The 265,756-nt window shown below is 38.0% G+C and overlaps 2 protein-coding genes across 6 annotated transcripts; one reads left to right on the forward strand and one right to left on the reverse strand.

The window, feature by feature from the left end:
- Positions 1 to 5,266: 5,266 nt before the first annotated feature.
- LOC120537339 lies at positions 5,267 to 41,712 on the reverse strand. 4 transcript variants are annotated; one of them, XM_039766219.1, is made up of 3 exons: positions 41,602 to 41,712; positions 7,697 to 7,898; positions 5,267 to 7,532 (listed from the first exon to the last, which is right to left on the reverse strand). In XM_039766219.1, the coding sequence occupies exon 3, from the start codon at positions 6,285 to 6,287 to the stop codon at positions 5,367 to 5,369; it is 921 nt and encodes a 306-aa protein (XP_039622153.1). In that variant the 5' UTR covers positions 6,288 to 7,532; positions 7,697 to 7,898; positions 41,602 to 41,712; the 3' UTR covers positions 5,267 to 5,366. The 4 variants fall into 4 exon arrangements, with proteins under 4 accessions (XP_039622153.1, XP_039622156.1, XP_039622154.1 ...); XM_039766222.1 differs by lacking the exon at positions 41,602 to 41,712 and adding an exon at positions 12,136 to 12,863; XM_039766220.1 differs by lacking the exon at positions 41,602 to 41,712 and adding an exon at positions 11,039 to 11,117.
- Positions 41,713 to 58,295: 16,583 nt separating this feature from the next.
- mbnl3 (muscleblind-like splicing regulator 3) lies at positions 58,296 to 241,956 on the forward strand. 2 transcript variants are annotated; one of them, XM_039766224.1, is made up of 10 exons: positions 58,296 to 58,557; positions 123,341 to 124,371; positions 175,204 to 175,368; positions 186,130 to 186,327; positions 194,981 to 195,223; positions 206,861 to 207,011; positions 216,053 to 216,088; positions 227,474 to 227,568; positions 228,261 to 228,334; positions 240,196 to 241,956. In XM_039766224.1, the coding sequence occupies exons 2-9, from the start codon at positions 124,198 to 124,200 to the stop codon at positions 228,315 to 228,317; spliced, it is 1,119 nt and encodes a 372-aa protein (XP_039622158.1). In that variant the 5' UTR covers positions 58,296 to 58,557; positions 123,341 to 124,197; the 3' UTR covers positions 228,318 to 228,334; positions 240,196 to 241,956. The 2 variants fall into 2 exon arrangements, with proteins under 2 accessions (XP_039622158.1, XP_039622159.1); XM_039766225.1 differs by lacking the exon at positions 216,053 to 216,088.
- Positions 241,957 to 265,756: the final 23,800 nt, after the last annotated feature.

Genomic DNA, 265,756 nt, shown 5'->3' on the forward strand with positions numbered 1-265,756 from the left:
TTTTTGACATGTTGAATTCAAGGGTTGAGTACTGTGCAACTTACTCATTTTCAGTTTGTGCACCAGCCTGGCAGGAAGTGCTGGGAAAGGCCACATTTTCAGTTTTGTAGCGCATCATATCACTTTAAATGACGCTTTAAATGACTTCTAGGTGGATGAGATGTCAGACATGACTAATGCAATTGCTGACCTTTTCACCAAAGCATGTCAAATTATACAACTAGACTTTGTTGTTGTCCAAATATGTGATTGCATGAGAATTTTCCAGTGCAGTTTCACATTTGCAAAGTATTTTGAGCTTACACATTTTTCTGACAGCCAATAGTGTGCTTCCTGATGCATTTGTGAATAGTTTACAGGTATGGTGAGTTCAGACGCAGTCTATACTGTTTGAACATCCCCCCCAATCAGTCATTGCACTAAAAATACTACATATCAGATACATGAGCCTCTCTTCTGTTTGCAAGGTCCAAAACCCTCCATGTTCCGTATTCTTTGTAGATGTAGTCTATACTTTGTAATTCCGTTGTCAGCTGATACTTGCATACAAGCACACACACACACCCCCTTTGACTTACAGTATTCCACCAAAAAAAATCCTTTTTTTTTTTTAATGTTACTTGCCCCATGTAGTTCGTAGTGATGGCAGACAGAAAAGTAATGTTTGTTTTTGAAAGAAAAAAACAACTTTCTGACACATCAAAAGCCTATGGTGACCAATGTTGGATAACAGCAAACAACATCAAAATGTGTGTGAAAACATTCTCCTGTTGATAGTGTTATACTATATAATCCACAAGAGAAATCATCAAGCTGTATGCTCAGAAATCCCAAACACTTCTAATAAAATATTATTAAAATAGTCATTTTTTAAAAATGCTCCTGTGAACTAAAACTGAACATATCAAGCAATTTCTATTGTAGACATTTGCATTCATCTCCACAACTTGAATGCATGTAGATTATTTTAGCAGTTGTCTGTGAAATGGGTGAATTGCCTTTCGACTTGAAGCATCATGAATATGCACAAGTCTGAGGCATACTCTTCCTTATGTTTTCACTTGCTTTTCTTTAACTTTTAATCTAGCTGTAGACCTCTCTTAATGCACAGTTTTATTGATTGGGGGGCCTTCAGTTCAAACATTTGGGTGTATCTGAGCACGTTCTTTTTTTTTTTAGTTCACAAGAGGGTTTTCTGGAAGTGATTTATTTAATAATATTTTAGTAATGCTACATAGGTTTTGGAATTTTTGAGCATATGACTGATTTCACATGTGGATTATACAACATGAATAATGCAAGATTTTTCATAGAGGCTTTTGATACTGTTATTGTCCAATGTTGGTTACCATAGATGCCATGAAAACACAATTTAAAAAAAAAAATTCTTGTCCATCACTACAAACTACATGTGTTAAGTAATATTAAAAATCATTTTTGGTTGGAGTATTCCTTTAAGAAAAAGCAATGGTTTGATTTTCTCAAGACGAGCCATGGACTAGTTAGACTGAATAGTCATTGGGTCTGTTAAGAGTACATGACTGAGGGTCACAGGAGCTCGCCACAACTGCCCCTGACTCGCCTAGATGATGTGAAGTCTATGACTGTAAATTGCTAGAAAAGTTGTGTAATGTGACATGACATTTTATGTCTGTTTCTAGCTAGTATGTTTTGCAGAATTTGTGGCTCTGATTTTTAAAATAACCCCACCATCCTAGAATATCAGCAAGTGCAAACTGAGCTGAAGGTAGAGTACAGTTGTGTGAATTTCTTCATGTTCAGGTGAGGTTAAACTATATGGAAGTGCTGACATTGTCCACCTTGCCAGCAGTGCCCTTTTCAAAAGCAGCTAATTAGAAAGCAGTATCTTTAATAAAAAAAAAAAAAAAAAAGCTGGCATGGGGATGATGTTGGGAAAGAGTGAACACAATCCTGCACTAATCACAGTAGAAGTGCACCTCAGAAAGGAGGTTTAATTGGAACTGACTGAGTGTAGATCCTAATTAACCAAAGTTACTTACGTTTAACTCCAAAATTCTGAAAGACTTGCTTTAAGCTAATGTCGTGTTACATAAGTTACAGTTGAAGGAGATGTTGGACTTGACAACTGCAGTTGCTCATCTCATTCGGACCATGTCCAGTTATTCCACTAGAAATGGCTGTGCATGTGATGTTACGTGACTCCATGGTAGCTTTCTAGCACAGTTTCACATTTCTGAATTGTCTGCACTTGCTCCCTTTTCAATAATGTGCAGCCTGATGGTGCTGGTGCCTGTAGAATTGTGTTGCAGGTATGATGAGTTCGGCCACTATTTTTCTCCTTTTTCTCCAGAATGGCGGAATTGTCTTAAGCACGTTTGATGATATGCAGTTTTGGTCTTGTAATATTGGCAACCTGATAGAAATGCAGGGCACTAAATGATCACTAAGTTAAGTGTTGTATTGAGTTCTGATGAGATATTCACTTGCTGATGCCTGATGCCATCTACTTTTGCTATCATTTGCTCATCTTCTGGCGCTAGGGTCAGTCCTGCAATGCAAATGGCTTTTCTGATTCGGGTTTTCTTTTTCTTTTTTTTTTTTTTTGAGTTTCATATCCTGAACTGGTGTTGCTGTCCCAGAAGCAACTACTAACCAATTTAGACTGGTAGAGCAACCCTGGCAACTTCTCACATACATCCATTAAAGGATTACAAAGAAGAGACTACTCTGGTCTTTGTTGTACATAGACCTGTATCATGTATCCAGTCCTGCCTGCTGTTCATATGGGAAGACTGAAGTGTGTGGTGAGGAAAGAAGGACATCAGGTAACGTAATTTTCTCTCTCTATTAAAGTTCTATATTTAATACATTCTTGCTATCATGGTGCTGGAGAGTGAAACATGCTTTTTGTTGTTGGCCTGATATACAGTACAAGTAAGAATTCCATTGATCTTTGTACATGTGAAATATTGCTACAACAACAACAACATTTATTTATATAGCACATTTTCATACAAAAAGTAGCTCAAAGTGCTTTACATAATGAAGAATAGAAAAATAAAAGACACAGTAAGAAAATAAAATAAGTCAGCATTAATTAACATAGAATAAGAGTAAGGTCCAATGGCCAGGGTGGACAGAAAAAAAAAAAAAAACTACAGACGGCTGGAGAAAAATAAAAAAAAAAATAAAAAAGGCTAGTACTGTTCTATGGACCCCCTGTATCACCTCCATCTTCTCCCCATTATGGTTGCTGATCTCAAAGGCACCTCAGCACATACGGAGTAACTGTAATAAGGAAGACTGCTGGTCTCCAAGAAATGCTTCTTTGTACAGGTTAGATTTATTTTTATGATAGGTTGTTTTTTTTTCTTGCTAATTTAAAGTGGATCACGTAAAATTCAGCTATGGTCAAAATTAGAAAACAACTTACAACTGCCTACATTTCAATTGTTGTTATCCTAACTTGAATAGAAAGGCGTTTTTTTTTTTAAGCATATTTCATAATTTAAATATATTCTGAAGCACAATATAAAAAACATAAATGAGAACTTTGAAGAACTCTGATTAAAAATTAGAGAAGATGCTCAGATACTCCCCAGTTATCAATCTGCCACTTGGTGCTAATTTCCTTAATTATCTGAGAAGCCCTATTTATCTCCCAGCACTCCTACGTAATTACTTTGCAAGATGGTGAACCGCTTTAAGGTGACTGAAGCCCCGCGACAGCAGGTTGTGCAGAAGAAGGCCAAAGGGCTAACCCTTTCAGCCATTGCAAGATTTCTAGAATACTGCAGATTTACAATGACTAATTCATTTAAGTACTGCAAAAATTCTGGTAGTCCACCTAATATATACAGTATGCATGAGAGGACAGGATATTGTGGAGACTCCCTGTGGGAAATCTGTTCAACACTGTAGCTGGGATTGCTCACCAGTTCAGCGCTGAATGAGGTAAAGATCTGTCTCTGCATTCAGTGTCCTAATATTTAAGACTGTTCAGACTGAAAGCCCACTCTGCAGTGACCAAGCCTCTCATCAGCAGAAAGAATCAAAAGGCTAGACTAACCTTTGCTAAGGACCCTATTGTTTGGACAGAGTCAAACTGGTCCAGAGTTCCGTTTAGTGATGACAGCAAATTTGATTTATTTAGGTCCGATGGGACAGGGTGCCTCGAGAGGAGTTGTGGTATTGTATGAGGAAGTCTGAAGTGGCAGAGGAGTATGTAAGAGTTGACAGGATATGAACGAGGGAAGTGTGACCATGGTGAGGTCAGTGTTAAGAGTGATGGATGAATTCAAGGTGGAGGTTGGATTACATCAGGGATCGGCTCTGAGCCCTTTCTTATTTGCAGTGGTGATGGACAGGTTAACAGACGAGATGAGACAGGAGTCCCCGTGGACTATGGGGTTTGCTGATAACATTGTGATCTGTAGCGATAGTAGGGAGCAGGTTGAGGAGACCCTGGAGAGGTGGAGATATGCTCTGGAGAGGAGAGGCATGAAGGTCAGTAGGAACAAGAATACATGTGTGTGAATGAGGGGGAGGTCAGAGGAATGGTAAGGATATAGGGAGTGGAGTTGGCGAAGGTGGATGAGTTTATACACTTGGGGTCAACAATTCAGAGTAATGGGGATTGTGGAAGAGAGGTGAAAAAGAGAGTGCTGGCAGGGTGGAATGGGTGGAGAAGAGTGTCAGGAGTGATTTGTGACAGACGGGTATCAGCAAGAGTGAAAGGGAAGGTCTACAGGATGGTTGTGAGACCAGCTATGTTATATGGGTTGGAGACGGTGGCACTGACCAGAAAGTAGGAGACAGAGCTGGAGGTAGCAGAGTTAAAGATGTTAAGATTTGCACTGGGTGTGACGAGGATGGACAGGATTAGGAATGAGTACATTAGAGGGTCAGCTCAAGTTGGATGGTTGGGAGACAAAGTCAGAGAGGTGAGATTGCGTTGGTTTGGACATGTGCAGAGGAGAGATGCTGGGTATATTGGGAAAAGCAGTGGCGGTTCTACATTAAATTGCTCCCCAGGCGAGACTCCCTCCCGGCGCAAAAAAAATAACATGACAAAACTACACATTTTGTACACACCACACGTTTTATTGTAGTAATTCTGTCATTCCGTAACAGACCAATTTTGCAAAAAATAAATAAACTGCACATAACTTAATTATACTCTGTACAAACCAATATTATTTAAGAAAAAATATTTAAAATTATTAAGAATAATATACAAATAAAATATAGAATAAATCACACTAAAGAAAATTAAATTATTTCACTGCAGAACAGAAAACACAAACTGAAACTAAAATCTGGCCTTTCTAGATGCAAAGTCATCAATAATGGCATCATATGAGATATGCTCCCCTACTGAATGATTAATGCTTATGAAAAGTAAGGCCAATGAGCCATTCCTGAGACATGGTTGACCTCAGGTATGTCTTGATTAACTTCAGTTTGGAAAAGCTCCTCTCTGCTTGAGCCACAGTCACTGGCAGGGTAAGTGCAATCCTGAGAGCAGTCCAAAAGTTGGGGTAGATCTCAGATAGATCCTTATCATGCATGAAAGTGATAAGCTCAAGGAGGCTCATGGTTTTTGATGGCAGGTGAGGGAAGTTCTTGATTTCCTGCAAAAGCTCTCTACTGTCCAAATCAGAATGCACTTCGAAGTGCAGTGTGGTACCTAGTGCATTGCACTGCTCTGCCAGCTCCTCATCTGCAAGACTAAGGAAATTTGTCAAAACCCCAAATTTGTTTTCCACATTTTCCAATGTGGTAAATCTCTCCGTGATGGCTGACAGGGCTGCATCGAGAACAACATTGAAGAATCCAATCTCCAACTTCCTAAGGGCATCACTGAAAGGCTCATCATGTGATTCATATGAGAAGTGGCGCTTTGTGGACCTCGGCCTTTTTTGTTTCAAAACAGCTTCCACATTCATTTCTTCACAAATGTCTTTGGCCGCCATCTGTGCAGTCACAAAGCCACTTGTCCTGTAGCTCTGGAGACCTTGCTCAGTCTTCTTCAAAAGATTCACAGCTAGGTCGACATGCATATTTGGAGACTGCATGAGTTTGCTGACATGCTGTATTGCAGATAGCATGTCATACCAAACAACCGTGCAGATGCTGAAGTGGTACGACCCCACCTCCTCAGACAAAGACTGGGCCTCAGCCTTTATAGCAGGGTCTTTGGTGTTGTCTCTCACCTCAATTAAAGCCTCTCTCACGGCAGCTCCGTGGTACCTCGTGGGCTCAACGCTCTTGACCTTGCTCTCCCGCCTTGTTTCTGCCCACATCTTTAAGGTGATGCTCACATGGTTCTTCAGAATGGACCATCTTTGGGAGGAGGCTGAAAATTAATGTGTAAAGCTTTTGCAGTACACCAAAATAGCTCATAGCATCCACAGATCCCTTAGCAGCATCACACACAACTAAATTTAATGTATGCGCCCCACATGGCACAAACAGAGCTCTGGGATTCTTTCCTAAGAGCCTGGCTTGAACTCCCTTATTTTTGCCCTTTATGTTTGACCCATTGTCATATGATTGTCCTCTGCAGTCGTCAAAAGGAATTCCCAACTCCTCAAGTCTTGTCAGGATCATGGATGCCAAGTGCTGCCCTGTGGACTCCTCTGCCTTCAAAAATCCCATAAAATGTTCCCTGATATGGGGCTTCTCCATCAGTGACACCATTCTAATGACCACTGACAACTGTTCTATGTGGCTTATTTCTGGAGTGCAGTCCAGAATTATTGAAAAAAACTTTGCCTGCTTGATGTCATCCACTATATCAGATATGATTTTGCTGCTTAACAAATCAATCAGCTCATTCTACACATGATGCCCTAGGTAGCTGTTGTGACTTGCTGTTCCTCTTTCGACACGGTTAAGGTGATCTTTCATAATGGGATCAAACTTGGCCATAAGTTCGACCTCTTTGAGAAAATTCCCATTTCATGTTGTGAACAGTGTTTCTGTGTGTCCCCTTAGAGCCAAATTTCGAACCGCCAGTGACTGTACAATAGCAGTGAGACGTGTCAGCACTGCTCTCCATCTCACCCTCTCAGCCTCAAGTAGTGCCTCCTCCTGCTTATCAATAGTTTGTCCACTTCTTAACCTCACTGCCAGTTCCTTCCATGCTTTCATGCAATTGAGATGTTCTGGACTATTTTCATGTGATGTGAGGTGAGTGCTTGCATGTTTCCAATTTGCCATTCCTGTAATTGTTAAATGCATGTTCCTCTTGGAAAACAATTTGCAGCAGAAGCAAAAGAGGCTGTTGTTCTTCATGGAATATATCAGCCAACTTCTTGCCATCTTTGTACCACTAACTAATGTCTTTTTAAAATATTGGTGATGGCAACTTCGTCCATCACTCTCATTCCTCTGGAAAACAAAGTCAGTTGGCAACCTACTTGGTCCTCTGCGAACCAGCTCAGTCCGAATCCTGTCAGGCAGAGGTGAGGGCGAGTTAGCAGGGTCAGTTGACAGAGGCTCATCCTCCGCAGTGGGGCTGAGTGGGGGTTCAGCTCCAGGCATTTCTATCAGACAACATAGTGGCACATTACTCAAAAAACAGAGCAGTGGAACATAACACATTCAGAAATGATCAAAAATGTTAAAATTACATTAAAGTGTAGTTGTCTTGTAACCTAGGCATACCCCCTTCACACACACACACACAGAGAGAGATGCAAAAACCCACCTGCAGGCTTATGATGGGTAGAAGTAGAGGCAAAGATGTCTTCATCCTCAATATTAGATGTTTGTGGAGACATATGACTTGCTGAGGACACAGATGGTAGCTCATCCTGAAGAGCAGAGTCCTGTGTAGTGGGGGAGGTAGGTGGCTCATCCTGTCTCCTGACAAGTGGCTGAGGATGCTCCAAAATATTTTAGAAGTGCCCCTAAAACAGGACGGAGTTGAAATTGACATCAAAAGACTGTTGGCTACAATATTATTCTTAAAAATTGCAAATTTAAATAAACATGCCCTAACATGTATATAATATAATCTAATCTAAGGGAGGAACAATTAGCTCCTTGGTTAATTTACTGCCTCAAATTATATGCTTTGTCACGTAACAGAGTTATAGCAAATGGAAAATGTTTGTCTTTTACACTATCTACACATATGTAAATTACACTGGCTATTTACAGTAGCCAACACAAACAATGGAAATAAATAATAACTGTACTTGCAACAGTTTTGTTGCAAAGCATAATTTTGTGGTTAAATTTAATTAGATCTTGTGTTGTATACACTGCTGAAAAAACAATAGAACCCTGCCCAAAAATAACAGAAAGTGTAATGGATTTAATGGTTATAATGGGAATTGTATTGGTTTTAATGGTAAGTATAACAGTGTCTGCTGGTATATGATGGATTCTATTGGTGGGTGGGATGGTAAATCCTATTGGAAAAGTGCCCAAAACACACTACAATAAGGAATTTTGTAATAGTTTCACTGGAAAAAAGTTAATGGTTCACAATGGTATTTAATAGAAACCATTAGAATTTCTGTGATGGTTTGTATATTAGGCTTTTACTGTGTTTTTTTTTTTTTTTAGCAAGGTAAGCATAGCATGCATCATAAGCAAGAAGGCTAACAAAGTAAGAGTTAACGTTATACCACTAATTAACACAATGACATGAATACCTTAATCATACAGAGAGAATATTGTTGCATACCTTTATCTTTTGCCCGTTTCTCCTCATCATCTTTTCTTTTTTTCCTAAATTGGGCACCTGACAGCTTTGGCCTTTTTCTCTCCATCGCTGTGTTTACTAAGTAATCGGCAATCAACAGCTTTCCCATCATCCCCCAACGCTGTCACTCACGACCAGAAGTCAAGACTAAACCAATTCACCTCCACATCATAATCGTTTTTTATTACCTATTTTTATTAGCCATTTCACACAATTAAATAAATAAATAAAAATGTGCCAATTATTGGTCTGTGTTTAAAATATTTTGAATGAAATGTGCGTTATTTGTAAGAAAGTCAGGTGTCACTGACATAGTTTAGCCCCCCTCCTTGTCCGCTTCATTTGGGAGAGGTGAACTGTACTCTGCGCCTCCTCCCCCCCGACCCCCCACCGCCCCTCATCCCCTCTCCTCTCCGCTCGCTCAGCTTCTGTGCGGCTCCTTCAGCAGCAGGCGCGCAGGTATCATAGATAATAGAAAACCGCTTAGCGGCACAGATGATTTTTTTTTTCCTCCAAGTTCGTGTGCTGCCCCCCACGTGTCATGAAAAAATGCCGCCCCGGGCGGCTGCCCCGTTCACCCATGCCTAAAACCGCCACTGGGGAAAAGGATGTTAAGGATAGAGCTGCCAGGGAAGAGGAAAAGAGGAAGACCTAAGAGAAGGTTCATGGATGTGGTAAGAGGGGACATGCAAGTGCTGGGTGTAACAGAGCAAGTTGCAGAATACAGGAAGATATGGAAGAAGATGATCCGCTGTGGCAACCCCTAACAGAAGCAGCCAAAAGAAGAAGAAGAAGAAGAAGAAGGTCCGATGGGAAACTGGGGAAAGTGTATATAAAAGTTGGCTAAATTTGGAGGAGGAAGAGTCAGGGCAATGACTATTGCCCTATAACTCTCACCCCCATCAGAAATGTTTTGAAAGTCTGGTCAAGGGCCATATAACATCCAAACTCCCTCCAGCATTCAATCCACTTCACTTTATGTGCTGCCCTAATAGCTTTATTGATGAGGCTGTATCGGCAACACTCCATCTGACCATGGCCCTTCTGGGAAATAAGAATAGTTATGTGCTTCTGCTCTTTTTTGACTAGCTCCACTTTCAAAGAAAAAAGAAAATTTGATCCACTAGGCATCAACACCTTGTGATGCAACTGGATATTAGACTTTCTCACAGACTGACCCCAGACCGTCCATGTTGGAAAAAACATCTCGGACACCATCACCATGAACACTGGGCTCCCCCAGGGCCGTGTTCTGAGCCCTCTGTTGTTCACTTTGATGACTCACAACTGTTGAGCCAGGCATAACTCAAATTGTATCATCAAATTCTCCGATGACACAACAGTGGTGCGCCTCATCAGTAATGAAAATGACTCTGCTTACAGAGAGGAAGTGAGCCAACTTGTCTGATGTGACAACATCACTGAATGACAACAAGATGAAGGAGATCATTGTTGACTTGAGGAAGAAACACACAACACATACTCCACTTATAAACCATTGCATCCCTGATCACTGTAGAGTCAGAAGCACCATGTTCATGGGGGTGCACATCATGGATGGGCTGACTTGGAATACAAACACCACCTCCCTGGTCAAGAAAGCACAGCAGCTCCTTCACTTTTTGCAACTAATGAGGAGGGTAAACCTTGATACCCAAACAACCCCCCCCAAACACGCACTCTCACAACTTTGTAGGAGCTATAGAAAGCATCTTGACGAGCAGCCTTGCAGCCTGGTATGGCAGCTACACTGTTTCATCAGATCAGAAGTTTCTCCAGAGAGTGGTGAAGATGGCAGAAGAAATCATTGGAACCACCCTCCCATCTGTACGTAATCTGTACTTGTCAGACTGCCTTAGGAGAGCTACTAAGATAGTCAGACACAAAAAAATGTCTATGTTGTGCACCTCAGCAGCACCTGCATGGTCTGCACTATGCACAACACAATCTGTTGCCCAGAAATGGCCCTGGTCAACGCAACTTTTTTTTTTAAACAATACAGACCTACAAACATTGACTCAAAGTGAATGTCTGATTATATTGTTTTTATATTATTTTAATACACTAGTGATGTTCGGTCTTAACATCTGATGACCTACACAGTCCAACCATGATATGAACAACAATGATAATGCCAATAATAATCCTCAAACTGAAAAGAAGAAACGGGCATAAAAGAGACAGGCATGGTGAAATAAAATGAAACAATCAAAATGGCAACAGGACTGTAGCTCTTGAGTGAATTGCTAAAAGCTGATTTAACCCAAACTATGATCGTCTCCCAGATGGGCACACATTAAAACTTGTGTTATAACTTAGCCAATATCTGTTGCTCACCATAATTAGTGAGATTCTCTCTGGGCAGATCCAGATCATCTGGATGACTTTGATTTATACGGGGATGATTCTTCATGTCATCAGTTCGCACACTTCTCAATGGTCCCGGATTTTTCTGGTGATTTTCTATGTAATAAACTTAATAAGTTATAGCGTGATGAAAATTGCATAATTAGATCTAGAACACCCTATATATATTTGAGATGCTTCTAAAAGGAACCCTTTTAAAATCTCTCTTCAAGGTCAAATTCCGTACATGTACGTCTTTGAAAATATTCCATAGTCCACCTTCATCGCTCGAAAAAGGTTGCCAGTATAATCTCTTCCTAAAATGGGTACGGACCATTAGTCGCTGGGTTGGCTTCTCCTATACATAGAAAAAGACATTGCATTCAGATTAGACTATCAAGATGTCGTCAACAACTTTTCCAGTCGGAAGGCAACATAAGTGGATTTTCGTCTCTGAACCTGGAAACCAGTAAGAGATTTCATGATGATACCTCAATGGTAATTTCACACTTCCTGTCGAAACACTGAAACTCACATTTTATTTGTAGGCCGTAAACATGTCCTAATATTAATGCACAAAAATATCGCTAATTATAACCAGCTGACATGATATCAATGTGAGTTATGACTATGACATTGTGCATATCGAGACTCATATAGCATACAGTACCTGCAGTTTGGGTACTTTTCTTGAAGAGGCCCTGCTAATTTCCACGTTACACCAGCATCGCATTTCACACTGTTGTGGTATTGTCATGAATTATGAGTTGCACTTTTTTAATAGATTATATTGTTACATTTTAATAAAATCCCCATGTTATCTGCAAAAATGTAGCTGAATACTGTAAGGAGAAAATCCGGTGTATGTTAACATTATTTTTATTAAATTTGCTCACAAGTTTATACAGTCCACACATACCGGTAAAAGCGTTTGACGTAACCGGCCCCGTGTGGGATTTGTCTGCCCTAGGCCACGTATACCCCTAAGGCCGCCTCTGATCAAAAAGCACAAGTTTAGTTGGTGGTTTAAATAGATAAATTAATTAATAAATGTAATTAAATTAATAAAATAAATAAATTGAACTTACTTTCAAGAAACATTAAAAGCAATAAATAAAGTCTACTAATGCAGCCCGATTCCTGCTCTTTTTCTGAAATGGCACCCCTCAAGAGTGTTTTTTTTTTTTTTTTTGGAGACAGTCTTGTAAACAGATGTTGCTATAACTCGATATTTTCAAATTGTGATTTTGAGGGTATAAATGGTTCACTGTCCCCAGTCCTGTCTTGAGGTGTCAATGTACGGTCTGGCATTGATGATTCCCCTCAAAACAAACGGGGTGGCTGAGCGCCGTTTACAACTTCTCATAGGACAGCAGAAATCCTAGAACCGGCTCGGGTTGTAATCTTCCTTTCTGCTACAATGGTTACTGTTCTCTAATTTTAATCATTGTGTTTTCCATAAAATAAAGGTTTTTTTGAAGTGCCATGATTATTTTGTAAAACATACTAGTAGAACATTGATATACCCACAGCTAATATTCCTTCAAATTTTGAGCAATGAAGATTTACAATATTTCAGAAAAAACAAGTGTTCATAAATTGTTCCAACTTTGATCTCCACTGTATTTTCTTCAATTCTTAGTTTTCTCTGAAAGCTATTTTTTCATTATCAGTTCTGTTGGAAAAATTACATCCAGACTCAAGTTAATCCAAGTAATTGTTAGAGAACAAAATGGTTAAATATCATTTTGCTGATTTATTTTATCCTCATTTCATGTGCGGGCGTGTGAGCAATACAGTTTATTGGTGTTTCAGTGCAGTTCCGTCGCCCTCCAGCAGATGGTGCTGTGTCACAATGAGGTAAGCCCACATTCTGCGCACTTCATCTCTACTTTTTATAAATTGCATTTACAGTATGGAGGAAGAGTTGTTTTCATGAAGATAAAGAAAACAAAAGACTTTGCACTTTCAGCTGTTTTGATAGCACAAGAACATTGAACGTTTTTGGAAAAATACAAAGCTGTGAACAAATGGACTACTTGCGCTCATTAGTCCCAAACGCCGAATGGTGAGCTCCAACTCTTTATCTTCGTGCTGCTAAAGTTCAACACTTTTTAAAAACGAAACCGCTGCTCAGAAGTTTACAAATTGTGGAAAAAAATATTCGAAGTCGGAAATAAAAACTTGTGATTTTTAAGTTAAATCCAGAGTTCGGACTTAAAGCTTTTAAAGTTTAAAGCTTTCAAATTCACTAGTCACAGCAGCTTAACTCGAATTACAAATAAACATTGACTACATTGCATGCCTTTGTTAAATGGCAAGAATGTGTTTATTATTAATTAGTTTTCATAGTTTGAATTTGCACTTGATATGTTCTGTTACTGCTTAGCAGATGTTACTGAATTTGTGACTCCGGCTTTAAAATCTTGAACATGCTAAAGGTAGCACTTGTGTGAATTTCTTCGTATTCTGTATCCTAAAGTACTGACGTTTCAGAGAGGGAGAGGTTGAGAGCATGCGCTAATTGCGCGTTGCCGCACCCCGCCACACGACGAACTACCCGGATTGGGACACGAGTGCAGCGGGTGACACTTCTGCGCCACAATGGAATGAGACTTCTTTAGAAAGCTGTCAGGAATGTAGAGGGAGAAAGATGTAGGAAAGGAGTGAACGCGTTCTTACCGGAGACACGCTTCAGAGAGCAGGCACAGTTTGAACCCAATTTTCAAGCCAACACGACCCAATTAACCAAAGTTAACCTTAAAGATGTGCGTTAATGGGCCCTTGTCATTGTGGGTGTGAGTCTGACTGGGCCTCATGATGGATTGGTTCCTCGATGATTGGCAGCACGACGGCGAATTTCCTTGAGAATGTTAGGCAATGCAATTCCGCTCAAAGCGTTATACACTCTTTGGACAAATTATTAGGAACACTAAACCAGTGGTTCTCCAATTCAATCCAGAAGGGCCGGGCCCCCTGTGGCTGCAGGTTTTTGTTCTAATCAGTCTGTGATTGTTACCTTTTAATTGATCGCATTGTTTAATGTTTGTATTTTTTTTTCCTGTATCTTTAAATGCTTACTTTGTGGTGTTTTTTTTTTTTTTAATTCACTTTTTCTGAAACATTTCTTTACTGATTGTATCTGAATACTGACAATTAATGGTGAGCAGAGCACTCTGGGAGGAGCAACTACTTTAGAGTTACCTTGTGTGTATGAACCCACCTTAACAAAAGGATAAATGTCTGTATGTGCATCCAGCCAGTTGTTATGTCTCTGTCATTCCAACAAATGGCGCATCACAAATTTTTAGTAATAAAATGCATTGCATTTATCATTCTGACAGATGTTGCATTACTGCTGTTAACACTGCTTTTACAAATCCAATACTAAATGGCATATAACCAATGTATTGATTGCTTGGTGCACTGCAAACAGTATCACTGAGGTTTACATTGATTACTTAGATTTCAACCCACCTTAGATGGGTAGCTTAGCTAGTTAGTAAATAATTGTCTAAATTGCAGAACATTCAAAATTAAAAAACAAAAAGCAAAAACAGTGAATACATACCCATTTACACATATAAATTTCTGCTTCATTCAGTAAAATATAGCATAACCATTTTGTAATTTATGGATGGAGGCAAATAACATAGAAACTGTGAAATAATCTCTTATTTCATTAAAGTAGGAGTTCATTTAAGAGAAGAAATTGCTTGGGATAAACGCCTGCAGCCACTGTCCCCCCAGGACGGGACCTGAGAACCACTGCGCTATACTGATGCTGGGTAAGACCTCCTGTTGTGCTCAAATCAGCCTGAATTCTTTGTGGCATGGATTTCACAAGAAGCTGGAAACATTGTTTTGAGATTCTGGTCCATGTTGACTTGATTGCATCACACAATTTCTAAACTTGTCAGCTGCACATTGATACTGTAATTCTCCTGTTCTGCCACATCCCAAAGGTTTTCAACTGGATTCAGAGCTGATGAATCAGAAGGCCACTGAAGAACGCTGATCTCATTGTTATATTCATGAAACCATTTTAGATGAGTTTTGCTTTGTGACATGATGGTGCATTATTATGCTTGAAGTAGCCGTTAAAAGATGGGTAAATTGTAGCCATGAAGGGATGCTCGTGAATGTCACAGTATTGTAGCTGTCCAAGTGAGAATGCATTGGTCTTTGATATCAAGAACAGGTGAGTACAGGAAACTGTGACATGTATTACCACCATACCATCAGTATGAACATGGTAGCACCCTCTCGTCCATGTCCACATTTTTGAGTATCACAGACTCTTGTGTGGCAGGTAATTTTTTTTTTTTGAGGAGTCGAGACATTTCACTTGTTTATTTTCTTAAATTATATCTAGTCTATCTTGTATTTATCATTATACACTTAACCACTTTAAATGTTAAGATGTCCCTAAGTTACATGGTGCCACTGGAACAGACATTGGTGGGCAGAGGCCTCAGATCATTGACTGATGACTAGTAGTAATTACATCTCCTTTCATAGCACTCATTGAAATATCGTCCATTGACCACATGCCGATTTCAACTGCCTCTGGACTTGTGTTGAGCTTGAGTCCCTTGGGCACCCCTGTAGATCGATGTCAAGTCGTCTTTAGACCTGAGTCTCACTTCTCCCTTGAAATTAAAGACTAACACATTTGCAGTGGGGATGATCTGGGCAACTTTGGCGAATGGCACACCATCAGAACAGCGCATGTCAAGGTCTGGTGACAGCCCTTCACCTTTCCTGTCTGTTAGGAGCAGCTTGGCTGTGTGGTATTAATTCAAGCAGATCCTGGTACCCATCACACAACCTTTATAGGCAGGATTAGCTGCTGGCAGTTTGCATCTGCATGATGTCCAATAGCACACAACTGCCATATTTTCAAACTAAGCCTATCGTGATGTCAGCAGTCTTTAATGCAGGGGTCCCCAACTCCAGTCCTGGAGGGCCCCAGTGGCTGCAGGTTTTCATTCTGACCCTTTTCTTAATTAGTGCACTGCTTTTGCTGCTAATTAACTTCTTTTGAATCAGTTTCAATTGACACGTTTTTTTTAAGATTTTTTTCCCCTGAATTTCTTCATTGTTCCTCTGAATTGCTTCATTTCTTTCCTTAAACCGAAATGAAATATGAAGTGAGTGAGGCAACTAAGACCAACTAAGTCAGGGCCTCAGACACCAACCAATTTCACGCCAACCGGTTGCTTAATTAGGTGCGGATTCTTGTCGTTAATTAAACCCGTTCTTTAATTCCATGGCTTGTTGTTGCTCTCATTATGCAGTGGCTTACATTTCTGAAATTGTTGATTTTCTTTTTTCTAAGAGCATTGTTAAAATGTTTTGGGGACCTGAGCAGTTCAACACCCTTGAGACCTTCATCTTTCTTTATTTTCAGATATTGTATGATGGACACACTTTTTTGGTCATGTTTTGGCTCATTTTTTATCTTATTATTGTTTGGCAACTAATTAAGGAAAAAGAAACAATTAAGGGGTCTAATTCTTTGAGAGCAAGTTGATGAGAATGAATTCAAAAGAAGTTAATTAGGAGCAAAAACAGGTCACTAATTAAGAAAAAGGGTTAGAATGAAAACCTGCAGCCACTGGGGCCCTCCAGGACCAGAGTTGGGGACCCCTGCTTTAATGTCTGTGCTAGAGCCCATGAGGAACACTAACTGCAGCACCACATCCTTTATGATCATTGCCTTTCCAAAAAAAGTGTTTGTAGGATGCTAGGCTTTAAGTGGCATAGGACGTCAATCAACACCAGGATGACTCTATGGCTGTTGTACTTATTGATAATAATGTCCCGGGCATGCAGCCTGTACACATGTATGAGTGCATGAATATAGAATCCCAAGGCAGGTGACGCAGCAATTTCCCAGGTTGAGGCCTAGTACAGTTTCCTGGAATTCAGGACCAAATAATGCCATGGAAAACAGACAAAGCATCTTGGCATCCTCATTTATAACACTCTACTATTCATGTGAGTTAATCCATCATAAAATACTTGGACATTGATGAATTAAAGTCTCACCCAATCGTTTGTCCCTGAAGTTGTGATCCGCTTCACAGATGCTATTTTGTGTTAGTGAAAGGAGCAGCGCAGGTTGACAAGAGAGGGCTCAGTAGATGCAGTATCTTGTGGTAACTCAGCTTAGTGCAGAAATTTGGAACAGTAAAATGTAGCAACAAACGCCATCATATTCTTGTTGCTTTGTATCTGACAATGCTGTCTTTCAGTCTCCAACCGATAGTACATCTTTGTGATTCAATTACATTGTACAAATTAATAATTACATAAATGCAACAATCTTTCACTTAAAGTAGTACTCCACTCAAAAATGATTTTTTAGTATGTTAGTTGCCCCATATGGTTTGTATTGATAGCTGAGAAAAAACATAATCTCACAATTTTATGGAGAATGGAGATAGTGTTTCTGATAGAATGACAGACACTGGAAAACAGTAAACAATATTGAAAACCTCCATGGCTAAGTCTCACTTTACTCATGTTGCATAATCCCAAACGTCCTGTCATCCATTCAAAAGCACCTTCTCATGTAAATGCATTTGCTCTGCCTACACTATTCCTGATTATTCTGTAAGTATTTTAGCAAAAAATGCATGTGCATTGCATGTTGTGAGCATATGGCTACTTGACATGGCTGTAGATCATGAATATTTTTATATTTTTTGCTGTTGTCTCGCATTGGTCCGCCGTAGGCTCCCATTCTATTAGAAATATTGTCTTTGTTCTTCATGAGAACCTAAGAGTTTTGCACATCTTTTTGCGTACTTCTCCACTTATCTGAGTTGAGGTGTTCATGTGTTTGGTATGTGAATGAGTCTAAATGAAGTCCTGAGATGGTTAACATAGTTTCTTTTCAAGTTTAATTTATGCGAAAAATGCATAAATTCTAGCATATTATACCAGTGTTGGGGGTAATGCATTAAAAGTAACCTGCATTACTTAGATTACTTTTTAAGGTAACAAGTAACTTAGCACAGTAGTTTTTTATTACAGTAAAAATGTGTGTTATTTAAAAAAAAATTAAAACACAAGATATGTGTTACTGCTTTACTAGAGAAGCTTATTTCCAACACCCCACAACAAAAAATGACTGTTATTTTGCAGAAGTATGGCGCCTACTCTGTAACATCATACACACGGGTGCTTTAGCTGAAGGATCTGCATAGCATGCAATCGAGTCAAAATTGAACAATGGTCGTTTGGAATAGTTCTCGGTCAGAAGAGGCGCAAGATTCTTCTCAGTGTCTTGGTGTGGAATGAGGACAATTTGTCGACATACATTTCTGTCATTCTCCAGCATTCTGACCTGTACAAGAGCGTCAACAGGACACAGCTGTAGTTAAACTTCCAGATGTTATTGAGTGATCTAAAACTATTTCTTGCCTTGGTTAGGCTGTTTTGAATGTCCCATGTAGCTCCTCCATCTCTAACTATGATACCCCGAGAGGAGAAGCTGTCTGTCATAAGAAGGATCTGCCCACTTTGCATGATTAGTGCTGGGTTATCCACATTGAGAGTCATGACCTAAGGCTTGGATTGGCTGATTTTCAGTTCCACTTGTTATGCAGTTTTCCCCTGTTTATGCCAATAGAAATGTAATAATAATAATAATAATACATTTTATTTATATAGTGCCTTTCCTGTGCCCAAGGGGTGTGATGGTGAGGCCAGGTCAACAGCCTATACCTTATATTCAGTTTTAAAATGTAAGAGACAGAATGAAATAAAATTGCTACAATTTAATAAACCCAACAATTGAAATTAATCTAAGGAACTCTTGCATAGTGCAAAACCATGGCAACTCTAATGTGACAGTGAGTGAATGTGCCCTGTGATTGAGTGGTATCATATTGGGATTGCTTCCTCTCTAACGCCGGTCACCTTCTTTGTGATCTGATCCTAAAAAAAGGGAATAAGGAAGAAGCAAAGGCTGAAGTACTCTGTGGCAAGAACAATACAAAATAAGAATATGCACAAAATCTACTAGGGTATAAATTGTTTGATCCAAAAAATAAATAAAAACTACAGAAGTACTATTTTGGTTTACAGGTAGGCACATCAATGGAGTGAGAACAGTTCCATTGATATTTCCTAATCTATGAAAGTATCCCCGAATAAATGTGAGCTATTCACCCTACACTGACACCAGAATGTGATCAGGATTAAAGAACTGTTAAAACCGCAGCAGGTGTTATCTTTGACTGCCCTTCGTGTACCATAGAACGTGACATCACTTTGAAAAGAAATTTGGTTGGGTAGCAAGCACACCGCCCAATTGCTGCTGAAGGCGTCCTCTCCAAACTCCTAGAGCCATTGCTCCACATGCTGTGTTATCAGGTCACACAAAGGCCCATTTCTTTCAGAGCGACATTTGCATTTAGTCCGATAAAGTGTGTAAATAAAACACCTGCCGATACAGTGCGGCTCTTGTGGCCATGTATGCAAGGAACAGGTTGGGCAATCCATACGGTTCCCAAGTCGACAGCTCAGAACAAGAATGGGCTGTCAGCCAAATATGTCATTCACTCCAATCAAAGCAGGTGGTTACTCACAAGGTCGCTCTGTTTAGTCATGTAAACTGACTGTTTTGTCAGCCACCTGTCTCTTCTTTTTAGCAATGCAAAGCAGCTGAAGTGGTCCAAACCACCTGAACACATGTGCATGTCTTTGTGAATGATCGAACAAATGGAGCCATTGGCTGGGCCCATTGGTCTAAGCAACACTAACCAACATGTCAGCCAGGCTGATTGCTCTGGACAATTTAAATAAATGAGTTTTCTGTCAAATCTGCTATGAATTCACTGACTAACTCAAACCTCCCAAATTGAGTTAACCACTGTAACTAAGCTGGATGTTTGCCTGTATAGTTTAAAGCCTACATGTATGTAGAGATCTGTGTGTGCTTAAAATTTTTTTGTGTGCTGACATGTGTAGGTTTTTTTGTCTTTGTTGTCTATTCTGCATTAGCCTGCTTGTGCTTTTTGTTTAAGGGTTTCTTTTGAAAAGAAACTCACTGGAGTCATTCTCTGTCATGTGCAAACATGGTGTTGAGCAGTATGACAGCTGTGCTGGTAGTACAATGCTCTCTTTGCCAATTCATTATGATTGCATCCCCAGTGATATAAGAGGGGACCCAAAACCTCCTATATTTGTTGAAAAAAATTACATTATACAACTTAAAGTATTTCCATTTTAGTCAGCGTCAAAATACTCCTCTTGAGATGCAATACATTTGTTTCATCGCTTCTTCCATTCCTGGAAGCATTTCTTGTTCTCATCTTTTGTTGATTTTTTTCCTGGATTTCTTCCCTTCATTCTATCTACCTTAAGTGCACTTACTTCTTACTTACATTGTCCAAAGAGATGTAGCAGGTCGCATGAAAGACCTAGTTATTTATGAAGACCTTTTGGCCTCATTCCTGTAGATCTGATCAAGTGTCACCCATTTTGGCTGATCTAGATGGCATATGGCCTCTTCTCAGTGGGTGGTCTCTTCTGGATCCAATACACTTTAATACGTCGGATGGTATTGGACTTGAATAAAATGAGTTCTGCAAGCTTTAAGTGAGCCATGTAATGGCTGGCAGCTGCTCTGGGGTTGGCTCTCACTTTGCAGCTTGTTCTGGGATAACCTAACTGGATAACTGAAGCTGTGTTCTGCAACTGCCCATTATGGACTAAGTCATTGTAGGCAATAATTGGACTGTTATGGAATCTCAGAAAATAACTTTCTGCAATTTTGTTAAAGCTAAATGGCACATACCAGCGTATTGCTTCCAAATTCTGTTGCAGTATGTTTTTCTCCCATGTACGTGTCCAGGAATCACATTGTTTTACTGTCTTTTGATGTGTTTATTCATAACTTTACAGGTGTCTCCTCCCAGGAAAAGTTGTTGCTATGAGGGTGTAGCTCAACACACCCTTGTCACGGCAAAATATTTTTTAAAAAAAAGAGGCCTATCTAGGTTGATTGCCATTCGTACATGGGCCTGGTGTGAAAGTGACTGTGCCCTGTGATGCACTGGCACTGCAGGCAGGGTTGGTTTTTGCCTTGTGCCTCTTGTTGCTCTACAAAACTGAGACTCCCAGGGACCCCTATAAAATCCCAAATGGCTTGAATGAACAATGACAAGTTTATGGCCCATCCATTCATCCACTTTTCTTTTGACCATAATCTTGTGCTCTCTGTGAGGGTTTCTCTATAAAATACTGAATAATTTTTATTTCAACCTGTTTCACAATTAATCTGCTGGAAGTCTAGCAAAGTTTGACACAAAATTATCAAAGGATGTGTATGCACATGATTAAGTCTAAAATGTCAGTCTCTTATGGTGTGGTAGTGACATAGGTACTTTCCAAGATGTGTGTTTTCACATGTTTCAAACTAACATAGTGTAGTATAAAAAGACAGACCTGTGAATGTTGCACCACTCTTACTCTATAACCAGCACACATTTTCTACCCCACTTTTATTGCAGAGGCCAATGTCTATTTCTGAATTCCAACCTTGTACTGGACAGCACTCCATCGCAGGGCACAATGATGCAGACATACATGCTCGCTCCTACCAGGCAGACATTACCTTAGAGGCTTTTACGCTTGTCTGTTTCTCCTGGGTCCTTTCACAGCAGTAACTCTAGTTACACTTTTCATAAATTAACTGGTCTCTGTATTGGTTAGAGGTTTGTTCTGCACTGCTTTCCCCCTCTAAAGCTTGTGTTACATCACACATCTAGTTGGAGTGGATTTTAAACTTGACGACTGCAGTTGCTAATGTCTTTACACGAATATGTTACATAGTCCTTTGCAGGAAATTACACAGCCAGAAATCGCAGTGGATGATAACATGACTCTTTGACAACTTTCTGGCAGAGTGTTACAATTCTGAAGTATCTCCACCTCAACCTTTTTTTTAATAGCAAGTAGCATGCTGCCTGACAGAGCTGGTGCTATAGGGATGCTTCCCAGGTACTACCAGTTCAGCAGCATTCTTTGCCTGTTTTTTTTTTTTTCATTCTGTTGTGGTACGTAAAACATCACACAGACTCTCTCCTCTCTCCTGTTTGTGAGCTTCAAAAGAGCTGCGTTCCTTATCCCTCATGTCTGCATTTATAGGCATTGTACTTCAGTCTGAGAGCTCATTGGTTCTCACAAGATCTCACCTATCTAACCTGTTTGATTTTGTCAGGGCAGGCACAAACTGGTCAGACTGAGTCATTGGGGATGTCAGACTACACCAGAGTGGTCACAGGAACATGCTGTAACAGCCTCCAACTACCAGTAGCTAAGATAATGGAAAGAAGTCTGCGACTGAAAATCGCGGAGAAGCTTGTATAAGATTAACCTTAAGTTAGCTCAGCCCTGGGCATTTAATATACAGAGTTTAAATAGTCTTTCTGTCTCTCTTGGGTTTTTTGCCAGGTACTACTGGTATTTTCACCATAGCAGAGACACATGTGTTAGTTAATGGGCGATTCTATGACTGAGTAAACGTAGCACCCGTCTAGAGATTGTCCCCACCCTGAGTCCAGTGTTGCATGCTATATCATGTAGTAAGTCTAACAAAGCGCGCTTGTTTGGGGCGTTGGTGTGCGATAACCCGTCATCACTGGGCGGCAGCTGCTCGTGTATGTATGTGTGCGCACGCATTTGTGTGGGCTTTGTGTGGACGGGTGCGCGCTCGCGCTCGCTCTCGCTCATTCGCAGACAGACTGTGTTGTCACCGCCGTTACCACCCAGGTAAGCCCAGGCATCGCGGCTGATTATAGTGATTTGGGCGGAGGTGTGTAATCTTGCGGCTTCTCAGTCTGCTATTCCCACTTTCGCAGCCACTGAGGTCGAGCAGAGAGTGCTCATTACTTCAGACTGAAGAAATTACAGTCCTTGCCCACTAATGCATAGTGCTGGAATCCCGTTGCCTCCCGTTTGCCTGGATCAATGCCCACTTTTCTCAAAGACGCTGCTTCAACTCGCCCATCCTCTGAACGGCTTTTTGTATACAGTATTGTGTCACAAACGTCCTGGGTTCCAGTCTCAATCCGGTGACTGTCTGATTAGGATCTTCATGCCGCTGAGTTGCTTGCTGATTAGCGACTCTGAATTTGCTCAGCAGCCCGTCCAGGTCTGGTTCATGTCTTAACGCTAATGTTGAACCGGATAATGGGTGGCTTTGTGATCGGCTGATGACAGGGGTTTTTCATTTTTCTTTTCACTTCACAGTCTTTTATTATGACCCTTTACTCTGGTTTCGCTTCTCACACACGAGCACTGTTTTTAGTTCCTCAGTCTCCCACTCCCTCATCTTCAAACAAGGCACTTGTCTTGACAGGTCCTGTACGAAGTTCCGCATCTCAAGGTCACAGCCCGGCCAGGTGCGCCCGGCTGTTTGCCTTCTCAGCCCGGTGTGGTCGGCAGCTCAGGTGAGCGCCTGCTGAGCCTGGGATTTAGCCTCACAAGGAGGACGGGCGATGAGGCTTTTTAACCTAACATATCCTCCTCAATCCCGATTCATCCAGTTCATCACAAAGTCCCATATCTCACTTGAAGTGCTTTCTCTGCCTCTGACTGAGCAGCTGCCTGACACACCCAGGCCGCTCCCAAAATTCCACACATCCCACCTTGACCGTGACTGACCCTGTCGGGTCCCTTGTCATTTTTTGTTTGTATACCCCGCCCCTTTTTTTTATAGCGTCATCTCTTCATTTTCTTAAACCAGTTTGTGGCAGAGCCTGCAACAGTTACAAAATAATAGCCCACCTAGAAGGTGGACCCTTACATTCCCTGAGCAAGCAGCCTTTTGGCTTATCTTTGGAAAGTGGAGGGAAATGGTGGACACAAAGGACACACGTACGTGCTGTAGCCGGAGACCAGCCAGCAGTTCAAGTGCTGTGCAGCACCAATAATACCTGCTGCGCTTCATTCTGAACAAGTTTATTTGTATGAACTTTAGAAAGCCGAGTTGTTGTCAAAACACACTGGAACGTCATTATTTGCTTTAGTTTTTATCCTCATACCTTGAATTCCTTTTTATTTTACTTTATTTTTTTCTCTTTCATGCTGACCAGTAAGGAAGATCAGACAAATGTGTGAATGACAGAGTGAATCTAAGATGAGAAGTGGGTTCAGTTATGATCAAGCATTCACCCAACTACTTATACTAAAACTCTAAAACCTGGTGAGAGCCTATTTTGGCAGTATCAAGGTCAGAGCAGGAAGCACAATGGGGTGGGGCAGCAAACTATTACATGGCACACACCCACACCTGGTCAGTTTAGAGTACAAACAAGTGAATCTAACTGATATATCCTTAGGAGGGCAATAGGAGCTCCATTATGGAAAGGTGCTATGTCAAGTAATTATTGCTTGTTTAGTTGTCTCCTGCATAGAATACCCGCCAAAAAATGATCCAATTAGCATGCATAGCTGAATTTAGGAAAAACAATCAATTCCTATATCTGAAACATTCAAGTTTTTAGTTAAATTCGTAGAATTATAAAAGAAAAGTCACTGAATATTTGTGAGTAGGCACAATAAGACGCATGCAGCAACACTTTCAAGTCAAGTCGTTTATTGTCATTTGTAGTCAGTACAACAACATTCTCACTTACAAGTCTCCGCAGAAGAGTTTACAAAAATATAAATAAATCAATAAAAATCATAGTTTAAATGAAACCTATAGTGCCTTTAAAAAGTATTGACCCCTCTTAGAAGATTTCACATTTTTCTTTTATATAAGCCCTGCGGTGGGCTGGCACCCTGCCCGGGATTTGTTCCTGCCTTGCACCCTGTGCTGGTTGGGATTGGCTCCAGCAAACCCCCATGACCCTGTCTTAGGATATAATTAATGACTGACTGACTGTTATATAACATTGAATCACTCTGCATTAAATTTGGCTTTTTTGACACTGATCAAAAGAAAAAGAGTTTAATCTCTAAGTGAAAACAGATCTCTGCAAATATAAAACACAAAAATAGCTGAATACATTATACTTCACTCCCTTCAGGTTAGTATTTAGTAGATGAACCTTTGGCAGGCATGGCAGCCTTCAGTCAGGGTGCACAAGTCTCGATCAACTTTGAGCATCCGGACACTGCAGTTTTTTTCATTCTTCTCTGCAAAACCGCTCAAGCTGTGTCAGATTGCCTGGTGATCATGACTGAACAGCTTTTTTCAATTCCAGCCATATATTTTCATTTGGGTTGAAATCTGAATTTTGAGTGGGCCACTCCAGGACATTAGCACAGTTGTTTTTAAGCCGTTTTTTTGTGGCTTTGGGTTGTTGTCTTGCTGGAATCCTCTCCCAAATTGCAGGGGTCTGTTTCAGAATGCATGATTAGTGTGACATTATGTCAAAGAAAATTAGGATACACAGAAATCTAGCCAATTCCATTCCAATAAACATGAATTTAGCCAAACCTTTATTTCTAGAACAGATTAAGCTAGAATTACGTGATCTGTAAAGTAAGAACCAGATTGTGGATAACTCACTAATCACTTTTTTGTAGCAGGTTCAGGATTTGTCTGTTCCAGAAAGAAATATTTGATGAAATCCAGCACAGTTACTGGGGCAACCAATACTCTGAACCTAACCTGCAAAAGAGCAAGTTCAACAGAAAGGATTAATGCTTTGCAGCCTCAGAAATTAAGGATCAGAACATTCTATCATAATATCAAAGGCTGTAGATACTCTGTCAGAAATTCTGATCCCAGCTGCACTATAAACGGAAAAAGCTGACAAAATGTTGAAAATGACATGCACCTTCTTGAATAAACAATTGACACCAAAAAACAACTCCTTCACCAAATTCTGCTTAGATAAATGTAGTCACGTGTGCCATATTATTCATTTTTTGTTTTTAAATAATATGAGATGCCACACACATAAAGTAATGTACTGTTGTGCCCATATACTGTATCTGGGCTCTCAGGTTTAAATTGGGTAACTATTCAAAGAGCGGACACTGTGAGTCTTCTGTTACAGATTTGTACATGACAGTACATGTACAAAAACAGTACAAAAACCTTTTGTTTTTATTTTGTCATGTAATGATCAATACAGGGTTCAGTGCAGGCAGGATAACATACCATATCTCTCACAGTAACAACTGAAACAACTCTATGAATGCTGAGCACTTAATGTTATGGGTCTTTAAGTCTTTAAGATATTGCAAAAATTGAATAAAATACTTATTTGAGGGTATATAACATTCAAGTAAAGGGGGTTAAATTTTGCACAATGCAACAGTTTCCCACCCAAAGTTTACACATTTCATTCTGTCAGTAATATCTACTTCATGCCATCTTTGCTTTTTCCTTTGCAGCTGCTGCTGTGTTGTTCCTCTAATGGAGGAGATACTGATAATCTTCATAAATTGCCACAAGACCCTCTTGCTCTGCTATCATGAACATTTTTTCCCTCAAGGACTTACTTACATACTGTGGTTGATTGGCTGTTCAGCATTCAACTCAGAAGGGATTGTAAATTTTGCTGTGAACTTGCGTTGCTAGGAGTCAACCTATCCAGGATTGTGTGAGCCAGTGTTCTGGAACCAGCTAATATGCTGGTGCAAAATCACGCTATGGCAGGCTAGAATTCTCTCTGAAATCCAGAATGATCTAATCTCTCTTTCTAGAACAGACTCCTGGTTTTCTTGCAGACCATTTAGGTTTTTCCTCAAGGATCTCCCTTTATTTTTCTGCATTTATTTTACATTCTACCCTTACAAGCCTTTCAAAGCCGGCCAAAGAGAAGCATCCCCACAGCATGATGCGGCCACCATCAGTCTTCATGGTGGGGATGGTGTGTTTTTCAGAAGTGCAATGTACATCTGATGGATCTGATGATCAAAAAGCTCCATTTTGATCTCATTAGACCATAGAACCTTCTTCCAGCTGATATCCCAGTCTCCTTCAGGCAAACTGTAGCCAGGGTGTTTTTTAACTGCGGCTTTCTCTTTGCCACACCCCTTTAAAGCTGTGACAGGTAAACAACAAAATGGCACTGTACAAGTATGTGTGTGCAGACACATTATTTAAAGTGTTAAATATTTAAACACACTGTTATGTTGCAATTTCTCTCTCTCTCTCTCTCTCTCTCTCTCTCTCTATATATATATATATATATATATATATATATATATATATTGCAAGAAGTCCATAAACGGAGAAAATCGATCATGTATCAATCTGTCTTTTATTGCTGAGCTTGCAACACCTACCAGGTGTTATCATCAGAGGAAAAGGATTAGACATGCAGGAATCAAAGAATATCCAAATAATAAAAAAGACTTTAAGAACTACACCCTCTGAACCCCACCTTACTAATCCACCCCCTACTCCCACTTACTTCCCCTTCCTCATTTGCTATATATTGCCTATATTGCCTGGTAGGTGTTGAAAGCTAAAGAATAAAGGACTATTTTAAGATGCACAATCCATTTTCTCCCTTTGTGTTCTTCTTGCTATAAATATACAAATTGTATCATAGGCATCATTTCTTTCTTTCTCTCTCTCTCTCTCTAAATATATATATATATATATATATATATATATATATATATATATATATATATATATATATATATATAAATTATTTAAAGTGTTAAATATTTAAATACACTGTAATGTTGCAATATTTGTTCTTATGATTGACTTTTCCACAGCCTTACAACTTGTGGGTAGAAGCTGGTGCAAGTGCCAATGGTCCTCTACCCTTTGCCAGAAGAGAGGAGTAAGAAAAGTGGCTGTGCAGGACAGCTGAGCTCTATAATTATAATATTATAACTGCTTGCCTTTCTAAGGCAGAAAGTATTGTATATCATTTGAATGCAGAGTCTGGCCAATGGCAGGGGAATCAGCAGAAAATGACAGTTGGGCCACGGTGTGGTCATAAGCTTCCTTTCCTTCATTACAAAATGCGTGGTTTTTATGTTTGCCGTACTTAGTTGTCCAATTTTAAATTTAGTCCCAATTCAGATGTTAATGGTTATAGTTAGTCAGGTTTGTTCTGATAGGGGAACTATTCTGTGGCTCTGAAGCCATGAAGATGGATAAATCAGAGGAGGCAGTTTGAAGAACCAGGTCTGCTTCACCCAGATGGCCTGCCCACCATGGCTCCGGCTTTTTATTGTGAATGCCATGCTTCTGCAGTGCAGACCACTGAGGGTATTTCTAGACGGTGATGTATGCTGACTCTGCATTTTCCAGTGTTTATTTCCCAGGAGACTGAAGGAACAGGGCTGGCAGAGAGCAGCTGCCCCCTTTGTCCTTCGCCTTGCAGCATCTCCTCTGGTGTGAATTCCTCAGCGCATGTTATCATAGATGCATTAAGGGTCAGTTGTTGCATACAATGGGTGCATCATTTAGTTGTGTTCAAAGCAAGCAGGGAGCCAAGGGTGGGGGGTGATTTGTTATTCTTTTTACATGAGGGCATCATTGGGTGAAGCTGAAAAGAGTGGGCAAGGCTTCATCTCAGCCTCCTTATAAACAGTTGCAGATCTCCCCACGGGGGCGGCACAGTGCATTTGAAGAAATCCCAAAGGCTGAACAGCCAGGTTACACCCAATGATTTTATTTTTCATTGCTGTAAATTGCCTGCGGACTTAATAAAAGTTGTTTGCTAAACCTTATGCTGGTACTTCTCTCTGCTCGTATGGTTGATCTCTTCCAGATTTTACCCAGCTTCATGTGCTGCATCAGCCTTTAGTGTCCATCACTGGGGAAACTCATATTTGGGTGCTGATCCTGTCTTTTTTGACTTTGATATTGAATTTTAGTAGACGGGGATTCAAATCCTGTGCTCAGTCCCCCTATGTTTGGAGTCAGTATACATGCTGTGTCAGTGTGGGTTTTCTTGTTTTTCTCTCATTCATCCCATTAATGTGCCGAGTAGGTTGATTAATCTGGACTGCGTGAGTGTTCACTGCAATGGATTGACAAACAATCCAGAGTTGGTTCCTCTTTGTTGCTGGTGCTGTGTCCCAATAACTTAATTTTAGTGTGCTTCTAAAGTGATGAATGCACAGGCTGAATAATTTTGACAAGCAGGTGCCCTTTGCTGCCATTAAGCCATGAGCGCTTTTAGTGATCAGCAGGGTTTGACTGCAGTATCATATGATAAAGCTAACCATACAGAATGACTTGTCATATTTTATAGATTCTGCCTTCTGTTCAGTTAGCCACTCATTTCTGGTGCTGCATGGGAGAACTCAAATGCTAATGGGGATTTTATCTTTGTATAATTTCTGTGCTTATGAAAATAGGTGCTTAACATAAAAGGAGTAGTGTGTCATGGAGGCCCAGTAGTTAATGACTTGCAGATCCAGGGTCTGTGTCTTGAATCCTGGTTCAGCCACATTGAGTGTGCCTTGTGGTGGACTGTAATTCAGTCCACTCTTGGATACAGGAACTGACATAAAAGGTCCTAAATAAAACAAAAATTAATTTGATGTACTGTGACTGGTAATGCATAGCCTGTGGTGGACTGGATTTGTTTTTGTTTTACTCACATTCCATTTCTACTGACACTAATTACCTCTTAAACCTGACAAGGAAAGGTGGATCAATAGTGAAGGTGAGTGAGCACAGGTTCCATGTGAAATCCTAGATATAGTCCATGGGGCAAATCACCTTGTTATTGTGTCTTTAAGAGTCTGGAAGGTTGGTGATTGCCAGCTCAGTTAGTGATAGTAAGAAAACCTTCTTAGACTCGGGCAAGGTAATTTTTGTTTTCCTTATTTTAATTATTTTCTGAAATGTTTGATTAACATCAATGTTTGTGCTTTAAGCAAAACAGAATTCAAATTCTGTGGAAAATGAGAGAAAAAAGGCATAGGCCATGCTCTACTGAGGTAAATTAGGCATTGCTGTCATGCTGCAGGCTTCAGTAGGGCTCTTGATAAGCTGGAGCTCATCCCAGTGCACAGCTTCTCCCACTCCGGCCTGTTTGAACAGCGTACATTGCCTGTAGGTCTCAACTAAAATATGTGTGGCATTTCCGCTGCGTGGAGATCTATCTATCTATCTATCTATCTATGTATGTATGTATGTATGTATGTATGTATGTATGTATGTATGTATGTATGTATGTATGTATGTATGTATGTATGTATGTATGTATGTATGTATGGAGACTGGCCCGGACACAGACAGACAGACTTCGTTGTTACACCCAGCACACGTTTATTAACAGTCCTATTATTTACAAAGTGCCACACAATCCCAAAAGTCCTGGCCAACACACACTGCCTTCTCCAAGACCTTGCCCTTCTTCTCTCCCAACTCCAGCCATGGTATGAAGGGAGGCGGCCCCTTCATATTCCCCCGGATATGCTCTAGGTGTGTCCCGGCAATCTTCCACCAACACGCCCCAGTGTAGCGGATGTGCTGGCTGCATCCCCGGAAGCACTCCGGGTGTCCCTGCCCCTCTTCCCCCCAGCACTTCCAGGTGTGGCGGAAGAGCTGAGGTCCAGGGCTACAAAGGCATAGGAGCGCCCCCGGCAGTGACCATGGGCCCCTACAGGATTGAGCTTCAAAGCTCTGTACCCGTTGGCCCCAAAGGTACCAGGGCGGTGGCCCCCACGTGGTCTGGGGAAGGCGTGAGCCCTCCTCCGGTCCTCCATGGAGTCCCAGCCGGGTCGCCCCCCCAGCCATCTCCGACATCCATCTATCTAAGCAATGTAGTGCATTTCAGAATTGTCTATCTATACTAATAAAAGGCAAAGCCCTCACTGACTCACTCACTCACTTACTTACTCACTCACTCACTCACTCATCACTAATTCTCCAACTTCCCGTGTAGGTAGAAGGCTGAAATTTGGCAGGCTCATTCCTTACAGCTTACTTACAAAAGCTGGGCAGGTTTCATTTCGAAATTCTACGCGTAATGGTCATAACTGGAACCTATTTTTCCATCCATATACTATAATAGACTTCTGCTCCATGGCTCCGCCTCCCACGTAATTTAGTGCCTGCCCATATAAGGCCGTCCGTCAGCAGCAATCCAATAGAAACACTGTCGCTAAATATTCACGGGTGAAGGACTGTGCTTATGCAGACGAAGATGAGATGGTCAGGGTGGTGTTTGGCACAAACTCAGCGAAAATGTGAGAGAAACTTTTAAGTGCCGGGTCTTAGCTAACATTAAATACAGCCGTGGACATCACACGAAATGGCACCAGCACAGCTGGGCACTTTTGATGCATGTACATCGAGCAGATCACGTGAAGTGACGCAGTGTACAGACAAAAAGCAACAGTTCCAAAGAGTGCTGAACAAAAACCGAATTACACGATTGAGAAGGGAGCAAAAAAATATGAAGTGTGTGATACATACAAGCATATTCATAAGTGCAGCTACTGCGGGAACAAAGCACACAGTGGAAAAAGTCAATGTCCTGCTAAAGGAAGACAGTGTAAAAAAAAAAACCCGTGCAAGCAGTGTGTCACGTCTCAGATAAAGAGGAAGATGAGCTGTTTATTGATGCAGTAAGAAACGAATCGATGAATGAAACCTGTTATCTTTACAACGATTGACAAACATGGAATGTAACTTGAACACAACACATCCTACAAATACGAACCTGATTGAAAGAAATAATGATAATCAAATCCTTGATGACAGCAACACTCATAACACTCACAAAACAATTACTGTATATTGACAATCATGTTACGTTATTTTTAAAATGTTCCCTTTACTTTTTCATAACGTCTTTAACACACTAACACACTACTTCTCCTCTGGGAAGCACGGGTATATATATATATATCCCAATCTACATACTCTCAAATAGACAAACCACACGCCGTGCTGCAACTTCGCCTCTAGCGCCAATGTCTGAGGTTCGATTCCCGAGAGGGGGTGCACTGAGTATGTACGCCTGATGACCCCAAAATTATATAACATATATATCAGAGCTTCCCGATTCATTTTACCCTCGCACCCCTTTGGTTTGAGACGTATGAAAAAATATCCGGTTAACGCAGAAAGACAGATCACCAATTGAAGCTTTATGAATAATGGATACTTTATTCGCCATCAATGATTGTTTTGGTAAAGCCATACTCAGTGTATTCATTAGATGAACGGTAAAAAAGTAAGAGCGAGGGGAGGGTGAGTTATTGACGCACGCAGGCGAAACCACAATAGCACGCGGGCTCGATGTAGTGCGCATCAACTCAATCTGAATTGCGCGATCACATTCAAAAAATATCTTTTCAAGTTCTATTTAGTCGACACAAATATCTTTGGTTGGAATGTAAGGCGAATTTACTCTTTACATTTCTATGGTGAAGAAAAATTTATGCAATGATGCCTACATTTAACTTACATTCCTACCAAAGATATTTCTGTCGACTAAATAAAAATTTCTTCTATTTAAAATTTAAATAGAACTTGAACAGATACGATAGTTCATAATATCCACGCAGACTTGCACGTAAGAGCGGGAGTCATCCTTTTTAACAAACAGCGTATTGCACTGATACGAAATAGCCTGCCCATTTAATTTTTTAGGAATGGATAAATAAATTAAGATTTTGTACAAATAATGTTTTTCATTTTTCTTCCTTGATGGATTCTGGCACCCCCAGCAACAGTTGCTGGCACCCCAAACAGTGTATATATATATATATATATATATATATATATATATATATATATATATATATATATATATGTGTGTGTGTGTGTGTGTGTGTGTGTGTATATGTATGTGTGTATATGTAGATATGTACTGTATATATATGTATATATGTATATATATGTGGATGTATGTGTATATATGTATATATATATATATACGACAGCAACACTCATCACTCACAACAGTGACAAAACAATTATATTGACAATCATGTTACGTTATTTTCAAAATGTTTCCTTTTCTTTTTCATTACTTCTTTAACACACTACTTCTCTGCTGCGAAGCGCGGGCATTTTGCTAGTTATAAATATGTAATGCCTTTCAAATCAATTTGTCTGTTTGTCTGTTTTTTACAGTACTCATCTCTCCATCTATCTTGGTAGCCAACTAAACCTGTTACTCTCATCTCACTGTCTCTTTCACACATTATATATTCTATTTCTACTCTATATTTCTGTATTATTTACTTTATAGAATACAGTACATTTATTGATCAATGAGACATTACAAAATACAATATAGCCACTATGCAGGAGTAAACGTAAACCTTGGTTAAAAATAGATAATGTGAATTTCCACATCTTACTCACAAGGCAGTATTGTCTTTGCCCGGCCCAGCTACTGTGTTTATGGTTGTCTATATGCAAATATTTTCTCAGTAGACAATCTTATTTCAATATTAGTGAGTTTATTTAGGCTAGAGGCTGAGCCTTTTCTGAGCCTTAAGTGATGCTTGTTCTCCCTTTTGTCAAGAGTGCTGCTTTAAGTCTGTTTTTTAAATCATTGGTTTCCTTTTTTTCTTAGAACCCTTCTCTGACTATCAAGCACAGAGCTGCTTTCTGATGGCCATTAAGAACAAATAGATAGATAGATAGATAGATAGATACTTTATTAATCCCAAGGGGAAATTCACAAATAATAAGATATTTCCAACCAGTCATTCACCTATTGATTCTTTTAAACTCGTGTCCTCCTCCATGGAGTCACACTGAGCTCTGAGCTTTTGAAATAGTAATCGCACATATGTAATTCGAATGGGACATCAGCTGATTTACCATGGCATTAATATTGTTTCTCTAGTTTTGCAATGTCTACAGAGTACAGTAAAATTATTTCCTGTATCTATTACCAACATGCAACACATGATAAACAGAAGTGTATTTAAAACAAAATTTCAGTTTAATGGTGGTTGTAGTTATCATGGGGTTAGCAGGGGTTGATTCATTCCCTATATTTATTTTGTTTCTGTTTTAGTTTAATTGAGTGTTAATAATGTTAACTTATTAATTGTTTTCTTAATCAGTGGTCAGCTATCCTGGAGGTGTTTATAATATTTTAAGAGGCTAATGTCAGACTTTTATCAAAGAGTTCACATTGATGACAAAAACACTTGTTATTTACTGACTAGCCACAGTAACCAGTATTGCTCGTGTACAGCATATTTGTATCATGGGTTAAGGTAAGAAAGCAAATATAATGAGGAAAAACTTTTTTGCAAACTCAACATATCTAAACACAACCCATGATGCCACAAGACATACTTTTAGATGAGAGCTGCAGTCCAGCCATGCAAAGAAATTGGTATTCAGACTAGCTAAGCTGTGCATGTGGTGTTACTTGACATACCGCTCTGACCAATAAAAATGTTAGTGTGTTCCCCCATCAGCCCCAGTGCACTGCTGCTGTTACCTGATGGGAACTGTAATCCCTGCGTTGGCACTGACACCTCTCCCCAAAACACCTTTGTTTTAAGTTGGATCAATGGCAACACACTTACAAAATTTCTTGAAAATTGATAAAGCCATTTTTTGTGTGATTGGCAAACAAATAAGCAACAAAAATTAATCTTACCATTTTTATGTAGATTTCAAATACAGAGTCCCTACAAAACCTGAGCCTTGCAATAATCTCTATACTAAAGGACTCTTAACTCATGTTGTCAGTGACATTCTATTATTTTTTGTTAGAGAAAAAAGTCCTGATGTTGCTAACTTTAAGCCCAGTTTTTAATATTATTGCCCACACAACTGAGGATTGAAAATTGTGTTAGTTTTTTGTGATGAGTATAATCCATCCTTACATTCAGCAGGTATGGAGTCTCTCAGGGCTCAGTGCTGGGACCTTTACGGTTTTTGCTTCACATGCTGCCTGTAGTAAATAGTATTTGAAAGAATACTATTCAGTTGCATGCCTATATGGATGATGCTTTAGTGATTTGCAACACTGAATGAGTGATCATTTTATATACTGACCGACAAATGTAAATAAGATAATGTTGTGGAACACTACAGATACTAGCAAGGTACTTCCACTTTTAAGCTTTCAGTGTTATGTTTGACAAACACTTAATCTATTGGCTTCACCTTTTTGAAGATCAGGAACATAAAAAATAAGATTTTCCAATACTCTCTCTTTACTTGAACAATGCTGTAATGCTTCTGATGGTCAAATCAATTCATGTGCAGCCACCAGTGAATTCAAAATGCTACCACAAGGATTATTTCTAGGATTAAAAGTGTATAACTCTTGTTGTCAAGCCTCTGCATTGGCTTCAAATTACGCTTATGGCCGATTTGAAAATCTTCCAAGCACATAAAGCTTTCAATTGTTTTGCCTCCAATTTCTTCACAGAAGATGTTGCTGCGTAAATCACCAGATGCTGGTCTTCTAAAAATAAAGATAAATCAAGCTACTGTAGAGACCGAGCCCAAACTGTGAAATAATCTGCCGGCTTGTGTAAGGGATGACCCTTCTGTCTCACCCTTTAAATCTAGGCTGAAGACTCATCTTTTGAGTCTAGTGTATCTTGGTAAAGCTGTTGTTTTGCCTTTTTATATTGAAATAATTCATATTAGCTGTTTTTATGCAAGGATTATAGCATCATTGTCAAATGTATAGGTAACAATGAAGTTATTAGTTATATATGGTAGTCCATATGTAATATGTCACCACTGTCCTGCCCCATGATTAGTGAGTATTACTATCTTACCTCATATGGCATCAATGCCTCTTGCTACTAACTTTCCACCATTACTTTATTTTCTTGTTATTCTGTTATTGCAGTGGATGCCACTGCTGCTTTGACTAATCAGTGAGCTGTCTGAGTTATTTGGAGCAGCAGACCTCAACAAATTTGGTCACAGCGCCAAATTTACATATTTATCCATGTAACACACAAAAATTAAATGAAAAAAAATAAATAATAGAGTACATGTTAACGTGATACTTAATCACTTAATACTTATACTTAATACTTGATACTTGATCACGAGTGAGGGAAGAATGGATCGTGAGATTGACAGGCGGATCGGTGTGGCATCCGCAGTGATGCGGGCTCTGCATCGGTCTGTCGTGGTGAAAAAGGAGCTGAGCCGTAAGGCAAAGCTCTCAATTTACCAGTCGATCTACGTTCCTACCCTCACCTATGGTCATGAGCTATGGGTAGTGACCGAAAGAACGAGATCGCGAATACAAGCGGCTGAAATGAGTTTCCTCCGCTTGGTGTCTGGGGTTTCCCTTAAAGATAGGGTGAGGAGCTCAGTCATCCGGTAGGGGCTCAGAGTAGAGCTGCTGCTCCTCCGCATCGAGAGGAGTCAGATGAGGTGGCTCGGGCATCTGATCAGGATGCCTCCTGGACGCCTCCCTGGTGAGGTGTTCTGGGCATGTCCAACCGGGAGGAGGCCCCGGGGAAGACCCAGGACACGCTGGAGGGACTATGTCTCCCAGCTGGCCTGGGAACGCCTTGGGATTCTCCCGGAAGAGCTGGAAGAAATGGCCGGGGAGAGGGAAGTCTGGGCTTCTCTGCTTAAGATGCTACCCCCGCAACCCGACCTTGGATAAGTGGAAGAGGATGGATGGATGGATGTTGACGTGATCTTTGTGACACACTGATCAGTTTCAATAATTGATACATTGACTTATGAGAACTTCTTTCCATTTGACCCACAATGTCTCCAACAACCTCTAGAGAAGGGGTTCCCAAACTGGGGCTCAAGATGGCATTTCATGGGATGCAACAAAGGGGAAGTTGTGTTACAATTCTCCAAAACTGAGTGAGGCATTTTGTTTATCAAAATGCAATTGGTGACTTGTAGTGTGCTTTTATTTGTAGGTCATTTATTAGTGACTGCTCATCTTCATTGATATGAAAGGAATTGAGCATTGCGCCCACAGTTGTCACCTGTGAATGAGCCACAGAATGGCTCTTGCAAGTTCCTTGCTACAGATTGAGCGTTTGTAAAGGCGAGTAACTTTTTTAAGAGAATGGAATTTGAACCTTGCAATGATCCGTAGAGAAGGCCGAGGCCTAGTGTTGATTTCTGTGTAAGCCCCGGTTGTGAAATGTCACCGATTTCGAGGTTTGACATTTTCAGTAGTGCAGCAGTTTTTACTGGGTGGTCCCACTGCATTACAGGCGTTAGCAGCGGACAAAGCTTGTTAACTGTTTTTCATTGCTTTCTGGTGTATGATACCCATTGCTTCACAGGGATCTCTAAACCCCCAAACCCCTCGATTGTTGATTGTGTGTCATTTCCTCATGGCACTTGATGGTTTGCAAGATATCCCAACCCTTGGATCTAAGCTTCACATGTCTAAGCATCACATGGGACACAATTACAAGATTATCGAGATTTATAAATATAAATTGCTCAATTTGTATTGTAATGTTATGCGCTGGGTTAAAATCTTGCTGTATGTGGTTTAATTTGTGGTTTAAAAATTTGACTTCTTCATCTTCAAATGTGATATTACTTTTGTAGTAAACACTTTCTAGGGATGCAGGGCATAGAAGAGGCTGGGAACCACTGTTCTACAGTAAGGGTGGAAAAATTTCTTGGTTTCAGTGGATTCCTCACAGAACCAGGAGCACACCACTTTTTAACTAGTTGGTGAGTTAAGAGTATCACCAGAATCCTTGCAACAGGATATTGTTCCACAGATCCTTTATGTGCCAACATGAAGGAGTTTCTATGAATATGCAGCTTCATGATTGAAATATGATGTTCCGATTGAAATATGGTGTTCTTCTCTCCAGTAATTACTGCTGCCAGTACACAGATAGGAGAACTAACAAAAATAAACCAAACTTGCCCAGAGACATCCCGCTAGCTTCTCCAGACTACGTTGGTTGCATTGGACTAGATTTTTATGCGCCACACTGTACTGTAGTAATGCTACTACTAGTTAAAACCGTATCTCCCAGCAGCCCCTGCAGGGGCTGTTGGGGGTCAAAGGTGGTCAGAGGGGCCTAAAAGGAAGGCAGGTGTCCAAAAAAAAAAAGGTGTTTTTGTTGTTGTATTTTGTGTTCCGTTTACCTATTGGACTGCCTTCTGTTGATTAAGCCGTATTTAGACTTTGTGTCCTGGATTGTTGCGTTGGGTTCTGGATCGTCTTCTGTCTGCCTGTGTGCTGAGGAATGATATTGGATTCATTGGCTTCCCCACAAGAAAAGGAGCGCTCCTGAACCATCCATCCATCTTCACCCTTACAGTGTCTACCGGTAGGACTGTTTTTTCATTCACTTTCAGGATGCTGATCTCTGGACTTACTATTGTCATCTTTTATTGCATCCAGTGTTGTTTTCCATGGACTTTGCTGTATGGAGTTGTTTGTGTTTATATGTTTAATGTAATATCGCCATAGGGTTACAGGGGTGGTATTATTGTTTTCAATTATACTATTTAATTTCATTATATTCTTTAATTGTTGTTAGTTCCCAGTGTGCTTTATTTTGTCTCTGTTTGTGAGTGTGTGCTGGTTGGGCCAAGGCTGGGAGTGTCCCTGGGATCTCCTCTATAAAAATAAATAAATCGCTGTCATATTGACGGTATGAATCTTAGCGGCACTGGATCACTACAATACTAAAGTTGTAGACTTTAGCCTGTAGCATGTAAAGTTGTTGAATGGCTGTGTGGAGGAGAGTGGCCAGATGGCCCAGGTGGATCTCTGAGTTTGCTTGTTTCAAATGACCTTGGACCTCCCAGAGGTTTATGTACTCCAGGGATGCTGTTAAGTGGAGTTTCTGTTTTCCCCTCCTGCTCAGTCAATTGGCCATTTCTTTAAGTAGATGAATCTCCTGTTAACATTACTTTGATTACATTTTATGAACCTTTAGCTAGCTATGGGTGCTTATGTACGCAAATGTAATGTACTTTTCAATTGCTGAATGATAATTCTTAAATCTGTCTAATGACAATGAGCCTGCTTTCAGTAAAGGGTACTACAGTACATAAAATAAATTAAATTAAAATAACAGGACAACAGGTGACTGGCTACCTTGGTGCCATTTTTACCTGACTTTGTTCTTGATACATTAGCTACAGCATATTAAAACAGAAGCACATTATTCTGAGGAGCACTAATCCACTCTGGTCCACAAAACATTTGGTTAATTTTCTGAGTAAAGTAAAATATGTGGTGGTAGAACTTTCTGAAGTGTCTAAGTGAGAACAAATAAACTTTCTTTAAACAGCAGGAACTGACTTCAAATTTATCGCCAGAGTTTCCTAACTGTGCCTTATATGGTGATGGGCTAACGCATGTCCAATAAACACACGTTTCAGCTGATTAAAACAGGGGCAGTTTGAAGGGGAAGTTTTAAAAAGCTTTACAAAGGGCACATCCAGTTTGCTAAACATACATTCTTGCATTGCAACATTTTGAGGAAGTGTCAGATAGTTTAGAAACAACACAAGGTTTTTTTTTTGGGGTAGAAACAGCTGCAGCATAATTTTAAGCAGAACTATGAAATTATAACATTGTCAGATTTAATTTGAATTGGGTGTTGCATTGTATGTATTGTTGCACTTTGTGATGTTATTTATAAAAATAAAATTAAATATGATCAGTTTTCTGGCTGTTATTGATCAAAATAATTTAGCACAAATGTTAAACATGAATATGTGACAACTGAGTTTGGAGAGTAAATGAAAACTGAACTGTAAGGATGGACAGATTCCAGTCCCTTGTGATTAAAAACTAAATTAAGTGCATTTGAGAGTATTAAGTTAGTTGACTAAAACAATTCTGGTCAAGTCATTAGGTTGTGGTTTGGCATTGGCTCTCTGTGCAAGGCACAATTGAATGTAAACTACTGACTGAGTTCGGCCATGTCACATTATAGCAACTTCTTGCCATTTCCTCCAAGTGTTAGTCATCTTCTTACAGCATTTTAGAATACTGCACAGTATGTTCTGAACCTAATGGCTTTTCCTTCTGTCTACTTACATAAATTCAAATCATTATTATTTGTTTTTGTCATGATTAGGGCCAAAAACAGGAGGGCCAGTCAGTTATTTCATTAAACTTCAATCAATAATAATCAATCCAAATTCCTAACTCACATATCTAGGGTAGGATTGTATGGAAGCTGAAATCTCTCCCAGCAGTAATCAGGGAAAAGGCAGGAACAATTCCTGGAGAGGGCACCAGTCCATCACAGGGTGAACACCGACACATCAGAGGCCAATCTAGCAAACCAATCCACTTAACCGACACATCTCTAGGGCTGTGGGAGGAAAGCAGTGCACCTGGAAAACCCAAACGAACACAAGGAGAAAATGTATGCTCCGCACGGGAAGCACCTGGGACTTGAACCCTAGCCTCCTTGCTGCAGGGCAGCAATGTTAACATTGCGCTGTTGTACCACCCAATCAAAAATAGCAGGAATTAAATAAGAAGAAGAAGTAAAACAGATATTTAAAAAAATTCAGATAACCGTCTAAGTAAAAAAATACACAGAAACTTCATGAACATAAAAGCTTAGTAACTCAAAAATCCTAATACATTATCCAGACTTCAAAATCCTCCTAAACAAAGCAATTATTTCAAATAACCCCTGAGACTGCATTATGTTTCAACCAAGGTTACATTTTTGGATCAGGTATGTTTATTGTTTACTTTTTCTTTTTGTTGTTGTTCAAATATTATAAGATTCTGATTGATTTTGTGTTGATTATTTATTATTCTGTAGTTTTGTATTATCTTAACATTACATGGATTAGTTTTCTTTGTTACTGTTATGTGCCCTGTCTCTGTTATGTGGAGCCCAAGGAGGCAGGGCCACCTGATTATGCAACATCTTCAGTGTTTCTAGTTTTGGACTATTGTTTTAAAGAATGAATTTCTGGCTTCAACCCCTGCATTGTTTTAGGTTCTGTTTCTGGATTCTGATTTTGGCTGTGCTTTGCTTTTTAAGACAAACCTGTTTTGTTCCATTTTTATGCCTGCCTTATTTTTGCTCAATCCTTTTTGAATTTCTTAAAAATAAATCCATAAATATAATAGAACATTTTTATTTCATTGGGATCAGAGGTTTTATGATTTTCTTTCTCTTTACTTTGAGAAAATATGTAGATTTTGTGATATTTAAAATCCTTTGCTCCATTTTTAGACCTGTGCAGACATTCATCCTGCCTGTTGAGGTTTAAGGCCATGGTGACAGTGGTGATGAGTCCTACTGTCCAGGAGATGACCTATGAAGAGAGCGGGTCTGCCTTTTAATTGTTCTGGTTTTTATTGCTTCACTGTGGCAGCATTCACAACAGACTGTAAACCTTAAAAAGAGCCAATGAGCAAAGTTAGGTATAACTAATTACACAGTACTTTGGCTAAGGCAGCAGTAACTGCAACCCAAACTGCCCCAAAAGCTAATCAACAGACAAAATACTTAATTGAGGGCAAAAGAATTGAGCAAAATTACAGACACAGGAAAAATATGGAAACAGATTTTAAATGAGCAAGCATTAAGAAACAAAAAACAAAAAATGAAAAGAAGGGTGGGAACACTGTGGTATAAATCCTAACAGTCTGGGTTTTCATTTTATATTTGATGTGACCATACAGAAATAATGTACTTACTTCGAGTTGGAGTGGGAAGCAAAAAAGATGGTGCTTGTTCACCCCCTGAGCACAATCATTATCTTCTACCACATGTAGGCCCACTCCGACATGCAGCATGGCCTGGGTACTTTTCAGATCTTCTATCTACATTTTCAACAATGAGAAAAAATAAGAGACATTCAGTGATAAAGGCAAGTCCAATCATGAATATAGGAAAACAAATAAAGTTAATAAGAGAGCAGAATGTGCTTTAAGCCTTTGGCTCCCGTGCATGAGAACATTCCTGAATTAGGTTTTTTTATTGTAACTTTGGATTATACCATTTGCTCAGTAAAATGAAAATCATAAAAGTTTTCAAACAATGTACACTGTATCTCCTCTGTTGGCCCCAGATACTTTAATATCATTAATTCTCTGTAGACAACTATCTTAGCATGAGGACAGTAGAACTGAAATGGTTTTAACATTCCTTCTCTTGACCAGTAGCCAGACTCACAGATGGTGGAGAGATTATTCTGACCTTGCTCCATTTTTGTTATTTTTAATTATGCCATGTTTGCTTTTTTGGCAACATATTCTTGCATGCTAACTGGCTTACAAGTGTGGCAGATGGTTATTAGCTGTTATGTCATTATATATATATATATATATATATGTTATAATGACATAACAGCTAATAACCTAATAACCTAATATACTTATACTGTATGGAAGAGAAGGTCTGTGATACAGTTTGCATATATGTGTGCCACTACCACTTGATCAAGGTATTGTGTGGATACCCCAATGGTCCACGAGACCCACTGCATCAAATCCTCATTTCTGTTAGTTAAAATGTCTGTTGGGGGGGCCTTGGAACCCCTGCAGATTTTTTTTCTGTCATTGGATTCACCTTTAGACACTTAAACAATACTATGTAACAGAGCTCTGCTTTTCTGTGTAAGTGCATATTGATTTATTTTGTGTACAGTATGTTAGTTACTCATTATCATCTCTCTTATCTAGTTTTTATTTGTCTTTCTTTTCTTGTAACTATTTCTTTGACACCTTGTCGAGCACTTTGAGGCACATTATCTGTAAGAAAATGTGCTATAGAAATAATTGTTGCTGAGACTCAGTTTTCTGATTCTTTTATTATCAACGAGCTTTGCTGTACACCTTGTAGGATGTTCCCCACATTATATTAATTCTATTCATTTACCTAGTTTTTTCAGTGGTGTTTACAATTGGATTTTGCCTAAACAAATCAGCAAACATGTGTCTTATCCTTTCATCTTCCATTCCTCTCAGATATCAAAATCTGTAGCATACAGGACGACAACTCAGACCTGTTACGATTTCTCTGGAGCAGCTCATTGCAGGAGTCACTATGATAATGACAGCAGGCCAACCATCCAGATGTTCCCACATCAGGGAAAATGGCTCTCATGTAATTACAGACTAGAGATAAGAGTGTAACTGTATCTCTTTCAGTCTGGTGGCTAAGGCTGCTGCATCAAGTCAGGAAAAAAATAAGGTAGCTGCTTAGTTTGTAAGGTCTATAATGTCAAGTGGGACTGTGTTACTGATTTCACGCCCTACTTCCTTGTGTCTTGTCAAGGTAAAGTTACATTAGGTCTCTACACAGAAACATACCAGACAAAGTCATATGTGCCAGGCCACTGCATTCAGACTGGTCATGGATCTCGATGAAGCCAAGACTTAGTATATTAGAAGCCATATTTGTTAAACCTACAATAAAACATGTGTTTGTGAACATCTGTGTGCCATGTCCCATCTCTTAAACATACTAAGGAACATCTGGGTCTCATGCATCTAATCAAAAACATATTGAAGACCATCTGGCTGGTACGTTGATGCACAGAACCTACTGGTTAAGAGCGGCATGAAGCACCTTATCACATAAAATATATTGTTCTGAAGAACATCAGTTTGACAGGCCTGCACTTTAAAGCATAGCATTGAATATCTTATGGCCATAACTCCTAAAAAAACATGGAAAACAGATGCTTTTTTTTGCTTTTGCGTAGGAAAATTGAAAAGCATCCACTCTAAATCCTTAGCATGACTGTAAAACAGAAAACAATAATTTGTTTGGTCTTTCAAACTCTCTTTACCCAAAATTGAACTGTAGCATTTGCTTATCCCAGCAACGCTGAATGGAAAACAAGAAGAATGCCAGTCCAGTGCAGGACACACTCACTCACCCACACTGTGCCAATTAAATTGACTACTACAGCTTTGGTGTGGGGTTCAGAAGGAAACTAAAATATTTGGAGAAAGCTCACAAAGATGATAAAAGCACAAGCACACCCCACTTAGACAATTCTTGGCTTAAGAATCCAAGCCAGGCCATGAAGTATGATGCACTGCACCACTGCCTCTTCTAGCTTTCAGACTGCTTCCCTCATTAATTCCTCTGCAAATGACCACCCTATTGAGTTTATAAAGCCACACATGTCTCCGAAATGTGCCAGTTAGAGCATATGTTAGGCATCAGTAACTCCCTTATATGTGTGCACATTTGTGACATTTTGGGTAAAAAAAAACCAAATTCAGGGCCGTTGCTAAGAAACTGCTGCTTTATCGTAAATGCAACATTCAAAAGGAATCTTAGACAAAGCCTATATTTAATAAAAAGACCGTTCTGGAACTTGGAGGCTTTCCTCCTTGCATGTTGGCAGATGGGGTAAACATACAGGAGAAAGGAAGCAGTTACAGTGGTGAGGATGCAGGGGGTAGAGTTGGTGAAGGTGCATGAGTTTAAATACTTGGGATCAACAATTCAGAGTAACAGGGATTATGAAGAGAGGTGAAAAAAGAGTGCAGGCAGGGTGAAATGGGTGAAGAAGAGTGTCAGGAGTAATTTGTGACAGACGGGTATCAGCAAGAGTGAAAGGGAAGGTCTACAGGACAGTAGTGAGACCAGCTATGTTATATGGGTTGGAGACGGCACTGACCAGAAAGCAGGAGACAGAGGTGGAGGTTGCAGAGTTAAAGATGCTAAGATTTGCACTGGGTGTGACGAGGATGGACAGGATTAGAAATGAGTACATTAGAGGTTCAGCACAGGTTCGACGGTTGGGAGACAAAGGCAGAGAGGTGAGATTGCATTGGTTTGGACACGTGCAGAGGAGAGATGCTGAGTATATTGGGAGAAGGATGCTAAGGATAGAGCTGCCAGGGAAAAGGAAAAGAGGAAGGCCTAAGAAAAGGTTTATGGGTGAGGTGAGAAAGGACATGCAGGTGGTGGGTGTAACAGAACAAGATGCAGAAGACAGGACGTTATGGAAGAAGATCATCTGCTGTGGCAACCCCTAACAGGAGCAGCCGGATGAAGAAGAAGAAGAAGAATATACAGTAGCGAACAATAGACTGGCCAAATCCAAGAAGTGTCCTCCTCAAACCTTGCCCCATGTGTGTAGTGTATGAAGATGAACAAAATTTTGGTGAAATGTTTCATAAAACGTGCAGTTCACATTGATAGCTCTACTGTGAGATGTGCTGAAAGACCAGAAAAACTGCCTTCAGTGGCCTCGTGTCAGATTTCCATTACTATTAAAGTATAACGCAGGCTTTATTTTTCTGAATACTGTCCTGGCTTTGCACAGTTATCATTTATAATGTTACTTTCTGCATTCTAGGATGGTTGACACTTTACTTGTTGAAACCAGCTTAGTGTGTTCAAATAGAGATGGAAAAGTCTGAATATACTCCTTAGGAGTGAGTGTGCATGATATACTCTGGTGTGCCCTCTGACAGACTGACATTCGGTTCAAGGTTGGCTCCTGCATTGGTATTGCCAGAATAGGTGCCAACTCCCAATGACTATACAAATTTTGAAGTTTAAGAAAATGACCCATTGATCCAACAAACAAAAAAACTCTAATATCAAAGTGAAGACAGATTTCTCCAGAGCCTTCCAAATTATCCTTCAACAATAATAACTTTCATAAGCCCTCTAAGTGTTGAGTCAATATTTATTAGGAACACATTAGGCAGGAACTGACTCTTAAGTGTCTACCAGCTTCACAGAAAATGAAATGTTTATTCCTTATACGCCATAAAATTGCTTCAGCTTCTTTTGGTGAACCTCAATTTTCATTTCTCGCCCCACACTCATGATTGGACTGACGCCCCATTTTTGTAGGGCCACACCAGCACTTTGACATTTTCATTTGTAACTCACTCCAGCATGTCTTTACAGCACTGTCTGACTGAAAGATTGTTTTTCTGCCGTGTCTTAGGTGTCTTATAGACAGTTATTTGTTTTCTTTCAAGGTTTATTTATACATTGCTGCATCCATTTTCCTTCTGTCTCCACTAGTTTTTCAAGCCCTGATCCAAAAAATCATCTATCACAGCATTGTCACAGTAGGCATGGTATTCTTAGATGATGTACAGCTGTACATTTGTACACTTGAAAGCAGTCATTATGTGTTTTATTTTAATTTATTTACTGGAATGTATTGAATTGTATAGTGACACAGAAATTAACTCTTCTATCTCACAGATCTAGAGTTTTAAAACCTGGCCTACACACAGTTTGCATGATTGTGTCACGTTTACATGATTTTCCCCCCTGAAAGTACAAAATGTGCATGTTAGGTTAATTGGTAACTTTCTCATTGGCAACAAAGAATTATTGTCTGTGTGTGGAAAGTGTGCTCAAGGTCTCTGTCCAGTGCTGCTGGTATAGCCGTATGCTCCCAGTAATCCAGAATTGGGACACTGGGATAGAAAATGGACAGATGACTGCTATGGATTTGTTTTCACTTCATTACTGTATGGAGTTTATCCATCCATCCATCCATTATCCAACCTGCTATATCCTAACTACAAGGTCTCGGGGGGTCTGCTGGAGCCTATCCCAGCCAACACCGGGTGCAAGGCAGGAAACAAACCCTGGGCAGGGCACAAACCCACCGCAGGACACACACACACACACCAAGCACATACTAGGGACAATTTAGGATCGCCAATGCACCTAACCTGCATGTCTTTGGACTGTGGGAGGAAACGAGAGTACCCAGAGGAAACCCACGCAGACTTGGGAAGAACATGCAAACTCCACGCAGGGAGGACCCGGGAAGCGAACCTGTGTCTCCTAACTGCAAGGCAGCAGTGCTACCCACTGCACCACTGTGCCGACCTCTATGGAGTTTATCTTGCCAATCAATTATAAAAAAAAAATTAAATGCATTCCACCAGCAAAATGGGATAAGCTTAAAGATGGTTTTAGTAAATGCTTTTATAATTGTAATTCATTACAGGGCAGCACAGTTCTTCTTGGATCTAGCATCCAAGAATCTTGGGATTCTTGTCCCGTGTAGAGTTTATTTCCACTTCTCCAAAGCTGTGTGAGTGGGTCCTTAGATGGACCCCAGTCCAGGGCTGTTTCCTGCCTTGCACCCAGTGCTGCCATATCAGTCACCAGTCCTCTGCAACTCTGAATGTGGGCTTGGGAATGACTGACTGATTTTCATTGTAAGTAATGCCTCTTGGAGAGCAGTATTTTCCTTTTTTAGTGATCTTGTGTGCTTTGAAAGTTGATCTTCTTGGCCTGTGCTTGTTTAGCTATGTGCAGTATATCTGTGTATTGACACAGTACAAATGGAGAAGTGCTTATTTTATTTTTCTATCAACAAAGTTTTAATTTTTTTAGTAGTGGTGATAGATAAGAAAATTGTTTTTTGCATCTTGACAATTACTATATACAGTAGTAGAACACTAAAGAATAATTGTATGTATTTTTCAAACCTTCTTACAGTTTAAAGAGAAGAGATAGATATGAAAGGTACTATATGATAGATAGATACTTTATTTGTCCCCAAAGGGAAATTAAAAGGGACAAGTTTTAAACTCCTACATGCGAGCCTTCAGTTTCACACTGCTTCAACTCATAATATTGAAAGCCATCACAAATATTAGACTCTTAATGTTGGCTGAACAGCCAAGATACTAACAATAATGGGGAAAATGAAACTAGAACTCTGAAAATACTGATTTTTTCAGGCCCAGTAGGTATGGTGTGTTTGTTATACATATATTGAGTAAAATTCAGTATATTATAATAATTTATGAAAACACATGCCTTATTTCAGCAATGAGCTTGGCAGTATCATCTATTCGAAATAATAGGCTTTTTTGAGATTTTTGTTATTCATGTCCCTGTAAATAGAAGTGTATCACAATATGCCCAAACTGGAGCAGCCCAGTGACCTACAGCACTGTGGCAGAAGAGAAGATGGGGTATGAATTGTGGCCATTTTTTAAAGATTGAATAAGGATTGTGATGCAGTGGCCCCTTGTCCAAAGTTTATTCCTACCTCGTGCCTGATGTTGCAGATTATATGCTCCAGCTCCCTGTGAATCTAAAACTGTAATTTATTACATACTGTACAAAAAACTGTTGGAATTTGAAGACTGAAGGTCAAAACAATAGTAAAATATATTGGCGGTAGCAGCTGTAGCAGTTAAAGTTCTCCATTTTCAGAGTTTCACTTCTAATTCTGGGTTGATGGCCTCATTTTACAGTAAGCCTTGAACGATGACATAATTAGAAACACATAGTGTATCTCAGAAGAGATTTCAAGTTTAGAGACATTCAGACTGAAATATTAAGGGGAGGGTCTCTGAAATACCAGGCGGGGGTATAATGTGTTAAAGACTGAAAAATCCAGCAAGTAACATTATGCCTGATAGTGTGGGTGGGGGAACCTTAGCCTGGCTAAATGACCCCCTGGAGACATTGAAGGCTGTGCTGGGGAAGATAAAGTAAGAGACTTAATGTGACTGTGTGTAATGTGGAGACAGTATATTGCAGTTCTCTTGTAGATTGTACAAACCGGTGGTCAAACTAAAGGGACATCTGATCAAAGCATATCTTAATATTCTATACCACATTATTTATGTTTGTATATGTATCTATTATTTGCACATGTGGCTTTGCAAAACCAAGCCCCACCCTTCATATATTTTCACTGGCGGCTGTCTTACTATCTTGTCTGATTTGCATTGCCGCCTGTCTTTTGCACTTGTCTGACTGCTTTGTGCACCTTATGAATGCTGCACTGTGTTCTGAATTGGGTTTTGCACATGATGTGCGTCTGTTTATTGTACCAGTATAAGAGCAACCTGCAGGTAGGAGTTCTGTTCTGACAATACTAGTGCTGGCTGCATGTGGCAATAAACAACTTCATCTTTAAACATTTTAACAAAATTATAGCCTTCTTCTTGTTGTTTTTAAGTTTTGTAACAACATATAAGTATGCATAAGTCACAGTTGATTATTATCATCAGTAATTGTTGTATTTCCTTTTGGTTCTAAGCTAATTTAAATTTACTAGCTTTACACAGTTTAGACAATTGCACAGTTATTTTTAAGTAACCTACGCAACACACAGGCTGGGTGCTCTGGTGCTCAACAGAATGCATTGTCTTCCATCATTTATTATAATTCATTTCTTATTAATTCATTCTGGCATAATTAATTGCATTGAATGGCTGTTGACAGTCTTGCCTTAATCTTGGTTTGGTTAGCATTACCAATCATTCAACAACAGAAAAGATAATCAGACTGGCCTTTCTTGTACATTAAACTTCCTGCTAAGATCTTCAAGAAAGAAAAACCCCAAAGCACCCAGTTAGACAATAACATGTTTAAATGTGTATTTCTGTAACTGAAATGTCCTTTGGCATTTAGGCTAATGAATCGCTTCATTAATGTGCCAGTGAACAGTCACCTTCAGCGTTTCCTGTGATGCTGTGTGACTTTCTCACCAGGAAGCATTTCTGTGTTCCGTTGTGCTCATTCTGTTTATTAATTTCCAGCCTCCTGCGACTCAGATGGGGATACTGCCCTAAATTCCCAACCCTGGCTCTTCTTAGAGACAGAAAGGTAATTTTGTTTCAAAGTTCTAAATCCAAATTATTATGGACATCATGAGGAAGTGCTGAAGAATCTAGTTATTAGATCTTATAAATATTATAATGCTAATTAATTAAGAGCATTATTCAACCATAAGGCTCAAAATTGCAGCAAAACCAGACTGAGATCTAACATGATAATTTGGCCAGGGCAGGTTATAAAAGGTATAGCAAAGTATTTTGTAGTGGGGAACATTTGCAGCAGTTAATTTTATTACTTATATTTACCAACAAAATTAAACAGGGCAAATACTGGAGGCTGTGTTTCAATCCTGGCCAGGTAACTATCTGTGAGAAAAATACACTTTTTCAGCAGGTCCATGTGGGATTTGTCTGATTTTGCTCCCACATTCCAATCACTTTCCAGTTAATATGGTGACCCTAAAACCTCCCTGTGTGAGTGAGTGTGGGGTATAAGCAAATATGCCCTGTGGTGGACTGGCACTTGGTCTAGCACTGGTTTCTACCTTATACCCAATGTTAGGACAGGTGCCAGCAAACCCCTGCATCACTGACTTGGATTAAGCAAGATCAGTGAATGGAGGGTCTGTCTTTATCAAATTAATTGCTGCTCTCACAGTGAAGTGCTCACTTCTCTTAATGTCATGTCCTTCCCTAGGCTCGCCCGAGTATCCCTCATTAATGCATTAATTGTTAATTTACACATTATTTTTTTATTATATCCATTAATTATCTAATCTGGCACTCTTTTATAATCCTATTTGTTCTGTCAAATACTATGAGTGCATACTGTGCAAGGCACTATATTATACTAGTACTGATTGACTGAATATAGCATTTTAACAAGTCATTACCATCTTGCCACATAAAAAGAAATTAATTTGCCATGGTAAAGCATCCTGTATCACTCTTTAAACACACTTATTTTTATGCTTTCATAGTTCTATATTTTCTTTGAGATAGTATGTCTTTAGATTTGTGCATGTGGCAGATGAAATCATCACATTATTATGACTCATGTTTGTTTATTTCTAAGTGGGTTGGTGCAAGTGGACATGTCAGTAGTTGCATCACAATGTTAGGCCTCAGCTGCTTGCTCAATGTGCATGCAAAGGCTCAACCATGCATATTGTCCTTATGGCATCTGCATGTTTTCTGGGGAGGATATACTAATCCAGTTTTCAGTATACATTACATGTTGCATTATTTGGTGGATCTAATTTGTAAAGTTGTGCGTTTGACAGTATCCCACAATAGACTGACACTGTATTCAGCCTTTGTTCGTGCCTTGCTGCTGTTGCTGCTGAAGAAGACTCCCCCTAACCTGAAATAAAAAATAGATTATTTGTCAATACTTTTCATTTTAGTTAAGGCCACATATCTTTTTGGTTTTCCAAATTAAATAATTTGCACACCAAAAAAATGCAGCACCATCTGATTTAGTGACTTGCTCATGGTCACAAAGTTAGGCAGAAGCTGGTATTCAACTGGCAACCTTGTGGGTTAAAGTCCAGTATCAATACATCACACTGCTTACTTTACAGTATATCCTCACCATGGGCTTCCATTCACAGTCCAAAGGCACTATGTCAGTTATTGTAGATTAACAATAGTTTGTTTGTGTGAATTGTAGATGTTGATATTATGAATGTTTGTGCATCTGTGAACAAGAGCCAGCTATTGAGGGAAAGATTAAATATGTGCATAGCGTGCAATCAAGCGACAAGGACTGAAAAGACATTATAAGTATACATTTAATCCTCCATGTGTTAATGGGTAAATTTAATCTGGCCAGTTTAGGGTCACAGGGCCGTCCTTGAAGACAGAGTGCTGTACTTTTATCCACCAGCAACTTTATCTATGGGTCTCCATGCAACACACCCATAACCTTCACCTTCTGTGCCCTGATTGAGAAGCATTACTGACACATTTGTAGTATTTAGAGTTAAAACAGGTAATCAGTGATACCAATCATTCCATAAATGCATGGGTAGAACATGTAAATCCCATTCAACTCCTGGCACTATCAAGCAGGAATGTTAAAACATCTGTACTAAATATACAAAACTTTAACCTGATTAAAACTAAATGTATAAGTATAGCTTTTTTCATCTTTTGTTGACATTGGATTCCACACTACCTGTGTGCTTAATACCTTCATTAATAGCTGTCAGTAGATGACCACAAGCATGTGCACAATATTACTAGAAGCAGTAGGCAATATGTTTGTAAAATAAAGCAATACCTTTGCAAAAAAACAGTAATTGTGAAATAATGCACATTTTTTGAGTGATTTGATCTGACTTTTTCATTTAATATATTTTGTTAATCCCCCGAAGAGAAATTCTCTTTTTGCATGACCATTGGGGATTAGAGTGCAGGATCAGCCATGTGAATAAGCTTCCATAAATGTTCAACATACTATGCTTAAACATTTATGTCCAGTATACCTGTGATAATAATCTATAGATAGATAGATAAATACTTTATTAATCCCAAGGGGAAATTCACAAATTTATATATACAGCACTGTACCTTGACGTGTAAAGATATTTTTTTCTTCAATAAACTCATCCTGTGCATCTTTCTAGGAGTCATAGAGGACTCGGCACTCTCACCTGCCAGATCAGTGTTCAGAAGCCATTAAGAAGGTGGAGTACTAGTTAGAGGAGGTCATGCTCAAGCTTTATAATGCACTGGTGAGGCCTCATCTCGAGTACTATGTATAGTTTTTTTTTTCTCCAGGTTACAAAAGAGGACATAGCAGTGCTAGAAAAAGCCCAGAGAAGAGCGACTAAGCTGATTCCAGGGCTACTGGGGGTGAGTTATGAGGAAACCTTTCCAGTTTAAGCAAAAGAAGATTAAGAGGTGACATGACTAAAGCATTTAAAATTATGAAGGGAATTAGTACAGTGGATCGTGACTGTTATTTTAAAATGAGTTCATCAAGAACACGGGGACACAGTTGGAAACTTGTTATTCTTATTAAGGGTAAATTAGGAAGTTTTTCTTTACATAGAAAACCATAGACACATGAAATAAGCTACCAAGCAGTGTAGTAGACTCTAGAACTTTAGGGACTTGATGTTATTTTGGAAGAATTAACTGGTTTGACAGATAGGAGGCGCTATCGTCCTCTTGAACCCTCAGACGATACGCCAGACACCAGGTAAAATTCCAAAAATACGACTTTTTATTAATCAACAGCAGTGCACAAAACACCCTCCACTCCACAATACTCATTATATAACTATCTTCTAAATAACTAATCCACAATAATACACTCCTCCAACTCTCCCAGACGCGTTGCCACCCTTCCACCCAGCTCAGCTCTTTGTCTGAGGATTTCCCACAGTCCTTTATAGTCTAGTACTATAGACTAGTATCTCAGAATGGATGAATAGTAATTTTCTCAAGTTAAATAAAGAGAAAACTGAAATTTTAGTGATCAGCAATAATGGATACAATGAGGCTATTAGAAATAAACTGGATACATTAGGATTAAAAGTCAAGACGGAGGTAAAAAGCTTAGGGGTGATTGTTGACTGTAATCTGAATTTTAAATCACATATTAATCTGACCACGAGGACAGCATTTTTTCACTTAAGAAACATAAGTAAAGTTAGACCGCTTATATCACTGAAAGATGCTGAGAAATTAGTTCACGCGTTTGTTTTCAGTCGACTAGATTACTGTAATGCACTCCTCTCAGGACTACCCAAAAAAGATATAAATCGTTTGCAACGAGTGCAGAATGCAGCTGCTAGAATCCTAACTAGGAAAAGAAAATCCGAACACATTTCTCCAGTTTTAATGTCACTACACTGGTTACCTGTGTCATTCAGGATTGACTTTAAAATTCTGCTTATGGTTTATAAAGCCTTAAATAATCTCACCCCATCTTATATATCGGAATGTCTGACACCTTATATTCCAAATCGTAACCTCAGATCCTCAAATGAGTGTCTCCTTAGAATTCCAAGAACAAAACAAAAAAGAAGTGGTGAGGCGGCCTTCTGCTGCTATGCACCTAAAATCTGGAATAGCCTGCCAATAGGAATTCGCCAGGCTGATACAGTAGAGCACTTTAAAACACTGCTGAAAACACATTACTTTAACATGGCCTTTTTATAACTTAATTTTAATCGTAATTTAACTTAATCCTGATACTCTATATGTTCAGTCTCCTCAAAATAACTATTCATGGTGGCTCTAAAATCGGTACTGACCCCTACTCTCTTTTCTGTTTCTTTTTCCGGTTTCTTTGTGGTGGTGGCCTGCGCCACAAACCACCTACTCAAAGCTTCATGATGCTCAAACAATGATGGACGGATTAAAAGGCAGAAGTCTACGTGACCATCATCATCATCAAGCCCTTCCGTGAGAATCCTAAATCCAAAGAGGACTGTTTCATTTATATTAGGTAGAATGCCCAGAGGGGACTGGGCGGTCTCATGGTCTGGAATCCCTACAGATTTTATTTTTTCTCCAGCCGTCTGGAGTTTTTTGTTTTTTCTGTCCCCCCTGGCCATTGAACCTTACTCTTATTCGATGTTAATGTTGATTTATTTTGTTTTATAATTGTGTCTTTCATTTTTCTATTCTTTAATATGTAAAGCACTTTGAGCTACTGTTTGTATGAAAATGTGCTATATAAATAAATGTTGTTGTTGTTGTAGTCCTTGACCTGGAAGTGTTTCGCTCCCTCTGCCCATGTGACTAGAAACACTTCTGGGTCAGATAAAAAGTCCTTTTTCTTCACCCCGGAAGCACGTCATTCCTCTTGTCCATGTGACTCGGACGTACTTCCGAGGTGTCGGGTAAATATTCTTTGCTTCTCCCTGCAGCTCCATCTAGTGGCCCCTGTGGTATCCAGCAGGGCTGAGGATGAAAACTCCATTGTCCATAATTCCCTGCTGGTATTCGGGACACCTCCATGCTGCAGGAAGGGTTCCACCTGGCGGTCTGTGGGTATTGGCCAGGATGACTGGCTGGCCATAGATCACACTGGATAGTATTAACAAAATTTGTTGGGCTGAATAGCCTGTGTCAAACAAACTGTGAACCCAATGTATATTGATAAAAGTGCTACTGGAGGTATTTGACAGGAAGGTACAGATTTTTGTATAATGAAAGATGTGTGTAGACTCAGTGTAGCAGGTGTAAATGTGTGGTTGAACAAAGCTGAAAAAAGAATAGGTTTCTGTATATACAAAGGGATATTGTACAGATGTACAGCTTGTGAGTCAGCTGGAAAAACTGCCCTGGGATAATTTGCTCTGACAATTCACTATCGCCTTCTCACAACACATTAAATGTGCATGCTTTTCCCTTATGTTTTTTTTTTACTACATTATTTTTACTAGCCTTGCTGTTATCAGTTCCATTCAAGCCTGGATGGTCTTATCAGTCCCAAACAGGTCAAGACAGTCTGTCTAAAAGTAATGCAAACTGGTACTTTATCTCTATGCACATTTATAAAAAGTGGTTTACATTTGAAAGCAAAGTTACAAATATACACTCGTACACCACATACACGCTTGTCTGCCATGCTGAGGCCTACTACATTATATTGAAGCCTGTTATGTTAAGATTGCTAAAGTGTTTTACTGTTGTCTTTTAAACCATATTCAAAGGGCAATACCATGTGATCTAGCAGTACACACGCTACCCAGATAGAGGGTCTAGTTGAGCTCTACAAGGTCCTCACCAATGAGAGGACTATTGAAGGGTGACACTGATGGCCAGGTCACCCAAATAATGTGCTCATACTCAACATGAAAAAGAAGCTCTTACTTACAGTTTGGTCTCAACACCTTTATGACAAAGGGTGAGTTACGTGCATGATCTTAGTTCAATGACAGGCATCTTTGGGACAGATGGAGACAGCCTACACCTTCCAATAAAAATAAGTTGCTGATATGTGACTTCTCTGGTTGGAAAGGAGTCAAGGCTTTTAAAGGAGTTTGAAAAATTGCCAGGTGATATAGCCAGATGAAGATAAACCTCAACCCACAATATAAGTTCTTGAACAATAGATTAAAGATAGTCTCTCTTTTTGTGTCTGTCTCACTCTAAATGTGCCTTGCTGGGGAGGACGAGGCCTAATGTGAGTATACTGGGAAACTCTTGCCTGGTGAAAGCGCTATATAAATGTAATCAATAATAATAATTATTATTATTATTATTATTATTATCTTGCAATTGCCATTTGTCCTGGTAGACAAAAGTGTCTCCTTAAGGTGACTCTGAGTTACAGGGAGGGAAAAAAAATCACTGTAATTTCCATTTGATTTCCTAACAGAAATATATTTTTTATTTTATATACTGACTTTTCATAGTGAAAATAAAATGGTTGATTCTTAGTTTCATTACAAGTACAGAAATATTGTACATTTCTTACAATATTTTGTAATAGTTGAAAAACATGAAATATAGGCCTACAGTATTGCTTATAGTCAGACAGTAAGCCAAAATCAAGCCACCTAGGTTAGTGTAATTAATGAAAGTCTAAGTGGGTAATTTGTTATTTGATTTCTGAGTTAATCACTGCTCGTCTAAAACAAAAACCATAATAGAACACAAAGTTGTGCATAAGTAGCAATGGTTTCAAAGCCCCTTTATTGATTTTGTAATGTTATCATGTACTGTAAGTTTATATATTCTGGACACCTGCAAAGTGCTGACGTGTCAATGGATCACCCCTTTGCAATGAATTAACTGAGATGGCAGGGACTCATTTCAGGATTATCTCACTTCTTATTTTCAGAAAGATTCTCCATTATCTTGGTGGAGATTTACAGCTTGATGTTTGACTGGTACCTTTCTGTTACCCAAGATGTTGAGGACGTTTTAAGATACTTAGGCTAAAAAGACAATTGGCGCCTCTTACAACAACATCTCTGGAAAACACTGTTGGTTTCCGGTGGTTATAAACCCATCAAATTAAACAAAGTGTAGCAGGAATACAACAATCAGGAGCTGCTGTTTTAATGCCATTCAGTTCCTGCATTTGTGAAGTGATATGTGCTCGAGTTCGTTGCTTTAGCCACAGATAATTTTTAAAAAGGGTATAGAATTGGCAAAAATTGCACCGGTTCTTTCCTCATGTTTATCATTTCCATAGGCAGGATATTGATGTGCACATAAATCTCTGAGAGTGTCCAGTCTGGAGACCTAAGGGTTTTATCTGTGATATTTCATTTTTAGAGTCAAGATGAAGCAGAGCTTTATTATTCCTACATGAGAAATTCAGTTAGTCATTTACATCACAAATTAGTAACGAAACGTATCAGGCAAAAGAATTAGAATTTTACCGTAAGATAGATATGCTCATTATAAATATTCTTTACATTTCTTACTGAGCCCACCTATCCCCCACTGCTTCTATTTACATCTTCAGCATGCCTCATGTCCTTATCTTCAATGTCATCATTTTGCTTCATGTGTCCAAATCACCTCAGCACAACTTATCACGTTCCCTATCCTATACATTTTACTTCTGTCTTCTATATATCTGTAAGCTTCTGTACATCCACTTGGTAATTCTCAAACCACACCTTTCTAACATGACTTAATTTTCAGCATTTATCTAAACTCCTTACAAAATCTGTGTGGAAGGCAAAGGAACAGAATGGGTAGGTGGGATACACCTGCCATCTAAGTAAACCCTGATAATTGACACTAAATCCTTTGTTGTTCCATAGTTTTTGTATCTGATGGTTTGTTCAGACATCTGTCGTGTGCAAATTTTTTATCATACCAATATTTTTGAGACTGATATGTTTTCACTTTTTGTGTAGCAAAAAAATATTTGGTAACAGTCAATCCATGTCATAATGATAAGACAGCTACGTAAAAATGTTGATTCTTGGTTTCCTTATGCAAGTAATATGTCATAGAGAAACGTATGACAAATGCCTGTTTTTTGTGTAATCAAATCATGTAACGTTGTTCATAGAGTTGTCTTGAATTAAAACTTGCTTTCAGGGTTTATGCAAAAAGCAGATTCCTAAAAATGCAGTCCTGTAGCAGTGGAGAACTCCATATAAAATAAATCTATCTGTCTTCAGTAAGTACTGTAGGTTTTCAGCAATGGAGCTATGTAATAATTATAAAAAAAGTCCAATGCTGTGTGAAGGTTTTGTACAAAAAATCAAATTGTTATGCGAGTGCACTGTTGAACTGATTTCACTACAGATGAAGTCGGCCCTGTTACTTGGAGGATAGGCAGATTTTATTGTATTGATCCACATGAAGTGTTCTTTTCGAGTTCAGTCGCCTGTGCACGTCCTGTTCAAGACAGTCACAGAACACCTGAGATACAAAGAGAAGAATCATCAGTAGGCTACTACACGTTCAACGAACACCTAAAGGTTAGAAGGGTTGTCGTCCATAATGGGACTTCTAGCACTAAAAAAATAGCCTGTTCAAATACTATATCTACCTCATGGCAGCGATGTAACTTTTTTACCGTATCCCATTTTGAAGGTGTTTCTAGTACTGTATTAGATTTATCGCATGAAATGTATGCTCCTTGATTTGATTGCAGCGCTTCACTACTGCGTTTTTAGAGCCGTGTGTTAATGCAACGTCAGCAGAATCTCCGACCCAAATAATGCGGGCACAACAAATCAAGAGATCCGCGCGCCACCGGGGCCCAGGTACAGCTGCTTCACTGGTCGCTAGACTGCGCGCAGCCGGCCTTGTGGCACCCGCCTGGCTGGGCCCAGACGAGCTGGTGGTTGGGCGGCGCTCGCCTGGCAGCCCAACAGCAGCGGCCCCGCCCTCTTGACAGCGACAGACAGGGATTCCCCTAAAATGGTGGCGCGCTTCACAGCAGCGCTTATCACCGTTCTGTGAGGACTGCATATTTTTCGCTTTTCACATTTGTCCTTGCACCTTACTCGTGTCAGTTTGTCTGTCGTAGCGGCCGTTGCTTGCTTTCCATCCGCTTTCTGAATCTAATTGCTTTAAGTTGTCGGGGCTCAGCACACGAGGGCGACGACGCGACGAGCTGTGCTGTTTTTGCACTTCACGCGGGGGCTTTTAAAGTGAAAGTGTCGTTGAATTCGTCACTGCCAGGTAAGCGGTTCATTTTTTTGACATATTAACTGTATTGTTTTCAGGCTGTGTACCTTATGTGTGTTAATTATTCAGACAATGAAGAAAGCGGCAGATGAAAAACCGGAGACCCACCCACTCGCGCGGCCCGCTTTGCCTTCGCGAAAACAGGCAGCCAGCGACTCCATCAGTCTTCCCACATTCTCTTCTGGTGTCTTTTAGTCGAGTTATTTGTCAATCTCTTGTTTTTTTATCAAAAGAAAGTGCGCATAACTTTTTTTTCACGCTGTTGCCCGATTGTACCGAGAAAACGTGTTTGATCCTTTTGATTATTTCTGCTACTGTACAGTCCCGCCCTTACATTGGCAGACTGACAGTTTCCATCTTCTATAATTAAAAAAAAAAAAGGCTCAATTTCGTGAAAAGTGCTACCAGACACGTTTTTTGTATGTGTCAGTCTTCAGTTATTATATTACTGTATTATCCAAGGACGGGCTTGGTCGATAAAGAGTTGGATTTAAAATAACTGGCTGCAGGTTGGCATCCAGCTTCTGGGATATTATTATTGTTCAATGACGGTGAACAAAACATGGCATCTCCTGCACTCAAACAATATGTTTATACGTTTCTATAAATTCGCGTTTTGGCATGTTGATGACCATAAAAACTGCTTTATGAAAGTAAAGCTTTTGTTGTATGCTTCCTGTTAGTAATGTAAAGTGTATGCAGCCCTTCCAGTCATCTCACTATAGGGTACCTTGTGATGAATAGGCATTTACTTCATAGTGGACCAGGCCTTCCACAGACTACTTCTGTGACAGGGTGCAGGTTTACCGATATAATTCGTAAACAGATTGCCATGATAGCTGCTATCGTAACTGGTCATTAGTGCTTCATGTTAATTGTTGATTACATGTAAAATGTTCAAATGTGTAATAAAAGAAAAAAAATGTTACTTTGCAGACGTTTATTGAAAACTGGCTCCTGTCCAGTTAAATGTAGGATGGTTCATTAAAGAAAATGGCAAATGTATTTTTATTAGGACAAGTTATTGGCCATGTGTTTATCTGCATATTGTCAGGGGTGCATTTCGCTCGTAATCCTAGTAACCAGGTGGCTGACAGCCAGAAATGGTGGCTTCTTGTGAGACTTACACAGTTGCACTGAGAAAAAGAGAGCTTGGCCACTTAACCAATGAAGGTGCTGAGATGTCAGTGAAATCTGCTATGTTTAAGCGTTTCGGAAATTTGCTTTGGAATGGCTAGGCAGGTTTTTTTTTCATTATGAGTAACTACTGTATATTGCATTGGCAGAGGCAAGGTATTTAGGTTACTCATTTTGTTTTTCTCATCATATAACCCAGAAGGGAACATTGTTTACAGATTGTTACTGTATACATGCTATAACGCTGACATTTATTTAAAAAATTTTGCTTATAAAGATCATAGAATGTTCTCTAATGGAGAAATCAAAGAAATTGTATCAAAATACGTAGGTGGTTAGGTTGGTTCATTTAAATGGGACAGCTACACTAAGCCTGGGTTTACTTGAAATGTAGCTTTAGTCATTTTTAATACTTTACTAATGTGATGTTATCCTGCATCTGTGCTTTAGAAGTTCATTGGTTTTAGTCTTTGTAATATGATAAATGCTTTTCAGTGAAACTAAGTGTTTTTCAGGACTGGACTTCAGACCCTTCAGAAATGTAACAAATTGCATTACAAATGTTGGATAAAGCCATCAGCCAGTTAATTAAATGTAAATACAGAAACAATTTACTGTATACAGTATCTCACAAATTGTTGCCAATCCAAAATGGTGGTGTCTTGCTAGAACTTTTGTGTCACTGCTGCAGAGTACTGATTTCGATTACTGGCCCAAGTGCTGCCTGTTCAGAGCTTTCTGAATGTTAATCATAAGCACTAAACTGCCCTAAATGAAGACTAAGTAGTCTAAATGAGTGTGCCCTGCCAACAACTGGCAGTGGTTTCCACCTTGCACTTACTGCGGCCAGGATAGGTACCAACTCTCTGTGGCACTGAATTGCATAAGCAGGTTAGAACGCTGATAGATTTTAAATTCTTAAGACATTAAATTTATAAAACTACGAGAGTTTCAGTCCTGACTGTTTCATTAGTAATTGTTTTTCAATTATGTATATATGTTCATTTTTGTCACAAACTTTTTAATGCATCAAATACTATATATAGCATGTAAGCAAATCAAAAAATTAAACTACTTTAAATTTTGTGCAGTTTATTTTATAATGTTATGTTTAAGAGGGTAACAGTCAATGGTGGGGAAGGAAATCCAGTATATTCCATATGTTAGGAAGAAAGGCAGCACTGGATTAAACAAGAAATACATTAGTAAGGGATAGGGCTGCAACTAATAATTATTTTGGTAGTCGACTAATCGTGCAATTTATTTTTCGATTAGTCACGATTATTTCATGCCTGACTATTTTGATGCCTGTGACCTGTGGTTGCACATCCTTTTCTGGGCTCCAGTGCATGTCTTACCTCATCAGGTCCGTCAACCTGTGAATGTCATCCTGATGTCTCTGCATTAACACGATTAAAATTAATAATACTCAAATTTAAATAACCAGTGAAACATATGAATTTGAAAATAATCAGATGTTTTAATATTATTGTGACCATTGTATATTTACCGTTTTCAGTAGTTAGTTGCTCTCAATGTTAATGTTATACAATAAACACATACATTTGATTTGCGTCTGTAACAGCCACTGTATTAAATGTTTAGTACTTGTAAAAGTTACCGTTTTTTTTCCACTTTTATTCTCTCAGTCACGATCATGATACATACTGTTACTTGTTATCTGAAACTGGGAATAACTGTTGATGTGAGTGGTGTTTTGAGACAATAGAACTGGAAATTCTCTGATCTGGATGGATAAAAGCTGACACAGTAACGCTGGCGAATCTGACTTATTCGTATCTCATTGTCACTTGATTTTTTTTTTTATACAATTTTAGTGAGTGTTCCTGCTTACGCTGAGTTAGTATGGGCCTTAAGGCCTGTAATGTCAAAGCCGCACTGACAAAAAAACAGAGACATTTGTATATATGATATTTGGAATTATTCATTTTATGACCTTATAGTACATTTCGGAAAACATTGCGGCACAGATGCAACATTATTTATATTAATTTGTGTACCTTCTTGCGGTTGTAATCAATGACCGCGTTTTTTTTCCCCCGATCTTGCCCAGTCTGCACAGGACTTCAGGACATGCAGAGGAAAGAATGTTTGGGTGGGGGTTTGGGGGGAAGAAAGAGAAGAAAGAGTCAAATATATGTGACATTTTGAAAAAAGCATTGTATGACTTGAATAGTACCAATCAGAAAACATCATCGCACTAATGCAATATTATTTGAAAATGAACAGATCGGGTGTAAATTTGTTTTTTACTTTTATTTTCTCAGTCTCGTACACGCTCTCCCTCCTCTGCTGATCTGATGCTAACTAACTAACTAACAGCACCAGCTTAAATTCTCAAGAGACGGTGGCATCACATCTCCAGGATGCTTTCGTTTCAGATGCTCATGCATTGCGATGGTGCTGCCGTGAAAAGAAAGCTCTGCTTTACATAATCTGCATTCACCTTTTTTTTCTTTTTCTGTGAAGTGCTCCCTCACTTTAGAAAGTTTCTATCTCAATATTTTTTCATCTCCTTCCCCCAACTCTTATCTGACTCGCCATTGCAACCACGTTTATTTTTCTCTACATTCTTCTTCTCCTCAGATGTTCTTCTTCGTTGGTAGGACTATGTGCAGTCTTGGCAAACAATAACAAACGATACTGCCCCCCAGACGTTCGTGGAGCCTCTATTGAAGGTTCTGTTTATAATGCATTGACAATAAAAAATCTGTGTCGACGATTTTTTGTAGTCAACGTCGTTGATTAAGTCGACTAATTGTTGCAGCCCTAGTAAGGGACACAAGCAGATAAACAAAATATTTCTGCAGAAACTACAGTACTGTGTAAGAACCTTGGTAACTGGGATAAAGTCACATGTTAAGATTGATTTTAAATGTTAAGGCAATTGGAGATTCACAGAGGATGTAATATCTAATTACCATTTAATTTTGCTATATCTTTTCATTAATTCAAACCTAAAATTGAAAAAATAAGTACAACAGAGGGGGTAATCCTTAAAATCGCAATAATTAATTTGCTTTTTGTTTCTTTATAGAACAGCAAAAGACACAAACCTTACGTCATTTACCTGTTGAAGGTTATCTAAACAAAGAAAGAGACTGGCACATGTTGAATGATAGGCTATTTCAATAGCTTTCTTGTAATAATTTAGTAAAATAATTCAGTTTTATGGCATTTAATTATGATGTATGGTAATTTACTAAACATGCAATTTCTAATATATTCAAGTAGGTATCTGCATGAAATGTAATTTTTCTGAAAAAAACTAATATTGCATATTTGTTAAATATAAAGTATGAGGAAAGCTGCTAAACTAGAAATTTTAAAAAAGCACAGAAAAGTTTTTTTTTTTAATATTTTGTTTTCATTACCATAATATGTGTGGTCTTCTTCCTTATTCTGACATCTTCTAAAAACAGGAGGGGTGTGTGTGTATGCCCTGTGGTGGGCTGGCTTCCTGCCTTGCGCCCTGTGTTGGCTGGGATTGGCTCCAGCAGACCCCTGTGACCCAGTACTTAGGATATAGCAGGTTGGATGATGGATGGATGTTGTATACATTATATATATGTGAAGTTAGGCTTTAAGTGTGTTTTAGCAGCACTGTACTTATATTTTATATTCAGCCTAGTTAGTGTTCTACATACCACACATCCTAATGTGTATTTCTTTCTCTGGCTGAAAAAGGAGATACTTCTGAATTAACATTTTATTTGGGTATAAATTCATACTGTATATTATATTCTAGTCACAAGTTAATGGTACAGGGGGGACTTGGACAGTATGTAATTGTTAATACCTCAGAGAGACACTATAGAGACCAGAAAGACTTTATTTACTTTAGTGTTGGTTACTGTTCTGTTCATTTTTTTACATTTTACTTTTAAATATCTATGAATATTATCAAAAGGATTGTTCTTAATTAGGAAGGATGTATTAGGTTTAAATGAGGAAAAAGTCTCTTTAAAATTGGCATGCAGATATGCTATTGTATTGTTTCAGTTTGCATCTCTGGTGAAAGAATCAAAACAGGCCTAGTAATCATCGGAGAATTAAAGTCTTTATGCCATTGCAAATTATAGGGTGATATTGTAAGTGAGAAAATTAAAGAATCTAGCTTTTATATTTTTATTTTTTTTGACTATGTTTAAGGAAGATACTCATATAAAAGAATGTTGTGACTGGTATCTTGGTCTTTGTTAAGGAGAAATGCATGCTGTTATTATTTTTCTTTGTTGTGATTCCGACAGTTTATTAACTATGGGCAGTTTTAAGTTTTAGTCATAAAACATCAAATAAAAATTATGATTTATTGTGTGTAGTAAGTAAAAAAAATATTTTAGAAAGTACATTGCATACCTCTATTCCATTGCAGTGTAGGGAATACATGATTTAATGTTCCTCAGAAATGTTGTACAGAATGATCTTGGTGTTTATAAAAGAATGAAGCAAGAGTTACGTCTCTTTGAGTGGGAGGGATGGAATTCTTATGAGCTTTGGAACTCTGTTTGTGTGCACTAGCCTGATAAAAGGAGTCAGGAGGAGATAGGAAAGAGGTTTGTACATATGTGAGACAGGAGAGGCGTCTGTAGTCGTGTTAGTGTGGGTGATTGCAGCAGTATTTAATTTTGCCTGTGTGAGGATATATTCTTTTGACCTTGTGGTGGACCAGGTCTCTGAACTAGTCTTAATTGGTACTATCCTTGAGGATGGGCCTTTTTGGCAGACTAAACTGAGTATTTTGTTGCTTTACCTGACTGGCTGACATGCCTATGCAGAAATATTTACTCTTGAGCTCTTTGTGCATATGCTTGGTTTTTCTGCTGTATTTTTCTTTTAATATCTGCAGTGGATATGAAAATTGTAGCTTTGTGAACTTGAACAGTTTTATATGCAATATATTTAGAAATTAGCAGAGGAGGAAGATATCTGTAGGAATAGATAATACAGAGAAGTTAACCCTAGTTCTGCTTCTGCAGGCTTTATGGTGCTGTGCCAGATTGACATATGCAGATTCTTTTTGAATGAAACATGTATAAGAACAGTTGAATAAGGTAAAAGGATTATGGCTGATTATATATTACATTTGGTTTACTTTCACATTTACAAGACATTGTCATTCATTTGGTTTGTTTTCATCTTTTTATGCTAGTACGTTTTTAAACTACTAGCATCTGTGTTAATTTCAAATGCTGACAGTTAATAGTTGAAAATGACAGTGGATAGTACAGGGTGAGCCAAAAAGAAGTACCACATTTCAAACGTTTATTCTGCAAAAATGCTACAAGATAAAATAAATTTTAGAAAGGGAATACAAAATAGATTTTTTTCACTGTGTTTTAAAAATGATTTCTGAATGCTCGCATGACTCGTTCTGCCATTTTAAGGGGAATAGTGGCGATTTTGTGGCGATTAGCATCCTTGAGGGCTTTAAGGTTTTTAGGTTGGTGTGTGTATACCTTCGACTTGAGATAGCCTCACACGAAGAAATAACAAAGAGCGAGATCAGTAAATGTGAATGGTTTGCAGAATGTTCGCACACCGCTCTCTGCATCTCTCCCAGTCTCTCTCAGTGAGTTCCTGCACTGCCATCATTTTGTTTGGATGGAAATTAAGGTCCTCATACAAAATCATCCTCAAAGTTGTGCTGTAAATGGCTAAGGCAGAAGCATGTTTGCGTGTTGAACGTCCAGGAGACTGCAAAATTGATACCCTTACAGCTTGGATGTTTTCATACAGTACAAGGAAGGAATGCTGAAGTGCATTCGGAAGGCACGTTGTGTAGTGATGATGGATTCTTGTTTTTGAAGAATGCTTTGACAGTGAAAGCACGGTGTGCAATGGACCAAGGCATGTTGCCAACTGAAAACTACACCTCTCAAAGGATCCCCACCCCAACCCACTTGGTGGTGCTTCATTTTGGCTCACCCTATACAATTCAGTAAATATTTCTGAAAGGAACATTTTTTTCAGAATCGTGATAGGTCTTTTGTAAATAAAAAAAAAAAATCAGAATATTAATAGTGTTTTTAATGAAATGATTTGAGTTCATAATTGCTTTATATGACTGTAAATCTTCTTAAATATCCAAAAAACTGTAACTTTAAAGTAGAACGTAAATTTATTTCTCATAAAGTAAATGCAGCAAAGTCTTAATTTAAACAAGTAATTTACAGAAAAACAACTCATACAGACTTTCAGGCTTATTTTCTGTTTGCATTAGGCTGCAAAACATTTGATTTGGACCCTGTCCATTTTGGTCTTCGGCTGTATTTGGAACCTGCAAATTACTAGTATACATTTAAAAAGAGTAATGGAATAATGAGACTTTCATTTTTTAAATTAAAAAAATTGCTATTTTAACTTTGTTTTATTTAGGTTATAAAGAAAATATTACCTTATCAAAAAATAAGAACTAACGTGTTTTTCTAGAATCATTATTATTTTATTTCATATGAAGTTTATATGTCAGGAATTTACATTTAAGTAACTGGTCCATTCTTCTCTACTCATTCCACATACTCAAATATTTCACATTATATTAAAATATATAAAAGATTTTTTGGTGGTGTAGCTATTAAAGAAAATATGGCTTGGCTTAAAACCACAGAATTACTTTTTAAAGCTGTGGTCTAATTTGTCTGAAGTTAAACTTTTCTTCATGAAAAGACTCCATTTATTCTGTTCTGTGCGCTGTATATATTCATTATTTCATATGAAACCCACGTGTTTATTCTTTTCCTGACACTTTCTGGTAAATGCTGCTTTGATCAGCAAGTCAATATCAAATTATTTTCAGGAGATCTTATGTTCTGAGTTCCCAATGTGAATGATTATGACTCCATGATGTAACTGTCCTGTAACTGTACAAGTATTAGTTTAATTCTGTTGTATAGATTTAGCAGCACAATTTATTATTTTGTTATAATTATTTCACTTATATAATATTCCCCATTTTTTATTTTACATTTCCAGTAAAATTGGCAGAATGGTAAATAGGAGAGATATTTTGTTTGTGCGAATTGAGGCTTAGGGACTTAATGAAATATGCCTTACTGAGGGTGTGGCTCTGTCAAAACCAAATCTGCATACTGTGCCAAATGTGAAGCACCGTTCAATTCTTGCCAAAAAAAAAAAACAATAATTCTGCTTACTGAGGATGATCAGAAGCTTCATTTATGGAACCGAGTCTTTAAAATTTTTTTTCTTTTTCATTTATTTTCCTAAGTGATTTTTTTTTTTTTTTGCATAAGCATTGTTGATTGTATTAAAGGAATATTAAAGACTAGACATTAAGCCCGTTACAATAATGGGCATTAGAACAGTAGTGCATAAACGTTAGTAGGAACAGTCTATATTAAATGGCAAGGGACCTTGTATGTGGCTATAATATGCGTCACTGTATTGTGTGCCTTTAATTTTCTCTCTCAGTAATACTGGTTTGTATTTCCGTAAAATGCCTGTAATTTTGTCGGACAGTAATACAGTGGAACCTCGGTGGAACCGAAGTAATTTCCCCCATAGGATTTTATGTAAATACAATTAATCCGTTCCAGACCGTATGAACTGTATGTAAATATATATTTTTTTAAAGATTTTAAGCACAAATATAGTTAATTACACCATTGAATGCACAGCGTAATAGTAAACTAAATGTAAAAACATTGAATAACACTAAGAAAACCTTTAACAACAGAGAAAACTAAAATTGCAAGAGTTCGCGCTATAGCCGTACGACCCGCTCGCTAAAAACACCTTTTTTCATGAGTTTTAAGCACAGGGAAAAAAATTAACATTTGAAAAATCCGTAATATAATAAACAACCAAGAAAAGTAAAATTGCAACAATGCACGCGTACGTCTGTGTGCGTGTGTGCGTGCGGGCGTGCGTGTGTGCTTGGCTGTCTCTGTCGCGGGCCTGTGTGCGTGCGTGTGTGTGCGTGCGTGTCTGTCCCCCATGCGGGCCTGCCTGTGTGTGTGTGTGTGTGTGTGTGTGTGTGTGTGAGAGTGTGTCTCTTGCGCGGGCCTACCTATGTGTGTGTGTGTGTGTTTATTTGCGTGCGTGCGTGTGTGTCTGTCTCTCGTGCGGGCCTGCCTGCCTGTGTGCGTGCATGTCTGTCTCTCGGGCGGACCTGCGTGTCTGTCTGTCTGTCTCTCGCCCGCACGCACCTGTGTGTGTCTGTGTGTCTCTTTCTCTCTCTCTGCACACACAAAGAACGCACAGGAAGAGACTGAACACGTGCCGTGTGGCCCCGCGCATGCGCACTTCACCAGAAGACACACACACATGGACACCTGGATGCACACAGGGGTTTTATTAAAGAGGATGTGGAATGGTTTACATTGATTTCAGCTAAAAAAATTTAATCAGTATTTGTAGCTATCAAATGTTTAGTGTATATCACATTGAACAGATTTTGAACGCCCCTGATAAACCCAGTCTGTTATTATTGTTATAATCATATATGGGAAAATATATTTCTTGATGGCTAAGAATTTTTATTCAGGTATGTTTGTATTCATTTGTTTCTTATTTTTATCCATCCATCCATCCATCCATTATCCAACCTGCTATATCCTAACTACAGGGTCACGGGGTCTGCTGGAGCCGATCCCAGCCAACACATGACGCAAGGCAGGAAACAAACCCCAGGCAGGGTGCCAGTCCACCGTAGGGCACACAAACACACCCACACACCAAGCACACACTAGGGACAAATTAGGATCACCAATGCATCTATCCTGCATGTCTTTGGACAGTGGGAGGAAACTGGAGCATCCGGAGGAAACTCTTTGTTTATATGTATATTTTATATAAAACTCTATGTATATAAAATCCTATGCAACGATTTTATGTGATTTTTTTTATGTGACGTTTTCTGCTTTAAATTGGCTTATTTTAAAGCCTACATATATATGTTTAGTATCATTCTTTTCAGAATTTATCAAACTTTAATGTGATGTTGTTAGATTTTCAGATTCTTATTTCATTTTTAAATTATAAACCAAAATATCAAGAAAGTCGTGGTTTTTAATATCATGAAAGTCATGGTTTTTATTTTTGAGTAAACTTTCTTTCACAGAAACAAACTATTAAAAAAATATTTATTCATAACGCCAATGTTTGCATTTAGGTGATTTAGTTAGCAGAAGGTCGAGTTATAATGAACCATTGCATACCACTTTAGTTTTCACGTGATTTTTCCTGTTATTTTAATGAGTAATTTTTAAAAAAAAGTTTTTGTTATCTATAAGAATGTCAGTTAAAATGAATGGATCATTTATTTAATCTTTTGTAAATACTCATTGAGCATAGTGGACCAAAGTTTAATGGGAATACCCCAGTCGGTAAGAGAGTAAATATTTTTTTCTCATTTCATGATTTTTACTTCGTTAAATAATAATTAATTTTTCTTTTACATATTTATAGAATTTCGTGATTTTACTAATATTCTGGTGGCTGCTGGGGATTGTGTGCCGAAGGCGCCAGGGGGCTTGTGTGTGTATATATATATATATATATATATATATATATATATATATATATATATATATATATATATATAGTACAAAATATTAACAGCAGGGGTGCCAATAATTATGGTACACATGATTTCATGTAAAAAATGTATTTCTTAATGTGGGATTTTTTTTCCCAATGAATAAATGTACTTCAATTAAAGGATGGATTTTTTTCTTTTTTGTGTTGTCAGCCTTTATTTTTTGGGGAAAAAAAAAGAATTTATTAGCCTAAGAACATATCTTAACCAGGGATGCCAATAATTGTGGAGGGCACTGTGTGTGTGTGTGTGTCTGTGTGTGTGTATGTATATATATATATATATATATATATATATATATATATATATATATATATGAAGTGTCATAACAGCTATACAGTATGTCTGGTGCAGTGTTTCTGGTATTGTTTAGCTCCTGAAAGCTTCTTTGGAACATCAGTAGCAGTATTAGTGGTAATTCAGAAACATTTTCTTAATTCAATGTAATATTGAGCTGCACCTAAAAGTTATTGACATGTGTCTTCCTAGGATAAAATTCTGGCCTAGGCAATGTGATCTGAGACAAAGATAAGACTCATTAAGTACTGTCTCTTCAGAGAATCCTTGGTTACCACTAATTTGACTTTGTGTTGAATGAGCGGTTGCTCATGGAGTCCTGAATGCAGCACATTACCTGCGTTGTAAGGGAGTGTCATTTATGGCAATATGGACATGTGGAGCGATTCCCTGAGGATGTCACAGCTCACAAGATCCTCATTTTTGATGACCCAAGATACTACACCAGGCCAAGGGAATGCCCACGTAACACCTGGCTGCAGTAGTAAGATGGCCAATTCCGGGGAGGGGGTACTACACCACGTATCTGCCTGGGGGATTGTCAACTAGGATCCCAAGTTGTTTTGTCATGTGGTGGATGCGGCAATGCATCATACCACTACATGCTCAGCAACCTGACCTAATCTGAATGGTTGGCCTACTGTGGATGAAAATTGATCTGATAGTGTTGGGTTTTATGGTCTATTAAGAAGGTTGTTTATCACATAAAACAGTTTGTCTTGCTAAGCAGTCATTCTAAGAACCAGTTCTGTTAACTGTGTTAAACAGTTGAAATGATTATATTTACTTAATTATTCATCATTTTCTAGAGGTGGTTTAGTAGAAGACAACTTTATATGAATTACAACTTTTAATTTATATCTGAAAATCTTATTTTGAATTGTATTTTCAGATAACAGATGACTGATTAGCTTCATATGCCACCCATTCCTTTTTTTACTCTGTTGGGACAGCTGTACTGGTTTATATTGACAAAGTAGTCATTCCATTACAGTTTCGTACCCTGGTATACTCCTGAGGCTGAATCATTACATTCTTTGTTGGTTGTCTTACATGTTACTGTTAAGAGATTGGGATACTCCATACTTGTTACATAGCACTTCAGACAATAAAAAACAAGTGTAACTGTGAAAAAAAATCAGTAGACCTAATTGTAACAGTAAACAGTGCAACATCAGATTAGTTCAGATATGCAATTTTTGTCTTGTGCCCAGGAACCTGGTAAGTCCAGTCAGGGAATCAGATTTATAAAACTTGCGTGCATACACACAAAGAGGCTCAAAATGAGTATACACACCTTTCCAAGCAGAATTCAGAATTTATGAAAGAAAACCTGACGAAAAAACTTGCGTCTGGAACATTTTGGATAAAGTAGGGAACAACAAAACCCTTGATCCATTAGGGAAGGGCAGCAAAACGAGCTAAGTGACATGTAATTCATATCTCCAAGACATTATTATAATATGCATTGATATGACAAACATATTTAATCTATAAGGTAAGGAATTTGATGTAGACTCTGTTTTAGTTCCCTTTTAAAAGGGCAAATGCTATATATCTGCACTGAAGAACATTTTATTTCTTTCATCAATTAACTGTATGTAGCCTACCTGTTGTCACTTCTCACGGTTAGAAACTAAAGTGCAGCAAAAACCAAGATTTTATTCACTCCCTCTGTGCAGAAGGCCATAAATATCAAGCCCTACTGCCTATTTATAGCCTCATGGTCAGCTACAACATGGCTTGTTTGGCACTGCCTGAAGACTGTGCAAATGTTCATATTTAGAAGGAAGCAAGTCTTTAGGGACTGGCTGGATTTTTTTGCCCATAGTGATTACTAGCTTATGAGTAGACTTTCAAAAGCCATATTCTCTTGGTATGGAACTATGTGGTGAGTAGGCCCAGGTATTAGAAAGACAGACTGCACAAAATCAGACTGTAGCAGTTGATATCCATGTTTTAACAAAGGTTAGGTTCTGGAAACAGGCATCTGCCAGAGGGAACTGGCTGTCAGATCAGGAATGTGCAAGCTGTGCTGGAAACCATAAAACAATTGATGATGTGCTACAATTTAGTTTCCTTATGGTTTGGTTGTACATACCAACATATAAAGGAAATTTCCAGCAGTGTCTGGTTTTCGCAATGTAGTCCTGGCAAGTCATTTGTGATGCCAAGATTAGACTAACGGACACTGTGGCTTGTTTACCTTGATCACACCATGTTTCATTTAGTTTGTGGCAAAGTTGCATTGGAATACGACTTGCTGAAGGTGCTGTACGTGATCGTTGGCTTTTTGGTAAGGTAACTGGCATAACCTTCAGTGCTTCATAATACCTATAGTATTCCTTATAACAGCAATCATGTCATGTGCTAGGTGATAGAGGCTACCCGCTCAGATACTGGCGTATTATGCTTTTTCTTGACCCAAGAGCACAGAGGAGAGGCGATTCAGTGCTATGTGGAGTGCACCATAGGACTCCTCAAATACAGGTGGTGATGCCTGGATACATCAGGTGGGAGGCTTCTCTACCAACCAATGAAGGTCTGTTTGAGATGTGTTCACGTACATACATTTACAAGATGGTTTTGATTAATAAAGGTAAATTGTGTAGATATGTGCATACACCAAGTTTATAAGTTAGATTTTATTTGGCATACATATTTTCCTTTTTAATTTATGTACACATGATTTCATGCTTGAATCCATGTAAAGTTTTATAAATGAGACTTCAGAAATGGCATGACCCATTTATCTGTCCACTTAAATAAATTGAAAAAATACTGTGCGATCATAGTCCCATGGGAATCTTTGCTTATTTTGACTAACTAATGTTTCTGTAGACATTATTGATAAATTGTCACCCATGGCTACTCAACTGCAACTTGTAAAATAAATGTAAGTTGTATTTTGTCCTCAATGTCTTTTTCAAATTTGAACTTTTCAGCTAAATATATCAATAATTACAGTTTAAAAAATTTAAAACAGAAACAAAGGTGTTGGTGGTGACATCAATTAGGTGAGGGTGCTCAGAATATTGAAGGTGATAGGACCTGAGTTTTCTGTTTTCATGTTTTAACATCACAGCTGACCATAGTTAATGACATTTATTGATGTTGTATTTAATGATGAATTCTGTTGGCCCCCATGTGTATATAATACTAGAAATGCTTTCTTTCTAGTGTATTTTTGTGCCTCGATTACATTCATATTTTATCTTAAATTCACAACAAATGAACAATAAATAACTGATGATCAAATTTTCTAACATTCCTTTAAAAATACTTCAGTTTATTACATTTAGTATCGTAATTGCTGCCCACAGTGCTAGTTTTAAAAATAACCAAGTTTTTGTTCAGAAACTTAATTTTATCAATTTTGTTGCATATTAGGGAATCCAACATGTTTTGAAAGGAATATTTCTACAGGTTTAAATTAACATTAATGATCCAGTTCAAAATAATCTTACAATTTGAGAACAAATCAAAAGCTTTGAGATTTATTACTTCCCTAGGTGGTTGTTGTATTTAAAATATAAGCAAGAGATAAAATGAGAATTACTTTCTAATTGTAAAATACTGAAAAGTTAAGATCAACAAACAATAAATTGTCAAAATAGCTAATAATGGTTATTCATTCCTTTTCAACATATCAGCATTCTTGAACCAGCATAATCCATTTCAGAGCTGTAATGGGCTGGAGCATATCTCAGTATGCTTAACCTGCTTAACACGTTTACAAGTGAAATAGATGGATTATGCAGTGAGCTAACAAGCCTTCTTTATCTTTTTTTTCTAATTGAAAATCTGATCTGCTGTACTTAACACAAGCTCGCTCAAAATTCACATGCAGACAAGCAGTGTTTGCTTTAATCAAAGGACAAAATTAAAATGTCTGGATTAATTGAATTAGCTTTTCTTGCTATTTGTCTAATTTTACATTTACAAGGAGGAACAGGATTAGCGCTGCCAGAGCCCAACAAAATGACTTCCAGCAAGCCACTGGTGTGAATGTCTCTGACCAAACAATCAGAAATAGACTTCATGAGGGTGGCCTGAGGGCCCAACATCCTCTAGTGGACCATGTGCTCACTGCCCAGAACCGTGGAGATCGATTGACATTTTCCACAGAATGCCAGAATTGGCAAGTCCACCACTGGCGCCCTGTGCTTTTCACAGATGAGAGCAGGTTCACCATGAGCACATGTGACAGACGTGAAATGATCTGGAGAAGCCGTGGAGAAAGTTATGCTGTCTGTAACATTGTTCCACATGACCGGTTTGGTGGTGGGTCAGTGATAGTCTGGGGAGACATATCCATGGAGGGACGCACAGACCTCTACAAGCCAGACAACGGCACCTTTACTGCCATTAGATATCGGGATGAAATCCTTGGACCCATTGTCAGAACCTTTGCTGGTGCAGTGGGTCTTGGGTTCCTCCTGGTGCACGGCAATGCCCTGCCTCATGTAGCGAGAGTATGAAGGCAGTTCCTGGAGAATGAAGAAATTGATACCATTGACTGGCCCCCATGCCAGACCTAAATCCAATAGAACACCTCTGGGACATTATGTTTCGGTCCATCCGATGCTGCCAGGTTGCACCTCAGACTGTCAAGGAGCTCAGTGATGCCCTGGTCCAGATGTGGGAGGAGATCCCCCAAGACAATATCCAGTGATTCATTTTGGAGCTTGCCCCGACATTGTCAGGCATGCATACAAGCACATGGGGGCCATACAAACTACTGAGTACGGTTTTGAGCTGCTGCAATTTCTGCAAAATGGACTAGCCTGATGCATCATTTTTTCATTGTGATTTTCGGGGTGTCTTTGAATTCAGCCCTCTGTAGGTTGGTAATTTTCATTTCCATCAAATGATATGGCATCCTTTCATTCCCAGCACATTACCCAGTCCATATCAGTATAGATATTCAACATGATTTTTTCCCCATTGAGATCTGATGTGTTTTCAAAGTGTTCCTTTAATTTTTTTGAGCAGTTTAGAAAGCAGTGATTAGTAAATGGTCTTTGACCTAAAAACAATATAACAGCCCATTATTTGATGTTTTTTTTAAATAAACACTTATTTTCATTTTGATGCTTTCACCTTAAAAGTTTGGACAGTAAAGAAAGAATTCACCACTAGTTAGCGTTGCTTTTCCTTTTCACAACACTTTAGAAACGTTTACATACTGAAGCCGTCTGTACTGGACTAGAGGGACACATGGCAAAAATAATATTAGATTTGGTGACATGACTTTGCACACTGTGTACAGAACTTTTTCTAACAATGCAGAGCGGCAGACGTAGTGGGTGTATAATCAAAATGGTGAGTTTCAAGGAGAAACTAGTAACGTGCATACCAGAGTGATGAACAAAGGGCTGAATAGAATACAACAGGTCATCAAAATGCATGGAAGACATTGAAAACATTTCAAAAACTTAGGTTCCTCACTCACAAGAATATTACACTCACCCTTTCTTCAGCGCTTTTAGTCAATAGATCTGACACTCCACCTTTTCATTTTCTTCCTCAGTAATAGTAGGCAAAACTCTTCTTCCTTCAACCGAGTCTCACATCCTCTGCTGTGCTATTAGTAGCTGTGCAACACTGACCAAACACTGTCTTGTTGACTAGGACAATATCAATGGGCTGATTGAATGCCATAAATGTGTTTTGGTCGTGCTCGTTTCATGTAGGCATAAACCAGACTTCAAGATGTGCAGCAATATGGGGTCTTTCTTGTCACATTTTGCTTTTTAAATTATGCTACATATTTTCAGTTAGGGACAGATCTGGACTGCAAACAGGCCAGTTGAGCACCTGCAACATCTTCCTCTGCAGCCATACTTTTGTAATGCACATAGAATGTAGTTTTGCATTGTCTTGCTGAAATGTACATGGGTGTCCATGGAAGAGATGTCATCTTAAAGGCAGCATATGTTGCTTCAAAATCTATATTGACTTTTTGGTATTAATGGTGTCTTTACAGAAGTGCAGATTACCCATGCCAAGGGCACTGGCTTCTGGACTTGCAGTTTAGAATAAACAAGTGGGTAAAACACTAAATTAGCTGCCTTTTATTAGTCAGTGCTGTTTGCCATGGTGTCTTTTACGCTTGTTGTTGTCATTATTCAAATTCGATTAAGAGGGCAAACTCCACTGAAAAAGTGAATTATTAAAAAAATGGCACTGTTAAGCACTGTTAAATTATAGAAAAATACAAATGCTTCATAATTTCTTATAAATGTAAATCTAACACTGATGTGCTTTTCTGAATTCAAAACAAGTGAAGAAATGAAAAATAACAGGTAATCAAACAGTGAGGTCAATTATAGGTAAGTATGATTCACTGTTTGTTACATTGGTTGGAATAAAAACCTGCATCCACTGAAAATCACTTTAGTAGGACAATGCACAAAATACAATACCGTATATACAATGATGTGAAAAACTATTTGCCCCCTTCCTGATTTCTTATTCTTTTGCATGTTTGTCACACAAAATGTTTCTGATCATCAAACACATTTAACCATTAGTCAAATATAACACAAGTAAACACAAAATGCAGTTTTTAAATGATGGTTTTTATTATTTAGGGAGAAAAAAAAAATCCAAACCTACTGCAGTATGCTGGCTAAAAATAACCTATTCCACTGTCATGATAATTGTACATTGTACAAAAAAACATTTTAATGTGCACACAAGTATTAATACAGGTTTGCATGTCCCCATAAAGTGATAGTTTTCAAGGGGTTGGCACTAATGAAGAGAAGAAATAATATTTCACGACAGTTGCAGTCAAAATAGAACCTTTTTATTGAACAAATTTTGCAAACAACTTAAGATACAATTTTGACAACATATTTTCAACCATCCAAAGAGGCATTTAGAGTTAGTAAAATATTTAGAGGTGCTTGTCAAAAGTCAAGAAAAGGACTAAATAATGAATATTTTTTGTAAACCAACTACACTTTCTGTTAATAACAATCTATGTCCACTAACACGTTAAAGTGACTTTTTAAACTACTTTACCATCATTAAACTGTATAATATTTAAACTAATAAATAATAAATTAAATAAATAATAGTGCAACTTCCAGTAATAATACTATTATTTCAAGATTTCAAGCCCAGGTGCATTACACAGTATTCACCAAATAAAAATAAAATAAAACAAGTGCAACTTGGTGAGACATCTTTACCAACTGAACCATTCTTAAGGCAAATTGCATTAATATGGACCTTGCTTACATAAATAATAAAACTGCAACTTGTATTTATAATGCTGTTTGTGGTATAGCCCTACGAAAGCATATTGGGGCTACAGTGAAGAAAAAAAACCATACACTGTATGTCGAGAATAAAGTCGACATGTTGATTTTATTCCCGACATTTCCACTTTAATCATAACTCTTAAGTCAAGATTAAAGTTGACATTTCCACTTTATTCTCGCCATTTATGTCAAAATTAAAGTCGACATTTCCACTTTATTCTCATAGTTTATTTTCTCATTAAAGTAGAATGTCATAAACTAAACTTCACCCTAAAATCAATGTTCAATTTACTAGATTTTCTCAAATCCCGTCATAAGTTAATGTAGCACATTAAATTTTTTGTATTAAGTGTTCCCCTACCCAGTTGTTAATCGCTAAGTGCTTCTTAAACTGACTTCCTCCGCACTAAAAAAAGGCCGTAGGTAGTGATCGCCTAATGGAATACATTCACTTCATGATATTCCTTCTCCCTGAAAATGTAGAATGCTAAGATAAATACTTGATATAATTTTCAGGATGAAATGCATTAAAGCAGGTATTAAACATGTATGGTAGTGAGGCGGTAGTGCTGCTCCCTCGCAGTAAGGGGTCCCCCAGGTGTACATTCAGTGTAAACTTTATGGCAGGTGTGGTTGAGGCTTCAAAAAACTGGATATATGAATGGGTATCGCACAGGTTTAACTTAAATATTGTGTAAATGTTGGGTTCATGATCTGGTGGTCGGAGACACGAACACGGAATTAATGGATGTTCTTCTGAGTGGGCTTTCTTTATTGCATGCATGCTGTCCCTATCTGACGTACCAAACCCACAGTTCCTATCCTTTTTCTTTCTCCACATAACCAATCACCACAAAATGAATTTCTTTGTAAAACAAAAACTATTTATAAACTTAGACCACGGAGTGTTCAGAACTTTAAAAAAAATCTTCGTTATACATGTTTAAATATGCCATTCATTCAGGATTGCGGCCATCCCAGCAAGCATTGTGTGCGAGGCAGGAGCAAAATCTGAACGGAGCGCCAGCACATCGCAGGGTGAATACGAGCAATACATACACTAGCAGGGTTAATATAGTATAACAAAACCCCACATCCTACATGACTTTGAAAGAAAACTAAAGCACGCAGAGTAAACCCACCAGAAAAACATGCAAATTCACAGCAGGGAACACCTGGGATCCCTTTGCTGCGAGGCAGCAGAGGAGTCTCCATGCCACTTTGCCCCTACATGATTAATACTTGCTTTAATGTATTTCATCATGAAAATTATATCAAATACTTATCTTAGCATTCTAAATGTTCAGGGAGCAGGAATATCATGAAATTAATGTATTCTGTGTGCTGCCTGCGCCTCCTCTTAGTGCAAGAGGGTCAGTTTAACATGGCTCGGGGAACACTTAACACAAAGCATTTAATGTGCTACATAACTTACGATGGGGTTTGAGAAAATCTAGTGAATTAAATGTTCATTTTAAGATGAAGTTTAGTTTACGATGTTCTACTTTAATGACAAATTACGAGAATAAAGTCAACATGTCGACTTAAATCTCTACATAAACGGCGAGAATAAAGTAGAAATGTCGAGAATAAAGTCAACATGTCGTCACACTATTACACAGTACCCAGGTACATTACACAGTATTGAAAAAAATAAAACAAGTACACAAGTGCAGTATTATTTAGTAGTATAGAAACAGTATTCACACATTTGAACATAATGGTCCACATCCGACCTTTTAAATCCAAAGTATCTCCAGACAACAGACGTGACTACTTTTTCCAGCAAAAGCTCTTTTATTTCATCATGTTCAACTTTATCGTCTGCTACAGCTTCAGTTTCGGAATGTTCTCTGTCCATTTTCACTGAGCAATACCTACACTACCGCATGTACTCCGTTGTATGCATGTTTAGCGGTGTAGCAATGTTCAAGAGCCCCTGTGAAACACCTCCACTAACCCATGTGCTCCATTATATGTGTTTAGCGGTGTAGAAGTGAAAAAGGTCCCCCTTAAACAGTTTCCCGCTGCGCCACATTCCGAACGCTGTTTTGGCAATTTAAACCAGTGTTGCGGTATAAGAAAAATCCATATCATAACAAAAATAAAAAATGGTTTTCGGTTTTAACCGGTCTACCGCCCAGCACTACATCAAGGTTTGTCCCAATTTCCTGCATTCCCAACTGCTTCAGAGAAACCCAAAGAAGAAACTATGGAGAAATAAAAAACAAAGCACTCCCTAAAAAATGTTACTATGTCACCTAAGTTTTATTCTTCAGAAAGAAAGCAAGTGAGGTTTCTAAAGTGTGATTCAACATCTAGACAAAAGATTCTTGAGAACAGTTAGAACATTAGAACAATCTTGATTCAACATCTAGACAAAAGATTCTTGAGAACAGTTAGAACATTAGAACAATCTAGATGAGGACAGGCCATTCAGCCCAACAACGTTTGCCAGTCCTGTCCACTTAATTCTTCTAAAAAACTATCAAGTCTTGTTCTGCACTTGTTTTTACTAACTTGACTTCTTTTCACTATACACCCTGTGCAAGGGAGATACTGGCACACAACACAATCTTAATGGAGAAAAAATGCTTTAAGACTGTATTTATCTTCTCGACTTTCTTTTCACTTTATTTATTTTAACTTTTTTTTAATTTACATTTTACTAGTAATTAATTTAAACTTGTTAAAGGGTAAAAGTGTCTTTTAAGATTGTGAATTAGCTAAATACCTGTTTGTCCACTTTGCAAAACCAAATTATAATGGCTACACTGGGCACAAAACAGGAATAAGCACTAGATGAGACACCAAGACATACATATTCATGCTCATTTTGGGCCAGTTTAGAGTTGTATATTAATGTGACATGCAATATATATATTTCACATAGACAATGGCCAGGCACACAATGCCTATATAGTTGTAAATGGTTACAACCTTCATGCATTGTATTCCACTTATTGCATTGTCTGTTGCGTCATTCACTGTAGAAATCCTTGGGTATTTTTATTTTCTTTTTCATGTACACTTTATGGACAAAAGTATTGGGATGCTGACCATTACACCAACAGGGATTTTAATGACATTGCATTCAAATACATAAACTTTAATATGGAGTTGGTCCCCCGTTGCATTCAAACACATAGACTTTAATATGGAGTTGTTCTTCTCTTTGCAGCTATAAAAGCTTCCACTCTTCTTGGAAGGCTTTCCACAAGATTTTGGAGTGTTTCTGTGGGAATTTGTGCCCATGCATTCTGTAGAACATATATGAAGTCAGGCACTGATGTTGGATGAGAAGGCCTGGTTCACAATCTCAGATCCAGTTCAACCCAAAGGTGTTCAAATGGGTTGAGGTTAGAGCTCTGTGCGGCCAGTCAAATTCTTCCACAGCAAACTCATCCAACCTCGTCTTTATGGACCTTGCTTTGTGCACTGGGGCATAGTCATGCTGAAATAGAAAGGGACCTTCCCCAAACTTTTATCACAAAGTTGGAAGCATAGCGTTGTCCAAAATGTCTTGGTATGCTGAAGCATTAAGATTACCCTGCACTGGACATAAAGGGCCTAGCCCAAACCCTGAAAAACAGCCTAACACCATTATCCCTCCTCTACCAGACTTCACAGTTGGCACAGTGCAATCAGGCAGGTAATGTTCTACCAGCATCTGCCAAATCCAGACTCGTCCATCTGACTGCCAAACAGAGAAGCATGATTCGTCATTCCATAGAACACGTTTTCACTGCTTCACAGTCCAGTGGCAGTTGGCATTTGACTTGGTGATGTGAGCCATGTATTTAGCTGCTCAGCCATGGAAACCCATTCCATGAAGCTCCCATCATACATTTTTTGTGCTTACATTAAGGCTATAAAGGTTTGGAACTCTTCAGCTATGGAATCACCTTAGCAGTCATTGACCCCGCTCTGTGACTTTATGTTGTCTTCCATTTCATGGCTGAGTTGCTGTTGTGCCTAAACACTTCCAATTTTCCAATAATACCACTTACAGTTGACCGTGGAATATCCAGCAGGGATGAAATTTCACAAACCATCTTATTGCAAAGGTGGCACCCTATCATAGCACCATGTTTGAAGTCACTGAGATCTTCAGAATGACCCATTTTGTTTTACAAATTTTTTGTTAATGGAAACTTTATGGCTAGGTGCTTGATCTCATACACCTGTGGCAATGTGTTTGATTGAAACACCTGAATTCAGTAATTAAGCGGTGTGTCCCAATACTTTTATCCATATGGTGAATGTCTCATTTACCATAGAAGGACAACACTTTATAAACCTTATTTCTAACACTGTAATTTATTTGAACAGTTTCAATTTATATTTTTAGCATTTTGCTAGCAAATGAAGATTTTTCTGTTTTAGTAATTTCATCTGTTGACATTAGGCAGTGCTCTCCTGATTTGTTATTTCCCCTTTTATGTAAATTTTGCTATAGAACCAAATAGCTATAAAATGTTTTGTCATTTTGAAAAGCAAACATAATTACTGACTTCAGTTTATTCACATATATAAATTAGATATTAGAACATTGTCTTTTTGGTTTTAAACAGTTTCTTTGAGTAATGGATTTATTAAGAGTCTTTGGCATACTGTTTTTTCTCTATTATAAAAAAAGAAATCTTGGAAGGAGACGAGATGTGATTGTCTCAGAGACACTTTAACGTTCTGTGAGACGAGTCTTCATGCCAAGCGATGTAACCACGCTCAGGGCTTCAAGACAAGAGCTTATGCAAAGAGATTGGGAAAAGTCCTGCATGGTTATGTCAAGACACATTTCTTGTAGAGAGAATGAAATGATACTCACTCACAGGCAGTTATACGTTGCGTTGTCATGATGTAATTACAAACACGGAATCAAAATTCAGTGTGATTTTGATGAAAATGTAAAAGCGAAAAAGAGATTGAATATATGGACATAGGTAATATGACAGAAGTGCGCCGCGTGAAATGCAGATCATGTGGCATTGCAGCAGCAGCAAGACAGCAGCTGATTGAGCAAAGAGGAGGTAAAAAAAAAAACTGTATATTTCCCATTGTATCACCGTTCAGCCCCCCCTTCATAACACGAGTGACAGAGATGCGAAGTAGCTGCCGCGTACCACAGGTGGGTAAGGGGTTTCTGCCAAGCAAAGCGAGCAAAGGATAAAGCCCCCTAGTCTATTACAGAATACACAATAAGCTTCCTAGTAGGCAACATACACAAATGTAAGATTATCATAAATTTTGAATTCACCTATTACTGTGTTTAATTTTAGTTTGCTATTTAAAGAAAACATTTGAATATTTTGCCGTATGGAAATATGGCCTATAAATAATTTTGCAATATTTTAGGCTGTTTTACGAAACACGATATATCCCAATATTTTGAAATCTCTCCTAAAGCTCTTCATAAATTATTGATTTAACCCTTTGATTCATACAGTCACACCAATATGATAATTCTAGTAGTTCCTGCAGGCTGCATTAATCATTTTTCTGTATATCCATAAGTGGTTTCTATTAGAACATTTTAAACTTGTATGCAAAATTGGGAAATCACAGCCAAGTTAAATTTAACAAAACAGTGTTTATTCAAACCAGATAATTGCACACAACAATAACGTCAATTAAAGTTCAATTTTTGTACAAAACATTTGTGAAAACAGGTAATTTCACTGTGACAAACCAATCTGCAGAACAATAACAGTCACATCACATTACATTAATGTAACATGATGATAAGCCACAACGTTATAACAACAGACTGATGCTTTAAAACAAGCTGTATTACTTTCGGTCTCACGGTTTTCATCATTTTCTACTGTACATTATAAGGACTTAATGCCAAAACTAAACTTTTGTGTGACATGCTTCAAAACAGTTTTTAGTTCCAGAAGCAATGCACAAAAACACTTCACATGATTTTTTTTACCAGATATCGTTCCATTTCCCTGCCAATCTCTCGCTTCTGGCATCAAGCACCTAAACTGCCTTGGGCGCAATGCAACTTGCACTGGGGACTCTGACAAGTGGGGAGTTTGACTGGGGCGGTACACCTGTCACACTGTTACACATATGTTGCAAGGATAGCTCAGGGAGGAAAGAAACCTTCTCAGGAGCAGAAAGACAAAAGCTCTTTTTGACTCCTTGTACTTCTCTGCGCACACTAAGTTGATCCCAGGGTAAAGTACATCTGAAATTCTTTCCGTTTTCTTCTTGAAACCTACAAGAAAAACACAAAGCTGACCTGCATCAAAAAAAATTCAAAATTAGTGTAACTTGAATAATTACTGTAACAGCATGACTAGACAGTAGTATATTATGTGAGTAGTCTTAATATAGTGAAGGCCGGTATTGACAGTAGAGGGGTTTCAAGACTATGCCTCTATGGCAGCAGGACTGCAAAATTTTGAGAGTACAGTAGCATAACAATAGCGTAGCATAACAGATATGTGCAGGCTGTTATTTAGGCCAACAGGGTATAGATAGGCGGACCGCCATACCAGCCCTTAGGATATATACTGCTATGTGGCTGGCCCAAAAACCGTTCTGTTCAAATGATCAAGAAGAAAATTATACGTCAATTTATACTCAATATGTGCAATATAGTCATTACCTACATTTCTTAACTGCCATTTTAGCCCACTTTTCTTGAGCAAAGTGCAGTTGTTTTTTTAGGTCTGATGTGTTTGTTTTCCCTGCTATGTGTTTCAACTCTTTCCATAGATGTTCAGTTGGATTAAAATCAGCACACATATCAGGCCACTTCAGAGCGTTCCAATATTTCCTTTTCAGCCATTTTTGTTGCCTTTAGAAGTTTAATATGTTTTGTGTCATTATCCTGCTAGAAGACCCCATGACCTGCAACTGAGACAGAACGTTTTGACACTGAGCAGTATGTTTCACTTCAGATTGCCTTAAGAATCTTATTATTTCATTGTGCCCTACCTAGGGCATCTGATGATCAAGGCAGCATAGCAACCCCATAACATAAATAATTCTCTTCCATGCATTACATTAGGTATGGTATTTTATTTAAAGCATTGTACTGTTTTCTATGAACACAGAGCTGCCATGACCTACTCAAAAGCTGTAATTCAATTTCATCTGTTCAGTTTCCATATTTCCCATGCTCAAGGCACTTCACAGAGTTTAAGGAAGAACGGTAGGTTATACAGTATATAGCATTGTACTAAACCAAATAAATACATAAAGAAGAGTGAGATAGTAAATTCAGGGAAAAGCCTAACAGACAGTATTATTGATGGTCTAGCACACACACAGGTTACATGACCGTCTTGACAGAGAGGTAAACTGTGAGGAGGGTAATAAAGTTAGGTAGAACTAAAAGCCTTCCTGAACAGATGAGTTTTGAATTGTTTTTTTTTTAAAGAATTCAGGGAGTCAGCTGACCTGATTAATTTTGGTAGGTCATTCCAGAGTCTGGGTGCTATACAGCTGAAGGCCCTGTCACCCATGGAGTGTAGATTAGTGTGGGGCACAACAAGATTGGCAGAATCAGAGGACCTTAGTGGGCGGACAGGCACATAGTGATGGAGAAGGTCACTGATGTAGTTTGGCGCACTGTAGTTTAAGGCTTTGTAGGTTATTAGTAGAATTTTATATTCAATTCTGTAAGACACAGGGAGCCAGTGAAGACGGAGCAGGATGGGTGTTATGTGCTCACTGCTGCTGGTCCGTGTAAGGACTCTTGCAGCCGAGTTTTGAATAAGCTGGAGCTGTGATATAAGATTAGAAGGGCACCTGCCAATAGGGAATTACAATAATCATGCGGATGTGATAAAAGCTTGGACAAGTTTCTCAGAGTTAGAAAACAAGAGGAAGGAGCGAACACTTGATATGTTACGGAGGTGAAAGTAACAATGTTTCTTAATGTGATTTATGTGGGCGGAATAAGAAAGGGAGGAATCAAAAATGACACCAAGATTCTTTGCAACAGAGGCAGGTCTGATGAGATCACCACCAAGATTGACTGGGAAGGAGCTCATTTTATTAAGTTGCACTTTAGTCCCAATTTGCAGGAGTTCAGTTTTGTTGCAATTTAATTTTAAAGAGTTCTGCTCCATCCAGGTTTTAATTTCACTGAGGCAAGTTGTGAGCTGAGAAAGCTCTGATGAAGTTCCACTTTTAACATTGAAATAGAGTTGAGTATCATCTGCATAAAAATGATAACCCAGTCCAAAGCTACGAATAATATGGCCAAGGGGAAGCATATAAATACAGAAAAAAGAGGACCGAGGACAGAGCCCTGAGGAACTCCTTGTGTGACTGGCACTGTGCTGGATCTGCTGTTGCCAAGACTAACAAACTCTTGCCTATCAGTCAGATAGGACTTGAACCACTGGAGGGCAGTGCCAGAGATACCCAGCATGTTCTCCATTCTGGACAGTAGAATGTCATGTCTGACAGTGTCAAATGCTGCACTGAGGTCTAAAAGAATTAATATGCTGGTTTGTCCAGAGTCTGCTGCCATAAGCAAATCATTGGTTACCCGTAGCAGAGCAGTTTCACAGCTGTGCTGTGCTCTGAAACCAGACTGAAAGGTTCCATCAAATTATTAGAAGTTAAGTAGTTGGTGAGTTGGGAAGCTACAACACACTCAGGAACTTTTGACAGAAAAAGATCGGACGAAAATTCTTAAGATTGTATGCATCAAGACCAGACTTTTTTAACATTGGGGTTACAGAAGAAATTTTAAAAGTGAGCAGCACAAAGTCAGTGTCAAGGGATGAGTTTATTATTGTTGTAATAGTTGGGATTATGGCATGAAGGCAGGATTTAAGTAGTGTGGTGGGGATGGTGTCCAGTACACAAGTACTCGGCCTTTCATCTTACAAAGCAGGTCATTAACAAAAGCAGATGTGACTGGTGAGAACTTAGAGAAGGAGCTGGATGGAGTGGGAAAACAGGGAGAGATATAAACAGATGATGTATTTATGTTAGTTGAATTATTTAGATCTTTAATTTTGTTACAGAAAAAGTGGAGGAATTTCTCACAGACTTCAGTAGAAGAGGTAGTTGGGCCAGATGTGGGTTGGAGTAGTTTATTAACTACAGAGAACAAAACCCTTGGGATATCATGGCCACTTTCTATTATTCTGCCATAATGGGTGTTTTTGGCAGCAGTTAGTGCTTCTCTGTAAGCTCTTTGGTGTTCAGAGAAAGCCTGGATGTGCACGGTGAGGCCAGACTTACGTGACATTCTCTCAAGGCATCAGCCAGCTGCTTTCATAGATCGCAATTCTGAATTATACCAAGGAGCTGAACGCTTAAAGGAAACCTCCTTATGTTTTAAAGGAGCTGTTTTATCTAATGCTGAATGAAGGGCTGAGTTATAGTGGTCAACAAGACTATCTAGTGTTGATGGAATAGGTGAAGACAGTAAAAGATCAGAAATGGATCCAGAAAGGATAGAGGGACAGATATTTTTAAGGTTTCTGTAAGAAATTTGTCGTTTACAGGTAAGAGGAGGGAAAGGCAGTGAGATGGTGAAAAGTACTGCTTTATGGTCAGAGAGTCCCAAATCAGTGCTTAAGTGTTGGCAACAGATAGTCCAGATGTACAGATCAGATCCAATATATGACCACCAGAGTGGGTGGGAAAATCAACATGCTGTGTCATGTCAAAACAGTCCAGTAAGGATAGGAATTCATTTCTTAGTTTAGATGTGAGGATGTCAATATGGATGTTGAAATCACTAAGAAGAATGACTCTCTGGGAAAGGAACTTAAGTGGGTTAATAGTTCAGTAAGATCAGATAAGAAGGATGCATTGTATTTTTATTCATAAAGAACAATGAGTAAGACAGGACCTGATTACATTATTAGTTTAAGAGTCAGACACTTGAAAGACAATGGACAGTTAATTGGGATTCTTTTGATGCTTAACTCCACTCTGACAATTACTGCAAGTCCTCCGCTGTGTCTTGAGCTATGAGGATCTGTGAGGAAAGTGTAACCAGGTGGTGTCGCCTCTGTGAGAGACGTAAATTCATTTGGTTTTTGCCAAGTCTCTGTTAAGCACAGCATATCAAGTTTGGTGTCAATGATAAATTCTGACATCACCAATGCTTTGCCATTAAGAGATCTCAAATTAAACAATGCAATATTAGTTGATGAGACTTCTTTTTGCACAGAGCCGTGATCAGAGTTTATTTTCACATACTGTAAATTTGGCCCACTGACACTTATATTTCCAGGGCCATGAGTAGGACGGCGTATTCCTGAGCAAATGCTGCCGGTGATCTTTTCATTCGCAGCCCAGCGTTGGCGGTGACCTGACCCGCGATGTACATATTTTGGGTATCGCAAAATAATGGTGTCTTTTAGGATATTCCAGTCAGACCATTTGATCTGGACAAACTGTTTAATATGAAGGAGTTTGTCACAAGAGTATTTTAGCATGATACTGAGCAATACTTATCTGATAGCAGTGGAGAAGCATCACAGCACAGCGGAGCTGGTGAGACGGGCGGGTGCGGTGGCGCGGATGAGCGGCAATAGCAAAGCAGCAGAAAGCATAGCAGGAGGAGGTAGCAGGATTTGGAGGTTCCAACATACAGCCACAAACAAGTAACGCTGGGTATTACAGGCGTGATCACCCCAGAGCCATAAGCCAGGTAGGTATGAACATCAGATCAGTTCTTAGTCATAAAGCACAGTCAAGTGAATCAAGAGCAGACCAGCATAGGAACTATATTCAAGGAGACAGATCATCCCAGGCTCCTAGATCGGCAAGGTACAAAGAAATGTTCAGAGGTCTCGTCCCGTGATCCATAGATTCAGTTGTTCCCAGTCAAGGTAAAGTCCAAAAAATCCGTAAAAATTAATCCAAATCCATGCAATTCGAGTCAGCTGCATCCACAAACTATACATACAATAAAGAAAATAAAACAAGTGTAAAATAGTGCAAGATTAAAGCAAATTTTACGAAAAGTGTTAACAGGGAGGACTGGCAGCAGCATGTGTGCGCCAGTGTTCCCTCGTCTGTAGATGAGTGGCTGCAGTCCCAAACTTCGTGATATCATTAGCTAGCATGGTCACAAGAATGTGAATCTTTTGGAAATGGTCTTACAGTCTTTACCTTGGCCATGCTTGCCAGTTACCTTCTTCCTTTTCTCCTCAAACAATCCTCTGCCTTTTGTTCTCTTGTCCAGTTTGCTAAACACAATGAAACAACACAGCTGAGTAAGTAGTGTGCCTCATTCAAATAGGCTGAGTAACTGATGATGGTATAAGATTGCAGACACCTATGATACTAATGACACTATAGACCAGTTATGTCTTTTAACTTCAAAGGGGTCCCAATCATTTTGTCTATGCCATTTTCATTTCTTTTATTTAAAAATATGTGAAGTCATAAATCAAAAGAAAAGTGTCTACTTTGTGGAATATGGAATAAAGAGTGGCGGTGAATGTCAATTACTTGTGTTAGCTTCAGCTTATTTTATGGAAAGGGTGATTCTTTCCATAATTGTGAAAAGGTACCTATATATTTGACCGCTTCTGGGTTAGCTATAACATGACTGGGAAATAATTCTCAGGTTTTCATAACACACAGTCTTGAATGCACTTTCCCTTAATTTAACAGAAAGGGGTTTGCAACTTTCTTGATACCATAGAGATTGGTATGACCTAGATTAGGTCCTCATATGATTGTCCTCAAGTATGTAATTAGCTATTTAATTGAACAAACTCAGCTTATTGAACTTAATGGATGCCCTGAAGAAAAATTGGACCTAGATTTGTCCCCCAGATAGTCAGCTAAGTTTCCACATTGATTAATTCTCTTTGCTTACCAAAATAGTATAGACACTTTATCTTAGCATTACATTTGGTTAGTGTTCTTAGTGCAGTTGTAGCTGTTGCTGTGTCCTTTTTGCAGTGTGGTGATCACAACTGTACATAATACACCAGATACAGTTACAGTGGCACATTGTACAGCCTTAAGTAAAGTGATTTTTGATATATAGTTAACAGTTTTGAGAATATTACTTGACATTTAACTTGCCTTTTTAATTGCTTCTGTGTTTTGCTTGGAAATGATAAATCCTAACTTCTTTTAAGAATTAGATTTATGTAGCATAGCCTAACTGACACTGAATTAATAATTATATAATAATTATCATAATTAATAGTCTGTTCACTGTAATGCTGAATTTTTCACTGTCTATGCTAAACTACATTTTAAAGGTGTTCGCCAGGTTTGAAAGTTTCTCTGCTTCTTTTTGAATTGATTCAGTTACCTACTTTTATAGTTTCTTCACCAAATTTTCCAAATTTTTTCACAGTATCAGAATGTGTAACATTTCGTAAACTAGAAATAGTAAAAATCCAAAAACGTGTTAGAGGGACTCCTTTGAAAACCTTGTTCTGTTAGGAACGTTCTTGTTTATTCTGTTTATATTCTGTTTGTATCCTGTTTAACCAGGAACACATGTAATTGCATTAATTACCTGTGATGGGAAAGACTCCTACTTCAAAATGTATTTTTGGTGTTTTTTGAAAGTCTAATTAAATGTCAAATACTTTGCTTTTGTCTGTGAGAAGGAAATAATTTTTATGTATTTCTCTCTCTCTATTCAAATATAGGTGCTAATGTGAGCAAGATATTTTTTACAATTTATAGAAAGCACTGGACTTTTGAACACTATTTTGTGTGGCAAATGGTTATATTTGTGAATAAATAACTTTGACTTGAAAAATACAAATCCTATAGTTAACTTTCTTTATTATTGGATTTAGTTACATTTTTAGAGTTTTGACAAAGCTGCTGTTGACAGTAAAACAATTGCTTTCTAATATGTTTCCTTGCAATTTTACTTCTTTTGATCAAGTTGATTATTTATCATAAATGCATAGACCTATACTGCAGCATCCCGCTAATAAATGGTTTGGCAGTTATTGTGTTAGTAGATGTAATGAATTAAAGTAAATGTATATACATACAGAAATTTTTGCAGATTAAGTTTTCAAAAGAAGTTTACCACAGTCTGCAACAAGTATTTCTCAGCATAAAGGCCATGTCCCAAAGTTCTTTTCGATTTTCTCTTCCATGGACTAGAAGTCTTTCCACACTGAATACGTCCTATCTGCCCCCTCTGTTTGACACTGTACCATAAAAACCAAATAAGTGGACACATATTTTATTTTTATCAGTTAAATCATTTCCTAGTTAATCTGGCTCAGCATGTGAGATGGTTTTACATACAGTGGTGGGCAAAAGCACTCAATCCCCTTGAAAGTCATCATAATTTTCTATTTGACAAAAGATTTGTATACATATTTATCCATTCATTTTTTTATTATGAACTTTTATGCTGTAACAGTACATTTTCAAAGTCAGAATAAACCATTTTCTGTAGATATTTAACTGAAGAAGAAAAACTCAAAAGTGTTCAAGCCTTAGACATTAATACTTTGGCAATAATCCTTTTGTTGCATTAATAGCCTTAATTCTTTTGTACCAATTTTGCACATTGTTCAGAAGTGATTATTTTCCATTCTTCTTGGCAAAATGTATATAGATCCTCTAGGTGAGATGGCGCCTCTGGACAGCAGTTTTCAAACAGTGCCACAGATTCTCAGTAGAGTTAAGATCTAGGCTTTGACATTCCAAAACATTAACCTTTCTGTTTGTCATGTTGAAAAATGAATCTTCTCCTGAGCCATATGTTTATAGCAGACTGAAACAAGTTCTTGTGCAGTATTTGTGTCCATTCATTGCCACTTCAACTCTGACAAGATTCCCAGTCCCACCAAATGAAAAGCATCCCTATGGCATGATACTGCTACCACTATATTTCTCCATAGGTATGAAATTTCTTGAGGCATGAGCAGTGTTAGTTTTATGTCACACATACCACTTTAAAGTCTGGCCAAAAAGTTCTGTTTTGGTCTCGTCTGACCATAAAACCTTCTCTGCCATCTTAACTTGGTCTTCCTCGTGCTTTGTAGCAAATGCCATGCATGCCTTTATATTGCCCTTCTTAAGAAATGGCTTCTTTCTTGCTACTCTGCCATAAAGGTCTGTTTTATGGAGAGCTCTTGAAATTGTGGACCCCATGCATCTTCACTCCAGTTTCAGCCAAACAGCATTGCAGACTTACAAGAGTGACAGATTTTCATTAGCCTCTCTCACCAGTCAATATCTTGCTCTGATGTTTAGTTTTGAGGGATGGCCTGTTCTAGCAAGAGTCACGATGCTGTGATGAACCTTATACTTTTTGATGATGAACCCAAAAGTGCTTAATGGGACATTCAGACTCTTTTTTAAATTTTTTGTAGCCATTTCCTGCCTTGTGCATTTCAATGACTTTGTTTCATACAATAGCAGAATGCTCATTTCTCTTCATTTTTGGAGTGATTGTTCAATAAAGACTATAACCCTTACAAAGGGTGCTTTTTATATCCACAGTTATGAGGGACTCACAAGTAGTACCTAATTATGCTTAATTATAGTCAAATGACTTTTACCTTTGTGTTGTTTGTGATTAATTAGTAATATGTATAAACCTGAAGTTTCCAAAGCATAGAGGTTTCAATTCTTAGGTAAATGCTAAAATTTGAGTTTTTCTTCTCAAGTATCTTCGGAAAATGGTTCATTGTGACTTTGGAAATGTATTGTTACAACATAAGAGTTTACATTAAAGCTAATAAATAGATAAATATGTGTACACATCTGTTGTTACACAAACAATTATGGTGAATTTCAAGGGAATTGAATACTTTGGCTGTATGTTACTGTATATTTAATAGGAGCAGGTCTCCTTAAACCACAATACACTAATTTTACCAATTATATTCAAAAGTATTCACCAGATTTAAGATATTAAGATATTTGTAATACAGCAAATGAATCATATTGTCATTTTCAACTATCTAGTAATTGTTATAATATTACCAATGGCTAATTAGAAATAATGTATCGTCAGCAAACAGAAATATGGAAAGATCAGAATTGTAGTTGTCAAATGAAAGTATGCAGAGATCAAAATCTTAGCCTTATAATGGCTGGGGACTTTAATTGTGTTTTAAATCCACTTTTAGATAGATCTTCCTCCACAGGGGGAACAGCAACTAACACCGCAAAGATAATTGGAAAGTTTATAACTGATCACAACTTATCAGATCCCTGGAGGGTTTTTAAACCCAAATTCAAGAACATATTCTTTCTACTCACCAGTACATCATTGCTACTCAAGGATTGATTACTTCTTTATAGACAATAACTTCTTGCCTAAGATTAAATCTTGTAAATACGATGCTATTGTTATTTCGGACCATGCACCTATGATCTTGGAGCTGAAATTACTAAGCCCCATACACTCACCCCGCAGATGGCCCTCAACCCGCTTCTATTAGCTGACAAGAATTGTACTGAATTTATATCCAAACAAATCAAATTCTTTCTAGAGACAAATACATCCCCCGAGATCTCTGCAGGAATACTCTGGGAAACTCTTAAGGCCTTCTTAAGAGGACAGATTATCTCATATCTTTCCCACAGAAATAAATCCGAAGCGAAGAAAGTAACAGAGATAAAAAGCGAAATTACTAAAATAGATGAAGAGCACGCCAGACTACCAAGCGAGACTCTACATACAAGGAGGCATGCTCTACATTCAGAATTAAACCTTTTGACAACTGAAGAAACTGAACAACTAATTTACAAATCCAGACATCATTACTATGAACATGGAGAGAAAGCTAATAAGCTTTTAGCTCAAGAAATTCACAAGCAAGAAGTGCACAACGCAATCTCGGTAATCACTAACACGAACGGAGATAAAATCATCGAACACAAAAATATAATGCACACTTTCAGAGACTACTATAAATCTATACTAATAAAAGGCAAAGCCCTCACTCACTCACTCACTCACTCACTCACTCACTCACTCACTCACTGACTCATCACTAATTCTCCAACTTCCCGTGTGGGTGGAAGGCTGAAATTTGGCAGGTTCATTCCTTACAGCTTCCTTACAAAAGTTGGGCAGGTTTCATTTCGAAATTCTACGCGTAATGGTCATAACTGGAAGCTGTTTTCTCCATTTACTGTAATGGAGATGAGCTTGAACGCCGGGGGAGTTTCGTGTGACATCATCACGCCTCCACGTAATCACGCAGTACATAGAAAATCAGGAAGACCTCCAAAAAGCGCTGAAGAAAACATGCATTATATAATTGAGAAGGCAGCGAAACAATAAGAAGCGAGCGAGTGACATATACAACCATATTGATGAGTTCTGCTACTTCGGAAACAAAGCACGATGTAAACCTACACTTTAAATTAAGTTCATAGACAGGCTGGCGTTTGTAATTTAGTGCCTGCCCATATAAGGCCGTCCGTCAGCGGCAATCCAATAGCAAACTCCCACTAAATATTCACGGGTTAAGGACTGTGCTTATGCAGAGGAAGATGAGATGGTCAGGTGGTGTTTGACACAAACTCAGCGAAACTGCGAGAGAAAGTTTTAAGTGCCAGGACTAAGGTAACATTAAATACAGCCATGGACATAGCACGAGATGGCACCAGCACAACTGGGGAACTTCGATGCATGTACACCGAGCGCTCACGTGAACTGGCGCAGTGCACAGATAAAAGCAACAGTTCCAAAGAGCTGAACAAAACCGAATTACACAATTGAAAAGGCAGCAAAAAATATGAAGCGTCTGATACATACAAGCATATTCATAAATGCAGCTACTGTGGAAACAAAGCACACGGTGGAAAAAGTCAATGTCCCGCTAAAGGAAGACAGTGTAAAAAACCCGTGCATGCAGTGTGTCAGGTCTCGGATAAAGAAGAAGACGAGCTGTTTATTGATGCAGTAAGAAACGAATCGATGAATGAAACCTGTCATCTTTACAGCGATTGACAAACACGGAATGTAACTTGAACACAACACATCCTACAAATACGAACCTGATTGAAAGAAATAATGATAATCAAATCATTGATGACAGCAACACTCAGTAACACTCACAAAACAAATACTGTATATTGACAGTCATGTTACGTTATTTTAAAATGTTCCCTTTTCTTTTCTAGCTTTTTAACACACTACTTCTCCGCTGCGATACGCGGGTATATATATATGTATATATATATCCCGATCTACATACTCGAATAATGGATACTTTATTCGCCATCAATGATTGTTTTGGTAAAGCCATACTCAGTGTATTCATTAGATGAGCGGTAAAAAGTAAGAGCGAGGGGAGGATGACTTATTGAGGCATGCAGGCTGTAGTGCGCGTCAACTCTATCTGAATTGCGATCACATTTGAAAAATATATCTTTTCAAGTTCTATTTAGTCCATATGTGTCAAACTCAAGGGCCGCGGGCCACATCCGGCCCGGCGTGTAATTATATCCAGCCCGCGAGATCATTTTATATACTGTATTATTGTTATTAATGGCCCGGGTATATGAAGCGCTGGTAACACAATAAACTACAGATCCCATAATGCAGCGCTTCAGCTGCCTTGCGAACACTTACGCGTTAATCAAGTCTAGCTTATGATGCTGCAAGTTATTGCGAAGCTAGCTCACACGATGCTGAAGAGAAAAGTTGATTCTGAAAATAGAGCCTTTAAAACCGATGGGAGGCTGAGTATATGTTTACTGAACCCGTGTGTCTCATTTGTGGAGCTAATGTGGCTGTAATTACAGAATTTAATCTAAGACGGCACTATGAGACAAAACATCAGGGAGTTCTGTGTTGTGGAGATTCTCAGGATGGATTGCAGGTGCTCATCAGTGAGGCTGAAAGACCTGAATGCAATGCAGAAGATACAGAAAGCAGAAGAATTAAATAAGAATCTGACACTTCAGCGGACGTTTTACCCGTGCACAATCACAAAGTGATTTCAAGTGAAGTTGCTTTTATGGGAGACACAAATGCACCAGTGCAACTTTCCCTGTTGCCAAGTAATGTTAAACCAAGTCGTCACTACGGTGTTCCCAAATCGCACTTTGTGATAAACCGGCGCACTGAGTTTGCACGGCGCTTTGGTGACTTTGAAGAACAAAAAAAGTCCGTCTACATGCGGCTCGAACCTTGTGCATGTTTGGTAGCACATATCTGTGTGAGAAGCTCTTCTCAGTGATAAAGACTAACAAAACAGCACACAGGAGTCGCCTCACTGATGAGCACCTGCAATCCATCCTGAGAATCTCCACAACACAGAACCTCACACCAAACATAAACGAACCTGTTGCCAAAAAAAGATGCCAGGCGTCCAGCTCTAAAATGACATATGAGCAAAGACAACTTAATGATTTGATTTGTTATTGCTGAAAGGAACACATTTTATTTATATTTCCAGGTTTTGTTATGCAGCATGTTCATATTTGAATTTGTATAATTTTGAAAGGATATATTTTTATGGAGAGCAAAATCTTTTGGGATATTTAAAATCTAAGTTTATTTTTATATAAATTTACATAAGAGTAAAGAAATTTGAATGTTTGTTCTTTTAAGTTATTTAAGGTTTGAGTTGATTTATTCACGAATAATATTCCTGTCTGTTTTTACCATTCCTACCAAAGATATTTCTGTCGACTAAATAAAAATTCCTTCTATTTAAAATTTAAATAGAACTTGAACAAATACGATAGTTCATAATATCCATGCAGACTTGCACGTAAGAGCGGGAGTTATCCGTTTTAACAAGCAGCGTATTGCACTGATACGAAATAGCTGTGTGTGTATATATGTAGATATGTATGTATATGTATACAGTATATATGTTTATATATGTGTGTGTATGTACTGTATATATATATGTATATGTGTGTATATATGTGTGTGTGTGTATGTATGTGTGTATGTGTATGTGTGTGTATATGTATGTGTATATATGTAGATATATATATGTATGTATATATGTGTATATGTATAGATATGTATATATATATATATATATGTTTATGTGTGTGTGTGTAAATATATATATATATATATATATATATATATATATGACAACAACACTCATCACTCACAACAGTGACAAAACAATTACATTGACAATCATGTTACGTTATTTTCAAAATGTTTCCTTTTCTTTTCATTGCTTCTTTAACACACTACTTCTCAGCTGCGAAGCGCGGGTATTTTGCTAGTATATATATATATATATATACTTTATATATATGTATATGTAGACTCCAACCGATTATGGCAGCGGCAATCCAAGCTGTGAGAAAACAGTAAAAAGGAGTCGTGTCAGACGTCGTGGTACATTTTCTGATGCAGCTAGACGAAAACAACTTCGTGGACGCTGCGCCAAATACACAAAACAATTACTTTAACAATCATGTTATGTTATTTTCAAAATGTTTCCTTTTCTTTTCTTTACTTCATTACCACAGTACTTCTCCGCTGCGAAGCGCAGGTATTTTGCTAGTATGTTTATATATGTGTGTGTGTATGTATATATATATATGTGTGTGTATATATGTGTGTGTATGTATGTATGTATGTGTATATATGTAGATATATATGTATGTATATATGTGTATGTGTATATATGTGTATATGTATAGATATGTATATATATATGTTTATGTGTGTGTGTAAATATATATATATATATATATATATATATATATGACAGCAACACTCATCACTCACAACAGTGACAAAACAATTACATTGACAATCATGTTACGTTATTTTCAAAATGTTTCCTTTTCTTTTTCATTGCTTCTTCAACACACTACTTCGCCTGGCCGGTATTTTGCTAGTCCCTATATACTACTGAGTTTAAAGAAGACAATATACAATCTAATGCATTTCTGGATACATTACAGATACCACAAATAGACGCTTTTAGTGTGGAGGAACTTGATAAACCTCTGGCATTATCAGAGTTACTAGATGCTATAAAGTCACTCCAAAGTGGAAAAACAGCAGGCCCTGATGGCTACCCTGCAGAGTTTTACAAGAAATTCTCCACTCAGCTAGCTCCACTCCTATTAGCAACATTTACAGAAGCCAGAGATAACCAATCTCTTCCTCAGACCTTTCACCAAGCACTAATCACTGTCTTTCCAAAACAAAATAAGGACTTATTACAATGTGCATCATACAGACCAATTTCACTTCTGAATAACGACGTTAAAATACTATCTAAAATCATAGCCAGAAGGATGGAGAAAGTGCTCCCCTCGGTAATATCACAAGACCAAACTGGATTTATTAGGGGCCGACACTTATCTTCAAATCTTCGACGCTTGTTTAATGTAATATACTCACCAACTAAATCAAACACCCCAGAAATATTATTATCATTGGATGCAGAAAAAGCATTCGACATGATTGAATGGAAATACCTTTTTACTATATTGGAGAATTTTGGGTTTGGCCCGAACATTTGTGCATGGATTAAATTACTGTATACAGACCCAGAAGCTTCAGTTTGCATCAATAACATTTGCTCAGACTACTTTAAACTAGAATGTGGCACTAGACAAGGATGCCCCTTGTCACCGCTGCTGTTTGCGATTGCCATTGAACCACTGGCAATACATTGTCGAAATACTGATCAGATAAAGGAGATTAGCAATCAATCAATCATTGATTGATTGATTGATTGATTGATTAAAGGAGATTAGCAGAGAAGGACTGGAAGAGAAAATCTCATTATATGCAGATGATATGGTACTGTATATTTCGGACCCAGAAAATTCTGTGCCTGCTGTCTTAGCAGCACTCACAGAATTTCAAAAGATCTCTGGTCTCAGAATTAATCTGAATAAAAGTGTACTCTTTCCAGTGAATTGTCAAGCATATAATATTAGATTAGACACCCTACCTTTTATCATTGCAGAACAGTTTAAATACCTAGGGGTAAACATCATAAGTAAACATAATGCTCTTTATCAACAAAATTTCGCCGTCTGCATGGAAAAAATAAACAAGACTTGCATAGATGGTCAACTCTTCATCTCACTCTAGCTGGAAGAATTAACACTGTTAAGATTATTATTTTTCCTGAGCTCCTTTTTTATTTCAAAACATCCCAATATACATTAATAAATCATTCTTTAAGCAATTAGATTCAACAATAACCTCATTTATTTGGAATTCAAAACATCCGAGCATCAAAAGAGCAACCCTACAAAGACAAAAGGCAGAAGGCGGCATGGCTCTACCTAACTTCCAGTTTTATTACTGGGCAAATATACAGGCGATAAGAACCTGGACACAAATAGAAGAACATACACAGGCTTGGACCGCAATAGAAGTAAAATCCTGCAGTACTTCTTTGTATTCCTTGCTCTGCTCCAATAAACACACGTTATCGGCAATACACTAATAACCCAATTGTGCTCCACTCACTTAAAATCTGGAACCAATGTAGAAAGCATTTTAAGACAGAGAAGCTTCTATCTGTGGCACCCCTGCAAGAGAAACACCTCTTTCAACCTTCACAAACATATGCAGTTTTAATATCTGGAAAAAATTTGGAATTAACTTGCTTAGAGATCTTTATATAGACAACATCTTTGCATCCTATGAACAATTACATTCCAAATTTAACATTCCAGCTACACATTTCTTTCACTATCTTCAAATCAGGAACTTTGTTAAACAGAACCTTCCAGATTTTCCTCATCTTGCACCCTCATCAATGCTGGAAAAAATATTGCTCAATCTCAAGGAATTAGACTCCATCTCTACAATATATAAAATCATTTTACAATCCCTTCCTTTCAAAGATCCAAGAGGACACTGGGAAAAAGATCTCTCAATTAATATATCAGAAAAGGAGTGGAAAGTAGCAATGCAGAGAATTCACTCGAGCTCCATATGCGCAAAGCATACAATTATACAACTCAAAATTATATATCGAGCACATCTGTCTCGACTAAAACTCTCAAAATGTTTCCAGGGCATGATCCAACCTGCGAACGTTGCAGCCAAGTCCCAGCCTCACTGGGTCACATGTTCTGGGCCTGCACCAAATTAACATTATTCTGGACAAAAATTTTTAATTACCTTTCAGACAGCCTTGGACTCACAATCCCTCCTAACCCATTAACAGCTGTGTTTGGGGTTCTTCCAGAGGGGCTTAAAGTGGAGAAGGACAAACAAATTGTGGTTGCATTCACTACACCAGAGGTCACTAACAGGCGGACCTCGGTCCGCATCCGGACCGCAAAGTTGTCTCATACGGACCTTGACTTACAGCCAAAACAAAAGGTTATCATTTAAACATGATGGGGCGCTTCTATTTTTACCCGGCGCAGCTTTTGTAATCTTTACGGTAATGGTGAAGAAATACGCAGTATACGCGCTAAGCCATTTCACGTGATACCTCCCATCCAATCAAGTCTGCGGATTCTAGTCGGTGAACGTTGTTTTACGAATCCATGTACGCAAACAGAGGAGGGATTTTTCAGAGATACGGTCGAAAAGAAGAAAGATAGTGAAACGTGTGTTAGAGGCAAGGTCAGGAACCGAAACGTTCGAAAGAAATGTAGCGATAAAAATAAAGACTACTGAGAGATACTGTGAGACTGTGCTGGATAAAGAAGAGACGAGTGACACGGCGAAAGGGACAGAAATATACGGAGCAAATGGCTCTCTAAAAGAAGGAAAGTGGACAGCGAAAATAGGGTATTTAATCCAGAATGGACAAACTCATTTCTGTTCATACTTCCCACTGGAAACACTAAACCTGTGTGTCTCATATGTTCAGAAACCGTGGCACTTGTAAAAAAATGTGAAACGACATTATGAGACTCCATTCAAGCCCAGGTTTAAAACCCTGGCAGGACAAGCTAGAGCTCAATTCTCTCACTGAGCAAAAAAGTGTGGCAATGAATATAAGAGGGGAAGAAAATGGGCATTTAAACCTGTTACATTGTTAAGATGTGTTGAGATTTGTTATCTGTGAAATTGGTTGAGACTTGAGTCAAAATGTGAAACAGAAAAGGGGAAATGTTAAGCTTTTTCTCCATTCCTTTTGTATTCTTCTGAAGTTTAGCACTTTATTTAAGCATGCACAGTTTTCATAATTTATTTTTGTCTTATTTTGAAGTGCAGCCCTACTTTTGTTTATTAAATTAAAGAAGAAATTATACACTGACAGAACAAAAAAGTACATATTTGCAGTCATACATAAATGTTCAGTTCTGTGTTTGAAAATAAATATTGTCAAAAGGATTATGAATTGTACTAAACTAATTTGATTTGAAAGTCTAGTATTAATTACATGCAGATGTTGATACAACTACTAGGCTACTTAAATAGACATGATACTAAATAGTTAGACAACATGATCTTCAGACGGACCGGACCTTTGCTTCAAGAAATTTTCTCTGACTGGACCTCGATAGATTTTAGTTGAAGACCCCTGCACTACACTGTTGGCACGCAGACTTATTCTGATAAACTGGAAGAACCCAAACTCTCCTCTTTTAAGTCAGTGGGAAACCGATGTGTTATATTATTTGAAATTGGAAAAATCAAATACTCAGTTAGAGGATCCGTACAGACTTTTTTCAAAATATGGCAGGATCTAATCAGTAATATTTTAAAATAAGTTTATAAAGCACAGAGAATTTATTAATTTAGGTATGTTTATAAGCCTTAAATTTTATGCCGTTTGGCTTGCTCTCTCTCTCAGGGGAAGGGAATTGATCTGTTCTTAACTCAATTCTTCTTTTTGTAAAAACTTGATTGTTTTGTATGGATTGTAATAAAATTAATAAAAAAAAAAAAAATCTTAGCCTGTACTCTTGGAACTTGGTCGCTTGCTGTCAGAAAGAAAAGTATTTACTTGAACTCTAGAGTTAGTGGTGGAAAACTGACAAAGATACCTCAACCAAATCAACTTGAGTGAAAGTGAAAAATTACAGTATATGTGTACAGACAACTGTTCTGCTGTGAACCGGTGGTTTATTCTTTTTACCTTGGACTTCTGTATAGACAAATAAATGTTGCTCTTGGAGATACTGAAAGTTATACAATGTTGAAACCTTTTGACAACCACTTATTTTCAGGCACATTTTGCAAATTGTTTATCCTTTGTCTGCTGCTCCCAGTGATATTTTAGATATTTAAAGTGCTCTAACACTGCTTGTTTAGGGTACTGTGCTGGTGGATATAAAGCTAAGATATTGTATTCCTCTGCAATTTTTACAGCTAGTCTGCTCATTGTTTTTGAATTAATGTGCTATTGACCTAGCCACCTGAACCGAGCTTGATTCACAGGGATGAATTACTTTTGTGAGGGGAAATTTTTCACAGCAACACAGAACGTGGGGCATCTCAAAGAGAGTTTTACTGTAACTTCTAGAATTCTAAAGGTTTGGAAACTGTGATGTTTTTAATAGTCATGAATAATCCATCCATCCATTCATTATCCAACCCGCTATATCCCAACTACAGGGTCATGGGGGTCTGCTGCAGCCAATCCCAGCCAACACAGGGCGCAAGGCAGAAAACAAACCCTAGGTAGGACACCAGCCCACCGCAGGGCACACACACACACTAGGGACAATTTAGAATCGCCAATGCACTTGGACTGTGGGAAGAAACCAGAGTGCCCGGAGGAAACCCATGCAGACACGTGGAAAACATGCAAACTCCATGCAGGGAGGACCCGGGAAGCGAACCCGGATCTCCAAACTGCGAGGCAGCAGCGATACCCACTGCGCCACTGTGCCACCCTGTCATTAATAATGAAACAGGTTAAACTGAACATCACTACTTTGTTAATGCCTTATTGGTTTAAATGGATCCTGTCCAAACTGTACATGCCACACTTGCTTCAATAGACTCCCCAGCCTTCTGTTAAGCTGTGTTCTTGTGTTCTGCATGAAAATTTGAATCAACGCTAAATGTACTGATCTTCTCATTATAGCGTTGACTTGTTTACTACATAAACAGAACCTTAAGTTATATGCATAGGCATGTGTAATCTGCCAAGTTTGCTACAGAAAGACAACAAACTCTAAATTTCCATATGTCTCTGGTTCTCATTTTAATTTTATCAGTCTAATATGTTTGACCCATATATTAGAAAGACCACTTTGGTGTTGGTTGGAAGTGGTCCAGTGTGTTCTTCTTGATACTGCCTAGCTCTCTAAAAGGGAAAAGGGACCAAAATGTGGCCATAAGTGTAGTGTATGGCTGGGGATTGTCACTAAATTGCATGGAAGCCAACCTTTGTATGCTGTGATGTTGGGTTATGAATTAACACTCCACTTTACAGTCTTCATGAACCACACAGATGAGGGAGTATTATTGTGGAAAGGGAAATGTAGCACTGTGGCATTACTCCTTATGCCTATATCACCTGTCAATTTTGGTTAAGATAATTTCCGTGATGATAAAAGTAATTAAATAGACAAATATAGTGCCTTATTGTTAATTGTTAGAGAAAGACCTTCACTCAGTTCTCTTGTTTAATTTAAAAAGAAACAGTCTGAGAAATGATTGTGTGACTCATGAATAATGTACATATAACGTCTCTCAAAATGTCAAAAACAATATCTGTTACCAAACAGTATTTTTTAAAATACAGTGCAGTGCAGTATGCACTTATATAGTGAGCTGGCATTTTGGCTGATTTTGATGCCAAGCAGCATGTTCACTTGAACATGAGACGAACGTATGTCTATAAGCTGTTTGGTCTGTACCAACTCTCTATATATTTTTTAACATCAGCCAGTCCTTCAATGACTTCTTGATTCACAGTTGCCTGTACTGTAGGTTTTATTATGGATCCTTCCAGTCCTGTGAAATGCAGATTAATGGTGTAATGTAGTAGTTGTATTGTTCTCATCATGTTTCCACCAGTCAATTTTTAGGTTTATGATAGTAATATATGTCTGGAATTCATTTGTATTATTTATTTTATGCACACCCCTTCCCTTGTCATGCTGTATATTTAGGAGAGTGTTTTTTACTATGAGATCTTCAAGGTTGATGAATAGTTGATGTCTGTTTTGATTGATTGTTCTAGAGCAGTGTTTCTCAAGTTATGGTCACAGATTTGTGTGGGATAGGGTGCCACATACTTTTGTGGTAAAATTAACCAAGTTTGCTCAAGCGTGAATTCCGCATTCATAAACCATCCACTATTTAGTTTAATATTTGCTGCAGTACAGCATGTGAAACAATGCCGTTGACGCATCACGGAGAGCTTTAATTTCTGTGACACTAAAATGTAAAAAGTATTGCCATCTCACAATCAGTGAAACAGTTAAACTGAAAAGACTGACAGCAAAAACATATAAGAAAGGGAGAGAGGAGGAAATAAAATTAGTTTTTGAGGTCAAAGGACAGCACTGCTAATTGGAAATGTCAGAATGAAAAAAACAGGTGCAGCTGAAGGATGTGACAACTTTCAAGGTTTTTTGAGGGGACATCAGAAAATATCAAAAGGGTTAGATAAGAAGTAGGCATTCAGCATGACTAGCAGTCAGTAAGGCTAAACATTTCAAACTGGATTGTTCACTGAAATATTCAGCAAGAGTTATCCTGTTACCTATATACCCATAGTATATATATATTTTAAGAATACTTTAGCTTTTTTTATGGTTAATTGAACTGTTAAATACAATCCAGAGTATGTTAAATTTTGAACTCATTAAAATGTATTGTTAATAGTGGAACTCTTTTGAAAAAATGTAATTTTTTTTAATGTTGTTGTAAACTTGGTAAATAAGCTGCATTGATTAATTATTCTTTCAAGTACTTCATTCCTTAATTGGTGCCATGAGTCATATGAAAAAGTTAAGTGATCATTCATATTATGCTTTTAAAAAATCAACATATTCTCATGCCACACCCAAGTCAACTATAGTTATTTTACTTTTTTTTTCATTTTGCCATTGAAATCAAAAAAAAATTGCAAATTTTTAAGTCATTGACATAATATGTAAAAAGAAATCATGCCACCATTTCTGCTTTATAAGAACTTTGGCAACCTGAGGTAGGTGCATTGTATATTTGTAAGGCATGCATGATGAGCTTTCGCATTTAATCAGAAGTTTTGAAGTTGTTGCAGGTTTTTAAAGTATGTCATTTTGTACAGATTTGTAGGGGTTCATGACAGAATAGTGGTTAGCACATGAATCCAGCATTCTGGTTCCATATCACATGCCTGCAGTGCTGGATTAACCATATAAGCAAAGTAAGCACATGCTTAGGGCATCAAGGGTAAAGGGGCACCACAAACATTTTTCATGGCCGAATTTATCACATAAATTATTAAATTAATTAAATTTATAGCCATTTTCAAAATGTAATGAAAAATGAGTAATGCCTCCCTGTACCTCCCTATGCCGTCACTGTTCGTAGATGGCGCCTTTCACAGTGCGTTGTGCATACTGGTGCCATCTATGACGGGGAATTCCCGTTTCATGGTGATTCCCTTAAACACCATGTTATGTCAAAATATTGTGAAAATAATGCGAATCAAAACAATATGTTAAATAATAGTTAATAGTTGATTAAAAATTATTATCATGTAATATTTGTGCTTCGTGAATTATCTGTTATTTAACTTAAAATAAATTTCTAGTGCGTAGAAAGCGTTATTTTCTGTTTTAAGCAAAAACAAAAAATCGTCCCAGTTTGAGGAAAAAATATTCTGGTAAGTCTATTTAATTCTATTCTTTTATATTTATTTTTAAATTCATTTACATTATGTAAAAGTGAAAATCGTACAGCTGATTACTATTGGATAAAATTGTTTATAACTTTTTTTACTAATAAAGATTTATTAACAGGATTTTCACAAAATATTCTTCAAATCTTGTACTAAGAATATGTGTAAATAGATTTGCTAAATTGACACAAAAGCCATAAATAAATTAAATAGTCAAAATGGTAAATCTACGGTTTTCATGTCAAAATGAAAACCGTACATTTCAAAAAAAAAAATTTTAAATCGACCCCAAACGTTAAAATTTGTAAAATTTCAGATGCCATTTTCTCTTCAAGTAATGATAAAAACGCGATCAGATCTTTATCGAAAAGCAGTGCTGCAAGAAATACATTTTTAAATCAATTGGAGATAAGAGAGATTGGATAATTTGTAGCCCTTAGAATAATGGCAGATAAAATTAATATTTGTAGCCATTTAAACCACTTTGTAGTCACTTTGAGACCTAAAACTTCCTTAAATATGAGATGTAAAAAATTTCAAAAATGCTGAAACAAAATCTGCGCTAATTGATATTTTGGAATTTGGTTTGCTTCATCAAAAACTAGAGATTTTCACAAAAATTTTGGTCCTAGTCTCATTTTGATACGACAAATTTCATGACCCCTAGGTACTATAAAAATTAAAGTTGTTTGGTTTACGACATGGATAGATAGATACTTTATTAATTCCAAGGTGTCAGTTTTGCAGTTTTTAATGCATATAACCCAGGGTTGGGCAAACCTTTTGGCTTAGGGGCCACATCTGTGCATCCCTCAATGGATATGCCTCCCCAGACTATCACTGACCCACCACCAAACCGGTCATGTGGAACGATGTTACAGACCGCATGACGTTCTCCACGGCTTCTCCAGACCCTTTCATGTTTGTCACATGTGCTCCGAGTGAACCTGCTCTCATCTGTGAAAAACACAGGGCACCAGTGATGGACCTGCCAATTCTGGTATTCTATGGCAAATGTCAATAGAGATCCACGGTGCTGGGCAGTGAGCACAGAGCCACTAGAAGATGTTGGACCCTCAGGCCACCCTCATGAAGTCTGTTTCTGATTGTTTGGTCAGAGACATTCACACCAGTGGCCTGCTGGAGGTCATTTTGTTGGGCTCTGGCAGCACTTATCCTGTTCATCCTTGTCCAAAGGAGCAGATACTGGTCCTGCTGATGCTTAAGGACCTTCTACGGCCCTGTCCAGCTCTCCTAGAGTAACTGCCTGTCTCCTGGAATGTCATCGCCTCATGCTACCAGTAGTGACACTGACCATAGCCAAATGCAAAACTAGTGAAAAAACAGATGAGGAGGGAAAAATGTCAGTGGGCTTCACCTGTTAAACCGTTCCTGTTTTGGGAGTCGTCTCATTGTTGCCCCTCTAGTGCACCTGTTTTTAATTTTATTAACACCAAAGCCACTCAAACTGATTAACAACCCCCTCTGCTATTTATCTGATCAGATCAATATCCCAGAAGTCTCATTGACTTAATGCTATATTTTGATTAAAAAGTGTTCCCTTACCTTTTTTGAGCTGTATATATACTGTATATATTTATATATACTAGTGGTGTAAGCCTGTGCTGTAAAAAGCCCAGGGTTCTAGAAACTATTGAAATCGTCAGAAAAAAAAATGAAATGTAATTGAAAGGAATTACTCTGGGTGTCTCTCTCCTAGTTTTCGTTTCGCTGACGTGCTCGCCTCGCTTGTGAATTAGTGGCGAGAGGAAAAGTAAAAGGGATACTGTTTTACCGATGTGCTCATCTTACTTGTGTAAGAGTTTCTGTCTTTCTCTCTCTCTGTAGTTTTACTTTGACAACAGAGTCTCTTTCTTGTTCCAACTCGTTAACTTGAGTTTCATGCTGTTGTAGCCTCGCACTTCTGGGCCGGACAAATAGACACACACTTCCATGCGTAGACATTTATACATATATACTGTATAGTAAATACATACACCAGAAATACATACTCACATACAAGTTCAAAAAGCTAAGGAGCTATTTAAAAATGACCAGACATGGTGCTGACTTTGTTGTTTACTACCTTTGCCAAATATTGTACTGTATATAGTAAGTTCTGAACTACTGGATTTTTGATTTATTTTCAAAGCCTGAATTTATTGATAGGGCAACCTTAATACTAGGGACACTGGCTCCCTTCACTTTTAATTTGGGTATTTGAAATAGAAGATGAATAGATGTATGGACAGCCTCATTTATCACATTCAGAGGAGGAACGCAAATCACCATTCCTTTATCGGGACTATGCACATTGTTTATTTTAGGCAGCAATCAGTTGTAATTCTCTTATTCAATTGTGAGGCACTACAAGTTGAAATAATTGCAACTCACAGCAGATTGGTCACTCCTTTATGCTGTCAAAGCTTAAATCATTCATTCTGTGTTCACACTACTATGGGATGAAATTGGTAACATGGAAAGTCTTTTATTTTTCTTTTTTGTCTTGAAAGATTAATGGCATTTTTCATATTATTAAATTACATGTGAATTTCAAATTACATCATCATTCACAATTGGGCTGTGATAATTAGGTCTTGATATTTTTGACAATTTTTTTTTTTATATGGGTGCATTAGTAAAAGCATTTAAAGTGAAAGGAATGCAACATTTTCTTTCCATATCTAGACATGTCAACACACTGTGGGCTCAGAGATAAACAGTGTATTCCAAAGTCTTTGCTTTTGGGTGAGAGATGTATATATAAATGTATAGAATCCATCAAGGAAGAAAAATGAAAAACATCATTTGTACAAAATCTTAATTTATTTTTCCATTCCTAAATAATTAAATGGGCAGGCTATTTCGTATCAGTGCAATACGCTGTTTGTTAAAACGGATGACTCCCGCTCTTACGTGCAAGTCTGCGTGGATATTATGAACTATCGTATCTGTTCAAGTTTTATTTAAATTTTAAATAGAAGGAATTTTTATTTAGTCGACAGAAATATCTTTGGTAGGAATGTAAGTTAAATGTAGGCATCATTGCATAAATTTTTCTTCACCATACAAATGTAAAGAGTAAATCCGCCTTACATTCCAACCAAAGAGATTTGTGTCGACTAAATCAGGGGTGTCAAACTCAATTGCACAGGGGGCCAAAATCCAAAACACACTTTAGGTCGCGGGCTGAACAGGATAAACATTTATTGAACACACTAAAACTAAACTTTTAAAACTGTAAAACTTTTAAAACTTAACTTTTTTGAACATAAATATGAATAAAAACAGACAGGAATATTATTCCGGAATAAATCAACTCAAACCTTAAATAACTTATAATATTTTGTTCTCCATAAAAATATATCCTGTCTAAGTTATACAAGTTAGAAATAAAGTAAATGTTAAAAGAACAAACATTCAAATTTCTTTACTCTTATGTAATTTTATATAAAAAATAAACTTAAATTTTAAATATCCCAAAAGATTTTGCTCTCCATAAAAATATATCCTGTCAAAATTATACAAATTCAAATATGAACATGCTGCATAACAAAACCTGGAAATATAAATAAAATTTGTTATTTTCAGCAATAACAAATTAAATCATTCAGTTGTGTTTGCTCATATTTAATTTTATCAGAGCTGGGCGCCTGGCATCTTTTTTGGCAACAAGTTCGTTTATGTTTGGTGTGAGGTTCTGTGTTGTGGAGATTCTCAGGATGAACTGCAGGTGCTCATCAGTGAGGCGACTCCTGTGTGCTGTTTTGTTAGTCTTCATGACTGAGAAGAGCTTCTCACACAGATATGTGCTACCAAACATGCACAAGGTTCGAGCCGCATGTAGACGGAGCTGGAGCATTTCTGTGGGAATGGAGTGAATAAACTGTGCGGGCCCTGCAGTATTGTACTTTGCCTTCAGTGTGCCATTACACTGCAGCTCAATCACCTCCATCTGAATCTGCACAGGTGCAGTTTCCACATCAACAGCAAATGGGTTGCGAAACAACTCAAAATTCTTTTTTTGTTCTTCAAAGTCACCAAAGCGCCGTGCGAACTCAGTGCGCAGTGCGCTCAGTTTATCAGCAAAGTGCGTATTTGGGAACACCGTTTTTCCGACTTGGTTCAACATTTCTTGGCAACAGGGAAAGTGGGGCAAGTTGCACTGGTGCATTTGTGTCTCCTATAAAAGTAGCTTCACTTGAAATCATTTTGTGATTTTGCACGGGTAAAAATGTCTGCTGAAGTGTCAGATTCTTCTTTAACTCTTCTGCTTTCTGTATCTTGTGCGTTGCATTCAGGTCTTTCAGGTTATCCTGATGTTTTGTCTCATAGTGCCATCTTAGATTAAATTCTGTAATTACAGCCACATTAGCTCCACAAATGAGACACACGGGTTTACCGGCAATGTCAGTAAACATATACTCAGCCTCCCATCGGTTTTTAAAGGCTCTATGTTGAGAATCACCTTTTCTCTTTGGCATACTTTTTTACCGTTCATCTAATGAATACACTGAGTATGGCTTTACCAAAACAATCATTGATGGCGAATAAAGTATCCATTATTCATAAAGCTTCAATTGATGATCTGTCTTTCTGCGTTAACCGCATATTCTTTCATACATCTCAAACCAAGGGCATGCGAAGGTAAAATGAATAAAAATGCGCGCGTACATACTCCGTGCACCCCCTCTCGGGAATCGAACCTCGGTCGTCGACGCTAGAGGCGAAGGCTCTACCATTGCGCCACGGCGTGTGGTTTATCTATTTGAGTGTATGTTGATCGGGGTATATATATACCCGCGCTTCGCAGTGGAGAAGTAGTGTGTTAAAGAAGTTAGGAAAAAGAAAAGGGAACATTTTAAAAATAACGTAACATGATTGTCAATATACAGTGAGTGTTATTGAGTGTTGCTGTCATCAAGGATTTGATTATCATTATTTCTTTCAATCAAGTTCGTATTTGTAGGATGTGTTGTGTTCAAGTTACATTGAAGTTACATTCCGTGTTTGTCAATCGTTGTAAAGATAAAAGGTTTCATTCATCGATTCGTTTCTTACTGCATCAATAAACAGCTCATCTTCCTCTTTATCTGAGACGTGACACACTGCATGCACGGGTTTTTTTTTTAACACTGTCTTCCTTTAGCGGGACATTGACCTTTTCCACCGTGTGCTTTGTTTCCGCAGTAGCTGCACTTATGAATATGCTTGTATGTATCAGATGCTTCATATTTTTTTTGCTGTCTTCTCAATTGTGTAATTCGGTTTTTGTTCAGCACTCTTTGGAACTGTTGCTTTTTGTCTGTGCAATGCGTCATTTCACGTGAGCAACTCGGTGTACATGCATCGAAGGTTCCCAGCTGTGCTGGTGCCATCTCATGCGATGTCCACAGCTGTATTTAATGTTAGCTAAGACCGGGCACTTAAAAGTTTCTCTCGCAGTTTCACCGAGTGTGTGCCAAACACCACCCTGACCATCTCATCTTCCTCTGCATAAGCACAGTCCTTCACCCATGAATATTTAGCGGCAGTGTTTCTATTGGATTGCCGCTGACGGACGGCATTATATGGGCAGGCACTAAATTACGGAGTTACGCCTCCCATGGGCATCGAGCAGAAGTCTATTATAGTATATGGATGAAAAAATAGGTTCCAGTTATGACCATTATGCATAGAATTTCGAAATGAAACCTGCCCAACTTTTGTAAGTAAGCTGTAAGGAATGAGCCTGCCAAATTTCAGCCTTCTTCCTACACGGGAAGTTGGAGAATTAGTGATAAATCAGTGGGGGCTTTGCCTTTTATTAGTATAGATACATATATACATATACATACATATATATATACATACACATATATATATATATATATATATATATATATATATATATATATATATATACTAGCAGAATACCCGCACTTCGCAGAGAAGTACTGTGTTAAAGAAGTTATGAAAAAGAAAAGGAAAATTTTTAAAAATAATGTAACATGATTGTTAATGTAATTGTTTTGTCATTGATATGAGTGTTGTTGTCATATCTATATATATATATATATATATATATATACAGTATATACACTCACCTAAAGGATTATTAGGAACACCATACTAATACAGTGTTTGACCCCCTTTTGCCTTCAGAATTGACTTAATTCTACGTGGCATTGATTCAACAAGGTGCTGAAAGCATTCTTTAGAAATGTTGGCCCATATTAATAGGATAGTATCTTGTAGTTGATGGAGATTTGTGGGATGCACATCCAGGGCATGTAGCTCCCGTTCCACCACATCCCAAAGATGCTCTATTGGGTTGAGATCTGGTGACTGTGGGTGCCATTTTAGTACAGTGAACTCATTGTCATGTTCAAGAAACCAATTTGAAATGATTCGAGCTTTGTGACACGGTACATTATCCTGCTGGAAGTAGCCGTCAGAGGATGGGTACATGGTGGTCATGAAGGGATGGACATGGTCAAAAACAATGCTCAGGTAGCCCGTGGCATTTAAACGATGCCCAATTGGCACTAAGGGGCCTAAAATGTGCCAAGAAAACATCCCCCACACCATTACACCACCACCACCAGCCTGCACAGTGGTAACAAGGCATGATGGATCCATGTTCTCATTCTGTTTATGCCAAATTCTGACTCTACCATTTGAATGTCTCAACAGAAATCAAGACTCATCAGACCAGGCAACATTTTTCCAGTCTTCAACTGTCCAATTTTGGTGAGCTCGTGCAAATTGTAGCCTCTTTTTCCTATTTGTAGTGGAGATGAGTGGTACTGGTCGGGTCTTCTGCTGTTGTAGCCCATCCGCCTCAAGGTTGTGCGTGTTGTGGCTTCACAAATGCTTTGCTGCATACCTCGGTTGTAACGAGTGGTTATTTCAGTCAAAGTTGCTCTTCTATCAGCTTGAATCAGTCGGCCCATTCTCCTCTGACCTCTAGCATCAACAAGGCATTTTCGCCCACAGGACTGCCGCATATTGGATGTTTTTCCCTTTTCACACCATTCTTTGTAAACCCTAGAAATGGTTGTGCGTGAAAATCCCAGTAACTGAGCAGATTTTGAAATACTCAGACCGGCCCGTCTGGCACCAACAACCATGCCACGCTCAAAATTGCTTAAATCACCTTTCTTTCCCATTCTGACATTCAGTTTGTAGTTCAGGAGATTGTCTTGACCAGGACCACACCCCTAAATGCATTGAAGCAACTGCCATGTGATTGGTTAATTAGATAATTGCATTAATGAGAAATTGAACAGGTGTTCCTAATAATCCTTTAGGTGAGTGTAAAGTGGCAAGCAGCTGGGGGTGGCACCCAGCCGGGATGCCCAGAAGGACTGGAGGAGGGTTTACGCCTCCTCCAGTCCAAGAGGGGGTGACTGCCCTGGTGGCTTTGGGGACCATGGGAACAGAGCTTAGAAGCTTAACCCTATAGCCACCAGGGGGCGCCCAGATACCTGAGGAGCCCCGGCCCTCAGCACTTCCGCCACACCCGGAAGTGCTGGGGGGAAGTAGGCCACATATATATTTGGGATCACATGATGATCGAGCTTTCAGCACTGCTTCCTCACAGCTCAAGGGGACTGCACATTGAAGGCTTACAAACTTTGTGGGCAATTGGTATTATTTTGCTAGCTCTGGAAGAAATTAACCAGGAGGTTATTTTTAAATTTTCACATAATATATTGCGGGAATCACTTGGGAGAAGTATCTATTTCCTGGAAGTTTTCCAGTATAAATCCTGTCTATGAGAAGTATTATAATTAAAGTTGCAACTTCACTGGTCAACGGTCTGGAATTTACTGGCTCTTCATAAATTTACTGGCCCTTAAGCGTTTTAAAAAATATTTTCTGTTAATGTTTAAATTTACTGAAAAAAGCAATTATAAAACAGAACTGTGTTTTACATTTGTATTATTTAATGATCATAATGAAATCACACAATTGTTGTTTTTATATATATATGTATTGTATGTGTACTGTATTCAGAGACAGTAGCAGTGGCCCAAGTTTGCAAATAAACAAGCATGCATTTCAAAACAAGCAAATCATAGCCATTTCAATATTAGTGTTTAAATTTAAATATTGTCACTAGCCTTCTGAGCAAATATAATTTCTGGTGATATGATACTTCCTTTTGATAACTGCCCACCTCTGGTCTTTGTGGCCAAACAGTGTCCTCATACCACAGATTAACTGACCTGCTGAAGTCAAATGTATTGACTGTTTCATTATACCGATTAATATGCATTAAGTCACTGAGAGTTGCACTTGGTAAGGTTTCTCTCCAGTCATTTTTGACTAGCTGCGTAATAGGGAAGCCTCTTTCATGTACTACTGAGCTGCCAGGCATGGTTGAAATTAGGAAAATTAATGCCATAATATTTCTGTGATGATTGTGTGTCATCTGATTAATTTGTTGCCCAGAAATTCACTTACGTGTTTTAAGGAACTTATACACACTTTTCTTCACACTAATCCATTAAGCAGCCAGTAAATCCAACTCTTTACCTGCCTTCAACAATACATATTCATAATGATGTTTTAAGGTGGAAACATGATAATTTCCAGACGGTAAACCGCTAGCCTTTGTGGGCCATGGGTCCAAGTACGCAATTTATGTTGTTTCCAAGATGCCATAATTCATTTTGTTCTACTACTGATGAATTCCACAAGTAAAACACTCTTTCTGGGTTACACTGATGTAAAGCTAAGATCACCACTGTGATGAGTTTTCATCAGTATTTGGCCTCCAAATGTGCTTCCCACAGTAAGATACAGGTGTTCCCTGGGATGTTTCTGAAATGTCGTAGTTCAGACGTGCAAATAACCAGTTTGGTTGATGATATGCATGCCCAATACTTGCAGTAGATTCTTGCAGTTGCAAAGAAAAGTAGCACTAACAGAATATCCAGTAAAAAGTACAGACATTTTATAAGACCCATTCTTGTTGGAAACAACCTTGCTTGGGCCTTCACATTACACACGGTAGTACTTCACAATAATATTAATTGCCAGATATGTATGAAAAACCCACCTCTCTGATCCCTACTTGCTGGAACATATGGGCTTTCATGGCATTCGATGTGAAACAACTCTTGAGTCTATCTTGCAATTTTGGTTAGTTATGATAAAATAAAAGTATTCCTGTCAGAAGTATGTCAACTTTATCTACCAATGTAAGTTTTTTGATGCTACCCTTATATACGAGTTGTAAACAATGTGCTGTGAAGCATATTAATTGCACAGCTAGTTGCTGAGATTTCATTCTGCTAGCAACCCTAAACATTTTGCCCATCATGATTGCAGCCCTATGTGAGTCAAGTGCAGTACATTTACTATAGAAATCCTCAATGTTGAGTTGTAATACTTTAGGTACAGTGGATTCACTGGCATGAGTTATACTTTCAAGTGTTCAATGTTGCATTTTTCACATGAAGAAAATAAACAACAGTGCTACTATCTTTGCAATTGTGTAGGTGCAATGTCTATACTTCACTAACTGAAGTAGACAGTGGTTTCTGTCTTGTACTGATTGCTGCCAGGTTGATTTTAGATTTCCAATTCCATATAGGAATAGGCAGGTTCATAAAATGGGGAATAGAATTTGAGGTAATTTGAGATATTAGATCAACTGAAAAATAAAGTCACATCCTCTTTAATATAAGCATTTTTGACTAAATTTAGTCATAGTTTGAAACTAATAATCTCTGTAATCATTCTTTATGTTTTATAGAATACTGTACTGTATATTTAGTTGTGTGATTTTTTTTTCTCAAGTAACAAAGCTTCTTCTACCATATTTCACATTGCTTCTGCCTACCTTTAATATTTTCCATGTGTGAACTTGAACCCGGACACAGGCAGGCAGACATTGTTGGTTCCACCACACACTCGTTTATTTACAATATTTACAAAAACTGTGCTCAAACCCCAGTGCCTCTTGCACCGATTTCCCCAACTGTCCAGGCCTCACAAGTTCAATGCCTTCCTGGCCGCCTCCCGTCCTCTCTCTTTCTTTCTCAGCTCCGTCCTCTTCCACCCGACTCTCGCCGCTGACTGGAGGGAGGCGGCCCCTTTTATGGGAACCCGGATGGGCTCCAGCTGCTCCCCGGCACTCCTCCGCAGACACGCCCTTGTTTGGCGGAAGTGCCGGCTGTGCACCCGGAAGCCGTCCGGGTGTCCCTGTCGTCTCCCCCCGGCACTTCCTGGTGTGGCGGAAGTGCGGGCTCCCGGGATAATCAGGCACTGCACTGGGGCGCCGCCTGGCGGTGGCCATGGGTCCCTACAGGGCTGGGCTTCCAAGCCCTCTACCCGAGGCCTCCAGCATAACCAGGACGGACGCCCCTCTCGGTCTGGAGGAGGCACAAGCCCTCCTCTGGTCCTCCTGGGCGACCACACGGGATATACCGGCATCGGGGCGCCGCCTGGCAGTGGCCACGGGTCCCTACAGGGCTGGGCTTCCAAGCCCTTTACCTGAGTCCCCCAACATAACCAGGACAGACGCCCCCTCGCGGTCTGGAGGAGGCACAAGCCCTCCTCTTGTCCTCCTGGGCGTCCCGGCCAGGTTCCAGCCCCAGCCGGGGACCACACATGAAACATTATCACTTATCTTTTCTTGTACTCTATTTTATTTTAAGAATATCATTACAAAGAATAAATTACAAACCAGTAAGATCTACAGTACTACATCTTTTTCAAAGTAGATCACATACTCCTTTCCTACCCATCTAGAGAACAGAGCAGGAAATAAATTTAATAATGTACAACAACAACAACATTTATTTATATAGCACATTTTCATACAACAAAAATGTAGCTCAAAGTGCTTTACAAAATGGAGAATAAAAAAATAGAAGACACAGTAAAAAATAAAAATAAGTCAACATTAATTAACATAGAATAAGTAAGGTCCGATGGCCAGGGTGGACAGAAAAAACAAAAAAAAACTCCAGACAGCTGGAGAAAAAAAATAAAATCTGTAGGGATTCCAGACCATGAGACCGTCCAGTCCTCTCTGTAGTCACTCAAAAATACAGAAATATCCGAAAAAGGTATCATAGCAATGTTGTAGGATGCCTGGTTAATTAAGGACAGTAATTAAACTCTGACAGATTTTAAAGAACTTTGAAACTTTTTTTTTCATAAAATGAATTAACTTCTTTTCTGTTTTTATGGAGAAGAATATTTCCTTTTTGATTATTTGGTAGGTGAAATATGATTCTTCTAGTTTAGCAAGATATGGTTTTATGCCAGTGGTGTGTTATCACAATTCTTCACTAAGCAATAATGTCTTGTTGGATATTACTCCACCTGAAATGTTACACGATTAAAGACTATTGTAAATTTAAGAATAATAAATAAGCAAAGATTGTTTTTCCAGTATGGTGTGATTAGGGAAATTTCCCAAAATGTGTCACCTGGAGAAGTAGCTGATTGATGACATCACTCACAATTAGGAGCAAGACCTGGATATATTTTTTATAGCCTGAGTCAATAAAGATGTCTGAAATGCACTATTTTTAGTTGAATTGGATAATGTTTAGGCACTGGCTTCTTTTCATGACAACCCAAACTGAATTGTGCTTTCCCAAACACTGCTTCAGTTTACTTAGAGATTCGCTCTTTTAGATAGATAGATAGATAGATAGATAGATAATTTATTAATCCCAAGGGGAAATTCACATACTCCAGCAGCAGCATACTGATAAAAACCAATATTAAATTAGAGAGTGATAAAAATGTAGGTATAACAGACAATAACTTTGTATGATGTTAACGTTTACCCCCTCCGGGTGGAACTGAAGAATCGCATAGTGTTGGGGAGGAACGATCTCCTCAGTCTGTCAGTGGAGCAGGACAGTGACAGCAGTCTGTCGCTGAAGCTGCTCCTCTATTTGGAGATGATCCTGTTCCATGGATGCAGTGGATTATCCATGATTGACAGGAGCCTGCTCAGCGGCTGTTGCTCTGCCACAGATGTCAAACTGTCCAGCTCCATGCCTACAATAGAGCCTGCCTTCCTCACCAGTTTGTCCAGGTGTGAGGCATCTGTCTTCTTTATGCTGCCTCCCCAGCACACACCCGCGTAGAAGAGGGTGCTTGCCACAACCGTCTGATAGAACATCTGCTGCATTTAATTGCAGATGTTGAAAGACGCCAGCCTTCTGAGGAAGTATAGTCGGCTCTGTCCTCTCTTGCACAGAGCATCGGTATTGGCAGTCCAGTCCAATTTATCATCCAGCTGCACTCCCAGATATTTATAGATCTGCACCCCCTGCACACACAGTCACCTCTGATGATCACGGGGTCCATGAGGGGTCTGGTCCTCCTAAAATCCACCACCAGCTCCTTGGTTTTGCTGGTGTTTAGTTGTAGGTGGTTTGAGTCACACCATTTAACAAATTTCTTGATTAGGTTCCTATACTCCTCCTCCTGCCAACTTCTGATGCAGCCCATGATAACAGTGTCTTCAGCGAACTTTTGCCCATGGCAGGACTCCGAGTTGTGTTGGAAGTCCGATGTATATAGGCTGAACAGGACCGGAGAAAGTACAGTCCCCTGCGGTGCTCCTGTGTTGCTGACCACAATGTCAGACCTGCAGTTTCCGAGACGCACATACTGTGATCTGTCTGTAAGATAGTCCACGATCCATGCCACCAGGTATGAATCTACTCCCATCTCTGTCAGCATATCCCTAAGGAGCAGAGGTTGGATGGTGTTGAAGGTGCTAGAGAAGTCCAGAAACATAATTCTTACAGCACCACTGCTTCTGTCCAAGTCGGAGAGGGATCGGTGTAACATATAGATGATGGCATCCTCCGCTCCCACCTTCTCCTGGTATGGGAACTGCAGAGGGTTGAGGGCGTGGCGGACCTGTGGCCTCAGGTGATGAAGCAGCAGCCACTGCTTTTGAAAGCACTCATATTATTTGTGGACTCTGCAATATATTTATTACAACTAAAAGAATAGTTTCTATAACAGATAGTTAGGAAACATTAGGAAGGTTGGCTAGTTTAAGGAGACGTTATATTTGAGGTGCAGTTGTTATAATATACTGTAAAAATATAGATTTCTAATTATTCCAGTTACGAGTATACTCTGTAATAAGTACTTTAGAAATTGTGGAAATATATTATTGTCTAAAGGTTGGTCTCTGTAACAATATCCATGAATTGTTTCTGACATGGTACCATATTATAAGTGAGTGTTGAACTATAAGATTTTTATACAGATTTAATTAATTAATGGCAGCTTGTAAACAGGGCAAGGAATACAAGGAGGAAATTCTGTATTCAATGCTACTTTCCATTTCAGCTATAGGTGATGTTGTATATGCAAGTTTGGAGAAGTGATCAATTAATTTTGCTGCCCTTCTGGTTTGCATTTTATTAATGTCCATTTGTAAGAAATTATTTACCCCCTCTAACTTGCAATACATTTTTCTGAGAATGTTTTTGTGGGTATCTCCAAAGGTGTACTGTACTGTATTTTTGACAGCGGTATTAACTTATCTGGAGAAAATTTTATTAGTTTTCATATGCTTGCAATAATCAATTAAATCACCAGTTACAAGATGAAAAAGTAGGGCTTGATATTCAAAGTTGCAGGATAAGTAAAGGAGAGCATGGTCAGAAATAACTGGCATCTTCTTAGCAAGATTTGACAGAAAGTACAATAATGTTATTGATAAAGTTATATTCAGTTCGTGAGTATCTTTTGAGAACTATGACTTCCTTTCTCCAACTTTTTCCAGTTTTGGAATTTTAATATGTTTATTTCAGTTGGTTTGTATATTTTATTATTCATCCAGCAACACCATTTTGTATTCTGTTTATTGCTGCAGGAATTTAATTTAGAGAAGCTATAACAGTCATGTGACATGATTACTTCTTTGCCATCATTCTCAATCTATTTAAGATGGCAATTTGCAGTATGTTGTTATCCAAACATTGGATAAATTCAAGTTATAGTTAAGGACAAAGAAATCAAGTTAGTGTGAAGTCCTTTTGTTTTATTTGTTTTGTCTTTCATTCTTTTATTTTTTCTGATCCAAACCACTACATATCTTGCAGCTCCTTTTAAATAGAAAAAAGAATATTATCTTGTATAAGAGTGGAAAGACCTCCATAAGTCTGAGAATTTGTGATTTTTTTAATGTAAAATTATTCAGACCGTTTTAAACATGGTTGTGGTTTAATACATGGGTAAATCATCTTCTGTTATACTGTACAATAGTGGGTGATTGCACATTGTGAGGGCTGAAGGCATAAAATTAGTTATATATTCTTTGTATGTCTTTGTTGTGGTGGGTGGTATACTGGTAGAAATGAGACACCAGTAGAAATTGGTCAACAGGTAGAAATTTTCATATGTCATTTTTATCACAGTTTAAGAAATCAGGAAGCCACCTTTACTTGTTGCAAAAGAGATGTTGGGCAGGGGGCGTTCAGTTACTTTCTGACACACCTGGCTCTTCTCACAATGCACAACCACAACCCTTTCCTTCTCCCTCCGACTTTTGAAACTGTTTACAATCACGTCATTAGACTTTGAAGACGTTCTGACCATTCTTTCAGTATACCTATCTGTTCAGGTTTTTAGGATGATTTGCATTTGTGTCTCAAATTATGTTATTTGTTCAGTGTTTTCTTGTAGTATTTGTATTTTATTCTGATTTATTGTCTATTATTATAAATTCAAAGCTTTGTGTTTCTTGGATTTATCTTTATTCAGTGTTTTATCCCAATATTGTTTATGCAGTGCCTTGTATTTGATCTTTTCTTGCTTTTTTCACTGTTTTCCAAACAGGGAAACCATAATTATGTATCAATTATCATAGTTATCCTGACTTTGTTTTATTTTTTTTAACACATTTTCTATTTCTTAGAACTTTATTTGTCCCCAGGGGGAAATTTGTATTTTTATAGAAACTTACACGCACACTATGGTCCGAACACATACCAAATGACTAAAAGAAGAAGAAAATTAAAAAAGAAAATAAATAAAAACATCTAACTTGGCAGTTGCAGTGTGGCATTTTGCAGGCTTATTGCTCTTGGTAATATGGAGCCCCAGTAGCATATCCTGACACACGTTTGCTGAATAATGCATTGGTTGAAAGTATTCAGTGCTAGTGTGTCAGAGAGAGGACGTGCAGCATTTTTCATAATGGCACTTAGTTTTGTATTAATTCTTTAGTTTGCTACTATCTCCAGGGGGTCCCGAGAGCTTTCCATAACTGAGTCTGCCCTTTTAATTAGTTTGTTGATTTGCTGGGCCTCTGTTGAATTGATGTTCTTGGTCTACCGCGCCACAACATAGAAAATCATACTGGCCATCACAGAATTGTAAAATATGTGAAGAATGTCATTATCCACATTAAAGGAACGCAGTCTTCTAAATAAAAGACAGCCTGCTCTGCCCTTTTTTATATAGTTACTCTGTGCTATAAGACCAGTCTAACCTGTCATTCATGTGGACCCCTAGGTATTTGTAGGATTGCACCACCTGTATGTTCACACCCTGATTAGTTAATGGACCTATAGGCAGTTTAGTACTGCAAAAGTCAATAACCAGTACCTTGATTTTGCTGATGCTAAATTGCAGACAATTCTTTCTGCACCCGGAAACAAAATTTTCCTTCTGATTCCTATACTCTATACCGTCTCCCTTATCAACACACCTTATAAGTGACATGCCCTGGTGTTATATTTGTAGTCTGATTTGCATAGAATAAAGAGAAAAGGAGATACAACTGTTTCTTGTGGTGCTCCAATGTTGACCACATGCAAATAAGAGACACAGTCCTTGAGCCTCACAAACTGCAGTCTACAGAAGAAATGGTCCATTATCCAGGGCACAGCAGTCTCATCCAATTGCTTATCTCTGAGTTTACCCCTTTACAGGAGTGGCTGGATGGTATTGAAAGCACTGGAGAAACTAAAACAATATAATCCTCACTGTGCTGCCAGCTTTATTCAGGTAAGGATAAACCCTCTGAAGCAGTTAGAAAATAGTATCCTCCACTCCAATCTTTGTTTGATAGGCAAACTGCAGTGGGTCCAGGAGGTCACCCTCAAGAGGACTCATATAGTCCACAACCAACCTCCCAAAAGATTTTCATAATGTGGGACATAATTGTCACTTGTCTGTAGTCATTAGGTAAAGACGCACCTGTCTTCTTTGGAGCAAAAACAATGTAGTTTGATTTTCCACAGCAAATAACAGAGGATTATATAAAATTGGTCTACAGAGGCCTTAAAAACTTGAGCACTGACTACATCTGGTCCTGTGTCTGTTCCTGAGTGTAACTTCCCCAGTTGTCTGCTCAATTGGTCTTCAGTTATGGACAGCCCCATACTGATGGTCAGACGTGGCCTGTTGCCACCATCAGAGGTGGCCATTCCAGATGAAGTGAGAGGATTTGTTGATGCAGTAACGATTTTGATGGGGGAGTGGTCTTTGGAAGAATGTGGATTTTTGTTATCCTGTTTGTAGTTTTTTAGTTTGTAGATTTTAAGTTTGCCTCAAAAAGAGAATCAGAAAAAAAGAAGTAGACAACAGCTCTTCCACCCCTCTCCTACTCCACCCTATCTCTTACCTTTCCAGTTAGGCCACTATCCAAAACATAAAGTTACCATCTTTTGATATGATACCCAGCAGGGCATGCCAGAAACAAACAAGCCTCCCCTGACGATGTAACAATGAATACGTAGCACAAGTCTGTTTCATAATGATTCTTTCATTGCCATGAGTAAGACACCACTCTGTAAATCACAACAGCATATCTTACTGCATTATCAGATAAAACGGCTTTCAAAAATAACATAAAATTACATACTTTGTATATTGTGGTATTCACTTTCAAATTAAAAAATAAATAGTTAATGTTTTGGCTAAATTGAATTATAAATTTACATTTCTAGTTTCATTATAAGGTCTAACTTGGCACAAAAGCTATAAAATGTGTTACACCCGTGCATTTTGGTTAGCATACTTTGTAATATATGTTCTGTGCTGTATAACTGTTGTAGAGAGATAAAATTAAAAACAATTTGCTTTATATATGTCACATAGGCTTCTATTCCTAAATTTCAGTGTTGGTGGTGCACACTACTAACTTTCCCCTTAGGACAAATAAAGTGCTGTCTGTATTAAATAGTATAATGACTGGTTTTTTAAAAGGGTCACATTTTTAAACTTGCATTTTTTCGAGCTATCTGAGCTGGAGTGATGAATAAGCTAAGGAAAATACAAGAGATACAAACATTACTGGATTCATATAATATACCTCAAACCATTGCAGATGCATCATGTATATGTTAAACACATGCATTTGTATCTTGAATTTTAGCTATTGATTTTGTATAATAACTACATGTATTCATATGAATTTGTAAAGTATGCATTTTGTTTAACAAATTATAAAAAATACTGAATTAACTTGGCTGTTGACAGCTACAGTCAATTAAATAAACTTCAAATATATTAATCCCATCAATGGCAATTTTTGAGAATTCTCAATGTGACATTATTTATATTTGTAGCTGATTTTGTGATTTGTTTTTTCTTTTCACAACTAGACATCAGCATTAAAATTAGAAAAGCAAACCATATATTGAGAATGTGTGTGTGTTTTTTTTTAAAGCCTTTGTTCTTGTGTGCTCTGCTAGGCAGGGCTAGAATAGGGCAAACCCCCCCTTTACCCACCACCACCACCAGCCAGCCAGCCTATTCCCCCATATCTCCGCACCACCTCCATCGTATACGCACTGCAGCGTTACCTTGGGGCTTGTCTCCTGCACCTTCAGTTATTGGCACTGGGCCATGGACTTTGAATATCACATTGTTAACTACGACTTACCAAATCGCTGCACCTTTCTTTGATTATCTTCACTCTTTTCACACTCCATTCTATTTCTTCAGCCATGTGATAATTTTTGTTAATCCTTCTTTTTTTTCCTTTGCTTACTTGTTTCTTCCACCTTAAGCTTTCCTTCATATATGTTTTATCCTTTTTAAATAACTGTTGCTTATTCAAAAATATGTTGCCATTTTAATTAGATATATTACAGTAGTCTTTCACAGTTTTTAGAATTATAATCCAAAATCTAGTACTGCCTCCTCCCCTTTCTCAATGACACTGTGTCTGCAGTAAACCCCCATTACAATTTGAGTTGCATAGATAATATCGGTAATGTATCAGGGAAGACAGAGAGAGAGAAAGAAAGAGAAGGGGGGTTGACGCGTCAGGCTTTTTTCCCCTGTGCGGTGGGCATAGCAATGAGAGTGTCTGCCAGAAAAAAAAATCAATATGAGACAATCTTTTTTATTGGGCAACTGCCCAGTAGCTTTTTCTAATGGTGTTCCTAATTGGCTACTACCTTGTACCATGCGCAGCTGCTGCATGTGGAGAAATGCCCTTTCTCTCTCTCTCTCTCTCTCTCTTTCTCTGACTCCCTCACTTTCTCTTTTTTCAAATATCTACAATGGCTGCTGACTCCTCTTTGCAACAACCTCAACATTATTGTCATTGTTGGAAATTTTCCTGTTTTTGTTTCAGATAACAAGGCGGTGCAACAAGCAACAGAGTCTACAGATCATACAACATATTAGAGCTGCTCCTGGGAGTTACTATTACAGAAACGAGAAGCTTGCCTGCCTGCCTGTTTTTCTTTGCTTTTCTGTCAGCCACCTGCTTTATTTTTATTCCTTTAAACCTGGACCAATTGTTCATTGACTTGTAATAAATATTACTTTTTTCATTTGGTTTAAATATGTCTGTTTTATGTTTTTATGTTTTTCAATATTAGATTGCTGGTAAAGAAAAATAAGGAAGAAGTGGTGCCTTCTTTGAAACAGCAGCTTTTGCAGCCTGTCGCCAACAACAGTAGTGCTGGGAACCCTGAACTGGTTTTTCTTTTAAGTTCTTCTTTTCTGGAAAGTATTTTGAAATTTGCCATTGTGTGCAGTAATCCTTTCTCCAAGTAGACCATCATTTGTATTATTTTGCCTTTGTTCACTGAGGATATAATTTTTAATTTTTTTCCTTTGTTTTATTTTTTCTATTTTCAGTTGGTTTTCAAATTGCTGTTGTTCTACCTTACTTGGAGAGCAGTTACACTACATTGGATTTGATTTTACCCTTTTTTAATAGGATTTTTTTCATTATGCTTAAAGAGTTTGTATATTTGGAATCTTGGTTAAAAATATAAAAATAAATAACTGATATATGTACACTTTATAAAAGAATTGAATGAAAATGGAGCATTAAGTACTTATATTGTGGAATAAAGTCAGAATTATTTATTATTTTTTTACTAGTAAAAGGATCAATGTTTCCTACTCCAAAAGGCAGTATGCAAAGTTAACTCCTTTGAAATCTTCACCAAATGCATTTTCTGAAGAGCTGGACTCTATGTTTTATTTTTTCCAAAGTTATTTTTTCTGCTGATACTCATTACGCAGCTAGTACTAGTGGGAATTTTATTTTGCCCTTTGAAGAAAAAAAGGAAGTGTAATTCATCGTTATATTTTGTTCAACCAAAGGAACATTTACTTCCTACTTTTTACCACCTGCAAGCATTTTGAGGAAGTTAATCTTTTTTCATTTAGAGGGGGCCCTAGTTTTATTCCCCCCTCCAGTGTGAGTTAACTTAAGTTCCAGACTATGGCTGTTAATGTTTCTATGAGTCGTGACACAAAATGGCTGACGCTGGAAGTTTGCCGGGAGTTCCAGAGGGGCACCTGTTCTCGTTCTGATTCTGAGTGTAAATTTGCCCACCCATCACGGAGTTGTCATGTAGAAAATGGGCGAGTCATTGCCTGCTTTGATTCTCTTAAGGTAAGGAAAGCACCTTTATCTCTTGGATGCAACAAACTCGGTCTTTTACTTTACTGTGCATTTACATTTCTTAATCAATTACAAGTATACCATTACTGGTTATTTGTTGAAATGTTTCAACTTTAAAAATGTACTTGTAGGTAATTTTATCTTTAGGGTAAATACTAATAAGTTTAGGAAATACCTGCAAAGAAATTTGTCAGGATAATTTAGTAGTTACTGATCTAAGTTAAACTAATTTTCATATAATCTTTATATAACAAACCACTGCACCGTTTTTATAAGTAGTAATTTATTTGTGTTGTTATTTCTTAAAAGGAAAACCTTCTTTAAATTAAATTAATATAAACAGTTAATAAAAATGTGTAAAATATAATTTTTTATTGTTTAGTCAGTATTTCCAGGTTTTTCATTTTTTATAATTAATATCACGGTATAAATTAATGTTTCAAATGGCAAATGGTCAATGCAACATATTCACATGTTCTCCTTATATTAATGCCAACTTATAATAGGTATTCACAAACTTTCAAACTAACATCTCCCAGCAGTGTTTTATTAGAGGCAATTGTGTAACCAATTTTTCACATTTTTAAAGAGTTAAAAATCAGTTTGCTTGAACAAAATGCATTTTGAATAATATTTTATATATTAAAACATTTGTGGTCCAGGAATATGTGTCATAGATTCTACATCATAGTATTCTAATTACTGTATAATTTTAATGTTTTTTAAGTTTGTGTGAGCTTGATGGAAAATAAATTTTGTTGTATGATTATCTTTTTCTGAATTGCTGACCATATGAAATGTACTGGTATTATTTAGTCTTAAAGGAACTTCACCAAAAATGTGAATGTTAGTGCCTGATTTTTGTATTGGTAATTTGCATGCTGAACTTTTAGTTACTGTACATTTTTCATAATGAAACTAGAATGCTTGTTGTTGGTTGCCTTTTATGTATATATGTATTTATTTTTTGAAACCTCAGTTGTGAGAGGTATTTCTGTGTAATAAATTTAAATTATATTGAGAATAGATTTATAGACTTACTGTAAACTCTGGATAGAATACTAAAATATTCTACATTTTAAACACTCTATATGAAGTGTTAAGGACTTTGTAAATTTATACAAAATGTCAATCAATTTAGCATTAGTCTTAAGTAAAAAGTTTGCTTTTTAGAGTGAGTAATACATCCATCATTTAATGCCATGTATTGTTTAAGGGTATGTTTTTCAGTTTAGTTAATAACAGCTAAATGTATTGTATATTTTGTCAAATGAGTCATCTATAAGCTTTGTGTGGCTTTATGTCTCAACGTGTTTATTAGTTAGAATTTCTGTTTGAAATAGTTAACCTTTCCAGCAGAATAGTATTTATTTGAATTATGCTGCCTCTACTTGGTGCAGACATGACAGGGAATTGATTTTAATGAAACTTAGTAGAGAAAGGCTTTCAGGCAGCATCTACAGAGAACCTAGTTTTGACAGGCCAGAATCCATTATTCCTGTTGGGCTTAATTATTTATAGCTCAGTGCTGATGAGGCACTGTGGAAATATGTAGCTTAACTACATATACTAACTTTTTATTATTTATATGAGAGATATTATTATTGTTAGTGGATGATTTAAACTTCATTAAGTTTGGACTGTTGTTTACTGATTAATGACAGGAGTTTGTTTACATATGAGATGGAACGTGTACTTATTGAGACACAGTATTTTGAATTTTGTACCTAAAATCAAGACTATACCGAACCTATATTTGATATTACTTGTTTAACTCATTTTTTCATTTATATTAATTGTAATTATTTTCTAGCTTTTAAATTTGGCTCCTGATTTATTTAATTAATTCCATGATGTAAAATAAAAAAGCTATTTTTAAAAGTGTAATAACTACAATTTTAACAGGTTTTATTGTGCTTTGGTAGTATATAGTTCCTAAACAATGTTAGGTTTTGGTTATCTATATGCTTTATATTATAGCAGATGGTTGATTAATTTCATTTATTCCGTCTTATTAATGTGCTTGTATTTTTCTTTAATTAAACTCATACATTTCAACTGTTTCAACTATGTATTTGTCTTAACATATTCTTTGTGATGAGTACAGTTACTGTGAAGGAGTATTAATGGTACTGAGCTGAATATAGAATCTAGTTTTTGATAAATATTCCTTGATAATTAGAAAGTGTATTTTGTATACCTTGGATGGTTAGTTACATCTTTTAGCTGTTTAATAGGATGATACAGCTTCTGCACATTTGTATGCCTTTTATTGACTTACTATGTAAATGTCCTGTTGCTTTCCTTGAACTTGTTTAATTTTGTGGTACTGGTATGAAATTAAATGTGTTAATGTTCTGTGTATGGAATAGATTAAGGTGAATTTTGCATATAGTGTAAATGCAGCTCCTGAGAGCTTTGATTTGTTGTTGTTCCCTTGGGTTTGCAGGTAGATGATGCAATTTTTCACCTAGTCTTATTTACTTTGCGATTATTCCTTTATGAATTTCAAAACTGTCTGCAATAATGTTTTAATAATTTTACAGTGGACAATTCTAGATATTTTAGTTAGTAGTGGAAAGTTGCATGAAGTGTTTATTACATTTTATTAAGAATATATAATACTTTTTTACTTGAGATCTTGTGTAAATCATTTAATGGACATCTTTTTTTTGTATTTTAGTTAGAGAATAGTAATAAAGCTATTTGGTGGTTGTTATGTCACTATACATTTGGATCTTATTAAAGAGTTTTATGTTTCTTTCTTAAAGATTATCTTGTTTTGTAACTCGTTCTTCTGTGAATAATACAAAATAAGTGTCAGTAAGACCCACATATTTATTCAGTCTTCTGTCCAAAATACTGACATGATTACTTATTGTATGAAAGTTTAGTACATCTTCATTTTCATTTCAAATGAAAATGTGCCGCAGTAGTTAGATCTATTGCTAAGCTTCACAGTCGTGAGTTAGCATGTGAGTTCAAGCACTGTATTTGCAGATTGTACTTATTATACGTGTTAAATTAATTGTTGTAATCCAATTTGACTGAGTGTGGGTATCTGTTTCAGTCTGCCCAGTGATTGACTGACACCATCCACATTTGGCTCCACCTTGTACTAGGGATGGGCGATATGGTGAAAATATAAAACCTCAATCTTATTAAAATGTATTGTCAGTTTATGGTTTATCCAAAAATTTCAACATAGAAATCACTTTTAACTACACTGGAGGAAAAACAATCAAAATGAGAAGGTTGTCCACATTTTACAAACTGAAAACACAATTATATACTTCATAGAAATTGTGAAATTAACAGCCTTGTCACCCACAAAAAGGTTTTGGGCAGCCACCCATATATTGTCCCAGGCTGCAAAAGGGTTTTGAAGTAGTACTCGTGCCTATTTTGAGTCCTAAACTGAACTGAATAGTTGAGAAAAATTGCGGCTTTATAAGCCGAAAAACGGAAGTGTTGTCATCTGTCTGGAACTGGATGTGATGTCATTCTGGGTGCTGGAGCCGGAAGTGACGACACTCTGGCTGCCAGAAGTAATGTTAAATCAGGCAGGTTCTCCCGTATTTGGCGTGCAGAGATAACAGAGGTAGGTTTAGTGCACCCCACCACCCCCTGGCCTGGCTTGGTAATTACCTCCACCTGGTCCAATCAGCTCAATCCTAGTTGCATGTGTGTGACAAAATATAAAACACACACACACACACATATATATATATATACTAGTAAAATACCCACGCTTCGCAGCGGCGAAGTACTGCCTTAAAATTTTTACTAAGAAGAAAATTAAACCTTTTTAAACTGAGGGAAAATATACCAATAATTATTTTTTAAGGATCTCTTTGTATACCACATTGTGAGTTCGGCCCTCTGGTTCTAATATGATCAAGCTGTGCGCTGAGCTTACTCTTGAGCATGCAACGTACAGTTGACCATGTGAACAGTAATCTTGTTTCAAATCTCACAGCTTGGATTGCTGCTGTCATAATCGGTTTGAGTTTCATGGTTTGTTTCAATTACGACAGTATTTGTAGGACATGTGTTGAAGAGACATACGGTAAGTATACAACCGGTTTCATCGATAACTTCACATCCAGCTTTTGAGAGTTTAAACATTCATAAACATCAAAGTGTCCACTACTGAAATCGTCACCTGTGAATCTAAGATGTTTAAGAGGCATTGGCGGTTGTCGAAAGGTGTAAAATATTTGGCCATTTCGGTTCACTTGAAAGCAACAACCGAACAATTCAGCGGCAGCCATCAACTCGCATGCAGATGCATAGATGAAGAGCTTAAGCATTTCACTCTTATAGTGCTCCTGTGTAGAATAATTATCTCCTGTACCGTCATCAGTCCACACCTTGAACCTGTCCCAGTCATTCAATACATAAGACACAATGTTCCTCCGGATATCAAGAGTGAGCCTGATATGGCCGTGCAATATGTAACAAAGAGAATGGAAAAGGTAGGTGCCATCTCTGGGCATGGAAACCACTAGGTAAGTGACAGCGATGGTGATCACCTTGATAGACATGTTAATGGGGGTACGGTTGGAATGATAAAGGAAATGGGTACCTGAACAATGTAAAGTAAGTCTAAAATACCTACACAATAACTATAATCGTAATAAATGAACAATAAAACAGCGGAGAAGCCGTGGATTAAATAAAAAGGCTGTAGTTATCAACAGGGAGACGTGAATCCCGTGGCGAAGCAAGAAAGGAAATGTAGAGACTGGAGCGACGGACGGCCTTATATAGGCAGGCAGCCAACAACGTTGGAGGCGTTGGGATGGGGGACCCAACGCTGCATCACACGGTGACTGAGCTGCAGGCTATGGACGTATATATGTACGTAAGTAGGATTCAGTTAGCGTTGGGAAGCCTTGTACCAAATTTCTTGAAGATGGGCCCATAAGTAACAAAGACCGTTGAAAAGTTCAATATGTCGGCTGACAGTGGCATCATACCACCGAAATAAGTACGTACATCGGTTTTGGTTAGCGCAGAGAAGCCACCTACCAAATTTCGTGAAGATGGGGCCATAAATAAGAAAGTTCAACATGGCGGACATTGTCGACCGTTATCGTCCATTATGACCGTTACGTGCAGAATTTCGAAATGAAACCTGCTTAACTTTTGTAAGTAAGCTGTAAGGAATGAGCCTGCCAAATTTCAGCCTTCTACCTACATGGGAAGTTGGAGAATTAGTGATGAGTCAGTGAGGGCTTTGCCTTTTATTCGTATAGATATAGATATATATATATATATATATATATATATATATATATATATATATATATATATATAATATATATATACAGCACATCACTTTTTCCACATTTTGTTATGTTACACCCTTATTCCAAAATGGATTAAATTCATTTTTTTCCTCAGAATTCTACACACAACACCCCAAAATGACAACATGAAAAAAGTTTACTTGAGGTTTTTGCAAATTTATTAAAAACTAGCAGAATACCCGCGCTTCGCAGCGGAAAAGTAAGTGTGTTAAAGAAGTTATGAAAAAGAAAAGGAAACATTTTAAAAATAACGTAAGATGATTGTTAATGTAATTGTTTTGTCATTGATATGAGTGTTGTTGTCATATCTATCTATATATATATATATAGCAAAATACCCGCGCTTGTCAGCGGAGAAGTAAAAAGAAAAGGAAACATTTTAATGATAACGTAACATGATTGACAATGTAATTGTTTTGTCATTGTCATGAGTGTTGCTGGCATATATATATATATATATATATATATATATATATATATATATATATATTGTAAAATATGCAACAGGAGACAGCATAAAGTTTTGGGGTCCGCCAGCCCCGTATAATGTACAGAAATTATATTGCTTTCGAGTCAAATTATAAAGAAAAAGATCATTCATAACGCGACGCCGAACCATGGCATCGGGTAGGCATCGAACTTGGAGACCTGATTCAGACGTCTGAAGTCGTTACAAAACCTCCAGGAGCCGTCCGGCTTGGACACGAGGACGATAGGGCTGGACCAAGGACTATGGCTTTCCTCAATTATGTCCATGTCCAACATTACTTGCACCTCCAGTTCCACCTCCGCGCGTTTTGCCTCCGGGAGTCTATAGGGTCTCTCCCGGACGATTACCCCGGGGTCCGTGACGATGTCATGGGCAATCAGCGAGGTCCGGCCGGGTGACTCACTCACTACTTCGGGAATGGCTCGGAGGGTTTGGGTTAGTTCCTGCCGCTGCCTGGGGGTTAGCTCTTCGCCGAGGTTAAGGGCAGTTGTGGTCGTGAAAAGGGAGAGTGACCTATGGGAGGCGGGAGGCTCCTTCCGGTCTTTCCAAGGTTTCAACAAATTGACGTGATAGATCCTCTCGCTTAGTCGACGATTGGGTTGTTTCACCAAATAGTCGACGGGCCCTTTTCTTTCCTTAATCTCGTAAGGCCCTTGCCAGTGAACGAGCAACTTGGAGTGGGAGGTAGGAACGAGCACCATAACTCGGTCCCCCGGGCGGAACTCCCTGAGGACAGAGTTGCGGTTGTAACACCGGGCCTGCGCTGCTTGCGCACGAGTCACGTGTTCCTTTAGGAGGGGTCCAACTTTTGTTAGCCGATCGCGCAGTTGCGCTACGTACTCTAATATGTTGGAGGAGGGAAGGGCCTCAGCCTCCCAGCCCTCTTTTAATATGTCGAGGATTCCTCGGGGTTGTCGCCCATACAATAACTCAAAGGGGGAGAAGCCCGTAGAGGCCTGGGGTACCTCCCGGTAAGCAAAAAGCACGAGCGGGAGGAGTTGATCCCAGTTCCTACCGTCCGCGTTGACTACCTTGCGGAGCATCTGCTTAAGCGTCTGGTTAAATCGTTCCACCAGCCCGTCAGTCTGCGGGTGATAGACAGACGCTTTCAGGTGCTTTATTCTCAGTAATTTGGCTACCTCCCTGAACGTATCCGAAGTAAAGGGCGTACCCTGGTCCATGAGGACTTCTTTGGGAATGCCGACCCTGGAAAATAAGTTGACTAATTCCCGTGCGATGCTCTTAGTATTAGCGGAGCGCAGGGGAACCGCCTCTGGGTACCGGGTGGCATAATCCACCATGACTAGTATGTATTTATAGCCACGGGATGAGGGCTCCAGGGGCCCTACTAAGTCGACCCCTATTCTTTCAAATGGGACATCAATCAGGGGTATGGGGACTAGAGGAGCACGGTCCCTCCTAGGAATCTGGCGGATCTGACACTCCGGACAGGATTGACAGTAACTCCGGACCTCCTTGTTAATCCCAGGCCAATAAAAGCGGAGCTTAATCCTCTCCAGCGTCTTTTCGGCGCCGAGGTGGGCGCCAAGGAGGTGAGCGTGTGCTAACTCGCATACCTCCTGCCGGAAGGTACGCGGGATTAGCAGCAACTTCCGCACCTCGCCCCCATGGGTTGCCACTCGGTACAACAAATCATTTTCGAGGACAAAAAAGGGCTCCCGTGGCGTGGTACCGTCGGCTAGTGAGCTATTCGGCAGAACGACAGCATTCCGGGCAAAGCGCAGGGAGTCATCATTCCACTGCTCCCTCTTAAATGAGGCTGGCTTGGACCGAAATTGATGGTCCAGGCCGCCGAGAGGGTCTTGTGATCTGGACCCCGGAAGAGTTCTCTGGCTAGTCCCTTCCCCGGCGGAGTCTTCCAGGTCCGAGTCCATAGCCGCAGGTACGTCCCCCGAAGCACCAGCGTCACTAGGGCCTGCCCTTATGCACGGCGTGGAGACCGCGGGAGGGGTGCCTTTCCCCCTCATCACTAGATCCAACAAGGCCCCGGGAGCAGTGGGTGTCTTACCGCTAATTTTTTTTGACCAGTCTTGTCCCAAAATCACTGGATAGGGGGGTTCAGGCAGCACAGCGACCATCAATTGGGTTAGTTCCCCCTTCCAAGTGATATAACACTGCGCGGAACGATACGACTTGGTCCCCCCATGTACACAAGTGACCAACAAATGTTCCTTCCGCCATTGTTGCGGCAAGACCAAACGGCGAGCTACAATGGTTATGTTGCTGCCGGAATTGAACAAAGCCACCACTGAGTGCCCATTCAACAACACTACCCCCGTGTTCGGAGTCGCCAAGGGATGCGGCGGGTACAGTACCTCTCAGGGTCGCCCAGGTGCAGTCCATGGCTCCGCCCGTGGTGTTGAGGGGACAGGTTGGTAACAAGTGGCCGGTCTCGCCACACTTGTAACAGCGCGGCGGGACCGGTTTCTCTCTAGGTCTCGCCGGCGCTTCCGCAGCGCGTCGAGATGGCTCGGGGTGGGCCGCCCGACCCTGTCGGTTCCCCCGAGCAGACCTTTCTGGCCCCCCGGCTCGGAGGACCGCGAGTTGACGCTCCAAAACGTCCAAGAGACCTGGCATATCTTTATATGCGTGCCCCCGGACCTGCTGGGCGAGGGCACTGGGCATTGCATTGACCAGGCCTTCACAGGCCACCTGCTCGACAACTCTCCGAGCATGGGGTTCTTCTGGCCGTAGCCAGCGCCCCATTTTGCCCCAGAACTCGAACGCCTGGGCGCGCGCAAACTTTTCAGGGTCAAACACCCAGTTCCGCCACTCTGACGCCTGCTGGCCCGGAGTGATGCCGTAGCGAGCCAAGATCTCAGGCTTCAGGAGGTCATAGCTCGTGGCCTCCTCCTCAGGGAGGTCATAGTAGGCCCGCTGCACGGGACCCTTCAGGAACGGCGCCAGAATGGACGCCCACTCGGACCGCTGCCACTCGTTCCGGGTGGCTGTCCGTTCGAAGATACTCAGATAAGCCTCGACGTCGTCGCGTCGGTCATCGGCACCAACGGCGGAGGCGTCAGTTTAGGCGGGTCTGGCCTGGCTCTCTGGGCCTCTACCAACCTGGCCTTGGTAGCCTCCAGCTCCCTGGTGGTCGCGGCTTGCGCTTGCTGCAGGGCCTGGAGCTGGGCATTTATACCCTGCAGCACGGTGTTAAGGTCCTGTCCCTCTGTCATTCTCCGGGATCCTCTATCCTGCCGACTACGCCACTGTAAAATATGCAACAGGAGACAGCATAAAGTTTTGGGGTCCGCCAGCCCCGTATATTGTACAGAAATTATATTGCTTTCGAGTCAAATTATAAACAAAAAAATCATTCATAACGCGACGCCGAACCATGGCGTCGCGGCCATTTTATTGGGGAGGAGCCGGAAGTGGAGGAATGCTGGGAAGGACCGTGAGGGAGGCTGGGATGTGTGACGTCAGGGCAAGATGGGGAAGGGCGGAAGTGCCGCACTGCGGTCAAAACTCGGCTATGAGGGAGGGAGGTCCTTTTTCCTATGAGAAAGCAGAGGGAGAAAGTTAGTACCCACCATTCCCTGCCGGCGAACATGTTCCCAGGTGCGTTCGAATCAGTCCGGCCTCCTACTCGCACGTGCGTGACAATATATATATATATACACAGACACACACACACATATATAAACATATATATATATACACCCTCTCTCTATATATATATATATATATATATATATACATATACATACATATATACATATACAAATATAGACATATATATACACATTTTTATACAGTTATATATATATATACATATACATATAAATATATATATACATATATATACACACACACATATATATATATACATATATACACATATACATATCTACATATATACTGTATATACACATATATATATACAAATCTACATATGTATATCTACATATATATATTAGGGGTGGGACTCGATTAAAAAAATTAATCCAATTAATTAGAGGCTGTGTAAGAATTAATCTTGATTAATCGCATGTAATCTACGTAAATTTGCCCCAAATCGCAAATGTTTTTTTAATTTAAAAGGGTTTTAGTGGGCGACAGAATCAAATAATAGACATGGACATGAATATTGTAAACTCAAGCTGTTTTAATTTCTGAAAAAAATGCTTTTAAACTGCATTTGAATTCAAAACAGAAACAAAAATATCATCCCTGGTTAAAATTGGGCAGACTTAAAAATAAAGTGGTAGTTTAAGTACTTTAAGTACATTTTCAGAATGGTATTGTCTTTAAATAATAATAACCAAAATTTCAACATAAAGTGCAGTTTTCTTCTTAAAAAATAAGTCAGAAACATAAAAGGTAATTTGACCAACTTAATCTTTAAACTCTGAGTAACCTCAGCCAAAATTATTTTGTACATTAGGCTAAAACAGTGTGATCATTGAACATTTTGTAATTAGATGTAATTAGAATTACTAACGGTCACGGAAGTCCAATGATCCCCAGTAAGAGCCACAAAGTCCGCTTTCTGTAATGCATCTAATTTTGCTTGCTTTTCAGTGTGCACAAAACCATGCTTTTATCAAGGCTTCGCTCGGGTAGTCTTTTGAAATGAAATTTTACTCCGATCAGTCGTAGGAACGCGCTTTATTCCGACTCTAACATTTTTGTAGCTGTGATGTGTGCATCAGTGTAATCGATGTACCAGGAAATCATGCATTGACAAAAGTTCCCCTTTGCTTGGAATTGAAAGTGTGATTAAATGCGTTATTTTTTTAACGCGTTATGGAGTACATGCATCGAAGCTTCTCAGCTGTGCTTGTGCTAAGAAAAGTAAACATTTTAAAAATAACGTAACATGATTCTGCGTTAACGCATATTTTTCATACGTCCCAAACCAAGGAGATCGAGGGTAAAATGAATGGGAAGCGCGTACATACTCAGTGCATCCCTTCTCGGGAATCGAACCTCGGATGTCGGCGCTAGAGGCGAAGCCTCTACAATTGCGCCACGGCGTGTGGCTTGTCTATTTGAGAGTACGTAGATCGAGGTATATATATATATTCACAGCGGAGAAGTAGTGTGTTAAAGAAGTTATGATAAAGAAAAGGGCACATTTTAAAAATAACGTAACATGATTGTCAATATACAGTAATTGTTTTGTGAGTGTTATTGAGTGTTGCTGTCATCAAGGATTTGATTATCATTATTTCTTTCAATCAGGGTCGTATTTGTAGGATGTGTTGTGTTCAAGTTACTGTACATTCCGTGTTTGTCAATCGATGTAAAGATAAGAGGTTTCATTCATCGATTCGTTTCTTACTGCATCAATAAACAGCTCGTCTTCCTCTTTATCTGAGATGTGACACACTGCATGCACGGGTTTTTTTTTTACACTGTCTTCCTTTAGCGGGACATTGACTTTTTCCACCGTGTGCTTTGTTTCCGCAGTAGCTGCACTTATGAATATGCTTGTATGTATCAGACGCTTCATATTTTTTTGCTGCCTTCTCAATTGTGTAATTCGTTTTTTGTTCAGCACTCTTTGGAACTGTTGCTTTTTGTCTGTGCACTGCGTCAGTTCACGTGAGCCGCTTGGTGTTTTTGCATCGAAGGTTCCCAGCTATGCTGGTGCCATCTCGTGTGATGTCCATGGCTGTATGTAATGTTAGTTAAGACCCGGCACTTAAAAGTTTCTCTCGTAGTTTGTGCCAAACACCACCCTGACCATCTCATCTTCCTCTGCATAAGCACAGTCCTTCACCCGTGAATATTTATGGACAGTGTTTGTATTGGATTGCCGCTGACGGACGGCCTTATATGGGCAGGCACTAAATTACAAACGCCAGCGGCAGCCTGTCTATGAACTTAATTTAAACTTTAGGGTTACATCGTGCTTTGTTTCCGAAGTAGCAGCACTCATGAATATGGTTGTATATGTCAGTCGCTCGCTTATTTTTTCGCTGTCTTCTCAATTATATAATGCATGTTTTGTTCAGCGCTTTTTTGAGCTCTACCTGGTTTCCTACGTACTGCGTTGATAGTCAGTTCATGTGATTACGTGGGAGGCGTGATGATGTCACATGAAACTCCGCCCCCCATGGCTATCCAGCTCAACTCCATTACAGTATATGGAGAAAAATAGCTTCCAGTTATGACCATTACGCGTAGAATTTCGAAGTGAAACCTGCCCAACTTTTGTAAGTACGCTGTAAGGAATGAGCCTACCAAGTTTCAGCCTTCTACCTACACGGGAACTTGGAGAATTAGTGATGAGTCAGCGAGTGAGTCAGTCAGTCAGGGCTTTGCCTTTTATTAGTATAGATAAAAAAACGGAGAAATCACATGTACATAAGTATTCACAATACTTTGTCGATGCACCTTTGGCAGCAATTACAGCCTCAAGTCATTTTGAATATGATGCCACAAGCTTGGCACACCTATCCTGGGCCAGTTTCGCCCATTCCTCTTTGCAACACCCCTCAAGCTCCATCAGGTTGGATGGGAAGCATTGGTTCACAGCCATTTTAAGATCTCTCTAGAGATGTTCAATCAGATTCAAGTCTGGGCTCTGGCTGGGCCACTCAAGTACATTCACAGAGTTGTCCTGAATCCACTCCTTTGATAACTTGGCTGTGTGCTTAGGGTTCGTTGTCCTACTGAAAGATGAACCGTCACCCCAGTCTGAGGTCAAGAGTGCTCTGGAGAAGGTTTTCATCCAGGATGTCTCTGTATATTGCTGCAGTCATCTTTCCCTTTATCCTGACTAGTCTCCCAGGTCCTGCCGCTGAAAAACATCCCCACAGCATGATGCTGCCACCACCATGCTTCACTGTAGGGATGGTATTGGATTGGTGATAAGCAGTGCCTTGTTTCCTCCAAACGTGACGCCTGGCATTCACACCAAAGAGTTCAATCTTTGTCTCATCAGACCAGAGAATTTTGTTTCTCATGATCTGAGAGTCCTTCAGGTGCCTTTTGGCAAACTCCAGACGGGCTGCCATGTGCCTTTTACTCAGGAGTGGCTTCCGTCTGGCCACTCTACCATACAGGCCTGATTGGTGGATTGGTGCAGAGATGGTTGTCCTTCTTGAAGGTTCTCCTCTCTCCACAGAGGACCTCTGGAGCTCTGACAGAGTGACCATCGGGTTCTTGGTCACCTCCCTGACTAAGGCCCTTCTCCCCCAATCGCTCAGTTTAGATGGCCGGCCAGCTCTAGGAAGAGTCCTGGTGGTTTCGAGCAGCAGAAATTTTTTTGTAACCTTCCCCAGATTTGTGCCTCGAGACAATCCTGTCTCGGAGGTCTACAGAAAATTCCTTTGACTTCATGCTTGGTTTGTGCTCTGACATGAACTGTCAACTGTGGGACCTTATATAGACAGGTGTGTGCCTTTCCAAAATGTCCAATCAACTGAATTTACCACAGGTGGACTCCAGTTAAGCTGCAGAACCATCTTAAGGATGATCAGGGGAAACATGATGCACCGGAGCTCAATTTTGAGCTTCATGGCAAAGGCTGTAAATACTTATGTACATGTGCTTTGTCATTTTTTTTTTATTTTTAATAAATTTGCAAAAACCTCAAGTAAACTTTTTTCACATTTTCATTATGGGGTGTTGTGTGCAGAATTCTGAGGAAAAAAATTAATTTAATCCATTTTGGAATAAGGCTGTAACATAACAAAATGTGGAAAAGTGATGTGCTGTGAATACTTTCCGGATGCACTGTATATATATATATATATATATATTTTGTAAAAGATGTAGAAGGAAACGACATAAAGGTTTGGGGTTTTCCGGCCCCGTATATTGTAGACGATCCACAATAAAGAAAAAAAAAGCAGGTCAAAACATAAACTAAACAGTTCATATGCGCAACGCCGAATCATGGTGTCGGCGGCCATTTTATGAGGGAGGAGCCGGAAGTGGAGGAATGCTGGGAAGGAACCGTGTGGGAGGATGGGATCGATGACGTCAGGAAAAGATGGAGGAGGAAAGGCGGAAGTAACGCACTGCGGGCAATCCCGGCTTATGGTGGCGGAGCGTCTTTTTTCCTAAAAGAAAGCAGAGGGAGAAAGTTAGTACCCCGCCATTCACTGCCGGCGAATGCCTTCCCAGGTGTGTTAAGATCCTTCCTCGGTCTCCCACTCGCGCGTGCGTGATAATATATATATATACGTAATCACGTGAACTGACTTTGAATGCAGTACGTAGAAAAGAAGGAAGAGCTCCCAAAGAGCGCTGAAGAAAAACGCGTACAAGCTTATTCATAAGTGCAGCTACTGCGGAAACAAAGCACGGTGTAAACCGTAAGTTTAAATTAAGTTTATGGACACGCTCCCGCTGCCGTTTGTCATGCCTTCGTCGAATACTTTATTCCCGAGATGCAAGTTTAATGAGAAGACACAAGGTATAAACGAGACTTTGGATCACTTTGTAACGGAGTTAAAATTGCTGTAGCGAGAAACTTTTAAGTGCCGGGTCTTAGCTAACATTAAATAAAGCCGTGGACATTGCAACATCACACAAGAGAGCATATATACATATATGCATATATGTATATATGTGTGTCTGTGTGTATATGTATATGAACTGACTGAACGCAGTACGAGTGATCACTTCCATGCATCAAACCTGTTAAAAAACCGCATTACACAATTGACAAGGTAGGAAAAGAATATGCTCCGAGCTGGGCTCCACAGCTAACGCGGTCTTGCGGAAGCAACTTCGTCACGCTGCCACCAAATACTCACAGAAAAATTCCCAAGTTAATACACACGCTGTCTCTATAGAGTTTTTCCACACTCAGTGTAAACCCGTGGATTAAATAAAAAAGGCAGCTTCCTTGGCAAAGCAAGGAAAAAGGATGGCCTTATATGTCGTTCATTTATAAAACAGCGGAGAAGCGGTGTAGAGGCTGCTTCACAAAAAACCAGCGGAGTGCCTTATATGAGCAGGCAGTCAGCTAAAGAAGGGAATCAATAAATATCTATAATCGTAATAAACAAACAAAAAATGCCGTACAAGCCGTGGATTAAATAAAGGAAATGGGTACCTAAACAGTAAAGTAAGTCTCGAATAGCTACACAATAACTATAACAATCGTAATAAACGAACAATGAAACAGTACAGAACCGCGAAGCAAGGAGAAACGACGGCCTTATATGGCGTTCGTTTATAAAGCAGCGGAGAAGCTGTGTGAAGGCAGCTACACAAAAAACAGCAGAGCGCCACACTACAAAAGGTTGCCATTGATTTGAGGCAACATTGCTTTTCTCCTGGACAACTATACGTTGCATTCTCAAAAGTAATCTCAGTGCACAGCTTGGTCATATTACAACCAAAGTCCTGAACTGACAATGTGGTATAAAAAGAGATCCTTAACAGATAGTTATTGGTATATTTTCCCTCAGTTTAAAAAGGTTTTCTTTTCTTCTTAATAAAAATTTAAAAGCAGTTCTTCGTCACTGCGAAGCACGGGGATTTTGCTATATACAGTATATATATTTATATATATCCATCCATCCATCCTCTAACCCGCTGAATCCAAATACAGGGTCACGGGGGTCTGCTGGAGCCAATCCTAGCCAACACAGGGCACAAGGCAGGAACCAATCCTGGGCAGGGTGCCAACCCACCACAGGACACACACCCACACACCAAGCACACACTAGGGCCAATTTAGAATCGCCAATCCACCTAACCTGCATGTGTTTGGATTGTGGGAGGAAACCGGAGTGCCCGGAGGAAACCCTCGCAGACACAGGGAGAACATGCAAACTCCACGCAGGGAGGACCCGGGAATCGAACCCGGTCTCCTAACTCTGAGGCAGCAGCGCTACCACTGCGCCACCGCATACCGCCCTATATATATATATATATATATATGTGGATATGTATATATATATATGTGTGTATATATGTAGATCTGTATATATATGTATATATGTGTGTCTGTGTGTGTATATATATATATGTATATTTATCTGTATGTATGTATGTGTATATGTATATGTGTGTGCGTATGTATGTATATGTATGTGTATATATATGTTGATATGTGTATATATATGTAGATGTGTGTGTGTGTGTGTGTGTGTGTGTGTGTGTGTGTGTATATATATATATATATATATATATATATAGATATATATATATATATAGATATGTGTATTGTGGACTTGAACCCGGACACAGACAGATGGACATCGTTGTGTGAAGGACAGCCGGGTCCCATGCCCGGCAGGGACGCCCCTGCTACTTATGTTCCGGGGGAGCCGCCATGGGCAGTCCAATACCTCCCCCGGGACGCTTGGTGGCAGCCTCCCTGGCTGACGGTGACTCCCCAACCGCCTGCAGGGCTCCATGGGAGATGGAGTTCTCCACAGCTTGGTTGGGGTCCAGCGTGGCCGCTAGAGGGAGCTACCTGCTTCCCACAGCCCGGCTGGACGAGCTTTCAGCCCCGCCCGGAAGTTCAATTAGGACCAGGTGGTTAATCACCTGGAACGCTTCCGGGTGGGCTATAAAAGGGCCCAGCCACCACCACACGGAGAGCCAGGGTTGGGAGGAGGAGGACTAAGCTTGCAGAGGAGTGGTGGAGGAAAAGGTGAAGGAGAATTGTGGTGTGTATTTTTGTTTGGTGCTTTGGACTGTGTTTGGGCTGTGTGGCACGGGGAAGATGTGTCACACAGCTGAAGAAAAATAAAAGCCTGTGTGTTTTGTACACGTTGCCTCTGCGTGGTCTGTGCCGGTTCGGGCGCTATATAGCGCCTTTTACAGTTGGATCCACCACACACTGTTTATTTACAATTATATTTACAGTTTAGTGCACTCCTCAGTGCCTCTTGCACCATTTCCCCAAACGTCCAGGCCACACAGTCACAATGCCTTTCTCCTGGTCTGCCGGATGGGCTCCAGCTGCTTCCCGGCACTCCTCCGCAGACCCCAGTGTGGCGGGTGTCCCCTGTCGTCTTCCCCCCCAGCACTTCCTGGTGTGGCGGAAGTGCTGGGCTCCAGGGATATTCAGGCACCGGGGCGCCGCCTGTCGGTGGCCACAGGTCCCTACAGGGCTGGGATTCCAAGCCCTTTACCCGAGGCCCCCAACATAACCAGGGCCGACGCCCCCTCACAGTCTGGAGGAGGCACAAGTCCTCCTCCGGTCCTTCTGGGCGTCCACAGGGATGCCACAGTATGTATAGATATGTGTATATGTAGATATGTTTATATGTATATATGTTTATATGTGTGTGTGTGTGTGTGTATGTATATATATATATATTACAGCAACACTCATAAAAGTGACAAAACAATTACATTGACAATCATGTTACGTTATTTTTAAAATGTTTCCTTTTCTTTTTCAACTTCTTTAACACAAAACTTCTCTGCTGCGAAGCGCAGGTATTTTGCTAGTATATATATATATTGTAAAAGAACGAGTCTCAACACTCTTATAAAGGTTTGTGGCAGCCACCCGTATATTGTTCCTAGCTGGAAAAGGATTATATTGGTACAGCAATGTTGTTTCTTTGAGTTCCACACTGAACTGCTTGAGTTAGCCAAGATGGAGGCTTTTATATCTTGTAACCCGGAAGTGACGTCAGTCTGGGTGCCAGAACAGGAAGTGACGTCAGGTCAGGCAGGTTTTGCCGTATTTGATCTGCAGAAATAACAGACAAAGGTTTAGAGCACCCCTGGCCTGGCAGGTAATTACTTTCACTTGTTCCCTTCAGCTCGCTCCTTGTCACAAGTGTGTGACACGGTACCCCCCTCAGCCCAGACCCATCGGGTCGGGCGTACCTGCTCGTGAGGTCGTTTCACCGGGAAAGGGCATCAGCATTGGCCTGCAGCAGACCTCAACAATAAACGGCCGAAAACTTATAAGGCTGTAGGTCCAAAAACCACCTCGTGACTCGTGGATTCGAGTCCCAGTGTAATGCCATCCACTGTAATGGTGCATGGTCAGTCACCAGGGTGAATTCCCTACCCAGGAGGTAGCTGCATAATCGCCCATTTAATCGCCAAAGCCTCCCGCTCCACTGCAGCATTCCTGGTCTCTCGGTTCAACAGTTTCCGACTCAGGTACATCACGGGGTGTTCCACTCCATCGAAACTTTGGCTCAGCATGGCACCAAGACCTGTGTCTGAAGCATCCGTCTGGAGAATAAAAGGCAAAGTAAAATCAGGTGCCTTCAAAATAGGAGCTGACGTAAGGGCCTGCTTAAGGTCACTAAATGCAGCGTCTGTATTATCATCCCAAACCACGTGGTTAGGTTTCCCCTTCTTTGTTAGGTTTGTCAAGGGCGTTGCTCTCTTGGAAAACCGGGGTACAAACCTGTGATAGTAACCCGCTAAGCCGAGAAATGCTTGTACCTGCTGCTTGGTTATCGGACTGGGCCAGTTCATTATGGCATCTATTTTGGAGCATTGTGGTTTGATCGTACCCCGGCTCACTAGGTAACCTAAATATTTGGCTTCGACCAATCCAAAATAGCATTTCTTTGGATTAATACGAAGTCTGGCATTCGCTAGTGTTCGTAATACAGACTCAACCTGCAGTAGATGTTCCTTCCATGTGCTGGAATAGATGGCAACGTCATCCAAGTAGGCAGCACTGGACGAATTATGGGGTCGGAGCACTTTGTCCACCAAACGTTGGAAGGTAGCGGGTGCCCCATGTAATCCGAATGGAAGTACACGATACTGCCAATGTCTGCTAGGAGTGCTAAACGCAGTCTTTTCCTTTGCGGAGTCCGTTAAGGGAACCTGCCAGTACCCCTTTGTCATATCAAGAGTAGTCAAAAATTTGGCATGTCCGAGCCGCTCAACGAGGTTGTCCACTCGTGGCATTGGATAGGCGTCGAATTGGGAGACTTGGTTAAGCCGACGGAAGTCATTGCAAAACCTCCAACTTCCGTCTGGCTTTTTGACCAACACGATTGGACTGGACCAGGGACTAAAACTTTCCTCTATCACACCTAGATCCAACATTCGTTTGATCTCCAAATCCACTTCTGCCTTTTTTGCTTCTGGAATCCTATATGGGCGTTCTTTGACTATAACCCCTGGTTTTGTCACTATGTCATGCACAATCAGGGAGGTTTGTCCAGGAATTTCACTCACTACCTCTGGGACAGACAAGATAACTGCTTCGAGCTCCTGTCGTTGTTGGCGAGTCAAATCATCACCGAAGTTAAGGTGTAATTTATGAGCGAAGAGAGCTGTCCGGAGAAGGGATCGGGATCCCTTTCCTTCCATGGTTTCAGCAAATTAACATGATAAATCCGCTCTTTAGGTCGACGATTAGGTTGGATAATTAAATAATCGACCAGACCCTTCCTCTCCTTAACTTCATATGGGCTTTGCCAGTGAGCCAGAAATTTGGAGTGTGAGGTAGGAACCAATACCATGACACGATCCTCTGGGTGGAACTCCCGAAGCAATGTGCCACGGTTGTAACAACGAGCCTGGGCTGCTTGCGCCTTCTCCATGTGAGAATGTAGGATAAGTCTAATTTTTGCAAATCTATCGCGTAATTGTGCAATATATTCAAGTATATTTACAGAGGGAAGGACCTCCTCTTCCCATCCTTTTTTTAATATATCCAATAAACCCCGGGGTTTTCATCCATACAATAATTCAAAGGGTAAGAACCCTGTGGAGGCTTGTGGGACTTCCCGATATGCAAAAAGGACGAGGGGGAGGAGCTGATCCCAATTCCTTTCGTCCTCATTGACTACTTTGCGTAGCATCTGTTTGAGAGTGTGATTAAACCTCTCGACTAGACCATCTGTTTGAGGATGATATACAGAGGTCTTTAAATGTTTTATTTTCAGTAACTTAACTGTCTCCCTGAACTTCTCCGAGGTAAATTGAGTCCCTTGATCCGTCAAGATTTCTTTAGGGATTCAGACTCGCGCAAATACTCCTACTAACTCCTGTGCAATATTTTTGGAAGTGGCTGAGCCTAATGGAACAGCTTCAGGATATCGGGTAGCATAATCCACCAGGACCATTATATATTTATGTCCTCTGGCGGAAGGCTCTAGGGGTCCCACCAGGTCAACCCCGATACGTTCAAATGGGACATCAATTAGGGTTAAAGGGATTAGAGGAGCACGGTCCCTTCAGGGAATCTACCTCTCCTTCATGATCTGCCACCCGATATTAAAGGTCATTGTTTAATACAAAGTGGGGACCTTGTGGCATGGGATGTGTTGTTGTGCCATCTACTAAGACAACTGCATTTTTTGCAAATTTAAGGGAGTCATCATTCCATTGTTCCCTTTTAAATGAAGCCAGTGTCTGTCAAAACTGAAATTGCAGACGACTGAGGGGATCAGACTCAACCTCAAGGGGCGTGGTTTCAGACCAGGCCGGCGCAGCGCTTGGAGATGACGTATCGCTCTGCGACAGTCCGGCTGTTTCCACGTCATTCTGTAAGGCCGCATTTTGCTCCCCTGCTGGCTGTGTACACGGTGTTGAGGTAGCTGAGGACACAGAATCAGTGTCCATAACAAGACCTAGTGTTTTTTTTAGGGATAGTGATTGTTTTTCCGCAGTTTTTATCAGACCAATCTCTACCCAATATCAAGGGGAACGGAGGATTATTGTGCACCGCCACTACTATTTTTTTTAACTACGCCGTTTTGGCAAATGTAGCAGTGGACGGACTCATAGGATTGGATGTCCCCATGAATACAGGTTAGACGGGTCTGTATTTTTAACTTTTGTCGCAGCAAAACTAAATGGTGAGCAACAATGGGAATGTTACTGCCAGAGTCAAATAAAGATGGAACTTTAAAGCCATTGACTAGCGCTTCTCCCGTATGAGAAAAGGCCAAAGGATTAGCAGGAGTCCTCTGCGACTCGTTCTGTGTCTCTCTGCAGACCCTTGTGTCACCTTGCGAAGCCCTCCGCTGTGCATCAGAGTTTTCCAAAGCATGCTCCGCAATGTAAGAAAAAGACCCTAATTTAGTGGCACAACTCCTTCTGGGTTCACAGGGATACCGTTCTGGTTCTCCCAAGTAGGTTTCCTCCCCTAAGGTGTTAATGATCCCCAGGAGGGTGATCATATTATTATATGATTGTCCCCAGGTCAGCTGGGCAAGTTTAGTTGGTAGACCATTTATTATAATTGCACAGGCCACCTTTTCTACAATATTTCAGGCATTTTTATTATATGGCTGTAGCCAACACCCGACTTTTGCCCATAATTTCATGGCCTGTCCTCGGAGAGACTCCTCTGGGTTGTATTCCCAGTTCAGTATTGCCCTCACCTGCCGACCCAGGGCACCCCCACCTTTTCCAAAGAAATTTTTCTTTGTGGGTTTCTTAGGGTTGGTTCCCATCCTTGGAAGCCCATAATAGGTCTCCGCTGTGTTCCTTTCAGAACCTGGCCCTTGTTTGTTGGTCTTTTGCCTACGCTCCCAGGTTCTCTTTAAGGAGAACTGGGTTGGAACATACTCCAGATGTCCCCGACACACACCGTCAGACCCCAGCTCTTCAACACAAGAACGGTGCTCTCCTTCCTGATAGATCTTTGGTGGTCCATGATAATGTGTTGAGACGTACTGTTGGTTCGGCTTCCTATTCCACCAGGAGGCCATCCTGCTCGACTACTCCACTGTAAAAGAATGAGTCTCAACACTCTTAAAAAGGTTTGGGGCAGCCACCCGTATATTGTTCCTAGCTGCAAAAGGATTATATTAGTACAGCAATGTTGCTTCTTTGAGTTCCACACTGAACTGCTTGAGTTAGCCAAGATGGAGGCTTTTATATCTTGTAACCCGGAAGTGACATCCATCTGGGTGCCGGAACAGGAAGTGACGTCAGTCTGGGTGCCGGAACAGGAAGTGACGTCAGGTCAGGCAGGTTTTCCCATATTTGATCTGCAGAAATAACAAAGATTTAGAGCACCCCGCCACCCCCTGGTCTGGCGGGTAATTACCTTCGCTTGGTCCCTTCAGCTCGCTCCTAGTCGCATGTGTGTGACTATATATATATAACCTTTTGAAACTGAGGGAAAATATGCCAATAATTATTTGTTAAGGATCTCTTTGTATACCACATTTGGAGTTCGGCCCTCTAGTTGTAATATGAGCAAGCTGTGCGCTGAGCTTACTCTTGAGCACGCAACGTACAGTTGGCCATGCGAACAGTAATCTTGTTTCAACTCTCACAGCTTGGATTGCTGCTGTCATAATCGGTTTCATGGTTTGTTTCAATTACGACAGTATTTGCAGGACTTGTGTTGAAGTGACATTCGGCATCTGTCAAGTGTTGTAAGCACACAACCGGTTTCATTGATAACTTCACATCCAGCTTTTGAGAGTTTAAACATTCATAAACATCAAAGTGTCCACTACTGAAATCGTAACCTGTGAATCTAAGATGTTTAAGAGGCATTGCCGGTTGTCGAAAGGTGTAAAATATTTGGCCATTTCGGTACACATGAAAGGGACAACCGAACAATTCAGCGGCAGCCATCAACTCACATGCAGAACCATTTCACTCTTATAGTGCTCCTGTGTAGTATAATTATCTCCTGTACTGTCATCAGTCCACACCTTGAACCTGTCCCAGTCATTCAATACATAAGACACAATATTCCTCCGGATATCAAGAGTGAGCCTGATATGGCCGTGCAATATGTAACAAAGACAATGGAAAAGGCAGGTGCCATCTCCAGACATGAAAACCACTTGGTAAGTGACAGTTCTTTGATCAATGGTGATCACTTCGATAGACATGTTATGGGGGTACGGTTGGAACGATAAAGGAAATGGGTACCTGAGCAATGTAAAGCAAGTCTAAAATACCTACACAATAACTATAATCGTAATAAATGAACAATAAAACAGCGGAGAAGCCGTGGATTAAATAAAAAGGCTGTAGTTATCTGCAGGGAGATGTGAATCCCGTGGCGAAGCAAGGAAGGGAATGTAGAGACTGGAGCAATGGACGGCCTTATATAGGCAGGCAGCCAACAACGTGGGAGGCGTTGGGATGGGGGACCCAATGCTGCCTCACACAGTGACCGAGCTGCAGGCTATGGACGTATATATGTACGTAAGTAGAATTCAGTCAGCGTTGGGAACCCGCATACCAAATTTCTTGAAGATGGGCCCATAAGTAACAAAGACCGTTGAAAAGTTCAATATGTCGGCCGACAGTGGCATCATACCACCGAAATAAGTACGTACAATGGTTTCGGTTAGCGCAGGGAAGCCACCTACCAAATTTCGTGAAGGTGGGGCCATGAATAAGAAAGTTCAACATGGCGGCCGTTGTTGACCGTTACGACTGTTACGCGTAGAATTTCGAAATTAAACCTGCTTAACTTTTGTAAGTAAGCTGTAAGGGATGTGCCTGCCAAATTTCAGCCTTCTATCAACACAGGAAGTTGGAGAATTTGTGACGTTGGAAAGTTCAATATGGCGGCCGACAGTGGCGTCATACCACCGAAATAAGTATGTACATCGGTTTTGGTTAGCGCAGGGAAGCCACCTACCAAATTTCGCGAAGATGGGGTCAGCCTTCTACTTACACGGGAAGTTGGAAAATTAGTGACGTTGGAAAGTTCAATATGGCAGCCAACAGTGGCGTCATACCATCGAAATAAGTATGTACATCGGTTTCAGGTAGCGCAGGGAAGCCGCCTACCAAATTTCGTGAAGATGGGGCCATAAATAAGAAAGTTTAATGTGGCGGACATTGTCGACCGTTATGACTGTTACGTGTAGAATTTCAAAATGAAACCTGCTTAACTTTTGTAAGTAAGCTGTAAGGAATAAACCTGCCAAATTTCAGCCTTCTACCTACACGGGAAGTTGGAGAATTAGTGATGAGTGAGTGAGTCAGTCAGTGAGGGCTTTGCCTTTTATTAGTATAGATATATATATACACACAGGGGTGGGCAAAAATAGGTTTACTGTTGTGAGTACACATAATTTATTCTTGTGTTTTTATTTATTAATTATTGTATTATTTATTTTCTTCTTATTATTATTGCTATTAGCAGGTAGACTACAAGAATGTGTAATTAATGAATGCCGGCAATTTGAGCACTTACGAGATTGTACCTAAGTGCACTGTGCCATTTTCAACAACAACAACATTTATTTATATAGCACATTTTCATACAAATAATGTAGCTCAAAGTGCTTTACATGATCAAGAAAAGAGAAATAAAAGACAAAGTAACAATTAAAATAAGACAACACTTATTAACATAAACTAAGATTAAGGTCTGATGGCCAGGGATGACAGAAAAACAAAAAAAACTCCAGACGGCTGGAGAGAAAAAATAAAATCTGCAGGGGTTCCAGACCATGAGACCACCCAGCCCCCTCTGGGCATTCTACCTAACATAAATGAAACAGTCCTCTTTGTATTTAGGGTTCTCATGGAAGGACTTGATGATGATGGTCATGTAGACTTCTGGCTTTTAATCCATCAATGTAGGAACATCGTGGTGCTTTGATTAGGTGGTGGTGGCGCAGGTCGCCACCACAGAAAACCGGGAAAAGAAACAGAAGAGAGAGTAGGGGTTAGTACGAATTTTAGAGCCACCATGAATAGTTATGATAATAAATTGAATATACAGAGTATCAGGATTAAACTAAAATGAAGGTATGAGAAGGCCATGTTAAAGTAAAGAATTTTTAGCAGTTTTTTGAAGTGCTCCACTGTAGTATACTGGCGAATTCCTATTGGCAGGCTATTCCAGATTTTCGGTGTATAACAGCAGAAGGCTGCCTCACCACTTCTTTTAAGTTTAGCCCTTGGATTTCTAAGCAGACACTCATTTGAGGATCTAAGGTTACGATTTGGAATATAAGGTGTCAGATATTCCGATATATAAGATGGAGCTTCTTTATATATAAGGCTTTGTAAACCATAAGCAGTATTTTAAATTAAATTCTGAATGACACAGGTAACCAGTGTAGTGACATCAAAACTGGAGAAATGTGCTTGGATTTTCTTTTCCTTGTTAGGATTCTAACAGCTGCATTCTGCACTCATTGCAAATGATTTGTCTTTTTTGAGTAGTCCTGAGAGGAGTGTGTTACAGTAATCTAGCTGACTGAAAACAAAATCATGAGCTAGTTTCTCAGCATCTTCAATAATATAAAAGGTCTAACTTTTACTAAATTTTTTAAGTGAAAAAATGCTGTCTTAGTGATCTGATTAATATGTGATTTAAAATTCATATTCTTTTAAGTTAATAAAGTTCATAAAGCTATTGAGTTAATAAAGCTATTGTAATAATCATAGCCTGAATGTATTTTTCCATATGAACCACTTTAAATCTACTTTTGCCTACCCATGTACTGTATATTGAGATGTCTTGACAGCAGAATGTTTGTGTTCAATGCCAGTACCAATGGCATTTTATAATATGTGATACCTTTCGATACCACAGTAAAGTCAGAAATCCCAATAAATGGCTTTTTATTAAAGTACCTCTTTTACTCAAGTGACCAATATTGTGCCTTTGTCTTTAATACAATATAATATATATAAATACTAGTAATAACAGCAGCTTTAAAATACTGATATATCTATCAAGTAGTTACTGAAGTGTCATTTAAGTAAACTAGTTGTAAGTGCCATACAGGATGGACATGCATCCCAAACAGGAGAGGGGACGTTTCCTTACTCAGATGGGTGGCTCCAGATGGATGGCCAGTTGATCTTATCATATGCACATTTTACATTTATTCTCTGACATTTTCTCTCCAGTAATTGAAAAATATTGCTTTAAACCAATACTAAAAATAAAAATTTAAAATATTATTATATCTGTACTGTTGAATTAAGGAATTCTATGATTATTCTGGATATTTTCATTTTAACAATCTCTTTAAAGCTTTTTTGTAATAACATCCTTTTAAGGTCTGATTTTTCAGAGAACCACTCTAAGCTTGTAACATTTGCTATTGTAACACGGTTCATATTTGTTTCATAAGCTGGTTAAAAAATGTAACTAAAGGTTATTATTTAATAGATGAGTTGAATTAATTAAAATTTTAATTGTTTCAAACTCAAGTGGGTTTCATTTTCCAAATCTGTCTGTTTTTTTTTGTGTTTTTTTTTAAATTTGTCCTAACTTTCAAGCTTTCTATGTGAAATTTGAATTGTCAGTTTTACATTTTTTTATCCTTTCTTATACGAGAGATCAGACTTTGTTATTGTCAATGCATGTCTACAACTGCAGAATTTAAAAATTACCTGTGCTTTTTTTACCTGTATTCAGTAATTTTATAACTTTGAGACATAATTGCCTTTTATTAATATTCCATTCAAATATATGATGCGTGTTTTCACTTATGGGTTTTACTAGTTTGCCTTCAGAAGCAAATGAATGACAGGTTTCTTTTAAGCAATGAAGTATGCTGTTCTGCTGTCCTACTAACTGTGTGTTTCAGCAATTACATGTTTCTGCTAACACAGATGATACTTGTCTTTTTGAAGCTTTGAAGCACTAAATAAGTATTATTTTGTTATTCACAAATTGAGCAGCTCTTGTCATCTGCAGTCTCCTGGGGCCTCATGTATAAACGGTGCGTATGCACAAAAATGTTGCGTAAGCCTGTTTCCACGTTCAAATCGCGATGTATAAAACCTAAACTTGGTGTAAAGCCACGCACATTTCCACGGTAGCTGATAACCTGGCGTATGCAAGTTCTGCACTTGGTTTTGCAGACTGGTGGCACCTAGCGTCAAAGCAGTGCTACTGTTCATGTGTGGCTACCCTTTCTTTTTTAGATCCATATCCCTAACACGGCTTTATAAATACACTGGAATTAACCGCATATTATTTATTAGTTTAATGCATCTGATTGTAATTAACCTGTAACAATATAATGGTTCACGGAATGGCCAAACTATTCTAAATACCATATGTGCTTTAGCGTTGTTACTCTCACTGCACCTTCTTTTTCTTCTTTCAGCTGCTCCTGTTAGGGGTTGCCACAGCGGATCAACTTTTTCCATATTACTCTCACTGCACCGCTTGGAGCAGCTAATTGGAAAGAGAATTATCGGTATACAGCATCAAGCATATGCTGCCTCAGCCATGCTGCCTATTTGAACTGCTCTCACACTGCAAACACTTCAAAACCTTTCCTGTACGGACCTCGCGGTTCAGAAACAGTTTCATCCCAAGAACTATAAACACACTCAATCAGTCCATCAAGTGCTCCTTGTAGAACTGTTTGTACTTAATTAGTACAATCACCTCACTGTAAACTTGCACTACAGTTATAATATTGCACAACCTGAGCCACTTTATAAAGCACATATTTACATATGATGACAATATCATTTTTAAGATGAAATGCAGCAAAATATGTTTATTATATTATATAGATAAAACTTTAACTTCATTTAAATAATCTATATTGTTAATAATTAAACATGTGAGGGCACGGTGTCACTGCACTAGTTCACTGATTGTCCTTGCCTCGTGTTGTATGCTTGCTAGGACTGGCGTGACACTGGAAGGATAGAATAATTATAAACATGTACTACGAAGATATTTTAATGTTCCTTAAAGATTTTGAAGAATTGGCATTCTAAGCTTACAGATGGCTTAACGTCTATTACAGAGCTGATTGTGTGGCGATTGGGTATTTGGAGAAAGAAAAGGAAGGACAGGAATTGGGGGTTAGTACGTTTGAAAGAGACAGTACTGCTACAATAAATTATTTCATCGAAGGTCACGCATGCACAATCACTGCGCCACCGTTTTCCCATGTTTAATAACATGCTTTAACTCTTATCATCATAAAAATTATATCAAGTATACATCTCAGTATTTTAGTTATTCAGAGAGCTGTAATATTACGAATGTAATGGATTCTGTGTCCTGTTGGAGGAAGATAATGCCTGGAAGCACATAGTGATTCACACACATAGAGCACATAGAAGATCAAATACAAAACAAAGCATTTAACGTGCAACTTTAGTTAAGATGGGATTTGAGAAACTAGTAAATTAAACGATTTTAAGATGAAGTTTATGATGTTCTACTTTAGTGACAAAATAAACTATGTGATTAAAGCGGAAATTTCGAGATTAAAGTTGACATTTCGCACTTTTTCCCCACTGTGTACCTATTTTTTTTCTCTGTACCCTAATAAGCTTTCATTTGAAATGAGATGATCTGGTCTCGATCGCTTCGTTCACCCATCTAAAACCCCCCAACCTCCCCCCGACACAGAGGCGCGCTATGCTCCTTCCACTTCACGTCTCTCCCGCTTGTGTTTTGAAGGGCGGGAGCTGAACGCATTCTAAGCAGAAGTATATGGATCAGCTACTGGCTTTGTGCTGCTTCTGCCAAGATGCCTGTTCTGCTTGTCGTCTCCCTGGTTTCCCTGCCAAGATTTTTTTTTTTTATAATAGATGTTACTCATATTCTTAGCCCAACATCCACATATCATATGTGTTTACAAAGTGTGTTTTAATAAGTTTACATGTGTTTAAAGCGTGTGGGAGGGGTATTTTAAGGCTTAAACTATACAAAAAATGTGTATTTATATGGTCTTTCTATATTGCGGATTTTCACCTATCGCTGATTGGTCTGTAACGTATCTTCACTGATAGGTGGGGGATCAGTGTACTCCACTTCTACTACTACAAGTACTACCACATGTCAGTTTTGTTTTTTTAGTCCTCGAAACTGAGCAATATTTTTTTACATAACAGAAGAAGGTGGGAGATGAGGAAAATCGGGCAGTTTCTGTTTAAAAAGGTTTCTAATTTGAAGATAGTGAAAGAAATGTGTTGCTGGAAAGTTAGATTTGGAATATAATTGTTCATAGCATGCAAAGTTGTTGTCTATATTAAGATCTCTAAATAATGTAATCCCAAATGTTTTCCAGGTATTAAAAACTGCATATGTTTGCGAGGGTTGAAAAAGGTGGTTCTCATGCAGAGGTGCCACAGATAAATGATTCTCCATCTTAAAATGCTTCCTACATTGGTTCCATACTATGAGTGAGTGAAGCACAATTAGGTCATTAGTATATTGGCGATAACTTGCATTTATTGGGGCACAAAGCAGGGAATATAAAGAAGTGCTGCAGGATTTAATTTCTATTGTGCATCAAGCCTGTGTATGTTCATCTATTTGTGTCCAGGTTTTTATAGCTTTAATGTTCACTGCCCAGTAATAAAACTAAAAGTTAGGTAGAGCCATGCCACCTTCTGCCTTAGGTCGTTGTTTGGTCGCTCTTTGGATATGTGGATGTTTCAGGTTACAAAGAAATGAGGTTATAGTTGAATCTAATTGCTTTAAAAATAATTTATTGATGTATATTGGAATGTTTTGAAATAAGAGAAGCTTTGGAAGGATATTCATCTTAACAATGTTAATTCTTCCAGCTAGAGTGAGTGAAGGGTTGACTATCTATGCAAGCTTTGCTTACTTTTTTCCATACAGACGGCGAAATTTTGAGCTTTATGTTTACTTGTGATATTTACCCCTAGGTATTTAAACTGATCTGCAATGATAAAAGGGAAGGTGTCCCATCTAATATTGTATGCTTGAGAATTCACTGGAAAGAGCACACTTTTATTCAAATTAATTCTGAGACCATAAATCTTTTGAAATTCTGTAAGTGCCGTTAAGACTGCAGGCACAGTATTTTGTGGGTATATACAGTACCGTATCATTTGTGTATAGAGAAATTTTCTGTTCAAATCCTTCTCTAATTATCCCCCTTATTTAATAAGCATTTCGACAGTGAACTACCACATTCTAGTTTAAAGTAGTCTGAACAAATGTTGTTAATAGAAACTGAAGCTTCTGTATTATTATACAGTAGTTTGATCCATGCACAAATGTTCAGGCCAAACCCATATTTCTCTAATGTAGTGAAAGGTAATGCTATTCAATCTAGGGCTGTGCGATATGACCAAAATATTATATCCCGATATTTCATTTCATATCCCGATATCACGATATAGTACATTTTCTTTGTATTCAGTGAATAGTTTATATAATCACCACTCCTTTTTTTTCATTTAAATTAAAAAAATCAAAAATGAGAAGTACTCAACTTGTAATTATTTCTGTTCTTTTATTTAGAACATTTGAGCAAATGTTTGACTTAGAATGTAAACATAAAATGTTAATGTATCAAATATAAAACACTTTTCAAAAACAAATTACTAAAGGCCCAATATAAAATACTGCTATATAAAATGCCTGACATAAACAAAATGTGAACTGTAGCAGCAATAACTCTCACAACATATATTAAATATAAAAGGATCAAAGCACTAACAACTAAACTATATAAGGCCAATAAACCCTTTAAACAAAATAAATACAAGTTTAACATTAACTGTCAAAACCAAATGTAAACATTGTACTTCAAACTGTAGCAGCAATAAGGCTTACGGCAAAAATATATTAAATATATAATATTAAATATAATATTTTTTAGGCTACATTCGAGTAAAATGTTAATTTGCACATCGTAGTGTGGCAAATCTCCGTTAATGAGTTACAGCTGATCGCCCCGTGCGTGGGACTGGGCGGCGCTAGCGTGTTGATGCCGTCCAGCCCCAAGCACGGGCGATCCCTGTAACTCGTTAACGGAGATTTGCCGTTAATGCAGTTGTGGCGTAAACATAATATAGCGTTCTGTTCTTTATTGTAGAGTTCTGTTCTGCAGTTTGTGTTCTGTGATTTACATCCCTCTCAGTTATTTATTCTGTTGTCCCTGTTATTTCTGATGGACTGTAATAGAGTGGAAGGTAAAAGAGGTTCCATGGGGCGAAGCGCTGTGAAAAAGGAGGAGTGGACGACGATCTTGTAAGCCTAGCTAAGAGAGTTTGTTTTGGATTGCTGTCTGTTCGGCGTGGTTGTGGCCAACAGCAACCATTTTTTTTGTTTGTGTTTAATAAAGAGGGAACTAACCAAGTGACCGTCTCGGATCGTCATTACGTCTGGAAGACGCTACAGTAATTTTAACAAGATTAACGCTGACAGCAAACGCTGCAGGGAAAATTATGCCTTAAGCAAATTGTTTTGGTAGCAATTAATCTTCCAAGCTTTTAACATGCTCGTTTAAATAGTACCTTTACAACTGTAATATCCTACGTGGCCTGCCTCTCAGTTGTAAACTCTCTGCATGCTCGCCACGTGCTTTTTGGAGGTGGTAGAAGAGGTTTGTCGTGTTGGAGTCTGTGGTAGCGATCGGTTTGCAGCATAATTTGCACAGTACCGTTTTCTGGTCCGTGTCAGACTCTTCAAATCCAAACCATCTCCATACTACAGAGGTAGCCCCTCATTTAGGAACAAGGTCCTTCTGTGTTGAGCTACCTGGTGTTGCCTCGTCTTCATCAGCCATGCTAGTGTGTCTGCATCCACGTGGTGGCCATCAAAACAATGAAAAAAATATTGCCGTAAACAGTTTATTTTGCGACACCACGAAACAAACGATAGCGTAATGTGCAGCGATAGACGTTTTCATATTGTCATCCGATATATATCGTTATATCGAACAGCCCTAATTCAATCATATCAAATGCTTTTTTGCATTCAACGATAATAATATCTCTGGGGTGTTTGACTTTGCAGGTGAATATATTACATTAAACAGGCGTAGAAGATTGGAAGCTAAGTGTCAGCCTTTAATAAACCCAGTTTGTTCTTGTGATATTACCGAAGGCAGCACTTTCTCCACCAAAGTAGCTAGAACTTTGGAGAGTATCCTAACATTATTATTCGGAAGTGAAATTGGTCTGTATGATGTACATTGTAATAAGTCCTTATTTTGTTTAGGAAAGATGGTGATTAATGCTTGGCGAAAATTTTGAGGTAGAATTGGATTGACTCTAGTTTCTGTAAATGTTGCTAATAAGAGGGGAGCTAGCTAAGTGGAGAATTTCTTTTAAAATTCGACAGGGTAGCCATCAGGGTCTGCTGCTTTCCCACTCTGAAGTGATTTTCTAGCATCTAGTAATTCTGATGTCTGTTTGTGGCATCTGTAATGCATCCAGAAATGCATTAGATTGTATGTTGTCTTCTTTAAACTCAGTAGAATATAAGGATTTATAGTAGTCTCTAAATGTGTGCATTATATTTTTATGGTCAATGATTTTATCTCAATTCGTGTTGGTGATTGCTGGGATTGCATTGCAAACTTCTTGCTTGTGGATTTGTTGAGCTAAGAGCTTATTAGCGTTCTCTCAATGTTCATAGTAATGATGTCTTGATTTAAAATTGAGTGGTTCAGTTTCTTTGGTTGTTGTAGAGGTTGCGCTCTGAATGCAGAGCCTACCTTTTCCTATGAAGAGCCTTATTTGGACACCTGGCACGTTCTTGATCTATTCTAGTAATTTTGCTGGTTAGTTCTGATACCTTCTTGTTTTCTAAATTATTTCTGTGGGAAAGATACGAAACAATCTGTCCTTTTAAGAAGGCCTTTAGAGTTTCCCAGAGTATTCCTGCAGAGACCTCTGAGGATGTATTTGTCACTAGAAATAAACTGATTTGTTTGGATATAAGTTCCGTACAGTTCTCGTCTGCTAATAGAAGTGGGTTAAGACACCATCTGCAAGATGAGTATATGGGGTATAATGATTTTAGCTCCAAGATCAGAGGGGCATGGTCGGAAATAACAATAGCGTAGTACTTGCAAGATTTAATTGTATGCAAGAAATTATCTATAAAGAAATAATCATTTCTTGAGTAGCAATGATGCTACTCAACAACAACAACATTTATTTATATAGCACATTTTCATACAAAAACTTTACTTTATGAAGAATAGAAAAATAAAAGACACAGTAAGAAAATAAAATAAGTCAACATTAACATAGAATAAGAGTAAGGTCCGATGGCCAGGAGGACAAAAAAAAAAACAAAAAAACTCCAGATGTCTGGAGAAAAAAATTAAATCTGCAGGGATTCCAGACCATGAGACCGCCCTGTCCCCTCTGGGCATTCTAAGTCACATAAATGAAACAGTCCTCTTTGTATTTTGGGTTCTCACGGAAGGACTTGATGATGATGCTCATGTAGAATTCTAGCTTTTAGTCCATCAATGTTGGAGCATCATGATGCTTTGAGTAGGTGGTGGTGACGCAGGCCACCACCACAAAGAAACTGGAAAAAGAAACAGAAGAGAGTGTAGGGGTTAGTACGAAATTTAGAGCCACCATGAATAATTATTATAATGAATTGAACATACAGAGTATCAGGATTAAATGAAAGTGCGGTTATGAGAAAGCCATGTTAAAGTAATGTGTTTTCAGCAGTGTTTTAAAGTGCTCCACTGTATTGGCCTGGCGAATTCCTATTGGCAGGCTATTTCAGATTTTAGGTGCATAACAGTAGAAGGCCACCTCACCACTTCTTTTAAGTTTTGCTTTTGGAATTCTAAGGAGACACTCATTTGAGGATCTAAGGTTACTATTTGGAATATAGACATTCCGATATATAAGATGGAGTGAGATTATTTAAGGCTTTATAAACCATAAGCAGAATTTTAAAGTCAATTCTGAATGACACAGATAATCAGTGTAGTGACATCAAAACTGGAGAAATGTGTTCGGATTTTCTTGTCCTAGTTAGGATTCTAGCAGCTGCATTCTGCATTTGTTGCAGAGTAGAAGGAATACAGGTAAAATTCCATTACAATGAACTCCCAGGGACCTAAAAAATATTTTGTTGTAACGAAAATTTAGTTGTAATGAGATTCTGTATTTGTCACTATAGGGCTTTCTTTAACTTGCGTCCCGGCATTTGCAATCATTTCAATAGCTTCTTTCACGTTAATTTTAATCTCCTCTTGCCTACAAGTTATGCTGACGAGAATTTTTCTCAGCATTTCCTTGTCATACTACACTTTCAGGGTGAAAATGATGCCCAAATCCATTGGCTGAAGCACTGCCGTGCAGTTGGGAGGGAGGAATTCAACATGAACATCTAAATGTGGAAGCATGTTGTGTGCAGCACAATTATCAATCAGAAGACGAATCATCCTTTTCTTCTTCTTCATATTGTGAGGGTTCTGAACACTTTTGGGATCCCCCCCAACTCCCCACCCAAGGGAAGCGACACGCTGAAGTGCGTCCTAAAGCACGATTGCTGCGTCTGTGGAAGATTGTTTGTCCGTTGCTGGGGCAGGGCAACAGCAGGCTCACAGTGCTTCAGTGAAGCGCCACAGAAGCAAATCATAAAAGATGGTGGTTGCGCTACAAGCCCCTGTCTTGCACCCTAAAACACAAGCCTTAGTCTCAGTACTTTAGCAAAACCTGCTTTATTCAGCTTGAAACAGGAATGGCACAGTTATTTATTGTAGTGGGGTCTGCCACTCTGCTATACACAGACACAGCAGTCAGGCAGGGTCGTGGCCAGGTCAGTGACCAAGTTATCCTGTTATCTGCATTTACAATGTACCTTGCACCACCCATCGAGATCTTTTCTGTTTGCTTTGCTGGAGAGACGCAGCATAGCTGTGAGCCTGCTGTTTACCCCAGCAACTGATAAACTGTCTTCCACAGATGTGGAGATCGTACTTCAGGATGCTCTTCAGCGTGCTGTATAGTTGAGGGAGGTCCCAAGAGAATTTACAAACCTCACATTTTCTTGAATGAGTGCTGCATTAATAGGAATGTTTCTTCAACAAGCTTCACTGAATCACATAAAAACTGCTTTTTCGACGTCTTCAAATGCAGCTGTTCACATACATTTGCAACCCAAGATTTTTCTTCTTTTTTTGCTTGGTCTTTGAAAAAGTTGACAGTGTCAATGGCAAAATTCCGAATTCACTGTCAACATATTTTTTCTTTTTGCCGCAATCGAGAGCTGCAAAAATTTTACGTTTTTTATTCTAATATGAACTGTTACTGTTTTTTCGTGTCTTTCATTTCTATAGGAGGGTGACAATGAGTGAAATTCCAATGGATGTTTTTCAAATGTTGACGAGCAATAAGCAAAAGGTATCACTGAAAACCACAGGAAACAAAAAAGGCAAAAAATCCAAAAAATAGTATGAGGAAAGTTCGAAGAAAGCAATAAAAATTACAATGTTTCTATTTGGGGATCGTTGTGCACAACTGAGCTGCGGCCACAGAGGATGATTCATTCAGGCATTTCAAGGTCTTTTATGCACTTCATAGTAATGAAAGTATCTGCTGAATGTACGTTGTGGTAACGAGATTTCTATAGACTATCTATAGTCATATGGGGAAGCGGTTGGGACCATAAAAATACTTTAATATAATGAAAATTTCATTGTAAAGATATTCATTGTAACGTAATTTTACCTGTATGTTCTTGAGTTTGCGTTTAGAAACCTCCAGGGGTCTGATTAATTGTGGTCAGGTAAAAACTGTGTCTTTGCAGTGTTAGATGTCATCACCCCTGTGACAGGAGACCTATCTAAGAGTGGATTTAAAACACAATTAAAGTCCCCAGCCATTATAATTTTATGAGTGTTCACATTGGGAATGGATGCAAATGCATTTTGCATGAATTCCCTATCATCGACATTGGGTGCATAAAAATTGAATAAAAATCACTTTATAGTTAAATTAATTGCCCATGACAATCACATATCTCCCTTCAGGATCAGACACTACATCTGATGCTACAAATGAGACTGTTCTATGTATGAGAATTCACAACCCTCTAGTTTTCCTTGTAAAGTTGCCATGATTTTCTGTTAAGATCAATTGCCTATTTTCCTGTAATTGTAAGACAAATGTAACTGAACACAGTCAAAACCACTGCAGGTAATAAGCTGAGATTGAAATGAGTGAGTTCCAGCATACAGAGCTGGTGTGGCAAAAGATGCTGTTCCTCTATGAAATGCAATTTAAGTGAAATTGAGCTAGTATGGGGCCCCCATTATTATCAGGGCAAAAAAATTAGTTTGAACAGATTATTTTTATTTCCGTAAGAAGCATATACCTACTGTATTAGGTTTGTTTTATTTTGCAAGCCATCTTGGTTGGGGGTCCTCGATTCCAAAGCACATTTATTTCTCTCATTAGTTAAAACACTCGCACAGATCTCTGCCTCCTTGCCCTGCTCTATCCCGCCCCTATGGCTGCAGAAGTTGGAGCAGGGATGACACAAGGGAGGGAACAAAAAAGGAAAAAAAAAAGTCTTTTAGCCTCTATTAAAAAAATGCACGAATTCAGAGAAGACGAGTCTCTGCACACTACGATTGAAAAAGAGATCAAGAGCTACTTGATGACACCTGATGTGGACAGTGATGTAAATCCACTTGAGGGGTGAAAAACACAAGAAGTACATTTCCCCAAAATCAGTGAAACTTGCAAAAAAGTATCTGTGCATCCCTGCCTAAAGCAGCCATTCTGTCAGGGGTTTCAGCACCAGAGGAAATGTTGTAGCATGCAGCCATGCTGCTCTGAAGTCAGATGCTGTGATGGACTGATGTCTCTGACACATATCTTGAAGTTTCCTTGGCAGAACTTTACAATTGTTTTATTTTTTCTGATATCTTTGTGCAATATTGGACAGAACTTGAAGATAGTAATTTGTTTAAAAATGTTATAGGTTTTTTATTTTTTTTTGTCTTTTTATACAATAAATGATAGAACTTGCTAGCAAATGCTATAGTATTTTTTCTGTGCAGTATTTGACAAATGTAGCTTTTTTCACTATATTACAGTATGTAAAATTTTTGTTCTTCTTTGTATGCTGCACAGTTCACCTTTCAGTACAGCAGTTTATGTTTACCCAGATGGTAATATTCATGCCCCGTAGGTCATTATTATGATTAGTATTTTATTCCCTTTGGATTCATATCTTGTTTACGTTAAGGGCAAGCATGTGTTTAAAATGTTGTCATTTTAATACTGTATATATTCACGTTTAAGTTCTCCCAGGGATAGGTCGGAGTTTGATTTAACCGTATAATTTCCGGTATTTTATAATGTCGATCGTATAAGTCGAATGCGGAAAACTCACGCTATTGGTCCAAAAGATTATGATATGCTAACGCCCACCTGATTTAGTAACCATGGAACACATTGCCTTTTTGTTCTGTGTATTGTGCCTACGTGACCACACGGTAATACCCAAAATATTCCAAAGCGATGTTTGCACTGTTTTGTGTTTTTTGGATCTCACACTCTCATACACCTTAAAAATGAAATGATGTTGAAGTGGCGAAAGAAATTGGTAACTGTACTGCTGCAACAAAGTTCGATGTGTCTGAGAAACTGGCGTGAGATTGGAGGAAGTAAGAAGATGTAAAAAAAAAAAAGTAACTGTCGCTTTTTCCAGGTCTTATTTTATGATGGATTTTTTGGGTTTCAAGACCCAACTTATTCATGAGTATATACAGTAGTTTTATTGGTGTAACTTTTGTGTAAATCCTGTAGGCCACTTTGAAATGGCTTACAGTAATCCCTCCTCGATCGCGGGGGTTGCATTCCAGAACCCCCCTTGATAGGTGAAAATCCGCAAAGTAGAAACCATATGTTTGTATGGTTATTTTTATATATTTTAAGCCCTTATAAACTCTCCCACATTGTTAACATTATTAGAGCCCTCTAGACATGAAATAACACCCTTTAGTCAAAAGTTTAAACTGTGCTCCATGACAAGACAGAGATGACAGTTCTTTCTCACAATTTAAAGAATGCAAACATATCTTTTCTTCAAATGAGCGCTGTCAGGAGCAGAGAATGTCTGAGAGATAGAGAGAGCGTGCCAGTACGTGCTGTTGGGCTTTTAAGTATGAGCACCGCGAAAAAGCAGCCGCAAAGAAGGGAGCAATGTGAAGGTAGTCTTTCAGCATTTTTAGAGTAGCCTCCGTATCTTCTAAACAAACAGCCTCTGTGCAAACAGCCCCTCTGCTCACACCCCCTCTGTCAGGAGCAGAGAACGTCAGAGAGAGAGCACACGAGATTAAAGCAAACAATCAAAAAATCAATACGAGCTTTTGGGCCACCACGATAAAGCGGCATTTCTTAGAGGAGCGTCCATATCCTCTAGGCAAACAGCCCCTCTGCTCACACCCCCTCCGTCAGGCGCAGAGAATGTCAGAGAAAGACCGAGAAAAGCAAACAATCCGCTCGGGAAGCACATTGCATATCATTGAGGAGTTTTAGTTAATATGTAATACATGCTCTGATTGGGTAGCTTCTAAGCCATCCGCCAATAGCGTCCCTTGTAAGAAATCGACTGGGCAAACAAACTGAGGAAGCATGTACTTTAAATTAAAAGACCCATTGTCTGCAGAAATCTGCGAACCAGCGAAAAATCCATGATATATATTTAGATATGCTTACATTTAAAATCCGTGATGGAGTGAAGCCGCGAAAGTCGAAGCACGATATAGCGAGGGATCACTGTACTCATACTTGAACTGTTTGATCTCAGTAATACTTTGACTGGTGATTTTAATGTTTTTGTGTTATTTTACTTTAAGTTTTCCTTACTTGTTGTTTTCATTAATCTCATTAGTAAGCAACAATTCATATCCTAATTAAAAGACCACGCTAGATCAATAAAACATTTACAAATTATTTTTCTAAAGAATACAAAATATCATCTAATTATCGTTCTTGTCAAGTCTTAGAAAATATCGAGATATAATTTTTTGCCAATATCGCACACCCCTACTATGCACTTCTTAATTATAATGGTTCTGGGCTCTTCCCGCATTCTCATTTAAATCTTGCAGAGAACCTGAGGACTGCTTCACTGCCCTCTTCTCGCCGGAAAGGAGCGTACTGGAATCAAACCTTAGATATTGTTAAACATACTGTTAGGTACAATATCCAAAATTAAGTATAACTCAATAATAATTTTGATTAAGTAAAACATGATACAGCCTATTCATCAGTGACAAGGTGATATATGTGCATGTCCAAAACTGCCTTATCCATTTATTTAAGCTCACTGATTTGATTACATTGTTGCCATTATCTTTGTGAATGCACACTTTTGTCTGTTTTCTTTTAAATTCTAAGATAATTTTGAAGGCCTTGTGCAATTGTCTTGATGGTGTGATCTTCCGAAAATTTTCTTGTTTGTAGGCACAAACATTTTATCTCACATTTTTCTATAAAATATATAGTATAAAGCAGGGCTCACATGTTTTGCTAGATCACAAATCAGTGGTGGTAACAAAGTATGCGACATGGGAATGTTTTTTTAGTAATTTTTTTTCAGACCTCAGTGTATAACTTTAGTAATGCTTCAGCAGAATTATAGATTAGCAACTCATATTTAGGATCCATTGTTTTAAGAAGCTGCTTAAATCCTGTTTTTTCGACTATACTGACAGAGACTTTTTTGTAAGGTACACAATGAGAAAATAAAGCTGCTAATGTAGTTTATTAAATTACTGGATGATTTTTGGAGACACGTGAGAGAGAGAGAAAAATATGCAGTACAGAGTTTTAATCATCTCTTCATACTGAATTGCATGTCATTGTGTGAGATGGTAAGAAAGATTTGTGGTACTGATATATGACTTTGCTTTGTTGGTCATCTAATCATTTGAAGCCAAAACATCTCCATATGTCTCCAAGATGCATCAGTACCCATTTTACAGATGTACAGATAATATCAGTTGTACAAGTGACAACGTACATGCATGCCTGATAGGTCATTTCAATAGCTGGGCTGATTGTAGGAACAGTGTCAGGATGATCAAATGCAAATACTCAAGCAATAGTTCTAAGTTGTGCATACTACACAGCACTATAAAATAAACACTGTTGGATTAAAAAAATACAAAATGATAAAGCGATACATCCTCAGGTGGCACGGTGGCGCAGTGGGTAGCACTGCTGCCTCGCAGTTAGGATATCTGGGTTCGTTTCCCGGGTCCTCCCTGCGTGGAGTTTGCATGTTCTCCCCGTGTCTGCATGGGTTTCGTCTGCATCGGTTTCCTCCCACAGTCCAAAGACATGCATGTTAGGTGCATTGACGATTTTAAACTGGCCCCAGCGTGTGCTTGGTGTGTGTGTGTGTGTGTGTGTGCCCTGCAGTGGGCTGGCACCCTGCCCGGGGTTTCTTTCCTGTCTTGTGCCCTGTGTTGGCTGGAATTGCCTCCAGCAGACCCCCGTGACCCTGTAGTTAGGATATAGTGGGTTGGATAATGGATGGATGGATGGATGCATCCTCCGGAAATTTTGAAAGTATAAACGTATCAAATATAACCTCAGTATTCATTATAACGCTAAGTCCTATTTAGGTGTATCAGATTTTGAAGCTTAGGTTTACAAGTGCCTATAATGAGTTAAATACCAGCCATTTCAAGCATAAATGATAGCAATATAGTAAAAATATTATTGATGATTTGAATAACCATCAGTCTGTGGGCCAAAAAAAAATAAGCTAAACATTGTGCACACCAGCACCTACCTATTACTGTACTACTACTGCTGTGTGGTACGCATAGTGTACTTCCCCAGTACCATGTGTCATGCTGCATTTTGAGATCACAGTGTCAGTTACATACCTTCAGTTTTAATGGTACTTCATAGCTTTTATGTTTTGTTATAATTAATCTACCATACACTGTTATGGCTGATAAACATACACGTGTGGCACTGGAATTGTCACAAAAAATTAAAATTATTAAACATATAGGAAATTGTGAAAGTGCTTCAAGTACAGAGTAAGAAGATCAACAGTGAATGATATGAAGTGTGATGCCCACCACATTGAAAAAACTTGTCATAAATGGAAACCACTGATGGTAATGTTATTCTGTATTAATGTTAATGCTCTTCTGTATTGTAATTTTCATTTTAAATTCTGTTATATTATGTTTTGTTAATCTATTGTGACTTGCAGGCAGCTTGGGCAGGTGCTATGTGGGAGATGAAACGATGGAATGAATGCTGTAAGTGATGGGACTGGGTCAAGGGCTTTTGTTTTGTAAGAGGCGGACTCGCCTTTTAGAAGAAAAGGGTATGGAGAAGTTAGGAGAAAAAGGAAGGTACGGCGGAAGGAACTTTTGAGGAACCCGGGAGACAATTAGCAGGTTTGTGTTTGTGGTATAGAGAAAGACAGAATGTGAGTGGCAGGAGATAAACTGATTGATAATGAAAGCTTTCTTTTATTGTTTTGGAGGTGTGCTTTTGTTTCAGAATGAAGACTCCAAATAAAATGTAGAAAACTCCAGTATATCTGAGATGTATTTGATTTTTACACTAGTTGTTACAATATTATATGAATTGATTAATTTTTGTTAATATTATATTATATTTTGTTAATACTGCATAGTTTTGTTTTGTAAATAAATACAACTATTTGCCAAACTAATCTACTATATGTCATTTCTTAAGTAGCTGTTCTGTTATCCATCTTTTCTCTTATCCATAACGTCTTATCCGTTTTATTGTACATGTATTTCTGCATAAGGACACTTGGACAACACATTATGGTACAAGTTGTTAATGCAACGTTATATTCAAACTCAGTCTTTGTATAAAATTAGGATGTTAGTCTTTAAGGTGCTTAGCCAGATTTGACTTGTTTCCTGCTTTAGTTTGCATTGGTTAGAGCCATTGTTTACAGAATGGTTTTTCAGAATAATTTATGTTTCCCAGATCATTTGTCTAGAAAGCAAACCATTTCCACACATGACTTCTTCTCATAGGCTGTGGAACTGGTGGGTCCACAAAAGCCCAGGGTTCTAATTGCTTATTGTAGTCTATTGTTATATTTTACAAAATCTGCACAGTGAGATTTGCATTCTCAGAGAGTGATGGCATGGAGCATGTTGGTCAGGAGTGCAAACAAGAATTTCGTTGTACTTTGTACATGTGGCAGTAAGTCTGAACTGAACTGATTACATTACTTTACCTTTTGTATCATAGCAAAGCTCTTGATTGTTGAATGAGCCAACGTCATTGTCTATGTTCATATTGTTACTAAGGCCTTGTCCACACGTAACTGGGTGTTTTTTAAAAAGGAGTTTTCCTCCTTCCTTTTTTTACAAAATCTTATCCATGTGCTCACCGTTTTCAACGCAAAAATCCTCTGTCAAGTGCACAAAGCAGGCATAAATAACAAAGGGAATGTAATTTAGATTAATGTCCATCACCTTTTTTTATCAAATGTGTGTTCAGCTTGGAATTTATGAAAATGCGGGTGTCATGTACACTAGCCAGCCATTTCACTACAACGTCTATAAATGAACACTTGTAAATACAGATGCATTGTATGTTAAGAGAAAATATCTCCTTTCTGTTGAAATAATCCATGGAATTTGTAGATGGCTGCTTTATTTCTAAATGAGTCCTGGTGAAACACTGGTACAAGTTCCTCGACTTTGGACTCAGTGAAAGGTATTTGTATATACACAGGGTCAATGTGGACTGTGATTACTTCACACACTTGCTTTACTGTTTTAGAAACCACCTGTCTTGACAACCCAATGGAGTTTGCCATCTTCCGCAATCTCCCCTCTCTGCTAAATATTGGAGTGTGCAGGCAACTTTTTTGAGATTACTGACAGGCGATCTCATTACAGTTGTCTTTCGTTCAATGTACAGGAGAAGCAGCTCACTCAAAGACAACAGCAGTGTCCATGACAAATGAAAATTATCTTCAGCAACAACCACATTGTTCTCAAAGTTGTTCCAAAAACTAGAGGTCTGAGTCATCGGAGTGTTCAAAGTTGCAGTGAACTCCATAGCGCATTTGGGCGCCTCTGTCGCTCAGTTCAGTGATAAAGTAATTATATGTTTAAATGTAAACGTGCAATAAGTCACCAGCACTACTTTAGCTATGACCACAATTGCACAGAATTGCCTCATGTAAACAAAACAGATAATGGCACATACACTGACATCAATCACAGAAGATACCAGCGCACAAACTGATGTTACAAGCCAAAAATTGTGTATTCATTGTCTACATGTAAACAGGGAAGGCAGAATTTTTCAAAAGCTCCATTTTCAGGGACCTAAAACTAGTTTGCATGTGGATAAAAGGCCAAAACGCGTACAAAAAGCTAAGTTTTACATGTGTATAGAGTAAATGTTCACAATAGCAATCAACGCTCGGCATTACAAGGAGATGAAGAAACGCAGATTATGTGATAGTGATATGCCATGATGAAATAAAATGAAGCCCCACAAACTAATTACTGATTTAATTTTATACTGTATGGTGAGTTAATGTTCTTGAGAATATGGTAGAAACAGACAGGTTTAATTTTAGGCTTTGATGCCAATACATTGTTACAATTTTTCTTTGGAATTTTAAACCAACATTTAATGATTTTTAATCATCTTTATAACATTACCAAATATTGCTACAGGTTGTATTTTTTGTATTGAAGAGTACTACACAATATTCATGCTTCTACATACCCTGTGCTGCAGATGCTTTCTGGAGTCCTGCCTCTGCTTTTTTCATTTTAATTAATTTATATTTCACTGTGCTTTGGATCACTACCGTTAGTCATTTTCATATGCAGTTCTTCTTCACTGTTTCACGTATTGATGGGCATTCATTATTAATTCCTCTATTTTCACTTAGTACTACTGATACTGTAAAAAATGGTGTTGTATCATTTTCTGAATTTTGGTATTGAGTTGATACCAAAGTGTCTTGTTATTGTCATTTGAAGTTAACTTTCTCATGCAGAGACACTTTAAAACAAAACCATGAACAAAAATATTGTGCTGCTGAGTCATAGCAGAACCTCTGCGTTTTTTCCAGTTGATTCTGGGGTTCGTCAGGGGTGTGTTCTTGCTCCTACTCTGTTCAATGCTTGTATGGACTGGGTGTTGGGCTAGGTTGTGGGGTCCAGCGGCTGTGGGCCATCTGTTTGTCAAGAAAGATTCACTGATCTTGACTTTGCTGACGATGCTGTGATCTTTGCAGAGTCAATGGAGGCTCTGATCAGGGCGCTCGAGAGGCAGAGTGAGGAGTCTGAATGTCTGGGCTTACAAATGTCCTGGATAAAAAACAAGATCCAGGCCTTTAATGACCTCTTGGGCACAGCCATCAGCAGTGTTTCTGTTTGCGGGGAGAGTGTCGACCTTTTCAAGAGGTTTACTTACCTTGGCAATGACATTCATGTCTCTGGTGACTCTTCCTATGAAGTCTGTAGATGGATTGGGAGAGCATGGGGAGGTCATGAGGTCACCGGAAAGGGGTGTGTGGCGCTCCCAATATCTATGCAAAAGGACGAAGGTCCAAGTCTTTAGAGTCCTGGGGCCTCTATGCAGCACAGAAATGTTGCGTAACAACGTTTCCACGTTGAAATTGCGATGTATAAAACCAACACTTGGCGTAAAGCCACGCACTTTTCCACGGTACCTCATACCATGTTGTACGTAAGTTCTTCACTTGGTTTTGCAGACTGGCGGCACGCAGCATCAAAGCAGTGCTACTGTACCTGTGTGGTTATCTTTTATTTTTCTGATGCGGCTTTATAAATACACTGAAATTAGTTGCATATTGTTTATTAGTATAATGCATCTAATTGTAATTAACCTGTAACAATATAATGGTCCAGGGAATAGCCATAGTATTCCAAATAGCATAACTGCTTTAGCATTGTTAATCTCACTGCACCTTTTTTTTCTTCTTTCAGCTGCTTCTGTTAAGGGTTGCCACAGCGGACCATCTTTTTCCATATTACTCTCACTGCTACACTCAGAATATTTATCTCACTGTATCTGAGTGGGGAATCACAGCAGCAGCTGATCGCAAAGAGAAATATCGGTATACAGCATCAAGCCCACCCTGCCTCAGCCACGGCAAAACGTTTCAAAGCCTTTCCTGTATGGACCTCGCGGTTCAGAAACAGTTTCATCCCAAGAACTTTAAATGCACTCAATGAATACGTAGTGATTCACACACAAAGAGCACAAGAAAGATCAAATACAAAACAAAGCATTTAACATGCTACTTTAGTTACGATGTGATTTGAGAAACTGGTTAATTAAACAATTTTAAGATGAAGTTTATAATGTTCTACTTTAATGACAAAATAAACTACGTTTTTAAAGTGGAAATTTCGAGATTGAAGTTGACATTTCGTGCTTTTTCCTACTGTGTGCCTTTTTTTTTTTCTGTACCCTAAAAAATATCATATGACACTCAGATGGTGGGCTACAACTCGCCTTTTCACGGTGACTTTGATATGTAACAACTTCTTTTTTATTTTGGGCACTGTGCGACTATGTCAGGCGATCAGCTTCCTTTTGTTGTTTATACCACTGTTTAAACCAATAAATAGTTTTCCTTGCCTCCACTTGGTATTCGCTGAAATTCTTCCATTTTCCCTCTTGCTTTTTCCATTGTCTTTTCACAGAAGGCTGAGCTTAAGGGTGATTTATATTGATATGCATATTCATAGAGGTATAATTCTGGGAGGAGTTGGGGACGGGACAGAAGGCGCGTGCATGAACGTTACTTTTCACGCTGACCGGGATTTATGGAGCGGAAGAACGTGGAAGTTGGAGTACGCACAGATTCATGCATCTGGATTTTTCTGTGCGTAAGCACATTTCGGCTTTTGTGCTTATGGCATGTTATAGTGCAAATTCTACGCACGGCGTTATGCATGAGGCCCCTGGTGCTTCCTGTCTTTCTTTATAATTGCGAGACATGGATGCTATCCAGTGGCCTGAGATGAAGACTGGACTTCTTTGGTACTGCATCTCTCCAGAAAATCCTTGGGTACCGTTGTTTTGACTTTGTGTCGAATGAGTGGTTGCTCATGGAGTCCCTAATGTGGCATGTTACCTGCATTGTGAGGGAGCGTCAGTTATGGCACTACGGACATGTGGCACGTTTCCCTGAGGGTGATCCGTCTCGTAAGATCCTCATTGTTGGAGACCTGAGTGGCTGGACCAGGCCAAGGGGTCGCCCACGTAACACCTGGCTGAGGCAGATAGAGGGTAATTTTTGGAGGGTGGGACTGGACCACATGTTTGCCTGGGGGGGATGTTGCGTACCGGGATCCCGAGGTGCTTCATTGTGTAGTGGGTGTGGCAACGCACTGTACCAGTGCATGCTCCCCAACTTGACTTGACTTGACTCTGGATTCAGCCAATACAAGTGAGTGAGAGTGTGTTTCCCCTGTTGTGATAACACTGATCAAAAGACACTGATGACCAGAGCTTTGTGATTTTATTTTAAACAACAAAGACAGATTTATTTATTATCTACCAAGCTCATGGTTATTACTCATCCAGGATTCTGACACTTCAATTTTTCAAATGACATTAATCAAAGCAAAAGAGGCAACACAAATTCAAAGTCTCAAAACTCACCATATTTTAAGTTATCTGTTATACTCTCAAACTAATCTTCTTCAAAACATCACTGAAAAGCATCTTCCCTCTGATAAATAACTCTCAAATTAAGAAAGTCAGGTAACAAATATACTTTAATAGAAGAAGGTTTCAATGATGTCATCCACGGATGGTTGAATATGTACTGAGCAATTACATATTTCACCACCAATAATGAAAAATGTCAGTCAGTCATTTTCCAACCCGCTATATCCTAACACAGGGTGACAGGGGGTCTGCTGGAGCCAGTCCCAGTCAACACAAGGCGCAAGGCAGGAACAAATGCGGGCAGGGCATCAGTCCACTGCAGGACACACACACACACACCAAGCACACACTAGGGACAATTTAGGATCGCCAGTGCACCTAACTTTCATGTCTTTGGACTGTGGGAGGAAACCGGACTGCCCGGAGGAAACCCACACAGACATGGGGAGAACATGCAAACTCCACGCATAGAGGACCAAGGAAGCGAACCCAGGTCTCCTAACTGCGAGGCAGCAGCAGCACTACCACTGCGCCACCATACTGCCCATAATGAAAAATGTAATAGTAACATACAGAAACAGCAAAATTATAGAATAAAAACACAAGACCTTAGCTGTTATGATAGACTGATGTTTCATCCAGGGGTGATTCATGTTTAGTGTAGCTGCATTTTTCCAAAATTACCAAAGTTCAGCAGCTTCAACTCAAAAAAAATGGGATTCAACAAAAGCCTGACGCGCAGAAATGATTCCACAGACAAAATATCTTCATTTTTAAAAGTTTAGTAAAGTTTTAAAATAAAACAGTTCACACAAAAAAAAAAAAAATTAATGTTAAGAAAAGTTCAATTCTAAGCTTAATCTTGTTACATCTCAAATCGTTACTATTTACTTAACATTTCTGAACCATTTCAAAACGGTCAGAAAACTGTAGGTTTATCCCATTTCTAAACTTAAAATGGGTCTTTTAAGTCCCTATGTACTGTACTTATTATCACATTGTTTTTCAGTTACATTAAGAAGGTTCTATCTCTTGCTAACTTATAGGGGGAAAAGACTATACCATAAGTTATGACTATGAAAGAAATTTATATTCTTTTCAAATTAAGCAAACATTAATATGAGTTTAACTCAAAACTTTAACTTTCTAAGATCGGCTCTTAAATTTAGTATCCAAAAGCTGTCAGTATTTACTTTGTTTCCCATGAACCCATCTGGCAAAGAACAAAATGTCCATATTTTATTTTCAGCTTTTAGTTACCACTCATTTTACCACTTTACAGTACTATTGTTACTAAGAGTGAGTACAACACATACTCCTAATAACTGATTTGTTGATGCTGTCTGTGTGTGAACAGTGAATAAATAAATTGTACATCTATTTGTTTGTAACATCAAACATCAGATCTACCCATATCTACACTTAGTTCTTCAAAATGACATTATGGTTGGTAAGCATCTTTCAAAACACTTCATCTGCAAAGTCTTACTCTGGAAGTAACATGCTTGTGGTGTTTGATCAAACTTATCAGTAGAAAGGACTGTTTCCTACAACATTGTGCAGCAGAAAGAACTGTAGTGAGTTCCTTCCAAAACACACACACACATGTTAAGCATCTCCAAGCCAGCAATGAATGCAGTGTGTTACAGAAGTAATAACTTAATATTTGTCTGTAAGAAGGGATGTATTGGCAGGCAAGTACACAACCTGTACTATTCATAAGCCACTTACTGCCTGGTGCAACACAGGCATGTATATCAAAAGTTAATAGCTAGGTATTTTTTATTTTGTATTTGGAATTTGTAATGATAATTGTCTATTAATTATAGGTTTTTCTATAATTTGAACTTTTTCTTCACTTTGATAGTATGTCAGTGAATTTTTAATTTCACTAAAAACTAATATGGCTGATTTGTTTTAAAGGCCCCGTGACCCTGTAGTTAGGATATAACGGGCTGGATAATGACTGACTGACTGATTACCTCTTTATTTTATTGATGTTGCCCTCAAAAAGGTCTTTCAGCAGACAAACAGCACCAATAGTGTAAATACTTCTTTCCTTATATTTCATATAATTTACTAAAGCTTTAGCGTTTTTTGAAGTTTGATGTACATACTAATGCACAGTATACTGGCAAGATTATAATCTGGTAAGTCATATACGTAAGTCTCATTTCACTATTTTTTGTATATTTATTTTGGACTAATGTTGATAAATTTGCCTGCAACATAGTCTGGTTGTCAGTAATGTTATGGACTGATCTCGGGTGATTAATTTCGATGTACAAGTTTAAAAGTCCATGGTATTATACCTACTTCATTACATGGTTTCTTATTTGATGCATGAATAGTTTTGTTTGTGAAGGAAAACTTGCAATGTATGCATGTGAAATATACCCATAATCATGTGCCATATGTGTCCCTCTTTCTAAAGGGTATTTTAAAGTAGCTTACATCCACCCAACTGAGTCACATCATAATTTTAAGTACTTCTAATATGTTACCTCTTAATCCCTGTTTTTTAAGCAGAAAATATTAATCTCCTTCAGTCTTTCCTCATAGCCGTACTATCTCGTAATACTGCAATTCTATTAGTTCATGTCTATAGTTTTCTCTTTTCCTGTTATGTTTGAAGGTGTAGAAAAAAAATCTTCATAAATTATACCTAATGAGACCTCAGAAGTATTGTTACAGTTCTTGAATACTCTCACTCTTCATTTATACTCAGTACAGTGGGTGATATAATCCAACATCCTTTTGGTCTTCTTAATCATTTCAGTGCAATTTCTAGCTGTGAATAGTGATGAGTCCGGTATAATTGTAGGTTTTTTTTTCATAAGGGTACACATTGACATTTCAGACACCTCAGTGTGTAGTTAAATGATATCCAATAATTTTAAATCCCATGTCTAAAACTTTATATTTTTACATTAAAATGCAACAGCTCCATATATATTGCATTTTATCTAGCACCATCTGCATTAATTTAAATTATTCTAGAATATCCTACATGTCGGAAGTTGGTGTTATTTCCCATCTTAACCAGTAGGGGTTGGAATTGGCAAAGATAGCTTGATTTGATATTACAGCAATATTACACTACTGATTCAATATGTGTTGTGATTTTTAAAGTATAGTGATTCTGTGGATATTGTGATTCAACTTTTAGTTTTAATTTTTTTTAACAAAAAACAATATCTCTTTAAACTGACAAATTCCTAATAATGAGTAATACAATTAAATATATATCCATCCATTATCCAATCCGCTATATCCTACAGGGTCACGGGGGTCTGCTGGAGCCAATCTCAGCCAACACAGGGCGCAAGGCAGGAAACAAACCCTGGGCAGGGTGCCACGGCGCACACACACCCACCCACACACACCAAGCAGACACTAGGTACAATTTAGAATCGTCAGTGCACCTAACCTGCTTGTCTTTGGACTGTGGGAGGAAACAGGAGTACCCGGAGTAAACCCATACAGACACAGGGAGAGCATGCAAACTCCACGCAGGGAGGATCCGGGAAGCGAATGTTCCCAAAGAAGAAAGACAAAAGAAAAATCCTCTATTTTAGCTTGAGACTTTGGTATAGATTTAAATCTTCATCAGGTACATTCATCCACATGATATTGTAAAATTGTATTTAATACATTTTATGTACATTACTAATACATGTAATTAATTTTGTTATAACTTATTTTTGAATATGACTCACTGTTACAAAAATCTGTGATAACAGATTCTTTGAAGTGAATAGAAAATTTAAAAAATGCTCTTTTAACAAAGTTTATGAATGAATGTAAATCTTATTCAATGTGTATATTTTCTTATTTGTTTAAGTAGCACAGGATAGGAAACCTGATTTAGATCATTTATTTAAAGTAAAAAGGGCAGTGACCCTGTTAAAGATAATTAGGGAACAAGTGCACTCTGGAATGGCACAGAATATGACTGGGAGATGAGGGAAAAGAGTAGAAACAGACAAAATCTTAGTCATGGGGCATGCAAGTGGTTTAAATACTGGGAGGCAGAAAGAATAAACAATTAACTGTAGCTCTGAGTTTATTGTGTTCAACTTTAAAATCACATTATTTGTTAACTAGGTCTTTTCCTGCTAACTGATCACATGTGTTTTATGTCTTTGGATAAAGAGACGTCCCAGTTTAATAGTAACATGGATGATAAACCAAATCCTTAAATTCAATTTCTTTGTATTATTCTTTTATTCCTAGATGAGGTTATTTCTGTATTCACTTTTTATTTACAGTTTCAACAATACATGTGCATTTTGGCTTTTTCTTTATTTTTTCATTATTTTTCTGTGTTTTAATTTCCTTGCATTTTCATCATATTTATTTGTGCTTTCAGTCTTTTGTGAGTGTTGTCACTTTCTTCTTACATTTTGACCCTTTTGGTCATCCTATTTTTTTCTTATATGACCGTTATTGGACTTGTTACAGAGTATTTGTAAGAAAATGTAGTAAAGTTATTTTCATGCTGAATTCTTTTAAACAATGGTGTAATTTAATCCCATATACTTTGTCTTTCTTATTAGCTCTTTTACACTTTAACTTGTCATCTGAAATGTAATTATTTTACAAGAAACATTCTTTTCGAGCTTCATTAGGGCTTATATTTGCATTGAAAGGAAATTGGCACAAATGTTTGTTTTAAAACGATTCATTTTTCAAAACCTGTATATAATATGTATTTTTTGTTAATATTAATGCTGTGTTTTGTTTTTTTTTTTTCTCTCAAAGGGTCGGTGCACACGAGACAACTGCAAGTACCTGCACCCTCCACCTCATCTGAAAACTCAACTTGAGATCAATGGACGCAACAATCTGATCCAACAAAAAACTGCTGCAGCAATGCTTGCCCAGCAGATGCAGTTCATGTTACCAGGAACACAGTTACAGCCTATTGTAAGACATGGGAAGGAGACATAAAATCTAAATTAAAATGTTGTTGCTTTATGGATAAAGCTCTGTTACCATGTAATATTTTTATATATAATTATGCTCAGTTCAATTTATTTGTAATCAACACTTTTCCTGAAGACAGGCTAAAATCATATGCACAGACTAACACTTATAGAATAGTAGCAGAAACATACAACACTGTTACTTTAAAAATGTATATATTTATTTACACTGTCATAAGAGATTAAAAAAGTTGAGAAATTAAGTTCATCTGCTGTTTGGCCATTTGGAAATAGAAAAGAGAGGGCGACAAAAACAGAGAAAACAGTGTTGACAGAGAAAGTAATAGCTTTAGTTTGGGTTGTTAACATACAGTAGTTGTTTTGTAAAGGAGAGGTTCTGTCATTCACATACTAAAATCCAGTGTGTATATACTGGTCAGGTCAGGATGGAGAGCACACAATGAAACCGCTCAAGATCCCGGTTGGCAACCCCTGAGGCAGACACAAGGCCCAGGCCACCCTACAGAAGTGACCATCAGTCTGCCGCAGCCAGGTTTTACATGGGCATCCCCTTGACCTGGCCCAGTCTCTCTGGTCCTCAGCGATGAGGATCCTGCTAGCTGGATCACCCTTGGGGAATTGCACATGGCCTTAATGCCATAACTGGCACTCCCTTACAATGCAGGTATTGTGCGTCATTCAGGAATCTGTGAGCAACCACTCGCTCGTTCGAAACAAAGGCAAACCAGCAGTACCCAAGGATTCTCTGATGAAACACAGCACCGAAGTAGTCCAGTCCTTGTCTCAGGTTACTTGATAGCGTCTATGTCTAGTATTCATATAGCAGAACAGGAAGCAGCTAGACTCTAAAACTTGGACCTTCATCCTCTCGCAGAGATTTAGGGAGCACCACACACCACTTTCCAGCAACCTTATAACCCCATATGCTCTCCCAATCCTTCTACTGACTTAATAGGAAGAGTCACCAGTGACGTTAATGTCCCTGCCAAGGAAAGTAAACCTCTCAATGATGTTAACATTCTCTCTGCAAACAGACACATTGCTGATGGCTGTGTCCAAGAGTGTATTTAAAAGCTTGGGTCTTGGTTTTTATCCAGGACACTCACAAGCCCAGACACTAAGCCTCCTCTCTCTGTCTCTTAAGAGCCCCAATCAGAATCTCCATTGACTCCGCTAAGATCAGTGAATCTTTCTTCACCAACAGATATCCCCCACATGGTGGACCTCATAGACCTGCCCAACACAAGTCCATGCAAGCATTGTACAGAGTAGGAGCAAGAACACAGCCCTGATGAACCCCTGAATCAACTGGGGAAAACACAGAGGTTCTGCCTCAACTCTGCACAGCAATTCCTGTACCAGTATACAGGTCGGCCATGATATCCAGCAACTTAGCGGTTATCCCACAAAGTCACAGGATGTCCCTCAGGGCAGCTTGATTAGCTAAGTTGAACACTTTACAATAATCGACAAAGACTACAAAGAAACTCTGCTGATATTCGTGTTTGCTCTCAAAGAGAATCCTCTGTGCCAGGATGGAGTTGATGGTAGACTTAGGTGTAAATCCAAACTGTTCCGGTCGCTGATAGGTGAGCAAATGATCACAGATCCTGTTGAGGATGATCCTAGCAAGGACCTTACCTGGCATCGAATGCAGTGTTAGCCTCCTGTAGTTGCCACAATCTAGGCGATCACCCTTCCCTTTCAAGACAGAGACGACAAGTTCTGTTTTCCAGTTAGGATGATGCCTGTCTCTCAAATCAAAGCAAAGTAAGGCGATGCCAGGAGGATAGCCTTACCACCAGCCTGGAGAGGTTCACCCTGGACACCACAGATCTGTGCAGCCTTCTCTATCCACAGCTGGTTCAGCACCTGTGTAATCTCAGTGAGATTGGGTGGTTTACACCTAATTCGAGGAGCATGACTCAAGAACCGTGGGCCCAGAGATAGCCAATGTTCTAGCCAAAGGATCATCTTTAAACAGCTGCTCAAAGTAGCCAGTCTAGCGGGTCACAACTGCAGCATGATCCATAAGGACCATTCCATCACCCACCCTGAATGCAACTTTCCAAGGAATAGATTTGGATGTGTGTAATGCTTCGATTCCTTATTAAGCAGGATGTGGGTCACTTGCTCAGAGATTACTTGATCTTCAAGTCTGGCCAGGTCCAGCCTCATTCTCCTAGTAGGTGGTAACCTGCTGGACCTAAGCTGGATCTTCAGAGTAGCAACAACAACTGTGTGGTCAGAATTCATAAACTGGGCACTTCAGTTGACCCTGTAGTTCTGTAGGAGCCTTCAGTATCTGCCCACGAGGATGTGATCAGTTTCCTTCACCACACCAACAGTATTGGAGTACCAAGTCCAACAATGCAGCTCATGATGCTGGAACCAGGATCCAGTGATCCGCAGCCCCTGGCCTTTTGCAAAGTCAAGGAACATGGAGTCACTTTAACCATGGTCACCAGACCCAAAATATATACCATTTGCCTTTGGCAACTCTTTGACATTCCAGCTTACCACAGAAACCCACAGACAATGTCTTAAAATCCTGCACTAATAACTGTTCATAAAATCTACATAAAAACAAAATTTTCAATTACGCATTTTGTGTTTTATTAGTTAACTGTCTGTATATAATCAAGTCCTGGAAAGCCTAACACCTGGTTAAGATAATGATTAATAATACTCAGATATTAGCAGCATTATAATAAGTTTGACATCTGAGTTGGTTGTTATTTTAGTTACATTACTCAAACAAGAAGGTTCAGCCTTTGAGCATTTCATATTTTGATCAACACTCAGACAAAATCATTTGCAGTGTTGCAGTAGTTAAAATGGAAGAGTTCCACAATTTGAAGACTTACTTTAACTCATACCACAAAGACATTTTTAGACACATATAGATGAAAGAATGCCAAAAACGTCACCTTAGCAAAAATGCCAGGTGAAGAATTTAAGGGTATAACTAACACTGATATCTCATCTGAAAAAATATAGAAAATGCAGTATGATTACATTACTCTTATGCATATAAAAGAAAGAAAGAAGCTCAGTATATTTGTCAATTTTGGCCTGTCAGTGCAACTCAGTGAAATGCTTTATTTTAAGAAGTATAGTGAAATACAGCCTTAGACTGGAATTGTAATTGAGAGTGAAATAAAAATTAAATAGGTGATATTATACTAAATGCTAAAATAAAAATAAAAGTATTTCTTTGAAACTAAACTGAAATTGTATTAGCCTGAAAAAATAACACTTCCTCTCTCACTGGTAGCAAATAGATAATATTAGGGATTCTCCCATTAATTGGCTGCCAGTATAAATTAACCAATTTTTACTAAAAAAGACTGGGTCAGTGATCAGTAAATTGGCCAGTCACAAAATATGATCATTTTACCCCTTGCTTTTGCAAGCTTTATGGTAATTTAGTTGCAGCTCTCCTTAATGAAGGGTATTATAATAGTTCAGCCAGTGTGTCTTTTTTATTATCCTGCAGCATTAAAAGCATCAAGTCAAGGCTCATTTTAGCAGAGAGCATGAGGCAATTGGAATAGTAGCCTTTACGTTAAAAAAAGTGGAGTAATAAACTGAGGAAGTATCAAGAGAAGTCATAATGAAGTCGTCCCATACAGTTAGACAAATGGCAAGAAAAGCTTCTTTAATGATTTCAGACCTTTTTAGTTTGTTCTTTAATTAAAATGGACACCACTTTAGTTTGGACAGAAAGCTTGTTTTAAATGCAGTAGCTTACATTTTTATTTGGAAAAAGAAACTATAAAGATGATTTTTGAAATTGCTACATAGTAATCAATATGCTTGTTAACTTCATGGCAAAATGTGTCTTTTACTTGTAACCCTGTTAAGCATGTTAGTTTTCTTCTCCTTGATAAACAACTTAATAACATTTGATACATTTGCGGCCCTTTTAATGATTTGTACTGTTTTTATGATTTGTTGATGTGTGTTATACAGTATAAGTTTTGGTAGGAAACAAGTATTACATAATTAAAATGGTAATCCATATTTATAATTACATCTCTAGAATTATGAAAGTGTAGCTGATACACGAAACAAAAAAATCACCTTCATAAATATAGTAAATATACTTTAACAGTAAAAAAAAGTTGTAGTGCAGTAAATAATTAAAAATGATTAAACCCTGTATGTGCAGATTTATTTACATTTAAGCATGGTTTATATGGGAGGTATTTTCTGCAAAAAACAAAATGAAAAGTCTACATGTAGGAATGCTGCAAAAATTAAAAATAAAATGAAAAAACACCATTTGCAATTTCATTTTCAAAGTCTACAGGCAAGAATGCTGCAAAAATTTTAAACAGAATTAATGAACATCATTTGCAATTTCATTCTCTGCCTAAAAAGCAACAAAGCTGCAAAAATGAAAAGTAAAATGCAAATAAGCACTGGTGCCACCTGCTGCTCAGTATATTTTCATTTTCCACTTTGCATTTTCATTTTCAAGTTCTCGACATGCAAATAGCACTGGTCAGTGGGCAGGACCTTGTACCTTGATTTCCCAATATTCTTTGTGTTCTTTTTACCTTAGTAGCTGTGGCCAATTTGATCAATAGAATACTTCTCGCTTCGACTGTGTTTAAGTCATGCAATTTTGATCTTCTCACTTCAACTGTGTTTAAGTCATGCAATTTTGAACTTTTCACCTCCGTACTGCAAACTTCTCAGCAAAACTGTCTCACAAAATTAGACCATTCATAATTGTAGTTCTGAAGTAATTAATATGCTATTTAATTACAATGTTTAACATGACAAAAATGAGTCTTAATTACATTAATTAATTAATTAATTAATTACAAATTAATATTTATGCACAATGAACTGAAAATGGGATGCTTTGTATTTTGTTTCTTTAAAGTATTATATAATAAATATATCCCTGTACAGTTTTCACTGCCTCTTCTCCCGTTCTATTCCCTTGTAGTTGATCGACGACTCGATCTGACTCTTTATCTCTCTTTGTTTGCGCAGGTCTGAAATCCTAACCCCATCTGTATATGTGCATGCCCCTCTGAGCTCTGCATCATGCCCTCAAGGAGCGTGACAGCTTGTTCACACTTGAGAATTGTACTTGTAATTTTCAGAAGCGCAAATATAATTCATACATAAATTTGGTGTGAATAAATTACAAATTATTTTTGACATTAATCTTACTCCATATAAGAGATTTAATGTTTTTGTGGTTTCTAGAGTTGTGGTGTACCTTGGGGTTTTTTGGGTTACAAAAAGTGTTCCCCCACAGAAAAAAAAGGTTGGAAAACACTGCTCCCCATAGCTGCTATCTCACGTAAAAACTGACAGTGTGCATTACTTGGATTGTTAATGTGTTCTTTGTATAAAGTATCTGGAATAATGGGTAGGGATGATTATTACACTTCTATTTTGTAGAATTTTGTTATTATATTAGGGTAGTCAACACTGTAAGCTACGTGGCAGACCAGCAAGTTAAATACAGGGGCACCAAAGACTTATTTTGGTTTTAGTGGCACTCAGATAACTAACACTTAGTACTTATGTGATCTTAAATTTGTTCAATGTCCTTACAGAAGCATGAAATGAAAAAATAAATCTGTATCTTCACAACTTTTCTCAGACATTGCTCCATCCCCTATGCCCTTTTCCTCTCACTTCCCTGCACCATTGACAGTTTATATAAATCAAGAAAACAAACACCAGTGCTATGTATTAACATGTGGTTGCTTTGGTGTTAATGAAGTTAACAACAGGTGCACTAGAGGGGCAACAATGAGACGACCCCCAAAACAGGAATGCTTTAACAGGTGGAGGCCACTGACATTTTTCCTTCCTCATCTTTTTGACTGTTTTTTCACTAGTTTTGCATTTGGCTATGGTCAGTGTCACTACTTGTAGCATGAGGCGATACCTGGTCCGTGCAGAGGACGCACAGGTAGTCCAACTTCTCCAGGATGACACATCAGTACATGCCATTGCCCAAAAGTTTTCTGTGTCTTCCAGCACAGTCTCAAGGCCATGGAGGAGATTCCAGGAGATAGGCAGTTACTCTAGGAGAGCTGGACAGAGCCATAGAAGGTCCTTAATCCATCCGCAGGACCGGTATGTGCTCCTTTGGGCAAGGAGGAGCAGGATGAGCACCGCCAGAGCCCTACAAAATGACATCCAGCATGCCACTGGTATGAATGTCTCTGACCAAGCAATCAGAAACAGACTTCATGATGGTGGCCTGAGGGCCCAACGTCCTCTAGTGGGCCGTGTGCTCACTGCCCAGCACCATGGAGTTCAATTGGCATTTGCCATAGAATACCAAAATTGGCAGGTCCACCACTGGCGCCCTGTGCTTTTCACAGATGAGAGCTGGTTCACCCTGATCATATTTGACAGACGTGAGAGTGTCTGGAGAAGCCGTGAAGAATGTTATGCTGCCTGTAACATTATTCAGCATGACTAGTTTGGTGGTGGGTCAGTGATAGTCTGGGGAGGCATATCCATGGAGGGATGCACAGACCTCTACAGGCTAGACAATGGCACCTTGGCTGCCATTAGGTATCGGGATGAAATCCTTGGACCTATTGTCAGACCCTATGCTGGTGCAGCGGGTCCTGGGTACCCCCTGATGCTTGACAATGCCCTGCCTCATATAGGGAGAGTATGTAAGCAGTTCCTGGAGGATGAAGGTATTGAAACTATTGACTGGCCCCCATGCTTGCTTGACCTAAATCCAATAGAACACCTCTGGGATATTATGTTTCAGTCTATTCGACGCCGCCAGGTTGCACCTCAGACTGTCCAGGAGCTCAGTGATGGCCTGGTCCAGATCTGGGAGGAGATCCCCCAGGACACCATCCGTTGTCTCATTAGAAGCATGCCCAGTCATTATCAGGCATGTATACGAGCATGCGGGGGTCATACAAACTACTGAGTACGATTTTTGAGCAATGAAATTTCGGCAAAATGGAATAGCCTGCCACATCGTTTTTTCACTTCGATTTTTGGGGTGTCTTTGAATTTAGCCCTTTGTAGGTTGATAATTTTCACTTCCATCAAACGATGTGGCATCCTTTTGTTCCTAACACATTACCCAGTCCATATCAGTATAGATATCCAGCATGATTTTTCTTTGGTTTCAAAGTGTTCTTTTCACTTTTTGATCAGTTTATTTATATATATATATATATACGCACACACACACTTTTTATTTGTTGTTAGAGTAATGTTGAAAGCTACTTTTCTGCATTATAGAATAACTTAAACAGTATAACAGCTTGTAATTATGAGAAGCATTTTATTTTCTTTTATGCCATATGTTTAATAGATACACTAGTAACAGCGCAATGCACGATAATGTGCAGTGAATATACTTGACTTGAACATTCATAGTTTTCATATTATTTCTCTGTACATTTAGCATTCGTTTGCTCAGCATTCGTTTGCTCAGCATTCGCTTGCTGCTTCCTGAGCAGCTCTTCTTTTCTCCACCCTAGCGGCCTGCTTCTTCTCTTCTTTTGTCGGGATCATTTCATGTTAAAACTGATTAAGTGAGTGTTTGTATTGTAATTACTTAGTAGGTTTTCCTTAATTTTTCACTTAAGCTGCCTCAGGAATGATTTAAGATAGGAAGAGGTAGGGGAAGTAATGGCGAAGGTGGTAGGGAATGAGAACGGCACCTGTAAGTAAAAATATTATAAAAATAAAAAGAGGAATAACCTTGGAGGTCAATCATCACTCCGAAAGTGGATAGTAGACGTCACATAGTATATGTGTACCAAATTTTAGGTCATAGCTCAAATGGTTTGCGAGCTACAGGTGATTTAAAATCCTGGACAGAAAAACAGACGTTATATGTGTACATATTTAATTAAAGTATGTATTTTAAGGAAATTTTATTTATTTTAGTATTTTTATGGTCACTGAACAACACACCTACAGAATTCCATTTTGGTAATAAAAAACAAACACTTAAAGGCCTGTCATCTGTAATATACAGGGTGGGCCATTTATATGGATACACCTTAATAAAATGGGAATGGTTGGTGATATTAACTTCCTGTTTGTGGCACATTAGTATATGTGAGGAGGGAAACTTTTCAAGAAGGGTGATGACCATGGTGGCCATTTGGAAGTCGGCCATTTTGGATCCAGCTTTTGTTTTTTCAATAGGAAGAGGGTCATGTAACACATCAAACTTATTGGGAATTTCACAAGAAAAACAATGGTGTGCTTGGTTTTAACGTAACTTTATTCTTTCATGAGTTATTTACAAGTTTCTCTTTGTTTACAGCCATTGACATGTCGCAGAGATTAACACGTGAGGAGCGGATAGAAATTGTGTTGATGTCTGGTGAACGCAGTAACCGGGTCATTGCAGCAGATTTCAATGCAAGACACCCTACGAGACCACCCATCTCCCATTCTACAGTTAGCAAACTGCTTGCTAAGTTTCATGAAACTGGTTCAGTGTTGGATTTGCCAAAATGTGGACGCATGAAAACTGTCACTAATAAAGAAACATCAGTGGCTGTCCTAGCTTCATTCAGCAAGAGCCCACAGTGTAGCACTCGCCGCATGTCACTGGAGAGTGGCATTAGTCGAACATCCCTTCGGCGGATATTAGCAACTCACAAATGGCAACCTTACAAACTCCAGCTACTGCAGCATCTCAACGAGGATGACCCAGATCGGTGCACTGAATTTGCAGAATGGGCAAAACAAAAATTGGAACAGGACCCTCAGTTTACGCAGAAGATTTTGTTCAGTGATGAGGCAAACTTTTATGTGAATGGTGAAGTTAACAAACAAAACCACTGCTATTGGTTTGACACTAACCCACATTGGATAGATCCCTCCAAGACTGTTGGAACAAAAAAATTGATGGTATGGTGTGGTATATGGGGTACAAAGATAGTGGGGCCATTATTCATCAATGGAAACCTCAAGGCCACTGGATATGCGAAATTGCTACATGATGATGTGTTTCCCTCTTTATGCACTGAAGCTGGCACATTCCCTGAGTTTTTCCAGCAAGATGGTGCACCACCACATTATGGGTGTCAGGTCCGAGCATTCCTAGATGAATAGTTTCCTGGAAAGTGGATTGGTTGTCGTGGGCCAGTTGAATGGCCCCCAAGGTCTCCCGATCTGACCCCCTTAGACTTTTATCTTTGGGGTCATCTGAAGGCAATTGTCTATGCTGTGAAGATACGAGATGTGCAGCACCTGAAACTACGGATACTGGAAGCCTGTGCTAGCATTTCTCCTGCGGTGTTGCTATCAGTGTGTGAAGAGTGGGAGAAGAGGGGTGCATTGACAATCCAATACAATGGGCAGCACATTGAACACATTTTATAAGTGGTCAGAAACTTGTAAATACCTCATGAAAGAATAAAGTTACGTTAAAACCAAGCACACCATTGTTTTTCTTGTGAAATTCCCAATAAGTTTGATGTGTCACATGACCCTCTTCCTTTTGAAAAAACAAAAGTTGGATCCAAAATGGCCGACTTCCAAATGGCCACCATGGTCACCACCCATCTTGAAAAGTTTCCCCCCTCACATATACTAATGTGCCACAAACAGGAAGTTAATATCACCAACCATTCCCATTTTATTAAAGTGTATCCATATAAATGGCACACCCTGTATTATAAAAATACACTTTAATATAGGACATAAGGCTTCTATGTGTCTGGTTATTCTGGAGCTTAAAGTAAAAAGTGTTTTAAAGGGATAAAGGGAAAAAATTTAAATATTGAAATCACCAGATCAAGTAATATGAAGTCAGTGATCGGTATTGGCTTTAATAACCTGATAGGAGCATACCTAGGTAATATCAGAGGAGCTTTCATATTTTTGTTTAATGTGTTCTGGGGATATTTATAGTGCTATAATATTGTTCACTTTGAATTCCTAGAATGAAAATCGGCCATCTGCAGTAAGAAACCAGAAGTGAAGTCAATATACCTTTTGTGCCAGTTTGCATGCCAATATGATTCAAAAAACCCTTTAAATCTTCTGAGATCTAAACTGAATGCCTGAAAACATTAGAAAGAAAATTACATTATTTATAAAACAATGACTGTTTATTTAGTGACAATGACCACTTTAATTATTGATAGATGCCTGGCAGTAAGATAGCATTTGTTGAATGAAAATGTATGAATTTATTTGATTTATATCTACTTATTTCAAGATCAGTAATACGTTTTACAGATTTCTCTAGATAGTTGCTTATTACCTTTGCTGAATTTAAGAGGGGTTGTAAATATGTTCTGATTACATTGGGATATGTCTTTAATATTGTGCATTGGATGTGTACAGATATACAGTATAATATTGATTTTCAGCCTTCCATTGGCCCATTATTTAAACCTCTCAAATCTGTATTTTGTACTAATTTAAATTTTAAACTAAATAGAATATTTAAATAACAAGTAACATAATGGAACCGTCATACTGTCTAAATTGACAAAATCATTTGAGTGAGTCTGGCTGAAGAAAACATCTGACAAACACAATGCCATTTATTTATAATAGCAATTATTAATCGGGACTAAGTGTTTGGTGGAATATTATTTCATGTAAACTTAAAGGATTATATAAAATGAAAAAGACCCTAGGATCAACTGAATAATACTTTCTTTTACTGTTGTTGTTTGTAACAATTGTCTTTGCTAGAACACCTGCCTTTTGTATTAGCTAAATATGTTTTGTTTTATATTTTCCACAGACCACTTTTTCAGTAACTCCATCGCTGGCTGCAAATCCAACTATGGCATTTAGCCCATTCCTGAGCCATGTGACTCCAGGTGTTGGCCTTGTTCCTGAACTGCTTCCCAGCACACCCATGTTAGTTTCGGGAAACCCTACAGTTACAATTGCAGGCAGCTCTGCTGGACAGAAGCACATGCGTACTGACAAATTAGAGGTATTTTTTTTATGCACCTTAATGACATTAATATATTTATTTCTAAGATATGTGCCATATGTTTTGTTAAAAAAAGGTTATCCCATGTCCATTAATGTTAAGCCATGTTCTTTGCAGGAGTTAAATTAAAAATGTTTTACTTTCCCACCATCTTCCAGTGCAGCTGCTTTAAAAATATAAACTCCATTAGAGATAATCATGACTTTTTTCAGCTTTAACAGCTTTTAAAAATATTTTTCCTATAATAAAATGTTTCAGAACCACATGATCAATTTTTGATGGAAAGATAATGTTGTGTACAAACTGAAAATGACCTTTTTAGTATAATAAAATATTTGAGATACACCCATCAAGATCTTTAAGGCTTATTCCATTTATCGGTTTTCTTAACAAGATATTGGCTAGTTTAAATCTGATTTCAGGTCACGTCTCTTTCAGAATTTGTCATTCAAAAAAAAGTCTGTAAGTGTTAGAACTCAGTTTATTTAAATGTATTTTTATGTAATAGACTTAAGATATTTAAACATATAATTTATATGAAAATATAATTAATAAAAACACATTTTTGCACAATATCACACAAAAACATGTTGCTATATATACATAAAATTTCTCAGACTATACGCATATGTATTATATTCATAGTTTTATAAATTTCTTCTTCTTCTTCTTTTTCTTTCGGCTGCTCCTGTTAGGGGTCGCCACAGCGGATCATCTTCTTCCATATCTATTTATCCTCTGTATCTTGTTATGTTACACCTATCACCTGCATGTCCTCTCTCACCACATCCATAAACCTTCTGTTAGGCCTTCCTCTTTTTCTCTTGCATGGCAGCTCTATTCTTAGCATTCTTCTCCCAATATACTCAGCATCTCTCCTCTGCACATGTCCAAACCAGCGCAATCTCGCCTCTCTGACTTTGTCTCCCAGCCGTCCAACTTGAACTGACCCTCTAATGTACTCATTTCTAATCCTATTCATCCTCGTCACACCCAATGCAAATCTTACAATTTTTAACTCTGCTACCTCCAGCTCTGTCTCCTGCTTTCCGGTCAGTGCCACCGTCTCCAACCCATATAACATAGCTGGTCTCACTACCGTCCTGTAGACCTTCCCTTTCACTCTTGCTGATATCTGTCTGTCACAAATCATCCCTGACACTGTTCTCCACCCATTCCACCCTGCCTACACTCTCTTTTTCACCTCTCTTCCACACTACCCATTACTCTGTACTGTTGATCCCAAGTATTTAAACTCATCCACCTTTGCCAGCTCTACGCCTTGCAACCTCACCATTCCACTGACCTCCCTCTCATTTACACAAATGTATTCTATCTTGTTCCTACTGACCTTCATTCCTCTCCTCTCCAGAGAATATCTCCACCTCTCCAGGGTTTCCTCAACTTGCTTCCTACTATCGCTACAGATCACAATATCATCAGCAAACATCATAGTCCACGTGGACTCCTGTCTAATCTTGCCTGTCAACCTGTCCATTACCATTGCAAATAAGAAAGGGCTCAGAGCCGAAGCCTGATGTAATCCCATCTCCACCTTGAATGCATCTGTCACTCCTACCACATACCTCACCACAGTCACACTTCCTTTGTACATATCCTGTACAACTCTTGCATGTTTCTCTGCCACTCCCGACTTCCTCATACAATACCACAACTCCTCTCGAGGCACCCTATCATACGCTTTCTGCAGGACCACAAAGACGCAATGTAACTCCATCTGGCCTTCTCTATACTTCTCTATCAACAGCCTCAGAGAAAACATCACATCTGTGGTGCTCTTTCTTGGCATGAAACCATACTGCTGCTCACTAATCATCACCTCACTTCTTAATCTAGGTTCCACTACTCTTTCCCATAACTTATTGCTGTGGCTCATCAATTTTATCCTCCTGCAGTTACTACAGTCCTACACATCCCCCTTATTCTTAAATATCGACACCAGTACAGTGGAACCAAATTGGTCGTGAACCGAAGCAATTTCCCCCATAGGATTGTATGTAAATACAATTAATCCTTTCCAGATCGTACGAACTGTATGTAAATATGTAAATATATGTAAAAATTAAGCACAAATATAGTTAATTACACCATAGAATGCACAGTGTAATAGTAAACTAATGTAAAAACATTGAATAACACTGACAAAACACCCAGGCTCCCTGCTCAGCTACACGAGGCTCTCGCTCTCTCTTTCTCTGTAGCACACACACACACCCCGTCAGCAGCACGCGCTCACTTTCTCTCTCTGTAGCGCACACACCCCCTCTCCCCCCTCTGTCAGCAGCACACCCTCGCTGCCTCTCTGAGCTCGCTCGCTCTCGCTCTCTCTCTCTCTCTGAACAGAGGGGAACATTTGAACAAATCCGAACTTTAATTTAAAAACCAACCCAAAGCAACCAAAAAACATTGCAGGAGTTCATGCTAATAGCCTTACAGCCCGATCGCTGTAAATACATTTTTTAAAATGAGTCTTAAGCACAGGGGAAAAAGCGAACATTTGAAAAAAGAGAAAAGTAACATTGCAACAATTCACGCTACGAACTGAAAAATTAACTTTTGAAAAATCCGTAATACAAAAACCTCCAAGAAAACTAACCTTGCATGAGTCGAGTTCTGGCATGAAGTGTTTTCCTTCAGGTGTTTTCTCTCTTGTGATTTCTTGGGTTTCTGGTGTTTTTAGCTGTTTAGCTGCTGGGAGCGAAAGACTCATGCAGCCATTCCAAAAAGAAAGTTCTTGTGACCCAGGCCTTCGTGTTTGCCTGCAACATTACTGGCAGTCTGGCTTTGTTTACATTGTGCTGCTTGAAAGCACAAAGGTTTTCAAATTGGTAAATGAGTAAACTGGTAAACAGTTTTTCCACCTTTTCCAGCACCTGAAGCCTCTGTCTGGTTAACGCTGTAACTCCATTTTCAGTATCAGCTACTTTAATAGATTCTTTCTGCTTTAGAATAGTCGAAATCATAGATTTTGACTTCTTGTACTCGGTGGCAAGATCAGTAACACGAACGCCACGCTCAAACTTTTCAGTAATTCCTTTCTTTACTTTGATTTCAATTTTCTTTAAAACTTTCTTCTCACCACTCTTCACTTGCTTAGAAGCCATAGTTAACTGCAAAAGCACACGAAATACTGTAGAGCACAAAGAGAGTGCAGGTAAAGCACACACGTCTGACTGAGAACAATTAACAGGGAGTGTCTCTCTCTCTCTCTTTCTCTCTCAGCTGTACCCCATCCCCTCTTTGGCAGAAGACAGGCAGTACGTGCACACGAACCATCCCCCAACTCCACCCCAAGGCACAGGCAGGCAGGCAGATAGGCAGGCAAACATGTTCAGCAATCTCCCCCTCCCCCTCCCCAGCAGACACGTGGCTCGCTCTCTCTCTGTCTCTCTCTCTGCAGTCTGACCGAGAACAATGCAACATGCGCGCACAATCCGAAAGGGAAACTGGCTTGTTCGTATACCAAGTGTGTGGTTGTGAACCGAGGCAAAAGTTTGATAGTTTCCAAGGAGGTGGCACTAATGAAGAGAAGGAATCAAATTGCATGACAGTTGCATTCAAAATATAGAACCTTTTTATTGAACAAATTTTGCAAACGGCTTAAACAAAAATTTTGACAACGTATTGTCAACCATCCAGAGAGGCATTTAGACTTAGTAAAATATCCAGATGTGTCAAAGTTGTATTGCACTGAACATGAAAAGGAATAAATAGTGAATATTTTTTGTAAACCAACTACACTTTCTGTTAATGTTAACAATTTTTGTCCACTGACACGTTAAAGTGACTTTTTAAACAACTTTACCATCATTAAACTGCATAATATTTAAACTAATAAATAATAACAATAAAATAAATAATAGTACAACTTCCAGTAATAATACTATTACTTCAAAACTTCAAGGCCAGGTACATTACACAGTATTCACCAAAATAAAATAAAACAAGTGCAACTTGGTGATGACATCTTTACCAACTGAACTGTCTTTAAGTCAAATTGCATTAATATGGACCTTGCTTTAAGCTAAGCTATATACATAAATAATAAAACTGCAACATGCACTTATAATGCTGTTTGTGCTATAGTGGGTCCACGGCTTAAATCCAGTTCGCCGTGTCCGTCTCTGTGGGTGCGATTGCAAGACCGGGGGAGTTGATGATGTGATTGGAGCGAGTCGCACCCCATTGTTCTCAATTGTTTCATCGGCTTTCTATAGCGTGTGAAGGGAGCACAGGCTTCTGTGATCTAGGGGCTGGTTCACACCACTGATTAAGCGTGTAGAGTGGGGCGAGCGAAATGTAAGGTCTCCCAATGGATCTGAGGAGCGACTAAGTGAGCAGAAAGGAAGACGGGAGGTGTGCCGACCTAGGATAGTCTGGCTGCACAGTGTGGCGGGGGTCAGCAGAAAGGAATTTATGTTGCAGAGTCTCTGCCAGCAACACAAGTGATGGGTGGGCTGAGATCGCGTGAGGAGAGAGACTGCATTTTAACCTCTATTTTAACGGATTTATTTATTATGGATTTTATCCCCACATTTCACTGGTTTTATGGATTTGCTATTTATTTGGGTACTGTATTTTTCTCAGCACTGCACAATGGACACTTTTGGTTTTGCTTTTGACTGTTTTTAACAAAAGCATTTGAGCACTTTCCAACATCCCCTGGTTTCAGTGAGATTTCTCAGCTCATTGCGGTCATAACTATCAATGGTGTTGGTTCAACAGACTTCCGTGTGGGAAGAGGGAGTCTGTAGGGGACCGGCATTGTCACACTATTACACAGTAACCAGGTACATTTCACAGTATTGAAAAAAATAAATAAAACAAGTACAACTTGGCTTAAAGTATTATCCAGTAGTATAGAAACAGTATTCACACATTTTAACATAATGGTCCACATCTGACCTTCTAAAACCAAAGTATCTCCAGGCAATAGACACAGCACCTTTTTTTGTCAAAAGTTCTTCTGTCATCATGTTCAACTTTATGGTCTGCTACAGCTTCTGTTTAGGAATGTTCTCTGTCCATTTTCACTCCTCAGTACCTCCACTAACGCATGTACTCCGTTGTATACCTGTTTAGCGGTGCAGCTGTGAAAAAGGTCCCCCCTTAAACAGTTTAACACTGCGCCACGTTCCAAACATTGTTTAGGCTATTTAAACCGGTGTTCCGGTATAAGAAAAATCCATATCATAACAAAAGTAAAAACGGTTTTCGGTATGAACTGGTATACTGCCCAGCACTAGTATATATGTATATCCAACTTAATAAAAAGATCAATTGTCTGTATATCTTTGTGGTGTCCAGTTGCTGCGTCTCTGTCATACCAACAGATACCACATTACAAAACAAAGAAACTTATGACAGAGTGCCATATGAAATAATTACTATATAGTATTAAGTAGCTAAGTGGCAATAAAAGCATTCCTTACTATAAATGTTTTCAATATACAGTGGTGTGAAAAACTATTTGCCCCCTTCCTGATTTCTTATTCTTTTGCATGTTTGTCACACAAAATGTTTCTGATCATCAAACACATTTAACCATTAGTCAAATATAACACAAGTAAACACAAGATGCAGTTTTTAAATGATGGTTTTTATTATTTAGGGAGAAAAAAAATCCAAACCTACATGGCCCTGTGTGAAAAGTAATTGCCCCTTGTTAAAAATAACCTAACTGTGGTGTATCACACCTGAGTTCAATTTCCGTAGCCACCCCCAGGCCTGATTACTGCCACACCTGTTTCAATCAAGAAATCACTTAAATAGGAGCTGCCTGACACAGAGAAGTAGACCAAAAGCACCTCAAAAGCTAGACATCATGCCAAGATCCAAAGAAATTCAGGAACAAATGAGAACAGAAGTAATTGAGATCTATCAGTCTGGTAAAGGTTATAAAGCCATTTCTAAAGCTTTGGGACTCCAGCGAACCACAGTGAGAGCCATTATCCACAAATGGCAAAAACATGGAACAGTGGTGAACCTTCCCAGGAGTGGCCGGCCGACCAAAATTACCCCAAGAGCGCAGAGACGACTCATCCGAGAGGTCACAAAAGACCCCAGGACAACGTCTAAAGAACTGCAGGCCTCACTTGCCTCAATTAAGGTCAGTGTTCACGACTCCACCATAAGAAAGAGACTGGGCAAAACGGCCTGCATGGCAGATTTCCAAGACGCAAAACCACTGTTAAGCAAAAGAACATTAGGGCTCATCTCAATTTTGCTAAGAAACATCTCAATGATTGCCAAGACTTTTGGGAAAATACCTTGTGGACTGATGAGACAAAAGTTGAACTTTTGGAAGGCAAATGTCCCGTTACATCTGGCGTAAAAGGAACACAGCATTTCAGAAAAAGAACATCATACCAACAGTAAAATATGGTGGTGGTATTGTGATGGTCTGGGGTTGTTTTGCTGCTTCAGGACCTGGGAGGCTTGCTGTGATAGATGGAACCATGAATTCTACTGTCTACCAAAAAATCCTGAAGGAGAATGTCCGGCCATCTGTTCGTCAACTCAAGCTGAAGTGATCTTGGGTGCTGCAACAGGACAATGACCCAAAACACACCAGCAAATCCACCTCTGAATGGCTGAAGAAAAACAAAATGAAGACTTTGGAGTGGCCTAGTCAAAGTCCTGACCTGAATCCAATTGAGATGCTATGGCATGACCTTAAAAAGGCGGTTCATGCTAGAAAACCCTCAAATAAAGCTGAATTACAACAATTCTGCAAAGATGAGTGGGCCAAAATTCCTCCAGAGCTGTAAAGACTCATTGCAAGTTATCGCAAACGCTTGATTGCAATTATTGCTGCTAAGGGTGGCCCAACCAGTTATTAGGTTCAGGGGGCAATTACTTTTTCACACAGGGCCATGTAGGTTTGGATTTTTTTCTCCCTAAATAATAAAACCATCATTTAAAAACTGCATTTTGTGTTTACTTGTGTTATATTTGACTAATGGTTAAATGTGTTTGATGATCAGAAACATTTTGTGTGACAAACATGCAAAAGAATAAGAAATCAGGAAGGGGGCAAATAGTTTTTCACACCACTGTATATTTAGCAATTTTACAAATAATGTTAGGTCAGGGTCAGAATATGTTTTGGCTTGTCACATTTAGATGCTTTTTAAAGATACTGTAGTAGTATCAGTAGTAGTAGTAGTAGTAGTAGTAGTAGTAGTCAAGTCACATGTACAGAGTACAGTGAGATTCTTACTTGTAGTGATCATTTAGTTGCAGTTTAGTTGTAGTTACATTTTTTTATTATGTTGTTTTCATGATGATTTTTGAAATTTAGATGCTGGAGTAACATTTGAACGTAAGTTTTTGGAATCATGATTATAATAATCTGAAGCCTTATTAAATGCCATTGCAAGTAAAGTATTGAAGTGTATGTCTATAAAATGCACCACTCTCACATTGTTGCTTTAGATGACTCTTTATATTAAAAAACTACCATTGTCCCTCCATTTCATGGCTATATGTTGATAAATTACCTTTAAACTAATTTTTGATGATGTTAAAGTATCTTAAAATTATTCCTGCACTTTCAGTTGTTAATTACATTTTCAATATATACAGTCATTTATATATATTTACTATTTCATTCTAGTCTTCTTCATTAAAGAAGTTAATTTTGAAATAAAGTAACAAAAGTGGGTAAAGTATGTTGATATTCAAATAATTTCACTAACTAAAAACCAGTCTTGAGCTGAATTAATATAAGGTGACAGCAGCCACCAGCACTTTCATTACTTTTCCAGGTATCTCATTGTCTAAAAACACATTTAAAACACTAAAATTTTTTATAGCAGTGTACTTGGAAATACTATATGTAATGATTTTACTTATTAGTGAATTTTCCTTCTTCATTCTAACATAATTAAGTTGGACTTATGTTTTCAGAATTAAGCAATTAGTTTGGGCAAAATGCTATTTAAGTAGAGAATATGCTGTGTCGGTTGTAAAAAATATGAGTATGGCAAGGTGTTTCTGAGTTAAGAGAATTCTTAATAGTGTGTTCTTTATGTGTGATATTTTTAACTTTGGTGAAACAGTAACACTGACGTAAATTTGGTACTTGTTTTTATTTTTGCATTTTTAAAAATTAATAAGCATGTGGCAAAATATCAAAGATGTAGTGCTTTGGATCAGTGTATTAATGATTTAATGATTTGATGTTCAAGTTTACTACTGTCCCTGCCCATGCAGTGGGTAGTCTTTGCTTGAGATGATGAGTGAATGTTTAAATCCATAGAACTGTTTCTGCTTAAAGTATCACTTTTCGCTGTTTTTTGCTAATATAGCTATAGAAAAGGTATTTTGAAAGAAAATTGTCACTATTATTTTTTCTCTGTTACAAAATTAATACTATACAATATTTTTAACAGGTCCTCCAGCATTCATTGTTCTGGCCATCAGTGTGAATGCTTATTTTTGTAATATGAACAACATACTATAAACTAGACAATACTTCTATTCAAAGATGTATATGCTTCAAATTACATTTATTAAATGGTATTTGCCTTGCATAGTTGTTTATCATGGTGCCATGTGTAATTTCTACATTTTATTTTACTATTTAAGGAGAGTATCTCACAGGTTATTTTTAATTGTTGTACCTTAGGTATGTCGTGAATTTCAGCGAGGCAACTGCACACGAGGAGAAAATGACTGTCGCTATGCCCACCCAATCGAAGCAGCAATGATTGATGGGAATGAGAATTCGGTAACCGTCTGCATGGACTATATCAAGGGTAGATGTACGCGAGAGAAATGCAAGTATTTCCACCCTCCAGCTCACTTGCAAGCCAAAATTAAGGCAGCACAGCATCAAGCCAACCAGAATGCAGCTGCAGCTGCAGCTATGGTAAGTATATTTGAACAGATGCTTTCGTATTCTCCTTTAATGTCGCCTTTAAGCATTTTTGTGTTATGACATTGATCTTTCTTTTCTGTTTTGCCTATTTAGTCAATAGTGTGCTTCAATGATAATGATTGTTGTTTTTATTTTTTTCTGTCTCCTCCTTCATCTTTTATCTTTAATATCCTCATGTTGTAACCTAAATGTTTTATCTTTTCCTTGACAGTATTCTGTGTAGTGGGTTTCCCATTATGATAAGCTACTTTTTTCCATTTGGCATTCTGCAGCTTGTGATGTTCAAAAACTCTTCTAGGTTGTCCAGAATTCACAGTCTTATAATGCTACTGGAAAGACTAGTACAATACCCCTTCTTTTCTTTTTTATATTGCAGATATTGGCATCATGATATTGTGTTTATCATCTAATAATTCTTGAAAGTTTGTTGTGGGAATTTTTGAATGATTGCATTGTAAATTTGTTCAGTTGAAGTACCAGTTGCAGTTTTCAATGAAAAAGGAAATTGTTTTTGAATGTATAAAATAATGTAAACTAAAGTGAAGTTACATGATTAAACAGAATAGTGTTTGTCAGACTAATGAAATACCAAAACAAAATGTTTGTGAGCAGAATCTGACTGTGCAGTATAGGTGGATGCTTTGGAAAATATAGATTTCATAGCCATTAACAAAACAGCAAAATATCTACCTTTCCTTGGAACATGACAACATTTCTTTAATGTAGTTGCCAGGTAGTGCCATTAATTTACATTGAGCTTTCAGCCCATTCCTGAAAGACCAAAATAATGAATACAAATTCGCATGCTGTTTGTTTTACTTTATAAGGGAACCTGTCTACGCATATAAACAGTAATATTTAAATAAATATATATATAAAAAGCAAAATATCATGTACTTGATATTGTATAACTGTTTGGGAAAACAAAGCATTAATATTGCAGTTGGTTTATGTACAAATACATAAGTAATGCTGCTTATCTACATTTAATATGAACACACTGGGTAGCCATCATTTCACAATTATGTATGCTCCAGAATCCAGTGCTGCAACTTTGTCTGATGTCATGTTGAGGTGTTCATATTCTTGCTTGCACCTTCAGCCATGTTTGGAAGCTTGCCGTGTTGTATTCAATATTTAATCTTGTGTTTTTGGCTTTGAGTTTTTTTTTTCTTCTCTGAAAGCAAACCAAATATGTGTAACCCTCACACAGATCACATGCCTTCTTATACGTAATGCATATATATTAAGTTTCGTTGAATTTTGTGATTGCTCTTATTTGAGCAAAGCTTGCTCCAGACCAGAATTCTAACTTTGCTTTATTTTTCCTGTGTAAACTATAGTTAGAATTAAGGGCAACTCAAAACAAATAAATGTACAAAATAATTAGCAGTGTGCTGAAAAATCACTTTACAAGTTCCATATTGTTTGTACTGCAGCTGCTGCAGGCACAGAACAGGAAGGGTGTGCAAAAGATAAACAAAAGTGCATTAACACACAGAACCAATTAAGACAGGGAAAACTCATGCTGCATTCCCCATCCCAGAATTAAACTTTCCCAAGCTATACACCCAATGCTAAAGCAGCCAGAAAATTCAGCTTCCTCAGGCTTTGTAGTAGTAACAGTAGTAGCAGTATTGGTAAAAGAAATGTCAGATGTAAAGAGTACAGTGAAATTTGTACTAGCACTGTGATTATTACAATATGGAAAGCAGGATTGCAAAGCTTTTACTTATCAATTAAATATTACAGGGTATTGTGTTCAGGTACTACTAACGGCAGTTAAATTAATTTCTTATTTAAAAAATATTTTGTTATGTCACACAATATAGATGTATTCTGCATGATACTCTGTTTTCACACATACGCTCTTGCTAGTCTCCTACCATTCACTCCATTTTAAAATAGAAACACAAAGTGGCACAGTGCTCTGTCTTTATAACTGCATACAGCAGCTTTCTACATTATTGCACTAATATAGGATTTGAACATCTCTGATGCAGTTTCAGAATTGGAGGTTGCTTTTAACTTTTTTTTTTTTTTAGATCAAAGTAAAAGTTGTATTCAGTTGCTAAACTGGTAGATATGTGCCTTATGTGTCATCACTGATAAAGTAAGCTCACTCTGTTGTTTTTTTATATACCTACTGTAAGTTAATTTATCTCACAATGATCATACTTACTGGCTTTATATTGCTGTTTCTAACCATACTTACATAAATCTCTTAGATGCCACATTAACACATTTAATTTATGCTGAAACAAAGCCAACAGATTTTATTAATTTAATAGTTACATTTAGTCTTGACTGTAATTATCCCTCTACTGGATGTTCATTTTTGATACACAAAAAATTATATGGCTGTTTTCCACATACGTGGTTGATTCACGGTTGTATTAGGTTGATTCGACTACAACAACATTTTTTAGATTTAAATACATAATCACTTTGCACACTATTTTGTCAAACATTGGTTACTTTGAATACTCTTAACTCAGGTAAAAACAGGTTGGCGGTAGGTTACTGTATGTGGGGCTGTTATTCAAAGCTGTTTCTTCTGTATTTTTGCAGTATGCATAATGTAAGATATTTTCAGCATCTCAGTAGTATATAAAACATATTAAAAGCTCTTCCTTTCAGAGTTCCTAGGATATGATTGGGAAAGGATCTTTCAATTAATATCTCTGAAAAGGAGTGGAAGGCAGCCATGCATAGAACACACTCTACCTCCATATTTTATGAGCAAAGCAGTCTGTCATTCAACTTAAAATTTTCCACAGATCACATTTAACTTATTTAAAATTGTCCAAAATGCAACCTATGAACCTTGCAATTTAGCTCTAGCCTCACTGGGCCACATGTTTTGGAAGTGCACTAAATTAACATTATTTTATACAAAAATCTTTGAATACCTATCAGACAGCCTTGGTGTCACAATAACCCCTAACCCATTAATAGATGTGTTTGATGTACTCCCAGATGGGCTTAAAGTGAAGAAATTGTAATCGTCTATACCACACTACAAGCATATAAACTTATTTTGCTTAACTGGAAGAATCCTAACCCACCTTTTATACGTAAAAGGGTAACTGATGTTCTGTACTCTCAGAAACTGGAAAAAATCAAGTTCTTGTGTAGATGATCTGTTGAAAACTTTGTTTAAATATGGCTAGATCTAATTAGTAAAATTTTAGACCAAGCATTTATATTGGGGAAAGAACATTCTCCCTTCTTTGTTGTTTTAAAAGATTTTCTCTTGCTGTTGACTTAGCTCTCTTTATATCTATACTAATAAAAGGCAAAGCACTCACTGACTGACTGACTCACTCACTTACTGACTCTCACTAATTCTCCAACTTCTCATGTAGGTAGAAGACTGAAATTTGGCAGGCTCATTCCTTACAGCTTACTTACAAAAGTTAGGCAGGTTTCATTTAGAAATTCTACGCGTAACGGTCATAACTGGAACCTACTTATGTACATATATACAGCCATAGCCAGCAGCTCGGTCGCCTTGTAAGGCAGAGTTGCGTCCCTCATCGTCACACCTCCCAAATTTGGCAGGCTCATTCCTTATAGCTTACTTACAAAATTTAGGCAGGTTTTATTTAGAAATTTTACACGTAACTGTCATAACTGGAACCTACTTATGTACATATATATATACGGCCATAGCCTGTAGCTTGGTCGCTGTGTGAGGCAGAGTTGCGTCCCTCTTTGTCACACCTCCCATGTAATTGAGTGCTTGCCCATATAAGGCCGTCCGTCAGCGGCAATCCAATAGAAACACTCTGCCGCTAAATATTCGCGGGTGAAGAACTGTGCTTATACAAACGAAGATGAGATGGTCAGGATGGTGTTTGGCACTAACTCAGCGAAAGTGCAAGAGAAACTTTTAAGTGCTGGGTCTTAGCTAACATTAAATAAAGCCGTGGACATCGCACGAGATAGCACAAGCACAGCTGTGAACCTTTGATGCATGTACTCCGAGCGGCTCACATGAACTGACTGTGAACGCAGTACACAGAGAACAAGGAAGAGCTCCAAAAAGTGCTGAACAAAAAACGCATTACACAATTGAGAAGGCAGCAAAAGAATATGAAGCGAGTGACGCATACAAGCATATTCATAAGTGCAGCTACTGCGGAAACAAAGCACGTTGTTAACCGCAAGTTTAAATTAAGTTTATAAACACGCTGCCGCTGGCGTTTGTCATGCCTACGACGAATATGATATTCGCGAGATACAAGTTTAATGAGAAGACGCGGGGTATAAACGAGACTTTGGATCACTTTGTAACGGAGTTAAAATTGCTGTAACGGAGTTAAAATTGCTGGTGAAGTACTGTGCTTATGCAAACGAATAGTAAAGCAAGGTGTAAAGCTTAACTTTAAATTAAGTTCATAGACACGCTGCCGCTGGCATTTGTCATGCCTAAGATGAATACGATATTTGCGAGATACAAGTTTACTGAGAAGATGCAGGGTATAAATGTGACTATTGATCACTGTGTAACTGAGTTAAAATTGCTGGTGAAGGACTATGCTTATGCAAATGAAGATGAGATGGTCAGAGATAGAATAGTGTTTGGCACAAACTCAGCAAAAGTGTGAGAGAAACTTTTAAGTGCCCAGTCTGAGCTAACATTAAATAATTGCTGGTGAAGGACTGTGCTTATGCAAAAGAATAGGAAAGCAAGGTGTAAAACTTAACTTTAAATTAAGTTCATAGACACGCTGGCGTTTGTCATGCCTAAGACGAATACGATATTCGCGAGATACAAGTTTAATGGGAGGACGAGTTTAATGGGAGGACGTGTTTGGCACAAACTCTGCAAAGTGCGACAGAATCTTTTAAGTGCCGGGTCTGAGCTAACATTAAATAATTGCTGGTGAAGGAGTGTGCTTATGCAAACAAATAGAAAGCAAATGTTATGTTATTTTTAAAATGTTTCCTTTCCTTTTTCATAACTTCTTTAACACACTTCTACTCCGCTGCGAAGCGCGGGTATTTTTCTAGTACTGCATATGACATGGCCTTTTTGACATTAACATTTTCTTGGCTTTTCAAATAGAATTTCATTTTTGACATTAACATTTTTCCTAATTTTCAAATTGAATTTCAAAAATATTTTTTGTGTTTAATATGTTCTTTTTTGTTAACTTTTATCATTATTTGGTTTGTGTTTAATTTTGACAAGAATAGTCTTCCATACTAAAGAACACCTACTAATATGCCATTATAACAGCATGCCACAAGCAACTTCAGAGCAGCTGGGCTCCCCATTACAAAGCAGCAAAAAATCATTAAATTTCTTTTTGTTAAAATATATCCATATACCCTTAAAAGGCTAGCGTCCTTCAACATCTGTAATAAGATGCTACAGATTTTCTATCAGACAGTTGTGGCAAGCGCCCTCTTCTACACGGTGGTGTGCTGGGGAGGTAGCATAAAGAAGAGGGACGCCTCACGCCTGTACAAACTGTTGAGGAAGACAGGCTCTATCGTAGGTACGGAGCTGGACAGTTTGACATCTGTGGCAGAGCAACGGGCGCTGAGCAGACACCTGTCAATCATGGAAAATCCACTGAACAGTATCATCTCCAGACAGAGGAGCAGCTTCAGCGACAGACAGCTGTCATTGTCCTGCTCCACTGACAGACTGAGGAGATCGTTCCTCCCCCACACTATGCGACTCTTCAGTTCCACCCAGGAGGGGGTAAACATTAACATTATACAAAGTTATTGTATGTTTAACCTGCATTTTTATCACTCTTTAATTTAATATTGTTTTTTATCAGTATGCTGCTGCTGCTGGAGTATGTGAATTTCCCCTTGGGATGGATGGATGGATGGATGGATGGATGGATAGATAGATAGATAGATAGATAGATAGATAGATAGATAGAGTATCTATCTATCTATCTATCTATCTAACTGTGGAACCGGCCCTGGACACAGACAGACGGACATCGTTCATTCACCCAACACACATTTATTTCCACAAAACTATTTACAATATTTACAGTGTTCAGTGCACAAACCCAGTGCCTCCCGCACCGATCCCCCAAAAGTCCAGGCCTTTCAGACAGTCCCAAGTGCCTTTCTTCTGGCCGTCTCCAGTCCTGTCTCCAGCTCCGTCCTCTTCCACCCGACTTCCGCTCTCGACTGTTGGGAGGCGGCCCCTTTTATAGCACCCCGGATGAGCTCCAGCTGCTTCCCAGCATTCCTCCATGGACACGCTGTGGCTGAAGTGCCGGCTGTGCACCCGGGAAGTGCCGGCTGTGCACCCGGAAGCCCTCCGGGTGCCCCATTCTTCTTCCTCCCAGCACTTCTGGGTGTGGTGGAAGTGCTGGGCTCCAGGGTTCTTCAGGCACCGGGGTGCCGCCTGGCAGTGGCCACGGGCCCCTACAGGGTTGGGCTTCCAAGCCCCCTACCCGAGGCCACCAACAAAACCAGGGCGGTCGCCCCCTCATGGTCGGGAGGAGTTACCAACCCTCCTCTGGTCCCCTCAGGCATCCCGGCTGGGCTCCACCCTCAGCCGCATGCCACACTATCTATCTATCTATCTATCTATCTATCTATCTATCTATCTATCTATCTATCTATCTATTAGTGTAAACACCTTAGGAAAACTGGTTGAAATTAACAGTGTGGGAATATCAAAAAAAACTGAAGAACTTTGCATAGTTTTATTATTGTGATTTGAAAAACTGATTGTATGAAACTTTTACTTAGCATTAAAATGTTCTTTGAATCGTTTATAGCATACTAGCTGAAATACCCAGCCTGCCCAGTGTTTTTTTTTTTAAATGTTTGAGAAAAACATAATAAAAAAACACAACTTTAAATATAAAAATAAATTAACAAGCAATAAAGACTCACTAATATCCTTGTCTTGCGGTCTTGTATGTATGTTATCATCCAGTTGATGCTCGGAACTGGCCAGCTTCATTTAATTTCAAAAGCAACAAGGGGGTGGTGGTGCTCAAACATAAAGAATGCTGGCAGTCGTCTGCTATATACAGTACTAACTGTGTAAGCCCGTCTTTTTAAAAGCACGGGATCCTACAAAGTATTGAAATCGTCAGAACTACACTGGGCATTTCCCTGCTATGAGGATTCATGTTCCCAATGTGCTGGTATTGTTTGTGCATTAGCAGCTAAGCGACTGACTTTCTTAGGATGTTTCCTTTTGCCAGTGTGCTGGCCTCACTTGCATATCCTCAGAGCTGGAGCCCTCACCCGACTCTACGTCTCACTTCCGGGCTGGACAGACACACACACTTGCACGCATAGACCTCTATTTAATTTCAGAAGCAACAGGGGCACAGTGGTGCTCAAACATAAAGAATGCTGGCAGTCACCTCCAGTTCGCCCTCTGGTGGTCGTTCTGAGTGTCAACGGAATGACAATATACACACAAGACCGTTAAGATCACCCCCCCACCCTACCAAGAAGGGGGTGGGTTAGGGCTGATTTCACACTACAGTATTTTTAGTCGACCATTGAGAAACATTAGTACCAAGTTTCATGAAAATCACCCTAGCCGTTCAAACGTGATGCTGGAACATACATACATACACATTGACTTTTACAGTATATACATATATATAGACTAGCAAAATAGCCGCACTTCGCAGCGGAGAAGTAGTGTGTTAAAGAAGTAATGAAAAAGAAAAGGAAACATTTTGAAAATAACGTAACATGATTGTCAATGTAATTGTTTTGTCACTGTTGTGAGTGATGAGTGTTGCTGTCATATATACTGTATATGTATATATATATATATATATATATATATATATACACACACACATAATATACATACATATATACACAATACATCCACATATATATATATACATATATATATATCTACATATACATACAGACACATATATACACACAAATACATATATATACATACACACACATATATATATATAAACATATATATACATACATATCTACATATACACACACACACACACACATATATATATATATATATATATATATATATATACACACATATATACAGTGTTTGGGGTGCGAGCAACTGTTGCTGGGGGTGCCAGAATCCATGAAGAAAGAAAAATGAAAACATTATTTGTACAAAATCTTAATTTATTTATCCATTCCTAAATAATTAAATGGGCAGGCTATTTTGTATCAGTGCAATACGCTGCTTGTTAAAACGGATGACTCCCGCTCTCACACGCAAGTCTGCGTGGATATTATGAACTATCGTATCTGTTCAAGTTCTATTTAAATTTTAAATAGAAGGAATTTTTATTTAGTCAACAGAATATTATTCCGGAATAAATCAACTCAAACCTAAAATAACTATATATTTTGCTCTCCATAAAAATATATCCTGTCTAAATTATACAAGTTAGAAATAAAGTAAACGTTAAAAGAACAAACATTCAAATTTCTTTACTCTTATGTAATTTTATATAAAAATAAACTTAAATTTTAAATATCCCAAAAGATTTTGCTCTCCATAAAAATATATCCTGTCAAAATTATACAAATTCAAATATGAACATGGTGCATAACAAAACCTGGAAATATAAATAAAATTTGTTCTTTTCAGCAATAACAAATCAAATCATTCAGTTGTCTTTGCTCTTATGTCATTTTATCAGATTTGGACGCCTGGCATCTTTTTTGGCAACAAGTTCGTTTATGTTTGGTGTGAGGTTCTGTGTTGTGGAGATTCTCAGGATGGACTGCAGGTGCTCATCAGTGAGGCGACTCCTGTGTGCTGTTTTGTTAGTCTTCATGACTGAGAAGAGCTTCTCACACAGATATGTGCTACCAAACATGCACAAGGTTCGAGCCGCATGTAGACGGAGCTGGAGCATTTCTGCGGGAATGGAGTGAATAAACTGTGCGGGCCCTGCAGTATTGTACTTTGCCTTCAGTGTGCCATTACACTGCAGCTCAATCACCTCCATCTGAATCTGCACAGGTGCAGTTTCCACATCGACAGCAAATGGGTTGCGAAACAACTCTTTTTTTGTTCTTCAAAGTCACCAAAGCGCCGTGTGAACTCAGTGCGCAGTGCGCCAGTTTATCAGCAAAGTGCGATTTGGGAACACTGTTGTGCCGATTTGGTTCAACATTACTTGGCAACAGGGAAAGTGGGGCAAGTTGCACTGGTGCATTTGTGTCTCCCATAAAAGTAGCTTCACTTGAAATCACTTTGTGATTTTGCACGGTAAAAACGTCTGCTGAAGTGTCAGATTCTTCTTTAACTCTTCTGCTTTCTGTATCTTGTGCATTGCATTCAGGTCTTTCAGGTTATCTTGATGTTTTGTCTCATAGTGCCGTCTTAGATTAAATTCTGTAATTACAGCCACATTAGCTCCACAAATGAGACACACGGGTTTACCGGCAATGTCAGTAAACATATACTCAGCCTCCCATCGGTTTTTAAAGGCTCTATGTTCAGAATCACCTTTTTTCTTCGGCATCGTGTGGGCTAGCTTCACAATAACTTGCAGCATCATAAGCTAGACTTGATTAACGCGGTAAGTGTTCGGCAAGGCAGCTGAAGCGCTGCATTATGGGATCTGTAGTTTATGTGTTACCAGCGCTTCATATCCTCAGGCCATTAATAACAATAATACAGTATATAAAATGATCTCGTGGGCTGGATATAATTACACGCCGGGCCGGATGTGGCTCGTGGGCCTTGAGTATGACACATATGGACTAAATAGAACTTGAAAAGAAATATTTTTTCAATGTGATCGCAATTCAGATCGAGTTGACGCACTACAGTACATCGAGCCAGCGTGCTATTGTGGTTTTGCCTGTGTGCCTCAATAAGTTACCCTCCCTCGCTCTTACTTTTTACCGCTCATCTAATGAATACACTGAGTATGGCTTTACCAAAACAATCATTGATCGCTAATAAAGTATCCATTATTCATAAAGCTTCAATTGGTGATCTGTCTTTCTGCTAACCGCATATTTTTCATACTTGTCAAACCAAGGGGATGCAAGGCTAAAATGAATCGAGAAGCGCGCGTACATACTTAGTGCATCCCCTCTCGGGAATCGAACTTCAGAAGTCAGCGCTAGAGGCGAAGCCTCTACTATTGCGCCACGGCGTGTGGTTTGTCTATTTGAGCGTAGCAGTGCAATTTGGTTTTTGTTCAGCACTCTTTGGAACTGTTGCTTTTTGTCTGCGCACTGCGTCAGTTCACGTGAGCCACTGAATATGTCACTCGCTCGCTTCTAATTGTTTCGCTGCCTTCTTAATTATATAATGCATGTTTTCTTCAGCGCTTTTTGTAGCTCTTCCTGGTTTTCTACGTACTGCGTAATTACGTGAGAGGTGTGATGATGTCACACGAAACTCCGCCCCCCACGGCTTTCGAGCTCAACTCAATTACAGTAAATGGAGAAAAATAGCTTCTAGTTATGACCATTATGCGTAGAATTTCGAAATAAAACCTGCCCAACTTTTGTAAGAAAGTTGTAAGGAATGAGCCTGCCAAATTTCAGCCTTCTACCTACACGGGAAGTTGGAGAATTAGTGATGAGTCAGTGAGTCAGTCAGTCAGTGAGGGCTTTGCCTTTTATTAGTATAGATGATATTGCATATACAGTAGTTCAAATGTCCCATCAACTGCAAATAAACATTTTGATAGTGTAAAAATTTAATTTTATGTTGTACAATCTACATATAAATTTTCATGTGCATTTGTGCTAGTCTTCTACCAATTTGTTAATCATTATTAACTTTATGAATTGTTTATCCTTAATAAAAAGAAAACAGCAGCACAATAAGCAGTGCCATAAAGACACATTGTAATATTCTGCATTTTAAGGGAAAAATAATGCACAGATATCAATATCTTTCCAAAAGGTTAATATTAAAGGTTCAAACCAATAAGTGCAAACAGTGGGCACCTGAGAACATGACAGGCTTTCATTATTTCGTACATGAAATCACACACACACACACACAACCATATATACATATATCTATTTTTATACAGTATATATATGTGTGTATGTCTATATATTTATTTGATTGCAATTATGTTTTATTGTTAGGGCCATAAAGTAGGTCAGTGGTTAGCTCAGGTTTAAATTCTGGCTAAAAGATTTCGTGTTTTATCTTGGCTTTGTGGGTTTTCCCTCAGGTACTCCAGTTTCCTCCTGAATCCCAAAGATTGTAAGGGTGAATGATGACTGAAAATTGGCCAGGATCCAATAAGAGTCTATGATTTTACTTAATGTAATAGTTTAATTTTTGCCTTCCTCCCATTACCACTGGTATGAGCTTTGGCTCCCTGCCAGCTTTACTTTCCATAAGCAATCTCAAAAAAATGGATATTTGCATATAATCGTTAAATGACTGTTAACATCAATGATTATTTAAATAGTTACATCTCCATCAAGCATATTTTAACAGTTCAAAACCGTTAAGGAGTTCTTAGTTATTTCAGAAAAATATTTTAATATATTTATTTATTTAAAGTTTTATATATTTTTGCTTGTAATGTTTACCATGTGATCAATAACATTTTTTTCCTATTAAGCAGAAAGGCCTTAAAAGTCGACAATTTATGAATGTACTGAAATTCTGCACTTTCCATACAGGCTCTCCCTCCAGGGGCTCTTCAACCATTACCAAAGAGGCCAGCGCTTGAAAAAGCCAATGGTGCCACAACGATGTTTAACCCCAGCATGTTCCACTACCAGCAGGCTCTGGCCAACATGCAGCTGCAGCAGCCAACTTTCATACCAACCGGTGAGTATTACGTTTTAGAGCTTAAAATTTTGCTCTTTGTCTTTATGTTAAGATAATATTTTTAGTCCTATTCTGTAAATGACTTAAACATATAATGATGTTAGAAGTTATGCAGCTCTTGTTGTTGGGGTGAAATTTCAACTTTTTTAGCTGAAGTAACAGTTTTCAAATGAAAATAATATAGGAAACAAATAGTATAACATCAACAACCATAATACAACAATAACTGCGAACATCAGCAAAACTCATCTTTCAGTCCTTTAGTATCTTGTTTGACCACCAATTTGTAGCCAATATTGCTTATCATCTCTTGTGCACAGAGCCAAAAAACCTCTGGATCTTCAGTTGCTGAATATTAATGCCATTCCCGCAGAAGGGCCCAATGAAGTTACAGTAGCAGGCAGAGGGTTACATCTTGGGGATTGTTATGACACTATGAGAGAAAGCAGGCCATAGCAGCACCAATACACAAACATTCCTTGGGTCAATTGTGAACACAGCAGGACTGGGTGTGGTTAGAAGGTCTAAAACATTTTTTTTTGTGAAAGTACACAAGCTATAAATACTCTTTTCTCATTTCCGAAAATGTTTAGATATATATATTTATATGTTTAGATATATATATATATATATATATATATATATATATATATATATATATATATATATATATATATATATATACACATATATATAAATACCTTCTACTTAATTATACATTGTGATACACAGCACACAAGGGCGGGTGTCCTGACTGGGATGGGACAAGGTTCCTTATCTAGATGGGTGGCCAACTTTTCAGAAGCACAAGAAGCAAGGCAAGGATCATCCAGCGTATGCCGGGAGACAGGCACCAGATACCAATGTGGAAGTGGGTACACTGCCGTCCCATCAGGGTTGAACCAAGGAACAGTACCTAGCTGGGAGGCCAGTGTGCTGGAAGGGCATGGGGAGACAACATGTCAGGACTACATGCTCCTGTGATATGCTAGGTGGCAGCATCCCTGAGTGACTCTACTTGTACAGGCACCTGCAAGACATGCTGGAAACTGTATTTGTGAAATTAAACCTTATTTATTATACTGGGACTTGTGTCATGGTGGTTGTGGTTAGGGTTAGTTTGTTGCAATGCTCCCTATTGCTCACAACACATTTACAGAAAGAAACAGCATTTCCTCTTGCAACCACAGAATTATCCAAAGAATCAAAATGAATTGCTATCTATCAAAATATAGTATTTGCTCAAGGCATGCTGCTCCCACCTCTCTATCAGCTGCCACGTGTAAACCCCAAAACTTATCAGTGGCAGGATTCAAACACTGCTGGATTAGACAGCACCTGTTTTAGCATACTGAGCTAAAGAGAGCGCTTTTTCTTAGCCAGCTGCCAACAAGGCTTCGGACCTTACAAGTAGAAAAGTCATTTTCAGCTGCTGAATCTTTCAGCCTGCCACAGGGAAAGATATAGAAATCTGGACATTGTACCACAAACAACTGAACAGCACTTTTTCCACTCCCTTCTCTCACTCTTAGTTCTGGCCTGACTGTTCTACCCGGAAACTGAGTGTTTGCCAATGCTTGCCTTCCCACTCTGTACTCATGTTCATAATTGTACTGATGTGTCCTTATACCACCCAAATTTACTTCCAATGCTAAACTTATATCCAGGATTGTGGATGCCTCTAGTAAATCCATGATGCCATCTCTCAAGGGCTGCTTTCTGGTGATTTCGGGTTTACTTGCACCTTGAATCCAAAGAATTTATTAAATGGCTAAGTCTCAGAAGCAGCTAACTAGCTACCAGCTCTCTTAGTAGAGCAGCATATTCCCAAATGTTGACTTCTGGGACCATGTTTACTTTACCGGCCAGGAGTTGTTACCACCACTTGTGTTTCCAAGTTGACCTCATTTTGACTCTGGTCAGAAGAGCAGACATTTCAAACAATAGATGGATGTCTACCACTTTCTATTATGTGTCTTCACCACTCACATTAACTATCATTTTAAGGCAGTTAGTACACTTAGGTATGGAGCATTTTTCTAATGATGCCTTTCTCTTTGATAACTCCGTGCCAGCCCAGTACAGCCTCACTGCATATTCTTTTTGTAGGAATAGCATATAAATGGAAGGTTCTTTAAATTTTTAATTATTTCCACACTGCTATTCAAAGATTTAATATTTATCTACTGATTATTTATTAAATCATGTTTTTTAGTATATAGTTGCACAAAATAGTAATTTGTAAAATGGACTGCAGCTTTAAAAAAAAAGCAGATCTAATTTCTGCTTGAATATGTGTATTTATATCTGATGTTTAGGTGAAGTTGCAAAATGGCATTTTCAATTTTAGGGGCAGACACATTGTTATTGTTTGTAGTAGTCTACTTTGCTACTAGCTTTGCAGACTTGGTAATCCAGGTATGCTTTCTGGTAACCCAGTTTTATATAGGGGTTGGGGAACACTGCCAACTTTTTACAGCAATATTTATTTATATGAAATGTGCATCTTCTACCACAATATATAAACGCCTCCAGCTTCTTGGGAATAAAAAAATTTAGTAAATAGATCATTTTTAAAGGATTGTGTAATTTTGGTACAAGTTTATTTCAATATATACTAACATATCTCTCTATTATAAAACAAAATCTTAAGACAAGACTATTGCCAAGAGTTTTTTTCAAGTCCCGTCCTCCTCTCAACCATTTGAATGCTTTTGTCAGACACAGTTCCTGTGCTCTCAGCTCTTATAAATTTTAAAGTTTTCCTCACTTTAAGTTCCCAATAAAAGAAGACTTATTATGTCCAAATCTTATTGAAGAATTTCATCCCAAAGGGTTATCGACAGAAGAAATGAGTACATGGGCAATCCTAGTACCGAGAAATGATGAAGTCAAACGAATTAATGTGAAAATTGTTGATCTTTTACTCGGCAAACTGGTTCAGTGCGTATCAAGAGACTATGCTGAAACAGTTGGTGTTGATAGTGCAGAAGATGAAAACATCAACTTACAATATCCCGTAGAATATGTACAACCGTTAAAACCGTCCAGTCTCCCACTGGCCGAATTGCTGTTGAAAGAACGTTATTGCGTAATATATGTATGTGTGATGGGCCATGCAATAGGACATGATTAGTTGTATTCAAAATTGGTTGAACAATTCTGACATGTAAAATTTTAACAGGCAACAAGAAAGGTAATGTAGTACATCTTCCGCAGATAACATTAGACACAAAAGGAGATCTTGATATGCCCTTCGTATTAAAATGTCTACAGTTTCCCGTTGGAATAGCTTTTGCTATAACAATTAACAAATCACAAGCACAAACATTCGAAAAAGTCAGTTTAATTAATAGAGAGAAAAAAGTATATTCTATATGTCATGATGTAACTCCAAACACGGAATCAAAATTGAATGCGATATTGACGAAAAGTTAATTCCAAATATTGTTTTTACTGAAGTTTTACAGTAAAAGTGTAAGTTTAAAAAGTATTGTGTTAATTTTAAAGCCAAACAGATACCTGTAATGCAATATGAAACATAAATTTCTTTCAATTTATTAAGTTTTACTATTTTTTACTATGGTTAATTATTCGCTGTAGTGTAAAATAGTTAGGTCTATTTTGCATATGTAACAATTCCCATGAAAATAACAATCTGTTTAAATTGTACCTCTGTTTCCCCATACACCAGCGGCAGAGCTGCAAAGTGACTGGTGCATAGCACCCGTCCAGGGATTGGCTAAAGAAGCGAGCAGAGGGCAGAGCCCCCTAGTTTTATCAAAAATAAACTAACACTAAATTAATATTGTGTTCGCAAATTTTGTTTTCAGACCACAATATATGTGTCAAAAATATCCCCACTTTGACATTTAGCATTATTCTAAGACGTAATATGCTCTTTAGAGTGTCATATACCTTGAGTTTATGTATTGTACAGCAGTATCAAACTTGGCTCCACTTGGACTGAGTTTTTAAAAAGGTTGCCATTGTTTTCCCCATTCAACAGGACCTCATATTAGTATAAGTGAGGTATAGGCCTCAAGAAGCATGTTCACACTCTGCAGTGTTAAGGCTAATAGTATGAAGCATATTCAGAACCACCAATATACCAGAAAAGGAGATTTTATTTTCTGTTATAGGCCCCAGAGCACATATCGGTTTAAAGCAAGTAATCTTATTTTTCATGAGATTCCTCTCATGTCCTTTCTTTGACTGCATAAGGAAAGATTAATTTGTACTGCGTTACAGCACTCTGATTTCAGAAGGTTAACGGACATTTCCTAAGGCTGAACAGTAAAGTGGAATGGCATGTGTAGACTTTTGCTTTTTTTAATTAATATTAAAGTATGCATTCATTCTTACCTTATTTATATAGAGGTAAACAACGGTAAGATACAATTAACTTTTGATATTCTTCCTCTCACTGTACCATGTTTAAAAGCTAATGCTTTTGTTTCTGTTGCTTGCGGTGCAGTGTATTGCTTTCTAGTTGGTGTGTATGTGACAGTTGTTACAGCACTCTGGTGAACTGTAAGCAGTTGCCTTTAAAGTGACAAAATCTTACATGAAGTTGGGTCTTATGTTTATCAGATTGTTTTTAGTTAGGAAAATATCACAAGGACCAAAGATCAGAAACATTCAGCAGTCCACCAGGTCTATAGTTTGGTTTTTTAAAAATTGGTAAAAAAAAAAAACAATTTGTAATCCCTGGCATCCAAACTGCAATTTGTCCACCCCTGCATTTTCAATTTATTTTTAATCAATTACTGAATGTATGCTTACTAAGCATTTTTGAGTGCAAACAGCATTTATTTATTATAATAATACTTTAAAAAATAGAACTGTGCCTTCTTTTGTGATAGTAATCTGTCATTTGTCTTGTTTCTCCAGTTTTCAATACAAGTTATTTTCCTCCACACATTAAAGACTTAGTGCTAATAAACACGCACACTACTGCATGTTTTGTTTGTAATGTCGTAAATAGTATAATTCTAAAAAAATACCTTAAGGTAATGCTCTTTAAAAATAACAATTTACATACATATTGCTCAAACTTTTATTTGTAATTTTGCCAGTAACAAAAGAATAATTTTTCATTTATACAAAATACAATGCTACCACATGACCAATAGTGATGTTGCATGTGATGTAGCTTATGAGCTAAGAATTCAAAATATCTTTGAAAAGATTTAGTTAGATGGGGACCAGATATTGGGATTTTGAAATAGATTTTTAGATTTCAGTTTGGCACACAGGTTTTTTTTTAGGCATCAGATTCTGATTCGCACACTCAATGACTACTGCCTAGGTAGTTTACTTACAGTCATTTTCCTGACTAAATAATTCTTTATATGTGTTTATAAATATAAATCTGTTATTTTATTACACTCCTCACATTTATGTAATATATTGGAATAATTATTCTTAAATTAATCTACACCTGCTACAGTCAAACTTGTGACACAGAAATAGCTGCTGCAGAGCAAAACTCCCTGCAGTTTGTTTCCCAGTCTGTTAGTCAGAAAACATTTATAGATCTCATTGACAAATCTTTTTATTTAGAGACGAAGCGCAGATACCAAATTGAAGGTAGCTTGGCCAAAAGTAAAGTGGTGGTGTGATGTCACAATCCAGCCACTGAGGTGTGCACACAACCTTGTAAGCTCTAAAATGTTATGTTTATGACATTGACTGGGAAAGTCTTCAGAAGGATAAAAAATAAACAGACATTAAATAAACCAAACAAAATCATTTAAGTTCTGACAGATCCTTCAATTTAAGATATGCACTCTAAACATGCCTGTCAGGATTGTCAGGATAAAACTAATCAAATTGATGAACTAAAGCAGGTGCATAAACATCCTTACTTGAGAATCGGCCATTCCACTGTAGCAACATCAAGTAAATAGGTACTAAATTATAGCTCTAATACAGTGTAAATATAAAACTTTCTTAAATTTCTTTCTAGTTTACAATCAACCAAAGCAAGATAGATGGATATATTATGTAACTGGAAGGATGTGACAGTGTCTAAATTACCGGACCTATCTGTTTAATGGTCTTAAAAAGTCCAGTAAATGTCTGAGATACTTTCTGAAGTTGGATGTCCAGCTACAGGTTTTGAGTCTTCCTTCATTTCCTGAGGAATCATTAGATTTCTTAATCAAACACCTAATTTTCCCACCTACAGTGTCTTGCCAAACATTTAATCTCACTACAGATTAAATTTGAAGATTTAGATTGAATGCAGTAATTGAGATTTTTCTCCAGTTCCTTTATTATCCCTCATTTATTGCAACCTTGGAATGGTTTGAAACTTTAAAGATAACCAGCTAGCCACTACTACATACAGGTTTAATTTGCTTTACCTAAACTGCCAATCTGCTATACATTATTGTACTTTGGTGTAACAAACCAGATGAGCTGTCATATAAGATCAGACACTGTAAAATGTTAAGGTTTTTTTTACAACCATTGCAAATATACACAATGAAAACATGAAACAGGTATACAGAAATAAGTAAGTATAAAAATAAACAAAACATAATTCAAACAAATGTCTCCTATCAGTCTCTAGGTTAAATAGAAAATGACAATACTGGTTAAACATAATTCAAACAAATGTCTCCTATCAGTCTCTAGGTTAAATAGAAAATGACAATACTGGCTTAACTGATGATGGAAGAAGTATTGCACTTAACACCACATTGGGTCCAGATTTATCTTGTCCTAAATTTAAATTTCCCTCCCAGGTTTGAAAGGAGCACAAGAGACAAAGAAAAAGATTTGGGGTTCCACCCCATATATTAATGATAGTATCTCAAAAAAGACTTGATGGGAGCAGAGTAGTCTCAAACTACTGCGTCTAAGACAGGACTAACTGCGGAAGGCAAATGGCTGGTTTTATAGGTGGTGGGAAGTAAGAGGAGGATCCAACAGAGAACAAGCGGAAGTGAGGTCAGTAGGGCGTGGTCTGGAGATGGAAGTGGAACTTGGTTGGGGTTTAAGTGGTCTTTCCTTCTGGTTATCTACAGAGGAAGGAGAAGAGACATTAGTGCACTTCTTCAACCGCTAACCCCACATTTTACCCTTAGTTAAGCCCATTGACTGCCTCCTATTTATTTAAACTGAGTAACAGAACCAATTTAAGCATGCACAGTAGCAAGAAAACCGTCCATGTAAACCAGCATAGTATAAGCGCAGATGACTTTATTAAAAATGCAACAAGATAAAATAAGCATATGAATTAAGTACAAGGAATATAAAAATGCAAACATATTCTAAACATACCCCGACACATGTAACTGTAGATCCTGACACCAGTGACAGTCAGTGAGTACAAACTGGGACAACCAAAACATAGGCCTGTGGAGAATCAGAGAACTGGCAAGATAGATAATGTGCTACAAAAGACTGCATGTATGTACAGTATGCAGTGTATACATACATATTTACAAATAGTACAGTATTTGAAAGAAGTACAGAATGAAAACCTCTTTTTGACCAAATGTAACAGTGTTAAAACACATTTTTGCTGAATTTTACACCTATCTATAATTTTTTAGCCTGCATATTCTGTTATGGGATAATGAGAAGCTGAAGCCTATCTCAAGAATATCCATCATAGAGATGACACACATTATCACTAATAAATGACCTATGTGCATTCACATTAATATGCACCTTGAGGATGTGGATAACGGAAAACTGTTATGAAACATACAGACTACATGCGAATAATGGTACGGCGGTCATATAAACCAGTGTTAAAGAATCTGTGAAGCAGCAATGATAAATATTGAGCCAACATATTACCCTATATTTTACATGTCAGATAAGTTTTCAGATTACAAGTTGAGTGCACAAACTTTAGAATAAGCATTCTAATGAAACCTTGATTCGTTAGAAGTTAAAATAATCTTATTTTGATAAATAAACTGTTAAGTAGATTATTTTGTTCAAAATCGAAAAGATACTATAAATATAGTGAAAACAGAATGTATTACCAGGTATTTTAGACTTAACTAAACATACATTTCATGGTCAAGTTGGGGTAAATTTCTGCAACTACTGCACAGCATTTCTGCATTTACAAATTCAATTCGTAGACAGATAGAAGGTTTATAGCATATTTTCAAATAAGCCACTTGGTAAATTTTATTTTATCACATCGTTTTATCTATTGGTTGAGTCTTCTTTTTTAAAATGTATTTTTAATGTTGCCTTATTACACTTTGGTATTAACTTTTTTACTTTAATTACACATACCTGACCATTGTATTAAAGTTATTATTTTTAATAATGTTGCTCATAACCCATTAGTAAAAAAAACAAAAGTTTATAAAACATTTTATTGGGAATTTTGATATTGTTATTAGCTTGTCAAAAGTTTTGTCTCAGGTAGAATTTACAAATGGATATATTTAATTGGTGTTTGTGTCATTGAAATGTGCTTTAAATAAATGCATCATATTTATGCTTCCTAATTAATAAATGTATTGTACCTTGTGAAATAGGCTGAATATCTTTTAAAGGGATATACACTTCCAGCAGTTTGATAAATCGTTCTTTTATTTTTGTTTGACTGGTCTATAAATCGTATCCTTTGTTGTGTTATATGCAATAGATAACTCTTCTTGTGACTTAAACAATGTATATATAGTATTAAACTTTCATCTAAGGAAATGCACATATGATTTTGAGAAATTAATGAAAATGTATCTGAATGTGTTGAACATGAAAGGTATATGTAGCATAACAGGAATTATTCTTTTTAAAGGTTTAAATAATACCTATATTGAAAAATTAATTTTTATTGGTTTTGATAAGCTTGGTATCAAAAAAAATCAACATATTAACTTGTTTTTATCATTTAGAGCTTAAAAAGAATGCTTTTTGTGTACGTAATTTTAGGTTTTGAATTTTGAATTTATTTATGGTTTTAGTGTTGAAATATAATTTTTATACAATACCCACTAACACCTATCTTTTTTGTTCTTTGATATCCATCTTTCCTGCCTCACTGCATGATGTTGCAGGGTCTATTCTGTGCATGACTCCCACAGCAGGCGTTGGTAGGTGTCCCTTCTTTAAAATAAGCTCACCAAGGGAAAGGGAATGGGAGGGTGCTGCTGAACATTTTATTTCTGGCTTTGCAGATAAGTCCTGCATTTCAAGATGAAAATGTTCGTAGCCTAAACCTCATTTTAGTTATATTTATCACTATCTTTTTCATAATGTATCTTAAACTATACTGCAATTGTCATTTTATTGTTGAAACACTGATAAAGGTTTGATGTGATTTATATTCCAATGGTTAGGTTTCAGTGAAGTTGTTTTTTAGAGGATGTTTTTATATTATATGATACTGATAAATAGACTGTAGATATTGAGCTAAAATATTTTACACATTTCTTAATACTTATATTTAATTAAATATAAACTAATGGTGTGAAAACACAAGTATGAATATTTTTACTTGTTAATATTATTTCAAAAAGCATTCTTCATAGAAAGTTTCTAGTAGTTATGTTTTGCAGAGATGAAATTGTGAGTTGTCTACCAACAGCTCCCTCAAATTAGAGTGTAGCTGTGATATCTGATATGTGATTTCTTAACATAGTACGTACACTCACCGGACATTTTATTATGCACACCTTGGTAGTACTGGGTCGGACCCCATTTTGCCTTCAGAACTGTCGTAATTCTTTGTGGCATAGATTCAAAATGTGCTGGAAACATTCCTTAGGAATTTTGCTCCATATGGACATGATAGCATCACACAGTTACTGCAGATCTTTCAGCTGATTATCCATGATGCAAATCTCCTGTTCCACCTCATCCCAAAGGTGCTCTATTGGACTGAGATCTGGTGACTGTGGAGGCCATTTGAGTATAGTGACCTCATTGTCATGTTCAAGGAACCAATATGAGATAATTTGAGCTTTGTGACATGATGCATTATTCTGCTGGAAGTAGACATCGGAAGATAGGTACACTGTGGTCATAAAGGGATGGACTTGATTAGCAACAATACTCAGGTAGACTATTGCACTTAAACATTGCTCAGTTGATACTAAGGGGCCCAAAGTGTGCCAAGAAAATACCCCCAACACCATTATACCACCACCACCTGGCCGAACCATTGAAACAAGGCACAATAGATCAGTGCTTTCACATAGTTGATGCCAAATTATGACCCTACCACCCAAATGTAACAGCAGAAATCAAAACTCATCGAAAGAGGTAACTTTTTTCCAATCTTTTATTGTCCAAATTTGGTGAGTCTGTGCAAATATTACCCACAGTTGCCTGTTTGTAGCTGACAGGACTGGCACTCTGTGTTGTCTCCTGCTGCTATAGCCCATCTGCTTCAAGGGTCAATGTGTTGTGTATTAAAAAATGCTCTTCTACATAAATCTTTTGTATTATTTGAGATATCTGTGATCTGTGGCTATTTGAGATACTGTTGCCTTTCTATCAGCTCAAACCAGTCTAGCCATTTTCTGACCTCTGGCATCAACAAGGCATTTTCACCCAGAGAACTGCCACTCACTGGATATTTTCCCTTTTTCTGACACTTCTTTGTAAACCCTAGAGATGGATGTGCATGGAAATCAAAGTAGTAGAAATACTCAAACCAGCTTGTCTTATATCAATAACCATGCCTTATTCAAAGTCACTTAAATCACCTTTCTTCCCCATTCTGATGCTTGGTTTCAGCTTCATCAGGAAGTCTTGACAATGTCAACATTCCTAAATGCTTTGAGTTGCTGCTATGTGATTGGCTGATTAGATATTTGCATTAACAAGCAGTTGAGCAGGTAAACCAAATGAAGTGGCTGACAAGTGTAGATGTGCCAGTTTAAAAATATCTTGTTATGGTCAGTTATTTAATTGTTTTTACTCCTGCTTTTATCAATAGTATGTGTATACCTTGTGTGGCAGTTGCTTCCCATGTTGAGATACATAATTATTTCATTTAAAAGCTTTCAACTTGTCGTCTGTGACAGGTTGTGTGTAGCACCCATGTTGTTTTGTGTATGCTCTATGAAGGAGCTAATGCTTTTTATATTTTATGACTGCTTGCATTGTGTTTTTGTGTAGATTTTAGAAAATAAACATATGTCTCTTGTTAAATTATAAAACTGTGATATTTTGTCATATTATCTATACTGATAAAAGGCAAAGCCCTCACTCACTCACTCACTCACCACTAATTCTCTAACTTCCCGTGTAGATAGAAGGCTGAAATTTGGCAGGCTTATTCCTTACAGCTTACTTACAAAAGTTAAGCAGGTTTCATTTCGAAATTCTACACGTAACGGTCATAATGGTCGATAACGGTCGACAACGTCCGCCATGTTGAACTTTCTTATTTATGGCCCCATCTTCACGAAATTTGGTAGGCAGCTTCCCTGCGCTAAACGAAACCAATGTACGTACTTATTTCGGTGGTATGACGCCACTGTCAGCCGCCATATTGAACTTTCCAACGTCACTAATTCTCCAACTCCCGTGTAGGTAGAAGGCTGAAATTTGGCAGGCTCATTCCTTACAGCTTACTTCCAAAAGTTAAGCAGGTTTCATTTTGAAATTCTACGTGTAACAGTCATAACGGTTGACAACGTTCGCCATGTTGAACTTTCTTATTTATGGCCCCATCTTCACGAAATTTGGTAGGTGGCTTACCTGCGCTAACCAAAACTGGTGTACGTACTTATTTCAGTGGTATGATGCCACTGTCGGCTGCCATATTGAAGTTTCCAATGTCACTAATTCTCCAACTTCCTGTGTAGGTAGAAGGCAGAAATTTGGCATGCTCATTCCTTAAAGCTTACTTACAAAAGTACCGATGTACGTACTTATTTCGGTGGTATGACGCCACTGTCAGCCGCCATATTGAACTTTCCAATGTCACTAATTCTCCAACTTCCCGTGTAGGTAGAGGGCTGAAATTTGGTACTTATTTCGGTGGTATGACGCCACTGTCGGCCGCCATATTGAACTTTTCAACGGTCTTTGTTACTTATGGGCCCATCTTCAAGAAATTTGATATGCGGTTTCCCAACGCTAACTGAATCCAACTTACATACATATATACGTCCATAGCCTGCAGCTATATATAAGGCCATCCATCGCTCCAGTCTCTACATTCCCTTCCTTGCTTCGCCACAGGATTCACGTCTCCCTGCTGATAACTACAGCCTTTTTATTTAATCCACGGCTTCTCCGCTGTTTTATTGTTCATTTATTATGATTATAGTTATTGTGTAGGTATTTTAGACTTACTTTACATTGTTCAGGTACCCATTTCCTTTATCATTCCAACCGTAACCCCATTAACATGTCTATCGAGGTGATCACCATTGATCAAAGAACTGTCTCTTACAGGCAAATGCCTAGAGATGGTGCCTGCCTTTTCCATTCTCTGTGTTACATATTGCACGGCCATATCAGGCTCACTCTTGATATCCGGAGGAACATTGTGTCTTATGTATTGAATGACTGGGACAGGTTCAAGGTGTGGACTGATGATGGTACAGGAGATAATTATACTACACAGGAGCACTAGCAGAGTGAAATGCTTAAGCCCTTCACCTATGGTTCTGCATGTGAGTTGATGGCTGCCGCTGAATTGTTCGGTTGTCACTTTCAAGTGTACCGAAATGGGCAAATATTTTACACCTTTCGACAACCGCCAATGCATCTTAAACATCTTAGATTCACAGGTGACGATTTGAGTAGTGGACACTTTGATGTTTATGAATGTTTAAACTCTCAAAAGCTGGATGTGAAGTTATTGATGAAACCGGTTGTATACTTGCAACGCTTGACAGATGCCGAATGTCTCTTCAACACAAGTCCTACAAATACTGTTGTAATTGAAATAAACCATGAAACTCAAACCGATTATGATAGCAGCAATCCAAGCTGTGAGATTTGAAACAAGATTACTGTTCACATGGCCAACTGTACGTTGCATGCTCAAGAGTAAGCTCAGCGCACAGCTTGGTCATATTACAACCGGAGGGCCGAAATCACAATGTGGTATACAAAGAGATCCTTAACAAATTATTATTGGTATATTTTCCCTCAGTTTAAAAAGGTTTAATTTTCTTCTTAATAAAAATTTTAAGGCAGTAGTTCACCGCTGCGAAGCGTGGGTATTTTGCTAGTACATTAATACAACCATTACTTAATACAACAATAATTTTGAAACTATAAATATTTTGCATAATATTCAACAAACATATATTTACAATAGCATCTGTTTTATGAGTAGCAGGGTACTACATAAGAAATCATAAGAATTTGAAAGTATGATTATGTTACTCTTCTCTATTACTCCTTTAAGTTCTGACTAATTTTTGATTTTTACAAAATCCTAATTTTAATAGGCAGCTATGAATAATTTTGTAACATTTACCTAGCTGAACATACATTTTTAATGGCCATAGGCCAGTCTAGACTTTGCGATGATAATCTATACCCTAATTACCTTATAATTTGAAGAATACATATTTGTAGGTACTGCAGGCTAAATAATCTTGAGGTACTGAGATTCTAAACTATAACATCAATATGAGTTTTAACTATTTTACCAATGTATGATTTTTTTTGTCTTTGTCCACTCAGCCCTGTGAGTAATGCAGTAATGTACTGTAAGGTATACAAATAGTTTTTTTTTTGTAAAGATATATTTTTTAATTCCACTCCGTTCCAAGATTTAGCTAAATGTATACTATTTAGAAAAATTATAAACTTAAATTTTTTCAAAGCAAGAATGTAAAAAAAAAAAAAAATCAAAATACAGTGATCCCTCGCTATATCGCGCTTCGACTTTCGCGGCTTCACCCCATCATGGATTTTAAATGTAAGCATATCTAAATATATATCACAGATTTTTCGCTGGTTCACGGATTTCTGCGGACAGTATGTCTTTTAATTTATGGTACATGCTTCCTCACTTTGTTTGCCCTGTTGATTTCATACAAGGGATGCTATTGGCGAATGGCTTAGAAGCTACCCAATCAGAGCGTGTATTACATATTAAATAAAACTCCTCAATGATATACGATGTGCTTCACGCGGGGTGCTTGATTGTTTGCTTTTTTCTGTCTCTCTCACTCTCTCTGCTTGACGGAGGGGGTGTCAGCAGAGGGGCTGTTTGCACAGAGGCTGTTTGCCTAGAGGATACGGACGCTCCTCTACAAAGTGCCGCTTTATGCTTCGGCATACTTAAAAGCACAAAAGCACGTATTGATTTTTTGATTGTTTGCTTTACTCTCGTGCTCTCTCTCGCTCTCTCTCTGACATTCTCTGCCCCTGACGTTTACTTCTTTGAAGAGGAAGATATGTTTGCATTCTTTTAATTGTGAGAAGAAATGTCATCTTTGTCTTGTCATGGAGCACAGTTTAAACTTTTGACTAATGGGTGTTATTTCATGTCTAGGGGGCTCTAATAATGTTAACAGTGTGGGAGAGTTTATAAGGGCTTAAAATATATAAAAATAACCATACAAACATATGGTTTCTACTTCGCAGATTTTCATCTATCGCGGGGGGTTCTGGAACGCAACCCCCGCGATCGAGGAGGGATTACTGTTAATGGTTCTGTATACCTGAAAGGTGGATGTTAAGTACTAGTCCAGAGTAATGCATTCCTGCTGGAGTCACAGTGGTTTATTGGACCCAATCTAGCAGTTTAGCAATTTGCAGTTCAGGATGAAATTTTAGTACAGTAGGCAAGTTAGGTTGTCTCCGTACATGGATGGAGTGAAACATCCATTTATTGAATCATTTATTGATTAAAAAGAATACAGTGGTTTATCTCAAGCGACTTATAACTGAGTCAATTAAAGCACTACAACAAATGTCAAAGAAAGCCTGACCTTAATGAATAAATCAGTTTTGGAGGCAAAAATGTTCAAACATATTGACTTATATCTTGCACACATATTATAAGAATGCATTTCCGTATCATACTTCCATTTGCTGGACCCACTTTTCCTGAGCCGGGTTGAGGGACAGATAAAACCTACCCCAGCAAGCATCAGGTGCAAGGCAGAAACAATATTTATAATTCTACTGTTAAATTTTGAATGACGTGGTATTTCAGGAACACTCGTAAAGCTCACTCATTCTTTACCTATATAAGTCGTTATCGTTTTCATTATTTACTAAGATTGATTGTTTTGGGAAATCTATCCTAATTTAACAATCAAACCTAAGCTCATGTCACTGAGTAATAATAACTGGTGGCTTTTGCTCGCTTCGCTCGTTTGGCCTTTGGCCTTTGGTTTTCCAGATGCACACTTTTAAGATTTTTTTTTTCTTTGAATTGTTGCTATTTCATTAGTTTCACTTTTATTTCAGAAACTTCTGTAAAAACAATATACTGAATCTTTTAAATGAAGTGAGTGAGACATGTGTTTAATGACTTTGTACCATAATTCAGGATAGGTTTCTCTGTTTGGAATTTCAGCACAGTCAAAGCGATCTATATCATCAGCAGTTAATAATTTATTTTGTAAAGTAACCAATAAATGCATGTGAGGTAAACCACGTTTTTGAAATTCTCTGACTTAAACTTCAAAGCCTTACAATATTTACATACTTCTGACATATCACCTGTGTCCATATATTCGATCTCTATTCGCCTTTTCGTTATTTCTCCGAGTAATAATTTCTCTTTGTTTGCACTAATGCGATGTTTACATAATTTTTTTGACACTGTCGTTTTTTTCTGCTTTCATATTCTGTATCTTGCCCTGCATGTGTTTCGCGCATAAGTTTGTTTTGAGTCTTTTGAATTCCAGGTTTAATTATCTCTAACCTGCTCTGCATGTGTTTGGCTCCCTTGTTTTTTAACCTCTTTATTACATTTTACTTTGTTTTCTGCTCTTGTCTTTTATTTCTGACCTTGCTTTGTCCTGCTTTTTTTTCAGTGACACCTGGTCCATGGTGATTATTTCCCCTTTTTCGAGTAATCATTTACATTTGTTTGCGCTACTGCGATTTTTACTTTCTTTTTTTATACTTTCTAATTTTCCTACATTCATATTCTTTAACTTTCTCCACATGTATATAGCGCCAACATTTGTGAACGTCTTTATGAAGTTCTACTTTGTCTTTTACTCTGTCTTTTAATTCTGAGCCTGATTGGACGTGCTTTGTTTCAATTCTACTTGTTACGGGCTGATAATTACTTTCCTTATTTTCTGAATTTGCACCTAGATTATTTTTTCTTTATTTCTCTTTTTTCTCTCCAAAGCTTTTGAGTGTCTTTTCTCCACGCCGCTTTCTTCTTCACTTAGTCGTCGACGTTTCATTTATAACGTATTGTTCTTATACGCTTTATATGTGCTGAGACCCAGGATCCGTGTGTACTCAAATTCTTCACACGACTGAATGTTTTGCTGCCCGTTGTCTTATTTGATATTGATTGTAAGTAGGACATGTCTTGCAAGAATCTCATGTTCTTCGTCATCATGAGACAGTCCTGGGTCAATCTGTTGGCTCAATGTCTCATGTTTAAGGTCCCCCCCGCGAGATGGCCAATTTAAGGTCCCTGCGAGACGCTATGTGGCCATTCTTTTCTTCTTGCGGGTCTTTTAAGTGTCTTCCATGATCTTAACGTGAAGATCACATCTCGTTGCCCTAGTGTTTCTTGCCAAGATTTTTTTTTATAATAGATAATAATAAATGTATTTATGTAGTGCCTTTCCCATTTACAAAGTGTTTCACAAATAAGTCAAAGGAATAAAATAGGAATAAAAGTGAAGATGACAGAAGTTTATTTCAATATACAGCAGATTTGGTACACTACTCTAGTACAATACATCCTGAGTGTGATGATTTACTTCAGAATTAACAGTGCTGATTATCTCCCAAGCAAAGTACATCACAATCCACTGTTAAGAACTTTGCAATACTGTGTAATTGTAAATCTTCTTCTTCTTCTTTTGGCTGCTCCCGTTATGGGTTGCCACAGCGGATCATCCAAAATTGTTGTCCGCGTATTGATTTGGCAAAATTTTACACTGGATGCTCTTCCTGACGTAACCCTAAATATTTTAAGATTATTGCAGTCTGTCCATTTTCTATCGATGAAGCATTTAAAATACAGAAGTTCATCATGATAGTTTGGCAGGAACGTACTCTGCGACAGCACATCACCCACGCTGAAATATCAGTACTAATAAACTGAATAAAACTAAATATGTGCATATATGCATATGTGTAACATTGGTTTGTTTGGTAACATTGATTGCATGGTACGCTACACTGCAAAGGCACCTTAACAAACAAGTGATACCTGTGCAAAGTAAGGGTGAAACTGCTGAAATTCCTACCATCTTTGGCGTATACAGATAACATTTTTTCCGGACTAAATACTGAGAGAATTTGAAGTGTGGTGGTGGCTATTGACAAGTCCTCTATGGTTTAATTTTCAAACTACTCAGCTGTGTATTTTATTGTAATTTGTGGCATGTTTAATTCAAGCACCTTTTCATTGAAATTTGGTGAAAGCTCCCCGCCATACGCTTTCAATGGAGCAGTTATGGACAATTAAATCTACAGCCTGAATGATTGAAATTGACAAGTATTCACTCCGGTTCTACATGAGAAAACTGACAGATGAATGAAATGGCCAGTGAAATCAACAGATTTAGATACCAGCAGTGAGAGGTACTTGCACATGCACACAAATCAATGCTAATGTTACAACTGTGTGGTTTTAAATGATATTTAATACATCTACTGGCAACTGAATACTCACATGTACATTATGCACAAGGCCTAGTGTGGTGAAATCAAAATTAAGATTAAAAAAGCTAGTTTTATTTTCTTGTTTCTTTTTAGTTCTAGTTTTCACACATTTTATCTTTTTAATTTTAGTTTAGTTAACAAAAATATTTTTTCTCATTAACAACATGTGTCATTTTTGTCTTCATTAATGGAAATTACACTGTTCACCAGTATTTTTATTACTTTTTAAAGCTCATCCTCTGCCATCTAGTTTTTTTAGTGTTTGGAGACACTCAAAGGTAGCCTAGATAAGACTTGCATGAACATCATTTCTTGCAGTACAGTAATTTGAAGAAGGTGCCATTTATTCACACAAATATATAAGAAGTAACCACAGATTTCTGAAGTAGGTGCTGTTAAAATCATAGTTAGGGATTTATATAATTTTAATCAAATTAGTGATAAAGCAAATTTAGCTACTTCTATAATCTGTTCTATTTATGGAATACAGTCCTAGTGTATACTAGGTGTCGTGTTTAAATTTGTAATACCTTCATTTAAATAGTTTTGGTATGTTTTTCCATAATGTGAACTTTTTAGTGTCATATTAAGTATTGTATACATTTTTCTACTTGAAACATATTATATTCCTTTATTTAAGCTTTAGTTTTGAAAACTATAATTTATAATTGTATATAAATCTTTATTGATTTAGTGTATTTCAGTTAGATTTGTTTTTGCAAGTATCATCACCAAAATGCTAATAACATCTATAGATTTACAAGTTACCAAAAATCCATGGAAAAAGTGCTCACCAGTTCATTACAGCAGTTGTTTAGTTTTTAGTTATATCAGTCATTTTTTTACTTATTTAGGTAGGTTGAAAAATGAAATTGAAAATTATTTTGAAGTACTTTTGTTTTAAAAGATCTTTGAGTTTACACCTTTCTTGCATATTCAGAAAATGGATACAGCCATATTAGCCCTGCAGTAAATTGATTCTCATCACTGCTATGCTAAGAGCTGGGTTGTTTTTTCTTTAGTAAGGACACATTACACTTGCAGACAGTGTTGTGTGTGTCATAGAATAGCTGTCACAACAGTACTGGTTTGTGCCTTGCATTGATAGCTGACAGGATAAGCTTCAGAACCCTGTATCCCTAAATTCAAATAATCATGTTAAAAGATTAATTAATTAATGCATGCACAGTACCAACAGGGTTACTTTTTGAGCACAGGTTATACTGTACCTGAATAATACACATTTTATCAATGCATTTTATATTAATGTTAATTTTGTACATTCTTTTCTTAAATCAAATTTTTGATAAGCAAGAGTAGTACGAGACAAGGCCAAATATTCTGATGCAGAATTTTTGATAAATTACTGATGTCTTTCAGGCTGGTTGGTGTATTATATAGATATTTTTGTTCTAATGTATTTTTCAGAGCAATATTATTTGTTTTTTTTAGTAAAGATGAATAACCAGTTTACTGATTATTGTAATTAAGATCAAAAGAAGCCTTTTTTGTCCTACTACATAATAGCATGTAACTAATAGACACTTTATAGATTGTACCTAATCTAAGTAAGGTGTCAACAAAATTTTAAGCGAAATTTTTAATGTGGTTTCTTATCATGTCCAAAACAGTGATACTATGCACCCTTAATGAAATTTCAGCTTTTGCTGAAATTAAGAAACTACAGTAAATCTTTTTTAAGATCCTACTGCCTGAAAAATATTATTTAAATGAAGTCAGTTATTTTTAGGATAAATAATTTAAAAAGCTTCCACTGTCAGATTGTGTATATGTGTAGCCCTTTAAATAGTACATTATGACATCATCTCTTGTGCACAGCCTTCTGTAAAAATAAAATAAGGTGTTATATATTTTTCATATTGCATCTTTGTGGTTATTGTGCAGTTATGGACTTCTTTTCATTTTTATGTGCACTGACAGTATGCATAATTGTTAACTTACAGAAATGTTGAATAACTGTGAAAATGAAATGAAGCATAAAAATGCTTTATTTCATTCTGGCACATGGTTAGCTCACAGTTACAGAATGTGAATAGGATCTTTGAAATCAGTGTGGGCAGAGGTTTGATAATCTTTCATTGAAATTGCACTTAAAATAGAAAAGATATAATAATATTGTTGTAATATTGATGTTAATATCTTGCTTACTTATTAGGGATACCCTGATCTGCTTTTCCTACTAGTCTGAATTTTTAATATGAATTAAATAAATTATCTGTGCCTAGCATTTTGTTTACTAAAAGCTTTTTTTCCTTATAAAACTCTCATCAACTAACAGGGATGATAGTTTTATTTACTTTGTCTTTGTGCTGTAAAAGTAAAGTGCAGCCTTTTTCCCCAAATATTGTCAATATCATTAGTGGCAAGTACATTTTCTGGTGCCTCATTTGTCTTATTAATGTACAGAGTGTTTTCCATATTTTATTATGATTGTAATCAGATTTCCCCTTTTTTTCTCTTTTTTCCCTTTTTCAATATTTTATTTTAATCCTTTCTCCCTACCCAAATTTGTTTTGTTACTGTTATGATGCATGCGTGCATAACTGCCATTATGGTGTAAATGGCATGTTGCTGTGATTCCTGCCACACCTTTCCCTTCATGTTGCCATGGTTGCCAAAATTCTTCACCCTCCTGTCTTTGCTCCCATGGTTCCCTACTGAAGTACCCATGATGCACGGTGCTACGCCAGCCACTGTTACTTCAGCAACTACTCCTGTCACGAGTGTCCCTTTTGCTGAAACTGCTGCTGCCAACCAGGTTTGCCCTTTCAAATAAAGTTGTTATTGTCTTACATCTCTAAATCTGGGCATTTAGTATTTTTTAAATCTGCTCTTGGGAGTAAAAACAGCAAACACATCTTTATACAAAAAAAATTATTTTTTTAAATATCTTTAGAACATTTGTTTGATAAGTATAATTTATGTGATATAGATCAGAAGTTGCAATTTTATTGGATTTTTAGCTTTTTTATTTAAGCATATTTTAAAAGGGATTAGTTTGTTTTGTATATATGGATATCTTGCTGCTTTTGTTGGGATTTGCCATTGCTGTGTATGTTGACTTTTTATTTAAACTGTGATGTTGTTACATCAAAGATACAAATATTACAGTACATGCTAAGAAAATCCTTCAGTAAGATTCTTTTTGTTCAATTTTTAGCACATCTTCAGCACTTCAGTGGTTCATGTGATTGCTGTTTTACTCTTCCTAAAACTTGAGGAGCTTTAATGTTTTTTTAGATATATTTAGGATAATGATGCTGTTTTCATGTGAAAATTGGCTTATGACCATGGAACTGAGACACCAGTTTCATGTTCATATTAATTTTTTAAAAATGTCTTTTGAATGTTCATTTTACCTATGTAAACATAATGTTACTAATTACCCTATTTTTCTGAATAAAATATATTAGAGCGAACTATTTTAATATACAGTCTTTTTCACTGTAGATTTCCCAGTTATCTGTAGATGAACTGAATAGCAACATGTTTGTTTCACAGATGTAACCATTGCCAATAGAACAGTAAGTTTCTTTTACATATTTATAATAAAATTGTTATATTTACTATATTCTTTTATTGGAAGAATGCTGTAGAAAGTATCACAATAAAAATTTTAAATAGGAAGAATTATTTATTAGATCATACTGCTAAATATTGTTTTTTTTTTAAGTAAAATGTAATAATTTATTTACTAAATGCCATGGTGCATGAACTCTGTCTCTCTGGTCATTTCATTAAAATTAATTTAAGTTTAAAATTGCTTGCTTTTCAAGTACTATAATATAATTTTTGATTCATAAGAAAGAATAAGTGTAAAAGAGTGAAAACCAAAACGTACAAATAATTACAAATAAACACAAAAGATTTGTGTGTTTTGGGTCAGATGTTTAATTACTTGAAAACATAAAGGTTATACAGTTCCTTATCATGAAATAATTGTTATTTTGTTAGTCAGTGTATAATGTGTAAACAATCTGATATTAATGCATGCTCAAGTTAATTTGTAAATTTATCTAACTCTAACTCTAAGCTTTTTAAATTAGTTGAAATTTAATAGTTAACTGACTTAATACAAAAAATTGTCCTATTGATGTTCTTGTGAATAATGTTGATATATTACTGACTTTTAGAAGAATTAAATATTTAATAATTTTTTTCGTAGTCTTCGGTTTTTAAGTTCACAAGTGCAATACAGAAGTGTTTTTGAAAGAGAAAACCTTGGCTGAATTGTTCATAAGTCTGTAAAGATTTTTTACTTATTATTATTTTTTAATTTCTGTTTTGCCATTTGTTAAAACTCTCTTATCCTGCACCCATATATATTATGAAATATTTGCAAGAAGCAGTTTCACTTTGTATGGAATTATGTGGAAAATCCTCCAAAGAAAAACAGTTAGGCCTGAATGAATTTGTTCATGGCTGTAATTCAATCTTTAATATGCGCTCTTTATTTTTATCATAAAACACTGGAGAAAAAATTCCTCCTCTGACAAACGAGACAAGAACATGTTCAAGGGAGGACACTTCCAAGTCAATTCAGCCTAACTCTTCATACATGTCATGAAGCTGTTGATCTGGAGATGTGAATACATTATAGAGGTAACAATGATTACCTTCGATAGCACAACATCTCTGTATTATAAAAAAAAAATCTTACAAGGAAGACGAGATGTGATCTTCTTGGAAGATACTTTGACATCATGCGAGACAAGGCAGTGAGACAAAAAGACAGCTGCTGTAGAGGCTTTTAAATGATCGACACACAGCGCAACAAGCAGAACACGCAGCTCGCCAGAAGCAGCAAGACTGCAGCTGATGCGACCACATCCCCTTAGCGTACGTTCAGCATCCCCCTTCACAACACGAGCAGCGTTATACGTTACACAAGAAAGAGATTTAACCATGCCCGGGACCAGAAATACATGACAAAGTAGAATTCGTAAAGAATTAAAAAATGTTGCCACGGTACAAATGCAGAGCAGGTTAGAGATAATGGAAGTATGAAAATTCCAAACTCTCAAAAAAAGGATAGGAAAGATCACATTAGCGCAAACAAACTGAAATTATTACTCGGTGAAATAACGGAACAGCGAAAAGAGATTGAATATAATGTTTGGATTTAAACTTTAAGTCGGAGACTTGTAGATCATCTAATTTGTGTTGCCAGCAGGAAGCAAAAGATTCCAAAAACGTTGTTGCAGTATGAAGTCCCGTGAGACGTAGACTTTTAACATGAGTCACGTCCTACTTACATCTATTTCCAAACAAGACCACGGTCATCTAACCTCAGTCGTGTGAATGCTTTTGTCAAGACACACTTCCTGTGCTTTCAGCTGTTATAAATTTTATCAGGACAATAATTTTATACGTACTAGATGACAAGTCAACGACAAAGTGGAGAAGAAAGAGCATGGACAAACATTCGAGAAAGTTGTTTTATTTATTGAAGAGAAGGAAACGATATCCACTTACAGGCAGATATACGTTGCGTTTGTCACAATGTAAGTCCAAACATGGAATCAAAATTCAATGCGATCATGAAGAAAAGTTAATTCCAAATATTGTATTTATAAAAGTTTTAAAGTGAAAATAATGCATATGTAACAATTCCCATGAAAATAACAGTGTCTTTAAATTGTATATCCCGTAAACCAAATCCGGGGGTGGGCAAGCGAAGCGAGCAGGGGTAGGAGCCCCCTAGTTAGTATTAAGAAACATTTCACACATACTGCGTAGGAGAGTTTTATCAGTGCTATATTGGTCAGACAGACAGGGAGATAGGTATAGAGATTAATAATACTCATTTGTCCCAAGGATAAATTAAGACTTATAGAAGTACAAGAAAACTATAAATATCATACCAAAGACATACAGGAACCTTCTCTGTTGACTTGGCTAATGACAAGAGTTTTGTTGCTATCTAATATAGTAACAGGCTTTCAAGTGGACAGATCTACCCATGTATGCTACAGATTTACATTTAAAGCCATTATTTGCATAAAGCATGTCCAACTTGTTGTGTTCTGAAATGGAAAATGTCACATGTTTATGGCAGTTTGTCATTTTCCCTTTGAAGTCAGAATGAGTCCTCCGGGTGCTCCGGTATCCTCCCACAGTCAAAGACACGCAGGTTAGGTGCATTGGTGATCCTAAATTGTCCCTAGTGTGTGCTTGGGGTGTGTGTGTGTCCTACAGTAGGCTGGTGCCCTGCTCGGGATTTGTTTCTGCCTTACGCCCTGTGTTGGCTGGGATTGGCTCCAGAAGACCTCCATGACCCTGTGCTAGGATATAGCGGGTTGGAGACTGACTTACTGACTGAATGGAGTCACCTGATCTAATTAAAAGGCCCTGCCACCCATAAAGTGCAGGTTAGTGGGCGAACAGGAGCATAGTGATGGAGAAGGTCACTGATGCAGTCTAGTGCAAGGCCATTTAAAATTTCATAGGTTAATAATAGAATTTTATATTCGATTATGTAAGACACAGGGAGCCAGTGGACACGAAGCAAAATGGGCGTTATGCTGTTGCTGGTCCTTGTTAAATCAACTGGAGCTGTGATAAGATTAGAAGCTGCACCTGCCAGTAGAGAGTTGCAGTAATTGATGTAGTATGTGATAAAAGCATGGACAAATTTCTCAGCATTAGAAAGGAGTTCCATGTATTTGAAATGCTGTTTATCTCCAAAGTTAGAAAGCAATATAATAGGAAAAAAGTTTCTTCATTGATATCTCTTTTTCCAAAAATTGGTTAGCAACTTCAATTTCTGTAGAAAAAGGATTTTGACAATTAGTTGTGTTTGAAGGGTGAAAGCTTCCCTTAATAGGCTCTTTCCTAAGGCCTAGTTTGGTAGCCTCTGCTTAGCCAATATTCAGTCAATGTAGATCTCGTTTTTTTTGGTTTATTTTCACACAATTTTCTCAATGTTCATAAATATGTTTTGAAAAGCTATAATAAAGTCCAGTTAGTTTTCTGTTCATTGGGGAACCAAAGGAACTGTGAAGAATAGCTCTTGGAATTGTTATGTTGGAAAAAGGGAGAGAGAGGTTAGTTACGCTGCCTTCGTCCCCTGGTGGTTCTTATCGCGGTGCGCGTCGGGTCCTTCAGCTGCTCCCGATATGCTCGTGCGTGACAGATGTTTGAGGTAGAAGTGGCAGTCCAGACCCTGGACCAATAGAAACTAGCTTAATGCTCACTAGGGTTTTGTTGGACCCAATGTGGGTTCTGAGGAGGTGGGCATGTGCAAAGCAGTCAAGTTTTCATTTTTTCATTATTTATTACAAAATAAGGACCCTGTGGCATATGATATGCCATGCATTACCTGTCTATGAGAATGACTGCATTCTTAGCAAATTTCAGCAGTCATCATTCCATTGTTTCCTTTTAAAAGCATTGGAAATCAGACCTGACCTCGCAGTGGTCACAGACCATCACACCTTGATATGTGGTTCCACAATGTCATTTACCTCATATTGGGTTGCTGTTTCATCTCCCTCACGATCTGGGGTAGAACTCGATGTGGATACAACATGGAGTGGATTTTCCCTGTTCATAACCAGGTGCTTTGTTTTTCCATGTTAGTTTTGTGCAACAATGCTGTTTCTTTTATACCAGTCCTGCACCAGAATGACCGGGTAAGGGGGATTTTGCATCACAGCTACTCCTGAAAAAGACATCACACACGCAGTGGGAGCACATAATGACTAGCAACAATAGAATAGTTACTCCTGGAATCAAAGAGAGCTGTCACTTTAGTTCCATTAGTCAGTACCTCACCTGTACACAAGTCAGGCAGGGTTAGCAGAAGTCAAACCACATTACTTTCCTTCCTGGGCCCAAGTGCAGCCCATCGGCTTGCTGTGGCAGGGACAGTTGGGAATTATGTGACCCACATCTGAAACAGCACACAGGAGGTGGTTATTTGCCCTTGGTTTCAAAGAGTTCTCTGTTGTGACAGCTGGGCTCAAGTCATTGGTCATGGCCTGTCTGGGCTTGTCGGCAATCATCGGGCAGTGCTTATTTTCATCTTGCTTAGCCATCTGGTCGCGCTCCAAGGTCTCAGTCTGGGTGTCCATGTTTTTCCAGGATTGCCTCCGGACCTGTCAGGTAAGACAGTCAAGGAGAGAGTTAATGTGATAGTTACATATGACTATGTTGAATGAGAGGAGAGGTATTAGCTGACAGAGCCATCCCTTGGAACAGAGTGGTATTTCCTGTGGAAGCATGGAGGTGTTTAGGAGAGATGGCAGTGGAGTTTTTAACCAGATTGTTTAATGAAATCTTGGAAAGTGAGAGGAAGCTTGAGGAGTGGAGAAGAAGTGTACTGGCACCGATATTTAAGAATAAGGGGGATGTGCAGGACTTTAGTAACTACTGGGGGATAAAATTGATGAGCCACAGCATGAAGTTATGGGAAAGAGTAGTGGAAGCTAGGTTAAGAAGTGAGGTGATGATTAGTGAGCAACAGTATGGTTTCATGCCAAGAAAGAGCACTACAGATGTGATGTTTGCTCTGAGGATGTTGATGGAGAAGTATAGAGAAGGCCAGAATGAGTTGTACAGGATATATATACGAGGGAAGTTTGACAGTGGTGAGGTCTGCGGTAGGCGTGACAAATGACAGATGAGATTAGACAGGACATTGTGATCTGTAATCACCAAAAGGATGTTGTTACACAAACTGCTTTTTCCAGTTGGGCATAAAACCACTGCAGTATTTAATTAAACTATTATATTCATATATTATATCATATATTCATTATATATTCAGTCAAAAAGATATTTTTCTATATACTGTAAATAGTTAATAACATTACACCTTTGCTTATATATTTAACACATTATGTAGGTACCTGACCCACAGTGTGATGAACTTAGTATAATATAGTCCACAACAGCAGTCCGCTATCATTTTTGCAGTCTGAGCATCTTGCACACCAAAATGGGTGCACTATATTCACTTTTATTTTGCTGCTTGCTTGTTCTGTACTGCGTCAGCACTTTTTTGAGGTCTGTCTCTTTGACCATCTTGTGTTTCTTTTCACAATGGGCTGGCAGTTCCTGTCTCATTTTGTTTACAGTTTGGTTCAGAGCAGTCACTGTTTTTTTAGGCAAGAAACTTCTTCACCTTGCAAAGTCATAGCTTGAAGTTGAATTGAATAACTATTGGTATTTACTGTTGTGTTTGCTTCTTCATCATCCTCCTTCATATGTAACAAGGATAAGATCCTAGTGTGCCCATCTGTATACATAAAATATTTCAGGGAGTGGCGGGGTCTCCATTTGGACATTAGACTGGTTTTGAAAGTGGAACATTCCTTATGTCTAGTCCCAGTAAGCACCATTACATGTGCATTTGAGTACCACTACTCTTTAAGCACAGAAAGGGAATTGCCCACTTCAAGCATTGTTGAAGGTGATGAGAAAATATTGTCAGCTGTTTGTGAAAGGCTCCCAGATCACATTAACTGTCACTGTGTTTCTTTGGCAATCAAGTGTGATCTTTCTGCAAATATGCAACAATATCTGTAGACATATTTGTTAATTACATCAGCAGCAAAAATTTTATTCCAGACTTGTTAGGTTCATTTGACTGTCACTCCATGAAAAGGCATCAGCATTTCAACAACTGCTCATCAACAACAATGTTTGTACTTTCTTTTAACGCATGATGTAATTCTGTATGAAGTTTGCCATTTGTCTGAAGTAGAAGCAAAACTCACAGTATGCAATGTTAATAGCCTGCATTAGTTTTATGTGAGGATAGGAGAATGCTAGAGATGGCACATTGTGATTGCAGCTCACTTACAATGTTTTTACAGAAAAGCTCGTATTCCTGGCCCAACTTAAATCCCTTCGCACCTCTCCATCAGCATCTTTTGTGTTGTGTAAATGTGTTGATCAGCACAAGCAGCCTGCTATCACATCCTTCCACCAACCCCACTGCAGCTCAGTTCGCAAAGAAGATTCTCAGTGGTCAAGTGGTTTATCTGGGAGTGAGTTGCCTAGAATTGCAGAGGGTACAATTTGGAATACATGCATTTCATGGGTGTTCCATGTCTACAACGATTTACAACAACAACAACATTTATTTGTATAGCACATTTTCATACAAATAATGTAGCTCAAAGTGCTTTACGTGATGAAGAAAGAGAAAAAAGAGAAAAGTAAGAATTAAAAACACAGAAATTAAAAATCAGAGAACACTAATTAACATAGAATAAAAGTAAGGTCCGATGGCCAGGGAGGACAGAAAAAACAAAAAAAAAAACTCCAGACGGCTGGAGAAAAAATAAAATCTGCAGGGGTTCCAGGCCATGAGACCGCCTAGCCCCCTCTAGGCATTCTACCTAACATAAATCATCAGTCCTCATTGTATTCAGGGTTATGGAAGCACTTGGTGATGACGGTCACATGGGCTTCTGGCCTTTAATCCATCAATCCATCAAGGGTGCTTTGATTAGGTGGTGGTGGCGGCGTAGGTCGCCACCACAGAAAACCGGAAAAAGAACAGAAGAGAAAGTAGTGGTTAGTACAGATTTTGGAGCCACCATGAATAGTAATGATAATTAATTGAATATGCAGAGTATCAGGATTAAATTAAAATAAAGTTATGAGAAAGCCATGTTAAAGTGATGTGTTTTTAGCAGTTTTTTAAAGTGCTACACCGTATCAGCCTGGCGAATTCCTATTGGCAGGTTATTCCAGATTTTAGGTGCATAACAGCAAAAGGCCGCCTCACCACTTCTTTTAAGTTTAGCTCTTGGAATTCTAAGCAGACACTCATTTGAAGATCTAAGGTTATGATTTGGAATATAAGATGTCAGACACTCTATATATAAGATGGAGCGAGAATATTTAAGGCTTTGTAAACAATAGCAGTATTTTAAAGTAAATTCTGACAGACACAGGTAACCAGTGTAGTGACATCAAAACTGGAGAGATGTGCTTGGATTTTCTTTTCCTAGTTAGGATTCTAGCAGCTGCATTCTGCACTAGTTGCAGTCGAATTATGTCTTTTTTGGGTAGTCCTGAGAGAAGTGCCTTACAGTAATCTAGTCGACTTAAAACAAAAGCTTGAACTAATTTCTCAACATCTTTCAATGATATAAGAAGTCTAACTTTTGCTATATTTCTTAAGTGAAAAAATGCTGTCCTAGTGATCTGATTAATATGCAATATAAAATTCAGGTCACAGTCAACAGTTACCCCTAGATTCTTTACCTCCATCTTGACTTTTAATCCTAATGCATCAAGTTTATTTTTAAAAACCTCATTATATCCATTAATTCCAATCACTACAATTTCAGTTTTTTCTTTATTTAGCTTGAGAAAATTACTACTCATCCACTGAGAAACACAAGTAAGACATTGTGTTAGTGAAACAAAAGAGTCGGGGTCATCATGTGCTATTGATAAATACAGTTGCGTGTCATCAGCATAGCTGTGGTAGCTCATGTTATGCCCCGAGATAATCTGACCTAACAGAAGCATGTAGATTGAAAAGAGCAGCGGACCCACGATAGAGCCTTGTGGAACACCATATATAATATCATGTGTCTTTGAAGTATAATTACCACAACTAACAAAGAATTTTCTACCTGCCAGGTAGGATTCAAACCAATTTAAGACACTGCCAGAGAGGCCCACCCACTGACTAAGACGATTTCTGAGAATATTGTGATCAATGGTATCAAATGCGGCACTCAGATCTAAGAGGATAAGAACAGATAAATGGCCTCTGTCTGCATTAACCCGCAAGTCATTTACTACTTTGAGTGCAGTTTCTGTACTGTGATTTGTTCTGAAACTTATCAAGAATAGCAGATTTATGTAAACACATCGCTAAAACAGAAATGTTTTTCATGTTTTAGTAATAATTGACAAAATGTAGACATGAAGTGCATAATGTGTGAAAACTGAAGTCCAAATATCAAATAAACACTTTCACATAAGGTACAAGTATAACAAAACAAGAGCTGTTTTATTCAAGAATGTAACTGAAGAAAAAGAAGTTGCCTTAGGGTAAGTCACTGACATAACTGCTTGGGTGATGCAGCTGTAAGAGATGCTGAGTCATAATCAAAAGGTTGCCGGTTCAATTCCCTGTACCACCAGTTACTATTTTGAGCAGTGAGCTGCTATATTTATTACTATTATTTAATAAAAAAAATACATTTGATTTGAATCTGTAACAGCCAATGTAAATGTATGGAACTTGTAAAAGTTAGATAATTGTGGTATAATTCTCCATCCTGACAGTATGTTTTTTAAAAAAGAAAAGATTATGGAATTAGAAGGATTTTCTTATTGGGGTGTATTTTCATTGTTAGCTGTTTATTCAGGTGATGTTTTAATAAAGTATAGGAATATATTCTGTACATTAAAATAGAGTCACTGTAATCTATATCAGGTCTTTATGACATACAGGAAAACCTTGTTGTTTGCAAAAGTGATATGGTTCTTTTGTGTTTGAAATAAAAAACAGATGAAGAGGGAAACATTCAATGAGCTTTTCCTGTACTATTTCTAATTCATTTTGAGCCAAAATATTTTTACACCATTGTGGTTAAATTAATGATATTCACGTTCTTGAATAAAATGTTTATTTAATATCCATATGTTTAGAAATATTCAGTTACAAAACATGTTTGATTGTATTGATATTGTAAATATAAAAAGAAACAGTACATATAAATTAACCCATACTGAAAGTTGTAATTATTGTAGGATTTTTGTGCTTTCATTTACAAAGCATCATTCCATTGCATAATTAACTGCAGATAAGCCTTCTCTTTTATAATAAAGATGTCCCTTCCTTAACCTGCATTGTGAAATTTGCAGTATAATATTATGTGAATACTGTATTTCTTCACAAAAATTATTTATTTAGCTTTTCCCAGGAGAAAATTCCATTTTAAAATAAATAGCATAATACACATTTATACACAGTGTGGATAAGATGTATATTTATGAAAAATGCTATTCTGAGGTGTTTAGCATAAAGTAAGTACAAAAAAAATTCAAACACGTCCGTTTCTCATTCTGTTTATAACATGGTTTAACACAAATTAAAATTAATACATTTCACACACATTCCTTTTGATTCCGACTGTCCAAAATTTATTATACAGGTCAATTGACTTGTGAGAGATTTTTGATCATGTAGATTTCAATTCTGCACTTAGTGCATATCATTTTGATTAATGATATTTTTTATTTTTATGATTTTAACATTATCATACTGCCATCATTTGTCTTTATTTTCAACATGAATACTGCAATTTTGTGTTTAGTTTTTTGGCAATGGGGCTATCATTGCCTCATCTCATTCCTCCAGTGTTCATGTTTCTGCATATTCCTGTATATTCTTGCTGTGTGTTAGTTACTCACAATTTAACTTGACAGTTAGGATTTCCAGTTTGATCTTTTATTTCTGGTTGACATTTTCCTGTTACTAACACTGTTTACCTCTCATCTTCTTTACCTTGTGGCTAGCTATAAATCTGATTCTTTTCCCAATGTAGAAGAACATCACTTACTTACCATAACACAATGGATAAATACTACCTATTTTATTTAAATTAGAGAAAAATAAATACATTAAAGAAAACTCAACTTTTTTAATTTGGCACTTACAGTATTTACTAATATTCTCCTTAGATAAATCAACATGACAAACCATTGTTACCCCTGTGAAATCAAGGCATTTAAAGTACAAGGTGTGAGCTAAAATGAAGTTCTACATTTCTCATGGTCATTGTGCGCGGTAGAGGAAGCCAAGTGGGTTGGGGGTGGAGGGTCCTTTGACAGGCGATCCCTTGTAGTTTTCAGTTGGCAGCATGCCTTGGTCTGGTGCTTTCACTGTCGAAGCATTCTTCAAAAACAACAAATCCTTTATCACTACACAACATGTCTTCCGAATGCACTTCAGCATTCCTCCTCATGATGACATCCCAAATGGGAAACCAGTTATTTAGTTGGTGGTTAAATTTAGACTACATTGAACAGAAAATCTCCAGGCCGTCCTTGGACTGTACAAACGCCTGAAAACATCCAAGCAGTAAGGGCATCAATTTTGCAGCCTCCTAGACGATCAGCGCGCAAACATGATTCTTCCATAGGCATTTCTGGCACAGGAAGAGGAGGATTTTGCATGAGGTCCTTAATTTCCGTCCATGCAAAATAGTGCAGGAACTCGCTGAGAGAGCCTGGGAGAGACGTTCTTCGAGATGCCATAATCATGTGCAGTGAAGAGGCACATTTCCATTTGAATAGTTGCATAAATAAGCAAAACCTTCACTATTGGGCCGAAACCAACCCTTGTGAACTTCATCAGAGACCCCTGCACAGTGAGCGTGTTATAGTTTGGTGTTCCATTGCAGAATTTGGCATTGTAGGCCCTTGCGTTTTTGAGGAGGGGGAAGCAGCGGTCACCATCACTTCAGAACGTTACATTGAAATGCTAGAGAACTTTTTGCGGCCCCCACTGGAAGAAATGGATCTGGTGGATGCCTGGTTTCAACAGTATAGAGCAACAGCTCATACAGCGTGAAGATCCATGCAAGTTTTGTGGGCGATGTTTCTAGGGAAGCTGATCTCACCATGCAGTGATGGCCTTCACATTTGCCTGATCTTACTCCACACAATTTCTTCTTGTGGGGCTGTCTCAAGTTGAAGGTATACACACACTGACCTCAAAACCTTGAATCCCTCAAGGATGTAGTTTGCCACGAAATCGCCCCTTTTTCCTTTTGAAATTGCTGAATGAGTCATGCAAACATTCAGAAATCGTCTCGAAGAGTGTATCACTAATGATGGCCACCACCTTGAAGACGTTATTTTTAAAACATAGTGCAAAAAATCTATTTTGTATACCCTTTCTTGTGTCGTAATTACATGTATTTTATTTTGTAGCGTTTTTGTAGAATAAACTTTTGAAATGTGAAATTTCTTTTTGGCTCACCTAAATATTTTTAGTTATTTTTTCTTAATACTATTTGGTTAAATTTTGTTGTTTATTTCAGCCTGAAATCTCAATGAGTGTGTGTAGACTTTAGATATTCATTATAAGTTCACATTTTTTAGGTTTCTGTGTGCTGATTTTGAACCATCTCTTACATTTATCAGGGTCAGATATCTTTGGTAATATCAAACAACAGTTAATAAGCAACATATGTACAGACTTTAGATATCCACTATAACTTCACTATTTTTTAGATTTGTATGTGCAGATGTAAGACTGTATTTTAGATTTATTGCAGCCAAGTATCATTGATAATATCAAGCAACAATCAATGTGCAGTATTGAATTTCTGATTATTTCATTTCTCACAAGTTCAGTTCATGCTGCATTTAATCATGAGTTTTTTCTCTTTTTTTTTAGTAGGCCACTCTGAAGTTATGAGAAGCAAAATGGTGGATCTGTAGAATATTTCTATGGAAATCCATGTTCATCCAGTCACTAATATCTCCCTTGGCAGTAAGCCTTATCCTGTACTCACGTTAACCAAAAAAATAGGTATGTTAAACAGAAACGTTTAAAATACCAATCAAAGTTGAATGTTAGAGGAGGAAATATCTGGGAGAAACTTGCACATACACTGTGTAATACTGTCTTACTCATCGTGGAGCAAGATAGAAGAACAGAGGAATGCATCAGAATGAATTTGGAATGCATTGGATTCTATAGAAAGAGACAAGTTTGTAAGACTCTTGCTTTCAGAGCATATTGAAACTGATATATTTTCCTGTCATTTCTTTTTATGAGAAAGTGTTATCATTGTTGTGTTTACATCAGAAAGTTAATATTTTGTTTTTCACTTTTCTGTTTTAAAAGTTAAATCATACTTTTAGTTCAAATGTTTTACAACTGTATCTAGACTATAAGGCTTTAATAAAGATAAAAATAATTTGGCTGCACTTAATTATGCAATTCCAACAGGACCCCTATTAGATTATTTCAAATGATGTCTTAATAACAGTGCTTTGTAAATATTAACAACTAAATACTAAATATCTTCTTCTTCATCTGGTTAAAAGTATTTTATTATTTATAAAATTTTAACAATGGTCTGTTTGAAGTAATAATTCAATTAGATTTATGAAACAAAATGATCTCACAAGAAATTTGATTAACATGTATTAAAAGTATGTATTCAATGTAATAACAGATTTTCAGTTGTAAGCTACACAAGTAGATCTTTTTTTTGAAAGCTAATTTGATACAAGTGTAGCCAAGTTATTTTTACAGCAGCACCTGGGATTGTCAGTATTCCATGAATGTGTTCTTATTAATGCATTTAATCCCATTATTGGAAAATATGTACATAATTATTGACTATTGTTATAGATTGAATCATGTGTCTGACTTATTCTACATGCAATCAATTCTTTTCTTGAAAATGAAGGCAAGTCATTTCTAATGCAGTGGAGTGGTAGTATGCGAGAATAAGATTCTGTCTTGCAAAGGTCATTAACCAGGCAGGGTTAAAACTAAGCCATAATCTGATGGAATTGCATTCAGTTAATAAGCCATTTTAAATGGTGTTCAGCTGCATGCCTGCACATTTAAAATCAAACAAAATCTTTTATTAAATAATAGGACTCATTGGGGTTCTGGCATAACTCCTATGGTTCTTTTTTTCTCAAAAACACCTTATGATTGGTTTTGTTTGTCATTTGCATCCAAGATGCTTAAATGTACTTATTTTTCACAATAGGATGAACAGTCATAAAGATCTTTGAATGTTTTGACTGAGCATCAACATGCAAGTCTGCCTGAACGTATCTGATGTGGCCATGGGTTTACCAGCCTTTTTACACAGTCTGTTTTAGTGCCTGAGAAAATAAGAAACACTGCTGTTATCTATGAAAAGGACTATTAATTGCTGTACTGAAGGAGGGGCAAATTATATTTTTTTATCCCTCTGTTTACCTTATAGAGTTACATACATTATTAAGGTATTTTTGAAAAATGCAGGTGGGGTGCGATTGGTTTTCATTTTTTGTTCAATATTGTTTATACTTGTAAAACTTTTAATTTCTTACGTCAGCCTTTTGTGTGTATGCATGAGTGTAAGATTTTTTTTTAGTGTCTGCATAATATATATATATATATATATATATATATATATATATATATATATATAGAAAAAATGTTCCCCAACAAGATGCACTCCTAACTTTGGCACTGCAATAAGGACATTGTGAGGTGTCCTTTATATTTATATTTAGATTAAAAATTAAAAAGAAAAAAACTGTGAAGCAGAAAGCAGCTATTTAATATGATGTTTTGCATTAGATTTTTCTAGGACATTGCTAGACAGCAGGTTTAAACTCTGACACATTGTTAACAATAAAATCTGGCTTTGGTTATTTAGTCCAAAATCCTTCACTCCTCTCTGATACATTTTGTCAGAGTAGTGTTAATCTCCATAATGCTTGCCATATTTGAGGACTTGGAAGAAAGTTTGAATATTGCTGCATTTTCACTATAATGTCTTTGCTAAAAGTATACAAAACAAGAAGTAAATAAAAATATAAATGAGGCATGTTATCGGTCCTGCCCAATTAGTAATTTTTTTAATTTTGAGTGCAGTGCATTGCTACTTCTGTCTTCTTGAGGGTTTTATTATCATATTAATTATTGTTGTTGCAGTTCAGTCATTAAGACTTTAAATTACATTTCAATCAGTAGTATGATGTAAATGTTAAGTCCCTGTTGAGGCAGTGACTCTAAATGAAATTAACATAGGCCAGTTGTGAGCTATCATAAGAGAGAGACTGATCGTACAGATTGTACAGCCCCTCTGTAGGTGTTATGGTGCACCTAAAAGCAAGCAAACAATACTCCTTTTACCAGTTAACTAAGTTGAACATATTTGCAGTAGTACTTCAAATTGTTATGTACTCAGTTTTTTTTTTTGTTTTGTTTGTTTTTTAAGGCAGAAAGCTGACATAGAGGTTTGTCTCACAGAAGTGCCAAAATTAAAACATTGTATATTATGTTTACATCTGTAAAAATAAAAAAGAAATGACGCCTTAGATTCTTTTGAACCCTAAACTTGAATTGGTATCCTTGTTTATTTAAACACTTAGAAGAAAGCTATACTTTTGATCATTCGTTTTGACTGACATATTTATTTACATGTTAAAGTAGAATTTTAAGTAAAATGTTTGCCTAAATTTTAAACTCAGCAACTCTTTTTGCAAAAAAACACAAAACGTGGTACCGTTGATGCATATTCTATTGCTATCTGGTTTCTAAAGAAAAAATGATACACAGTAAATAAATTTTCTGTTTTTATTTCCTTGAACAATTATATACTGTGTATACACAAATATATATACTGTAAATATATACAGTATATATATTCATATTCACACACATACACCAACCCCTATTGCCTGGTGCATCCTAACCTATTGTAGGTTTTTTATCTAAATCCAAAATGCACCCTATATGTTACCGAAGTTACAATCAACAGTAGATTTGGATCATAACTCAAAAATGCCGTAGTGTGAGAAATGTCCTAAATTTGTATTATTTTTGTAATTATAAAATATTTTTTGCTGTTTAATGCAATTGTAATGTTAATTTATTTTCCAAATTATGTCCCATTTTTTTATTACTATCATTGTTGTTCCATATTTGTTGCAAGGGACCTATTTTGTGAAGAGATGTCATTTTTTTTAATAGCGGGTATTTTACTTTTGCAAATAAAAAAAAACAACTATCTTTGTCCAAATACATGCCTGCTTCATAAATAAAATTGTATACCCATGTTATAGTTGCACTAACCTGTTTTACAGTTAGAAAGTGCAGTGTAGTAAAACATGAATGGCATCAGACTTCACTTCATTTGTAAGACTATTTAAAAAGTTAGTTATAAAAATGTACCTTATATTATTCTAGAAACTGAAATGTAATGTGTCAGTAAGGCAGTTCATTGGACAGGTACACAAAATAACAGCAGTCTTCATAGTAAAGTATGGTTAAAATAACAAGTTTTCAGGAATTTTATCAAATGCTTCACTTTAGTTCTTTTCTTTTAATGCAAAATAAACACAGTGTTAGGTTAATGAAATTGTAACTAAAATATTCTGTAGTATTGACATGAAAATTGTATTTAAAAATATGTCTTAGTAATGAAGGGCCGCTAATAAGAAATGAGGGATGTGCTGTATTGTAATGTCATTACAGCAGCAGATACTAAAATAACACACATTTAACATTAGGTTGGGACAAACTATACAGTGTCGACCAACTAAATAATCAAGGTTGACTTAAGCATGCTCTCTGGCTTGTAACATTTTCTTTATGGAAAGAATTCTTAACACAGCATATATTTCCATTATACTGTACCATTAAGTCAGGACTACAAAGGAATATAAATTAGCAGTTTTACTTAGGAGAATGTTAATTCAAAATTCCACCTATAGTAAACAGTAAACAGCAAGTCTGTATATTAAATGTGATTTTCATATTTTTTTCTTTCAAATAGAAGAAAATATGAAGTCAGAGGAAATATGCTTCTTTTATGCATTTGGTTTATTGGTTAATGGATGGATAGCCAAAATTAAAAAATTAATTCAATACTTTAGTGTTTATATTATTTTTAAAAATGACCAGATAGGCTGCAAAATTTTGGTTTGTAGCCTCTATGATTTCTCAGGTCACTGGGAATATATTAAATATTGGTATATCTGCATAGATAATAGAAATGTCAGTAACTGGTACAAGCATGTTTCAACAACATATTACTGCGGGTTTCTAACTTTGGAAGTAAAATCCTGTATAACTTATACTTATGAGTTTTTTTACAGGTAATACGCATTCTAATGGAATTTCAAAAAGGTGGTATCCAATTTTACTCTAAATTTAAGTAAAATAACACATTTAATTATTAAGTTAAACACATACATTTAAACTTATGAAGCTTCCTGTCTCCTCTGTGTTTCAGCATTCATTATTCTATCCTCAGTGTGCATTTACCCTGAAGGAAGAGCTTTTAAAACAGCTTGATTATTATCACAGTATATTATTATATTATATTCTCCCTTCCCCACCAAATTTCATTTGCAGAGTAAGTTTATTTTGCTCATATCTCTTCTTCACTCATTAAACAAGTTACTTCACTAATAAATTTAAGGTGTGAATTACAAGTGTCATAAATTTTATTGAACTTTTCCAAAAATATTATAGATATACTTCATACTCCATTACTAGAAATCTGAAAAATGAATAGTAATTTTTCCAGTGGCTGAGATCCTAAAATGTTACACAAAGTACAGTATTTTTACCTCCACAGACAGAAATTTTCAGTTTACTGTTTCAGTTGATTTAGATTTGGAATGTGTTCAGGGAAAAATCTTTTAAATTGACATAATAAAATATCAAGAGTTTAACAATAAAATACAAAAAACAATTAAAGTATTGATACTTACAATTCAGTTAGGATGTATATTTAATTATGATCAGCGTCAATTTGTAGACGGTGAAGTTAACTTTCCTAATACAGGTAAAATTCCGTTACAACGAATATCTTTACAACAAAACTTTCATTACAACGAAGTATTTTTATGGTTCCAACAGCTTTCCCATATGACACGAGTCTATAGAAATCTTATTACTACGAAGTAGATTCAGCAGATACTTTCATTACAACAAAGTGCACAAAAGACTTTGAAATGCCTGAATGAATCATCCACAGAGCAGTTAGTTATGTGGCCGCAGCTCAGTTGTGAACAACGATCCCCAACAGAAACACTGTAATTTTTTTTTTCTTTCTTCGAACTTTCCTCATACTGTTTTTTTTTTTTGCCTTTTTTGTTTCCTGCGGTTTTCAGTAATACCTTTTGTTTACTGCTCGTCAACATTTGAAAAACATCCATTGGAATTTAACTCACTGTCACCCTCCAATAGAAACGGCAGACACGATAAAACGATAACAGTTCATATTAGAAAAAAAACTTCTCTCAATTGCAGCAAAAAGAAAAAAGATGTTGCCAGTGAATTCAGAATTTTGCCGTTGACACTGTCAACTTTCTTGAAAGACCGAGCAAAAAAAGAAGAAAAATCTCGGGTTGCAAACGTATGTGAACTGCTGCATTTGAAGATGTTGAAAAAGCAGTTTTAATGTGGTTCAGTGATGCTCGTTCAAGAAACATTTCTATTAATGCGCCACTCATTAAAGAAAATGTGAGGTTTGTAAGCTCTCTTGGGACCTACCCCAACTAGACAGCACCCCGAAGAGCGTCCTGAAGTGCGATCTCCGTGTCTGTATAAGGCAACAGCAGGTTTCACAGCTATGCTGCGTCTCTTTGCCAAAGTAAACAGAAAAGATCTCGATGGGTGATGCAAGGTTAGGAGCATGTACATTGTAAATGCAAATAATAGGATTACTTGGTCACTGACCTGGCCACGACCCTGCCTGACTGCTGTGTCTGTGTATAGCAGAGTGGCAGATCACGCTACAATAAATAACTGTGCCATTCCTGTTTCAAGCTTAATAAAGCTGGTTTTGGTAAAGTACTGAGATTAAGCCTCATGTTTTGGGGTGCAAGACAGGGACTTATAGTGCAACCCTGATCTTTTATGATTTGCTTCTGTGGCGCTTCACTGAAGCACTGTGAGCCTGCTGTTGCCCTGCCCCAGCAACGGACAAACAATCTTCCACAGACGCTGCAATCGCTCTGCACTTCAGCGTGTCGTTCCCATTGGGTGGGGAGTGGGGGGGATCCGAAAAGTGTTCAGAAACCTCACAATATGAAGAAGAATTAAAGGATGATTCAGTTTCTGATTGATAACTGTGCTGCACACAACATGCTTCCACGTTTAGGTAATGTCTGCGTTGAATTCCGCCTACCCAGTTGCACAACAGTGCTTCAGCCATTGGATTTGGGCATCATTCGCACCCTGAAAGTGTATTATGGCAAGGAAATGCTGAGAAAAATTCTCGTCAGCATAACTTGTAGGCAGAAGGAGATTAAAATTAACGTGAAAGAAGCTGTTGAAATGATTGCAAACGCCTGGACGCAAGTTAAAGAAAGCACTATAGTAACAAATACAGAATCTCGTTACAACAAAATATTTTCTAGGTCCCTGAGAGTTCGTTGTAACGGAATTTTGTCTGTATCTAAAAATTTCCATAGCAGTATGTTCCTTATAGTAGTCAAATGTAAGTAAATTTAACTTGTAATGACTAGTGGATATATTTTCGTGACCTGCTCCATTTATTTTTTATAAACCTATTACAAGTATTGTAGTACCTCTTCAGCTTCATGCATTGCTCTACATAAAATTTGTTATAATTTGCATTTTCAGTCCTTGTAACATAAATACTAGCGAATGAATGTTTCTAGCTTAATTAATTCTGTTTATTAGTTAAGCAAGTTATTAATTATATGTGTGCTTTCCTGTTTTCCATTTTCAAACATGTTTTGAATCATCTCTTCCCTAGTAGATTTTCTGTATCTTAATCATTCATAATCTACAAATACTGTTGAATCTACGCTTTAATTACAGATTTCTGTCCCAGGTGGACTATGCATCTTTCCTACCATGTTTAGCATGATCAAAGACAATACAGTAATTGATTTGATCTGTGCCACATCATTTATTTACTGTAATATTTGTTGAAAAATATGCCTTTTAAATTTATTTCTCATTTGGCAGTTGCGTTTTGTAATTTATTTTGTGTCTGATATAATATGTGTATACGTACATTTGAACATTTATAGAAATTAAGAATTTTTTATTATTAATGTAAAAATTTTGTTACCTAAAAATGATAATGATTCCTTGACCCATATCCTAAAAATATAACAATTGTGAATATATTGGATCCTTATTTTTAAAAAGTGCTAATAATTATCTTGTAATAATCCTTCTGTGCATCTGTTTTCTAACCCACTTTTCTATTCACGGGTTGTGGCCTATCCTGGCAGCACTGGATGCAGATTAGTAATGTTCCCTGTAGAGGGAATACCATCTACTGCAGGGATTTATCACATATACATCCACACTCCCTCCTGTCCAAGTCAATTTAGAGATGCCAGTTAATCTAACATGTACATAACTGCATACATAAAAAATTCCATGCAGACACAGAGAATGTGAAGATTGTTCAGTGGCAGTGTAGTCTAGGTCTTAAGGTGTGTGGCAGTATGTCTAATAACTGCACCATGCTGTCCATTTCATAGTGTCATCCTTATTATTTTTAAATGAATTTAAAGTAAAATGGTGCGGTAAAATTTGAATGTCAAATAGCACACGTTTGATGAAAGCCTTTGGAAATTTTAATTCAGCTTTTGAAAACTGTCATTCTTCCCCTATTATTTACTTTTCTAACAGTATATTGTGCCTACTTTTTACTCAGTCATCAGTTTAGACATTATCATGGATGTGGAAAAATGTCTGCCTGATGCTTAATTTATTTTGACAACCTGGTGTTCTCTTCAAGAAAGTAATATATGCCAGATTTTTTTAAGCAGTATCTGGGTCAAGCCTATAAAGATATTGTTAAGAGGTAATTACTGTTTAGTAGCTACTTCATAATATAAAATATATAAGTGTATTTTTATTTAATTAATACCTTTAATGATCATCATTTGCTTTCTGGATAAAATAACATGTTTAATTATGTATTTGTTAATTAAACAAAGATATCATTTTTAACATAAAGAAGCTCATAAGAACGTCTAAAGTTAAAATAAATGAAAACAAGAAAATGTACCCTTTTAAGCTTTTTACATTTCAGTTTTTCGTAATACATTAACTGTGCGATTAATGTAATTAATGCCTTTGTTTCTTCTACCTAGATTTTTTATTAAGATAAAACATTTTTGTTTTCATGATTGAGCATTTTGGGGGCCTTAGATATTTAACCACAAATATACATTGGCTTCATGTAGAGGATTTTTATCTAGCTTCTCTAAAACAAATGTGCATGCTTGTGCATATTTGAAGGATATAGTAAAATAGGCTCTTTCTTGCTAGTTTTAAGCTTTTTATTATTATTTTGTAAGCAGTTTTATACTCATTTATTTAATTATTAATTTGGAAGCAGTGTCAATATTTTAGCAGGTTTAAACGTATAATTTCAAAACTTTAAAACAAAATATAAAAATGAATAGCCTAATGGCACTGAGCTATACAGTAAGCATGGCAATGAAATTTAAGTCAGTAGTTGTAGTTTACACTTTAAAGTAAAAAATATACATTTTATATTTTCTTTAACAATGATAGATTCATTGTTGATGATATTAAGTTGTTGTTGCTATGGCAACAAAACTACAACATGGCTACCTTTGTATACCTAAATTGTGAACTTTTTCACATGTAAATTTAGATTATGTACAACAGCATTAATTTATTTAAGGTGGTACAGTTAGACACTGTCAGAAAAAAGATACTGGTATTTGAATATTTTGTATGGAGAAACTTTGAGAGTCCACATTTGAAATCATGTTGGTTTTATTTTCATTTTTTTATTTTATTTTTATTATTATTATTACTAGTATTATTATTATTATTATTATTATTGATCATTAGTCTTGGAGGACATAGAGTCACCATCTGTATTTTATAACTACTAAGATATATGGAGAGAAGGGGACTTTCCAAGGTACTGCAACAGCAAAATGGTGTTTAAATCAGTTTATATGGAAAATAAGCACTGTAGTTTATATAAAATAGCAGCTGTACACATTGAGAGGACTAGTTGTAGAATTATTTAGAAAAGAATATAATTATATATCTTTCGCCACACAGTTACTGCCTGTCATTTCAAACAAGCAGCCTATTTGTATAGTTTATGTTTTCCCAAGAACAATAATAAATTATGTGTATATATTTTTATATTTGCTTCCATTGCAGAATGACGTACCACTTGGATTTTGATACTACTCTGGCTGGTTAGCTGTTGAATTTGTCCAGTTTAATTACTTTAGCACTGGAGGGAAACATAGTATTTGCACTATTGCCTTTATCAATTCACATTGTCTTTACAACATCAGTGAAACTTGCAAGCATCTGTTTATTTCGAAATCTACAGTATACTCAAGACCTGCTTACTAAGGATGGATTTCGATATTACAATGATTCAAATAATTCAATAAACACAATGAGTAAACCCTGCATCATTTGAAATTAATAGTTGACAGCCTATTTTTTAGTTTATGACCTGACAACTGCAATATTTCATTATTCTGTGTTTTACTCGTGTTATTTTCTTATGTATTGCTCATTATATGTTCTTGTATACATTTTACATGCAATGACATTTACAATAAATACATACTACACATTTACTTAGTTTATGTAATACAGGTAAATGTCTGAAATAGGCAGTGCCTTCCGGTATCGTAAAAAACTGTTGTTTTTATTGTACTGGACTTCATTTTATACCATTCAGGTAGCTTGTATTATGGAAAGTCCCTTCAAATTGCCACCCTCTTTGACAGTGTTGAAGAAATGTGTTTATGCTGCAGTTCCAGTGACTTAGTGTACGAATGTGTGATATTCACCCTATTTGCACTTATGTACATAGTTAATGAAAGAAATACTCAGAACTTATTTTGAATATAAAATGGACTGTATTGTTGTTAATACAAGAAAGAGTTTGTAAAAGATATAGATGTTGCTACAGCTTTGAGGGTTTTTGCTATGACACACATCTGAAAGCATGGTGTTGCTTTGCTGTTGTAAAAAAATTAAGATGCTTTGTAGTTTGCCATAGCTAACAATCTGACAGGTGGGTCAACGTTTTCACCAAAACCTGCTGCCTCTGGTAAATTTCCCAGATCTTGTTTGTGGGTAATATTTCTGGACACAAAGTTAATCCACTTAAAAGATCATTAATAAAATGCTTCTGAATTTAAGTATACATCTGCTATATTTGCTTTTGCAGTCAGTCCCTGACTAAAATCAATACCAAAGATGGTGCTGTTGAACACAGGGATTTGAAGTCAATTTGTACATTGTTCTCCCAAGTACTCATATTTTAAGATTGAGTTCCTATAGTACTGTTTTGAAGAGTTTTAGAAACCATTTTATCATTCTTTTTGCAGAAAAGACAATCTTAAAGAGTTGGTACTAGGTTCCTGTACATTGAATATGTGATAAAGAGTTTGGGTTTGTTTCTCTACACTGTTTATTTTATAGCTCAATTTATTCATCTAACAAGTCTCAGGCTTATAGAGAATGCAAATTGAATGTACTGAATCTTTAAGATCAAAAATTTGGATATTTCATGAAAATAGGAGGTAATTTTGATAGGTCAGTACATTAGTGAGACTTGTGTGGCCCATTTTACCACCTTTACGATTGCAGCTTTTTCATTTTGTTTAATGCATATCGTTAGTTAAGGTATACTGAAATATTCCTTGCTATGTGCAATACATATTTACCAATATGTACCTACTATATGTAAGTATATATATATATATATATATATATATATATATATATATATATATATATATATATATATATATATATATACACATACGCATATGTTCTGAAATATGTATATTTAATTTTATTTAAAAAAAGAAAACTTTCTAATGATCTTTTGTGCAGTTTCAGAAAGCAGAAGAGATTCATGTAGGAAACATTCAAAGAAACTCATTTCTTTTTCACTGTAACTCTTCAACTAATCAAGAAAATAGAAAGATAAAATTATTATAGTAATTGTTCTCTTTAGCAGGAGGGCAGTATTCACATTTTTAATTTCCCTCTTGTGTTGGGCACAAGCTCACAGAGAAGTTCTGTTTGTGAGATATTTTACATTTTTGCTATCTGGTAGAGCTGGAAGCCAACAATTTTGTTGCCATGGCGCTCTTGCCTTAGCAGAAGAGGGGTGATTTCTTCAAAGGTGAACAGGGAGATTTTCTCAAACCAATACTGTTTGATAGCCATGTAGCTCACAATAATGGTTATGGAGTCACCTTAGTAGGAACAACATAGGAAATATTTTTCACATTAATTGAACAGTGTATTACAACCATCAAAGCTAAAAACAATCTAATCCTTCATTTTGCCTGTGTTTATTTATATATACACACATGCACATTCATATATAGTGCACAGAAATAGCATACAAGTTAATATTATTTAATGGCAAGGTAATTATTTTTAAAAACCTAATAACAAATATATATTTGTTTATATACATAAACTTTTGTACAAAGTCTTTCCTGGCTGTAAAAATGGTTGCAGATAGAAACATTTGATGCAAGTTAAACATTAAGGTCCTGCTAAGGATGAGGCAGCAGAATCATTGAAACTGGCTGTAGAATGATAATCCCCTGTGGGTAACTGCATACTGTACAGTTGTCTTTTAAGCCATACCACCTGAGATTGTTCCCCTCCTCTGCTAAGAGCTGGATAAAGAAGTGCTTTGATTTTAATTTTCTGTTTGCTATTAGTTGTACTGCTTGTATGTGCTCTAGAAATATGCTTCATGCTAATCTTTTCAATATATAAATACATATATATATATATATATAACTTCTGTTATTTTTTTGATCTTTTAATAAAGCACTAAAATAAAGTTGTCATTTGAACCTTTTTGTTGCCTGTGTTGTCCTTGGTTTTCAACATAATGCATAGCTGTTTTAGGTATCATTTTTAAACATAACTTTCTGTAATTTTATAATAAATTAGACATTTCGTAATGTTAAAATGTAGATTATGTATGTAATGTTTCAACACCTGATCTAGCTTATGTCCAGAATATTGTTTTAAGAGAAGTTTATTAATTTGTGTTCCCGGATTACAGAGAAAACAGTAAGTAGTTTATGATTGTTCTGCCAATGTGAATTATTTTATGTGATTATATGTTATGATGCATCAGAACTTAATGTACTGGTGTTGCTGCACAAAAAGATTGGGACAGAGTGTGAGACAATTCAGCTGGCATCACCGTAAAGTCCACCGCTTGCAGTGCATAGAAGGCAGTCCCAGCACACACTAGCATTGCTGTTGCTTATGGTGTAAAACTTCTACTTGAGGGCTTTTGTAATGTCATGGGTTTGCACTTGGGCGCCAGCAGTTACCACAGTGCAAATGTCCTGTTTGGGATTAACAAAATAACATTCCATCATGAGTTTTTTTCTGACAAGAACTATGGAATAAACAGGGTTGGAAATTAGCCAGGCAGACAGCACCTGTGAAATCACCTGGAAAAGCAGAATCGTTGCAATATCAAGTCTGGATCCACAAAATCTGTCTCCTTTTTTTCTGCTTTACAGATGCAGCAATATTTTAATAAAAGTAGACGGAATATTTTTAATTACACCTCAGTTTTTTAGGCATTAAGTGTCAAACCAGCAGCCACGCAACATGGAGACTAATTGTGGGACATGGCATGTTGGCTCTTAAAAGTGTGGATTTTATAGCATAATAAAAGGAAAATCTGAATTATGAGTTATTTTACATTTGCTTTAATGAGGAGGTCTTAGCATTAAACTTCAGGGTTCTCAGGTTTAAGAGTGAATCAGACAGAATCAAATGTGAAATGATACATTTAGATGCCTTCTCTGAGCACACATGTAATTGTAAGTGCAGACTAGTGGGATACAACAAAGAAAAAAAACTATTGTTTTGAAGGATTCATAAGTTTTACTAATAAAGATAACAAAGAAACCATTGAATATTATGAAATGGCTGATCTTGGAAGTGAAGAGCTAGAACAGATTTGTAAAATACTGCAGCTATGCATAGCGTGTCAGGAGTAACTCAGTTCCAAGATTAGTGTGAGTAAAAAAACAACTCACCTTTGACAATTAAATGTCATCTTTTGTCTTTGAATAAGACCTTTTTTAAATAAATTTCAATTATCTTTAAATAGCAACATTCAATTTGACAAGCAAGTATTGTAATGTGTTTTGAAATGTCCACATGACAATTCTCCCAACACACCAGCTACTCTGTGGAATTTAAATTTAGGTGTATTGTCTCATTTAGAAAGTACAGTTTTATGGGGGTAGAAGTCTGTTAGACTATTCCATTTCGATAAAGATGTAGTGTCAATAGCAAAACAGCACCCAACTGGCTTTTTTCCTGCTTTTCTCTTGGAAAGTGCAAACTGCATTAATTCTATTGTGTTCATACTTTTTAAAAAAATTAACAACCTTGAAATTATCTGTCAACTTAAATGTTATGTGATGTTTCATGTCTAAAATCTGGTAGAATGAGTGAATATTTTCCTTAATTCTAAGTTTTTCACAGACTGCATTTGATTACAGTAAGGATTTTTCTTTTTCGTACTACTTTCAATTACTATGCAATACCAGCAGTATCAGTTAATGAATAAATTAACAGTTACATGTTGTATATTATTTCCCTAAGTCACTGTATGTAGTCAGTTGGGAATACATCAAGATACAAAATAATACAGGTACTTAAAAATGCTACAAAAGTAAAGACGTGGGTGGGTAGAGAGCAAGTAGCAATTAAGCACTGAATGAGTGCTAGCCACGGTAGGCATTTGTGAAGCCCAGCCATATACTGGACTATTTTTGAGTTGTTCATATTACAGTGATTTTAGATTTCCCTAATAATAAGTAATGCAGAATATTATTTTATCCTTGCAGTTTTGATAGGGTTTGGATTCCTCCATTTACATTGAATGATGCACCGTTGGTCCTTTCTGAAGGATATGATCATTTATCCAGTATTATGGTAAACAGACCTGTTAGAGGATGGAGACCTATGATGAGCTCAGTTGTGCTTGATTAGTATATAAAAAATTGTCCAAAAAATTTGAATATGTAAACATAACAAGAAAAAGTGACTGAGGAAAGCAGTTGTTTACTGATATCGTTACCAGGTAGAGTCTTATCCTGGGCAAAGTTTGAAAGTTTCTGGAAAATGTATTTGTTTTGAGATAACTATGGATGTAGTTTTTATAAATATTCTTGGATGATTAGCAGAAATTTCCTTTGTGTTTGAACAGTAATGAACACAGGGTGTACTGTCCTCCCCAACAGCCCAAGCCTATTACATCATTGGTGGCGCTTCAGTGGGGGGTGGGGAGGTGTGGTTTGGGCAGGGTGTGGTTAGGAGTATTGCTTTAAATTATTATATACCATGTTCAGCCTGTGTAAGAGCCGTGCTTACCTCATGGTAATGCAGGTTTATGAGCAAAAAAAACAAAATGTAAATAGATCTGCACTAGTCAACAAATCGTTATCTTCTAACAGGCCATACCCACAGTGATACCCTCCATATTGATTCTCATGATGCTGCCAAAGTAGGCTGTGGCCCTTGGCAACTGCGAACTGGAATAGAAAAGATTAGAACTTCAAAAATGTATTAATGGTTTGTGATGTATGGCCGACTGTTCATCCCGGCCAATACCCCCACGCCGCCAGGTGGAGTCCACCCTGCAGTATGGAGGTGCCCCGAAGACCGCAGGGCATTATGGACATTGGAGTCTTTATTCACAGCCCTGCTGGATACCATGGGGGCTGCCAGGAGTCGCTGCAGGGAGGCCCAGAGACTATTTGCCTTACGCCCAGGAAGTACGTCATAGTCACATGGACAAAGAGAATGATTTGCTTCCTGGGTGAAGAAAAAAGGATTTTTATCTGACCCAGAAGTGTTCCAGGTCACATGGACAGAGAGGGTGAAACGCTTCTGGGTCGAGGAGTATAAAGGACTGTGGGAGATCCCAGACAGACGAGCTGAGTTGGGAGGCAGGGTGGCTAAGCGTCTGAGAGTTTGGAGGATTGATTATTGTTTATTGAGTTTTGTGGAGAGAAGCTTGCTTTATGCACATTATTATTATAATAATAAATAATTGGACTTTTTATCTGGTGTCTGACGTGTGGTCTGAGGGTACAAGGGTGCGAGAAAGCCCTAATCTGTCACAGGTTATAAAGGTAGGTGATATGTTTTAAATTCTTAAGATCTATTTATGAACATACAGACTACTACAGTCCTATTAGTATGCACCGTGAGGCATGTAATTCGAATCCTGTGTTCAAATGGATCTGACATACATATATACTGTAAAATTTAATGATTCATGGAGCAGAAGAGTTGCGATATAGAGTATATTTCTCTTTTTTTTTTTTTTTTTGTAGTTTTATTATTTTTGTTGGCTTTCCACTGCCATGGTTATTGCTTATGATCAACAAGCCCTTTTAAAACATCAGAATGAATATTTTGGATTCAAATCCTTTTCCTGTTAAATATCAAACTCCTATAAGCTATTACAGGCAGCACAACTTGTAAAGTGTGTTTTATGATAAATAGTGCACAAATGTTAAAATTGCCTCAAAACTTTTCTCCTGATTTGGAGTGCATTATGATCAAATGTCATCAACTTTATCTTCTGTGGGAGTTTGCCAGTGTTTTTCTGATTGCCATTTATATTTCTTAGCAAGGCAGTACAAACAATGCGCTGAACTATCTGTACAGCATTGTTACAGAATACAAGAGTTTTTATTCTGAGGGATTAATTATTGTTGCTGGAAATTTTAACAAGGAAAATGTAAGGAATGTTTACCTAAATATAATCAGCTTATCATCTGTCCCACAAGGGGTGCCTAAACTTTGGATCACTGCTAAACCACAATAAAAGACACTTCAATGCCTGCTACTGCTCCCCAGACTTAAGAAAATCTGATCACCTATCTGTATTTCTGCTGCCACCTTACATGCTGTGATAAAATATCAGGCAACAGACCAAAAAATGTTTGGGGATGACCCATATACTGAAAAAACGGCAGAGCAAAGAAAACATGTTTTACTAAGCGGAGTTCACAATTGAACTAACTTAACAGATTGAGACTGCTCAATAAATACTGTATGGCGGGGAGGAGGAAGAGGTGGAGTCAGGACAGCCGGAATAGGAACTGATGTGTCAGGAAGGGGAATTCTGGGTAGTGGAAATGGTGTCTTCAGGGTTGAAGTGATGTCAACATTAGATGTATCAGTGGTGATGTCATCTCACTATCCCACCTTCCCCAGAGTCAGGGTCTTCAGCTGGGCTGCAGAGGGGTAAGAAAAGAAAGGGTCAGGTGAGAGCACCAACTCCCATTCTGGCTGACAAATAATACTATTTGAGCCTATTTGGAGACTCCTCATTAGATCTGGATAAGTATATGCAGATGTTATAATGGGATCAATCATCTAATGTGTGGATGGCACACCTGTAAACAAATCTGAATATTTTCTAATAAAAAACCCTGGATCGCGGGTGACATCAGATATTTATTCACTGAAGGCATGCAGGTATACATATCAGTGATACGGAAACATAAAGGAAATGCAGATATAATTTCAGAAAAGCAATTGCAGTTGTTGTCTCCCTTTCTTTTCACTCCGTACACCTCAGACTATAAATATAACACCAGGTCATGTCCCTTCCAGAAATTCTGGGTGTATTGATAAGGGGGATGAGACAGAATATAGAAGACAGGTAAAGAACTTTGTCTCTTGGTGCAAAGGGGATTGTCTGCATCTTAACATTGGCAAAACCAATGAACACGGATATTGACTTTCACTATACAAAAAGAGCCGCTATGTCCAGTCACTATTCAAGTAGTGGATGTAGAGGTTGTCCACACCTACAAGTACTTGGGGACCCACATTAATGTCAGATTGGTCTGGTCTTGGAACACAGAGGAACTATGTAAGAACAGGCTCTTCTTCCTTAGGAGATAGTATCCCTTTAATATGAGTAGTGACATCCTTCACATCTTCTACAACTCTGTGATGGCCAGTGAAGTTTTCTACTCTGTAATGTGCTGGGCTAGTAACATCACCTCAGAAGAGGCCCTCTAAAGCAACAACATAATTAAAGGGGATAAGCTTATTTATGGGATGCACTCTAGACACCTGGAGATAGCAGCAGATGAGACATTCCTAATGCCTTCTATACTCACTCTTTGATGTCAAGCAGCCTGCCACTTGATTTCCTGTAGCTTCACATGATATCTTCTTTTTCATTTGTGTGGATGATGTGATGAGTTAATGTCCACAAAAGACTTTGTCATTGTGGAATTTCAGTGCCATTTTAAATTTCTGTAGTGATCAATTAGCTGACATCTTCAGAGAACCCGAGGTACCCACCTGCTTCAGGAGGACATTTATTCAAGTGTATGAAATCCTGTAGACCAGTGGCCCTCACTTAAATTGTACTGATTTGCTTTGAGAGACTCTTGCCGAGACACATTAATGAAAGTAATCCAAATAGTCATGATCACCTCCAGTCCGCATAGCCTAAAACTGCTCCACAGAGGATGTCCTGTCACTTGAACTTCATACTGGCACATTTGCTTAATAAAAATTTTATGCTGAAGTACAGTTTGTAGAATACCAATCATCACTGTACCATTTTAACTTACCACCAAACTCCTACGGGTATTATGCTGAGCTCCCTTCTGTACCCCTTCTTCGCCCATGACTGTGTGGCCAAACAGAGAATCAACTCCTTATCACCACCAATGATGACACCACCTACAGAGGAAATGTCTGTCTGCTGACAAGGTGGTGCTAATTCTAAACTATCAACTTTACCGTCACAAAAAAAAGAGCTACTCATAGTGGAGCCACTTATGCACGAGGTGCCCCACCGGCAGGACACCACCTTATTTCAAATGCGTTTGTGTATGATGCAGTAAACCCACAAGGCATTCAAAAGTGGTGATAATATTTTTACATACTTGAGTGTGTCTTCGAATAAATCATACGTTTCCATGTTGTCTGCTCTCTTCCTTTAGAAAAATCTGAGATTTGTACACGTATACCCCAAGGGGAGCAGCACATCACAGCTGAATGAATCTTCTTTTATGAAAGATGTCAGCTACTTCAAGCCACATACAGTCAAAGGCTCATTTTCATTGGATAGCTGAATTTCATGTCATTCTAATTGTGGTCATTCATATTAAATGTCACATTTGTACAGCTGGAATTTAAATGGCTCCTGTGACAGCTCATCATTACACATCTTCAGATTCTGATCACAGTTTTGACTTTATTGAGAACAACACATTTGTTGAAGGAATTGATGCTACACTGGATTTGTAAGTACTGTTTTTAGTATGACTTTGAAGTATTGTGGTGTGCAGTTTTACAGTTCAGGCGTCATGGGTTCAATACCCGGATGCTGTCTGTTTCATGTTCTTGTTACATTAGTTTACTGAGTAGTGTTCTTTCAATTTCAACTTGGAGTACAGTCAGTGCTGTGAATGCCGTCACAGTGTCCTTGAGCCTCCCGAAGTTTCACATGAGGACCCCACCTTCAACTTCCACTGTATCAGGCTGCTTGTCTCACTATGTCATGAGCCCATGAGAGAAAAAAATAAAAGAGATGCTTCAGCTAGTGGCCTGTTCACGGTATGGAAGAAGCTAGTATGGAAATGCAGGTACTGTATGTAGTTTATTCCAGACATGAAATGCAAGAAAAAAGCAACAAAAACAAATAAAAACGCACTCAACGTCTGTGGGGTAACTGGAACAGAAGGCAGGAGAAGACACAGGTCTTCTGTGTCTCATGGTAACCAGAAATTGTTCCAAGGAGTGGCATGAAAATTAATTTTGAAAGTAAAGGTTTGGATGAGTACATAGCTATTTGTATATCATTACCGCACATGTAGTTTACTTGTTGCTTCAGACTGATATAAAGTGTTTTTGTGTGCTGTGCACCACCAGGTGGCGTGCTGCTCCCCAAACCTCAACGCAAACAGGTTGAGACACAAGTCTTTCCCAATAGCATACGTTTTATTCAGGCGGGCAAGCGTTTTTTCTGTTGCTCCCCACTTCACAGCACAGTACGCAAGCACCAACTGACATAACACACTCCTTTTCTTCCTGTTTCTTTCTCCCTCTTCCTCTGCCGCCTCCACTCTTCCTCATGAGCTTTGTCATCCACCTTCTGACTCTGGCTCGCTGGCTGATGGTAAAGCGGCTTCTTTCATAATGCCCCAAGTGTTTCTTGACCTTCTTCTGGCTGCACTTCTGTGTCTGGTAGAAGTGGCACCCCAAAGGGTTCAGCTCTTTTTAGTACAAGGGCTGCTCCAAACTAAAACTCCCGGCATGCCCTGTGGGGACCCGTGGTGCAGTAGCAACTCAGGTGGGCTCCCGTCTAGCGTTTCGGGGAGGATACTGTCCCAAAGAGGTTCTCTCCCTTGGCCCTCTGCCACGGTGTGTTTGTATGTTTTCTGAAAGCTTACTGCAACTGCAATATGTGTCTTGAGAGATTGTTCAGGTGCAGGAGACAAAATGTTTACAAACAGGAGAAGACCAGTGCCAATCAGTATAACTTTGTAATGCTATGGCATACAACATCTCAACTTGGCACAATGATAGCTGACAGATCGAGGCACACAGGAAGATTGATTCCAGGATTGGGCATCATACAATGTCTTGGTTATGTACTGTAAAGCTCAGTTTTATGGAGAGAGGTTCCTTAAACACCCAAGTGTTTTGCGCTTTATTTTGTTGATACTGGTTTTTATTCATATAAATGCTTTATTTTAAAAATCTATAGCGTTGGTATAGCTACTCTTCAGCCATTTGCAGCTACTTTATTACAATAAATGACTAATAACTGTTTATGTTTCAGTATGTAATTTAGGTGTGATAATGCCAACCCCCTCTTTGGGCATTAGAGGTGAAGGAAAATGGCAAATCCCCCTGACATGTACAATGGAGGGGGTGCTGTGGGCAGAGTGAGCAGCTTTACACTTTCTCAAAGTGATTACGACACATTTTGTGTCATGTGAAGAAAGCTCACCGACACTGTAGTTGTTCAGATTACTCCATCTGTTCTTACCAACTTCTCCAAGTGGACAGCCGAGTCCATCCTCACTCACCTCTTTGAAAGGCATCTACTTGACTCGAGATGGTGGCGTAGGCGGCACAGAAAATCACCGTCACCAAGCGGACATACTCCACGGTCACTGAATTAGAAAGTCAAGCAGTTTAAGTGAAGACCTCGGACACCCAGCACAGCCGCTCTTTGAACTCCTTCCTTCTGGCAAACAGTGCAGGTGCAGTGGCGCCCAGGAACAGATTCTGTCCACAGCTTTCACAACATTCTGAGGGTGAATGGGAAGCCTTGGCTTCCATATCAGAGTGGTTTTCAGTGAGGCTGGCACAGAAATCTGCTTAGAAGTAAGGCTGCTCAACTTTTTATTTAAAAAAATTGCACCCCAGAGGAAAGACAGTCTGCAGGTGTGCCCCCTGCTAAGAGTAGACTGGATGGCATACATGTGTAGTTTATACAGTGTGATGAAAGCAGGCATTGATATCTCAGTTGGCCAGCTGGATGAACATAAATCTAAAAGTTCTGTGCTTTTTAATTTTTTGCAGCTGTGATGGGTGGCCACGGCCACTACCTGGGGAGAGGAATACCTCCCCTGGGACACTAGAGGGCAGCCCTCCTGGGTGGCTGTGGCACCACAGATTCCCGCAGGGCCTGTCGGAAGCTGGAGTTTGGTGAAGCTCTGTTGGGTTCCATGGGGGCTGCCAGGGGGAGCTGCAGCATACCTGTGAGTGATTCCAGGTAATTCTGATGAGCCACCTGGAACACTGCCGGGACCTGAATAAGAGGAGCCGCCTCACTCCATGGAAGGGCCAGAGTCGGGAGGACGAAGACAAAGTCTGAGGAGGAGTGGCGGCAAGAAGGGACTGAGCTTTGGTGTGTTGCTGTTGGTGCTGGTGATTGTGCCCTTTAAACTGTAAATAAACCGGGCTTTGTGTTGAACTTGTGTCCTGCCTGTGTGTGTTCAGGTTAGGGCGGCTGTACGCCCCCTGGTGGCTTCACACAGTATACTACTTGTCAAACCCAGTTACACTTCAAAGAGTATATACAACGTCTCTCAATAACATTACAATATAACACTAAAAACGTATGCAAGAACTGACTGAAAAGGACACTGGAGTTCAGAGGACAATGCGGTGGAATTAAGATTAGCACTGTTGTTATAAAGACGCAGAATGCAAATGAAATTTAAGTCAAAATAAATGAAATTGAAGAGAAAAGCGGAGAGTGAGATTTGAAGAATTCCCCAGATAAGGCTTCACCAACACTGAGAGAGACCTCCAGAGACGAGGAGCCTGCAAGATGAAGATGTGCAGCTGTGAGAAGGTTGGGCCAACTGGAACTGTCCTCTATGTACAAACACCTCTTTCTACTTTCTTAAGGTTTCAGTGTGGCTCTTGTTGCAAGTTTGAAATACAAAATTTCTTTTTGCAGGTCCAACGCAAGCTGGACGTGTCATGTGAAGTTAAAGAGTTTGGCTGTGTAATGCGTGTGCTCTGTATGTCTTTGTATGAAGACGTCATTAGTTATTCTGGCCAAGCTTATTTATTTATGTTTTTTTTTTCTGTTAGCCAGCAGCAAAAAGTAAAAAGCAAAAGCAAACACAACAGGTCCAGGCTTTTGTGGGCACACATTTGTTTACAGCTCACCAGTCAGGCTACCATCTTTGGAATCTGTGGACTGGAGAAAACCTGTGGAAATGTGTTAAAGGAGTCGGAATTCCTCTTATTAAGTAAGTATCTCCCTGCTGACATTCAACTTCCCAGAGAAATTATGATGTACAGTTATTAATTTGTGTATCCATTAAGCGCACTTGTCAGAATGTGATCCTTCTGTTTGAAAAAAACAACAATGTGCCATTAATTAATTGTATTTATATATTTTCAATTTATAATGCAGATATTCATAAGATGAGTTATTTTCCACTACACCTTTTCCCGAAACAAACATCTTCCAAGCCTGTTTCTGAAGTTTCTTTCATTGTTTTTTGTATATTCACAATATATTTACATTTATTTTTGAGTAGCTTATAATGAGGCCCGTAGAATGGCTGTGCAACACAGACTACAAACCCAAAAGAGTTTGAAAAATGTGCGCTTGTATTGTTTATTTACATGGTTCACACCTATTATTATTAATGCTGTAATTTCTTCTAAGCCAATGAAATTAACATTTATCTGTTTAGACTTTTCTACTATTTCTGATTATCATCCACCTTAATAAAAAGACAAGTGTCTGTTTGTTCATCTCGTTGCTGGGGTTAGGAAGAAAAAATTAAAATAGCCAAAACATGTCGAAGAAAGATACAATAAAATCAAAAATAATAATAATAAAACCAAATAAGAGTCTCAGAATAAGAAAATCAGCCTTAACGGCTTACATTGTATGGCGTCATACGACGGTGACAGTGACGTGGTAGTGACTTTCTTGGTCCCACTCTGAGCACATGAATGAAGTTTATGGCTGTAATGCTGATAACTTCAAGTGGTGGGCAGTGGATAAGTAAAAATAACGATACATCAACACACACATCAGGAGACCAAAGCCCTGGCACAGTGAAGCTAACGTCACTAAACTTGACCAGTGTGGTAACTAACATGGTCACATCTTCCCATCAAAACACTAACTGTAAGAATGGTCAGTTCAACGGGCGACGCCAGAAGGAAATGTCGAAAATGGGCACCTCTATCTGACGAGAAAAAGGCTGCTGTTAGGGAAAGGGATTGGGTTTATATTATTATACCTGACCAAACAGACAACCTGTGTATCAAGAACATGAGGCCTACATGGATTGCTTATGTTTCAAGCCGTTGTTGGTTGGTAGCACAGCTAGTAATGAAGGAGGGAATAGCAGAAGCCTAAGGAGGATTTGCTAATTTGTACAACACAGGATTTCTTTTGCCACACTTATCTCTTTCAAAAATAACTTTGGTCTCCTGCACAAAGCTACGTAGTCACAGCTGTCAGTCACACTGCAGTAGAAGTGCTGTGGCTCACCTTTATGGTATGGCACTTTATCTCCTACTGATGCTTCATTCTTGATATTTGCTCACCAAATGCCACCTTTAACGTCTCAACACTCGCTGCAATCATTGTGAATCGGGTTATTCTTGGTGTCACCAGCACCTTAAACTTCATTCCCACCACAATAATAACTTTAATCCACATAAGCGAGTGAATGATACTAACTTTTATTTTACTTTCCAGCCTAATTCTAAAAAGCTATGACAAGTGAGAAAGGACTTGGATCACTGGGACACCATTTAGTTCTAAATCTCATATTCACGTTTTAGTAACACTTAACTCTGTTGGATTAAAAAAAAAAAGTGCTAGTATTAAAAGCACCGACTACTAGTAATTAAAAAATACTTCTTCTTCTGTCGGCTGCTCCCGTTAGGGGTCGCCACAGTGGATCATCTTCTTCCATATCTTTCTGTCCTCTGCATCTTGTTCTGTTACACTCATCACCTGCATGTCCTCTCTCACCACATCCATAAACCTTCTCTTAGACCTTCCTCTTTTCTTCTTCCCTGGCAGCTCTATCCTTAGCATCCTTCTCCCAATATATTCAGCATCTCTCCTCTGCACATGTCCAAATCAGCACAATCTCGCCTCTCTGACGTTGTCTCCCAACCTTCCAACTTGGGCTGACCCTCTAATGTACTCATTTCTAATCCAATCTATCCTCATCACACCCAGTGCAAATCTTAACATCTTTAACTCTGCTACCTCCAGCTCTGTCTCCTGCTTTCTGGTCAGTGCCATTGTCTCCAACCCATATAACATAGCTGGTCTCATTACTGTCCTATAGACCTTCCTTTCACTCTTGCTGATATCTGTCTGTCACACATTACTCCTGGCACTCTTCTCCACCCATTCCACCCTGCCAGCACTCTCTTTTTCACTTCTCTTCCACAATCTTCATTACTCTGTACTGTTGATCCCAAGTATTTAAACCTTCGCCAACTCTACTCCCTACATCCTCACCATTCCACTGACCTCCCTCTCATTCACACACATGTATTCTGTCTTGTTCTTACTGACCTCCATTCCTTACTAAACATTAAAATATGACTCCTATTTCCTGAACATCACTGAAGAGTGAGTCTGTACACTGTAGTCTTATGTGTTGTTTATATCTAAAGTGAAGTTATAATAAGCTATGCACAAAGTCTTTTATAGGATATAAAGTAATAATTTGATTTAATGTATAGTAAAAAAAACACAAAGTGATATCCAGAATTGTTTATTTCCCTTAAATATGAGTATGAATAGTTTTTATTAGAAAGAGAATGAATACAATCAACATTATAAAGCAGAACCTGCTGCTCCGTTCAAACAATACAAAATCTTTTTTTATAAACTACAATATATACACAATGGAGGCAACACTCAATACTTCATTATTCTTCTTATAATTGAATAGAACGCACATACAAAGTGTACGCGTGTAGTTCATTAGGCCATCTGCTTTATATTCATTTTGTTCTTAACGTGCTCAAATATCTGCAAGACCTTGGCTGCAGGAACGGCTCCCTCTCTCAGGAAGGACAGCTTCCCTAAAACGCCCAAACAGAAAACAACGAAAGGTAAACATTGGTGGTCTTCTTCCAGACAGAGAATACAATCATTATATACATGCAAAATTCACATATTTTGGATAAATGTTCATTTGAAATATATAGAAAAAGGTTTAGAAATTGCACCAAAAACAATTCATCTCTGAGCGTGCTGTTAATTTTATCATGTGGCTCTTTGTTAATAGGTCGGATTTGTGTTATTCTACCATGTGTTTCTACTCTTGACTCTTTGAATGTTTTGCTTTTAAAAACTGAGTGCCATTAAGAAAGAGGAAACTGTGCCTCATTTGTACTCCCTTCCATAGTGTATTCCGTACCTGGGGTGAAGTGGGCACTTTCCTTCAACAATAGGTGCAGTGAGAATACTGATTCTGTAAATGGATGCCAGTCCTTTACATGGTGCACAAAACCTTCTGACATCATGTCTGAGCAGAAATCATTTGGAGCTGCCAATTAATGGTCCTTAATTCATGTGATAAGAACGTGAGAAGATGGCAGCTTTACATAAAACCACCGAGTTTGCACTGAAACATTGGATTGTCAACCATGATAAAGAATAGATACTGCCTTATATGTACTGTTG

The sequence above is a fragment of the Polypterus senegalus genome, chromosome 10, assembly GCF_016835505.1.
Source record: "Polypterus senegalus isolate Bchr_013 chromosome 10, ASM1683550v1, whole genome shotgun sequence".
Taxonomy (NCBI): Eukaryota; Metazoa; Chordata; class Cladistia; order Polypteriformes; family Polypteridae; genus Polypterus; species Polypterus senegalus.

What these genes read in the sequence shown, in the direction of transcription:
- LOC120537339 (XM_039766219.1), bottom strand. Translation starts at nt 6,287, where the DNA reads ATGTGGGCAGAAACAAGGCGGGAGAGCAAGGTCAAGAGCGTTGAGCCC.
- mbnl3 (XM_039766224.1), top strand. Translation starts at nt 124,198, where the DNA reads ATGGCTGTTAATGTTTCTATGAGTCGTGACACAAAATGGCTGACGCTG. An exon ending in GAACACAGTTACAGCCTATT is followed by an intron (nt 175,369 to 186,129) that starts GTAAGACATGGG and finishes TATTTTCCACAG; the next exon opens with ACCACTTTTTCAGTAACTCC. An exon ending in GCCAACTTTCATACCAACCG is followed by an intron (nt 207,012 to 216,052) that starts GTGAGTATTACG and finishes ATGATGTTGCAG; the next exon opens with GGTCTATTCTGTGCATGACT.